The sequence below is a fragment of the Megalopta genalis genome, chromosome 1, assembly GCF_051020955.1.
Source record: "Megalopta genalis isolate 19385.01 chromosome 1, iyMegGena1_principal, whole genome shotgun sequence".
NCBI lineage: Eukaryota > Metazoa > Arthropoda > Insecta > Hymenoptera > Halictidae > Megalopta > Megalopta genalis.
The window spans coordinates 15,110,897-15,390,233 of record NC_135013.1 but is presented as its reverse complement, the minus strand read 5'-3'; the positions used below and the strand labels follow the sequence as shown (position 1 = coordinate 15,390,233).

The 279,337-nt window shown below is 38.6% G+C and overlaps 25 protein-coding genes and 4 long non-coding RNA genes across 60 annotated transcripts; 15 read left to right on the top strand and 14 right to left on the bottom strand.

Moving 5' to 3' along the window:
- Positions 1–27,837: 27,837 nt before the first annotated feature.
- Positions 27,838–29,032, bottom strand: RpL28 (ribosomal protein L28). Its single transcript, XM_033474347.2, has 4 exons — positions 28,902–29,032; positions 28,568–28,664; positions 28,044–28,286; positions 27,838–27,960 (listed from the first exon to the last, which is right to left on the bottom strand). The coding sequence occupies exons 2-4, from the start codon at positions 28,652–28,654 to the stop codon at positions 27,874–27,876; spliced, it is 417 nt and encodes a 138-aa protein (XP_033330238.2). The 5' UTR covers positions 28,655–28,664; positions 28,902–29,032; the 3' UTR covers positions 27,838–27,873.
- A 20-nt stretch (positions 29,033–29,052) lies between these two features.
- On the top strand, positions 29,053–30,250 carry kud (oligosaccharyltransferase subunit 5 kud). Its single transcript, XM_033474360.2, has 3 exons — positions 29,053–29,200; positions 29,802–30,041; positions 30,140–30,250. Exons 1-2 carry the CDS (start codon positions 29,198–29,200, stop codon positions 30,039–30,041), a joined length of 243 nt encoding a protein of 80 aa, XP_033330251.1. The 5' UTR covers positions 29,053–29,197; the 3' UTR covers positions 30,140–30,250.
- On the bottom strand, positions 30,220–32,978 carry TSG101 (tumor susceptibility gene 101). The gene is made up of 8 exons (XM_033474337.2): positions 32,579–32,978; positions 32,393–32,477; positions 32,253–32,318; positions 32,004–32,167; positions 31,795–31,915; positions 31,501–31,721; positions 31,071–31,426; positions 30,220–30,979 (listed from the first exon to the last, which is right to left on the bottom strand). Exons 1-8 carry the CDS (start codon positions 32,630–32,632, stop codon positions 30,793–30,795), a joined length of 1,254 nt encoding a protein of 417 aa, XP_033330228.1. The 5' UTR covers positions 32,633–32,978; the 3' UTR covers positions 30,220–30,792.
- Positions 32,979–33,613: 635 nt separating this feature from the next.
- Positions 33,614–37,639, top strand: LOC117222385 (uncharacterized). 4 transcript variants are annotated; one of them, XM_033474047.2, is made up of 4 exons: positions 33,614–33,862; positions 34,755–34,955; positions 35,042–35,594; positions 35,677–37,639. In XM_033474047.2, exons 1-4 carry the CDS (start codon positions 33,629–33,631, stop codon positions 35,943–35,945), a joined length of 1,257 nt encoding a protein of 418 aa, XP_033329938.2. In that variant the 5' UTR covers positions 33,614–33,628; the 3' UTR covers positions 35,946–37,639. The 4 variants fall into 4 exon arrangements, with proteins under 4 accessions (XP_033329938.2, XP_076378456.1, XP_033329946.1 ...); XM_076522341.1 differs by lacking the exon at positions 33,614–33,862 and adding an exon at positions 34,213–34,368; XM_033474055.2 differs by lacking the exon at positions 33,614–33,862 and adding an exon at positions 34,345–34,441.
- Positions 36,810–38,435, bottom strand: LOC117222396 (transmembrane protein 208). Its single transcript, XM_033474068.1, has 5 exons — positions 38,257–38,435; positions 37,906–38,058; positions 37,663–37,799; positions 37,472–37,556; positions 36,810–37,262 (listed from the first exon to the last, which is right to left on the bottom strand). Exons 1-5 carry the CDS (start codon positions 38,260–38,262, stop codon positions 37,128–37,130), a joined length of 516 nt encoding a protein of 171 aa, XP_033329959.1. The 5' UTR covers positions 38,263–38,435; the 3' UTR covers positions 36,810–37,127.
- Positions 38,436–39,563: 1,128 nt separating this feature from the next.
- On the top strand, positions 39,564–43,839 carry Mgat4a (alpha-1,3-mannosyl-glycoprotein 4-beta-N-acetylglucosaminyltransferase a). Of its 2 annotated transcripts, none has more exons than XM_033474037.2 (10): positions 39,564–39,985; positions 40,492–41,123; positions 41,192–41,238; positions 41,371–41,681; positions 41,757–41,887; positions 41,962–42,069; positions 42,133–42,326; positions 42,391–42,527; positions 42,642–42,757; positions 42,829–43,839. In XM_033474037.2, exons 2-10 carry the CDS (start codon positions 40,590–40,592, stop codon positions 42,856–42,858), a joined length of 1,608 nt encoding a protein of 535 aa, XP_033329928.1. In that variant the 5' UTR covers positions 39,564–39,985; positions 40,492–40,589; the 3' UTR covers positions 42,859–43,839. The 2 variants fall into 2 exon arrangements, with proteins under 2 accessions (XP_033329928.1, XP_033329920.1); XM_033474029.2 differs by having other exon boundaries at positions 39,564–40,294.
- Cyp303a1 (Probable cytochrome P450 303a1) lies at positions 43,803–47,495 on the bottom strand. The gene is made up of 10 exons (XM_033475082.2): positions 46,972–47,495; positions 46,793–46,878; positions 46,079–46,330; positions 45,572–46,019; positions 45,244–45,424; positions 45,069–45,177; positions 44,819–44,999; positions 44,621–44,738; positions 44,404–44,542; positions 43,803–44,236 (listed from the first exon to the last, which is right to left on the bottom strand). The coding sequence occupies exons 2-10, from the start codon at positions 46,875–46,877 to the stop codon at positions 44,052–44,054; spliced, it is 1,698 nt and encodes a 565-aa protein (XP_033330973.2). The 5' UTR covers position 46,878; positions 46,972–47,495; the 3' UTR covers positions 43,803–44,051.
- A 786-nt stretch (positions 47,496–48,281) lies between these two features.
- Positions 48,282–50,864, bottom strand: LOC117223011 (ribosome assembly protein METTL17, mitochondrial). Its single transcript, XM_033475106.2, has 9 exons — positions 50,765–50,864; positions 50,489–50,603; positions 49,855–50,227; positions 49,526–49,685; positions 49,313–49,456; positions 49,169–49,234; positions 48,957–49,092; positions 48,736–48,874; positions 48,282–48,648 (listed from the first exon to the last, which is right to left on the bottom strand). Exons 1-9 carry the CDS (start codon positions 50,852–50,854, stop codon positions 48,471–48,473), a joined length of 1,401 nt encoding a protein of 466 aa, XP_033330997.2. The 5' UTR covers positions 50,855–50,864; the 3' UTR covers positions 48,282–48,470.
- A 242-nt stretch (positions 50,865–51,106) lies between these two features.
- Positions 51,107–56,218, top strand: LOC117222976 (solute carrier family 53 member 1). Its single transcript, XM_033475053.2, has 11 exons — positions 51,107–51,245; positions 51,495–51,648; positions 51,715–51,974; positions 52,188–52,449; positions 52,531–52,706; positions 52,796–52,897; positions 52,966–53,203; positions 53,279–53,473; positions 53,547–53,716; positions 53,804–53,937; positions 55,071–56,218. The coding sequence occupies exons 1-11, from the start codon at positions 51,177–51,179 to the stop codon at positions 55,312–55,314; spliced, it is 2,004 nt and encodes a 667-aa protein (XP_033330944.1). The 5' UTR covers positions 51,107–51,176; the 3' UTR covers positions 55,315–56,218.
- A 1,157-nt stretch (positions 56,219–57,375) lies between these two features.
- LOC143259536 (uncharacterized) lies at positions 57,376–59,194 on the bottom strand. The gene is made up of 2 exons (XR_013033532.1): positions 57,884–59,194; positions 57,376–57,787 (listed from the first exon to the last, which is right to left on the bottom strand). It is a non-coding gene; the product is annotated as an uncharacterized LOC143259536 (long non-coding RNA).
- A 373-nt stretch (positions 59,195–59,567) lies between these two features.
- Positions 59,568–66,353, top strand: LOC117223023 (uncharacterized). Its single transcript, XM_076522333.1, has 7 exons — positions 59,568–59,598; positions 61,085–61,711; positions 62,294–62,524; positions 62,604–62,670; positions 62,793–62,954; positions 63,040–63,145; positions 63,385–66,353. The coding sequence occupies exons 1-7, from the start codon at positions 59,583–59,585 to the stop codon at positions 63,451–63,453; spliced, it is 1,278 nt and encodes a 425-aa protein (XP_076378448.1). The 5' UTR covers positions 59,568–59,582; the 3' UTR covers positions 63,454–66,353.
- Positions 66,354–66,449: 96 nt separating this feature from the next.
- Positions 66,450–84,911, bottom strand: LOC117222958 (peptide transporter family 1). Of its 2 annotated transcripts, XM_076522303.1 has the most exons (10): positions 84,769–84,911; positions 82,739–82,779; positions 72,521–72,599; positions 71,774–72,002; positions 71,387–71,661; positions 71,221–71,303; positions 70,718–71,128; positions 70,110–70,329; positions 69,419–70,002; positions 66,450–67,492 (listed from the first exon to the last, which is right to left on the bottom strand). In XM_076522303.1, the coding sequence occupies exons 1-10, from the start codon at positions 84,800–84,802 to the stop codon at positions 67,307–67,309; spliced, it is 2,142 nt and encodes a 713-aa protein (XP_076378418.1). In that variant the 5' UTR covers positions 84,803–84,911; the 3' UTR covers positions 66,450–67,306. The 2 variants fall into 2 exon arrangements, with proteins under 2 accessions (XP_076378418.1, XP_076378424.1); XM_076522309.1 differs by lacking the exons at positions 82,739–82,779; positions 84,769–84,911 and adding an exon at positions 77,682–77,951.
- Positions 84,912–88,075: 3,164 nt separating this feature from the next.
- On the top strand, positions 88,076–90,719 carry elgi (E3 ubiquitin-protein ligase NRDP1 elgi). 3 transcript variants are annotated; one of them, XM_033474153.2, is made up of 3 exons: positions 88,076–88,374; positions 88,701–89,303; positions 89,367–90,719. In XM_033474153.2, the coding sequence occupies exons 1-3, from the start codon at positions 88,285–88,287 to the stop codon at positions 89,634–89,636; spliced, it is 963 nt and encodes a 320-aa protein (XP_033330044.1). In that variant the 5' UTR covers positions 88,076–88,284; the 3' UTR covers positions 89,637–90,719. The 3 variants fall into 3 exon arrangements, with proteins under 3 accessions (XP_033330044.1, XP_033330053.1, XP_033330063.1); XM_033474162.2 differs by having other exon boundaries at positions 88,078–88,374; positions 88,719–89,303; XM_033474172.2 differs by having other exon boundaries at positions 88,078–88,374; positions 88,693–89,303.
- Positions 90,720–91,797: 1,078 nt separating this feature from the next.
- LanA (laminin subunit alpha) lies at positions 91,798–111,988 on the bottom strand. The gene is made up of 20 exons (XM_033474078.2): positions 111,493–111,988; positions 107,240–107,386; positions 104,276–104,683; positions 103,853–104,066; positions 103,575–103,784; positions 103,223–103,495; positions 102,998–103,135; positions 102,639–102,911; positions 102,252–102,551; positions 101,926–102,084; positions 98,767–101,843; positions 94,751–98,419; positions 94,129–94,666; positions 93,947–94,042; positions 93,657–93,857; positions 93,410–93,576; positions 92,925–93,170; positions 92,670–92,829; positions 92,349–92,576; positions 91,798–92,247 (listed from the first exon to the last, which is right to left on the bottom strand). Exons 1-20 carry the CDS (start codon positions 111,709–111,711, stop codon positions 91,976–91,978), a joined length of 10,995 nt encoding a protein of 3,664 aa, XP_033329969.2. The 5' UTR covers positions 111,712–111,988; the 3' UTR covers positions 91,798–91,975.
- On the top strand, positions 111,970–112,779 carry LOC117222487 (uncharacterized). Its single transcript, XR_004490709.2, has 2 exons — positions 111,970–112,417; positions 112,558–112,779. It is a non-coding gene; the product is annotated as an uncharacterized LOC117222487 (long non-coding RNA).
- Positions 112,661–115,403, bottom strand: LOC117222469 (solute carrier family 66 member 3). 5 transcript variants are annotated; one of them, XR_013033514.1, is made up of 6 exons: positions 113,797–115,403; positions 113,640–113,723; positions 113,501–113,571; positions 113,290–113,410; positions 112,921–113,169; positions 112,661–112,806 (listed from the first exon to the last, which is right to left on the bottom strand). XR_013033514.1 is itself a non-coding variant. In XM_076522276.1 (5 exons), exons 1-5 carry the CDS (start codon positions 113,940–113,942, stop codon positions 112,995–112,997), a joined length of 597 nt encoding a protein of 198 aa, XP_076378391.1. In that variant the 5' UTR covers positions 113,943–115,400; the 3' UTR covers positions 112,661–112,994. The 5 variants fall into 5 exon arrangements, 3 of the variants coding, with proteins under 3 accessions (XP_076378391.1, XP_033330074.1, XP_076378386.1); XR_013033513.1 differs by having other exon boundaries at positions 113,501–113,723; positions 113,797–115,114; XM_076522276.1 differs by having other exon boundaries at positions 112,661–113,169; positions 113,797–115,400.
- A 412-nt stretch (positions 115,404–115,815) lies between these two features.
- On the top strand, positions 115,816–124,414 carry LOC117222413 (suppressor of cytokine signaling 7). 3 transcript variants are annotated; one of them, XM_033474107.2, is made up of 7 exons: positions 115,816–116,334; positions 117,113–117,209; positions 117,278–117,469; positions 117,552–118,002; positions 118,111–119,357; positions 119,651–119,819; positions 119,927–124,414. In XM_033474107.2, the coding sequence occupies exons 3-7, from the start codon at positions 117,353–117,355 to the stop codon at positions 120,319–120,321; spliced, it is 2,379 nt and encodes a 792-aa protein (XP_033329998.1). In that variant the 5' UTR covers positions 115,816–116,334; positions 117,113–117,209; positions 117,278–117,352; the 3' UTR covers positions 120,322–124,414. The 3 variants fall into 3 exon arrangements, with proteins under 3 accessions (XP_033329998.1, XP_033329982.1, XP_033329990.1); XM_033474091.2 differs by having other exon boundaries at positions 115,819–116,334; positions 117,552–119,357; XM_033474099.2 differs by lacking the exon at positions 115,816–116,334 and adding an exon at positions 116,359–116,745 and having other exon boundaries at positions 117,552–119,357.
- Positions 124,415–124,834: 420 nt separating this feature from the next.
- On the bottom strand, positions 124,835–126,724 carry Ubc7 (ubiquitin conjugating enzyme 7). Of its 3 annotated transcripts, none has more exons than XR_004490705.2 (5): positions 126,584–126,724; positions 126,401–126,482; positions 125,787–125,905; positions 125,373–125,718; positions 124,835–125,264 (listed from the first exon to the last, which is right to left on the bottom strand). XR_004490705.2 is itself a non-coding variant. In XM_033474195.2 (4 exons), the coding sequence occupies exons 1-4, from the start codon at positions 126,636–126,638 to the stop codon at positions 125,459–125,461; spliced, it is 516 nt and encodes a 171-aa protein (XP_033330086.1). In that variant the 5' UTR covers positions 126,639–126,724; the 3' UTR covers positions 125,341–125,458. The 3 variants fall into 3 exon arrangements, 1 of the variants encoding a protein (XP_033330086.1); XR_004490708.2 differs by having other exon boundaries at positions 124,835–124,958; XM_033474195.2 differs by lacking the exon at positions 124,835–125,264 and having other exon boundaries at positions 125,341–125,718.
- Positions 126,725–126,829: 105 nt separating this feature from the next.
- Samtor (S-adenosylmethionine sensor upstream of TORC1) lies at positions 126,830–128,106 on the top strand. Its single transcript, XM_033474142.2, has 2 exons — positions 126,830–126,962; positions 127,173–128,106. The coding sequence occupies exons 1-2, from the start codon at positions 126,831–126,833 to the stop codon at positions 128,067–128,069; spliced, it is 1,029 nt and encodes a 342-aa protein (XP_033330033.2). The 5' UTR covers position 126,830; the 3' UTR covers positions 128,070–128,106.
- A 148-nt stretch (positions 128,107–128,254) lies between these two features.
- Positions 128,255–130,821, top strand: LOC117222436 (dual oxidase maturation factor 1). The gene is made up of 10 exons (XM_033474132.2): positions 128,255–128,659; positions 128,729–128,786; positions 129,003–129,137; positions 129,206–129,307; positions 129,406–129,559; positions 129,630–129,841; positions 129,925–130,041; positions 130,252–130,355; positions 130,421–130,542; positions 130,618–130,821. The coding sequence occupies exons 1-10, from the start codon at positions 128,498–128,500 to the stop codon at positions 130,724–130,726; spliced, it is 1,275 nt and encodes a 424-aa protein (XP_033330023.1). The 5' UTR covers positions 128,255–128,497; the 3' UTR covers positions 130,727–130,821.
- On the bottom strand, positions 130,386–132,569 carry Srp54 (splicing regulatory protein 54). The gene is made up of 2 exons (XM_033474119.2): positions 132,209–132,569; positions 130,386–132,061 (listed from the first exon to the last, which is right to left on the bottom strand). The coding sequence occupies exons 1-2, from the start codon at positions 132,528–132,530 to the stop codon at positions 130,920–130,922; spliced, it is 1,464 nt and encodes a 487-aa protein (XP_033330010.1). The 5' UTR covers positions 132,531–132,569; the 3' UTR covers positions 130,386–130,919.
- Positions 132,570–132,850: 281 nt separating this feature from the next.
- Positions 132,851–135,972, top strand: LOC117222184 (uncharacterized). Its single transcript, XR_004490630.2, has 2 exons — positions 132,851–133,485; positions 134,625–135,972. It is a non-coding gene; the product is annotated as an uncharacterized LOC117222184 (long non-coding RNA).
- LOC117222510 (lactosylceramide 4-alpha-galactosyltransferase) lies at positions 133,941–146,971 on the bottom strand. 5 transcript variants are annotated; one of them, XM_076522185.1, is made up of 6 exons: positions 146,364–146,971; positions 144,294–144,580; positions 139,649–140,045; positions 138,957–139,167; positions 137,646–137,828; positions 133,941–134,741 (listed from the first exon to the last, which is right to left on the bottom strand). In XM_076522185.1, exons 2-6 carry the CDS (start codon positions 144,505–144,507, stop codon positions 134,454–134,456), a joined length of 1,293 nt encoding a protein of 430 aa, XP_076378300.1. In that variant the 5' UTR covers positions 144,508–144,580; positions 146,364–146,971; the 3' UTR covers positions 133,941–134,453. The 5 variants fall into 5 exon arrangements, with proteins under 5 accessions (XP_076378300.1, XP_076378309.1, XP_076378304.1 ...); XM_076522194.1 differs by lacking the exon at positions 146,364–146,971 and adding an exon at positions 146,247–146,271; XM_076522189.1 differs by lacking the exon at positions 146,364–146,971 and adding an exon at positions 145,099–145,225.
- Positions 146,972–152,264: 5,293 nt separating this feature from the next.
- Positions 152,265–154,834, top strand: LOC117222502 (vanin-like protein 1). The gene is made up of 7 exons (XM_033474232.2): positions 152,265–152,425; positions 152,503–152,637; positions 152,704–152,850; positions 152,932–153,074; positions 153,395–153,612; positions 153,679–153,783; positions 154,084–154,834. The coding sequence occupies exons 1-7, from the start codon at positions 152,366–152,368 to the stop codon at positions 154,770–154,772; spliced, it is 1,497 nt and encodes a 498-aa protein (XP_033330123.2). The 5' UTR covers positions 152,265–152,365; the 3' UTR covers positions 154,773–154,834.
- A 458-nt stretch (positions 154,835–155,292) lies between these two features.
- LOC117222526 (tRNA:m(4)X modification enzyme TRM13 homolog) lies at positions 155,293–157,590 on the bottom strand. Of its 3 annotated transcripts, none has more exons than XM_076522246.1 (6): positions 157,455–157,590; positions 156,681–156,897; positions 156,416–156,609; positions 155,920–156,345; positions 155,599–155,854; positions 155,293–155,514 (listed from the first exon to the last, which is right to left on the bottom strand). In XM_076522246.1, the coding sequence occupies exons 2-6, from the start codon at positions 156,848–156,850 to the stop codon at positions 155,331–155,333; spliced, it is 1,230 nt and encodes a 409-aa protein (XP_076378361.1). In that variant the 5' UTR covers positions 156,851–156,897; positions 157,455–157,590; the 3' UTR covers positions 155,293–155,330. The 3 variants fall into 3 exon arrangements, with proteins under 3 accessions (XP_076378361.1, XP_033330173.2, XP_033330164.2); XM_033474282.2 differs by lacking the exon at positions 157,455–157,590 and having other exon boundaries at positions 155,920–156,093; positions 156,166–156,345; positions 156,681–157,260; XM_033474273.2 differs by lacking the exon at positions 157,455–157,590 and having other exon boundaries at positions 156,681–157,260.
- A 72-nt stretch (positions 157,591–157,662) lies between these two features.
- On the top strand, positions 157,663–169,300 carry LOC117221938 (uncharacterized). 2 transcript variants are annotated; one of them, XM_033473301.2, is made up of 7 exons: positions 157,663–157,807; positions 159,151–159,403; positions 161,550–161,579; positions 164,980–165,170; positions 166,881–167,075; positions 167,182–167,421; positions 167,610–169,300. In XM_033473301.2, the coding sequence occupies exons 2-7, from the start codon at positions 159,208–159,210 to the stop codon at positions 167,769–167,771; spliced, it is 1,014 nt and encodes a 337-aa protein (XP_033329192.1). In that variant the 5' UTR covers positions 157,663–157,807; positions 159,151–159,207; the 3' UTR covers positions 167,772–169,300. The 2 variants fall into 2 exon arrangements, with proteins under 2 accessions (XP_033329192.1, XP_033329201.1); XM_033473310.2 differs by lacking the exon at positions 161,550–161,579.
- ETHR (ecdysis triggering hormone receptor) lies at positions 168,145–264,980 on the bottom strand. Of its 10 annotated transcripts, none has more exons than XM_033473282.2 (8): positions 262,969–264,980; positions 260,712–261,327; positions 260,018–260,127; positions 258,472–258,634; positions 193,919–194,027; positions 192,242–192,313; positions 172,644–173,244; positions 168,145–169,958 (listed from the first exon to the last, which is right to left on the bottom strand). In XM_033473282.2, the coding sequence occupies exons 2-8, from the start codon at positions 260,800–260,802 to the stop codon at positions 169,866–169,868; spliced, it is 1,239 nt and encodes a 412-aa protein (XP_033329173.1). In that variant the 5' UTR covers positions 260,803–261,327; positions 262,969–264,980; the 3' UTR covers positions 168,145–169,865. The 10 variants fall into 10 exon arrangements, 9 of the variants coding, with proteins under 9 accessions (XP_033329173.1, XP_076378349.1, XP_033329118.1 ...); XM_076522234.1 differs by lacking the exon at positions 168,145–169,958 and adding an exon at positions 171,044–171,686; XR_013033492.1 differs by lacking the exon at positions 168,145–169,958 and adding an exon at positions 174,631–175,319 and having other exon boundaries at positions 173,129–173,244.
- Positions 175,316–177,607, top strand: LOC117221948 (uncharacterized). Its single transcript, XR_004490594.2, has 3 exons — positions 175,316–175,436; positions 175,743–175,780; positions 175,865–177,607. It is a non-coding gene; the product is annotated as an uncharacterized LOC117221948 (long non-coding RNA).
- Positions 264,981–271,941: 6,961 nt separating the features above from the next.
- On the top strand, positions 271,942–274,178 carry LOC117222019 (uncharacterized). The gene has a single exon (XM_033473463.2). It carries the CDS (start codon positions 272,333–272,335, stop codon positions 273,596–273,598), a length of 1,266 nt encoding a protein of 421 aa, XP_033329354.2. The 5' UTR covers positions 271,942–272,332; the 3' UTR covers positions 273,599–274,178.
- The last annotated feature ends 5,159 nt before the right edge of the window (positions 274,179–279,337 follow it).

The window sequence follows — 279,337 nt, the reverse complement described above, 5'->3', positions numbered from 1 at the left end:
CTCGCTGCATGATCGATCGCTGCCCGTTCGTCTTCGATCCTCGGCGACGACGATCGCTAGTCTAGCTCTTTTTGGCGAGCGGGGCTAATCTCTGATGTTTGTTCAGACTTTTTAGGAATTGGATTTTAAGAATCAGTGTTAGCACTCTTTAGAGGGAGGTGTGTCTTAGATACTCGCGATAGTGTCATCTTTGATCGTGGAAGTTCTCGGGTATTGCAAGGGAACAACAAATGTGCTGTTCTTATTTTCGTTTAAGACCTGTCGATCTTTTTACTGGATCATTGATCTTTAATATTTGTTCAGACTCTTTTTGGAAATATTCGATTTATGCAAGCAGTTTTGACAGCGTTCAGAGATTACTTATGAAATTGATTTCACTTCGAACCTATGGAGTTAATCACTTATACGTGGGTGACGGAATTATTTCCTCAGGTAGGAAAATTAATTTGCAATTAATGTGATACAGCTTAACTTTTCAATTTTTAACCAAATTCGCACGAATAAAATAATGTTACTTTATAACATTTATTTAGGTTGTTGGCTTGGCAGTCAAAGTGCTAAGGACGTTGAACGAATTTATTCGAACAAATAGTTGTTTGTTTCGAAAAAAAATGTTTGCAGAAATAGTGTTCGCGGTTCTCTTGCCCAGCTCATTGGCACACGCTCATCGTTAGCAGTTATAGCGTTAATTGAGCAATAATTAGTTAGACATTACAGTGTCGCTCGCCTCCGTAATCAAATTAATTACGAAGCTTCTACGGGGGATACAAAGGACAGTCTATGTATAGGGGAAAATTTAGTGATTCTCTCTCTCTCTCTCTCTCTCTCTCTCTCTCTCTCTCTCTCTCCCCCCTTTTTCTTTCTTTCAGGCGAAGAACTCTCGCGAATAGGACAGCTTGCAGGCAGTTTGGCGAATGATATAGCGAACCACTCCTTGAGGTCGACTACTTCAGAGTCGAGATAGCTGTCCGGGAATCACTATATGTAGCTTGGAAAAAATTAGCTACGCCTCGGTTACACCGCGTCAGTTGTAAAGGACCAGGTTCGAAGCAAGGACGAGATTCGAGGAACTCCAGTCCCAGAAAAGCTGTTATTCATGAGCTATTTTTGTCCTGCGAAATGCTTAATTCTTTAACGATAATGCCTCTGTTCTTTCACACTGGCCAGCACCTTCTTCTAAGATATATTTCTTTGAACGGTGAGCAATGAGTGTAATATATTTTATCTTGAACCAGTAAGCATTGCTTTGGGAGGACAATTTATTCTAAGAATTTCAAGACTAACCTCTTTAAATGGTTTTAACGTTTGAATCTCATTTCTGAACCATTTTAAGGAGATTAACGTGAAGCACGTGAAGATTTAATAATTGAGTTTATTTAATTCATAATTTTTGAAATACCTCCATTCATCTTCATCCTGTTTAATTCGTGCGAAAAATATTCAACTCGGCGGAGGCTAATTTAGTTTGGCTCTTGAATAATGCAATTCTCACGGATGACTGTGTTCGCTGCATAAGCCATAAAATGTAGGCAGGAAGTAGTGACAACAGTATGATTAGAAAATTCAGTTCATTTGAAAATTCAAATTAGTATTGTCCGTTACCAGGTATCCTAACTAAATTTAGAAACAGTTTCGTCGTAAATGACGACAGTTCGTTTCTTCGGTAAATATCTAACGCAAGTAAAACAAACATCTACCGTGTATATTTGCCAAATGATCGATGAATAAATTGTTCAACGTTATCGTAAGTCTCTAACCGATTGATCCTACAATCCGAACGATTTAATATCGAACGTAAACGCTTCTATTATTATTATTAATTATCGATTAGAGAACTTCGAAAGAAATCGCACGCCCATCGTGCCAACGTTGTTCACGCAAATTCTGTTTGCTCCGGCCATTTGAACAGAAAATGCTAATTCGAAGACTCCGGAGTCTTAATAGACGCATTATTTGCTTCTCTCAGAATTTCCTCACCGAGAACATGCTTGGAAACTTACTACGAGTGCTTGTGAGAATAAATCAGTAAAGCAGGATAACAAATAGAGACACTTTTCTCGGAATATTAAACAGTCACAAGACATCATGACTACATTATCGAAATTATGAATATTCAATTCTTCATGAATGTCACGCGATTGTGTTCGCGTAATTGAAATTGAAAACATCAAGAAAAAAAGCTATAGCATTTTCCACTCTTAATTAATTGCACTTGTGTTTCCATTCCTCGGAATTAAGAAAAAAAGAACTATTATTCTGCAGTTACCTCGATTAAAGTATTACGTTCAAAATGGGTCTGATTATCGAACAGGTAAAAATGATCTCTGTATAACTATTAGACACCGCAGGTTATTAAAATACTACATAAAAATTACTATATAAAAAATAGATCTATTCATTGGACAGATAGGTATGATTTGCTTGTTGCTGGATGAAACGTGACGTGATTATTGAATTACGTGAAGATTGGATCATTTAGTTTTCATCATTTCATCAGTTAATACATATTTATTTTCTCGCGACTAAATAATGAATGGTCTCGTGGTTCAAGTGTAACCAGTTTAAATATTAAAATTCGCGCTCGAGGTTCCCGCGATATTAGAATTAAACGAAGAGGAAAATCGTTGGTTGCACGACAATAAAATCGCTATCCTTTCTGGAGAATTACCGCAGCGAGCATAATTCACCACAAAGTTCTGATACCCGTTGATATCGCGCGGGGTGTCGCAACGGTCCAAGAAAGATCTAGGTCGTTAATGGACGCGGCTGACAGTCCGTTTCCCCTAGCAATTTCGTAACAGAAACTCTGGAAAAGTCCATAATTCTTTCTTCAAAGAAGCCCCGACCTACGTACACACTTGTACCGCTGACGTTCGAACATCTTTCACGGCGCGAGTGTTAGCGCTAGACTAATGTTTGTTCCGCCGATAGTTGCATCACTCGGACAACAACAAAAAAGGGAATTATGCTCGACGCAGAGATCATCGGGTCGTTAAAATATCCTTTGAATCGGCTAATTAATTCCAGTTCCCCCTTAACACGTTGAGTGCCACGCCGGTCACGTACCGTGACTCACACATTAATATTCGGACACTTTTTAAAACGCAATAATATTTTTTCAACTGGAATAAATAAATTTGAATTTTTTTCGATGATGATTTTCTAGACGATTGAAAAATGTCCGAATATTAACGAGAGTCACCGTATATGAGTGACACTAATTTTGGACTTGTTTCCAAAATTCATTTCTATTGTCACATGTTCGAGCAAACTGAATTTTACTGGGATATTTAGAATACACAAAAGTGTTAAAATACTATCATCTATGACCAATTTTATTTTCCTAGCTCATTAATCAAATTACGTTGATTTCGTGAGAAATCGAATGTATATATCTCACGACACAATCTGTTAATTATACTTTCACATTCGCTGTAATGTTGCAATATTGATAGCAGAAGAATAGGATTCTATTCCGATGTAGAAATAGAATCGTGACTAGTTTCGTTTGAAATCCTTACCACAAGGATGACCGACACACGACAAAAATTGTCCTCATTCAATCGCAAGACGCAGGAATTTCATAGACATTTACTTATTTTCGTAACAATTTTAATGAATTCACAGTAATGCAATACCATTTGGAAATCGTTCCAATGTTTTTGTTATCTTGCATTTGAACTACTCATTTTCGTCAGAAGTGCATAAAATTTGCAATCTAGTCACAACGCTGATTGCTTTTACGTATTTGAACAAGCAAGACTTGAATAAAACGTAGAAAATTCCTGCTGCGCTCAACGCGTTGATTACAATTGAGTACAATTTTGTGTATGAATAAATGTGTATGAATTTTTATTTTAACGTATCCATGTGAATGCATCGAGATAGATCGCAATACTAAACCGAATCGTCGAATTGCGTCCAAAATCCTACAATTTCTTCTAACTAGTTTAGAGCAACCGGGCAGAGGGGTGCCGCCAATAAACGTTTGTCACTTTCGCAGGGGTTTTACGAGCGGCGAGACGCCGGGTTCGCCGAGTTTTTGCGATCGCGATTCCTCGGAGAGAGGTTTTAACGAACTACGAAGCGCTCCTTAACTCGACGTCGGTCAAATATTATTTTCGCGAGCTCCCTTCACGCTAACGAGCCCCGCGGAGAGAACAGCTGATTCGGTGGATATCACGAGCCGGGGAATGCAAATCTCGAGCCCCTTTGTGGGACACGGCCGGTAATAGGATTCTTCGTCAAATCGCTCGTATTATCAATCTTTCTAGAGCTGTTCTATTATTCGGGAAACGCTGCCTCATTCTTGCTCAACACCAGGGCGGCCACGAGAATTTCTCTCCGTCGCGACGGCCTCGAATCGCTCGGAATTACCCATTTGCGGGTCGCGCATTACTTTTGTTCTCGGCTCTCGATAATTGAATCGAGGAGTCGCGTGCACGCCAGAAAATCCGTCGCGTTTGACCGAAAAAGTTAGGCTTCTTCGAGGGAATCGTTTATGGGAAATATCAATAAGTAAAGTGCGAAAATAGCGAGGCCATTGGAAGTACAGTAAAGTCTCCCTAATCGACGCTCAGCTTGTAAACGAAAATGAACAATTTGGGAAGAGGAGATACGATTATTCGAGACTTGCGGCTCGTTTCTATAGTTACCGATTGTCAACATAAAAACGAGCCGCAAGGCTGGAATAATCGCACCTCCCCTTTCCAAATGATCCATTTTTGTTCCCAAGCTGAGCGTCAATTAGAGAGAATTTACTGTATCTCGATGAACACTGTTATGCGACACTCTGAACCTATTAAAATCAACGAGAGAAGAAACATAATTTTATCGAAGCTCCGTTTATTCGAATCCATGTAAAAAGTTTTTACTTTACATAAGGATCCGCAGGTCTAATAATGATCCAGTTACAAGTTGTACGAGTGTTATTCATTTAACTATTTGAAGTTCCCCTGACTTTTTTCACAAAGAAGATCGTTGACTACAAGATAATCGAAATATCATTGTAGGGTCAATGTTAATTATTCAACAGTGTCGCCAGGCTCCATATCGACCCGGTGTTACAAACTTGTCGTCATCCTATCGTGACTTTCTATCGAGTAATTTAAATCGATTAACGGAATGGAATAAAAATATCAGGTGCAATATTAACGATAGAAACAACGATAGAAGGGACGTGTAAACAAAGAGTCGAAACTCGAGCGCTGGAAGAAGGAACGATTTCGTTTTGTACCAAGGATAAAACGGAACGAGAGTCAACGCTGTTTAGGAGTTAATCAAACAGAGCCGCACGTACTGGGAGAGGAATAATTCGTGTTGATTGTTTGGCGAGAGAAATCCCGTAGACGGAAGAGGATTTTCCTTGGGAGGAAAGACCAGCGAGGAAAGACCATCGGCGGAATGACCCGGCGTCCTTTTGCCAGCGACCATTACCTGACCTTTACACGAGAGCGACCATTAGCTTTACATATTTACGAGTCACGCGTTGCCAAAACTGTATATCTTCCACTTAAGACGTCTGTTCGTTTCAAGGAGTATGAAAGAGTAAACGGACGAGCGAATAGGCGAACGCCGTCGCGCCGCGCCGCGCGGACAACGTCGCGAACGAAACGGCCATAAACGGCGGTGCTTGAATGATAAAGTGAACTCCTGGAAACGATATTTAGGCGCTCGTCAAGTGGAATACGTAATTAATTATTCGAGGAGATAATAACACCCCCTCCGAATTCCCTCTCGACGAAAGTAAATTGCTGGAAAAATAAGAAGATGGATCGCTATCTGCGCGAGGGTAATTAATTACTCTGGACTACTATTTAAGACGGGCGTCAAGAACAGGTCCCCGGATACGAATAATAGACTTTAATCTTTGACCCTGGGATGTAGAAGGGTCTCCCGAGACCCCGGGATTTTCTGAGCAATCGCTTTCGCTGCCGCGTTGCAAATTGCAACGATTCTTTTATTTCATAATTTCGCAAGCTTTCACGATAAATCGTCGCTATTGGTAGTTGCAGTCGTGTACAAAATTGATCTCTGTTTGTCTTTTTTTACAGATACTAAAATTGTAAAAATATTTTTCTGAGAAATATTTCCAAGTTTAAGAGCTTCCAATATTCCGTCATCATTTTATCGTCTTAGAATTTTATGTGGAAATACGTTTCAACGAATAACGCTATGAATTAATCGGATTGTGCGAACAACAAAACGGCCATTAACCTGAATTGTTTATAACGCAGTCTATTTCACGCTCGCTCAAAACATGTAATAAAATCGGACGTTTCACAACAAGCGAATATATGCCGTTTTACACGCGCGTTTGCATATTGGGCTGACTGCACCGTGCACGGCAATATTCCATATAGAAATGCTGTCTTGGGCTTGTTACATGTTGCATAAAAAATGTTGTATTATTTGCACATCTAAAAATTTCTTTTCATACTTTTATAGATTGTAGAGGTCGATGAAAACTATTTAAAACTCTAGGCGTGTTCTTATAAAATTTATATTATGTTCACAAACGACTTCCATAAGAAACCAAAAATATATTTTGCCAATGCTCGCTGTATATTGTCGTAATCGTACTTTTTGTTTTCCATTATGCGTTACAAGCATGCACGTTGAATATCCTCAGAACAAATTATTATAAAACGAATGCTGCATACTGACAACGTAATCTAGCACTTGCCATCTTACAGGATTATCATCAACCATTTACGAATGGAAATTTTGTATCGATTTTACGAAATAAATATTTCCTTTTTTTACAACTTTGATTGTACAACTAAAAAGTTATCGGTCTGTGACAGTCGATAAAATTTTCAGCATGCATATAAGTTACCGAGACAAAAGTTACTCGGATAAAACAGTTAAAAAACGAGAGCTTTTCATTCTTTCTAGTCATTCCAAATAATAGCAAAATTTAAAAGACACATTTTGGTCATTGTCCAGTATACTATTCCCTCTATCGTTTAAAAAAAATTCAAATCACTTAATCCAGTCACGAAAAGGTGATTGCGATTTAAATGTTTGTCATGACAGAAATTCAATTCATCGTCGATAGCGAACGCCGAAGTATACAATTACGGGGGTGGTATCCGAAACAAGACCGACCGGGCTCGATCGGGCCACAATCACGGTTCATTAACGGCCCCGCAATTATTATGTTTTCATTTGCCTTGGAACTTGAGCTCGCGAGCACACTAGCGTTCGATCGATCAATATTAAATGTAACGCGAGTCGTTGTCCCCGGGAACAAACAACGCGATGTATCGGCGAACGCGTAATCGGTTAATTGACACTGCAGATCGCTCCGTATTAATCTACGGTGCCTGTTAATCGGCCTGACCGTTAATCTATGACGATCGTTAATCGCCGTGACCGAACGTTCCGCCCTGGCTACCAGCTTCCGCGGATCCATGCCGAATCCGCAAACGCGAGCTTGTGAATAATTGACGGACTGCCAATCGGAGGACTTTGCATGCAAATATACCCCCAGAGGAATCCCCAGCATTTTACCTATTTCTGGTTAATTGTTTAACCTTTCGACCGTTCGCCAACCGGGCGAATAATTGTCGCGTTCTGAAGTTAATTTTGTCCTGGACATAATTCCGCTATAACTATTGGGTTGGCAACTAAGTAATTGCCGATTTGTTCAATGAAATAAAAAATCTTTTTTACTTGGAACGAAGTTTAATCTGTAATGTATTTTCCATTTTGTTCGATGACCTTTTGCCATCTCTCCGACAACTTGAAAATTCCACGCTCGTAGAAAGTCTGATCCTTTTCGGCCAAAAACTGAGTTAAGTGAGATTTTACAGCGTCATCATCGTTAAAAGTTTTACCACGAAGGGAGTTGTCCAGGGATCGAAATAAGTGGTAATCCGATGGCGCGAGATCAGGGCTATATGGTGGGTGTAACATCGATTCCCAACCAATATCCATCAATTCTTGCCGAGTGGACAAAGACGTGTGCGGCCTAGCATTGTCCTGCTGGAAAATGACACCTTTACGATTGACCAATTCTGGTCGGTTTTCCTTGACCGCTGCATTCAATTTGCCCAGTTGCTAACATTCGCGGATAATAAAAGATAACATAATAATAATAATAATAATTTTATAATATAACATTTACGGATATCATAAAAATGGGAGTGAGAGACATCTATAACTGAAATCGGCAATTACTTAATTGCCAACCCAATATATCAATTTGAACGGAAGTTTGCTGTCAATTTGACACAACGTTCGCTAATTTTGTAAAAAGAGCGTGCTGCGTATGCGAATCTATGTGCAAGGCATTGAAGCTAAGAAATAATCGACTCCGTTTCGGCTATTACGTTTCTCGTTCTACAGTCTCGGCAATTTTTCAAATTTTATCTATTAGATTTCATAAATATGTAAGAGGATTGATCCGCTCGCTATTTTGAACTTGACTCGCGAGCAATGGAGGGAATTTTAATTTTAAGTTTTCCAAAAATAGATTTTAAATGAAACCCGCTGAGGGATATTTGAAAGTCAAATTGCGCGCTGCTTTTACAGATTTAAGAACGGCAAGGAATTCTTTACGCACGTCCTTGGAAGGCGTAGGTCTATTCCAGTTTCTCATGCATGTTTTACCATAGATTGAGTTCTAAGAAAATTCATATTTCCAGGAAAGAATATATAACTTAATAGGCAACAGTAGAATTAATAGAAACAACAAAACCAATAAATTCGTATTTATAAGTGGATAAACCAGCAAAAGTTGAAGAAGATACGAACAAAATAATCCAGAGAAAATCTAAATAAAAATTTCGTAAAACCGATCAAAGAATAAAGAATAACATTATCATAAATTGCATTGAAGTTATCGAAGGTTCGCGAATAAACCGGGCAACCATTGCAAACATCGATCTTGAGTCTCGCCAATTAAGTAATAAATAATCTACAACACTTCTGTTACTCAAAAAATATTTGGCACAAGTGGAACCAAGAATTGATACATTCAAACTCCTCTCTCCTACATGAACTCAGAGAAAGCATATTCTCTACCAACTCCGCAGTATATTTAACAAGAAGGAAACAGACTGTACTATATCTCGACTAAGAATTGAACATACTAAAATAACACATCGGTACATACTCTCTAAAACAGATAAACCACTTTGTAACAGCTGTAACACTGATCTTACAGTTAAGCACATCCTGATAGAATGACCAGTGTACAACAATATCAGAAATAAAGTGAAAATGCCCAAAAAGTAAAAATACCATCAAAGAATGTTTGGACAACTACAAACAAACAGCAAGAGTTATGTCATACTTAGAAGAAACCAAATTGTTTAGCGAAATTATGTGGTAACTTAAGAAGCCTATAGATTCAGAAAATAATGTAAAAATGCAATACAAAACTATTCTATATATTACACTACATGTAACCCTACAAATGTTATTCCACAAGCGGTCGCTAATTGCTATTAAGCAGATGCGACATTAAATAAATTAAATAAAAAGAAAAGATAACTTCTGTTACTAAATATTTCGCGAAATGCAGACAAACAATTCCAAAAGCATCCTATAGGCTATCTGACCAATTAAGGATTGGAAAATTAGAAATTGATCGAAGCTAACAGTCGCAAAAGTTTCCCGAAGTTCTGTTCAAATTCTTCCGCTGGATGTGGATGTTCAAATCGATCGAATAGGATCCAGGACGAGCCAGGGAACTTTTGACGGACGCGCGTAAGATCCTAAGTAAATATGGCGGGCGTTCAAGTGACGGAAGTTCGGAATTCCCCACGAAACTCGGGTTCGACAAATTCGAACCTCTTTGTCTCCGGGAACTATTGTCTTAAATCAGTCGGGTGGCGACTCGTAGATAAGAATTCTACTTAAAGTCCTGGAAACGGAGATCCTTCCGGAGTTGTAACCGGTAATATTCTTTCTCCCTCCCCCCGTCGGCCACCCTTCGACCGCCATCCTCGACGGTACACCCCCTGTCTTCTCTGTATAAGGGCCGGCGGAATGAGGATCTTATAGATTCCGTCTCCGTAAAATCGCGAGCGGAATTGGTGCTCGAAATCAAGAATTCTTGCCCCGTAGATTTCCGCTTGAGACTCGAGCGGGAATTCCGCCTCGAATCCTCCTCTTCTCTCCTCTCCCCCCCTCTCCGCTCCGTTCCACACCGCTTTCTGCCCCGCCATCCCCCGTGGCCGCAATTTTTTATACTTTGGGACCGGGGAATCTTCTTCTAAAAGAGAAATTACCGGGTACTTTGCACCGTGTTTTATGGCGACGTTACCGCCTTTTGTTCAACCGCGCTTCGCCCTCGAATCGCCCTCGAAGAAATACTTGCGGTTAAATTCCTTCGATCTCGTTGACATTGGCCAGACTTGGCTCTCGTTAACACGTCCGACATTGTATACGGCGACGCTGTTCTTTGATTTAGCGTGAAATTCTCGTCAGAAAATACAATATTATTAGGACTCGTAGCACAAGCTGAAGGATTGAAGAAGAACAGTGATCTCTCCCTAATTCGCGCTCAGATTGCGCACAAAAATGGGCAATTTGGGAAGAGAAGATACGATTATTCGAGCCTCGCGGCTCATTTTTATTATCACCGATTGCCAGTAATTATAAAAACAATATGCAAGTCTCGAATAATCGTATCTCCTCTTTCCAAATTGTCCATTTTTGTTTACGAGCTCAAAGGAAAATTAGGAAGAATTTATTGTAATCGTTTCGAACGATTTCGACATTTTACTGTCAGTTTCCTCTAGATTTAGTATCGTTACATTTAAATCGTCGATGTTACAGCCGTTCTCCCGTTTCGCGGGGAGAACACGCGTTCCCGGTGGAAAATATCAAAGTGCTCGACTGCGTGAAGCCCACGGCTCGCATCTGGACTGGAAGTGTGTCAGAAATTTAAACGAGTTTAGGAGGTTGTCGCGAAAATTCGACCAACGCGATTATTATTTAACGACACCGTGTACTTACCGAGCTCGAACAACGTAATTACGTTATTCGCGACGGTATTTCGCGTACAAATTGTCGCACTTGCCACACCGCTTGACCGTATTTTTGCCGAAGTTTGAAGAAAGTGCTGAAGTTGGAGTTACATAATCGAAAGAGAGGATAGATCCCTAGACCGGGTTGATCTTTATTTTTTTGTTCGAGAATCGGCTGTACGTTTAACATTGTTTGAACGAACTTGTGTCTCGTTATAAGGTGGAAACCTGACATATTTTTGTTTGTCCCAAAGTTTAGTTTCAGTTCTAAGATCGACTGTTTGTTTGAACAAAGTTCTACCTCGTTTGCGTCAAGCTTCTCGTGTACTTATTTCTTGAATCTATAAATCGTTGTCTCTATGAATCAGAGAGCCACTCGAGCTTCCTACTAAATCAGACCAGCTTCTCAGTCCGAGCACTTGCAACACCTCGCAACATTTCAAAACGAATTTGATCAAACGATCAGTTCACTCCGTAACAACATCGGGCGTTCTAATGCGGGAAATAAAATTCTATTCTACTCGAGGTGAAGCTACAAAGCCGCGCAAGCATCCTGCTTACGATATTCTCTCGGCGCTCCGACAGTCGGATGGAAAAGAAGCGAGAAGCCTTGTTACCCGGGCCAATAAATATCGCGGGAAAAGAGTTTCCCTGACAGTGAATCTGGCCGCGCTCGATCCGCAACAAAACCGAAACGACACCGTGCATCGACCTTATCCGAATCGATTAAACCGCCCGTAACAACCGGCAGGCAGCACCGCGCCGGAACCGTTTCATTGTCCGTGATCAGATCCGGTGGATACGGCATAAGGGAATTGCTCTCTAGTTACATATGCGCGACGCATCCGAAGCTTGGCCCGGGCGTTGTCATTATCACCGCGATTATGCATATTCAGATAAGCAATCAACACCATTGAGGCACCGGCGGGCCGGCGGCGGACCCACGGGCTTATAGACTGGAACAGAGATTTAGCGGTGCGCGTCCGCACGTTAATGCACGCGGACGTACCGAGCCCGATCGCGCAGAAAACTTGACCCTCTAATGCTGAATTAATGCCGCGCCATTTGCAAATCCATCGCGGACACTCCGTGCACCGACGGTTTTATGCATTTATGGGACACGCGATCGCCGGAACCCAATATGCTAACACGATCGACTCTGTTTACCCTCGACCGGTCCACATTTAATTCTGCTTTCCTGCCAAAACCATCACTCGATCTCGATCGAGCACTGTGTTCGATTCCGGGCACAGGAACCTCGATATAGATTTATTTAACTGTAAGGTTGTGCTAGGGCCTCGGCCTGCTTGAATGTTGATAGACGAAAGATATTTTGATGAAATACCGAAGATCTGTCTCTCTATTCTTCTTTCTGAAGTTGGGAGAAGCCGGTGCATAGGATGAACAAAATAATCCGATCACTGTGAAGATTTTACTTGTTTTCAACAATGTAAAAAGAATGTCGAAGTAGAACATTGGTTCGAATGATAAACAGAACATTGTTTTCTCAATGTTATATTTTTTATTGACTTTAAGGTTGAGATATTTCTAATGATCTACATACAGGGTGTCCCAAAAATGTCTCGCAATCCGAAAGTGGCGGGTTCCTCAGGTCATTTGAAGCAACTTCTTCCTTTACACAAATTTTCTCCGAGGCACCGTTAACGAGTTATTAACGAAAAACAGTGACTAATGAGAAGCGAGCTCAGCTGGCGCGAGGCGGCCGAGCCGACGGCGCCAGCGGTCGAGGCGGTCGAATCCCAGCTCAGCTGGCGCGAGGCGACCGAGCCAATGAGCGGAACTGGGATTCGCGCGCTGGTTGGCTGGGCCGTCTCGCGTCAGCCGTACTCGATTTTTATTGGTCACTGTTTTTCGTTAATAACTCGTTAACGGTGCCTCGGAGAAAATTTTTCTAAAGGAAGAAGTTGCTTCAAATGATCCGAGGAACCCGCCATGTCCGGATTGCGAGACATTTTTGGGACACCCTGTATAATAATGTGACGGTCGATAAAATTTAGAAACTAGTGGTAGTACATAGGTTCTAAGAGAACTCTTGTGAAGCTTAGAAATCGTGTGGGCTAGACTGGTTAGGTGATGCGTTCACGATAGTGATTGAGGATGAGACAGAGTTTGTGATTGATTGAAACTGAAAGATGGAAAAAGGAGAGCCAGGTATTTATTATCGCACATATGCCATCATAAAATTTACTCCCCAGACGATGCAAATTTATCTCTAAATCTGTTAAAAAGACAACGGCAGTCAAAAATGCTAATCTTGAATTAGCAGTGGTCTCGTTCCAAGCGCAAGAGGTTAATATTTTTGGAAACGACGGCACTGAAAATTTGCAACTGAATTTGTTGCTTATTTCCGCGGGAACGTTGTTCGACGACTGCTCGAACACAGCGTATATTAAACGCACAAGCATGAAAGTGACATTCATGGGTAGACTTTAACCTCTGTGCGTTTGTATATCGCACGAGTGCGCGGAACGCGGCGAGATAAACGGTTCCGTGAAGAGTTAATGAAGTTTTTAGGCAAAACTGACGGCAAGGACCGTGGTCCAGATTAATCTGACGTAGCTTAGACGCAGCGACGAATACATCCGGCACATACAAATACTGATCGATTGTTTATAATTAATGGCGCGACTCGGGCAATCCCTGTAATCGTGCCATTACGCCGACTATTAATGTACCGTGCCGATCCGGAACTGGCATTGCGACCCCGCTAACAATGTAGATATTGCAATAATACACTCGTTGCCTATCTATTTCATATCCGTGACAGTAGTTTCGGTCCACGCTTGGTAAAGTATTATGTTTGTTAATAAATAACGAGTTAGAAATCGAGCCGCGCGCGATAATCGCGCGCGCGCTTTATTCAATCGGTCCCTTTGATTATATCGGGGTCGCGAACAATTTAGGGGCGGTCCGGTGAACTCGTTCGCTCCGATAACCCATTGTTCGGTGAACGGCTGGCATGTTTTTCGACCGGTTACCGATCTATGATCCTTTATTTAACCGCGACAGTGCGATAAATCCGAATTAATTATTTCCATGCGACAATCTGGCTGGTTGCGATCGGCCGATGACTCCGCCATTTTGTAAAGCCAAACACGGAAACAATCTCATTTTTACGTTGGCCTTCTTACAAAATCGAGCGTGTAATATGTACGAACTTTCATGGGAATTCGATCATATATTACCGATCAGTTTTGTCATTTGATCGTGGATTTTATGGAATTGTGACAAAAATAAGTTGCAAAAACGTTTCATTTCGATAGGTTGAAAATAGATGCCGAGTCCTATTTAAATAGAGTAATTACGTCCAACGTTACATCATTTTCTATTTCATTTGAAGCATTATTTACTACGAATAAATACGTTCGAATTGCTGGTTGATGATCCGATACAATTTTCTGAGTGCAAAAGGTTACAAAACTGACAAGCGCTCTGAGAATTTTAATGGAAGAACTGGCAGTGTTCCTTCGTCGTCGTTGCTCGATAAAGGAAAGACCAGCATTGTTTCAATGTTGTGTAAAACAATAAATGCAAAAAGGGGTACGGAAATATTTCGTTGTAATGACTGTCACGCAATAATATTAACCCAGATTTATTAACTCGTATCATGTTGCTCGGAAGCTTTGTGTTCGGCGATTTTTTCTTTTATTTATTTCAATCAAGTTACTGGTGACAGCAACACAACCCCTTTAATTAACACATTCCATTCGGCCAGCGTGGCCAGGGAAAACAGTATTACTTTGTGAAAGATCGTAAAATATTGTGACATATCTGGGTTAATATTTTTTGCTGTATTATTTTTGTAATCATTACTGCGAATGCAACGGCGTGTAGAATATGCGATACACAGAATTGATACTAATTGGAGAACCGACAAAAAAGGCTAGAGACGAGAAAGTATGGCATAAAGCCAAACGAAATTAATCAACAAACGGAAATTGAGATTTATTACACCGTTTGATAATTGTTTTCTTCGATTAAGCGTCGATAACTGATAATTAAACGGCGGATTTTATATATTTATGGTTAATTTGAATATGTCAAATACAAATACATTTTTACGATCGACTTAAACCATTTTTATTGTGCATAAAGGTCCAGTGATCATAATTCTTATTTATTAACTGTATTTATAATTAAAAATTGTATTTCACATGGACGACAAACTCATTCGAATTATCGATAACGCGGCACAGGACGCAATCAAAGCCAAATTTAATTCTTGCTTAATCAGTTTGTTGTCCATTGAAAATATCGATAGCGCTTCGTGGAACGTATAAATAGTCGACTATAATACTATTTCGTATTTCGTGAATAGTATCAGAAACTGTACTTTATGAGGGCGATAAGCTAATTCGGGGAAGCCCAGCCAAAAACTCACGAACACCGTAACGAAGACGACGACTTCCGGCTGTTGAACACGGCCCGTCGCTTAATATTTGTGAAAAGTTTCCCCAAGTCGCGAAACCGGGTTGCCGCAGAGTGTGAGGATCCGGAATAATATTAGTTAGAAGGGAACCCTTGCCTTTAACTTACTTGGATTTCTTTGCTAAACTGCGACCCCGAAAGCTTGTTAATTAAAAACATCCTCTACTTCGAACGGCTCTGGGTAACCCGGTTCATTTCTCTTGAGAAAAATTGATACGAATCTGCGTCGCAGATTGGAGGATCTTCATAGTCCTCGGCCCAATTACATTCACTTAGCCAAAGGAAAACGGACGAATCTACAAAGACTTGATCTTGAAAATTTCTTGATCGTGAAACCAATTTTTCGTGAAGCGAAGACAGCTCGTTTAGATTCCATTAAGATTCTTTCATTAAGATTTCTTTCGGTTAAAGCGCGCGAAAAGTTGAAGTTCGCAGCATGATATCCTAGTCTGCATGATAGTTCTAGATATCATAGCCTTTTTGTTCGTAACGAGCTTAGTGTTGACATTTCATTTGCCGAAAAATTTGTGTAATCTGTTGAAACATACATAAAAATTTACATAAATATTCGTTACCGAAAAGCTCTCCTTTTTTCCGCTGTGCCATTGGCTTGTTTTCGGGCATAACTGACATTATATTCACCGAATAAGACATTAAATCTTTTTATTTATTTATCTTGTTTATTTTTGAATAGAAAAGTTGGACAAATCTAATTATGTACGAAAACAGACTAAAGGAAACACAGCAATTGATCACTGCACGGTAACCGGCATCTGTGACAATTTCGTTGGATCCTTCCATTTCTTGCTTATAGCAAGCTCGATCTTCATTTTCCATTAACCAACAATTTAAGAAAAAACTCACTAAAATACTATAAATGGAGTCTACTCATAAACGCAAAGTCCCAAAATTCATCTTCCGAAACCATTGCAGCTACTCGACCATTATCCACGATTCGAGCTCCCAGCCGACTTAATTTCCATTTCCGGTAGCACTCCGAAATTCATAATCAAAAGCACCCGTGAAATCCAGCATAGAAAACTTTTCCACATGCTCGATGAGAAAAGTCGAAAAGTCAGCTTACAATCCGAAATTAATCCGGCGAGCAGGCACCGAAATTCAAAATAAAAATGCAGCCAGCGGATATACATTATAACCAGGAGAAACAGCCTAGTGTAAACGTTTCAACAGACGAGAAAAATCATGTTCACGAACCCTGGCGCTCGTCGGTGTAATTTACGTATTCGCCGGGATTGAACCGGGGGACCATTGACCTTTTTTAAAGGACATTTGAAGCGGACAGGTAATACCGCAGTCTCATCGCGTGGCCGCGTAATCGGCGATTTTTGTCCGACGTGGGTGAACGGAGGGGGGGGGGGTGAGAGAAGGGTGGCAAGAGGGTGGGACGGGGGCCACAAGCATAATGTCCGCGAGAGGAAGACGAGTGGCCGTGCCGAGGGAACGGAGCGTGGAATATATAATGTTTTAATTTCGCGGAAAATCTGATGATGTAATTTCAGGAGTAGGGCGACGCCCAGCAATTGTTTCAGCCGGCTTTCACTCTTGCATTATTCATGAATCTCTCCTTTTTTCCTTCCCCCGGTCTACGAGAGAACCGCCTAATCCCTCTCTCTTTCTCTCTTTCTCTCGCTATCCCTTCTTCCCTCTCTCTCTCTCTCTCTCTCTCCTTCTCCTCCCCCCTCTCTCACCACCAGCTTTCTCCTTCCTTTTTTCCATTCTTCCTTCCTCAGACTCCTCTTCCTCGTCACTCAGTCTTCATCTCTTTCTCTGCCTCTTTTATCCCTGTCTTTCCTGCTCTCGGCTTCTCCTTTACTTGCACTTTCTCCGTCTTTCTACACGGCTTCTTTTATCCTCGTTGGTTCTGGATGTGGTTACCCTTTTGTTCTACTGGGTGACAGCGAAGTTGCTGGACTGCGAGAGGAATGGTGTATTAGCTGTTGGTTTGTCCGAAGGAATGCACTTGTGCAGAGCGAACACAGTTTCTAGAGGGGCTCTTCTTTGAATTTGCTTCTCTTATTCTATGTACACGGGCGACCTGGATGTAGAAGGGTGACTCCTGAGATTAGGCTTCAGAAGGTGTAACACTCGGAGATTGATGTCCTTTGAGACCAGGTTCAACCCTTGGCCACGTGCTGCTTCTCTATTTTGGAATTTTGTGGAAATTCTTGGGGCTTTGCGGGAGAACGCTCTTGCCGTTGCATGAAAATAGAGTGGAATCGATATCTTGTGGGAGAACGTAATAGTTCCGACTCGCTGTGGATCGATTTACATTTGCAGCATTATAATATTATCGTGATAAATGTTTAATATCTTGGATGGAAAGTGTATACAGAGTTGGTGAAAATGATATTAGAATTTCATGTTTGTGTCCGTCGTCAGAAATGCCAATTGAAATCGGTATGCCATGTCAGGGTCCATTTTGAAACGGTATACAGCTGATTTCTATTCAATTCATTTGATGTTTCCATATTTATGTATTCGTTTAGGTATTCATGGAATATCTGATAAGAGGACTGGGTACGTTTATGCTTTATAGCGTCGAATAATTTACTGCAGAGTGTAGTAAAAATTTTAATGAAATGAAAATTTCAATGAAGCAATACATAAAAAGCATCTAAAAATCTGTTCATTTTCGCTGTTAATTAAAATCTTTACGGCAAACCATGGGCAAGAGATACCGGACAATTGTAACGACGTTGAAGACAGGAGAATACGTTGGGGTCGGGAAAGACCCAAAGAACGCAGCAGGGTTAAAGTCTTATGCACAGTCTCGCTGCCATTCGAGACTTTCGTGTGTAAGCCGAGGGAAGCCTTGGGAATACTCGAAAAGATAAACGAGCAAGGAATAGAGATACGAAAAAGTGAAAGCTGTGAGAACGAGAACCTGAAAAGAACCTGCAAGGCCATGCTACCGATTCGAGATGTCTTCAAGACCAGCAATTTCTGAATCATCCTTTTTTATCTAACAACGACATAGCGCTTTTACCGACACAATGGTCAAATTTGTACGACGTTAAAAGGTGTACAAGAAATTCACGAATTCGTACAAAATACAGGGTGTCCCAAAATTATTGTACAAGCAGGAAATGAGAGGTTCCTGAGGTTATTTGAAGGAACTTTTTCCTTGGCGAAAATGCAATCCGCAGCTTCGTATACGAGCTATTAACAAAAAACAATGACAAATAAGAGGCGAGATCAACTGGCGCGAAGCGGCCAAGCCAACGAACGGTCGAAGCCCAGTTCCACTCATTAGCTCGACCTCTTCGCGCCAGCTGATCTCGCCTCTCATTGGTCACTATTATTTCGTTAATAACTCGTAAACGAAGCCGCGGATTGCATTTTCGCTAAGGAAAAAGTTACTTCAAATGACCTCAGGAACCCTTCATTTCCCGCTTGTACATTAATTTTGGGACAGCCTGTACAAGCACGAGCTTCAAATAAAAATGATACGCAAAAATTAGTGCCCAGGAGAAGTAGAATCAGTCGATCATGGACGGACACATCAGTAGATTCCTACTCGTTAGTCCGCTTATGTGATGATCTTTCTTTGACTTCCCCAACAAAGGAACACAATTTTTTATAAACTATTCCACAATTTTCCCATAGGCTGTCACTTTTTTTACAAGCTTTATGGTCATTTTTTCGTGATTTTATATAAATTATGGAAAATTTTTGTGCAAAGCCTACGGTTTTCTCGTGAGTTGTATAATTTTTTTTCTAAACCTTACAATAGCTTCTAGGTCTCCTAATTTTTTCGTTAACTCTAGAATCTTTTCGTAGTTCGTTCGAAATTTTCTGCAGCCACTGCAATTATTTTGCGGGCTTTGCGATTTTTTCGCGGGGTTCATAACCTTTTTGTAAATTATACAATTTATCTGCAAGTCTACAGTTTCACACGTCCTGTAATCTTTCCACAATCTTCTCACAGTTGTTTCGCAGCTTCGCAACTTCTCCGTAGATCCCATAATTTTTCTGTGGGTTCCACAATTTTCTCACAAGCTGTACGAGGGAAAAAACCCGGAATGCATGCGGTGATCTTTCTCGCGGCATAGTAGGTTCTTTCGCGCCACCCTGTGTACAAGGGGTTGAAAGTGCTCGCGGCAGCGGTGTCTGGCCCGCCGTGAAACCTTCTGTCATTGCAGCCTTATTCTCCTTCTTTCGCGGCCGAGAGAGCAGCTTGAAGGTACGGGAGAAAAGACGGTTAAGAAAATCGATCGAGGCTCGGTCGCACGCTCCTCGCGCTGGAAAAACGATGGAGTTCCTTCCTCGAATTATGAAAAGTGGTGTCTCGTTAAACTCTCCTCAGGAGGTAGGCGACCAACGGGAACCAAGAGGAAACCAAGAGGAAAAAAGGTAACGGCCAAGGGAGAACGATGATGGGTACTGGAAGAACAAACGATATACGCTCGAGGCTCTTTCGGACGCTACGTGATCGCGCAGCCGAATTTCTCTATTACCGAATAATAGAAATCGAGCAATCGGGCATTTAAGATGACCTAATAAAACATACCTCTCAGATGAGTAACCTAACGCTGTGACGGTACCCGACGAATCGACTCGAGACATTAGCGAAAAATCGAACGACGGGCTCTGTTAAGTCGCTGGAAAATAAGTAGCCAATTTCCGCGCGGCTACCGTTCCACGAGAAGTTTCTTTCAACTTCCGAGAACATTATTTTTACAATAGTCTTCTTTCGACTATGCAATCTCCTCTCGATGTCGGGAACGCGCGGCGGCCGAACAAAGCGTTTGCAACTTCCAGAAATCATTGTGCATACTGTTAGAAAGATTCGATCAGCGGAGGACTTACAGTTCAGAGAAAATCGAACGGGGTGCAGGAAAATGTGTAGAGAAATTAAATGAGATTCTCAGCTTTTCTCTGTTCTCAACAGTTCCTACGTATGAAAATCGTATATAATAATCGTCGCAACGTGCATAATGTATATTGTACATCATATGTGCATTGAAGAATGTATCGAATGTTTATTGTTCAGTTGTTGTTATTTTCTTACTATATATTATTTAATAAACGTTTGTTACTAGTAAAGATATATTAACATTTATATTATGCCTTTATGTATACAGGGTGTCCCAAAAATGTCTCGCAATCCGGAAATGGCGGGTTCCTCGGATCATTTGAAGCAACTTCTTCCTTTAGAAAAATTTTCTCCGAGGCACCGTTAACGAGTTATTAACGAAAAACAGTGCCAACCAGCGCACGAAGCCCAGTTCCGCTCATTGGCTCGGTCGCCTCGCGCCAGCTGAGCTGGGATTCGACCGCCTCGACCGCTGGCGCCGTTGGCTCGGTCGCCTCGCGCCAGCTGAGCTGGGATTCGACCGCTGGCGCCGTTGACTCGGTCGCCTCGCGTCAGCCATACTCGATTCTTATTGGTCACTGTTTTTCGTTAATAACTCGTTAACGGTGCCTCGGAGAAAATTTTTGTAAAGGAAGAAGTTGCTTCAAATGACCTGAGGAACCCGCCACTTTCGGATTGCGAGACATTTTTGGGACACCCTGTGTACTGACTAAAATGAGGAAGTATGGTCAGAAAAATATCTACTTTTTACTTTAATTTTATGGTTTGATATAATATTCGTATTAGAGAAATTATCCGATTGGATTACTTGTACCTTTAATGTATGTACATTATAAATCGTATAAAAATCATGGTAGACCAAATTTTTCCTAAATACGACAAATTAAACGATGTGCTTTGCTGCTTTATACGAAAACTTTATCACGCCAGAACAACCGGGCACTAAGTGACCAGCGTGTATTGCATCTTCAAATCAAGAAGACAAAATATTGTACGATTTTTGTTTTACGAAATGAATCGGAATTATTGTAAAACAACGAATCTCTCAAACTTTGACTTAATTCGTCTATGTAAAAGTTCGCCGTTCAAACGATGCTTTGCTATTCAACCGATCACCAAAAGATTTCTACATTGCTCTAACGCTCTTTTCACATGCAGAACCTGCGAGGTATGAATTTTTACTGTCGCACATCGATCGTTCCCGTTCAAGATATTCTTTACAAAGGCCCGGAATATATTTTATGCAGAAAGTTTGTCTACCACGAAAGTGTGCGGCGCATTAACAAATTCGAAACGCCCTTCGCTCTTTAAATCCTCGTTCCTGGATTATTCATCTCGAGAGAGGGGCATGTTGGACGATCACCGAACAAGAAATCCACTCGATTAACCGCGGGAGCAAAGGTAGGCGGGGCAGGATTTTTTAATAAAACATGCCTTGTTCGACGAGGAAAACTGTTTTCTGTCGGGAATCCCGGGTCCGGCCTCGACCACAGGCTCCTCCCTGTTCGTGACCAACGTCAATAAAATGCTAATGCGGTGATCTAATATTAAGCCGATATTGAATAAGTACTAAAAATGCGGCCGCCGTGCCCCGATAGAATTAAAATTCTTCCTGGTAGTTTGCTGATCTTTTGTGAAAAATTATTAGGAACGCAAACTCCGCTTCCCGAGATCCGGTGAACTCTTTGAGTGGGCCACTTTTAGGTACACTTTGGTAAAATCATTTTTTTCTGACAACTTAACAATTCTCTCGCGGATCCTGCATGCTTTTAAAAGCTTCGCTTTCAATACTTTCGTATGCAATACACTTGCGTTATGTTCTACAATTTTTGTCCAGGTCCTGAAATTGTTTTGTACGTTCTATATTTTTCCCCCCATAGATAGTACAATTTTTGTACACAAGTAATCCGACAGATTTATGGATCCTAATATTTTTTTCATGAGCCCTACAATCCTTGTAGGACCTTACAACTTTCTGCAGACCTTATAACTTTCTTCATAAGACCGAAGAGCACAAATATCGTAATATATTCAATTTGTTTATATTTCTTTCATATATAATTCATATAATCTTGGATTCTGCCTATGGGGCCTATTTAAATGAACATGTAAGCAAAGTACAGCATAAGCAACCAGAAAGCAGGGCAGCGTAATAGAGTTAACTAAATCTACCATAAAAGAGAGAGAGAGAGAGAGAGAGAGAGAGCAATAAAATGACAATAGGAATTATGAAGACACTTTCCAGGAGCATGATTCAATATGCCTTTACAAAGCAATATTGTTCGGACAGTTTTAGATCTCAATATGTAGTTCGAATGTTAAAAGGAAAGTAATGTCAGTTATCACGGTAGAACGTTCGTATCAACTGGTTATTTCCAATGGACGGTGGAGTTCTTTGTATCTTCATGAACGAAAATTATCATCAAGGTTCATTGTTCGCCAGATAACTTACAGTGAACGGTCCATTGTTCACGGGACACTGCATGTTTCGACGATAAAATTGATGGATGCAGGCCACGGTAACTGAAATCTGAAGCCGGGTGACGTTAAAAAATACTGTACGATAAATAAAAATATTAAGGGCGACATTCGATTTCAGCGAATTCACTCGTGCGAAAATTTGACGAAAGAAAATATCCTAATAACGAAGATATCAACAAAACCAATCAAATATCGTTAACACTACCACCACTGCTTCGTTGTCTATTTCCGTTATTAGAATGTGTCATTAAATATAGCGTACGAAATGTTGAAACAATTCACCAAACGGAAGTTATGGACTCCATGATTATTATGCTACGTACTGCGCCTTTACATGCAAGCATGTACGAAAAAGATTAAAAGTCAACCGATAAGAGGCACTACGATCAAAGATTGCTGAATAACATCGCATAACATTGTTATTCAGGAGAATGAAGGTGGGATTCTCGGGTAGAAAATAATGACAAATTAACGTAATTACAGTGGTTGGCCAGCTAATTTGAATTCGCGAATATGAATGTATCCCGGTAAGCACGTAATCGATATAACCGGAATTACCGTGTTCCCAACGAATAAAATAAAATCTTGATAGCACCAGGTAAAAATTTATGATCCAATGTGAAATCGGCTTGGTGACGTTGTCGTGTGCGTCACATCGTCCGAACGAGAATATTCGCTTCATCCGCACGCTACACAACCATGAGAAAAAAAGGGGGAGAGAGAGAGAGAGAGAGAGAGAGAGAGAGAGAGAGAGAGAGAGAGCGTGCGTGCGTGTATCGAAAAAAGATAATAATAATTAGGAACAAAACGGTCAAACGAGATGACTGGAGCCGTTTAAATCGAGGAATTTGTCCTTGCGAGCATCCTTTGTCCCATTTCAAGCTCTATTTCGAAATTGCTATAGCGATTTTTCCTCGCATCTCTATTCTAGATTCTCCCTACATCAATATACAACGTTTACACATTCCCTTTTTCTTTTCCAATAAAATTAAATTGCTATTTGTCTATGAATGACAAAAAATACATACAAAAATTTACGTTTGTGGAAAAAACTATAACCTAGTTATACTATAAATCATCGACTACGAAATGTAAATACTGGGCTGGTCTTTTTGTTAATTAATCGGCACGCTGTGGTAATTATTTTGTAACGAATTTTTGTTAACTATCATACCACTGAACTTAAGTGACGATGGGTGACTGCCTAGAAGCAACGTCGTTGGCATATATCATTTTTGTGTATTTTAATCCACTCTAAGGTCAACATAATTAACACTGCGCCAGTTGTGTCACATCGTGTAATAATTTTCGATAAATAAAATATCTAACCAACTTCGAAACTATTAGAACTATCAATGACTTCCAATATATTTCTGCAGATATTTAAAAATGTAACACCAAGAGCTAACTATGCTGGTAAACAGATTTTCTGAACTATGTAGAAAGCAAATAGATCAAATGCAAAACAATACTATTATCATGTTATACTACTATATATTCACAATTCATTGAAATTATTAATAAAAGTAATTCATGTTTACTTAACTCTTGTATCTTCCAATCTATGTAGAAAATTTTTATTTTTCATAAAAATCTACATTCTACTGACCGGCCGTCGAGTATTAAATAATCTGTTTCTAATGCATTACCCATAAATAAGTCTACATCAAAAGCGAACCGAAAGCTCGGTCATCTTGAACACGATATCGTGTTTGCTAGGAGTTTGAGGAAGCTCGGGACTCGGGACATTCTCGGTGTGCATGAATATATATAGAGGCACTGAATTATCTCGGAAGTACTATTATCTCAGGAGGATCAAGAATTATCTTGATCAGTCGGGTAGGATCGGAACTCAGGACCGAGAACTTCTCCTCATTACTTGTGTAAATAAGCATTAGCGCTCGTTCTCGGCTCCGTCGCGTCTTCACACTTCGCCTACAAAGGACTTTATGCACCGTACCCCTTAGCCACTGTCGATGGACCAGTAATTTTAGTCGAATAATAGACGGAACGGTACATGAATAATAATGTTCACTACGCCATTTATTGATTTACACAACTGAGTGTCATTTTCCTTACTTAAAATTAAATATACTATTTGGTAACTAAATTACTATGATTGTTATGTCAACGCTTCAGCGAATTTCCAAATTGAACTCCAAAAGTACAATTGAGGTGTAGAAAACACAGAGCCATGAAAATCTATATATAATAGTCCATTTCAGGATTAATTGTAGCCAATATAATTTTTATTTAGATCACAATTTTCTAATGTATGCTCTGAAAACTTTTAATATTTTCTTTTATTTTCAATGTGATCGTTTAGCACATTTTCATTATTAAGATCCTAAATATGAGTATAAAGGAAACAAATTTGGATTAGGAATTGTGAACCAAAGAAAAAGTTCGGAAACTATGATTTAAATAATCATACAAGCTCGTACCAATTACTTCAAAGTGTATATTTATTGCATAAACAAGAGGCCCAAAAATATGGCCTATGTTTGTGCAGAACGAGTCCCTTAACGGCTCGTTAGGACACACGATTTTTCACTTCTACCACAAAGCATGGAGCAAGGTCCATGAATATTGAGATAACTGATGATAATGGAGACACTTGTAAACATGTCTCCATTATGCCTTTCATTTTCTGATGTCGTAAAGTACACATAAGAAGCTGTATCCTAGGCTACACGAACACTTTCGCAATTTGACAAAAACTTAATGAGCTAAGAATGCAAAGAAATGCTACATACTGTAACGCACCAAGGACGTTTGCACTGTCGCACAAATTTGCCATTAATTATAAGTATACGCGTAGTTATATATATATACACAGCATACATCCTGTGAAAATAATGCTCATATATTATACAAATATTGTTTTATTTTATATTCTTAAAAAACGCATACCTTATATAACCTAAACTGTTGCAACGGGCACGTGTGGTATTTGAAAGTTTCCAGAGTAACTGATCACCTAAACAAAAGATATATCACAGTTTTTAATATCATTCTTCTTTAACGTTAGTCATAAAATCGATGTAACGTTCTCAGAAGTAGCAAATTTAAAATCATAGCATTCATAGATTTTGGCGAATGAATCATCAGGTAACAAAATAGTAACGACAATTCTTCATAACATAAATAAAAAACGAATTACCTTCTCCGAAAACTGCAAACAGAAATGACGCATTCACGGCCACCTATAATTAAAAAACAGGCTTCATCAACTGCGCGTCTTGAATTAAACAACTATTGATTTTTAAACTAATGAATCAGTTAGCAAATCATGTGACTAATCATGGACAAAAGAATTTCAATAATAACATTTATACTCACGTTTTAGCATGATTCTCCTTCGAGAATTCTATGTCGTATTTTATTGATAATATCTGAAATAATTTGTTTTCGTTAATAATTATACTTTAATAACCAAAAAATAACTTTATGTGTAAACTACTTCAGATAGCAAATACGCATACTAATCATAGCATTCATAGATCTTGGTGGTCGAAATATTTCATCATGCAAATATTAAATCGCACAAAAGAATTTCAATAATAACATTTATACTCACGTTTTAGCATGATTCTCCTTCGAGAATTCTATATGTCGTATTTTATTGATAATATCTGAAATAATTTGTTTTCGTTAATAATTATACTTTAATAATTAAAAAATAACTTTATGTGTAAACTACTTCAGATAGCAAATACGCATACTAATCATGGCATTCATAGATCTTGGTGGTCGAAATATTTCATCATGTAAATATTAAATCGCACAAAAGAATTTCAATAATATAACATTTATACTCACGTTTTAGTATGATTCTCATCCCGAGTATTCCATGTGTCGCATTTTATTAATATTATCTGAAATAATTTGTTTTCGTTAATAATTATACTTTAATAACCAAAAAATAACTTTATGTGTAAACTACTTCAGATAGCAAATACGCATACTAATCATGGCATTCATAGATCTTGGTGGTCGAAATATTTCATCATGCAAATATTAAATCGCACAAAAGAATTTCAATAATAACATTTATACTCACGTTTTACCATGATTCTCATTCCGAGTATTCCATGTGTCGCATTTTATTAATAATATCTGAAATAATTTGTTTTCGTTAATAATTATATTTTAATAACCATAAAATAACTTTATGTGTAAACTACTTCAGATAGCAAATACGCATACTAATCATGGCATTCATAGATCTTGGTGGTCGAAATATTTCATCATGCAAATATTAAATCGCACAAAAGAATTTCAATAATAACATTTATACTCACGTTTTAGCATGATTCTCATTCCGAGTATTCCATGTGTCGCATTTTATTAATAATATCTGAAATAATTTGTTTTCGTTAATAATTATATTTTAATAACCATAAAATAACTTTATGTGTAAACTACTTCAGATAGCAAATACGCATACTAATCATGGCATTCATAGATCTTGGTGGTCGAAATATTTCATCATGCAAATATTAAATCGCACAAAAGAATTTCAATAATAACATTTATACTCACGTTTTACCATGATTCTCATTCCGAGTATTCCATGTGTCGCATTTTATTAATAATATCTGAAATAATTTGTTTTCGTTAATAATTATACTTTAATAACCAAAAAATAACTTGATGTGTAAACTACTTCAGATAGCAAATACGTGAACTAATCATGGCATTCATAGATCTTGGTGGTTGCAAGTAACATCATACAATTGCTCCTCTAATAAGGCATGCTTAAACATGTTATAAATGAATATAATTTACCTATAATTAAGAAGACTTTTAAATTGTATCCTCCTCCAAGTCTGAAATCATAATAAGCAATGCCAAAGTCATTAAAAGCACCATTAAAGCAAGAACAAGTGCTCAAAACAACTCACCTTTTGTATACATGTAATTATCTATATATAAACTTTTACAATGGAGTAGTAAAAATAAGTAAACAATTAACATAGCTGCAAAAAAGAGTTGCTCAACTTATGATTTCACTATACACAAGCTTTCTTTTAAATATTTAGTATTTAAGCAAGTCTTCATTGTAGCATATGTCATTTATATAAGTTTACATTAAAACATATGTTTATTAATGTATACAAATTAATCCGCCTTCTTGGTTGTACGGGTCTTCTTCGCAGGTAAAGGCTTTTGCGATCTCAACACAGCACTAGCACGACGCAATGCAACCTGAAAAATATGTTTAATAATAAATACAAAAATTAAAAGAAAGGTTTCGAATTCAATATATTCCATGTTATAAATTGGTTTACCTTCGTTAAATCTACACGGTATTTGTTTTTTACGAGCAACCTCTTTAGTTTATACAAAGAACGACGAGCTCCAGCCTTCATTGTACATTTAACAGTAGATTTTGCCGGCTTATTGGCTGCTCGTACCTTCTTGTAGACAATTGTGAATCCCTTTTTGTCGGGAGTATCGACTACACCAACACTCTTTTTGTGAATTAGACCAGAATAACGATAGCTGCTAAGGTTGGTCAAGTTATTGGGCTCCTGAAAATACATATATAGTTAAGCCTTCAAATAAAAATAATTATAAAAGAAGTTATTCTTTGTTATTCAAAAGTTGAAAAGACTAACTCTACAGCTATAAAAAAATATAGTTAGCATTTCAAAGTTACTGTCTAAATTGGCCATTTTCGCATCAACCTAACATTAATTTTATATATTATTTACAGTTATAATGTATTCAAAAATGTTTTAGTATGAATCAGTTTTCTGAATAATTGCCACGAGGAAATGTGTTACACAGTAGTATGAATCGTGATACGAACCGTGGAGAATGGCTTATTGATGTTGCGCTTCTTAAGAAGAAAGGCATTGTTATTGCGGATGATCATCCAATTTAAATGCGACGACATCTTGAATGATCTGAAATAATACAAATATCTCTCACTTTTTTGAAATAATGAAATCAACACGGGTCTATGGATGCATCTCTTCGAGATTTAGCACCTAGGTTACCGAGGCAATTAAAAATATTACAGAATATATCGAAGTTATTATATTCACTTGTTAATCGAAACAGCACATTATCAAATATTATTTGATATTATATTAATACTACGAGCAACATATGAAGAAATTAAGTGCTGAAAACAGACTCACCACGTGCACCATCAACGGAAAGAAGCAAGAAAGGAAAATTCAAGATGGTAGACAAAATGGATCTCTTCGGTCATAAATCAAAAAGTCCCTAGGAAGCGCAGTTTGGTAATTTTAATATGAACTGAAGTTTGCTAGAGAACCATTGGTTTTTAGCATTGTCGGTAATTTAAATCGCGTGACATGAAACCACATATGCTTATTGGTCTAGTTTACATTTCCGTCTCTGTGGTTAAGTCAACGTGAGCTTCTTGTACGTGTCTGTTAACCAAGCCACGTCAAAATATTTCTTTAATAAGATGGTGAGTCCCATGTTTATTTCAATTCAATGATTTGATTCAATAATATAAATATTTCTTTATTGTTACGATAATATTGCTTAATTACATCAAATAATTCAAAATCTTATTTTTGACACTTCTTTCACTTTGCTCCCGGTGTTTTTTAACTGAAGTTCCGCATGTTTAACAATTGCAGTGAAATTATGTTATTTACATATATTATTGCATAATATATGTAAGATGTAGACAAATAATACTGCTTTTATAAAGTTCTGTTGTGCATATTATGAAATTTTAATAAATTATTTGATAAAATATGTAATTCGGCTTTAATGTATTTTTTTAATAATTTAATGATTCAGTTTTATACAATAAAGATTTAAAATGTAAAATAGAAAGTTAGTTCTTCTGAAATCATAATATATTATATACCATAAGATTTTTAAAATGGTCAATATTAAAAAGTGGATTAAAATTTCAATAATTAAAAAAGAATGTTGTTAGTAAGCACATAATGCTGTGATAGTATATAATATAACCTTGTGATAATAATAGCTGACATATTAATGAACAATAATTAATTGATTTTACTAAAATTGATTTTATTTTTTGTTTGATTCAGGAGGAAGTCGATTCTCTGACAAGATATGTCTCTCCCATAAATCCTGCGATTTTCCCAGTTCTAGCAGTGGTTTTATTAGGAATTGGAATATTTTTCACAGCATGGTTCTTTGTGTATGAAGTCACCAGCACAAAATTCACTAGGGATATGATTAAAGAATTATTAATTTCTCTAGTGGCAGCATTATTTTCTGGGTTCGGTGTATTATTCTTACTTCTTTGGGTCGGCATTTACGTATAGGTATATCACAGATTAAAAATTTTCTGTTAACGATCATAGATTATAAATTAGTTGAAAATCGCCGAAATTATGCGCTTATACAATTGTTTTCGTTTCAGGTTAATCTTGTCAGTGTAAAAAATAATTTTTAAGGCAACGTGTAATAGCATTTAAATAATTCCATTACAATCCAGCATCATAAGAATAAAAACAATGTATTTTTACTAAAATGTGCAATGCAATGATTAATCTATACATTTATCACACAATATATAAGCATTTATATTTCTTAATGTTTAAAATTCCTATTCAAGGTACATAATTCCATTATAATGTAAAAAAGAATTAATTAAAAATTACGGATTTTTTTACAAATTTTTTTAGTGTTGTATGTTCAGAAATGTAATTTCATTAAACGAGTGTGCTTTCACTTCTTGCGGTACTTAAACCAATATTTATTACACATATCTATATATATATATAAGTATATAATATTTTTTGTTTCATTTTGTACAGAAAAGTTTTGCATCCACACGATATAGTTTATTACCAACTAAAATATGAACAACATGAAACAAAAAATATGCTGATGCATAGTATACAATCCATACAAAAGACATTCTGGACTCGCAACAGTATTAATTTGCTTGTCTAATATATTCATATCCCCTTTATTCGATGTGGGATTTATATACTCAATTTGATGCATCATTTGTAATAAAATAAAATATTAAATAGCGTAACGTCATATAAATTGAAAAAAAAACATTATTTAACCAGCCAGTCCTGCTTTTTGGCGGCAGCGTTGCATGAGTGCTCTGAGCATGAATTGTCTGCGCGAGAGTTGTCTGACTTGCTTTAAAAACGCATCCAAATCTAAAATACTGCAACGCAAACCCTCGCCCAGATAATATATTGCATCTTCCGTAGCAGCCTCTTCTGCGAACGCGTTCAACATCCTTTAAGTAGATAAATAACAGAGTTTTTTTATAAATTAATACATTCGTCTAGGCAATTAACATGATACAAAATTTATACTACAATACTTACTGTTTGTAAAGCGGTGCAATTGTAGTAACAGCTTCATCAACATCTATCGATTGATTATCAGATAGTTTAGCGATTTCCTTCTCCAATTCTGCTTCTTTGTCTTGAAGTATAGTTATATTTTTCTCGAGCTCGGCCTGTTCTTTCTTCAACTTGTCAAATAAATCGGTCAGATGGCTAGATCCGGCAGAGAGTTCTAGTTGCGTTCGACGTAATGTTTCTAACTCGGCCAACAATTGCGAAAATTGTTCCTTTAGTCTCCGTCTTAGTTTATCTTCTACAGCTGACAATAAGGATGCTCTGATGTGTTCCTCTGTTATTGTACCTGATCCACCCACAGACTCAGGTACTACAGCAGACTTAAGAATTACAAAACATAGTAAATACATGACAAAAAATTCTATTCTCTTGTTCACAAGAATTTGTAACTCACAGGCTGAGTTATTGGAGGGTATGGATAAGAACCGTAGCTCTGTGATGGATAATTTGAAGCAGTTCCAGCATACGAACCATAACCTGGATATGGGAATCCAGAGGATGAGGTAGGCATGTATGGGGGATATACGTTATTTCCTCCTGCGTACTGAGACTTTGGTAGGTATGGAAAATTAGACCCAGGTACATGACCACCCGTTCCAGGCATGGGCATGAAAGCTGTGTAAATGTTTATAATTTAGTACAAAATAATTTAGTAAGAAAAAAATATTTAGGAGTTGATTTGCCTTACGTTGTACAGGATATGGAGTAGAACTTGACTGAGTCTCTTGTTTCACTTTAGTATATACAGGTGGTTTCTCTCCAAAAGTTACAATCATTATTTGAATTAGGCTCAACAAATCAGATGAGTGCTAAACACAAAGTGTATTGTAAGCATTGGAAAAATATTTATTTTATAAAACAAAAAAGATTATAATTATTGCTATATGTATTACTTACTGGCAACCAATCATGAAGATAAGGTAAATAAATTTTCCCATTATGATCAACAAATTCACTGACCCTAATAGTCATATCAGCTGTTGGTTTAACGTAGCACATGGGTGCATTGTTTGGATGTGTATCCATAAGCCATATGCATACGGGGATGTTGTAGCAAGTACCTAAATATATATTACAATTAAAATGTTATAAATTCTTGACATCAGAACAATTTGAATTCTTCTTGCGAGTATAAGATGATACTACCTTTATAAGAGACAGGTATTGTTCCTTGCAAATTAAATAATTCTTTACGAGATCCATCATTGAAAACTAAAATAGAATCAGCCATAATAAATAAATAAATCTGTATGATACTTAAATTTTAGAATGACACAGATACATACCGAATGGCTCAACTGTGTACTGTAAGCCTTTATAAAGCTGCAGAACCTTGGTGACATGCTTTTTGGTGATATCTGGATTTTGATACTAGAAATGAAAACGCGTGTTACATCATAATTACTAAAAGATGTATTTTAATGATAATATAGATAAAAATACAAACGGTAAAGAAAATATATAGTACATGCCTTTGTTAAACCTTGTCTTATCTTCCCCTCATCCAACGGTGTCATTTTCACCATTTAACCAACTATTCTAATGTAACTATTTGCAAAATAAGAGGAATCGATATCTCTACTTTGAGCTGGAATTTTTTCTATCGATCAAACTGTTTTTTTTTTCAAGCTGTCTTTGCCTCGATCTATCAATCAATTGTATTTATCTTCTTTGTTATAAAAACGAACGAGGCAGTGGCCCGACTGCTGCTACACGAACATAACCAAATAACAATTTCAATTCACTTTAACTATCTCACAGCATCCTCCAAGATACGATAATGTAAACCAACTAAATTCATTCATCTGTCATCCACAATTACATACATGCAATAGCGGACTGTAATGTGTAGCATGATTTTGCTATGACTTTAGTCAGAGAACACGTAAAACAATTGATAGGATACGATTGTTGATGACCACTGCTGTCAGTGCTGGCGGGTATTTTGAAATTGGAAAATCTACAGGGAAATCATAAACATTTTCTCTGTAAGGTCACGCTCAGCGACTTCTCTAACGTCGCATTGTCTATTTATGTACATAATGTTAGACAGTAATAACCTTAAGTTCCGCAAGATTCTCCGGCCGCTGCGCACTCTGTTAGCGAAAATATGAATAGAAATTGCTTTGCTCTGATTGGCGCCGTCAAATGGTGAAAATGTAAGTGTTTCTTTAAAGAGTCGAAGTATCACTGTATTTCGCTGCACGTTCAATAGCGCGCAAGTTAAATCAGCATCTTTTTCGATACTTATCGGTGTCGAAAGAAAAATGTTCAAACCAGTGCGCATAAAATTGCTTAGATTCCATGCTTTGGCATCATCTATTTTTACCTTACTTTCTAAGACTTATATTATCAAATATCTGCATAATTCTTATGAAGTCTGACATTTGCGCACTACACTAAACATTATTTTTTGAATGATACCATCTCGAAAAAGATATGAACTTACGTTTCGTCTCATTTTGTCGGTAACTGTATCCTCTACTTTTATCCCCTCGCTAGGGAGTCTAGTCCCTTAAAAGATGAACATAAACAGAACTGTTGCAACTGTGAGGTGTGAGCCGTCAGCTAATCAGCACAAAGTTGATCTTTCTCTGATCTCTACAGTGTCATGTTGTGTCTCTTCGATTTGCAAGACATTAGAGAGGCAAAACTGTATAATTCACAATTGTACATACATTCATAAATTGGAATATGTATATACAAATTTTCAAAGATGCCCAGAAATGAAAGATACCTATCAGAAGACGAGAAAGGTTTTTATTAACAATAAAATATTATAAGGACTAATTTATTTGTCAATTTATGTCAAAGAATGAAATTCTTTGAGATTTTTAAACTCGTTCAGTATATTCGACCTCACTATTGTTGAGTGATTGCAGTTTTTTATATTAAGTAAGATTGTACTCCACTGTATAAAAATTGTAGTAACAATTATTGTTGATAAAATCTTATTTCAAAATATTATGCATCCATATAATATAAAAGAAATATATGTAAAATACCTGTAAAACTTTTAGTATAATATGTATTTTTCATTTAAAAAATTGCTTATAGTAGTTTATTTTAAATGAAAATTATTATCTTATTTCGTATGCGGAGAAACACTATTTTATTAATGATGTGGTGTTTCAAAGTAATATTACTTTTAGTTTTATTGGTAATATGTTCGAGACATCTCAAAAACAATGTTTTTAATTTATCAGTCCGAAAATTTTTGAACTACGATTCCTTCGGTACCGATAGTGCGTTTGTCACGATGGTATGATTCATAACGCGTAACATAGGATAATATTACTAATCTTTGCATTCTTTGATAACTACGAGCGTTTTTTGTACGTACCCTAGATAGTTTTTGAATATTTTAAACATGTAAATGTAATAACGTGTAAATATCCATCGACATTCACGATGAGATAGAATTTCTCTAGAATATATAAACAACTGTTTCATGGTAGCAAACTTTTGATAATCAGTTTTCCTTTTACACTTGTCAATCCCTTTAAAATTGATTATTATACAACATCTTTATAATTGTCTAAACATCCGTTTCAGAGTACCAAGTTCAACATTTAGAAATGAAAACACTTCTCTCTTTATTGTAAATTCTTTTGAAATCTGTTGTTATGAAAGTTTCATTCTTTATAGGTAATCATGGCAAAAAATTCATTGTCAGAACAATTCTCCTTGAGATGGAACAATTTTTCTAGCAACTTGACATCTGGCTTTTTGACTCATCTTACTGAAAATGATTTAGTTGATGTCACCTTGGCTGTGGAGGGTCAGCTGTTGCAGGCACATAAACTTGTCTTGTCAGTGTGTAGTCCGTACTTTAAAAATATATTTAAGGTACAAGAAAAAATGATACGATACTTCTATTTTAAGTTGCACGGTTTAAAATTTAAATATGTTAAATATATCTGTTAATTTCACAGGAAAACCCTTGTCAACATCCAGTAATTATATTGAAAGACATAAAATACACCGAAATTGAATCATTGTTAAAGTTCATGTACCAAGGTGAAATAAACATAAAGCAGGAAGATTTGTCCACATTTTTAAAAGTGGCACAGACACTGCAAATTAGGGGACTTGCAACAGATGATGCAAGTACCACGAAATTATTTTCTAACTGCGACAATCAACAAAGCACTGATTCAGACACACAAAATGTTGCTCAAACGTATTTAAGTACTGTAAGAAAAACTTCTAAAGATGTAGAGATGATGGATAGAAGAAAGAGATCTCGTGATATCACAAAAAGGAGTGCCAAAAAGAAAAGACAAGATACTTTAGCTCTTTCAGAAAGTACTCGTGATTTGTCAAATGAGGAGGCAGATGGTGATGACCAGGAAGTTTTACTATTAATGGAAAAAGATATGGATGAATCCAAGGAAGGTATTTCTATTGCAGAGGATAATAATAAGACAGAGAACTTGTTTGAACAGAGTAATGCACAAACTTCAAGTGGGAATCCTGCACAACAAGGTAAAAATGAAGCCATTACAAATTCTTATATCGATAAGTTCAAATTATTTTAGTACGCTATGATAATATTTTTATATTACAGCTGATGAACCAGTAATTTACAGGCTGTCTGCGCGGGGTCGACCGCAATTAGTGCACGAGGGCTACGTCTATAATTTAACATCTCGTTCAGAAGGTTTAAATAGATCTCATTATCGTTGCGCGGAACAGCATCGCGGATGTAAAGGTAAATGTGCGGTGATTGCGGAACGGTTTATGCCAACAGGTGTACATAATCATAATCATCCACCTGGATATCAATCGGAACACGACTACAGAAAAAAGAAAGGCTTGGACGTAGATGCATCTTAAATTAAGAATAAGCTCATGAACATCAATCTATCTTCTTATAATTGCCTTGCGGAAATCGAAATATTCCAAATATTATAATTACAGTATAAAAGATAGCATCTAGCAAAATACTATTCAGTATTTTTGAAGCAGATCATTCTTATTCTCTATGAAACTGTAAATGTCGATTTTCCATGATTTGAGATAGTAGTAACTTCCATTCTTTAAATTTATTTATATCTATGATAGATTCTTAATTTATGTTTTACGAATATATCTCGATATATTTCAACTTGTTAATAATTTACGTTTGTTAGAATTGACGTGTGGTTGTAATTAACAATCATGCGACAGACCAATATTAATATGCAAGTTTCTGCATTTGGATTATTACTGTGATGCACTTTTTGAGATTTTAATAGAAAATTAGGGAACCATGATGAGCACATTCCATTTAGTATTATGTGTACATTAAATCAAAACCAAATAAGAGTATTTAATTTATATTATCTGTTCGCATGTAAAATGCAGCAAGGTTCGGATTAGTCATTATATTTCATTTAATATATATTTTCTTGGATCTAGCATTTTATCTCGAGATTACTAAAATGTTTACAATTTCAATGTTCTTATTCTAATCCAAACCTTCCTATACTAATCAATTTAATTTGTTTTTGTAACTACACATCAATGTACATGTTTAAACTTGTATGTATGTACATATGTACATTTGAGAAGAAACGTTTAACTACTTACTCTTTAAGTTCTTGTAAAAATGAATTTATCTACATTGTCAGAGAAAGTAACAGTCGTTTATATTATATATATATATATGAAATAGAAAAGAATAGAAATTAAAAACAGGGAAAATGGTATAGACAAACGTTATAAATTATAAAATTTATTTTTATATTAATCTTTTCATTATAAAGTTTCTTTCTCGAACACCGAAAAGACAGTTGCCGAAATGAATGGTGATAGCATTCATGAACGTTCAATTTCTATGAAATTGATTTTATAAGTTGTATAAAAGTTTGTATAAAAGGCAATAGTCTTTTCATACGCATAAAAAGAAAATAAATGTGTATACAACAACGCAGGCTGAAACAAAGACGGTTTTGTTTCATAATTTTGCTCAAGCTTAACCCGCTCCCGTCAAATTTTCAAATGTGTATTTTAAAAAGCGAATTTCTAAAGAAAATTTTAATGCCGTCTGGCCATCCGTTTGTCCAATTTCCGTTGTTTCTTCTCGCTCATCTCAGGTTGTTCGGGAGCTGGAGCAAAGAACCATGGAGCTAATATTTGTTTCCATAGCATCCAACCTCCTCTTAGTGGTACCTGTAACAATACATTGCTAATTATTAGATAGTAAGAATTACAAATCCTAGTAATAACGTGCTTTATTGCTTTCATTTCAACTGATAGTGTATATAACTAAATCTGCACAAAGAGAGTATAAGAATTGATGAAAAGTTATCCTGAAAGATTTTATAATTTGTAACAATGTGTTACTATTTTATATTGAAGTTGTTTTCATATACACTTACAAGGAACCACAACAGCCAAAAATAATTTGATATGAGGGAAAGTACTTGTACTCCTGATGTTAATATGATTAAATCTTTTACATGTCTGAAATAGGACAGAGAAATATTATTATATTCAAGAAACATAACTTTGAATGTAATAAAGTATTACATTATTTCAAGAGAGTATTAATTGAGTTCTTGATATTTACTCTGCTATACCTCCTTCCATATTAAGATCGATTCCAGAATCCGATAGCTGTCCTGATTCTGTATATGAAGCTTGTGCTATGTATTTCATAAATTGATAACTTCCTATGTATACAATTCCAGAAAATATTGTTAATGTCTGCAATCAAAATACACACATTAAGTATAAAAATGAAATTTTGTATAAAAATCTATAGCCTAATATTGTTCACACTGGTAACATAAACCGAAATTAAATAGCTTACTATTGACAATGTTGTCAAAGCAAAAAATAACATTGTAGTGACAAAGTATATTCCTAATGCTCCAACAATCATGTTCCGATAAAAGTTTAATGTTGTCCTATTCTCCTCCACAATTTGTTTTGCTCCTTTTGTCGCTACTTTAACTTTCTTGGTCTGTAAATAAGTGATCTAAGTTTTTAAAATTTTCAAAAGCAACTCGTGTAATAATTTATTGTGTCATGAGTAAATTTATTTATATACTGTAAATAGTGACATATTGAATAACATGAAAATGATAAGTCATGTGGTCTCTAAACAGTAGATTAATGAAAATAGAAATATATTAAATGTATAATACCGTGTACAACTTACCGTCATTTTTTATTTAGAAATTACTCTATAATAAATGTCCGATGCTCTCAGAGAATTAATATTCGTTCGATAATCAATACATGACACAGACTTAACCTTCTTTTAAGTATTCAAAAACTCTTCGGCTCTGTAGAGACCACGTGAAATGAGTACGTGAAAGGAAAGTTTCTCTCTAGATTCTAGATTAGTATTTTCCAGTCCGTAGTTTCATTCGGAAATATAAACACCAATGCATTATTTCATTTAAATTGTTTCAATAAATGATTTAAATTAAATATCTATATTAATAATAATTTTAATTGTTTAGATACAAACGATTAAATAATGTTTATACAAAAAACTTATTCACAAATTTCAAGAGTATAAGATGCCAATGCTCAATTTAAAATATTACAATTTACTTCAATAGATCTTTCATAATTTGTTTGATTGTATTGAAAATCCAACATTATATATAATTAATGTGTAGCGAACTATTTAAATTATCGCGGGTTCGGAACCGGAAGAAGACTTGTTCCAATTTTTTCCCGGGATTCTCAAGGTCCAACGATATTTACGGATGTCTTTATGTATGCTTAAAATAAATATATATAGCAGAAATAATTACAATTTTTATCGCAATTAGGGTTGTAATGATGTATTAGCGAATGTCATTTTCCATTAATAAACTATCTGTAGAAATAATAAATACGTACGAAAGAATTAATAGTTTAAAGCTACAGAGAAGAGATTTTCTAACTCAAAGATTTACATACATAAAATTGTAATTTTTAAAATTGGTACAATTCGAGTTGTGTTAAATTACTCATCCAACTTCCTTGGCTGTTATTATTAGTTTAAACAGTTTTAAAAATTATAGAACGAACCAATCATTCATTAGAGATAAACATTTTTTACCGATGTAACAGCGATTTATGTTACATACATTGTGATTCTAATTTCACATTTTCTGTTATGTAGAAATAATTGTCACTAATGCTTATAGGTCATAGAAAGTAACAGTCATTTGGGCAAGCATAAAACTGGTTTATTACTATTCTATCTCATATAAAAGTGTACAGTTTAAGAAACTGTGAAGTTAGATCTTACTGGTCACCGTTACGAATAATTTTGATCGAAGTTAAATTAATTACCAATTTCTTGTTCATAATTAAAGATAGAAGATCGAATGAAATCCAATTTTATTTTTTGTTATACTTCAGAAAGATCGTAATAAGATACTCAATTTTAGTACATACATTTATGTAATATTTCTTAAAATAGGTCGCCGAAAGTTGTGTTGGTGTTTGAGAATTGCATATGTATTGTTGTTTATCATTCTTAACCCTTTATACCGAAATTATTTTTTCTTCAATTCATTTGTATTATACAAAATATTTTCTATTTCAAGATTTGCTTGAAAATATTGTATAATGTCAAATATGTAGACTTTTCTTGTACGTAGACGTTAGACGCAAGGATTAGGGGTACATAATAAAATATGAAAATGAGTGTCATCGAAATAGGACACTGGGCGTCGATTCGCTGGTGAAATAGGTTATGTTACAATCATATGAACATTGTAGAATTCATTGTGACAGAATACCGTAATAATTTCCATAATTTTGCACATATAACTACGTGATAGATAAATGCCAAGGACGAAGTAAAAAAATGTATATGACGTTTTAACAGTAAAATGAGCCGGAACGAAACCCGAACGAAACGATCGACCGAAACTTCTGGCTCGGTAGGGTACATTTTCGTGCAAGACAGATCTACCTTTTATTTCAATTGCTCGACGTTCAATTAATTGATACGCCAATCGAATGAAATATGGCGATAGAAAAGATATAACGCACAAGAAAACAGTTTAAAGCGCAAGAAATTACCGAATAAATATAGTCCGTGTCTGTGAAAGAAGAATTCTCTGTTCTATCGAACATTACTGCCGGTTTTAAATGCACATCTTCTAATCGATAATATATTCGTCGAATCTAATATGACGTATTAGTTTTATTTGAACATTGTTTGACGAATTTTTATACAATTTCTTGAGGTAAATCGATTCGTTCCTTTTCCGCGAGAGTAATAGCATAGAGCATTAGAGTTCAATTATTTCTACTGAAACTTTATTTTCTTCTGTTTTCAATAATTTACTCAATGACTACTTTTTCAATTTAAATTTTCTCATTTGTACAGCTTCATTTTATTAATACTTGTAATTAATGTTATTATAATTAAAACGTGTTCTAGGTTCTTGAAGCTCCAAACTAATAATGTGATAATACCAAGGCCTAGTTATTTTTCTTGAAGATCATGAATGTAATCATGTAGAATCCAGTGTGAAGAAAATGATGCCTCATTTTGTAGCTCTAACACCTGTACGAAGACGATGTTTGATGATACTGTCCATTGTACTAGTGCCATGTGCAATTTTAAACCTTCTATCGCCATCAGATTTGCACGAGGAAACAGTTTTGCAAAATAGTATTGCAGAGTTGCAAGCTAAATTGGAGCACTTACATGCTAAATATGTTACAAGCCAGGAAGAGATAAATTTATTATCGCATCAGTTGTTACAATTGATAGAGAACAATCACATTTTACCCGATGTTCAATTTTTACTTAATAATAATACAACAAACGTGACCAATATAAAATTGCCATCTATATACAACTTTCTCCCACATTTTTTGAATGACCCTAATAGTTTGCGTCCAGCATTTGTTCAGAGTAAAGGACGCACAGGAGTTAGTATGGTACTAGGTGTGCCTACAGTTAAGAGGGAAGTGCAAACTTATTTAATGGCAACCCTTAAGAATCTATTGGATAGGATGAACCCATTGGAAACAGCAGACACTTTAATTATTGTTTTGGTAGCAGAAGTAGGTGTATATTCTATATGCTAGAACAGTAAAAGAAGTTACACTAAAATTATTGCAATTTTTTACAGACAGATTTGGAGTATGTTACTTATGTGGCAAAGCAAATTGAAGTACAGTAAGTTATCGAACCTTTGCCGGTCATTGATAAGATAAGATTAAAGAATATCAAAGACAGAAATCAGAGATAAGATAGAAAGGATATTCTAGGTATTTTATAATATACTTACATCTTTTAATTGTTTTTCAGGTTTCCAATTGAATTCGAGACTGGTGTAATTGATGTGATATCTCCATCTGCGTCTTACTATCCAGATTTATCTAAATTACGTGATACTTTGGGTGACAATCATCAACGAGTAGTTTGGAGGTCTAAACAAAATCTAGATTTCGCATTTCTTATGTCATATGCTCAGACAAAGGGCACATTTTATGTACAGTTAGAGGACGACATTTTAGCTAAGAAAAGTTTCGTAACTACGATGAAGTCTTTTGCATTGCAAAAGATTGCAACCAAAGAGAATTGGTTTGTCTTAGACTTTTGCCAATTAGGATTTATCGGTACCGTATTATAAGTGGTTCGTTAAAGGCGATTTGAATGTTATTTTCCGCTTATCATACATTTTTTTGCTACAGGAAAATTATTTAAATGCGCCGAGCTACCATGGCTAGTTCAATTCTTCTTAATGTTTCATAATGATAAACCAGTTGATTGGTTGTTAGACCATTTGGTGTCGACCAAAGTTTGTAGTCTTGATAAAGATAGTGTAAGCATAACAATATTCTCGAAGATATGAAATAATTTGTTGCATGTGTGTTAACTAGTTTTCTCATATTTCAGAAACATTGTAAAATGGCTAAGGCAGAATTGTGGGTTCATTATAAACCCTCCCTTTTTCAGCACATAGGAACACATTCTTCATTAAAGGGGAAAGTGCAGAAGTTAAAGGTATGTTCGGTAATACGACATTTCTGTTTACGAATATTTTATGATTGCTCTGAATTTACTTAGGACAAACAATTCGGTAAAGTGACGTTGTACTATGCGCACGAGAATCCAACAGCAGTAGTTGAAACACGAATTAAACCATACAAACAGTACACATTACAAAAGGCCTACAAAGGAGAATCTTTCTTTTGGGGTCTTCTGCCGCAGCCAGGGGACCATTTAAAATTCAAGTTTTCGCATCCTATTTTTATAAAGAGGTGTCTTCCTTTTTTTACTGGATATGTAATAGGATTTATTTTACATAATATGTGTTTCCTTCAGGTACTTATTTAGAAGTGGAAATCCTGAACACCCGTCTGATAGATTTTACAACACGACAGTGGAGGTATTAACGGAGTCGTCTGTGTCTTTGAATAGGAACAGTAATGATGTAACCGAGGACGGTTACATTATAATAGGTACGGCGTCAAAGTGATAAACTGGAATAATTGCATAAAATTTGCAGTCTAAATATAAATATTTACATATATCGTCAACTCGTATTATATTCGAAATTTAATTTATTTAATCAGGAAAATTTGACGTTCTCGGAATTGCTCAAGGAACAGTCGATCCAAAATTGGGGAGAATATTAATACTTCGTCTGACTGTTCACAGCGAAAGTGAAAATTGGGCAATTTTGTCTGAGGTAACACTTAAAAAAAGAAAATGTATGCAAAATGTAACAACAATCTGTTCAATATTTTTCACGTTTTGCAGATTCATATAGTCGAAAATCACCCCAGTTGACCTTCGGGAAGGGTGTACCGAAATTATGTTCGGCATCGTTTACAGGGAAAGTACACATAATAAGTTAACGGTTAAATTATTTTTAGTTCGATGTTTGCGCCGCTATGCGTCGATTAGGTTCTAAATCGAAAGAAAAAGTGATTTATTTAATGCCGTCCAACGGAAGGAAAAATATTGCTCGAACGTTATTTTAGCAAAAGTTTTATTCATCTTTCCTGATGGATTTTGTAAATGGATTTGATTCTTAAAGAAATCAACGTTATGCTATATGCATTTGTATTATATTACGATGACGAGGCGATCCGTCGTGAAGCCACGGTTTTTTATTGTCTAAATTTTATTCTATTTTATCGGGGATCAGTGTTTGAAACGGTTTACTAAACTTTTCGACCACATTTTTACCATTTCTCTAATCGAAACAGTACCTGTGTAGTCAATATGTATTATTTTGTTCATTAAGGATCAAAATATGAGCTATAATTTCACACGTGTTTCTTGTGAATTAGCTAGAGAAATGAAAAGCAAACTCTTTTTGTGATCTAAAGCACAATGTTCTTAATATTAACGAGAGTGCAGTATACTTAACACCGCGATAAAATTAAGTGCCAGACTATTTTAAGAGAGAGATCTATGGATCGTTATACGGAAGGAACGATTCTTACGCAAAGAGAAACAACAAAAAAACACATATATATATGTGTGTTTATAATATGTGTACTTATGTGCAATTCATATATACTTTCTGTAATATATTATTAAAATTGTAAAATTGAAGATCTGGATTCGGATCTATGTTCAATTTTAAGATGAAAAATGGTGATATGAAATTTGTATTGTTCTCCTACATGTATTATTTATTTCGTATTGCTTCTTATACATATATATATATATATGTATATATATATATATATATAAATATATAAATATACACACGATACAATGTATTTTCGTATAAAATAAAATATATTTTTCTGAACAATACTATTGACTTTCATAGAAGCCAAGATTAGATTAACGATACAAAGGTGAAGTCAGTTTCGCGATGATACGTACATATTGTTAAATGAGCAATTAAGGAAAGTGGTGGTACTATTTACAACAGTCGATAAGATCAATGAAAAAACGATTACAAAATGAATATTGAATTAGTATTGAATTAGTTAAATGACCTAAATTGCTTAATGGAATGGACATTACGTTCGCAATGAAATCAATACCCTATATGGCTTAGGACCAGATGTAACACCATCAACGAAGTCCTTGGTTGATGGTTTCTTTTCCCCTGGCACTGTAGAAAATGTGAATTCTTGCAGCAACGCGGTGGTTATGATAAATAAATTGCTTCTGGCCAGGTTCTCTCCCATACAACGATGTCTCCCTATTACAATAAAATAATATTGTATTCTGTACCAATCAATTGAAAGGTTCAGTGAGAAAGAGGCAGGTGATATTTTAAAAAATAACTCTTGCCATTAATATTAATTTTTTTAATCGGACCCTTCAATTATAAATACTTCATAGTTAATTTTCTGATAGTGTACACACCAATGCTGAATGGAAAATATGCGGTCGGAGTAATAATGTTGCCCTGTTCATCGATAAATCTTTCCGGTCGAAAATCCTCAGGGTCACCCCAGGATTCGTCCATCAATATTCTGTTGAAGTTCACGATCAGCATTGTATCCTGCAGCAAAATTGATTAAACTATTATACCCGAAACAATAAAATACTTGATTCCATATTTAAAAATCAAAGCACAAACTTTTGGTATTTTGTGGCCTAATATGGTGGTGTCCCTTAGAGCTCTATGGGGTACGTTCAATGTACGGCCCATAAACATCCTCAAGGACTCTAAAACGATGGCGTTCAGGTACGGCATGCTGAGACAAGGTAATCTCAGAAAATTAAACGTCCATAATCAAAAAACATTCACAATTCTGTTTATACAGTTATTATTTACTTCGCTCTATCCTCCAGTGTCGGAGGTCGTTTCCGGCCGATCACTCTGTCGATCTCTTCGTGGGCTTTGTTTTGGACTTCCGGAAAGAGGACAAGATAGAGAAAACAAAAGGCGAGGGCCTTGGATGTGGTCTCGGACCCAGCCATGAAGAGATCCACGCAGATAGCGAGTAGTTGAGCCTCTGGATCAAACATTTCACTCGTCGAGTAAGTAAAATGGAAAAGTAATTAACATAATTGCAAGTATTCACCTGAAAACGTGCTACTATATTTGTTCGATTTGAGAACAGTCAGATACACGTCCATTAAATCCCTGGGCGAGTCAGACGTGAAGGTATTTTTGTGGCTATCCAATTCGTCCTAGAACGAAGTCATTTAGTCTTGCGAATCATTGACGCGCCTGTTGTTCGTTCCTAATTATTTCACCTTTAAGAATTTCCACAGCTGTTGATGAGTCTCCAGAAAGGGCTTGTAACCGGACATTTCCGGTGCGATGAATCTCAGAATAGGAAAATGACCGAACGGTGCACCGATCATATCGATCTCTGTTAGCAACTTCGTCAGAATCCTTTGAAGATAGGTCAACTCCTTGTCGTCAACATTGAACCTGAAGCCAGAGATTCCTCTAGCTCGTGAAAGCGCTCATTAATTAGTAGACTGCAGATCGTTATGTTGATTGAAAATGTTTAATGAAATGCATAAAGGTCTACAGTCTACCAGTTAAAAGTCCTTAGAAACTTGGAGAATAGACAACCTTTTACCAGCCATCATCCTCCAGAGAGTGTTCAAAACCGTGACTCCGAATGCGTCATGCATTGGGATCACTACCTCAGGATTGGACCCTGCCATCATCCTCACTTCTGCATATTCATTGGCATCCACGTACAAGTCCGCAGCTTTCAATGGTTTCCTTGTTTTAGCGCGTTGCTCCGATTGCTCTCTCGCGTCCGGTTCGATCAACTTGTACATCTTCCCATCGTCGTATTCATCCCCGTTGCACTTTGTCTTCATTCCCGCTGTTTGCGACTGGATTTTACTGTTCAATTCGACGCTGATCTGCTTCTTGAAGTGCTGGACCAACCATTGAGCCTCTTCCTCGATGATCGTGGCCATGCTTTTCCGGCCAAAGCCGAATTCACGGAGCTGCTTCAGCACGAATCTTCTTTGCTCCACCCACAGATTTTCGTCGACCACTATCAGGCCTGTTGTAAACAAAATTATTCAACGTTGGTAAAAAGAGGATTTGGAGGAGATCGAGTACCTCTTCTCTTGCCGAAGGTTCTCGTCTCGTAGACAGGACCAATTGGTCTCCCATCGCAATCCTCGTCAGTGAGCATCGCCCGAATGCTCTCGTGATCGTTAAGAACTACGATACGATCGGTGCCGATCTTCAGTCCCACCACAGGCCCGTATTTCTTGCAGAGTGCCGAACAGGTTTCGAACAGATAACCGGTCTCCTCGCGAAGGCGTGCGATTTCCACCGCTGATCCCAAAATCGGCCACCATTTCGGACCTAAAGAGCATACGATCCTCCACGTTACGCAAAGCTTAACTGGTTCCCCCTTATCATTCGCGATACTTTCGAAAAAACGACCGGAAATTTCCTTTGAGAGTCATAGGAGGAAATATTTGCTCGAGAAAGTTCACCGTTTTCGGACACGTTAAGGACGTTTCGGTTTTACAGCATCTATTTTCGACTGTTGACCTCGACACTATCATAATTTTATATTGAGGGAAGACGATCTCTTTTCTTGTGCAACACGAGACTTTCTCTGGATCAACAAACGACTAAATGTAGGAGAGAGCATCCTATTAAAAACACCATATTATAAGGAAATCCTTGAAGCGTTACTAATGCTATCAATTAACTAGGAACTATGCTTTGAGGGTACGATTTAGCTGTGTTATCTTGGAAGAAAATGTATATATATACTGACTGGCCATGCGTTCGCTAATTAAAAGAAAAATTACGTACCTGGAGGATATCCCCTCGGCTTTCGCGTTCCCAAATAAAACAGCAAAGACAGTAATATGACCACCAACAGCACTGTGTAGAGCATACTATAAACAAATTGAGCATCACCATATATTAGAAAAATAATGCGTGTAATAATTAGCTTAGTAATAATGATTTTATAATTAGCTTCTGATTACTTTAGTTGCTTTTTACTTAGAGCGTTATGGTATCCTGAACCATTGTACGCCGGATTCTGGGTTCATTTTCGCTTAGAAATATTGTCTTCCCTTTCATTGTTTTGTAATATCTGTTACGTTTTCTGTTATTATTTTTATTTGCATGCAATTTAATATATAATGAAAAGAAATACTATACATCGATGGTCTTCATGGAAGGAGGCTGCCGTGTCTCGCGCACTTGAGAAAGAAAGTGAAACACGTCGATGTATGGGAGAAAGTTGCACACGGAAGAACCCGCGCAAACACTCACTTACATTATTTCATAACTTCTTGCGTAACGATGCACATTTCGATGTGTTTACCCATTTTGAAATATGCCCTCCTTTCGTTTAACGCACACCTTCCAACTTTAAAGTGACTTTCGAACTAACACAAGATTTTTAATAGTGACAATGCGTTTCTATTTATTTGTTATCTGTGTAAGACAGATTGTTAAGTTCGTGGCGTAGAAAAAGTCGAATAAACATTTAATAGTAATCAAGTAAGAAACATAAATACAAAAATGAAATTTACTCATAATTATTAAAAAAAACAAAAAACAGTAATAACTCCTATAAGATTATTAAATAAGAGTATAACGTACTTAACACTCACTGAAATACATGTTTTATTTTCCATTTTTAATATATTTTACAATTATTATTTTTTAAGTTAGCAAAACGCAAACAAAAACTCACAATATAAAAAACTACCTAGTTATGCGTTGCACACTTCTCTTTCAAATTTGAATATGAATTTAAAATTTAATTGATTCATCATTGGCTTATGGTAAATTAGAAATATTCACGTTTATAATAAATACGTATCTGTAGAAAATATATTTCTTTTGCTGTTGAAATTATTAAGTTGTTAGATACTTAATAATTTTGAATTAAAAAAGTTTAAAAATTTAATTAAAATTGGCTTTTGCAAGTTGAGTCACGTGACTTGAAAAATGACCTTCCAGTGATCCCAATTGAATCCTTGAGTCAAACTTACCTTGTACCTGTGGAGAAATGTACTTCTCTCTTCCGTGTAAGCTGGACTGACCGTGGACCAACCTGCAAACGGCTTTTAAATACCCCTCTTCGTCACCGTCGATCTTTTTATTTTACGGGCAAAAGTCGTTGAATAACAGCTACAGAATATAGCACAATATAGGATCACTGCCGGCTTCATCGAAATTTCGCTGGAACGGGGACATCAGCATAAAAATGAAATATGCTAATAACGCTATAATGCTTCAAAGTGTCTTAGAAATTTAAATTTAAAAAATTTAATTCTTCAAAACAGTTTTTAAGAATTTTATTTTGTTTTTTTTTATTAATACACTGTCTTCAGGTACTGTATAAAATATAAACAAATTGATAGAAACAATTGTCTCAATTAACAGTACATAAAAGGAAGTTTATTTACAAAAATAATTGTCTGATAGTATTTCTACTAGGCAAAAGGAATTCTGTGATATGAATTCATATTTATTTGGAATCTTCGGTAGTTTCTTCTACATCTGTTTCATTTGTGTCTGTTTCCTCTACATCTGTTTCCTTTACATCGACAGTTTCTCCCGTTTCCTGTTTTGTAGTCATTTCTTCTATTTCTGCAAAAGGTAAACGGTCGCCCCATTTGCTGCATCTTGCAAATTTGTACATGGTTCTGGAAAATATGAAGTATATTAATTTAATGCCGATAATTATACAGCTCATTGTATATGTATAATCTGATTTGTGCTTGTAAACATACTTTCCATTTTTGTATTCAGTAAAAATGTATTCCTTTAATTCTCCAGCAGCTGTGCACATACGACAAATAGTGTGTTTTGAACGTTTTAATACTGGCCTAACTATTCTTGGCCACCCATCGTCATCTTCAGCACGATCTCCTGTAATTGCATACTTGTGAAAATTAAATACCTAAAAGAGTTTAAATTCTATTAAATACTTCAAAGAATATTTGTTAGATACCTTTCTTGAACACCACATACGAATATCGTTCATGTTTATATTCGGACTTTTCAGGAAATGGTAGCGTCAAGTAACTCAGCTCAAAATTACAAGGAGTTTCGTCTGCCGACCTAGGGCATTCTAAATCGTGTGGACACTGAAACAATTGTATACTAATTTAATATATTATTGTAAATTAATTGCTTCATATAATGGAATATGAAAATACTCACGGGTGAAAATACGTGCACCTCGGACTTGTTGTACATCAGAATGAATTCTCTAGCTTCGTTTATTAACTATTATTTAAATACAAACTTTTAGTTGTTAGGTATATAAGAAAAATGATTAACTAAACCTGAAAATTCAAAGTTTACATCAAAGCCAGCCTTTGTTCCTTGTTCTACAATGACTAGGTACTGCGACGTCTTTTTCCAAAGTTTCGCAATCAGTTCAATTCGCGATTTTTGGTTTGGTAATTCAAATAGGGAATATGCGCTCACTACAATATCATAAGTTGGCTATAACACAAAAAATGTATATAAAAACAAAGAAAAGAAATTGTATAGTGTTATAGTCAGTATTCTTACAGATGCAGATGCAGGTAGAAATTGCCGATGGAAAATATATTTGAAATTTATCTCGGGCCTTATCCTTTTTACAACATGTGCAGACAGGTCATTCATGTTGGCAGAAACATCGACACAATAATATTCTTTAATGGACTTAAGCCAAAAATCGGATGCTGCCCTGTATGAAATTAAACTTGCATTTCTCGATATTCTTTTAACAATAAATTAAAAAATGAATATCTATATGTTTAAAAATATAAACAATTTTTTAAATAAAGTTTAAACACACACAATTAATTTAACGCTGGTCAAGGTTTACAATTCTACGTTACAATTTTATATATTACCATATAGTTGTTCCAATACCAGAACCAAAGTCAAACAATGATGTTGGTGTGAAATCAGTATCTTTGGTTCTAATTTCATTAAAAATTTTGTACAAAGCGCTATATTCTGGTACACTTCTACTAATTAGGTATGCTAATCCAGTTTTTGTATCATATTGTATTGGAGCCCAATTGTAAACAAGGGTCTTGTAGAGTTTTTTAGCATATCTATTCCTTTTCAGATCTTCCTCTTCTATATCTCCCCCAATACGAGATTTGACTGTCTCCCATTTTGCTACTAAGTCATCTACTTCAGGTGGAATATGTCGACCATGTAGATGCAAAGCTAAGTTTTTTGCATTTTCGTAAATATCTGTCTTCTTCATATGTTCATCTTAAAAAGATCTTCCTAACATTATCTAATGTTTTAAATATTCAAAAATGTACAGAGTGCATCATTTCAAGTTTTACAGTGAATTTCTCTCAAATTACCTATTATTTGGAGAATTAGTCCTGGCAGACTTACCTTTATTTCAAAGTAAATTTTGATTTTTTTAATGAAATTTTGTAATAGAACTTACGAAATAGGACTACCAAAAGAAAACTTCAACTGGGGCACCCCGTATATAAATATTATTACTATCTTGTTTGTTACCTCTAATAAATGACCTAATTACTTCATAAAGCTGTTTGGGCTGGTTTACTACCCTAGGCTTCACTATGCCTGGATGAGACTTGTATAAACTATTCGACTCACTTATTGTTGAGTACTGTTGAAAAAAGAGAAAATAATCATTAATTTACAGTTTTTTCTTAGATCGCAAATTTTTTGCTGCTATTTAACGAACGAATTCAAATCGTTTTGTATTGTAATCACAGCTTCTAATTATTTAGCATTGTATTGTGTTAATAATACTAATTATTAAGTTACCAATCGTAATTGTCGGTATCTTGCAAATGTTAGTTTCGTCATCATAAACAAACAGTGTTCTCCGTTGATTCTTTTGGATGCAAAAAGCATTATCAAAATGCTGCACCTAAATAATAAATGCACAGTGAAAAATGTCAATTAAATGTTTAAAAAATAACATACAGTGAAACGTGTCGAAACGTCACCGTGTAAAAATTTTCAAATAGGTATGCTTGGTATTGTGAGAGCACTATGCGGTATTCATAACCTAAACGAATTTCATGCAGGAATCTTTCATAAGTTCAATTTGTTTTTCCCAAAATAACTCGTTATGATTCCTCTTGACGGACCATTCGTCTCGATAACTGTGTTTTATCGTATTTACTGAAATACAAGCACTATTGTCATCGAATCATTCAATCTTCGAAGGAAAATGAAATTCGCAGAGCACCTGAGTGCTCATATCACACCAGAATGGAGAAAACAGTACATAAACTACGAGGTAAAACCGAAATTTCAACACAAATTATTATTGTGACATTAAATTCTTCTATTATTTTGCTAAGTCACATTAATTTTCTCGATGACAATTCCCTAAATATTAATTTCCCAATATTTTTCATTTCTGTAACTACTTTTTACACTTTTGTGCAAAATAAAATTTGAACTCATGTGAATGAATTCATGTGAATATATACAAACGAAACAATTTTTTTACACATTTTTTTTAAGTCATGCTTTTTTTATATAGGAAATGAAAGCACTGTTATATGCAGCAGTAGAACAAGCACCATCAGCAGACACGACAGAATCTCATGTATTAGAGCGTTATTTCAACAAATTTGATGAGAAATTTTTTCATTATTGCGATAAAGAGTTAGCAAAAATAAATACATTTTATTCAGGTAAGTTAAATCTTATATATTAACTTCCTATCGTATTTAAAAATTCATTGGTATTTATTCCTTTAGAAAAGCTGGCAGAAGCCACACGCAGATTTGCAAGCCTGAACAATGAGCTCAGTGAAATTCTATCAGTCTCAGAAGATAAACAAGGGAGCCGCAAGTCTAGATACCGTAACAACATCCTGCACAAAAAACCAGTCTCAGCACGGAAGCACCAGGAATTGAAACTAGCCTTTTCAGAATTTTATCTGTTCCTCATTTTGCTCCAGAATTATCAGAATCTCAATTTTACTGGGTTCAGAAAGATACTAAAGAAACATGATAAAGTATGTACAAAGTGGATGCATATGTGTAGAGTATATTCCATAATTTGTGCAGCCCTGTTTTCATTGATAATGGATTTAAAAAGAGGCAACACGTGGTGAAGATGTTATCTATGATTGTAAATAAATATTGCACTGTGATCCATGTACACCAAAGTTAACAGGGATGTATATGTTGCATAATTCATGCTGCATATTTATGCTATATTTTTTCAGCTTTTAAATATAGATCTTGGGGCAAAATGGAGGGCAGAGCATGTGGATACAGCATTGTTTCACACGCACAAAGATATAGACAGGCTTATTGCAGAAACAGAAGCATTGGTCACCAGAGATTTGGAACAGGGAGACAGACAACGTGCCATGAAACGTTTAAGAGTTCCACCTTTGGGAGAACAACTGTCTCCGTGGATCACATTTAAAGTTGGAATCTTTTCTGGGGCTTTCATTGTACTTCTCATAGCAGTAATACTTTCAGGTAAACAAATATTTGCTATATTGCACGTTTGTTCAGGTATCTCATCAGAGATCTCTAGTAGCAATCTGTTATGTTTTGTAGGTATACGGTATAAAGATAATAATAATTGGCGAGTTTTATGTAGACTTTATCGTGGACCGCTTCTGATGATCCAGTTTTTTTTCCTCATGGGAATAAACGTCTATGGGTGGAGGTCTTCTGGTGTCAATCATGTTTTAATATTCGAACTTGATCCCAGGAATCATTTATCTGAACAGGTTGCTTGCAATCATCAATATTAGAACGGTATATCCGTAATATAATTAACAAATTTTTAAGTATGTGTTAATTAACAGCATATTTTTAGCACATCATTGAAATGGCCAGTGTCTTCGGGCTCGTTTGGTCCCTGTCGATACTGGGTTTCTTGTACAGTGAAACTTTGGGGATACCGCCCTTCGTTCAACCTGTAAGAATTTGTACTTTTCCATGTTTCTTCAAATGAAAAATAGAAATAAATGGAATTATTCCTTATAGATGTTATTGTATACGTTGCTAGCAGTATTTCTGTTTAATCCAACAAAAACATTGCGACACGAGGCGAGATTTTGGGCGCTTCGAGTTTTGGGGAGAATATTCTGTGCCCCGTTTTTCTACGTCGGTTTTGCCGATTTTTGGCTTGCTGATCAATTGAACTCTCTCCATACCGTTTTCTTGGACTTTCAATATTTTGTTTGCTTCTATGTGCAAAATTCATCTTGGACCAGTGTCACAGGTATATAATTCAATACACTATATTCCGAAAATTAAATTTCTTAGAAGCTGGTGATAAGAAATGTTTTTGTTTTAGATGCAGAGACTTGCATAATGCGTGAATTATCCATGAGACCATTCGTAGCCTGCTTACCAGCTTGGTTTCGGTTTGCACAATGCTTGCGCCGATACAGAGACACAAAAGAAGCCTTTCCCCACCTTGTGAACGCAGCAAAGTACGCCACCAGTTTCTTTGTTGTAGTTTTTTCGTATCTACATTTGACTAACGCTAGTAAGTTTTCTTTCTTTAATCGTCGATATAATACAAGTTCTCGAAAGTTCTTAATAGTTATTTCTTTTTGCAGAACATTATGTAATGTCGACCGAAAATCCTTATTTTTACTTGTGGATAACTGCAAGCATAATGAGTTCTTGTTTTGCTTATACGTGGGATGTGAAATTGGACTGGGGTTTGTTTGATAGCAACGCAGGAGAAAATAAATTTCTTAGAGAAGAAATCGTCTACTCTTCTCCAGTAAGTTTGGTGCATAACACCATAGCGGTAAATGGTAGCGCCTTCGTCGGAAGCGATTAATTAATTGCTAATGCAATTGTGTTGCAGTATTATTACTACTTTGCTATAATCGAGGACTTTATTCTTCGTTTTGGTTGGGCATTTTCCTTATCCCTAACTGAAATGGGGTACGTGCACGCGGATTTAATGGTCTCCATTGTTGCCCCATTGGAAGTGTTCAGGTATGTTAGTATTAAGTTTACATAGTTAGCAATAAATATATTTTTCGTAGCCTTTACTATGCATGACACAGTGCCATTTTCAGCTTTGTATATATTTTTGCTTGCATGTGATTAAACATTAGTTGCCATTTCAGTCACACACCTGGCTTACTCAAACGTATGTCTCCGAATGAAACTAATAAATTTTAATAAAGAATTGTATCGTTTATTTTATTTTTATTCCCACTTTATTTATTCCTATATAATATTTTGTAAGTCTAACGTAATTTTCACTATTTCGTTTAATCTATTATTTTGTTTATTATTCACTAAGTGTATACAGGGTGTATTTTTTTAAAATTGGTTCTCGCACGGCGGATATCAGGTCCGTTCAGACCCACAAGGAAGTTTCATTAAATATTATATGTATATTCGAATGGTCCCTTGTTAATCTTGATGGATGGACATATATAACTCCATTTTTTATTTCTTCTTATTATTTTATTATTCAATATCATTTTTTCTAATCGTAACAAACAACATTTAGAGTATATTAAATCGCCTTACTAATCAGTTGATAGAAGGTACATTTGGAATTACTTTCGTCTGGAAAATGAACACCTGTACAACGTAGGCAAATTTCGGGCGGTTCGGGATATCTTCATAGGGCCGTCTAGACACGAAGAAAATGAACCGAGCGTAGCGATGCACCTAATGGATCGTACGAATGACGAAGTTGATGACCTCAAGAAATTCCATGATCGTTGAAATTGGCATTTTGTAATTCAGATATTTTATTCTTATGTTCTTAACCTTACGTACAATTGGTCAAACAAATTTACAATATAAAAAAAAAAACTTTGCCTTTTGCATATTGTACGAAATATTACACCTTTAGTTATTCGAAAACATTAGTTTTTTATTTTCTACATATCATACAAATATTCTGCATGTATGCTGTTTAGCATGATTAGTTCTTAACTATATAGCAACCAGAATCAAGTATTCGTCATTATCTGTTGTAATATTTCGGGGATATCATAATGATTGATTTCGCGCCATTTTTAAAAATCCTTTATCGTTTGAGGATAATACGTATGAGATAATAATTGCACATCGATCGCGTAAAGTAATAGATGATATTCCTCCTGCAGGAGGTTCATATGGAACTTTTTCCGGTTGGAAAACGAGCATCTGAACAATTGTGGCAAATTTAGAGCGGTCAGGGATATATCTGTCGCACCTGTCGATTGTTCCGATCAAACGCAAATATTGAGAATGATGGATGCAACGGATGGTGTAGTGAACCGGAAGAGAAAACAAAAATTGGCAGAGAAAGCAAAACCATTACGGGCTCCCTCGAAAGGTGAATCTTTGCTCGGCGATATAGACACATAAATAGCATATAATCGTTTTCTATGTCTTTCCTTCGTGTATAAAGTTTTAAACGAATCATCGTTGTGTCTTCTTGCAATCTACACAAGAAATTTATTTTTTGAATTTAAACGCTGGTTATACAGGGTGCTCTATATACGAGTACTCTGTGATATTTTTTATTGGAAATGCAGGAGGATGGTTTGTGTAAATTATTCAAGCGTTGTTCGACAAGATTTAAGGTACAAATATATTATGTGTTAAATGTGAAAAATCTATAATGTTGCGCGAATGTTGCCCAAGATTGTTGGAAAGTGTTGATAGCGAGGCGCACTCGTCCATCCGAAAGCCGCGGGAACAGAGTATCGAGAATCGATAATCGAGGTGCTTCGAGACAGACGATCGATTTAATCTATTTGAAATTTCTTAAGAATGTTTTACAATAGTAAATTGAAATCTCTTCAAATTGTACGTGATATTGACCACGAATTATATTGCAAATAAAGTATTTTAATCTTTTTTAATGAATTTTTATTACTTTTTCCACCGAGAAAATCAGTCGATCGTCGAAATCGTTGAAGAATTTATGATTCTATTCGAAAGAATGATTATAATTGTAATCAGGCTTTTTTTTTAAGCATTAGTCTAGAAAATATTGAAATAATTAATTTAAAATAGATTTAAGCAAGTCGTAATTTTATTTATAAACAATAACCTGAGATAAATCTGTATGTTAGTTGTTTATCGTTTCTGGAAGAAAATATCTTTGGTAGACTTTATTAAAGGAATATTAGTTTGAATCTAACTAAGCGTTAATTTTATATACACCAGCTAAGAAGGAAATACATATATGTAACGAATGAGAATGCGAACGGTAAGAATATTGTATTCGATTGAAATGAAATAAATTGTATGAATATTTAAATAATTTATCCTCCTCGTCTTCCTTCGGCTATCCTACTCGCAACCATACCGAAGCTTTTGAAAACGACATCCTTTTCCTTTAAGGAAAGACACGAAAAAACATATTGTTTCTAGCGGACAAAGTCTGTATCATTAGAGCGATTAAATCGCTGAGTGTAATCCCAGCTGGACGTGGTTAATACTCTTCGAACAGTCGTGATTGATGACGCTGTTAGACGATTCGCTCGACTTTTGCATGCGTAAGTACAACAATGTGCGCCAAGATTTTCGACAAAATATGATCATTCGTATAGTATTTAATTATTTGTGGATAGCAGTATTTCCCACGAATACAGCCAAAATTTCAGAGGTTATTATTAGTCCTTTAAAGGGAAATTCAGTCGTAAATAAAAGGTTGCATAATTTGTATCTATACACGGTTTACGAATTATTAAAATTTTATAATTTCCTGATCTTTCCGTTTGGAAATAATCTCGCGCGATTATTTAAGACCGTTGAAAGCTTCCGAATATCCACATTAATTCCCTGGCTTGAATGCGAAATATGACGCATAATAAATCTGAAATTGCGAGAATCGATTGAACCCTGAGCATTGTCAACCTTTCAACAAATGCCACAGGTCGAACGTTGAACAGTTTGCCACGCGTTTTTCGCGAGTGTCCGAACGTAAGCGGATAAGCTTATTAAGGTGACGTTTGCACGTGGCGAATCGTTTCAGTTGGAAAATAGACACGGCTGATGCACGGCTGCGGTTCGAAAGGGTCTTATATACATATATTTGTTGCACAATTTTCAGTTCTCTGTACGGCGAACAAAACGGTCCAACGATATGTACAGCCCACGCGAGCATTTCGAAATAAGAGGTGCAAGTAGAAACGGTGTGCCATAAACGAACGCTTCAATCGAATCATACCGCGTGGCATTAAACTGCCGAATTAATTAAAATTTTCAGTCATGCAACGCGATGCATTTCAACAGTTTTACCGACCTTTGAATTAAAGCGAGCATTTAAATCGCTTTGCTTGCCGGAAGTTGGCGACCACAGGAGGAACCGTGATTATTTTGGAAGATTGGAGACGACTCAGGCGATTGTACAAGACAATTGACAAGTAACTATATTTTTAGACATTAGGCTCGGCCAAAAATAATTTGTACTACGTATTATGTTTCAAATTTATTTTAGTTGTTATTAGACCGAATTATTGCAATTGGATGATATTTCACCCTGCATCGGAAATTAGTTATTATTCGCTCCGATGATACTCCGTGGCTATATTTGAAATATTGTATAGTTAAATCGATTTTCTAATTGTACGCGAAAGTTCAAGACAAAGGTCTGGAGATTATCATTTATATTCTGATTATGTTATCGCAAACTTCTACTTTCAGTCTCCAATTTCTAGACCCGAAATAAATACAGCAGCTTTTGAGAATCGAAGGAAAGAGGATTTCTCGAGGAAAATCTCCATTAGTGGGTCGATCGAGCGAGCACTTAACAGGACCTCCTATAGGATCACTCTCGATCGATCGAGAGTGCTCAAGCTGCCACGAAAAACCCTCGTAAATTCTAAACCTAGAACGTAAATATACCATGTACAGCATTGACAATAGAAATTGCACTATGCTGAAAATACCAATGGTTCCGTATTTTTACCGCTTTCACATTTACCATTTCATTGTCGCTGGGTTGCAGATGCCAATGCAGATTTCAGTATTTATGGCTTAATTTCTAGGAAAATTTCTTTAGCTTTATATTAATTGTTCCACAAAGTCGTTTGCGGCCTTCTCGCATTTTGCAGGGTGTAAATTGCATTTTGCCTCATAAATCCATAAAATTCGTGGTGCAGTTGCCGTAGCACAGTTGCGTCAGATGATGCAGTACAACTAAACGTTTCTTTAAAGTTTAGTTTCGAAACAATCGAAAAGACCATATTTTCAAGGAGCGCTATGGCATCGGAAAATGATAGTCTGAGATTAAAGAAACGGGCCGAGAGAATTTGGTTAAACATTGCTCAAATATTCGGTACATGATGACGAATCTCAGCGTTCTCGAGTAGAGATAATTAGCTTATACGATGTCGATCAATACGATTAATGGCACGGCCGAAGTCATTGGAACTTATTCAACAAATTGCTTCCAGGGACTGGTGAACTTTAATCGATCGTGGCAGCAAGCCGTCGAGATTCGTCCGAGCAATTAGCGGCCGGGTTCGACGGGCATTAACTGGTTCCCCTGACATCCTAACGAGGAAATAGCGCCATCAACCGGAACGTCCTCGAGCTACCACAAAGAACCCTCGTAAATTCCGTGCCGATCGCATACGATAAATACGAGTTAATGTGCATCGAGAAGCGTCGGGACAATTAACGACGTTCTTAATGGGTCTTAGCGGAGAGGCGGACCTAGGTCGCTCTGGTAGCACTCGAGCTCGCTGGATCAGAGGGGTTGTTCAGCCGTGCCGATGAATTGCTGGGACTTCGGTTTTGGGTGTGAATAAACGCGAGATAGTCTCTCGAAAGGGAGGGCAGCAGGGCCAAGAGGCGTCGCGACGCGCCGCGAGCGTCGGTTTCTTCGGCATTGGTGGAAAGGGTAATGGCGGTATTGATTGGCAGCGGAACTTGACCGCGCAAGCTCTCTCTGTCTCCTGCCCTCAATGAAATGACGCGCTTACATATGGAGCCACGACGGACGGGACGACGATAAAAACCTGTGGATACCACACCTGGCCGACACCTGGCAGTCGTCACGGTGACGATGACACCGTCCCTCTGCACCTGCACATGGCTGCTGTTACCCTGTTGCGTACTCGTCACCCTCTCCACCGGGGAGCTCAAGTTTTATCGAGGTGAGCGCTTACTATCGCGAAGGTTCGCCGAAAAAAAATACCGCGTTTTCGGGGGTAATGACTCAACGATGCACTGTCATCGGAACACAATGACACCGCGACCTTTCGGCCATCCTATCCTCCCGTGGTTTTACGCTCTGTGCCACGAAAACTCCCATTATTTGCCGTCACCGACGGCCGCACCGTGTCGTTCCGCGGGAGTCCGCCGATGGCTTCGAACCGTTCGAATGGCAATGTTGGGTCTTTCTTGTGCAACGATGACGGTCTTTACGATAATCGCTTGGAAATCGACTCGTATCTGCAATCGTCTAGCGAAGCATGGTTTTGTGGGTTTCGAAAGTCGTCGAAGTGACAGTGACTCCGTTCGCACCGTCATTGATCCACGGCGTTTAACAGTGGGACTGGCTGGCAGTTCGAATGACGGCAGTTCATTGTTTCTTCAAAGGATTGTCAGGGTTTTTTTTCTATCGTAACTTTGTAGAGGCTTTGCTCGTACGTTCAACCCTGCGTGGACTATCGGGGATGATTTCTATGCTTGGTTATTATTTAATTCTCTTTCTTAGTTAATAAATGACTGAACAATCCTGTCAGCGGCTAAATAATCGTTGATAGAATTTTTACGTTTGAAATTCTCATCACGGGGCTATCATTAGTGCAACAACTTCATTATATCCTCCGGTAACACACAGTGATTCTATCAAGCTTAGTACTTGCCAGTTCGATAAGAGAATCGACATCGTATCAATCGGTCATTTGGTCAGACTGCATAGAAAGTTTTAAACAATCGTATAAATCGACTTGTTTATTTATCTTTAACGGAGAAGCACTTTGGCGACTTCCGGATCGGGTAACTTTGCATGCGGATTTTATGGAAATGGCGAGTTCTGGACAGAGAACGACTGATAGCTCTTATCTTCGCTTTTACAGTTTGTCAGGCTTTGTTCTCCGAGAAATATACCTTCCTGTTAGTCCGGGAAATGAAGGCTCTTTCGTCTTTAAGAAAGACGCGACATGTTCTGGCATTTCCAGTTGGCTCGCCTCGTTTCCTGTCCGCATACGGTTGCGCGAATATGTCCACGGGCGTTAGCACTGGCTGGGGGTCATTGGTTCAGACGAAATACACTTCTTCATTTTGATTACAAAAACCTGCGTACGGAAGCGTTGATACGTTTTGACATTAAACTTTTTCGTTAGAAGCTCCCTAGAAATATTATCTCTTTCGTCCCTGAATGCTTGGCTTATGGCCATTAACGATCAAGGATATTGTGGCCGAAAAATATGTGCAATACGACAATTTTTTCTATTCAACATTATCCACTTGCGTAGTAGAACGTTGAACATTTTGTTTCCATTTTATCAACAGTTATTGGATGCTAATGGTTTGATGTAGAAAAAGAAGGGGAGGGTTGATCGAGTTCAGGTCTGGATGATCCTGCGTTTATCGGATCGTTGCGATGCACAAAGCGCGCGATAAATTACAGACGTACACAGGAAATCCACATACGGGCTGTTACGATAGTGTCAGGAAGTGGAACGATAAGACATGCACGGTGTTCTATATGTACGCGTGTGTACGTTCAAACATTTGCAAATGTGCTCCATTTTCTTTTCCTCATTCCCTTCTTTCATCCGAATGGACTAGTTCTTCCTGAGCAGCTACACAGGCCACTTCCCCAAATTAGATCTTTCAACAACAATCTCTTAAGAATATCGACACTCCGTGTTCCACATGGCATTCAGCAAGGAAGAAATAGAAATACGTGTTGTATCGTTAATGGTATTAATTCACCGCGAATAGTGATTTCATTAGTAGAACTAGTTAAAAATAGAGAACATATAAATAATTCGACGCGGTTTCGGGAATCATTTCGCACCGGTTGAATTTACACCTTTTGGATGACCATCGCGAGTAATTCATTCACAAATAAACGTGAAAGCTGAAAATAGTTGAAACCGTCCGAAATGAAAAGTGTGTAAATTTAGTTTTAATCGTGTGATTGTTAACGTGTCGTTGTTCTTTGCAGATGAAGTCCCGGAAACCTCGGAGAACGCCTTGTTGAGGCAATTAGTCAAATACATCGAGTCTCAAGGTCGGCAGTTTCGGTTGTCGATGCTGCTGGCCAACCAGGACCACTGGAAGCGACAGATGGAGGTGGACCGTCAGAAGAAGAGCAGCCTTGTGGAAGCTTTAACGAACAACGAGCGGATCGACGAGACGCCACGAGGAATGGAGTACTACCCTTCGGTCTACCTGCCCAAGTACTTCCCGCCATCCGACAGGAACAATCTCTACGACAGCCTCCTCGAGTATCTCAACTACAACTTGCCTTATCCGCCGCGCGAGAACAGCGACGAGGAACCGAGCTTGCCAGACGAGGACTACGAGTACGACCAGGCGGAGTCCTTCAAGCGCCCGCCCTACGATGCTCCTAACCGTTTCGACAAAGGGATGAAGGAGGAGCCGTTGTCCGAGTACCAGGGCATCTACAGAAGCGGCTTGATCAAGCAAGGTGGCCGGAAGCTGCAGAAGCCGCAGCCGGTCCAGCCGGAATTCACTTTCCAGTTCGACGACGCAAACCTGATGGAGAAACACCCTTTCGCGTTGAAGCCGAACGATCCCAGATACTATCAGGACGCTCCGTTCGACTCTGGTAAGTTTCATTTTTGTCGTTGCGAACCCAACGGTGTTGTTAATTGGCACTGTGTTGTTAATTGGTAACGTTGTAAAAGAGAATCAAATTACGTTGGTTCGAGTGGTAAATTCGAGGTTTTTTAAATGTCAACTGTTAACCATCGGAAGGCGGACCTTTGCTCCTCTTGATTGTTTTTTTCGTGGCAGTCACGTATTCGATTTATCAGTTAGTTAACGATTATAGCGCGACGTATAACTGCAGGACCACCTAAATTGTCAGTCGTCTCGGATGCAGGACTAAGAATGTAAAAAGGTCACCTACGTGGACTGCAAGCGTGTGACGAACAATGAACTTATGAAATATCTATAATAATAATATCTTGTCAATAAGGAAAAGGTAATTAGGAAAATTACTTGTTACTGTTGCATAAAGTGCTAACTAAAAAGATTTTCAAAGTTCATAGGATTGACCGCGATTTAGAAATGCAATTAGAAAATATGTAGTCGCGAGTTCCGTCATCCGAGGGTTAGAACGTGTAAAGAAACTGACAGCGAGACTGTTATTAACCGTTTGTACTTAAATCACCGTGGTTATTAAAAGGAGACACTGATCGCTCGAATGTCGAAAAAACTGTGCAAAATGAGACGCAGCCGGAACAGAGCAACGTTAAGATCGACAAAACGCATAGACTGCACGAGGAGAACGTGAGGAACGGCGAGTTGCAGATGAAGGAATCTCCGGTGATCATTTTGTCGGATCTGCAGCGGCGCACATACAATCCTTTGGTTGTGCCTCTAAACCCCACTTTGAACAATGATATATATTTTATCGGTGAGTACCATTGCTTAAAAACTGCGAAATGTCGAGGAGTTTTAATAACAGTGTTTAATAACAATTTATTCCTTTGCAGCTATCGTTGCCGGCTGCAGTGCGGCTGCCATGTTTGCCCTCGTGTTGATTACATTGACCTGGTGCAGGTAATTGAAATTACGATATTATTCATACCACATGGAAGAAGATTCATTTCTTGAAAGAACTTCATGGGAATGTTAACTTGATTTTCGGCCGCGATCCATCATTATTTTATCGACATTTACAGATTGAAACGGGGCGCAAAAGCAGCAGCAGACATAGAATACCCAGCGTATGGTGTTACAGGGCCGAACAAAGAGGTTTCACCCTCTGGAGACCAAAGGCTCGCGCAATCCGCGCAAATGTACCATTTTCAACACCAAAAACAACAAATCATCGCTTTAGAAAAGTAAGTAAAAGCGCCGCTATCCGGATTCTGGTTAGATTAGGGTGACACCTTGAATAGGCTAGGAATTACGTGACTACTTGTGCAGTCGTGTTTCTGCATCCAGAGATCCTGGGTCCGTCTCTGAAGCAGAGAGCGAAGAGGAGAACGAAGAGGGAGACTACACCGTCTACGAGTGCCGAGGATTGGCTTCTGTAAGTGAATTTCCATTGAATAACTATACAGGGTGTTTGCGACTCCTTTCAATTGGATCTAATGAGTAGCAAGTAAAACACATGCTCTATACATTTCCAAAATTTCATAATATTCTGAGCTGCCGATTTAAATACATTCGCTTGGCCATTACTCAGGGTTACATGTCCAATTCGTCAAAGTTTTATAATTTAAAGCGTCTACTATATATAAACTACTCATAATTGTTTCACTATTTCAGACCGGCGAGATGGAGGTGAGAAATCCATTATTCCATGACGACCCTACACCAGTGACACCGCATAAATGAAGAAAACAAGAAGAGGACCACATCTAGTTTGAGTAAAATTAAACACTTACTTTTAAATAACCTTTTCCCCCGGTGCTTAGCTCACTGTTAATGTACCATATCGGAAACATTTATCTATATATTGAATGTATACAACTTTAATACTTACCGTGACACAGGAAGTCAAAATGTAAAGTTAAGTAAACGGGGTCCGACGGGTGTAAGGGGGTGGGGGATCACCTGGAGTCTCTGGTGATAATGAGGTCACTTTTGCGTTTTCAGCAAGGGATGAATTTACTGCGGCTAGACGAAAAAAAAAAACAGAACGGCAAAGGTTTCGGCCGCCGTTCACGGACTATATATCTGTGTTTGTTTGAGAACACAATATTTTTTAAACTCCATGATGTACTATAGTTTGTACTTTCATAGCAAGTATGGTTAGCCATATGATTAACAATTATTTTTCTACACACCGTTACTGACTTGCAACTTAGAGTACGGATTGGAGGCCATATTTTACTATCACATTCGATCCCACTTTACACCAACAGATCCGCTTGATTTCCGGAAATTCGGTCGACGATCCTGCGAGGTATTAACCAGTCTTTGATCCTTTTGTTCCGTTGATATCAATTAATTGCTAATTAATTATTAGTGAGTCGCGAATGAGCAGATTTAGTGGGAAGACGTCGGAATTTTTAAACAGGCTTTTTAGTCGACTTACATGTGTATCGGTAAAATGACTGCGGATTTTATGCATTTACGTTTTAGTGATTACTACTGATCAAGTTTTAGTAAATTTTTTATTTTAGTAGGGGCCTATTGAAGCTCTTAATAAAGTGCACAAATTTGTCTTTGATTTCAGTTTTCATAGATTTATATATATATATATATATATATATATATATATATATATATATATATATATATATATATATATATATATATATTTGAATAAGGATTCGCAGCCTGCGTAGAAATTATGGGATCATGCAATTGGCACAACAAACTTTTAACAACAAAGAGTTTACACAAACTATCTGGTGAATTAGAAATGTTTAATTATTTAAAATTTTCAAGGATATTATGTTACGATTGATAAGATCACATCGAATGATTTTTATTGAAAATCAAAAAACAAGGTTTTCTTTGATTTTCATTCTGTACAAGTTGTTGAAGTAATTTAAACTGCGTGACCCTGGCTGCATATACCTTACACGAGTTATCCTGATCGTGCGAATTTATATCACAGGGTATCTATGTAACTGTGTTTATTGTATTCGATGATTTCCATAAAATGGAGATGCATAATATTTAACACGTTGACAGAATTGTTTGTTTATATTTGAAAATTAATTACTGTGCTGACAGACGCAGCTAACTAACATTGCTTCCGCAGAAATTAGGCGAGGATCAGAAGAACAATTAATACCCGTAAATATCTTAATTGCTGTGAGTCAATCTAGTTTTGTCCAGTTTCTGTGGTCAACGTGTTAAACGATGATTCGACGATCGAGAGTCTAGTTAGGGAAAGGAAAAGATTCTGTCTTCGTATACAGATCTATGTATTGCGTTATATCATAAGTAACAATTTATTTAGACATTGTTGTATCCGCGTCTCGCTTTCTGTTTGCATGCGCTGTTACTTCTGCTATTGTTGCCGGAACTTACATTTCGCAAACGAGAAATTCTGTATATACGTTTGTTAGAGAGAAACAGAGAGAGGGGGAGGGGAAGAAAGAAAGAGAAATAGGGAGAGAGAGAGAGAGAGAGAGAGAGAGAGAGAGAGAGAACGAGGTACAGAAAAGGAGGGAGCAAAACCAAAAAAAAGGAACTGGACCTTTAATATCGACTAATATACATATGGATATATATCATTGATTGGCTTGATGCGATAATACGTATTTTATTTTTCTATGATACTTATAAACTGTTAATTATGAAGACAGTTCTATGATGGAAGAGCCTATTATCGTAACCGAGATGACGAGATAGAGAAATGATTATTTATTTTGACAAACTTGAAGCACTTACCTGTAATTAGCGCCGACTAACTTAACCAGGGTTACTATTTATACGTTCCAGTAACCCGCGAGAACACTATAATGAAACAAAATGCAACTTCCAGAGGCTTGTCTGCCTGGAACGTCAATCATGCGACCACTGACAGTCAATGACCCACCTGAATACCAACAACGTCTGTTAGAAGCATTTTAACATTATCCTAATCCATTTGAAATTTTCATTTTCGTTAAAAGGCCCGGGACATTAGCTGTTAAATATTTTCTTGAAAAATCATCCACCGTTTCATTGAATTTTTTCCTTTTCAATAATAACTTAAATAATTCTTTCGAGACTATTGTATAAATACTATCCTCCTTATGATTCTGTACAGTGCTGAAAATATTAATAATTTCAATAACGTAATAGTAATGATTTGCGCAGCAAATTTTTCTAAAACATTTTATCGTCTGTTTTGTTGAGCTGTTATTAATATTGTTTCTAATCATTCTGTTGAGATCGCGCTGAAAATTTCAATGGATCATTTTCTGGGTGGGATGATAGACAGAGGATCGAATCAGATTGGCAGCATAAATTTATCGTTAGCCTTTCTATGCCTTTACAGCACTGCATCGTCTATTACAATGAATTCGTTGGATTTTATAGAGAGGACACTATGAAAGGACAATCTGTGTACAAATAGACTACTGTATAGTGATTTGTAGCATGATTGTATGTGTTGTGAGCTGTAGCATAGGCGCAATCAGACCGTTGCGATTCGTGTCCGCGGTATGTTCCGTAAATGTGTACACGTTACCATTGTTATTTTCGTTCTTCCATTAATCTGAACCTGGTGTAATATATAAATGATAAATAATGTATTATTATTTTATTAAATAAATTGTTTATTTTGTAAAGAACTTTCGTTCTATCACGTTCGTTACTCGTTAAGCGTTCCGAATGATCACGCCCAAGGATGTAGATGATCGTTTTCTCAAAGCACAGGATAATTAGAGTTCATTTTACAAATGCCTTTTATTCGACGGCTGTGTCACTTTTATACAAAAATATTTTATTCTTACATTTACGAGTACTTATTTACAAAATTGTGGCGTCTGAACGATTCAGTTAATTAGAGATACAGAATTTTAAGTCGATTATTTTTAACCAATTTTCATGGGATGCAGCTGGTTCGAAAGTTGATAATCAATTAAATTTCTTAATATTTATCCTTAACAAGATTCTCCGATAAACGGAACTTCAGTTTTTCATTAAAAGTATGAACATCGTTCAACTCCATTTTACACATCTGCTACCCTTGAAACAGGGTAAAGTCATCATCAAAGACGGAAAATTGTTCACAATGCCTCGGAACAAAATCTTGTGCACATTTCGATTGCAAACGTGTGGAATGTCAACCACAATCAAGGTAATTTATTTGATTACCTAATAATACCGAATAGGACTCGCGAAGGTTACAGGATCTGTTAAATACACAAATATATATTTTTCTTGTGGAAAACTATTGACAGTAAAGTGCAAGCATTTAACGAAACAAAACTTGAAAAAATACCATCAAACTGGTATCAATTGTTCCGATAAATAATTCTGCGACCTAATGGTAATCAATGTGTTAAACAAGGGTGGATCCAGGTATACATATCAAAAGGGGTAGTTAAGTAAAATACTATTCGAATGGAAAGATTCAGTCAATAATTAAATTTCAAAAAATCTTGACGGCTTAATAGGACTTCTCTATCCTGGATTCGGTCCAGTGTAATTCCTTTCGAGAAATGTTCTATAAGGTGTGTTTAAAGTTGTCTCAAACACCTATAGTCTCATGGAATTACGTAATAGTTCTCAGATCCAATAGTTAATCAGTTCTTTTCTCGTCGTCCTGGTAGGACTTATTAAGAATACCTCTTTCCTCCTTCATGTGGATATCGTCGCTGGCGACTTCCTCTTCAGGCGTCACAATGTACCTATAGAATTGCGCCATTATGGCGAATAAAATCATGTCGACGGCCATAAGTCCGGCGAATAGAAGGAACTCGAAAATCTGTGGATCAAAAGTTCCCATCAAATTCCGCGAGTCTTTAAACATATTCTCTGCTTCGACCATGGAAGTTACATGAATGTTTCTTGCATAAAACGCTTCCATACGCTCTCCCAAATACAATAGTATGTGTGTGTATACATTTTTATAATTTCGCATATACGGGGTATCCTATAATCATGTTAACACCCGGAAAGAAGCGATACCTGAGATCATTTGAAGTAACTTTTTCCTTAGGGAAAATGCAATCCACGACTTCGTTTACGAGTTATTAACAAAAAACAGTGACCAATGAGAGGCGAGATCGTTCGATTCGCTCGTTGGCTTGACCGCGTCACGTCAACCGGGCTCACCTCTCATTGGTCAGTGTTTTTCGTTAATAAGTCGCAAAGCCGCGAATTGCATTTTCTTCTTACCCATTTCCGGGTGTTAACGTAATTATAGAACACCCTGTATAATAGTATAAATACTACAAAACTATTCGAATGACGTGTCATAAAGTGCATTCGTCTATCTTTCATTCGGGCTCTAAAAAGTGAAAGGACTTCAATGGAGAAGTCCATTCAGTTCATGAAAAACTTAAAAGCGTTGGTAGACGCTTGAGGTACCGCTTGTGGCAAAATCTCAAAGCTCAGTTCAGGGGCTTCAGATAGTTTGCCTGAAGCAAAGACGAATCATCTACATGACGTCACTGTGAACTCGATGTATAAACTATGCTAGTATTATATGTATATCTGTAATTTCGAAAGAGTGACACACCGATGCTCCAAATGTGTTGAACTGTTTTAATACTCGACATTAATGAATATACGAAAATGTTTAATGTTTAGGAAGCAAATTGAATTAATTTAGTATGAAATATTATATTTAGCTGATACCCAGGTTAAGAGTAATGAAATACTCACTGGTGGAGAAAGATACGTTTCTGCCACTATTTTGATTCTCTTTGCAGCCTAAGAAATGTTCAAAAACACGATGATGGATAGTGAATACCAGTACATAGTTAGCTTCTAAGGTTTGAACTTGAACTTTATTCCCTACCACGTCACAGAGAACTATCTTTCATGATATCTAACTATCTTTTCTTCATCGAGCTTCTGACTTTTTTGTACACGCACTATATACCTGCCGTGTCTAGTAGCATATGTACATTATCTAAGCAGGGCTCCATACAGCGCCAATTGGTCTAGTGGCAAAACGCTCAAACTGTTCGACAATTTTACCGACAGAGAGTTAATTCCCATAGATTTAACACGTGATGCCACCTGCCACCATAAATTTTGGAAATAACGTCACCGATCCTTTCCAAAAAGCAGGAAATCCATCGGTAGAAAGTTCCAATTGTTTGAGCATTTTTTTATTATTGCTATTTTTATATCGTAAGAAGCACATGATTCGTGCCGAATTTTGCATTGCATCTTACTGCAATATTTGTAATAATAAATGCATTTCGTTTGCAATATATGCATACAGAAGAATCTGCTGAACATTGATGTATGCTCAGAATATCTTTTCAGCCCCTGAACTGTCTATCGTGCAATAATTATCTATAATTATATTCTATGTTCAATTTTGTATGCCGAAAAAACGCTCGAACATTTCGATACTCTAAAAACATTCATTTAGCTCCACGATCATCATATTTTAGACAAAGCGATAATATACAAGAAAATAGAGGTGTAGTTCAGAACTTGTTTAAACACATTCCACTACCCATAACAAAATAACAAAATATACCATCACGATCAGAAATGATCCGGAGCCAGAATTCTAACAAGTTAAGAATCTGGCAAAGCTGTACAGCTTGTACAGCGGAAGCAGAAAAGTTTATTGAAGTGAAATTTCAATTTCCCTTCTCGAAACTGAATTTCTTAAGAACCGAGGTTTTCAGACTAATAAAAAATGCAATCTTGGAAAGACTCTACTTGCCTGTCTGTCGAAAATCTTAGCTTCAGCGATGATGAGGACGATGAGGTTACCGACGGCCACTGTCAGTTGCCAGGTGGCCTGCAAGATGGACTTCATGCTGGACGGTGCTTGCGTGAAGGCGAACTCCAATCCCGTCACGGAGAACATCACCTCCCCCATAGTGATGAGGACGTATTGCGGTATCATCCACAATACGTGCATGGTATTCGGTTCGGTGATCTGGATCACACTCAGGTTAGTATACCCAGGTATCGTATTGCCAACGAAGGTGTAAACTCCGCCGAGTTTCAGCGGCACGCCGCTGAGCATCTTCTTGCCGTTCAGATGAATATCGTACATGCCCGGGACCGTTTCGTTTAAATCGGTCATAGTTATCCTTGGGTCTTTAACAGTGGTGTTAAAGACACGACCGTTGTCGTCGTAGATTTCGAACGCGATTTCTTCGTCAAGGTTATCCTTCGACAACACAACACGTATCAACGGGTTGCCCGACGACGATTTCTGCACCGAATCCTCGTAGTAGACGAAATCGTTCTGCATGAATACCCAGGATGTTGCTTTCGCCTCCGAAACATTGATTTTACCTTCAGCGGAGACCGTTACAATTAAGTTATCGAGATAGATTCCACTTCAAACATAGACTCGCAATATGGACTTAAGTGCGATGCCAGTGAACATCGTAGACGCCTACCTGTTAAAATGTCATTCCATTTTGGTATCTTGCATCTTGTGAAGTCTGCCGTGAAATTCATTTCTCTTATTTCATTCACTGAGATGCTTTTATTCACCCACATCTCCATCGGTGGGAGATCAAAATTATTATCTTCCAAAGTAACATTCCCGTTACAGTTTAGGGTGTTGAAGAATCGCACCTGAGCCCCCCCTTGCGTCGGCAGCACCGCATACGTAGGCTAGACAAAAGCAACAAGAAAAACATAAACAACAAGGACGCTTTCGATCACTCTGACGCAGAACAAAAACTATCTATACAGGGTGTCCCAAAAATGTCTCGTAGTCCTAAAGTAGAGGAATCCTGAGCGAAAATGCAATCGGCTGGCACGCGGCGGCCCAGTCAACGAGTGCGCGGAGCTCAGTTCCGCTCATTGGCTCGGCCGTCTCGCGCCAAATGATCTCGCCTCTGATTGGCCACTGTTTTTCGTTAATAACTCGTAAACGAAGCCGCGGATTGCGTTTTCGCTAAGGAAAAAGTTGCTTCGAATGACCTCAGGAATCCCCTACTTTCGGATTGCGAGACATTTTTGGGACACCCTGTATAGTGCTGTCCGTTCGGCTGCCTACCTCGAGTTGATATTCGACGATAGCCGACACAACGAAGGCTAGAGCGGCCAGCAAACCTCCGATCGTCAGCTTCCTTAGCGGCGACCGAATTCCAATCTTCGCCATAAGCGGATATATACAAGCTTCGAAGAGGGGGATGAAGGCGAGTACCAGTAGGGGGTTGATCACCTGCATCTGGTCTGGCTGCAACAGCCAGCTGCCGATCTCGCCGTTCATTCGCGCCGCCTGGAGCGTCCATCTCGATCCTTGCTGGTCGAACAACGCCCAGAAGATCGGTATAGGGATGAACAGTATCAGCACTTGCAGGGTGTCCCTGATATCGCTGATCATGGTCTTGTCGTACTGGTCGTCGGCGTAGTCCAGCCAATGGTCTCGCTTCTTTTTCGATGTCACCTTGTTGTAAATGGCGTGCTGAAATGTTCAAGTAGTCCGACGTTGCATCTGCGTTGCGTCTCAATTATTTCAGACAAACGATTCGTTTGTTACTGAACAATGAAACTCACGGAGATGCATTTTGAGACCTGCACGATGACGTTGTCCTTGGGTTTCGTTATCCTGTACAGTGGTCTTCCGAGCACAAATATCACTAGAAAAGTAAGCATTTCGCTGAATTCTCATGCTTGAAAAATCGCTCATTAATAAGAACATATTTTCGGACTAGGGACCCACCTATGGAGATGGTCATGAGGACCGCCGGCACCATGAACGCCAGAGAGTAGCAGGAGTTCTCGCCGAAGCATTTCACGCCTCTGCGAAGTTCGGGTGTGAGGAAGCTCGAGATCAGGGAGCCGAAGTTGATGGAGAAGTAGAAGATGGAGAAGAAAGTGGACAGGTAGCGTTCCTGCTGAGGCAGGATGAATTGGTCGCCGCCGAACGCCGACACGCAGGGTTTTATACCGCCGGTCCCGATGGCTATCAGAACTAAGCCAAGCATCGAGAATTCCCTGCAATGTTGAACGATCAATGTATAGAGCTCGAATCGTGTAAAATTTAGCAATTAATTGGTTTTCTGTTGGAATTGCTCAAAATATTGGATTGTGCAGAGAAATCGCGTACCTCGGCGAAAGTCCAATCGGCGGAGCTGCGGCCAAGGCCAGGAGGATTTGACCTGCCGCGTAGATGATGCTCAGGTAGAAGATCGTGCGGAATTTTCCGAGCCACGAATCCGCCAACATCGCTCCAAGCAGAGGGAAGAAATACGCCAGCATCGTGAAAGCATGGTAGATCACGGTGGTCGTGCTGTCATCGTACTTCAAGGACTGCACCAGGTACAGCGTCAACACGGCTGTACACATGCAAGTTTCACTGGTTAACCGTATGTCTAGTACATTGGCATAGGATGGCCACTGCATCGATAGCGATGGCGTTCCAGTATTTTATCGCCCATTGCAAACTTCTAAATCAAACTGTCACAGGCACGGTCTGTCACAAAAATATTCGCACATATTTTAAAACGTGGATGTTGTAAAACTTTCGTTACAGGCTTAGATAATTATCTTTTCTCGTCCCAATCAGTCGCAATTTTTCTAACAAAGTTTTAACACGTTATATAGTAAATTAGTCCTTGTACCGTCTCAAAAAAGGGATCAAGTCGTTTGGTACAACTTGAAAAAAAGTTATTCCGTTACTCGTTCGCCTCGCAAATGCATAAAACCATCCATCGATCACACATCTTATTGTACGTTCGTGTTTGCTTATGTCTGCACTGTAAAATGTAAAAGATTCGAAGACAAGAAAACGTGCAAGACTCAAAGAAAATATTTCTTAAACCGGAGAAGGATTGTTCATTTAATTACGACGTACTTCGCATTCCATAGAAACTGAACCTCTCGCAGAACTCATTGCTGATGATGAAGAATACGGACTTGGGATACTTCAACTTCTGCAAAATATAAAAAAAAAACAAGATCGATTAGATTAAGACTGCAATTCCATCACTAATGGACTAAATGCTAACAAATTGCGAAACGCGATGATGGCTTTGACCCCGATTTAACTCTGTCGTCAATGCCGACGTTTTAAAGAATCCATTCTCCACGATAGAAACGCGAAGGCCGCGCTAATACAACAAACGTTATCTGACACGTTGCTATGCTTCTTTCATCTTCCAGATTCCCAATATCCTCAACAAATAGTGCGCCGTGTTGATCGAATTTATTCGATCCTGAAGTAACTCTTGCGATCATTTTCTACACTTATTCTCGGTCGCTTCAAGGATTTTGATCCACTGAACGACCCGTTGCTATTTTTCAGTCCCAAAAACAAAAGATGTACTTGCATGTGAAACACGTTTTTAGAAGACTACTTTAGAATAATGTGTAACAACATTTCTATTAAAATTGTATACTATAGATTAGACATGGTCATCGTTGAGGACGCTGAAATGCTCAGTTTAGATCTGCCATTATTTACACGTTGCACTATAACATCGTATCGGATATTATGCATCAGAATTGTGCTAAATACTTTCAATAGAAATCAAATTGAATTTGTCCGTTGTCGATATCTCGCAATTACGATTAAAATGTAGATGAGCGATAAATATGAAATGTTGTTTCTCGCGTAGGAATTCATGAACGACAAAAATGTGCCATCACTCTGATGGAAATCGTAGTGTACGGAGCTAATCTGTTAACATTTTTCCATTGTAGGTATCTATTGTCAAACATGAATATTGATTTTAACTGTGAATCATACATGATGCACAGAACAGTGAATGGTATTGTTTCGATCAGGATCCTGAATGGTTGCCTGTCCCGTGACTAATTCAAGGAACAGAACGTTCGAAATGCGAGACTGTGAATATTTTCGCGCTATTCGATATTTGCAGCCGTAAGTTAACATCGCGCGTAAAAATATTGTAAGCTGTTAATCAAAGAATTTCCATTACACTTTTAAGAACGACTTCGCTCGCAGTTGTTGTAATTGACAGCGATAAGATAAGAACACTTCAAATCAACCGGGACATTAAGTATGCCGCTATAAACGACCTAATTTCGTTTCAGCTTCAAATGTCCTTAGTGGACTGCTAATTTTATGGTGTACACGTGTACTCGGGATATTGCGAAATGAACAAGTTTTAACAGATTTCAAACTCGGTGGAAGAGATAAAACGAATTTCAGATATACAGCCTGCTATTCGAGTAATCTAAAATTCAATTCAACTCTTCTCGCTGCTTTATTGATAATCATTATTATCAGATGCCGCCTACGGTATTTACAAACTGTTAGATGATCTAACTGTCTCGCTCAGTCAGTTGTTTTCAAGCCAATTGTCTTAACCCAGGAGTTATGCATCCGCGTTACTCATCCCCGACGCGATATGAACGATGTCACATCCGCGCCCCCCCCTCTCTTCTTCATAGTCTGTACCAATATGTATATTAGGATACAAACTCAAAACAGTCACTTCAAAATATGTACATACATACAAATTCCTAAGAGCACGAAACTCTCGGGGCTAACTGTTCCCGCGAAACGGGAAGTAAGGTGATCGTGGAATAAAGAACTTGTATGATATAAAAAAGTGTCCGATTCGATTCATCGAAACACAAGGTACGAATGTGACTGTGCGAATGCCAGGTATGGATGCGCGAAATACAGGGTGTCCCAAAAATGTCTCGCAATTTGAAAGTGGCGGATTCTTCGGGCCATTTGAAGCAACTTTTTCCTTTACAAAAATTTTCTCCGAGGCACCGTTAACGAGTTATTAACGAAAAACAGTGACTAATGAGAGGCGAGCTTATCTGGCGCGAGCCGGCCGAGCCAACGGCGCCAGCGGTCGAGCGGTCGAATCCCAGCTCAGCTGGCGCGAGGCGGCCGAGCCAACGGCGCCAGCGGTCGAGGCGGTCGAATCCCAGCTCAGCTGGCGCGAGGCGACCGAGCCAATAATAAGCGGAACTGGACTTCGTGCGCTGGTTGGCTGGGCCGCCTCGCGTCAGCCGTACTCGATTCTTATTGGTCTCTGTTTTTCGTTAATAACTCGTTAGCGGTGCCTTGGAGAAAATTCTTATAAAGGAAGAAGTTGCTTCAAATGATCTGAGGAATCCACCATTTCCGGATTGCGAGACATTTTTGGAGTACAATAACGCGTTTGTTGCTATCTCGGTCGAATCGCACATCAACCACGTTTGGAGGACCCAGGTGTCGATCAGTGAATCCGGTTTCTTTTGCTTGACGGTCGAAACGATGAATTAATAAAGGAATATTTTTATATTATTCATAAAACAATCGTTCAAAAAATATTTCCTCGAATAATGAACATAAAATGAATAAATGTGTACACAAGTCTATACAGTAATTTCTCCCTAATTCGCGCTCAGATCGCGCACAAAAATGGACAATTTGGGAAAAGGAAATACGATAATTCGAGCCTTGTCTTCTGTGCGCAATTTAAGTGTGCGAATTAGGGAGAAATTACTATACATAGGTGTCCTCCATATGTTAGCGACCGTGCGTTTCCATTGGATGTTGAACGCGGTATTATAAAAATTGTTCGAATTTGGAACACGTGTCTCGACATTGCGCGGTGATGCGATCGTTGCTAGATCGAATAGGGCTAGTGGATGCGTTCTGAATCACGTCGTCCGTCAAATGTGTCCTTTAAAAGCTACCTTTCATGCATTATTCAACATCTACCGTTCAAACGAACGTGTTTCTTCGGTAGCGAACAAGCAAAATGCGGCTCGATGGAAAGCTTGAAGCCGACGTTGTAAATAGACAGTGACAAAGGACCTTCTCCTATTGAGTTTATACTATTTATATGTAGATAGCTGGACAGCCGAGAGGAGATAAATTCGAATGAAAAGATTTTCATTCCGATGAGAATGTTTCAGGAAGTACATATCGATAATATATCTTTATCGATCGATGATCGACACATGCGCGCGAACACCTGTGTTATGATACATCGTTGTTCCAACGCTCTAATGATATATATCGCTGATACATTGTATCGTTCGAGTGGCAAGAAACGGTCGCAGAAGGTTGACAAAATTTTACAAAACTGTCTTCGACAATAGACATCTTAGGCGCGGTGCCCACGAAGCCTTAGAAAGAAACCATAATTTCTGCATAGCCTGTGCAAAAAGGAGCCTAAGAACAGATTGTTAGTCCTATGTAAAAATTTAGGGATAAACAATAGAGCCTGCGAAAAATTCGCGAGACCTAAAGAATTGTACGATTTATTCGTGCAGTGCTGAAATATTTTTATGAAGCGTGATCATAAGCAGTTACGTGCTCAGCTGATTGAAACCGCGCCCAGGAAGTAGGCCTTCCGATTGTCGACTGGTTGTGTTTCTACAATGACGAAGTACACTTTGAATTTCTCATGTGAATCATTTAATAAAGAATTTTTCTCTTCTGCGATTAAGTTCACGTGACTCTATAGATTTCCCGTCGACGCATGCCGATGATTTTGCGGCGGATAAAAAACGAAAGCGGCCAATTTCCCTGTGCAAATTTTCCCTTCAGGCACAATTAGCGGGAAACTTTAGTTTCCGAGATATTCGCGAAAAGCTGTTGCTACTATTGCATTGAATCCGATCGTGTGTGTACACACTTATTTACTGTTTCTTGCGACGACCGTTAACGACCTATGTATACATGCAACGAGTGAACTTGAAATAATTATCTGCTAAATACAGGATGTCATGTAACTGATAGGCGTTGACAAGCGCATTGATAGGCGCATAGGCGTTGATTCTACGTAAAAAAATAAGTCGAAAAGATAGAATAATGTTTTTTTCATTCGAGAAAAAGTAGGTTGAAAAATTAATGCTATTGAATTGGAATCGAGTGGCACGTCTGTGTGGTCGCTACTTCTCGTTACAATACAAGCCACGCGAACTTGACGCATCTTTCAATTCAATTTTCTCGAGAAACTTCATTTTTAAACGAAAAATATTACTCTTTTTATCTTCGACTCATTCTTTGACGTACCATCGGTTACATGACACCTTGTATATCGCAGCGCGAAGAGAACAGAGTTATTTTCGCACCAGCGAGCAACTCCGACAATTGTCACAATTTAACATTTGATTTTCCATTACGATAGTAAGCGAAATTGGTTAGTTTCTTTTCGTGCGAGTGCAGCGAACAAACAACTCCGTCGACTCTCACAATCTACAATTTAGCATGAAATATTATCCGTACAGATCTGACGCATATGCTGCCACTGACATGATATACGCAGATTCTATTGTGTAGTAGCAGAAAACTAAGATTTTCTGCTAATTATGTTCAAGTTGAGAAAGTTGCTCAGAATCATGCTAACAATGTATTAAAAAAAATCGCCGAAACTATGCTATTTATGTTGGTGTATTATGTACATGGCCAGCGAAAGCGACGTAATCGGCAGGAACGATACGTTTCTGAAACGAAACTGGCTCAAAGTAGGTATCAGAAGCCGTCACGTAATGCATAATTCCTTTCACATTCCGGTAGCAAAAGGTTCGAACGCGAGTAAAACACGAAGAATCGATAATTCGTTCATCGAACACAACATTATAACATCGAACACAAAATCGGCATCAACGATGACATTGCATTCTTATAAAAACCTGGAGCAGTATCAGCTTCGAAATACATTGTCACATACGCACACACATACAAACACATCGGGCACCGAGCGATTTCGAGAATCCCCAGGTTACGCTTTATGACAACGCTGTCAGAGCTTGCCGAGTCTGGTCCGAGTCTGGCACTCGCTGTCATCATCATCATCATCGTCATCATCATTACCTCACGCGGCAATTCCCAAACTCGTCAATTCCTAGACTCGTTTCACTCTCCTGCGAATGTTTAAGGATCCGAAGCATCGAAGACCGATGATTGTTATCGGAATGGTACGGCGTTACATAATCAGAAAGTAATCAAAACTCCCATCGATTGTCACCAGATTAAATCTGGAAATCATGCCCAGATAATCGGATGGAGTCGGGGAAAATTCCATCCGGATCCCTACCTCGTTGCTGTTTACACGTTTCTCGGCCATCGTGGCGATTTTTCCGATCGCGGTTCAGATCGACGATCGATATCCGGGAAAGTCTCGATCTCGGGACGGGGTCGTGTCGATCTCTGCTCTAGATCATCCTCGTGCTGGGTCGCGAACAGCTTTGGATCGTCGCGCGACGCATGCGTCGTGAAAATCGGCGAAGATCGACGCGATACTGAGCGGAAACACCGTCGACGTACACACTCGCTTGGTTCACAAACTTGCACTGTTGACTTCGTCGACGAGCACCTACGGATATCTAAGTTCGGCGTGGTAGAGGGGTACAGGACGATCATAAACGCCGAGTCCGGTTGCGTTGTTGCACGTGAAAACCGTGCCGATGGTGTTTGTTTCGCGTTGCAGTAACTGTGTAGCAGTTTTACAGGTGTTGATCTGATTCGCGCAGGAAAATCGAGTCAAATTATGTATTTGGTATGCGAGATGACTGGACCCGTCTCGTTTCGGCTATGTCATAAATACACGAGTTCTTTTCGTACGATATTGTCTTGTTACTTTCTAAGGTAAACGATGTTCAATTTATTTATGTCGGAATGACAAATTTCCGATTCTTTAGCTTGAATTTATTGGGATCACGAAGATCTGCTCTGATTTAATATTAATAATAAAATTATTGTTATTATCGTGTGAAATGATTTATCTTGGTAGAGAAAAAGTGGATTAGAATTTAATTATATAATAATATATAGATAATATAATTTTTATGATAATGATACCGTTATCATTTTTTGTTCTTCTTATTGTTGCTAATAATAAGAATAATAATAAGATTTAGCATTTTTAACTTTATTTGAGCGATTGGTTTTAAGGTATACTTGAGAAGATTAATTTCGATTATTATTTGTTGATACCTATATTGATGTTGGTTTTATCTTTGAGAATTATCTTATATCCATTTTTTCTGAATACTTTTCCTATAAATTTAGGAATATCAATGTTATTGAGATTATTTGGTGTAAATGTTTACCCTGTAATGTTAATAGGTTGATCATCAAATTCTAATTATTCTATGTATATTAGGATCGATTCGGTCTATTGTTTAATCAATTTCACATGAAGTTAGATTATTTTTCGTTATTTTTAATTCGATTACAATAGTAGAAGGATTTTGAACGTCAGATTATCTTGAACGATTGGTAGATGTGTTTATTTGGTCAGGCGGAATATTTTAAATGAAAGCTGATCTTGTTATATTGTTGTTATTGTTTTAGCGCTAACGTCGTATTTAGACTTGCGCCGATTTAACGTATCCTATTTCGATGATTTCGTTAGAAAACATTATGAAAGATAAAGGGTGACCAAGTAATAGACATGGAGTCTTCTATCTGACTAATAATATTTTACTCTTGTCATTAGCTTAGGGCAAATTATGAGAAAGTAATGGGGAGGATCAAGCATCGATTAAGATTAATGTACGACGTTAAAACGAAATCTAGAAGACACGGCTATAAAATGGCAAATATTTTTGGGGCTGTCCGGCTGTAGAATTTTGTCGCGAAGTATAAGATCGAGCTCGGCACAGGGTTTAGGATCGCTCTGTACAGATCTTGAGTTCCTGCTGCGTGAAAGTACCGATCTTGTGTCGCGTGTCTCAACTACTTACGTCTCTCTGTGTATCAGGGCCACAATGAACGTTGATCTCTCGTGTGCCCTACTCCTCTACTTGCTACCGTGTCCGTAGAGTTTTACAGAAATGTATGTTAAGCAAAATTCTGAACTAACAAACGCCTCGTGATTTTCATACAGCGAACAGAATCAGTCCGAGACTTTGAAAGCAACGAAGGAAATCTGGCGATGCTCGCGAGATGCTTGCAGACTGATACGGATACAGAAATCAGAAATAGGATAACTCAAGGATCTTGGTAAAATTGCACGCAACTTCCTAAACTATCCGCAATTATCGCGCAAACGCCGGCGCCCATTACAATTAAACGACCGCCACGCGCTCGCTACTTAATTGTGTGGTCGGCTGCAATTATATTTCATTTGCCTCGTTCGTTCGTTCAAAAGTAGTATTCCTTGTAGTATCCCTTCCGCGGATTTTCAGACTTTTTGAGAAAAGAACATTTTCCTGCCGGAGAACTCCTGCGCCTCTATTTGTTCTGCTTCGCAGATCTTTATATTTTTTACTTGTGCAACGGGGGTCGGACATGTTTTAGAGGGGAAAAAGAAGCAGAAAAATTAGAAAGTGAAACACAGGTGGCGTTAGCGAAACAACAATGTCACCCGACTGTGGAACATAAAATGATCCGAAGAGCATCGAAGTCTGCAGAGTATAAAATCGCTCTTGAACGCCACACAACATCGGTCCTTGTTTTCTTTATCACTAAAACGCGCACGCTTCCTAGTATATACCCTTGAGTCAGCTTCCTCGACGCATCTAATCGGGATTGAATAACAATTCGTGGAAACAACGATGAAATGCGACCATTTCATTGTTGGATACGCGGCGATGCTCGTATCTTCGATAAGTATCAATTAACTGATATTCGTTTTAATTGTAACAAATATTGCACGACTTTCGTGGCTGTTACACGTGGAACTAGATTATAATAGTTACAATGGAACAAAGGGCGCATTCAATTACCGAGATACGATCGCTTCGATGAAAAGAAAGATAATCAACGATTTTTAATATCGGCGCATCTGAGCGGCTTAGCGCCGCGCGATATCTACGATAAAAGATGATATATTATTTCCTTTCGATGGAAAATGGCGGCGAATTCTGCCAAGATCCCTGCACAGACATCGCCCGAGCTTGAGAACATTATTAGATTGCCCGGAAACTGCGGTTTTGATAAGCCAATTTTTATCTTAAATGAACTGACATACTATTGCAATTCGGAAAAGTTTTGCATCTTATACGATAGAGACTCGAACGGTATAACTGACAACGTCTTTTTTGCAATATGGTTTCCAAGGTATCGAGCGATACGATGGAATGATTTTAATGTCAAGAAAAAAAGTGAAATCTGTTCCCGGTTCTCCCGTCCAAGGTACATACAATGGCCCACAAAAGTGTTCGTACACCTTCTGAAACGTAATAACTTCTTTCGAAATCAGCTAAGTGACTTCAAGTTCTTTTTTAGATAATACAGAGACTAATCTACTAGGCGATGACTATAGTGCCTTTTTTAAATTTTGCTATTACATACTTGGGATGACAAAGAAAGATAAGAAACTCTCGTTTTTTAACTTTTTTATCTGAGCCTATATGAAACATTTAAGAAATATCTCTCGTAGATGTCGGTAATTTATACGCGTGTTGAAAATTTGATCGGAATCGGTTAACCCAGAGTCGAGCTACAGGCGTTAAAAGATTTAAGGAAACTGCAGATTTCTTCCAGTTTTTGGTTTAAATCGTGATAAAACTGCGATTTTTGGCATCTTCAATTTGTCGTAACTCATAACAACGTCAACCGGTTTCGACAAAATTTTCAGCATGCGTATACGTTACCGAGATCTACGAGATGCATTTTTTAAATTTTCGTTCAGGCTCGGATAAAAAAGGTCAGTAAACGAGAGCTTTTTGTTTCTTTTTTGCCATTCCGAGTAATAGCAAAATTTAAAAGAAAGCATTTTGGTCATCGTCTGGTAGACTAGTCCCGCTATCATCAAAAAAAAAAATTCAAGTCGCTTAGTCCAGTTCTAAAAATGCTATGTATTCATCGCATTTTAAAAGATGTACGAACACTTTTGTGGGCCACTGTACTTCGAAACTGGTCCACAACGCAACGGCGTGTGCTACAATACCAAACAAGTATTATATTTGCTATAATACTTGAAGCGATGATTTTTATCGTTTAAGAATGTTACATTCATGCTATAGTAGCTGCGCAAGAGATTTCAGACTTGATAAAGCGAACATCGATATTTTAACTGATTATGTCGAAGTCTTGGATCGCAAGAAGAACATTGACGCGAATTATAAATCCGAACTTCTTGGTTTTGGTTTCATTCAAGAATCCAGTAACCTCTGCGCTATACTTGTGGATCGGTCTGTAGAACTTTTCTTTTCGAGAAACCCACACGGCAATAAAACGGACGACCCAGAAAACTTTATTACAAATTGCATAATATTGCAATACCCGTGTAAATACGTGAACGAGGCGTCGACCCGCACTGTAAACGACTGTCAATAAATAAAAGCGAAGGTGAACCTCGCGTCAGAGATTACATAAACTTCAACTATCTCGGTGAACGAGTCAATTTTACAGTCAGCGGGTTAGCGGCTAGTTCATAAACATAAATTATTCATCTTATCGATTTTGCCCGACAAACGAACGTATGCTTGGCTGATGATGCGAAATACTTTGCGGGTCGTTTAAAGTCATTCTACCCGTTTTGTAACAATATTATTTAACAAAATACGCGGTGTTTGCGTAAGAAATTGTCTAATACTTATAACGTTGCTAAACCACAATTCCGTGTAGCATTATTAAGCGTAGTTCGCTAATCTTTTCGTGATAAAATTCGAATGGTAAATAGCAATCTCGAAGCGAAAGGAAAAGTTGTGCGCCATTGTTTACGAACTGCAAAGTGATAATGCTATTTGCTGGCGAGCTTGCAATATATCCTTTCTCCTATCTTGATCAACTGCAATGAGTTAAGAGTGTGACTCGTAAAAAGCAACTGATCCGAAAACTGTAAATTATGCAGCTATAAATGAGGACTTAAATACTTCCCACCTTTGAAGTATATTTTGCGAACCACAACAAAGGTGATCGGTAAATTTTCATGAAAGATTCTTACAACATATCGTTACGTTCCAAATTTTGGGAACACTACATATATGGCCACGCTGGTCGACGATTGTGCAACGAAATCGTCCACTCCAAAATTGTAATCTCCATCGGTTTTTATTGTAAAGGAGAATTTTTTACCGATCATGTTTCGAGTGTCGCTTATCACCGAGTCATAATAACACCAAATTGTCTCGTTGACGTTCGACGTCAATGACGATAATCGTCTTGACGACGATTCTATCGTTATTAAAGGCTTGTATTTACCTTTTCATCAATCTCCGCGTCGTTTTCACTGTTCGGATGATCTGAAAGCACACAAATAACAGAATGAAGAGCCGATGTGACATTTTGGTGAAACGCTTAACGTAACATCTTAATTTTGTTATCTCGAGATCGTCATTACACATTACAACACTATTTATTAATTTATTTCATTGCTGAATTTTGATTACGTTGAAAATTAGTATACAAAAACACATAAACAGGCAGAATATACATGTACATTTGTATTTATCTCCAATGCTTTGTTCAGTTTATAATTTGAAAATTGATCCCTCTTACCTTATTGCGCAAATTTTATCTCTCACATTTCATAACCCAAAGATTCTTATATAATGTTACAATTAATATACTCTGCAGCTATCTAAAGTGTTTCAAAATTCCATTTATTGAGGAATAAATATCTTCGTGATCGGGGCCAATCGCTTGACGCAAAGAAACCGACGTTGCTAACGGTATTTCAACGATTCTTTTCCATTTATTATCTATTTTTTTTTTTCGTTTAAATGATCTCATCGCATCGATTACAGAAATGACGCAGAACCTAGAAAAGTTGCTTGCACTGCTGATTTACACGTGAGTAACACGAGTTGTGCGACGTTATAAACGCAGCATTATTTACGGAACGCATTCTCCGAAATAACAGTGTCATAGAAATCATTTGAATAAGTAAAAAAAGTTAACCAGGATGCTTCGTACGTATTCGCCGATTCTCGTTACGTTCGGAAGGGACCGTTCTCCAAAATTGCCGCCGCAACAACGTCTGCATCGAAGAAAAGATTTTTATCGATTCGACATTTTACCTATCGATGGACTATTAGTAGCACTCTCGACGACTGTGCTTTATCAAAGAATAGCTTGGAAATCGACTCGAAGGAATTATTAGTTTACGTCAATAAATTTGTATATCTCCAAATCGCTTTTCTTATCTACAAGTAGGTGTTGTTCATTTAGTTGCGACAAAAACCTATCGGAACTTCTGCGCTGACTCCACTTTCCTTTTTATCAGAAAGATTGGGTTTAAAAGTGAATAAAAATTGTGCAGAACATCGTAAAATTATTCATTATTTGTATCATCGAAAGTTATGGTCGCGCTAGCGGCGTCAATAGAAAGTAATCAATTCCTGCGTTCATTAATATTTAAAAGGCGTCACCGCAATTTGTAACTTTCGAATTAGGTCACGGTCCAATCAGGTGGTCATTGGAATGAACTGGCAGTCGTTTTGACTTCTGCCCCTTGCCAAATAACGCCTTAAGACCGATGAACCGGCGTGTAACAAGTTCAATAAAAAAATATAAGGATCTTCAAGAATGATCTACAAACTATTATGCTCGAGAAAACAGCCTAAAACATCCTTTTACTCGAAAAGAACAAGATTTTGTATAAGAATAGCACTGTGACACACAATTGTCCCCTTGGACACTAGCAAAATCTGAAACCAGAATGTTACGTCTGTTTATTCATTTATTTTCCAAAATTCTGACTTTGTTAAACTAACTAATTAAAGATAACTTGTCGGTGTCATTCACTGCGAAATGACTTGAGCTCAATTAATATCCAAGATACAGAATTCCGCAGTTTTAATCTTGAATGATTATTTCTTCTTGAATTATGACAGGCACTTACCGTGATAGATTACGATTGTAAATCCATAAACCTGTTTGCAATTAGTCAACGTACTCGATACTGAAATAAACTAGTTTCCATTTGGAACCTTAATCTACAATGATTTGAAATATTATACGAATTTTTAATTATGAATGTAGATAGAATAATATGAATCTTTTTCTAGTGTAGAATTTGTTTCACATCGAACATAGGTGTAATCGAGAGGGATCAATAATTTTGGGTAACAAATATCGCTAGGCTCTTCGATGATTTTATACACGTAAAAATATTCGCTAACAATATATTTTATTATTGTAAACTCCTACGACTATGGTTTCTTTCCTTAATTAATCGCGATAGTCTAGAGGAAAATGGTGAAGGATGTTGACTTGAACGACTGAGATACCTTGAATATCCTGACCAGAATTCCTTGCAGTCATGGTGCCCGCAATTGTTAACACTGCCTATCCCTGTAACGTTAAGACGAATACTGATCCGATTTCCAATTCTGCTATCATCTTATGTTTATCGGCCGCTTATCAATCGACACATGAAAGCCAACAATTAATTCCGGAGAGATATATCGTGACGATTTGATAGAAATCTAATTGATTCAGATAGATCGCCGGTTTCGACGCAGCCCGTTGAAGTCCTAGGGGCGAAGACCAAACGATTATTATCAGACATAGTAATCGACATCGCCAACGACGCGTCGCAACGCGACGTTGTCATTGTCACACCATAATCATCATAATCATAACGGTGAAACGCTGGATAATTGCCATCTCATAATTGGTGTCAATGAAGATGACACATCCCGTTATCGGAAAAGATAGAGGAATCCGATAATACGTCATTCGTTTATAAAAAGCATCTGGCACCTGTATCAGTAATCAAAAGAGATCATTACTCATTTGAAGTCATCATCGAACACGTTCGAATCTCCGACTTTCAATAGGCTTTTCCTATAATAATAATTAGGTGGTTCTGATTTATGTGGAAATATTCTGTAGATTTTTCTAGATTAAATGATACGGTCCAGTTAACATCATGGCCATGTAAATATGTTTAAATAATTGCGAACGTGAAAAATACAGTGAAATATAAACTGGTAGTAAAATTGATGTCCGTTCGATTCGATGTAATTAGCGGGTTTAAAAAATCACAACATATACACTGATTATAACACGTATATGTAGGATAGTAAGAATTCGTTGATTTTGATATTGACCAATATTTAATCTCTATACTTCCGGTGGGGTCTGGTGGAGCCGATGAATTTTATCACCTGCAATTCAGTCACAGATAAGAATGTAAAATAATAATGATATTTTGGTAAACAAAGGAAGTACTTCAGACGTGTGTTAAATCTACAGACTACGGCGTTCGCGTTGCAACCTGTTGTAAAACTTTAATTAAGAAAACTCAATAGCTCAATTCTGTAAAACAATTCAAATGAACTGTCGCAGTTTGGTGCATCCCTCGCTACTTCTCATTTCCCTAATGTTACGGTAATTATTGTCAACTCACAATGTACTCATCATAAGGTATGTCCTCCTATCTTTAATATCAACTCTCAAAAATAACAAAATTTCAACGAGGAACCATTGAAATTTCATTTCTTACTCAAACAAAATTTTAAAGAGTAGGTGAACACTTGGGACGCCGCTTGTGGCAAAATCTTGAAGTTCAATTCAGGGATCCGTGTAGCGCCGATGAATCTAGTGGCAAAACGCATAAACTGTTCGACAATTTTACCGACAGAGAGTTAATTTCCGTAGATTCAACATGTGGTGGCGTCTGTCCTGTCATCATTTACAGATAGCGCCACCAATTATTTCTGAGAAGCGCGTACGCATGCGCACGTACGTCGCATGGTGTAACTCGGCTCTAACCTAATGATAGTTTAGCTAACATCAGTATAGATACCGATACCTCAAAATATACTGGTGTTGAAATCGAAATTAATTTTGAAATTGAAACTGAAATTACAATACAATTAATTACATTACGTTATATTAATTAAATTACATTACAATACAATTTTCTACGTAACCCAGATTTACAAGCAACACAGCCATTTCTTTATATTCCTAGTTTCGCTGTAGATTGGGAATCAAAATTTCTACTAGAGGTTTTGGAATTGTTTCACATAGTTTTTAATCTTTTATGCCGGTAAATTGTTCAATAATTCTAATCCTTTAATAATTCTTAGCACTAATTCTCTAAATCTCTGAGTTCGAGAATTTTTTATAGGTAATTACTAAATTAAATTTGTAGTCTTTCTATGAGAATATGAATGCAAGTTTTAGCTTTGTTTTCCGAATTTTTAAAAGTAAAAATCATAAAATTACGAAATTATTCGTTCCTTTCGAAAATTCTTCTTATACATATAGTAGAGCACGGATTGCTGTCCGTCACAGTTGACAAGTACTGAGATGACTGAGTTAACAAAATTTTATTGATTCGGAAACTTTAGAAAGTATTATCTGAAATGTAGCTTATGGGTTTTCGAAAATTTTAATAACTGTAGAAATGGTCGTCGTTTCAAGGCGTTTGTAAATACGCTACACATATTGTGTGGTCGAGAATCCTACTGGGCGAAAAGTACAAGTCGAATATCGCGCTACGTGTTTCAGATGGAGCTCCAGGCGTACGGATGTGCAAAAAGAGTGAGACAGCCTAGGTTAGGTTCTCGTTCGTGTGGATACTCACACATAAAGTCTGCTGGTTTCGTTCTGTCTCTCTCCTGTTGTCTTTCTAACTACCTTTTGTTATCATGTTTTTCGATGTTTATTGGTATCATTCCAAAGAGGAAGATTAAATGCTGTGCGCGAATGTCGAACTTTTACAAAAAAAATCATCCAATGGCATAAAACTGCTTGGATACCATGCCTTCGGCATCATCAATTTTTACCTTAATTCCTAAGACTTATATTACTAAATTTCTGCATAATTCTCACAAAATCTGACATTCGCGCACTGCATTTAACCTTCCTCTTTAGAATGGTATTATTAAACAGCGAAAAAGATGCTGATTTATAAGAGAGAGGTAGTTAAGTGTCGCCCTGTAAACCCATGTTTTAGTCTCATTTTGCCGGAAACTGTGTCCTCTACCTTTATCTCCTTGTTAGGGAGATAAATTATTAAGCATTATTTTAGAAATTTTGTATTATTGAAAGTCTCCAGCCTCTCGTGAAAGTCCCTAGTCGCCTCGAAGAAGTTTTTTGAAAATTTTATAAAAACAATTACAGATCAACAATGGCCAATTAAGAAGCGATTGTTTAAACCATCGCACATTAAGCTAGTGCAATGTTTTAAGTATCTTTGCCAATTGATATTCGGCAGTCACGAACAACAAAACGTGTTCCTAGTCCCTTATATATTTGTTTATTCAAAATTCATTGTTTATTGATAAAAATGGCGCCCGTGGAAGAGTAAGCACACACAATTGGTTAGATATTTTGCTAGGTCATACAGCATTATTCCAGAATTGCAGAATTTTTGTATTTTTAAAAGGCTCAGCCTCTCATAAAAGTTACTAGGCGTCTCAAAAAGTTTTTTTGATATTTTTCGAAAAGGTTAAGTGAGCGATTAAAACTAATTGGTGGGTAATTATGGGCAATTAAAGAGCAATTTTTTGAGCTTTGTTTCATTAATATTGGTTAATATGGTGACCCAGCTTCACACGGGTCCGCTGTCCTCATCTGGTTTCATGATTTAGGGGCACTACTGCAATTGTAGTTCGCGCGGTCCCACACAATCGAAAACAGTTCGGCTGGGTTCGGTTGTGCACGGCGCTGTTGGATACGTATGAAATCGGGTCGAACCAACTGAGTCAAAAAACCAGCTGTAGAGGAGGAGTGAGACGCGCTTGATTACACCCGTCCGTTCCGTACCAGAAGTATAGTGAGCAGGCAATATGGGATTCGATATGACCCGATTTCAGGGCGAAGTTGACCAGGAACTAATTTGTGCGGTATGCTCCGGCGTCTTGGAGGATCCAGTCCAGGTATTGTTTTCTGTTTCGATTGTGAACGTTCCGAATGCTCGCGATCCATCGGTGTTGTACTTTTACATGAAACTAACCTCACTTTCATTTCTACACAATAATGTTCTATTTCCATTGATTAAGACAATCTTGCATCTACATGCTGTTCTAATACAAAGTTTTTGCGACTTTCGTTCTGTCAAAGCGATTGTAACCATTAGCTTTTCTACTCCAATCGTTTCTTGTTTCCGTTTCTTCGTCGATTAAATTGCACTACTTATTCGTGCGTGTCAATTATCCTTAACAACGGTTACTGAAAACGTTTGGTTTGGCTTAAAGAATGGTAGGTGAGCAACATGTTGCAGGCGCCTGAATGCGAGCATACTTTTTGTCGTACATGCATTACCGAATGGATAAAAAGACAAGCCACCTGTCCTCTGGACCGGACACCCATCGATTCCACTCAACTCCGAGTGGCCCCCAGAATCCTGAGAAAATTGTTGGCCCGTCTCAGCATCAGCTGTGACAATGTCATGCACGGGTGCCAAGAGATAGTCAAGCTGGATAATTTGGTCTCACATTTGGAAAAATGTGAATATAATCCTGACAGACCCATGCTTTGTGAACAAGGGTGCAATGTTGTTATTCCTAAGAACGAGCTGAAAGATCACAATTGTGTCAGGGAACTCAGGAGCATCATACACTCGCAGGAACAGAAGCTCATGGACATGAAACGTGAGATGGTTATACAGAAGTTACAAATAGCAGAGAATAAGAGGGAAATACGCGTGATTCATAATATTCTTGGTTTACTGAAATGCGGACCTATGCAAGATGTAGGTATAGTTAGACAAGAGGAAAGGGAAATTGCAAGGTGGTCTGCCAGTCTTCCTCCAGCAAAAATAAATAGGTGGGGCGGAATGATTTCCACACCTGATGAACTGTTACAGGTAGATAGAACCAATATCTCTTGATTCTGCTAACAGGACCCCTAAATATTGTTTTCATTTCAGTCGATGGTGAAAGGAACACTGATGCGTGCTGAATGCCCACTTCATGCGATCGATCAGCTTATGGAAAACTGCCACGAGAGAAACTGGCCATCTGGTTTAAGATCTCTCGAAACCAGACAGAAACACAAGCGACTGTATAGCGGCTACGTTTGCAAACGATTACCCGGCAAGCAAGCAGTGGTGGTCCTCCACTACGATAACAAGCACATGCCAGCATTCATGATGGCTCAACCTGGATTAGTGATGATATTTGCGCATGGTATCGAGTAATATTTTGTACAGACGCTGTACTATGCGCAGAAGATATTTTGATGTGCATTTATTTTGTTGTTTGTTAACAATCATCCGTGATTAATCTTCAAGGAATATGGAGATATCTTTGTAATTATGAGCAAGTACCGAGATATTTACTGGAATATGTCTGTATTATGCATCTGTGACACAGGATATTGTCTAAAAAGTATTGATACGAGCAAACGGCCGTACGCCATTTGTGATAAAACAATTGTACAGTTACAATTGCCATGTAACAAATCTATCTAATTGATTGTCTGGATCATTACACTGTGATATACTGCAGTAGTGACTCTCGTAGTGCCGCACAGTTCAGGGATTCCAGACCGTGAACCTAATTTCTATTGTCATGAATCCTCAAAAGTAGAACTCTCATGAACCAAATTCGGATTGCCAAAAAGTGATTTATTTGATAATGTCGGAGGTAATTTCGGATAAAGTCTCAGGTGGTGTTGATTGGGGAATATGCACTGCGAGAATCACAAGAGCCGTGCATTATGGAAGCCATTATTGTACTGCATCGAGAAAGTTCATGAAATTGCATGACAAATAGTCTGCAGTTTTTCTACTTATCACTGGGAAAGTAAATATTCTATATATGTACATTTCTGGAAATTCGATTCTTTAAGCACAATGAACGGAGCAACTATTTGTCAACGATTTCAAGAAATTTTTTTTACACACATAGAAATCTATAAGTGTTTACTCTAATACCTTAGACGTGTAAGTAACAGATGAATAGAAATTATCAGTATAGTAATACTTTTAAGATTTGAATGTGTTCTAAAAGATAAGTCTTAGATGTGAGGAGAGAAAATTTTGTTCTTGCTTCCTTAACACTATTTATATGATTCGAATAAAGTATTTCTATGAACACGTACACCGAAAGACATATATAGAGCAACAATCGTGACTACACGTATGCATTTCACATATAATATTGTGTGCACGTTACTTGGTTCACTGTCGCAAGCATTTGTTTATTTAGTTTTCGTGAAGCGTACAATTTAAGAGAAATATTTGTTTCCTCGGGGTTTAATAAAAAAAAATTACATAGTAGTGATATTCTATTTCCTTTTTCGTCTTTTTGCACAAATATGTTATTAAATAAAATAGAAATTATTAAATGTCACCATGTGTTGTGTCACATAGATTTTCACGTCATTGCACCGATACACCACCAAATATTTACTTATATAATTGTGCTTAAAATTTGTTATGTTTTCTGGCATAATTGAAAAGTGAGCTTGCAACTTCGATGTATTACATAATGAGTAATTGATTGCAATAATTTTTATAATGTGATTTATTACTCCCTAGATAATTATAAAAAGAAATTTTCCGGTCCATTGTGATATTGACTTTACGGTCATAGTACTCGGTACATTAAAGCATCGACCAGCACATTTTTCTTGGAGTTCATATGTGTACTCAAAGATTATAGGCAGCTTTATACACAGGTTGATAGTTGTTATGATTATAATGAGTTTGATCTTTGTGTATTGTAAGTCGTTTATTACATAGTTTATTTTATTTTACGCACGTCATAATAAAAAAATATGCAATGAAATGGGAATTAAATAGAGTATTGCATCCTCTTTTCACACTACAACGTGTCTTTAAAGTATGTAAATTAACTACTATCAATTTTCTCTACTAACGGTAAAATGTAGTTTGTGTAAACTTTATAAAAAAGACTGAATCTGTAAGTATCCTTAATTACAACGTTATTAATTGACTAAAAACGCATTTACTAAAAAAAAATTATACAACTCTTTCAATCAATATTACATAACTTATGACTGTTATTATAAGTATAATGCTCTTCTTTGGTAGCGTGTTATGACACCATACAAACAATTACCATTAACTTTAAAATCTGACAATTCACTTAACATGAATTACAGTATAACAGTTTACATGTGTGCTTAAATAAGCATTGATGGTTACGGTAGGGATATGAAGTTCAATATTCCACTATAAATGATGGAAAGATCATAACAACGTTCAGTCTTTTGTATACCCGGTCGTAGTGTAAATAATTTTCTGAAAATTCTACAAAATACACACTGGAAATATTTGACATTCATCTTTAAATCGTTCATAATGGGTTAGCCCTGAGATATGGCACTCGATGTACGACGATTCCAATTTATATTTAATTATCTTAGTTACTAATAAAAATATACATCTTGATGATAAAAAGAAAACAAACAGATACAATTGATAGGAATCGTTTAACTCTATGAGTATAAGTCCAATCGCTATCATACAATTTTTTATGATCTGTTTTATGTCACGGATTTCTGAGATTATTATATTGTTGGACATACACCAGCGATAACCTGTCCATAAGCACGTTCTGGACTTAGATGTATAGGTTGCATGTTAATGTGAACGCTTGTGATGCATCCAACATATTGCGTCTGCGAAGTACTTCCCCTCAATCTCTTCCCAAGCATCGGATGGCCACCGATGAAAATCGGGTGTTTCGATAGAACTCCTGCCACATTTTTACCACTGATTATACCAGGCTGTGCTGCTTTATGATCTACGGACAACAGCACAGCGTTCTTCTGTTTGACAGCTGCAAATTAAAAATGAACAATATATATTTTTGTATTTTCAATTCATTGTTAAATTGATCATTTTTACTTAATTTCTATTTATAAAAATTGTTTGTATTACCTCGAATGTTGTGCCACTTCCCATCGCACAAAGAGTTCGGGTTCATGGGTTCGAATGAAGTCTCTATGGTGCCTTTCGCCGTTTTCACGAGGAACTTCACAGTTCCGTTGATCATTTCCAGGATTAAATAGTCTCGTTTACCATGAACAGATAGCAGATGACCAGAAGTCGAGCGAGGTTTGATATCCATCTGAATGTCGACATTTCTGCCGACTGTAAATCTGTCCCCTGAAATCATATTGATTTATTATCGAATGATAGTACACAGTGGGTCGTTTATTTGTAAAAATAAATAAAAGTTATGAAGAAGATTACACGTACCTGCTCTGAACAAATTGCTCCCATTTCCGGGGTAGAAGAATAATCCTGATTCCACTTTCTGTGAGCATGGAATTACGCCTACTTTGTTCATCGGTTCACCGACTGGTTGTCCGTTCACCATAAAGTTGCCAAGACATCCGTTGAACGTCTTGTTTGTACCCTGATGCAGATAACAATCAAAGCTAAATATTAGTGGACTATTTGGCACAACACATAGTCTGCAGTATCCTTTATCGAAGTCTTTAATTTTCTTACAATCATGTTGAACACTTTGCCAAGAGTATCCTGCTGAATACCACCCACGTAGAAAGGCGGAATCACGTTCATGGTGTTCATGTTCCCTTGCGCATACCCGGTACTAACCGGATCTTCCTCATCAATGATCAGTTTGCCAGAACTACCTTGTCTCTTGAATTCCACCAAATGCCAGTGGTTGTCGTTTATTTTCTTCTCACTTACCAGCAACTCTGGTCCATTTCCACAATCGAACTTATAATGGATCTTAATAAATTAAAAAAAAAAAATCAGTTTCATTGTATGAAAAATAGATCATTCTCTACGTTTTCATGAACTTTACGTCAAAACGAGATCCACGAGTTCATTGAAATTGTTTACACACAACAGATACGTATATTTACAATATGGCAACAATCTCAAACATTTACCGGATTCATCTAGATACCAAGTATAATAAATATTTTCGCACCATTATCAGGCTTATCGCTTTATAAACGCTTTACCTTTCCATCACTGACGTATACAGCTATCAAATTCCGATCGTTCAGGTCAGAGGCGTAGAAAATGATTCCTTCTTCGGCGATCGTCTTCACGTCAATTTGGATGTCATAGTTGTCCTTGTACCTTCCATTTAATGATCTGTACTCCAGTCTGCTGTTTCTGGCAGTACCTGAAGAAGTATATAAAGAACTCCTGTCACTTTCTTTCGTTTTTACACATCCTCAAAATAGAGTTTTTTCTGCATCATACCGAATCTCCAAGAATTGTCTAATTCAGGATCAATTGCAGGATAATAAGGTAAACTACACTGGTCCACATAATATGGTGGTTGTGTCTGGGTCGTGGAAATTGTTTCGGTTGTTGTAGTGATTTTATCGTGATAATGAATACGTCCCTCTAAACCAGGCTCCTCGTCGTCTATGTCTTTTTCCGAGTCAACATCGATAACATCTGTCGAGTTTAAATGATTACAAGTTTGATTATCCGATCGCTGATAATGTTTGACATATTGTAAACATTATCAATAAGATCGTACTCACTGATTGGGGTGGACACTTCAATATTATCGTCCGGACTTTCCGTGGGTAGCAGCGGAGGCAGAACGTCTGGTTCTGGCTCCACAATGGCAGGTACACCTACATGAGGTAAAATTACTGTTCGCATCAATTCGCAAGATAACAAGCCTAATCAAGTCATAAGGAGAGATTCGCGGTCAACATACCAGACGGATCTCCGCCTTTGCACTTCCCTAAGAAAGCACGAGGCCTTTCTGTAGTGTTTGCAAAATTGATAATGACTCCGTTCAACGTTGTATCTCCAATACAACCCACAAATGGCGTCATTTCTCCAGTTGGTGGGATACCAAATGTAGCGGACAAACCGCCAATGTATAAACTACCGAGAGGTATGTTCAGTGTTGATGGTGCTATGTCATTAGTGTAAGTCTTGGTATCATCGATGTCGAGTTGCAACGAGTTCTTGGAATGAGTCGCCGTAACCACGTGCCACTCGTTGTCATTGAACTTGATACCGGAAGAACTTGATCTGAGGGGCTCGCTCAGACTGTTAAACACCAGAACTCCATCGATCAGGGACAAGAAACTGACCGCACCAGTCTCTGGATCGCTCACATAGAAGATCAGACCGTCGCTGGCCAGTGTCTTAAACTTGAGGTTTACTTGGAGCGTGTCCTGCAAGGTGATGTTTGGCCACTTTACGTAGCCCGGCATGTTCTCTTCGAAGGACACCAGACTGGCAAACTATGCAAAACAGAGCTCAATAAAGTCATCAAGATTTGTTGACTGTTGAAAACAAATTCATTCTAAATAATATAGAAAAATTACCCTAACTGGACAGCCTGGGATAACTCCAAATGCCTGAACATTGCGGGTCAAGTCAACCACAGTATCCAAAATGACGACATCGTCGATGCAACCCTCAAAACCATCATTGGTCACCTGTTCGTAAGGATGTCTGGTATTGGGAGGATATCCTCCAAAATAAAGATGATCAGAAGATACGAGATTCTTGTTGTTGCCAAACGCTTTGCTGCTGACCATGTCAACACCGTCCACCTTTAGCACTCCCATCTTCTCAAACCTCAGTGCTTCCAGGTTGTGCCAGTTTCCATCGTTGTACTTGTTCACGGACGTGATATTGGTCTCTCCTTCCCCAAGGTCATATTGATAGAGCACGTGACCGTTTCTCATCTCTAGAGACAGGAACTGTTTACCCTTGCCCATCAAATAGATTAAACCATCCTCACTGAACGTCTTGAAGGTCAGTTTAATACTGAACTTCTTTTTATCAGGAGAGATCTGAGACGCGTTCTTGCTGAGGATGGCGTACCCGTGTTTATCGAACCTGTACCCGGTGCTGGGCTGGAAGTTGATCAACTTGTCTCTCTCTATCGCCTCATTCTGATTGTTCTCACCATCGATGAAATTCCAGAAAGACACTGGAATGTCGCCTATCACTAGTTCTTCCATCTGACCCTCGAACGAGGACACAGTCACTGCGTCCTGCATGTTAAACGAAGACGGATAACCGCCTACGAAAAGCTTCGAGTGTTCTTGATCTACGCTGAATATGGCGTGTGAACCTTGTAATACCTGGTCCTTGGTCTCTAATCTATCCTTTCCTTCACCAATGTCCTCTCTGACAATCAGTTTCACGCTCTTGCCGGTCCTGTCGACGATAATCTGCCGCCAAACGTTGTCGGACACAAACTTATTGTTAATAATCTTCTCCGGTCCGGATCCCAAGTCCATGATAAGTACTGGGTAACCGCTCTCGATCACCAATGCCATGAAATCGTGGGTCTTCGACCTAGAAATCTTTCGATTGTCCTCGTTTCCAAGGTATAACAGGAAACCGTTAGTATTGTTGGTCCTAAAGTACATGGACACTTTGGTGGACGTTGCCAGCAGAGGAAGGCTTTCAGGATTCTTGAGTTCCAGCGTGGTGTTCCTATAGAAAGTTAAACCGACCTTGAATCGATCCGCCAGCTCTCTCGCGTTTGCGATCTTGTTTTTCAATGCATCAATCTTGCTCTGTAAATCATTGCCTCCGGTTTCGATCTTCTTTTGACTATCATCTAGATCGTTCAACATTTTTGTGATTTGTGGCAGTTGTTTGTTAACAGTGTCTAACTGCTTCATCGCCTGTGAAACATATCGGGAAGTCTCAGAGATGTCCTTCGACAATTGTTTAGTGCCCTTGAGGTCTTCTGGTATCTTGTCTATGACGCCGTGTATGCTATCAACAGCATATTTAATGTTTTGTTCGACGTCCTTGGCTTGGTCCATGGCATTCTGAGCCATTGTTGAAAATGACGCTGGAATGTTCGAAAGAACCTTATCGATGTTATCTAAAAACTCTTTGTTCCGTTTATTCTGATTGTATAAGGAGCTGGTATCATCCAGTGCATCATCCAGATCCTCTTGACCCTTGATGTTCTCTGAAATATCTGTGGCCAGTCTTAATAAGCGTACGGAATCGTTCCTCGAATTCAGCATCCGCTGTTCTATACCATCAAACAGAGCGGTTACGTTGTTAGCAGCATCAATAGCCTTCGCTGTAGCATTCTCCGCAGCCCCGATAGCTGTTCTGATGTCTCTGTACGCAGAGACAGCCTTGACAGCGTCCGTATTCCTTGTATCGGTCAGCAAGCCATCCAGATCTAATGATCTATTGTAAAGGTTATCAGCGTGTTTACATGCCTGGATAACCGAGATGAGCTGTTCCTGCAACATCATTTCATTTCGCTCAATAGTCGCGTTTAATGTCGTCGTGAGATCTTCGTTTACGCTCTTCATCAACGTTTCAACATTTCCAGTCGCAATGTTCAGTGCCTCGCTAGCGTTTTGGTTGAGTAGCTTTCCGCCTATGATATCTTCATTTGCATCTGCGGCAGCGGTCTTCACCAGGTCAAAAAACCCAGTCTCGGCGATGATCCTAGACTCCTGGTTCATCTTGTCCGCCTTACTAGCCAGCTCTTGAGCCCTCCAAGTAATCTCAAGCAGGTCGTCCAGCTTTCCGGTCGCATTCTTGATTTTACTGCTCATATTCTCCGCGATGCTGGAAAGATTATTCACAGGAATGTTGTAGTCTAGCATCTCCGATACGAGAATATTGGCATGATCCACTTGATCCGTCGCTCGATCCCGAAAGTTAACGAAAGATACCTCTTGGATTCTCTTCAGGATCTCCTGAGCTTCTTTCAGTGCGTTATCTACCTTTGTACCCGTTCCCTGTTCGATATTCAAAGCAAGCGACTCCAACTCAGAGACCGTAGATGCGACAAAGTCGATCTCCTTGATTACGTCCAACTCAAAATTGTTCATATTCTCAAGCGTGTTCTCCGCAGCGAGCTTCCATTTCTCACCATCCTCCACCATGAAGTCGATTTCTCGTTTTTGATTCGAAACGTCTGACTTCAGCTTGTTCATTTGCTGTTGTAGTGGCAGGAAGTTCACTTTAGTAGGATCCAGCAATTCCACCTTTGGGTACAGGTCGTTCGCCATGTCGCTGATGAATTTCAATCGTTGATTGGTAAAATAGCTCTCCGCTACCGTGTTAAAGTCCTTAAAGACAGGGTCCAAAAGATTAGACAATTCGTCGGTGACATCCAGAAGGTCTCCTGTGCAGGAGTCGCAGGCGAAGCAGCCTTGACCTGGGATGAGAACATTTCTGTAGGGACAATGATCACATTTTTCACCAATCACGCCTGGCAGGCAGGTGCATTGGCCAGTAGTGGTGTTGCAGGATACTCCGACCGAGTAACCGGTATTGCATCCGCAAGACGTGCATCCTTCAGGCCCATAGTTCCAGTATCCAGGGATACATTGGTCACATCTACGTCCAGTGACTCCTGGTTTGCACTTGCATTGTCCTGTAGAATCATTGCACTGGCTGCTCTCAGACGCTAGACCACAGTCGCAGGCGTCGCAGCCGTTGCAGCTGTCATAGCCATAGTGATCGGGAGCGCATCGGTCGCAGTTCTCTCCTATGACATTCTCGTGGCAGAAACATTGTCCTGAGAAACTGTCACAATGTTTCATTCCACATTCTTTGCACACGCAGCTTCTACAATCTTTCCTACTGATAGCGTCGCCATAGAAACCTGGCTTGCATAAGTTGCAAGCTTCTCCGTAAGTATTGTTCAGACATTGTAGGCATTCGCCGGTGGTAGAATCACAAGCGCCCACCTGATTAGTATCAATGTTTCCTGAACATTCGCAGGGCTTGCAGAAGTCCTCGTATGACTCGGGGTTACCGTAATAACCTGTAGCACATACTTCACAACGTGCGCCGTAATAACCCGGCAGACAGTCGCAACTGATTTTGTTGCCCTCCTCGTTCACTTCGCAACCTGTGGCGAAATTGTTCGACGCAACAGGCAAAGGACAGGCGCAGATTAGGCAATCTGTTGGGGTTCCTCCAGTCGCATTGCCGTAATAGCCCTGCTGACAGAACTCGCAATGGTCCCCTGTTGTACCATGTTCGCAATTCTGCAAATAGAACTTTTATTTAAAAAACTGAGAAATATTCAAATTAGCCTTTACCAGTTCCAAGACTGATATAAACAGCATTTGGGAAATTTTATTTTCAATTATTTCACAGACTTAAGTAAGTCTGTAATTATTTAGTGCAGTCGATATAATAGGAATCTGTGTCATTGTGTCGCACATAATTGAGTTCATCTCGATACATATACATATGTACTTCATATGATACAAAAAAAAAAATAAGTAATATTCCATTCGAAACGTTCAATAAGCTCATTTCTCGGTTTAGAAACCGCGCTTCACAATTTAATAAAATTCCTTCCGAGATTATTAAAATTCTAAAATCATACCAAACATATTCCAGTGTTGACATCGCAACTGTCGGCATGCCCGTTACACTCGCATTTTACGCAAGCTCCATGGGGTCCGGACTGCAATCTATAATATCCGTATGCGCACTCTTCACAAGACAATCCTTGATAATTCGGTGGACACTGACACTGCTCTACGCTGTGGGCTGGAACATTATGAGGTGAATAGAATTCTGTCGTCGTGTCCAGAGTCACATAAGACAACGAAGCTGTGACGCTAGGGTTCCAATAGGTGGCCCTGATATGCACTGCTTGAAGATTCTCCAAGACAATCATAAGCTGTTCTCTGGTAGCGCTGAGTTTATTCTGCGTTAAGAAGTTCGTTTCTACCAGTTCCAAAGAGAATTCAAAGTCCATAAACGAAGGCGGTTGTTCCTCAGCATAGTAAAGCAAGATAATGTCGTCGCTCTGTAGTATCACGTCCGGTGCGCTAACCGCGTTGCCGAACGGTCCAGGGTTGTAGTGGGCCGTGTAATTCAGAAATCCCCCGTATGATGTCAATTTGCTGCCCAAATAAATGTCAGGCGCAGAAAAGTAGACCACTTGACCGAAGGTATCGTTTCCAGTCAAACTAGTGACTATGCTGCTTTCGTTGAACTGTCGTGGATCAGACTCCAAAAACTGCACACTACCAAACTTCTCGGTAAAGATGGCCAATCCCCATTTCGCCATATCAGACATGTGAGTTCTGTAGAGATCAGCTGACACGCATCTGGTGGTCTTGCCGAAACAGAAACACTTGGTGCAACCTTCTTCGTTATTCTCTTGAATATCGAAGGTACCCTCTTTGCAGATGTCGCAGGCAGATCCTTGAACGTTGGATTTGCAGAAACACTCGGCAGTGTACTGGTCGCAGATGTCGCCGGTAGTGCCCCTAGTATCGCAGTCGCACTTTTCACAGTGTGGAAATTGCGAGTAGCCAGGTTTGCACTTGTCGCACTGTCTGTCAACGATATTCTCCTTGCATTTGCAGGTGCCATTAAAGAGATCGCATTGTAAGTTGCCATCTACCACACCGAGGGGGGAACAATTGCACTCCTCGCAGCCAATTATAGGATCGAAACCATAAGTACCGGTTTCACACTGGTCGCAGCGCTCTCCGGTCACCCTGGCCGGACAATTGCAAGCTCCAGTCGCCAGCTCGCAGTAGGCAGTACTAGGACAGTTGCAGGGTTTGCAATTGGGAAATCCGTAGAACCCAGTCTTGCAAATCTCGCAGCGTCTACCAATGATGTTCGGCTTACAGGGACACTGTCCTCCGAATTTCTCGCATTCGAAACTAATTGTGCCGTTGATGTCACAATTACAGGGCAGTGCACGATTGTTATAATTAGCTGTTAACGAGAATATCGAGTCTCGGCAAAAACCTTCCTCGGTCTTGTTAATATAGAAATGATTGTAGCCGCATTTTTTAATAAACTCTTTGGTTTGATCGAACTGTATCTTCTTGAGAACCTTCTCACTGTACTGCTCACTTGGGATCACCAAAATGTAGTCTAGCCAGATGCCATTTTCAGCATTCTCTTTGAATGTAATCGCAAAGTTCTCTATCAGTTGGAACCGGATATTACCATCAGCCTGTTTAACAACACTCCTGCATCCACTGTTGCTGGGACAATGAGGTGCCGCCATTTTGGCTTCGTAAAACTTTCCGTTTTGCAGCAGGACGTCCAATTCATACTCTGGATAGTCCGGTTGATAATATTGGACCACGAAAGTGTAATCCCCAGGTTTTAGAACTTTAGCGTGGATATCGACCATCGTATTGGTGGCGTCTAAATAAATGAGCCTGGTAGTGCTGTCGTAGATGCCGAAGGGTTTATTGCTGGCCTCAGGAACCATGGTAACGCTTTCGAATTCTATCTTCTTGGCGTCCGCGGCACCTGGGAACTCACCTTTGACGCAAACACCGTCTTTCCTCACGCAAATGGATTTAGGCTTCACATAATCCAGAGACCATTGATTGTAGGGAATTGCTACTACAGAATCTATAGCAACATTAGATGTAGATTCTCCAGTTAAAATGAGACTAATGTAATTAGAGGGGAAGTTGATGACCGCGACTCTGCCGTAGGTGTCTGTGACTACCTGCCTACAGATACTGGTGTATTTACAGGGGTAGAGAGTAGCTTTTCCCTTGCCAACCGAGTTTGCCTCTATCAGCAAGGTAGAAGTCACTTGTTCCTTCTTTGGTGTGACGTAGGTTACCAGCAATACATGAGGACCTGGCTTAGAGACTCTCAGATCGAAGTGTATCTCCTCTTGTTTATTGTTGATCAAAGGTACTTCGTCTCGGTCGATTTCTTCTAGGACGTCTCTCTCAACGAAGTACTCGGTCAGAGGGATTCTAACGTTGTTTTCATTCAGGAATCCGCCGGCTCCGTGGACGGAGTTGAACCTGGTCAAGTTCAAGTAGCCGTAATGACGGCAGAGTCCTTTGGATCCCACCACACAAGGGATGTTCACGCCTTGAGTTAAGATCGAGGCTTCATAGTATTCGGATGGTAGAAGCACGAAATAATCGAGAAACAGAATCTTCTTCGTAGCAATCCTGAAGAACCAGCGTCCAGGATCCATCACCATGGGGACCGGATGATTACCTTGTACTCCAGCAACCGTCACGAACGATGGTTTAACCGATGGTTTAAAGTTGACTTTGAATTGTTGTTCTACTCCAGATGGGTTCTCAGGTGTGATCGTTATCGTACCCAGAATCTGCTCGTTGTTCGGATTTACGTATCTCAAGACCATTCGGTAAAGCGAGGATTTTTGGATGTAAACCGGCATGATGATTTCGTCCTGCAACCCTGAGAACAGTGCGTAACCTTTCCAACTATAGCCAGGGAAATGCTCATCGCTGAAACCATAACGAACTTCGTTATTGCTGGGCGTTTTGCCGCCTTCTACCTCGTAGCGGAACTGATGGAGGGTTGGGAAATAGTGAGCTTTTAATGGCTCATTACAAGATAGTCCAGTAACTCGAGGTTGACACTGGCATTGGCCTGTTTGCTTGTCGCAGATGGGATTCACTGATCCGCCGATGTCACAGGCACAATCTAGAGGATAAAGAGAGTTATTGCAAACATAGCTGGGTAATACGACGGTGACAACCACGACTACAGTCAATTAAAAGGTCACCTGAACAGCCAAAGAAGTTGCTTTCCTGAAGATTGTAGGTGCCATCCGTGCATTGGTCACAACTCCTGCCTGTTACACCCGGTTTGCAGGTGCACTGACCGTTCTTCGTGTCGCATTCACCGATGTTCCCAATCACGCCTGGTATATTACAACGGCATTCTTGAAAATAAATCAATGAATTAAGATGATTATAGGTGAATACCCCGCGTTTCAATGGTCTGTTCGCTATTCATACTATTCTTCTTTCATAAATCCTCTTAAGGTATCATTCGCTTCAATGAAACTTTCAGAGAAGCTTAAACGATAATATTTCCCATTCAGCTCACCTTCGCAACCTTCAGGATTGTAAGGCTGCAAATTCCAATAGAGTGGCTTACACTGGTTACAGATTCTTCCCTCGACGCGGTCTTTGCATTGACAAAGCTCGCCAGCCGGCAAAGAACCGCATCCCTGGAAGGTCTCGACGACACCTGCTGGGTCACAATTACATCCCTCGCAGGTGGGGAAATTGTAAAATCCTTCCTTGCATTGACTGCACCTAGATCCGTCGAAATTCTCCCGGCACTGGCATTTGCCCTCCGCGTCGCAGGAGGCGCCTATGGAACCATGGCTATCGCAATCACAAGCTGCAATGAAAGAGGTATTGGTATCATCAAACTTCTCCGAAATACAGACCGAGCATTATTTATGAATTTATCATTCGTATTCCATACCGATGCACTCCGGGTACATATAATACCCGGGGCTACACTGATCACAGGTTTTTCCAGCGAAGTTGGTGAGGCAGGAACATTTGCCTGTCACGTCGCAGCTGATGGACGACGAACCCACCGTGCTGCAGTTGCAAGGTCTGCAGTTCGGGTATCCGTAGTATCCACTGATGCACTGATCGCATCTGGCACCTCCGTATCCTTCTTTGCAGAGACAAACGCCGCTCAATTTGTCGCAGATACCCGGTATGGTTCCACGAGCGTCGCAGTTACAGACTAAGAAAGTTTTGTTAACAATTATCTACCAGTCTATTTATCAAACATATGTATATAAATATAATTGTCTTCCCCTAAATGCGTACAAGAACAGACGGGATAGTTGAAGTAGCCATCTTCACAGATATCGCAAGTGCGGCCGCCGTAGTTGTTCTTGCAGGTACAGTTGCCAGAAATCACCTCGCAAATATCGCTGAGAGATCCCAGCGAGTTGCAGTTGCAAGCTGCAATCGTGAGAAAAGCCTCTTTTACGAGTATTCTTTAACAAAATAGAATTGTTACCAACTTTGTATTGAAGAACAGTTGCTTACGAGAACATTCGGGAAAATTGAAGTAGCCTTCTGCGCATTGATTACAGTAATGGCCGGCATAGTTCAGCTTGCAGGGACAGGAGCCGTCGATCGCCTCGCAGTAATCACCGTCGGTGCCGTTCTCGTTGCACTGACACGGCTCACAGTTTGGATAACCAAAATATCGATTGTTACAGCTGTCACAGTTCGGCGATTTGTACTCTTTACGACACTCGCATTTGCCCGTCTCCTCGGCGCAGTTTCCGGTCAAATTGAAGTTGTTGCAATTGCACGCTGTATACAGAAGAAGAAAAAAACGTGTCATTAAAAATCCAACCGGAGACATAAGCTAGGGAAACGGAATTTTGCTCACGTTGACAAACGTTGGTGGCGTTCAGGGGCATGTCACGGGGCCTGTAAAACGTTGGCTTGCATCGGTTACAGTTGATGCCTTCGGTGTTGTCTCGGCAATTCTGGCACCAACCGCCACCCTCGTAGTTCCCGTGGATGTCCAGTGATAGGTGCTTCTCGTCGATCTCTGCATCGTACTTGCATTCGTCCGTGTGACCGAAACAGTTGCAGGCTGACGCAGAAGAAACGGTAATTAAAACTAGCACTCGGAGCTGTCCGTCACTAAATCATTTTGCTCACGTTCGCAAGTGAACTTCTTGAAAGCCGTGGACTGCCGCCACTTCTTCTGCTCGAAACCCTTGCAACAGTTCGCGCACTGAGGCCCGCAGGTATTGTGCTGGCAACTACAGAAGAGTTTCTTCGGCAACTTCGGATCCAACACGTCGCAGGTGTCCGCGTGCCCGTTGCACATGCACCGACCGCCGATGCTGATGTCTTTGATCGAGTAAAAATACTAAAACCAGAAGAATTTCACGTATTTCCGAGTTCGTTATAAATGAATATTGTTGCGAACGATCCATTTTTCGTTAGTGTCAAGCTAAAGTTAGATCTCCGAACAGTTACAGAATTCTTTGCGTATTTTCTCTTTTCATTCCATAATGGTCGTTCGTTAGAAACGGGTTCGTATCTGTTCTAACGAGATACCATTTCCAGGACACTCACCCTCCTCGTGACAGTAGGGTCCTCCCTGACCAAGGACATCAGGTGTCCCAGTAGGTTCTTCGTCCTGAGGAACCGGAAACGGACGTTGGTCGCTCTGGTCCATTCTTGCAACAGAGTCGAGTTGAAATAGTGTTTGGCGGAAGGACGGTTGTTTAAAATGGAAATCGGTATCTCGCCGCCTTCCAGTGGCACAATCTGCGAGTACTCGATCGTGCAGGTCACGCTGTCGTCCCTTATGATCGGTTTTGTGCTGTCCACGCCGAAGTAAGTCAGACAATCGGCAGCAGTGTCAGAGAAATATTGCCAGGGCGACCAGGTTTTCCCGTAGTCCTTCGATTTCTCGAGTGCCCATAGCCCAGGTCTCGGCGAATTCCCCATTTTTATGTAGATATAAGCTACGTGGAACTCCTGAAGAGAAAACATTCTTGGAAACCTGCTCATAGCTTTCTTAATTGCGTTTTAACAGCTGAACTAACTAGCAGTCAAAGTAATTATCAATTATCGATAAAAAAAATTCTTACTGCAAAAACTCAGACATTAATCATTCCGACTACAGTAATTGACGCCTCAGATAGTACACAAAAATGGACAATTTGGGAAAAGGAGATACGATTGTTCGAGTCTTGCGGCTCGTTTTTGTAGTTGTTTTTATAATCTCCGCTTTCCAAATTGTCCATTTTTGTGCATAATCTGAGTGTCAATTAGGGAGAATTTACTGTACATCGGCAGACAGTTGTACGACTGTTTGTAATTTTCTTTTGGACGAGAGAACAATACATTGTCTTCCGTTTATTTCCACCGAGGACTCTCTGCGGAAAACAGATGTTTTAGGCAAAAACGATCGACTGAGAAACAGATGTGCCGGACTGTCGAGCTTTCGGAAGCGTTACGATCATGCCTCCGCTCCAAAATTCCCGGACACGTGGTCGGGAACACGCGCGAGAGAGAGGGAGAGAGAGAGAGAGAGAGAGAGAGAGAGAGAAAGAGAGAGAGTAAATGAGTCCTTCTGAGAAACCGTTTAGCGAAAAGACAATAACCTCCGAGACGGGAACACGTTCGCTCATGTTTTCCGAGGCGTGAAATTTTCGCCGGGTCCTTTACCCTTTTTCTTTAGTTTCCAAATATTTCACAAACTAAGAAACTCCAGGCCTCGTTCGGCAATTTACATTTCACTCGCAATCCCAATCTGTGACTCTATTAGAGTGCGGATTTTGTGCATTCGTGGGAAGAATTGAATGGATAAAATGTAAGATTTGAAGGCACGGCAGCTAGAGACGTTACAAAAATTTAAGAATTTAATTTTTCTTCTTTACAATCAACTCAAACAAGTTTTGTCACACAAAGTTTCACAGTCTGATTTTCTTGCATAAAATACAAATTTTTTGAATGAATTAAGTAACAGAAAGGAAATGCAATAGAACGAATCGCAGGATTTATAGCGAGCATGTTGCGCGAAATAAAATTTCTATTATGTGTTTAATTATCTTCAGTAACATATGCTTTTATTGTTTAATGTCTCCGGAAAAGAAAGTAAATATCTGCAAAATTTTTGCGTGAAAATTTGTCGAATATCAGGTTGAACGAACGAGAAAGAACCGTACCCCGCTCCCTAAAACCCGTGTTTTCTATTGTCCTCCGGAAGCAAAGCGAAGATAATTCTTTCCCGCTTTGCAGGAAAACGCCTACCGCTTGATAAAGCAATTTGTTACAGATAAAACGCTTACTCCACAGGCTCATTATTTCCTGCTGTCATTAATTCTCTCCCTTTCAGTCTTCGATGCTGTCCTGTCTCAAACGCGTTCACAATAAGCGATCAATCCAACCAATTCAAACCGAAAATGCTTCCTTCTATGATTTGTATTAAATAACTCACATAAACGGATACAAATCTTACATTATAAAAACAGTGTCTGAAACTGATGCACGGTGTACAATGTATACATAACACTCCGATACTTTCAAAAACTGTTGAAAATACAAGAATTGTTCACGAATATTTCGCTGACTTAGAAATTCGGCGAAAGTATTTCTAAAGTGTTTCAATGGCTTCCCAATATTTCTAAAGAATTTCAATAGCGTAACAACATGACTTATTGTATATCCCACAATTGTCCGTAAAGCAAAAGAAATAGGTGTACGATACTCCGCCACGATTGCAATTTTCGTACAGTTGGCCACAAAAGCGTTCGTATATACCTTTTAGAATGCAATTACTATTTTAAAACTGAACTAAATGACTTGAATTTTTGTTCGATGATAGAGGGACTAGTCTATACTACTAGACGATGACTGAAATGCTTTCTTTTTTTAATTTTGTTATTACTTGGAATGACAAAAAATAAAAATCTTGATTTTTAACTTTTTTATCTGTTCGCCTATAGCGAAGATTAGAAAATATCTTTCGTAGATCTCGGTAACTTATATGCATGTTGAAAATATTATCGAAATCGGTTCATGTTATTATGAGTTACAACAAATTAAAGATCGCAAAAATCGCAGTTTCATCACGATTTTAACCAAAAACTGTAAGAAATCTGCAGCTTTTAAAATCCTTCAAGGCCTGTAGCTCGACTATAAGTTAACCAATTTCGATCAAATTTTCAGCACCGAAATCTACAAAAGACTTTTTTCTAATTTTCACTGTAGACTCAAATAAAAAAAATTAAAAAATGAGAATTTTTAATTTTTTCTTTTCATTCCAAGTAATAGCAAAATTTAAAAAAAAAGCTTTTTAGCGGCCGTCTAGCGGACTAGTTTCTGTGTCATCATAAAAAAAGTTCAATTTTAGTTCAATTTTAAAATAGTAATCCGTTTTAAATGGTGTACGAACACTTTTGTGGGCCACTGTAAGTCTGTGTGTAAGAACTCGCAGTCTGTTACTCCAACTTATCGTGTTTGTTGTTCAAATATTAAAATCGAACGTCAAAGAATCTGCCGGTGTGTCCCCAGCGATCGAACACTTACCTGTCCCAGGTTGATAGTCAGGTTCACCTCGTTGTACTTCATTCCCCTGGAGAGCGGCGGCGATTGCCACCAGGTTTCCATTCCATCGACCGCATACTCCGGCGGATGCTTCTTTTCCGGGTTCTCCGGATCGCAGTAATCGCATACCTGTGCACAAGTATGAACAACGGATTATGTTTCACATCTCCGATGAGATTGTCAGTCGTATCGAGGCGAGAAAGGTCAGCAAGTCGATCATAAAGAGCCAGTGATTTCAACGCGTGGAATAGCGTGTGTCCTTTACCTAACGCTTTTTTAACATAAAACATTCGATCTACTAAAGTTCTGCACTGTTTCGGAAAATTGCATTCATTATTTCACTACCTTGTACAATCATTTTCCTCGTATCGATAAGCGTCCATTCATCTTTCAGTCTCGAATCACCGAAATCTGTTCAAAAATTTCACAAGATCTGTTCCACTTTCTCGATATTTTTATTATGCATTCATATTTGCATAAACATCCGCAGCCCGGTTATCGCGAGTTACTTAATCGTTACAGAAGCCGGAGGGAATAACAATCTTAAACGTGAAAGATGATCGCGTTCATAAATTCTGTTTCGCTGTGACTCAACGAAATCAGTACTATAAATAGATCAGTAAGCGATCCAAGCTCTCCGAATCTAATTAGAAAAAAATATAATAAACTAGATGATACATGCATCGAACATGCAAATCGAACTATCGACACTATACTAACTTTCCGAAGAAAAACTTCTGTTTTCCTTAGTAATAATAACAACAATTATCTTTATCGCTCGCAAGGAAAACTGTGATAAGCGTTGCACGTGTGTGCGCAGTGCGCGCTTGTGCACGGGAAATCTAAAAATAATATTAGCGTATACGGAGAGCGAACGGGGAAGGCAGGGGAATAATCAATTTTTTTCTCTAAAAAAAACGTTGCACAATCGTCGAGGAATGAATTAAATGCGACGAGTCACGGATTTTTAGAGCCACAGATGAATCTTTATGGGACGCGCGCTCGTTTCAGTTAGACCGCTCGGAATTTGAAGAGAGGAGATGGTCAAGTGTTATCGAGAGGTCACCGTTATCACCTGATCCTTATCAACCCTCTCACTTCTAGTCTACATGACGTTTTCTTTCGCCCGCGTAAATAGATACACGTAACACACCGTAGAAATGGCTGCCATTGACCATGGGGTCCTGGGCCAATAGGCCAACAACCGAACATTCCAATGGATACAGTATGCCCATTCAAGACTCCAAAAATTATAGCATCGCAAATTCTACTCCGCCAGACTTCTTTGAATCGAGAAACCTGAACCTTTTCGAATGAAAAAAATAGGTATCGTCTACCGATTCGAGATAATCACTATCGACGGGTCAACCATTGGCCAGGGAATAGAACGCAAAGCAATCTTCAGTTGTCCCATTGTTTGCTATTTATACATATACTGTCATTCCGGTCATTGCGTATCGAAGATACGCTATGCTAAGAATCACGGAATGATAAATGTATTTGCACACTCTAGATTTCGCTGAATTCCCGCTGTGCAGGTATTTCAAATATCTGTGAAACGTTTGCGCAAGCCTAGACACAATGCACACCAACTAAAACGCTGTTTTGTGTAAATTCGTTTGCTCGAACGGTCGGAATTATGTGCTCGTAGCTTACTAAGACTAGGTCAATCCTCGGGATTGATAATCCACGAAACTTCTAAGAATTATATCATTAGATTACGATAGGAAATCGAGAGCAATATTTTCCTTTCAATAACGCTTAGCGATTTATTAATTGCATTACGTCGGCGTTAAATAGTAAAACGCAACGGCAAAGGAAACGAAGTTTCTCGATGATCATCCATTCCAGATATCAAGAATCGCGAGCCTAACGCGAGTTCACGATCTGAAGGATCATTTTTGGCGTTGCTGCGAATAGTAGAGTGGCACCTAAGTGGAGCTGCTGCGGATCCATCGCCGGGAAAGTCAGCAATATTTTATCACGGTTCGTCGTAGGCGACCAACGATAGACTAGATTACTAGGATCTTCCGGACTGGTTCTCAGGAAGTCTCTAAAAAAGACTCCGGCCGAAATATCCTTGCTGGAGAGGCCCCGAGGGGCCCTCTTTGTCCCCGATTCACAGGCCGACGGTTCTCACAACAATGTCCCGGGGTAATATTCGGCGGAGAGGACAGCGATTATCGTCTAGCATTACTCCGGTAATCTCTGCGCACTCGACGGTCTCCTACGTTTACTCGGAATCAATTACATACTTCGATATCATTAGATATAACGAGTCTTCTTTCTTTCTGCGTCCAGAAAATTGCAAGCCATCTTTACACGTTGAACGAACAAAGTCAAGCTAATTTTTCTGCATCGAGAATATACGAAGCAAGAATAAAGAAAAGTGTGTTCTCTTCGCTTAGAAATTGCTCGTAGTACATATTTTTAATTTGCAAAACTCGTAAACGATATAAATGTATAAAGATCAGAGATCCTACTTAACAGGTTGCATTCAACAAAGTGTACATGGAATTTTTCACTTGTTGGGTAAGAATGTTCGTAAAGCAGAAATAAAATAACTGAGATGTTGCAAGAATTTCGAGCTGTTTAAATTTTTAAGACTTTTGTGAGCCGTCTGGTTATAGAGATCTGCGGTGAAATTGTCACGAATTGCTACTGCCAGGCTACAGGCAAAACGGTACAAGAAATACTGCATGAAACAGCTAGTTTAACAACGCGAGCCGATAAATTGGCGGTTCTGTATCGATAATTTCCCGAGGAAATCTCGTTAGGATTACGTCAATAATTAAGGTGCATAAGTTTGTGGGCCCCTTTCTCGGTGACGCGATTCTCGACACATGGCCCCGGTCGCTAATAGTCGCTCGTTACGCGTCGATTAATGAAAGCTGTTCGTTCCCGTATGATTTCATTCACGCTGGCTCGCATAAACATTTACCGCGATCTTCCCTTATCGTGTGCGCCAAGGCGATACCGTTGCGGGGATAGTAACCGCTGAAACGACACGCGGAGAGAGAAGAAAGTCATGCGCTGGCGATGATTAATCTGCTCGTGGCACTATGTATACCAGGGGTGGACAAACTTTTAATTGCTACGGGCGACCTATTTTTTTTTTTTCAAATTATAAGCGACGGCCTAACAACATCGTATGTGTTACGTGATCATAAGAAAAGGTAGTAATTTAAAGTCAACATTAAGTTTAAATTTAAAATAAACATAGATAATATCAGACAGGCGGCCGACTAGGAATAGTTACGTTTTGACCACCCTTGATGTATACGTTCAAATATACGTATTCTGCTGTTGTCCGGCACAGTAAATCATTCGCTTCAATCTCGGATTTTTGTTTCGTGGCTGGTAAACGACGAATAGGAAGTAGTTGAGCAAGCGACTGGTTGTCGTGGGATTGATAAACTTTTGGTCTTGAAGGACTAGCACAGATAAAATTCGGCTGGGCACTATGGAGCTGAGTACCGAGCAATTTCGAGCAGCTTGCAGATAAATGTTAAATATCTGTCAAAAATAGTCGATCGAACGTGGATATCAACTGGCAAGAATCGGACTGAGGCTTAACTTTGCTGATTTCTCCTAAGAATTTTTAATATGCACATTAATCTGTTGATCTTTTGGTGTATCAAGAATTATACAATTCATTTTTCGTCTTATTTTGTAATTATGATTATTTTTTTTTATGATTATTTTGTAAATATCATCACAGCAATATCCTCTACAGCGCTAGAGGCAATATTTAACGACAGATAATGTTGATAAGATTGCAATCGCGGAAACTAAGCGAAAAGATATGAATCCAAATTTAGGCTAGTATATATTTATTTAATATATTTAATTTCGTGTCGGTTAAGCGTATCAACTCGTATAAATATTTAAACGAGCTTGTGCGATACAAATATGTCTACATCGTTCGGTGCTAACGCTCTGTCCGATCAACATTAACTATCAAGCCATAGCTAGAGCATCTCGATAAGTGAAAACTTAATATACTTGACTCTAGGAACCTTTGGATGGTTCCACGAAATATAGTTTGAAAACGACTGCTCTTAACTGAACATTGTTGTTCAAAAGCACCCGAACACTTAAGTAACGCCCAAAATTGATAAACGACTTTATAACAATTTGTAGGTATGTAGTTGCAATTAAGAAAATGCCCAGGTGCTATCAAGCTCGATTTGCTGGAAGGAAGATTTTAAGTTCGCAGGTGCATATGTACGTACCTGTCCTTGTATGAGATTGATGTCCTCGTGCTGATCAGCGTTGGCGCCTACGAGTTTGCAGTAGAGTTCTGGGCCGGGGGTGTCGACGCCACACGTGGCTGACGCGATGATTTCCTTGCCCTCGGCGAGGTTGAAGTAAGGCGGCGTCAAGATCTTTGCCTTGGCCTGGTGGAGCAGCAGGAACCAGGCCAAAGAAGCGGCCAGCAACCACCTCGGCATCCTGACAGTGGAGAGAGATCAGGCCCGCCACCGTCGGTACCTCTCCGTCGTCCTCGATCCGCACCGCGTGTCCTTTTGCCGATCCTGCCAGCTAGGAGAAACTCTGTCCTCTACCTCTCTATCCGTTTCTTCCGCCCTTCTCTAGCTCTCCCCCTCTCTGTCTGTCTGCCCCTGTCTCTCTCTCTCTCTCTCTTTTCCTTCTCAGGAGAACACCACGAGAGAGACGCTCAGTTGCTGATGGTGCTTGAACGGCTTCTCAGTACAGACTGACAGACCGGAGGTCACCGAGGACCGGCAGCCGGCCATGGTAGAGGGGCGGCGCGGGTGGAGGGTCCCATCGTGGTCCACACAGCGCCGACCGTACACACTTTCAAACCATATGCTATCGTTGCCGTCCCATGGACCGTACACACGTATGGAACGGAGCATTGTCTCCGCTTTTCACTGGGGCCCATTTCGGGGAACAGTGCGAGAACTCAGGCGGCTGATTCTTGATGGATCGGGAAGGGTATGGGGTTGTCTAGTTGGTTTCTGATTGGAGGATTGTGTACCGGCAGAGGAAACTGTAAGACACCGCATTGCCAGTTTTATGTCTTTATATTGGACGGTATTGCATGTGGTCAGAGTCGTTCGATGGGGCTCGTATATTCATAAATCAACCCTTGTGCCAGCAAGTAATGGATCGTTCCATCGGTATTTTTGAAAGGTAAAGTAATCGGAACCATTAATGTTATGCCCCTTCACTTTTCTAGTAAGATACAATAACAACAATCTTTTCGAAATTTTAGATACAATATATATGAGAGACCAATGATTGTGATTATGTGTTTATATTTCATCTTCCAGGAATGTAAAAGGAAATTTTTCCTTCAAAAAGCTACTAGGAAATGAAAAGGATTACGGCGCGGTATAAACATGATTTTAAGAAGAAATTACAAGACGTCGGAACTTATATTTTGAGATCAGTCATTCAGTAACAGTTTTATTCAACAATCCTCTTCAATCTTGTAACTAGACTAGGCATAACTTCAACATGATCGAGTATTGAGTTTTGAGTATTGAGTAAAATTAAGTACATGTAATTAGGTACACCGTCTGTTGAAAGAACGTCAGGTCACCGATATACAGTTAATTTAAACACAGAAAAAAAGATTTTTTTTAAGAATTTGAGTATATTGAACCAGAATCTATATCTTAGAATTTCCATACCTTACCGTAAGTCTACAACGTTTCAAGTAAATCGACGACCCGATTTTGCGCTCTTCTTATCAGCAGAAATATGACTAAATTGACGACGCGGAAATGTCGAAATCGTTCCAGATTTTTAATTCTGTTTCACAGGTTGCATTCTGTAGTAAATGGCGGAAACCATGATGCTGGAGCTTAGTAAGGTTGATATGATAAAATTTCCTAGCAGCAACGTGTCGGCCGAATCCATCCATATTGTGAACACCCTCGCTGTAAACATAGAAAAACATTAGTGCGGGTCATTTCGGACCCGAGTTAAAATCTTCTGATATTAATTAAAATGGATGGGGAGAATCCGGAGACCGAGAACTTCCGGTATCGTCGACTTACTTAGGTTCGTGAAGGCAGAAATGAACCACGTGATCGGCGACACAGAGTCCGCGTTTTTCGCACGCAGTATAGCGAGCAATTGAACGATTTTGCTCGAAACAGAAATTGGAGTACACATTGGCTGCAAATCATACAAATTTCCGATATTATTGAACGCGTGATTCAGAGACATTATTAAAACGATTAATTCATTATTAATTAATCAACCAACCGCTAAAAACGTGAGAACTACTTTTGGAATGATCTGCAGTGCAAGAGAAGCACTTGTAATAAAATAAAATCCTGTGAACATTATAGAAAATGTATTGAGCTTATTTAGGTGCTTCAGGACCAAAAAAATTAGGATATACTCTTGTAATAGGATAATAGGGTACTCCAAATAAGACAGCACAGAATAGCCATTTGTATAATTATAACTAGTCATCACTGTATAACTGAAACAATTGAAAAATGTTGGCCAGAATTCATTTATTATGATACAAAATTATTATTTTTTTGAAAGTTTACCTTGTCAGTTCTAGTAAGAGACCCACAACTGATATCTGATCTGCTGACTTGGAAGAGAGTAAGTTTAGAATTTGAGGAATTTTCAAAATGAAACACATGCCTATCGTTATAAGACTCAGGAAGTCTGCCAATTGTTGCAGCACCATGTTTGTCAATTGTTTATTCGGCTGGTCCTATACTTGCAATATGAATTTTTTCAATATGTTCACGATAAATGTTTTCCATACAATTGTGGCATAACGAAACTTACGTATTAAATGATCATTCGATTTTAAACAGATACGTCGATAACGTTACGCACACTTCGCTTCAATGTATTTATCGGACTTCAACATTTTTTTCTTAAATTATCGTTTGAACAATCTGCAGTGTTGCACGTTCGCACAGTACTGGACTGTCAGTGCTTTGTTACTATAAGATTCTAAGCCCGTGACAATATTACTTTAATACAACTTTTTCTGCTTCCGGTATTAATCTTTTTATGGCTCGCTTGTGTGAGAATTGTCACATCCACTAACGCTGACGTGCAGACGACAGCGGGGACGTGGGTGTCTTACATCTACGTTTACAATGTGTTACGCACACCCCAACCATCGCCAGGAATGTTTAACACTTGCATAATCACGCTCGCAGAAAGCACGAATACATAAATAACAAATTAGAATTCATAATTGTTGGGCGAACGAACGTTGCCACACCACCGCAACGTCATCGCCGTCGATACCGTTGGATACCGTGTTTATTTTGGTTTATCTTTATTTGGGGAGTTCGTAGTTATAGAGTTTCTGATACGACCTACCAATTGCTAAAACATTAATAATCCCCATTGTCATGTTCCTAGATAATATTTCAAGGAAAAATTATGAATAAAAGCACAACTGAAAGATAAATTCTTTTAAGAATAACGTTAGATTGTTTTGAAAATGTTCTGTAATCGATACTGTGTAATAACAATTGTCAGTCGCTTTATGTGCTAATATTTCAGTTTTTTAAATGCAGTAATGAATTTGGAAAGACATTTTTAACGACATCTATGATCAAATGCTCACGTTGGTTGTCAATTGGTTACACAGTTTATACAATAGATGGCGTAAAAATATTCTAAAAATAAAATTGTAAACTATACATTAAAAATTCATTACGTTCATTACTCAATAATAAGTATTATTTTGTGTTTCTTAGTAGATGCTGATGATTAAAAAGATTTTTAGGGATGTATTTCATAGTATGAAACGTTAAAGAATATGGTGGTGTCATCTTACGTTAACAAATATTAGAAGATTGAACGTTCGGACACGGATGGCACTGTAGGTCTCTCTAACCTAAAGACCCTCTAATGGTCTTTACCCTAACCACATTTAGTATTTAGTATTATGTGGAAAAAAAATTAATTATACATTGTAAACGAAGCAACTAACAATTGTTAATTTACAATATTGACATAGGGGTATAGCTGCATTTTTCGTGTATTTACGTGTACTTGTAAGTAAATTCAAAAATTAATTTTTCAAATGTACTAAAACTAACAATCTACGAAACACCGAAATATTTCTTTCCTGTTTCAAGTTTTTGTTTTATTAAAGCAATTGCTTTGATTTTACTTGATTTCCATGATTACACGGAGTCAATGGTCAAGCGCGAATTATAGTTGATAAACCAATATATCGACCACAATCGTAAAATCTTAATATTTTTAAATATTACTCGACTTTGATATTAGAATGCGAAACATTCAAATTTTCGTCGCAGCATAGTTGTACAGTGATTAAAAATCGTCAAATCGTAGAATGACAACTTTTCAACTTCATTCAAAATCAATGAAATCTAAGCTACAAATTCCTAAATGCTCGGACTAAATTTTATATGAGAAATTTGTACAAAATTTTGTACGTAAATAGTTAACATATTAGTTGACTAGGGATTCTTGTTGAAAATTTACAGTAAAAAGCTTTATTCACACGAAGGAGCACAACAATACTAGTACAGCTATTTTTTAATTAAATACGGTATTACTAAACAATATAATTATTAATTTTAGGGTGATGAAATAATTACTTATTAAATAGGCCCGCTGCATAAAAATAGTTATTAGAACAAAACCCTAAAACCCAGAAAACCCAGGAAATCATTTCACTGACAACATATAATGTACAAATGACAATTATACGAATTTTTTCCGCGTTTAGACGATTTTGAACCACTGTAAGTTGATTCGAAAACGAGCGCACCAAGCAGCGTAACATCGTTTCGAATTGTGCAACCGCATTGGTGGCTGCAGTTTCTCCTTTCGTGAAACGCATCGTCGATCCCCAGAAAGTACTCGAATGAAATTCTTCCACGGCGTGACAGACGGAATGCGGGAACGGGACTGACATGGAGTCATCCGTAACGTGAGGGATCCGTGTTTCTGTCTTTTAAATATCGATTTGCTTCGTTGTGCGGCCACTATGTGACAACGATGAGCCGTTTCTCGACTAGCCGCTACGTCCATGGGAATTACGTGAACGCGACCGAGCTGCGAGTAACCTAGCAGCAGACGTACGTAAAATCCAATTCTACTCGCGGAAACGTCAAACGTAGTCCGAAGCTATACTATCCGCGACGCAAACATCAACCTTGCCGGGACGTTGAAGCGCACCTCGCACGGCGTGCACTTTAGATCAAAATCACGAGATATTTCGAACATTTCGCGTTCAAGACGATTCAAAAGTGAATCACACCGGTGGACAGACAGATATACGTTCCCCGCACGGCCAACGTGTATCTAAATTCGATTGTGCAGCGATCCCAAGACATATTGACTTTATGTCATGTATCTCTTGACAGTGGCAAATACTTCTCCAAGAATATCTTTCTTCCGCGATCTATCTTATCTCCCACAATGCCTAGTTCCGCGAATAAGTAACGTCATGCGATTAGTAATCGGAGGTTAACCCTTGAAGGATACAGGTTCGCATAATTTTTTCATCGAAAAACTTATCTTGTAATCGGTTTCGTATGTCAATTATTCCCTTTCATGAAGAGACGACTTTTAAAAAAGAAAAATCTATAGGAACTCATTATTTGCAAGCAAAAGTTAACCGTTATTGCTTCGAAAAATGAGTCGGAGGACACGGGTCCCAAGTGACCCAGCCTTTTTTACGCGAGGGTTAAATTTTCGAGACTCGACCTATCCGATATATTCTGCACAGAATATATCGGATATATTTTTAATTATAATCCATATTTAAATCGGGGTAGAAGAAAATCTATTTTATTCTTTAATTTAATTAATCAAGATTATTATAATAGATGTACTCCTTTCATGTGTTCACAGTTTCATATTCAGAATGGACCATGTGAATAGTACAAGCATGTATGCAAACATGGAGGTCATGACGCATTTGCGTATTGTCTGTAATTCTTATTTTCAGGTAAGACTTTTCTGCCGATTAGAAAGGATAATAAGTACAAAAGTCTTAATTTTATGGTAACTTTGTAGGGGACAATGTGGAACTTCCAGAAGTTTTGGCTACTATAAACAGTTTGTGAAACAAATATATCTACAACCATTGAGATGGACTCTCCACCGTCATGTTCGCTAAGCGCTACTGGACCTCTCAGTGATCTTGGTAGCAGTGGAATTGGAGGGTCCATTTCTAGCGATTCTGTAAGAGCGCATCTTGCAATCGAGGTATAACTTGTTCCTGATGCATCATATATAAACTGAAAATGTTTATCCTGACAAAGTAAATTATGTTTATTGTTTGCTTTAGATGCAAGAGAGCGACATAGAGAGCAAATCTTTGTCTCAAGATTCTTTCGACTACTCGGACGGCATGTGCGGTGAAAATTTTAATACGTTGAAAAAAGGACCAGGATGGCCAGACGCAGATGGAAAACTCGAAGTGGAAGTGGTCGACGTAGCCATTAAACCTCCACCAGAATTCCAGGACAGCCCCTCCCCGCCGAATTCAGAATCTTCGTCTGCACCAATTCTTAGTTATGCACGACTAATGCGACAAAAAGTTCCACAGCTAATAGACGATTACGCCGATAGTCTAGTACAATCGGTGATCGAGGAAGCTCTGATAATATCTTGCAGAATATCGTGGCCGGAAGGTAGAATAGCTCCCGCAACGACTCGCATACCAGTGGTAACACGAAACGTGCACAACCCTAAACGTTTCTGGGCGACAGACCTGCTGACTCCCTCGTCATGTCAAGGTGCCACCACGCTAATAACTCCGTACAACACGCTAAATCGTCCAAACTCGCGATGTTCTTTGGCTTCTTCTCGCTTGTCCAGTTCTCATAATTCTATAAATACCTCAGGACTGAGCCACAAGGCGGACGACAGCAGCTTCATAACGTCCGCCATGTCACACGACGTTTTAACGACCAGCGAGATCAGCGACATGTACAACGTGCCCTTCGACTCGGACATTTACACTGTTCCCATAGATGTGGTCAGGCCTCTGCATGATCTTAGGACCCCGCAGAGGCCCAAGCGGCACAGGCACCATCGCAAGAGGAGAAGGAACGTGTCCGCCAGTTCTCAGAGCGAACTGGAGGCTCACATACAGCAGGCGCGACATTACTGCGGCAAGCCCCGCGCTATCACCCACGTTATCAAGTCCCAGAGACTATTGTCCGATGTTTGTTGCAACGAGAGTGGAAACGGGAAACGCCACAGTGTCCCTGGGACGTCCGGCCGGCATGGCACCCGAACGTCCAACGGTCACATGCACAACATCGGCGAGCCAATTCACATGACTCTACATGAAGTGCGTCAGTACTTGCAGACACTGTACTCGAGCTCTAGTGATTCTAGTGAAAATAAACTGAAACGCGATAACAAGGCACCGATCAGTCACACGCCTATACACCTTGCAATGCCAAAAGGTATTAGTGTAAATAATAACAATAGATATAGCAACCCGCATACAGACTCGTCGACGGATATCCCAATCTCAAACAAAAATAGCAATGGACTGATTCACAATAACAATAATAATAATAATAATAATAACAATAATAATAATAATGGTAACGTTAAGAAGCATAAAAAGAACACGTTCGTTAGTATTAAACATAAAAAGGTGAAAGAGGAATCTCATAAGGAGAAGGTCGACTCCGAACGGGAGAAGATCAAGAAGAGCCAGCGAAACTTCTCGTTGAACCTGAAACAGACACTGTGCAATATCTTCAGATTCAGGCGATTAGGTTCACCGGACCACTTTGTAGAGAAACGGAACAGCATTGTACAGGGTGAAATCGTGGAAGAGGAGGAAGGTGTTGACTCTGACCAACATGCTAATAACAATAATACTACCTCGGAGGTAGATCCCTCGGCACAGAAGCTACCTTTTTTTAAGCGAGCCCTGCCGCCGTTGCCAAAAAGCAACGGTCACGTGGGCAGTGTGGAGCAAGCAGAGGATGCACTCACAACCATGGTGTCGAAACCCTGTGAGAGTCCAACTTCCATACCACAAATGCCAGCGCCTGCACCAAAACTCGATGATGAACCCGCCGAAGATACTAGTATGGATTTTGCAGCGAGTATCGAGAAAGTCAAAGATGTACGTCATTCATATTTTTACAGAGTCATAAGTATCAAATTCCCAGTCTAACAATAAGTAAAATATTTAAAGTGTTTAGGCTAGGTGGATACACTGTAGATAAACATCAGTTTTTATAAAATACTTGTACAACAGTGATACAGATAATTCCAAGAAATGGTCATGACTTGGACGAATGCATTTCTCTTGGAATCAAAAATATTGTCTATAACTATCATTCTAAAAGTAGTCCAAATTCTGACCAGATCTTTTTACAATTAAGATCCGGAAATAACTGATTATATTTGAAACAGTATGGATGGTATTGGGGCCCAATATCCGGCGAAGCTGCGGAAAAGATACTGTCCAATGAACCAGATGGGTCATTCATAGTGCGCGACAGTAGCGACGACCATTATATTTTCTCTCTATCGTTTAGACTTAACAGCTGCGTGCGACACGTGAGAATAGAGCATGACCAGGGTAAGTTTCTGACTATCAAGGTAGAAATCTTGTTGAATAATTCTTTACAGAAGTACGAAGAATAATTTTGGAACATTTATATTCTAATTTTAATATTGTACGCACAGGTAACTTCAGCTTTGGTAGCTGCACAAAATTCAAATCCCACACGATCGTTGACTTCATTGAAAATGCAGTGGAGCATTCGCGTAGCGGACGATACCTGTTTTTTTTGCATCGGCGGCCAGTGTTAGGACCAATGCGCGTGCAACTTCTACATCCGGTATCGAGATTCAAGCAGGTTCAGAGTCTGCAGCACACATGCAGGTTTGTTATACTGAAGATGGTGCGCAGGGATCTAATTCCGACTCTACCTCTGCCACGACGACTGATCGACTATCTGAGCACACCGCACTATTACAGCGAACAGTTAGCCGAGCAGGACGACAGGGCTGAATCCCCTGTCAGCTCTTCCACCGGTGAATTAGAAAAGATTTGTTTCACTCCGCAGGGCCTATCGTGAGGTACAAGCGTGTAACATTTCGTTGTATGTTGTAAAATACTTGTCGAACGTCTCTTTAAGTATCTTATGGTTTTAAGTACAGTAACGGTTCGAATCATTCGAATCTCTCAAAGCGTTACTGCAATAAGATTTTACATACCATGCTCATTTTCACATATGATTCTGTTGAATGCAGTATCGTAACGGAAGATTCTACGTAGCCGGTTCTTCGTGTACGTTTGTACCGAATTTCAATTTTGAGAACACACACAATATAAGTCATCTTATCGAGAAGAAGGATAATCCGTTCCACGCAGCTCGTATGTAGGACTATAAACGACGTAGTTACTAGCATAAAAATGCTAGAAAAAAAGGAAGCTGAGAGGTCTAAGACGATATGAAATGAAAATTGTCATTTTTCAATCCGAGAATTCGTGTTCGCACGATTTCATTAAAAAATGCACAGATATAAAATTACCCCTTTTCTCCATTGTTGCTTTCAACGGTAGTCGTTTCAACGAATTCCGATGGATTTCGATTCCTTACATTCAATTTCAGTTCCTGTCTCTCATTTTAAAATAACCTTGCGATTCTATAACGCGATGAACATGTATGTAATATTCGTATATATTGATGCAGCGATCGAGTAGCTCCTTCTTGAGTGCCATATACCCTAACATTGCTATTTGGAATCAGGTGTCGAAATGATGAATGCATTCGCTTCCATTAAATACTCGTTAACGAATCGTCTGTTCGCCGGAGATCATTCAATTACGGTGTAACGGGTTTGCTAAGCGAACTCAAAGTCTGTAGAGCTGTGGGTGGACTTTGCGTCACCCCGTTTACTCTAGAGAACACCATTGATGTATTCGGCTCGCCCCAACAATTTTCACTGACCCAGAATATTCATGTTCGCTCGGCAAATCTGTACACTGATCACTATAAGACTCTGAAACATGCGTTTTAATATAGCTAAACGAAAGGGAATACGAATATAGTCAGTCTATATCCCGCATTCAACGTTCGAATTTCATTGGGGCGATCAACGCGAAGTCGATGAATCGTTTTTGAACATTGATGCACGTACAAGCAATTATGGCGGAAAGGCAGTAGGCTAACATTTACATTAAGATATATTCTGGCGTATATAAAGCAAAAAAAACATCAGTTATTGTGTCTGTTAACCGTAGAAAAGTTTTCAATACGAATTGATTCATCCAGTTGTCGTGTCACGTTTTTAAGTTTAGACGTAGCTGCCACAGACTGATTAACTTAGAAGAAATATTCAACGAACTAATGGAATCATTAATGCTGTGTATAAGTATCTTCATCCAAGCATCGATCGTACTTTCTCGCCGATTATTCGTTTCGTTTCTTTTATCTTGTAGCTTTCTGAGCGTAGATACATTTGCGTGTACATAGATCGACTTTAAGTTTGTAATATCAAATCAATTACCGATATATATCGTCTATAGTTTTGCGGTTCTTCTTTTAATTGATCAGAATGTTGCATGCAGGGCGAGAATGAATTTTGCCAGTGTTGTGGGGTTCAAAAGAACGGGACATTTTAGTTCAAAAAATACATATAATTATACAAAGGAACTGAGACAACCGAATATATGTACAGGGTGGGTCGTAAGTCATGGTACAAATGGGGTTGAACAAATTCTATGGCTCAAAATAAGACGAAAATCAATTCAGGGGTAAAGTTGGATATCACAAACTGCTGTTCTAACATTCTTGCCATTTCTATCTCGACCCTGAGAACCATACCCCACTCTTACCCTCCATCCATTTGCCGGTACTGATCCATTCTGTGATAGTAGGGACCGCACCAGGTTTGTTGCATTCACTACAGTCTGTTTTTCTTTATTGGTCTGTTGCTTTTTGAAGAAACAGACTATAGCCATGAACGACTCTACGTGTTCAGATGACCACAAACAAGATTCAACATCGTGCAATGCACTAAATTGGATTTAGTTATATTATCGTTAATTTAATTTAACTCTCGGCCGGCGGCCGAGTACACGTACGATAATTGAAGGCAAATTTGACCCATTCATATCATGAAAACGCGACACACCGATAGGTCGAGGGATCGTCACTAACTGCGCTATGTACAGTGCTCTCACTCCGTAGTCAGTATAAACAAGAGAGAACCGCACTGGGTCAGATTTCCTTGTGTTGTGCAGAGTATTTACTATCTGCTTACGCACACTGTTATTGCGTCGTGATATGGGCCAAATTTGCCCGTAAAAGTTGGCTGCGCGTTAATGAATTACTACTTTGACCTGTACAGTTGACTCATTGAGTTCTCACTAGTTCTGCTTTTATTGCCGTACTAAATTTATAGCTATTAAGAACTCATAAAAATCTGAACGAACGGTGTTTTTTCAATACAACTTCACGATTTGAATAAAAACCAAAAATATCGGGAATACCCTCAAAGTATAATTGATGCAACTAAACATAGAATTTAATTGACTTTTTCGTAAATTTGGCTTATGCTTCTAAATTGTTATCATGTACCCTTTATTTTACATTAGTTCTCACCCCTAGATATGGATCATTGCAGTAAAGATTGCTTTCCTGAAAAATATGCAATCTTTCTTTGAAGACACTACTTTAAGAAATTTTGCATTTATTGTTAATATTGCAAAAACAGAGCTCACCACAAAGCGTTGGCTAATTAATGTTAGATTTCTCATGGGGAGACGTTTTTATACAAAACGCGTACAGAACTACTGCTAGACGTTTTCCAAATAAGTTTTTCATTGTTCTGTTGCTTGGTCCTGTGCAGCTTCATGAAATGACGGAATAGCAAAGACCACGGTATACATTCTTGCTCAGAACAATGTTTTCTCCGTTTCGTTCGCACCCCTTTCCTTTCCGTGAACTTTTACAGTACTACAGAAAAATAAAATAATAACAAAAAAAGTAACAAATTTTATACTCAATATTCACGTGGTAGATTTTGCAATACGATTAACTAATTAATGGATCGTCTGACAAGATCTAAATCTAAGGATGAATCTAAACATAATGTGAAGCATGTGCATATAATTAACGGTTAAAGGCACCACGATACCTCAGCCGCAGAGGGAGGTATATAGAACAGAATTAGTACCATTTTATAACAAATGTATTTTACATTTAATATAAGTTGCACATACTGTATTCTTGTGAGGAAATTTAGCGTTTATCGGGAAGCGTCGATGCTTTATTTAAATTACATCTTGCTATAATTGAACGTTAACATAAAAAAGGAAAGAGAGAAAACAAAACACTATGAGGATTCTATGCCAAGCGTCTTTGAGTAAAACGATACGTTTAAGAAAAAAAAGAAAGGGAAAAAATGTTTCTTCTTGTTTCTTTTCTTCTTTTCTTTTTGCATAATTGTGTGCAAGGGGAAGTGTGTCATCGAATAGTTTTGTATTTTTATAATGCTCTCCGAACGCGAGAGCATAGCAAAAGTGTTGAATTCAATGTACACTTCTTCTACGAGAAATGTGATATTATTGTTAATGCATAAAAGCTTCTAATTAAACTGTACATTTTCCATGCGGTGGGAAAGAAGCCAGTGACGATCAGGGGTATAAAGAAATTTTTTAAAGTGTAAGTATTCTCTTCTAAATAGAACACCTTTGTATCAGGTTGTGAAAATGTATGGTTCATATATTTAATTAGGCACGCGCGATCGTAATCGATCTCTTGCAAAAGATGAACTTGGCATAGAGGAATTATTTCTTTATTGTATACCAAAGTTTAGATCTGTATTCACGGTACAGCATTGTCCTGTAAGCACTTGAACGTTTGAATCTTTTAGAAGTGCTTGTGCAATTAATATTTGTTAGATTTTGTTTGTACGAAGTTATTTGTACGCTTGTTTTTTAATATTCAATTTTATTGAAGTAAATAAAGAGATGGAATAAACGAGAGAACTGTACTATAACAAAGAAGACACAGGTACAATGTTGTACTTTGTCTATAACATATTGGTACATCGATCTTTATTATTGTTTGTTATATATAATTGACAAGTGCTAGTCATAAACATTGCATTTTAAGTTGGACTTCAGTATTGTTTACTAATAAATATCAATTTACTTCCGAACACTTGTATTTATTTTTTTTATCTTTTTCGTGGGTCTGGATATTATTTTTATAGATCATAAGAAACAAATTCTAAAGAAATGTGCAGGCTGTTTATAGCTATGTCTGTTTGTGTAATGGTTAACGATTATTTGTTGTAATTACAGAATCATGTTGCATAATTTATTTATTCTAGTCTATTATAGTTTATCACCAAGTTCGATGATTATTAGAGTGAGGGATGCATGATAATCAGAAACCTATTATAAAAGCTTTTAATTTTGTAAATACTTAAGATAATAGAAAGGATGCTTTCAAAAATGCATAACATTTCTTCAGTGGAACTTTAAATTATGATGTACATTAAACAAAAAAATGAAACCCGAGTAAAGTATTTAAAATTTTTAATTCGAGAAAATGTGGAATTCATGATACACAAATATTCTATTATTCCTTCATAAGTTTCTGTTTATTAATAATAGAGTTCCATACAATTCATAATAATAAACCTAATTTCGTCACACTTTCCTTTTAAGTATATAAACCCCATCACACCCCACAAATACCTGCAACATGTTCATTTACAATATTACTCCAGTTTCATTTTTCTCCGCTTAAAGATAATGTGACTCTTCGCAAATGTAACAATGTATTTTTCAACATTCTAGTAAAATAATTGAATGATAAATTGTTAGACAATGATCACTCGGTATCGTTTCCATAATTGCAATTCCAATGTTTTGCACAATTATTGCGATTATCTTATGCTCGTGAGCACAAGAAGAAATATCTTGTTTCAATTAATATATTATGGTAAAGGATATACTCTACGTGTAAACAAATGCATATGTATTTGATTACCCATGTTTGTACTGCAATGTTGAAAATAAAATACATTTTTTGAGATTATTGGTCAGCCATCTTTTTTTTAATCAATAACAACGTATATCTTTTTAAGAATTTAGATAAAATTATATTACCTGTAAACATAACACATACAGTGCATTGACTTGTGTAAATCCTTAAATTACAGTTCTGTTTTCATTTGAAGAATGAACATCTTGATTCAAGGTGGGATACCAAGACTTTTCCTAACTAGTTTTTGAGCAATTCTCTCAAATTCGGTGCGGTCCTCTCTCCACATTTTTGCAGCATCGACATTTGCTCCACTCTCATCGTTTGGCTCAGCTAACATACTTACTACACTTAGCAATATTTTCTCAACACTTTGAACTGGGCTCCATCTTTCTGCACTGCTTTCATAACCCATTGGATCATCTCCTGGTGCATGTAATATGCTTATACAGACTCTGCCATCTGTGTAAACTGAAATTGAATTGTTATGAGTTTTCTGAAGTTTTTTCTGCATCATAGATTTATGATGAGAGGCTTACTATTCGGATGAAACATTTCGCATGTGAACTGCATTTTTGGTGGACTTAAGGGATAGTCTGGAGGAAATATTAACTTTGCTGGAAACACACCACCTTCGAAGCAAGTTCCTTCTGGTCCCCTGTAATATCAAAAAGGAATAAAAAAAACTATGAACTATTTCAGATGTGCCATAAATATATTAGAGCATTTAATATGAGAGTTATCTTCTCTTTTAATCGAAAAATTTAGCTAGAGCAAATTAATTTAAAAAATTTATAAAAAATGAAGCTGCCTCTTTTTTGCTGCAAATCTTTCGATTACAAATATAAATGTTTGATTTATGTTTGATTTATCTTCTGCATTGTAAGCCTACATTGAATCAAAGTCACTTGATAATAGCATTTTAAATTCATAGATTTTTGCTGGTTGATCATATGGAAACAAAAATATAACATTCCAGTTTAAAAAATCATCAGCGGCCTTCGAATAATGGCAAAGGCAAAATTTTTCATTTACATTTTTCTCGTATCGTTAGGCAGAAATATAAAAGTACCATATATTTTAAGGAAATAACAGAATAATAAATTTTATATCTGTAGGATATATAAAAAAAATTTATAAAATAATTGCTTACGTGATTAAAGCTTCCCACTCGAAAAAATTTTCCTCGCTAATCGGACCAGCTATAATGCCTTCAGTTGGGTTTAAGGTTAGTTCTGCAAATCACACGATTTAGCTGTTATATTATTTTTCAAAATCGAACGAAAGTAGAAACAAGAAAGTTACACATGCGTTTAATCGGAAATCGGATTCTCACGTTTGTATTCTGCCATTAAACGTCTTAGAGCGGAACCAGCCATTGTTTTGGTCATGGAGATCAATGCTATTATTTGTCAGAACGTCGAGAGACGAGTACATATTAGGTTATCACATCAAGGATCGTCGACATTTATGTGTCGGTCTTTGAATTTTTCTTCAAATTCGGAACAGAACGGAATCTGTTCTTCTCGCACGATTATTCTACACCAGAATTGAGTCCGGAACGATGCCAATTCACAGTTCGAATGGCGACAGAAGAACATAAATATTTAGCGGATATTATAAAAGCTACTCATGCCACGTTGCGAGAAGAAGCTCAGAAGTATGGGCCCGAGATTGCATGGGAACGTCACATAGCTTGTAAAGATATCTTGCAGGTGCATTCTTTTATCCGAAAAAGTTGACCTTTTATATATTTAATTTCTATTATTCGCGTTCGTATAGAGTATATAGGAAATAGATGGGTTAGGCTATGTACATTTAACGTTTTAAATTCAATGCAGGATTTTACAACTTTTTTCACGATTGCTATGAATTTACCACATTCAAGGCTTTTCCAAAATTTTATTGACCTTGTTATGTTTTAGAAATATGCATCTTCTATGCAAAAATTGGCAACTACATATTGGGAAGAAAATAACTCGACTTCCATAAAAGCAACTCTCTGTAGAGTGCAGTGGGTGAAGTCACAATGTGAAAAGTATTTTTTAAATGGTGGATTACAAAAATACAATGAGAGAGAAGAAGATATCAAGAAGAAAATGAATATAGATTTTGTACAAACTGATGACTGCGTAAATAATGTCCTGCAAAGCAGCAATTTTGTAGATACTACCCAGAAAATAACATTATTAGATGTAGGAAGTTGTTACAATCCTTTTGTAACTCTAACTATATTTGATGTGACTGCAATAGATTTAAACAGCATTCCAGGACAAGTTTTACGCTGCGATTTTCTGAATGTTAAAGTTGGAAAGGAAAAACGGTTTTCAGCTGATAAGCAAGAACTATTGCAGTTACCAAAGGACTCGTATAATGTTGTTGTATTTTCCTTGTTTTTGGAATATTTACCATGTCCGAAACAAAGATACATCTGCTGTGAAAAAGCATATGATATCCTACAATCTGGAGGAATACTTTTCATTATAAGTCCTGACTCAAAACATGTCGGTGCAAACGCGAAACTTATCAAATCGTGGAGATACGTATTAAGTAAATTAGGATTTATGAGAATCAAATATGAAAAATTGAAACATATACATTGTCTTATCTTCAGAAAATGTATATCTAAGCAGGTTGCAGTAAGATGGGCAGATATGCAAACGACAGCCAAAAATGATCCTTTATATCAAGACGATGTAGCATTTTTTATTCCTCAGGATTTTCGAAATACGTCCTGCGAGGACATACATGAAGAGAAAGAAATATACAGCAGTGTAGAAAAGACTTGTATGTTCAATGAATTACCTTTTGATCAGACATAATTTTAAATCTGAAAAATAAACTTGTACATTTCGTCAATATACGTATATTCTCTTATTTCAACATTTGAATGCTTGGTGGCAATATGGAATAACGCTAGTTTCCGTTGAGCGGCAAATTTGAATTCTGTTGTGTAGAGATTATAATCAAATACGTAGTCAGAATGCCTTCGTCTACACACATTCACTTTGCATTTTATCATAGTAGCAGAAACGATGTAAGAATAGAAGAAGATGAATCTTGTTATTTATTATAATACAAGATATACGACATTTTACAGAAGTAATTCAGATACCGGGAAAAGAAACTTCCTATTTATGAATCATCAGGAAACTCGTATCCAAATACTTTGGCCTAATCGGAAAAGGAAATCAAGCAGTTACAAGTGTTCGTTCTGAAGTGAATATTGTAAGGCCTCAATTTATAATAAATGACGTACTTTAGTTTTGGCAGAAAAAATGGTTTCCCTGCTCGTTATTCACCGAACGAGACACCGGTTATCTTCGATATCACAGAAACAATAATTATTTTAATCTTTGTTATCATAAGCATCTCTTATTTAAGTATTATACCGAGTTACAGAAAAAGACAGGTAATAAAATACATTGTAAGAGATTTAACAATCTGTAAACAAATAATTACGAATAAAATATTTGTCTAGAGCATTTATGTGTGCATTAAGGTGACGTTCAGCATAACAATAGGATGTTCATTACTCGGTATGAATTGTTTTATACATTATTTATTAAAAATACAAAAAAATGTGTCATTCATTATTTTATGTATTTCCATTAATATTTACAAATTCATTTAAGATGTTCAAACAATTTTTAAGGTCACATTTGTGAACAAGGATTTCTCCTTAAAAAATTTACTTTAGGGAAAATTTGGTATGATAGAAATAAAGTGAATTTTAAGAGTTATCAAATTCGCAGTGAATAATTTCGGTCAAGAATGGGAGGTAAGCACCATAAGAACTAAAACGCCTTATAAAGCTGGTAGTGGCCACGAAATCGACGCTGTGATTGGCGTGAAAATAGGCCTGCGGTCACTGAACGTTACTTTGCGAGGTATTTTTTAGTAAAAATAAATTACCGAACAAATTAAGTGCAATATAAATATTTTCGATTGACTCTAGAAACAGGAAAACAGGAAAGACCATACGAAAAAGAAACTATTAATTACAACGAAAGATTCTGGTGGACGTGGGACCAAGGCAAATTTGGATTTGGCCCGCAAGGTATAAAATGAATAAATATCTCGCGTCTACCTATCGATAATCCACTAATTCTTCTGACAATTTCCACCATTCATTCTATGAATCATTCACAATTTAAGCTGGGCTTTTGCAAAGAAATTTTCGAGATGCTCAAAGGAGAGGTACACCAATCCCCATTCTTTTGGTCGTCGAGTACTTCGTTATTGATGGAGAAGGAATTCGATTCGGCAGATTTTACCGTACTGCTGGATGGTACTGTCACATTCTACTGTGGTTCGTATGATCATTATACTTAAAAATTAAGATTATGTGGTCTCCTATTGTAATCTCCCTTATTAAACAGGACAGGATTTGCCACATGGATTCTGGCAATCATATTTTTACAGAGCACGGCACGATACGCTGGCTATTTTCTTTGGATTACCGGCGGTTTGCAAATACTAACTTGCATCGTATGGTGTTACTTCCATAATCCAACGCCACTCGTTATACCTTTTGAAAAGGAATGTATACGACTATACTTTGGTCGACATTTCTGGATGACTCTCAGTTGCGGTAATAAATAAATTTGAATATCGCGCATGAAGAATGTATTGCCATGACGGTATTTCGCAACAATTGAATGTTTTCACTTTTAGGCATGCTATGCATACTATTGGCTGCAATATTAGTTTATATGGACCTTCGATATCCAAATGAATTGTCCATATTTTTGGATACGGATCCGCTCAACCAGTACGATGAATGCGTAGTGGGTGAGCAGTCGTATTAAGATTTAATTCTCAAGGTCACTTTTTCCATTCATTAATTCTTTACATCCACGAGGTATTACTTTAATTAAAGTGTTGCTACCTAGGACGGTTGGTTTACATTTTTATATAAATTAAACGATCAGGATATAAAGAGTTAAAGATTGACAGATTGTTTTACACAAAATTTTACTACTACTACCATTTTTTATTTAGAATGCAGCAGCTTTGAAAATGCTATTAAAAACACGGAATGCAGTCAATCATTTGAGATGAAGAACCTTCCTAAAAGTTCGGAACCCAATTGCAGAAATAGTGTGGTAAGTAATAAATATCATTAAAATTGAAAGTAAATATCTATAACTTCATTTAATTTATTTGTCAGATGGTACTAAGAAGAAGATCTACTATAAAACATGCACAAAAATCACTTTTCCGGTGTCCTGTACCGTTGAATCTCCCAAAAGAAGAAGAAAAGGAAGCGATGTATATGAACAACTTGTTAAGGTAACGGAATAAAAATACTTCCAAGTATCTGTTAATAATGTACCAACAATTGTTTCATCAGTAATTTTCTTGTAGAGCGTCGATTTCATCTAATAACGAGTTTTCATTGCAAAGTGAAGAAGAGAAAGACTCTCAATCGCTGATAAAATCAGAAAAAGTTAAGGGGATAAAAGTGATGGTTTGAAAAAAGTGTGTATTATTTACGTTACTACAGGAATGAAGATACAAGTTATCTTTTCATGTATGTACATACATTTTTAAAAATTGAAAGTGTCGATATTCCTGTATTCCTTTTATTGACCAAATGTATTGCGATACACGCCGCAACACATCAAATTAACAAATTGAACTTCTTATAGACCGTGATGTGCCAGCGTTTAAGTTTCAGACTCTGTTTTCTCTTTACTTTCGCTATTCTCGGACGTGTTTCTGTTCTTCTCTTCAGACTTCGACTCTTTCTCGGACTTCTTTTCTTTGCTCGATTTTTTCTCGCTCTTCTCCTTGTCAGTTTTATCTCCATCGCTCTTCTTTCCGTTATCGGATTTATCTTTACTTCTTCTTTCTTTATCTTTGTCCCTAGACTTTTCGGAGTACTTGGATTTGGAGGACCTGGACTTAGATTTTGATCTAGATCGTCTGGACTTTGATTTCGAACGTTTACTGCGAGATCGTGATCGACTCCTTCGACGCGGCGACCTCTTCTTCCTGTCCTTCGATCTTGATCGTGATCTACGAGATCGCGATCGTCGCGATCGCGAGCGGGAACGATGTCGGCCGCGGGAACTACTTCTTCTGCGCGATGGGGACTTCCGTCTGCGTTCTTTCGACCGGGATCGTTTAGATCGTGATCGTGATCTGCGTCGATGGCGTGAACGGGATCGTCTGTGACGAGACCGAGAACGTTTGCGCGATCTAGATCGTCTACTGCGACCCCTGGACCTTGATCGCGACTTTCGGCTGCGAGAACCACTACGACTACGCTTGTCTTTGGACAACATGCCAATCATAGGATCTATTGCAGCTGAAATTAAATTGTGAGCTTCCTTCACCCGCGACATTGCTTCCTCTATCTCCTTTTGCGCTGCCTCATTGCTTTTCGCCTCTGGTTTTGCTATTGCTTGCGTAGAGTGGTAAATTTTAATTGGTCTATCCAAAAGCATCTTTCCATTTAAAAGTAAAGCGGACACAACTGCTGCCTGCTCGGACAGTTCCACCAATGCGTAGTGTTCAGTGTCCGAGTCTCTAGTACATATACGTAGGTACTTCACTTCTACGCTATTGTTACTGAAAAAATCTAGCAAGTTGTCTGTCGTCACAGAAGGATCCAAATTGGCTAGGACCAACGTTCTCCTAATCTCTTCGATTCGTCTACTGTCCAAGTGACCAGGTAAATGGGGATAAGGCGGTAGACCATTTGCTTCTAGTTTTGGGTCTATGGTGGTGATCACATGATTTGGAGGAATCCCTTCTATTGCATTTACAAAATTAGGTGGTAGCTTCGGCTCAGACGGATAGAGACCTGAAAAAGTATAGTTGTAAGTACGTGCATCTGTACAAGCGTGAAATTAAACATATAACTTGTAGCCTCAAACATATCTCGATTCATTCTGTCGTTTTCGTAAAACAAAATGTTGAAGAAAAGCAGAGATTAAATATTAACACCTACCTGGGACAACGGTGCCATTATTAGTCAACTCTAAAGCTCGTTGTTCGTCTGGAATGTCTCCATTCTGATACGGAATTACAATCAACGCACGGTCAATGAAAACAGTGTTTGTCATGTGTTGGGCAACCGCAACACATCCTTGGTCGTGGAACTTTATGTAACAAATACGCGACTGAACAGGTACCGCGACGTCCCTTATAGTAGGATACAATCTGATGTCCTCTATTTTGCCGAGGTACCCGAACAGGGTTTGCATTTGATCTTTGGTCGCTTGAGGCGCGATATTCGTCACCTGCACCACTTTCGTTGAGCCCACCGCCATTCTTTCTATTGTGGCTACTGCAGCGAACACGCCGCATCATACATAGAGCGGAAAATCGACGAACGAAAATGGCGCCGCTTGCGCCAACGGAAATGCGCGATTTCTATGTAGCAATGGATCCTATTCCTGCACACCTTCAGGTCGCAGCTTGATTCGTTAGCGAGGCTTAAGGTTGCTGCTGAGATAAGATTCATTGCAGATTGAATGCGCAGAAAAATGGTAGCAATGTGTGCGCCAACTTAGGAAGTAAAGAAAGCGTGGGAGAGTAGGTCCAGTTACTGTATTCGCTGTTTGACGATCGTTTCTTGTCAATCCAAAATATGATTAACGTCATCGGCGTGAGAAAACGATCTCTTCCGTGTACGATCTTGCAAGTAAGCAGACAAGTTACAATGAACAATTCTATACTGATGACTCCTTAAATTATGCATATAGGGTGTCCCAAAAATGTCTCGCAATCCGGAAATAGGGGGTCCCTTAGGTCATTCGAAACAACTTTTTCTTTAGCGAAAATGCAATCCGTGGCTTCATTTAGGAGTTATTAACGAAAAACAGTGACCAATGAGAGACGAGTAACTGGGCTTCGCGCACTCATTGGCTGGGTCGTAGTACAGGAAAGCCATGCAGTGATACTGTATACAGGCATACAGTGCCTCACCATAGTAAGCGCAGTTGCTTTAGAAAGAGAACAGGAGATGATCGAAAGAGACAGAATGAAACCAGCGGGCCTACGTATGCATCCACACGGACGAGAAACCTAGGCCGCTCACTTTACCGTGCTTGCGGTCTCACTCTTTTTGCGCATCCGTACGCCTGGCGCTTCATTTGAATCACGTGACGCATTATTCGTCTTGTACTTTCCGCCCGGTAGAATTCTCGACCACACAGTACAGCGTATTTACGAATATCTTGAAATGGCGACCATTTCTACAATTATTAAATTTTTCGAAAACTCGTAAGCTACACTTTAGATAATACTTTCTAGTTTATGAATCTATAAAATTTTGTTAATTCAGCCATCCCAGCACTTGTCAACAGTAACGGGTAGCATTCGATGCTCTACTTTACGAGACGGATTTTCAAAAGCAACGAATAATTTTGCAATTTTATACGATTTTTATTTTTAAAAGTTTGAGAAACAAAGCTGAAACTTATATTCATATTTTCTTAGAAAGACATTTAATTTAGAAATTACCTACAAAAAATTCACAAACTCATAGGTTTAGGGAGCTAGATTTAAGAATTATTGAAGATTGGGAATTTACCGACAAAAAAGATTAAAGAACTATATGAAACAATTCCAAAACGTCTAGTAAAAATTTGGATCGGCAATCTACAGCGAAACTAGGAATATAAGGAAATGGCTGCGTTGTTGTGGGTCTGGGTTACGTAGAAAATTGTATTGTAATGTAATGTAATTAATTGTATTATAATTCCAATTTCCAGGGATTTAGTACTGGTATATTTTAAGGTATCGGTATCATACTAATATTAACTAAACCGTTATTAGTGTTGGAATCGGTTTTCTCTTTCTCCCGGATATTTACGGTACTATACTCCGAAACCTGGATTTCTTTTCGAAAATTTTTGTACCTTAACAAGGGCTCCTCTCTATATTATCTTTTTTATTGCAACTCGTGCCCGTTGAAAGCCTTAGCATGCGCGTCTTGGGGAATATTATACATAATTAATACATATTATGTCTATTATTTGTATACATATTGTGATTGTAATTTTGCCACCATTTCTTTATATTTGATGCCAGTTCGCTGTAGTTCGCATGTTCGCTTGCGGTCTCGTTGGCTTCGCTCAGAATGGTCTACCACAGTCCACCAAATGCGCATGCGTGTAGGCAGCCATATTGAATTTTAGTTCGTCCAAGTTGGAGTCGTCGTTCCTATAGATATATCGTACTAGCATAGCTTATACATACATCGAGTTCACTGTGACGTCATGTAAATGATTTGTCTTTGCTTCAGGCAAACTATCCGAAGGCGCGTCTATAGTCATAATAATGTAAAGGTGATCATGATGACGAACCCAGATCATTACCAAACCTCCCAGACGACTGACCGCTTTACGCCGTTTTTTCAGGAAAGTAGGAGTGGAAGAATTACCTATCCCAAATAGGATTGGTAATCCATTGGTATCGTCCAATTCCATTTGTGAGGTCTCCTCTCCACCACTTGGAGTAGATTCCGAATAGAATTCCTGACAAAGAAAAAAAATCCTCACAAGAAGCTTTGAAAAACCTACTTTAGATGGCTCTTAAATTAAGAATACTTTTTGACGGCTCAAAAGTATGTACTACAAATTACGAGTCATCGAAAGTTCCAAAAATATGTACTGAGCGCTGAAAGTCCAAATAATTCATGTGCATAAACATCTTTACTCGTATATTTATTTTATAAATTTCTCTATACATACAATTATTTACCGTGTAAATCGTTATGACACAAATTCAAAAAGGTAGTTAACATAGAAATTAAATGAAAAACCAATTATAACAATTCATTAGGGGATGCAGACTTATGAGAATCACTTTATTTGAGCATAAATAAAACATTAAACATTCGAGATAAGTGCACGCGATTTTTCTAACTGTATTTATAATAGCATCTCATAAACGAGGAACACGAATAGATTATTGTTTGAGGTAACAGCATGAGCAATTATATGACGCACCATTGCATTACTGGAAAATTCTTAATATGAGCATGAAGACTTCTTAATCGATACAATACGGATTTTCCAATGTAGAGAAACATAGCGTCGGTCAATAAAATTTGAGAGAAGAGGTACTTAGGTGCTAACCACGCAGCACACCGGCAACGTTTGAACGAGACGCGATGAAACATCTCGCTACAAATAGCAAACGATTACTCGATCGTTATAAAGTCGAGACTTGTACGATATAATTTTTACATTCACAGTAACGGTTACGAAATCACTTCACTCTCGTTTAATACTGATTCCACAGGATATTGGCACAGTACTCACAATATTTACAATATTCCTATGCCATCTCATTGTACTCTGACATTAAATTGTGTTACACGACAAAGCGTGGAACATGTTTGTGAACGAAAGAAACTAGAGTACGTGGTCAAAATACAAGAATCAAAAAGTCTTGCGAACACAGTACATAAATAAATAGAAGCAAAAATTATACAAACACATTTAGATAAGTCTTTAACCTTTCTACGACGGCATCTATTCGAAATAGAGACCTGTATTTTGCATACATTAATACGAAAATAATGTTATAATCTTAATAACATTATCATTATAACATTAAGTTTATAATATTAACATAACATTATTATCATGTAAATACATTAATAAAAAATTAAAAGTAGTTGGTGACAATCACAATGCGGATTTTATGCAATTGTATGTTTTCGCATTAGCTATCGTGTTAATAAATGTACTAATTGATAAACATCTGGTATTACATAAAAATCCGCAGCCTAACAATATACAACATACAGACAGATCAAATCATTCCTGATTTGCCAGTTTGTTTCACAGAACAACAGTGACAAACAATAGTTATTGCACATCTAGAGCTCACGAAACAACAATTAACAAAAGAGATCGTACACGACCGTAAAACATTACGTAATACGTAATTCGTGATATTTTCGTTGCAAAGATCTGAAAGATACTTGTGTCATAGCAGGATATATTGAAATGGTACTAGTACGACTGTCAAATGTATCTGTTCAAAAAATTGTCAGTCTATCAAACATAATTGCCAACCTACATTATATCTCAAAGATATCATGTTTAATTGATGCTCAGATTGTACGATTATTCGAGTCTTGCACCTCGTTTTTATAATCGTTGACAATCGGTAACTATAAAAACGAGCCGCAAGGCTCGAATAATCGTAACTCCTCTTCCCAAATTTGTCCATTTTTCTGCGCAATCTGAGCGTCAATTAGGAAGAATTTACTGTATAGCCTTTACATTATTCATATCGAAGGTACTGTGCGTTTCTCTCCTTTTCTCAGCCCGTGATTTTACTTTGATCAACAGGTATCTGCCAACTTTGTACAACAAGAATGCAGCTTACAGTGTACATAAAATTAACTTCTTGCCTAACGATTTAATTTTTGATTAGATTTTCCACCGTTTGCAGAAGTCACCGTACGCCATCATCCCTTCCTTCACTATCACCATAAGAAAAACGCCCATTCTTTCGTATAGTACATTAAAGTACTATTTACGAATACAGTCTATGCATTAACCCCTCGCCATTCCATTTTCTCCACAATTACAATGATTACAATTTTCTCGATTGTAAGAAATTCCTTAAAAGAAAAAAAGGATTTATCTTAATTTATTTTGGAACAATAGATCATAATTATATTCCGACTTAGAGAACCGGAATAGCATTCATACTTAACAAGTACTCACGTGCTTACTATTATAAATACTTCATCGTGAGTAAGACTCGTCAAAGTATGGCAAGGGGTTAACTTTATAGCTAGTATACTCTCCGTTCCAGCCTCACAGCCAAGAAATTTGGACTCGGTTTACGCTTATGGGTACTCGACTAGCTTTTCCTATACTTTCTTCTACAATGTCTTCGTGTTTAGTATTATTATTAGCAGCGGTGGGGTCCCTTGACCAAAAAAATCACGCCAGTATTTACATTTTTAACTATGTTATATCCTCGTTGTTAACGCTAAAACTACCACCGCTGCGGCGCGCCGATCAAACGACTGTTCCCAGATTTTATATTTTGCGATTATTGAAATTATACATAGACACACTTTCATTAGTTCTTAGTAACGTTAGTTTCCCTCAAAGCCTGGTAGCTTTCGTGTTAACGAAATTGAAATGTAAATATAGATGTACAGAATGTACTAGTTTATAAATTTATTACTTTTAGAATCGATCTTTCTGATTTTCTCCCCGTTTAGGTCCCTTAAATGATTCGCGATCGATGACTTCCACGCGATGTTATAATTTACGGCAGTAGGTTAATTCGTAGCGCTGGCCACAGCCACACATACTCCATCAGAATGTGTCTCCACAATTCTTGAAGACCCGCGGACAATGTTTCCTCGCGATAATAGCGTACGGGACGTCACTGTTCACACGAACCTGCTGCGATTGACTCAGTTTATTCCACACGTGAATAGTCATCGCTTTTTTCAACATCTTCATCGTCGCGTTCTTATCTTTCGCCTCGAAGTACTGTCTCCATCTCTTGTAGTGCACCGGGTAGAACGTTGACGGCGGGAACACCTTGAAACCTTTACAGCGAATGGTGCTCATGTCCCTGATCTGGAAACACCATGAAAGCATTCAGGTTTTAATAATTAACGTTGTAAATTCATTCTTAACAACCTAGCGTAATCACTAAACAGGAGTCGAATGAAAATGTAATTCATTGTTTCAAACTGTCTTGTCTACGTTCTTACATTTTTTGACGTTTTCTCTGGAATTAAAGAATCAATGTAATAAGCCTTGTAATTTATTAAATGATTTGATGTTCTTCGAGCGACAATAACGGGTTTTACTAACTACTGGGCACTCGAAGGAATGTGAATTAATAAATGTTATTTTACCATATTTATTTCGCATGAATCACGTGAATCGATTTCGATGAAATTTTCAACATGCATATAAGTTACCGAGATCTGCGAAAGGCATTTTTTAAATTTTCATTATAGGCTCAGATAAAGAAGTTAAAAACGAGAGATTCTTATTTTTTTGTCATTCCAAGTAATACGAAAATTTAAAAAACAGCATTTCAGTCATCGTCTAGTAGACACTCTATTATCTAAAAAAAAAAGAATTCAAATCATTTAATTCAGTTTTAAAAGGTGTGCGAACACTTTGTAGGCCACTGTATATTGCATCGACAGTTCCCCTTCCTCTACGAAATCCGAATTATGCCTCTTCCAGCTTATCTTTTATCTGCACCCTTAACCTTTCGTTGAGAATGCTCGCATATATGTATTTTGTACGCCGTGCACATAAGAGTAATCTCTTTGCAGTTTTCTTGCCTCTTTTGCATCCCGAAAGGAGAGACCAGGAAAAATTATAAATGTCTCCGCGCGTAACAATATGAGCCGTTTATTTTGAAAGTGGCATAAGTCACTTTTTCAAAACAATCGAGTTAATGGTAACACTAATTACAATTGAACGATATCTTTTCATTAAAAAAAAAAAAAAAAGTGACTTATGCCACTTTCAAAATAAACGGCTCATACACAGGGCGAGGCACCCAAAACAGGCCACCCGAATGCCTGCTTGTAATAGTAGAAAAGATGGTACCAAACAAAAGTTATTTGTTTTCGAGCCGACATTTTATTTGCCGACTATCCCAGACAGATATCGCGAATCCTCAAGGGATTAACCAGAAGCCGAGTTAAAACAGACATTGAAAACAGAGCCACGATCACTCACGTGTTTCGTGGAGCAGATCTTTTGCAAGGTTCTGGTGACTACACCGGGGCCGTTGTTGCCCCAAAGATCGCCACGGAAGTTGCTCTTCAAGTCGTTGATGCAGGCGTTAGCGACTTGTCGACCTAACGGGCTAAGGTCAAATCCCATGACTCCGGCAGCGATGTCGTTCCAGTCTTCTGCTCCGGCGAAGTTGCTCAAACGCTCCAGGGACCTGCACAAATTAGACTTTATCGAATAACGGGCGAAAGCAATTATATTTCCGAGATCAAGGGTCAGTTTATATTGCTTACGTTTCTCCGAGAATTCCCATCGCGCTTTTCAATTTGTATTTACTCACGATCTATCATTTTCAGCAAATTAAAAATACGCATAGACTGTGTCCGGGAGGTAATCGAGTATACTGTGTCGCGATATCTTATAGCGTGCATTTTATCTCTTCAACATTCGTCCAAGCGACCAGCATCCGATCCGAAGCTTTAAATATCAAACTATTTTAAGTTTTCAGTTAGGGAGAACCAGCTAGCCTAGATTTTTCTGAGACACGGTTACGCTTAGAAAACGTAGGTGGAAACGGTAACATGATTTTACGTTTTCAGAAGGAGACATAATAATTGAAATGGATACTCAGAAGTAAGATTGCCAACACAGGCGTTAACTAGATGAAACAAAGGATAATTGGACAGTTAGCTCACGTAGTTACAACGACGTCCAAGTCCAAATAAATGCCCCCGAACTTCCATAACGTCAGGTATCTCAGTATGTCCGACGTGTGGCTCCTCGGCCAGAGGCTCTTTTTAAGCACGTCGATCTTGTACCACGGGTCCAACGCCGTTTTCTTCACGTACTCCTCCAGGTAGAGGCGCCTGATTTTGATATTTGGGTAAGACTGCAGCTGGCTGAACATCTCCACCGATTGGTTCGAGATCACCGATTGCGAGAGGAAGAAAAGGTAGACGCTCATGTTCGGGTTCATTTTCGCTGCTGATTCCACGGCGCACGCCTGTCGAGGGTTCAGCGTCAGGCCGTCCTCTTCGAAACAGGATGTTTCGTGAAAGAAGATGTTCTTGTCGTTTATCGGCTTGTCCGATACTGAAACAAAACGATGCTTTTTGTGAACAATTCACGAAAACAGATTACTTCCTGTGACCCATCGAGCTCCGTAATAAAGCTTGTATGCGCATAATTGAGCTGCCTCGTAAAGTATTAGGTTGAGGAATAAGTTCGTAACGTTTTTCATATTTTCTCTTATTTCACAACGCGATTTTTTGCTGTTTGACAAAGTGTATAATATTTATTCGATAGAGCTCTTTCTGCTCTACAAAACTGTGCTAATCGTCTTTTTGAGTAATTTAATTTTCGTTAAAGTACGTAGCATTTTTATATTTTCTCTTATTTCACAACGATTTTTTGCTGTTTGACAAAGTGTATAATATTTATTCGATAGAGCTCTTTCTGCTCTACAAAACTGTGCTAATCGTCTTTTTGAGTAATTTAATTTTCGTTAAAGTTCGTAGCATTTTTATATTTTCTTTTATTTCACAACGCGATTTTTTGCTGTTTGACAAAGTGTATAATATTTATTCGATAGAGCTCTTTCTGCTCTACAAAACTGTGCTAATCGTCTTTTTGAGTAATTTAATTCTTTATTACTTTTGAGGCTTAGGAATGGAATATCCAGGAGGTAAAAAGCAACGTTTTCGACACCTTCTCTTCTTCGCTTTTCATCGAGGCCAAAAAGCTGCCGAAGCAACCCGGGACATTTGCAACGTATACGGAGAAGGTGTCATAGGCGAGTCTACAGCACGGAAATGGTTTGCGAAGTTCAAAAATGGCGATTTTGACGTCGACGACACGCCCCGCAGCGGAAGACCTTCTGAATTCGACGAAGAGCGTCTCAAAGCACTTTTGAAGGAGAACGGTCACCAAACAAGTCGTGAATTGGCCGAAAAAATGAACTGCGATCATAAAACGATTTTCAATCATCTTCGTTCAATGGGATTTGCCGAAAAATTGGGAGCCTGGGCGCCTCACGAGCTTAACGAAAACAACAAAGAAAATCGCCTTCAAATTGTTTGATAAAAAACGCTACGAACTCAACTGGAAAAATTGGCGATCAGTCCCAACTATTTTGAAGTTTGTTGAGTTCGACCTGAATGGCGTTCTTAGACTTATCGGTTGCAGATCTTCGATCGTAGTTTCCGAAGGTGCAATTCGTAGGTGCGATTTCATGGTAGATTCCTCGGTAACAGCAGAAATTTGTTGTTAATTCGTTTAGTAGAAAATCAAGGAACGAAGCGTTATTTGATTTGAATAACGATGCGTCATTATCGCACAAGTTTCTCGAAACCTTGTTACAACGTTGAAGGAAAATTTTAGTCGTCGCAAATTCTTATCTAAAGATTATAGAAATGCAGAATGCAAAATTACGAAAATACATTGACATGGATCAGCTTAAATAACGGGCTAATTATAATTTCGTACTGGAATTTTCGTACTCGAGCCCCAAGTTCGGAAGTCAAGGAATTTTGTTCGATTTCTAGAACAAGCGGATGGATTTATTCTCTTCGTTAGCTCCGAAGAGCAAACAATGAGATCGAAAGCGGACCGTGTGTTCGTTAAAATTTTACCGACTGGAATTTGCTTCGAGCGAAGCTACAGGCGGCCGTGCGATTAAAGATTGACATGCACGGCATCGTGGTAGACGTAACATGAATTATTCTGTCGTGCAACTATCATTCGTATCGATTACATATTAAATTGTCACAATCGTGAATCTCGCTGCGTGCAATCGTTCGTCAATGGAAGGCGACACATGCACCGGGAATATAAAACATAGGTTTCTACGCGTTATGTCGCAACGCCTACGAATTAGAGACGCACACGTGACACGCGTTTGCCGAGGAAAAGTAACTCGGTTTTTAGGGACACCTTGTATTGCATTCCTGTCGTGCTAAAATCCTAGTCAGCGTTTGTTCTAGACACAGATCTGTGTTATCGGATGTTCGTTATATTTTCCTCTTGGCTATTGTATTTCAGAGAGGATCTTATCAGGCAGAAAATCTTGTCGTCGAATTTACTTAATTAGGATCCCACTTTTAATCTATTGCAATGTTGTGCAACGCTCGTGCACTTATTCCTCGAATTTTCTGCTTTCAATAGACTCGAATAATACAGTAAATTCTATCCAATTGTCGCTCAAAACAAAAATGGACAATTTGGGACGAGATGATACGACTATTCGAGCCTCGCGGTTCGTTTTTGTAGCCGTTGATACTGTCAACAACAACAAAAACGAGCCCGGAGGCTCGAATAATGGCATTTCCTCTTTCTAAATTGTCTATTTTCGTTTACAAGCTGAGCGACAATTGGAGAGTATTTACTGTACTTTGCATATTCCTCGGTTATGAATACTTTGCTGGAAATTCATTAACACTCGGACGGTGAAGCTTGGGTTTATCTGGACCCAGGGTATAAATATTATTATTTGACTATCTAGTTTCTGACAATTAATCGAAATTTATGCATGTTTCAGTAAGATTGATAGACAAACTAACGTGTCTGAAAGGAGTAGCTTAAAAGAAAGATTGAAAAAATTGATAACTAAAATTATAAATAATTCTACGTACACTCAGTTATATTTTTGTCGAGAAAGGTGAATGTTCAAAAAGACTGCCCTTGAACTTGAAATTCAAGGTCATTTTTAAAATTTTATATTCTATTCTACTCATCGCGGGGATAAAAAGATTCGAAGGAACTCAACCATACTCTTTTATGACTCACAATAAGAAATTTTAGTGAATAGAAATGTAACTTTCTCAATGTCGATTCTGAGGTAAGTTCTGGCAGTCTAGCACAGTTCTCTAAAACGAGCCGGATGGCAACCAAAGAACACCCCAGACCTCCCCACTCCATGGCCAGATCCTTTTAGATGATTATCATTGTTCTTTAAAAATGCGGCACGACTTCGAGTCGCCTGCCATACTTGAAAATTTCTATCTTTCTAAACATGTATCAACGAATGCGTCCCATCAAATATCCGCACAACTTTGCCAACAATCACTCGGGGTTCGTTCACCGTCAAACCTATACGGTAAATTCTCCCTAATTGACACTCGGCTTGTAAACGAAAATGGACAACTTAGCAAGAGGAGATACGATTATTCGAGTTTTGCGGCTCGTTTTTATAGTTGCCGATTGTCAACAATTATAAAAACGTGGTTACGTCAAGCTCATCCGAAATTGTTGACTTTTGCCTCCAAGCTGAGGGTGAGTTAGGGAGAATTCACTGTAAATACTTTTCTTCTTGTAAGAAATGTTTTTATGAGAAATTGTTTGATTTCCATTATAATAAAAATAATAAGAAGTGACTCCAATTCTGTCATTGTTATGAAATAATATAAAGTAGAGACTCCCTTATCCGAACATTTATTTTCACAATATTCTGTTGTCCAAACGTTCCATATTATCTAATTACTGTATTATTTAGATACATTATCACTTAGTGGAGAATTTCAATGAAATTTTTAGATAATCGAATGTTTCGGCATCAGGATATTACGAAAACAATCTTTCGGATAACGTAATCTCTACTGTATTGTAGAGTTCGACGGTACAGTAAATTCTCCCTAATTTTTCTTCAGCTTGTAAACGAAAAATGGAGAATTTGGGAGGAGGAGATACGGTTATTCGAGCCTCGCGGCTCATTTTTATAGTTGCCGATTGTCGACAATTATTATATCAACAATTATTATAAATATATAACAAATATATAACAATTATTATAAAAACGAGGCGAGGTATTCGAAGGTACTCGAATAACCGTAATCTCCTCTTCTCAAATTGTCCATTTTTGTGTAGAAGCTGAACGTCAATTAGGAAGAATTTACTGCACTTCGAAAGGATATATACTCAACTCTTGATCTTATCGTAATTTGTCACAAACGGAGCAGCGTACGCTAACTGCCTTCGATTTCCCTTGCAAGAGCATGCTGCCGTTAACATAAATTAACACTAAACCTACCAAGCAGTAATACTAACTGGCGTGTACTGCTTCGCAAAAGTGAGAAGACCGAATTTATTTAGATTCTTGTAAAGTTTTTATTATAAAACTTGCTCCAATAATATAACTTATTCAAGCGTTTTCCACGAAAGAGTCTCGGAATTTTGCAGAATTAAAAAATAAGTAAGCGGCCACTTTGACCGCGGTAGATTTAGTGTTAAATAGAAAAACAAGGATCGTTTGTATTCGCTTTGCGGATACGTCGAAGAATTGTTCGGCCGATTTCGTAGAAGTTTCACGAGCTATAAACAAGAGTATGGACTATCGAGGAGACGTACTTGATTCTGGATCGAACTGCGGCAGACTGTTCGACGTGGTCGGAAATTCGTAACAATTTATGAGGCCAGGATCGCGGAAGCTGACGAACGGCACGTGTTGAATGAAATCGTTGTCCGTCGAAATCATGATCAGGAATAACATGACGGCGCACAAGAAGCAGAGCACCAGCCTCTTCTTCATTCTTCTCGCCTGGATTAGGTTCGGTTGAACCATAGATGATTACAATGGTTCGACAAGTGCGATCGCGACTGTTCCGGTCATCTCCTTCCCGGCGCTCCCGAATGATCTATAAACGTTAAATGTTCGTTGATTTAAAGGAGACAATTTCATAATATAGAGAAAAATTAACTAAGAGAGAAATATAGTAAAATGAAAAGAAATGCCGGCGCTCCCGAACGATCTGTAAACGTTTTAAACGATTTAAAAGAGATAATTTGGTAATAGATAAAAATTAACTAAGAAAAATTGTAGTATTACAATTGATTTTGCTATAGGTACTACCCGTTTGTTGGAACAGGTTATGGAAGCATATATCATCCGGATGAATCATCATGTTAGTGCTATGTGTATAATAGCAATAATTGTTTCCGTTATTGGTTCTATCGAAACGGTCATTGTTTATGACTCTTGTAAATGCAAATTCACGGCGACGGAATACGTAATGTTATCTAAGACATAGAACAGTGTGTCCGTCGTTTCCGTATATTTCGCGATAAAATTTTAATATATGGTAAAACGAAACAGTGGACTTAGAACGTGGCTCACTAAATAGGCGCATTCTAAACAGCTTACAAAACGACGTACAAACCGCCCATCCAGCCATGCCTTAAACCGCAGCGATAATGATAAAATTACAACTAATGTTATCATTCTATTTTTATCTTCACCAAGCACAATTCGATAAACGAAACGAGCACTGAAAACATCTGGAAGTACTGTAATTTACCGTTTTGGTGCGAAATATGGGTCTCGAACGCGTTGCTATGACAACAATTGTTGTCTGTAATCACTTCGATGCAGCAAAAGAGAGTATAGGCTATCTGCGGTATTTTATTATTCTATTCAGAAACACTTTGAACATTATCTTGTTCTTTTCGAAACATTCATATCGCGATCTTCAATAAAAAATATTCGAAACGAAAGTTCCGAAGAATTTGATAAAAATGTATACGGTGTGTTCCACGAAATTTGCCCACTTAAATATCTCGGTTGTTTCGAAGAATCCGAGAAAATGTTACTTACAAAAGTTACAGGGTTCAAGAAAGCTCATAATATAATATAAATGGTATTCCTGCAAGTGAAGGCATAGAGAAGATACAGAGATCAACTTTGTTACCTTAAGTGGCATATCTTATTTTTTGCGCTCGTATTACCAAAGTATGTTTGTTCGAAAACTGATCGTTTTCGAGATGTTCCAACAATAATATGCGCAAGGGACGCAACGGTTCAAAAACTAGAACGTTGCGTCTCAGCAGATGGCCGACATTTCGAACACGAACAGCTTCGTGAAAAAGGTGAAATATCTCGGAAACGGTAAATTTTACGACGATCACGATTTAATCCGTTTGTACTCGGAATACGTCGATCTATCGTAAACGAGCATAAAAAGTAGGACATGCGTTCTGTGTAAGTAACGTTTCTTTGCATTTATCTCGAAATAACCAAAGACATTTATGCGGACATATTGTTCGTACATATTTCACTTACGGAAAAGACACATACATGGACTGCTTCGAATGCGATTTCGACTAACACGCATCGATTTTATGGGAAGCGTAACGCGCCAAATACGAAAACGTTCATCGTCCACTTACTCTCTATCAAGCCCAATTCAATCTCTCCGAGCAAACCCGATACCTCGCGTACCGGAAATTATTCTACGATTAGCGGGGAAAAAGAATGAATTATCGGAGCAATTATCGAGCAATTCGGAAACGAAAAATTAGACCTACTCTCGAAAACTAATTGAATTTATTCTAGGCAAAACAGCAGCCACAACTCGTTTGATCAGCAAAACACTCGAGACAGTTCTCTGACAATATCACTACATCCTATTGATAACAACGTACATCCCATTAACTCGTGTAATCTGGGTAGGGTGGCTGAACGCAGGATGCGGCACAGGGTTACACATCTCCGATGATCATCTCTACAGGGTTCCCGGCTGTTTTCCGCAGCTCGATGGCGCATTTATCTATCGATTGGCCGTGCGATATACATTTCCCGGTTCGTCCCTCAGGATTTTAGCAGTGTAACAGCACAGCACGTATTATCCACGTGCTCGGGAAAATATCGTCGAATCTCGTGCAACATCGCGGCAGACACCGCGATGATGATGCATGTGTCGGGAGAGGCTCAGCTGTGCTACCCTGTTTTCACGCGTTCGTATTAGCGATACTCGGTCACACAATATTGCCGGGATGTGTTCGGTGCGGCGTGCGCGTAAACAGGGAACGCGAGAGTACTTATTGCGGGCGCGACCCTAATCGCGCGGCGAGCAGTAGGCCCGATGACGGTAAAACTGACGTCTCGCGTTTATGTCAGCCGAACCGTTTTACCGGCAAACGGAGTGCACACTGTGCTTCTTCCCCTGTCGGGTCATGCGTGCGACACGTCCCTGCTGCGCGGTCGAACAGCCAAGAAACGCATGCGTCGTTCGGACCAAGAATATCGGGCAATTATCATCTGACCGATACACGAATAAATGTTTTTTTCTTTTTCGTTTCGTAAACTCTTTTCAAGTTTTTTTCTTTCCCCGGTGCTGTCCCAATACTTGATCGCGCGAACGTTTGCTCGACGTCGGATAATTTTCTTGTGAGAAACAGAAACAGCATCCGGGTATTTCGCTATTCGATCACGAACGACGATAACGGAACGGCAGATGTTGCGGGGAATCTCTGTAAATGATTGGGAATTTGCCGCGAAACGCCGTTTTGTAATAGCAATTAGGAGAGACGACGATCCGTCGCATGCGTTCGTGTAACTGTTCCTTTCCAGAGACCGTACAATTTTCATTCATTTCGATTTCTTTATCAACGTACCAAGGCGTAGGTGAATAATTACCGGTTGCAACCTCGAGGAACGTAGGATTGCAGGTGTGCAATAATAAAGCATGCCGAGAGGATGACGCAACGTTGCAGTGTATGTTTTATGCGAATATTGAAACTCATGAGCAATTACGTGCATGTGATCGTTCGTTTGCGTTGATAATAGCTGAATTGTAGCGAAGGAGATGCATTGTGTACTAACGTTCCTACAAATTGTTCCACTTTTTTTGAGAATAGCAGAAACAGTTTCTGCAACATCGTTTCTATATTTTCCTTGCCAAATATATTACATCCGTTTCTACAGCTGTGTAAACGAGGTTGCAGCTACGGTGCGACAACATAGACACCGTACTTAACTTTGGATTATTGATCGTCGATAAGGTGTTGGAATAATTTATTTATAAGGTTTACATTTAATATTCGATGGATTTTCCGTTATCATTTTCTTGTCACGTGCAACGGAATGTTGAAGAAAACTGCAAAATATGAAATAAATCTTTAGAAATTTGATAGAATCGTTTTGCTTTTGCTTTAAAATTCTTCTTTTTTCTTCTTTTCTTCCATGTTCGAGTTGAGCTCGGAAAGATGGTAAAATTACAATGGGAGAGCATCGAAACATTATTTTTTATTTAAGTGTATAGATGGATAGCGAGGGCGAGCGATAGTTGCGCTGATTACGGCGTAATTTGGAAGCTGACTGCAGTTGTGCGAACGGACATTAGACAAAGCAAATTAGAAATATTTTCGACCGCCAGGTGGCACATGTATATGTTTCTGTGACCACAGGTAACGAACACGATGTATCGGTAAAAAGGAATGTATGCCCAGCATGCCACCTTCCCTTGGTCGGTAATATTTTGAATGGAAGTATAAAACTATGTAACTTGTCGATCTGTATTATCGACTGTAACTAACTATAGTCACCGACAAGCTTGTCTGTGGTGCATCTTTTTGATTGGAAGAGAACTGTGGCGCTAATAGTGAAAAATGTCGGAACCTCGAGGTGGTGTTTCAGATACACTAGCCGTATGTTTTAATTAAGTAAGTAATCAACTGAAAATACATTCCACTGCCTTTGTACATGCCTTATCTCGGTTGCTTCGGTTGTGAATTTTCGATTCGAGCTCTAAATCTCTCGATATTTACGAAAACCTGCTAGCGGCGGCCATCTTGTGACGTCATGCTCGTGAGATTGACACCACTCTGGCCGAATATTGCAAATATCTCCGCAATAACTGCAAAACGGATATTTCTACAACCGAAGCCCCCGAGTTTAGTCTTTTGGGAATCTAAATTTTCCACTTGCGAACTGCACACTTCGATATTAAAGCGTCAGTTTTAGTGGATGTAAACCTCTGCAAACTAATATACGTATATGGTTTTTCTTCTATGTGTGGGTCGTCATAGTGTGCGGCTATCCGCCGCCCCTTAGTATCTTTTTTAAAACTTGGACTAAACGATTAGAATTCTTTTTAATGATAGTGAAATTAGTGTACTAAACAATGACTATAATGCTTTTTATTTAAATTAATTTATTTTTTAATACAAATTTCTCCTAGGATGATGTTTCACTAGTTTCCTAAAATATTTAAGTTAATATTAATATAAAATGACATTTCAACATGTCATTGGCTTTGGAATTGTGAATAGGATGAAAATGAACGAAAATAGGAGAGAGAAAACAGCAGTAGACAATAGAGAAGTTACCATAACACATAATAACAATAATTTGTAACGTTTCAAAAACAAAGATATTAATTTCTATTTTGAAAACGTAAATTCGTGTTGAAACCGAAGAAGATAGAACGTTGTTAAATAAAATGAAGAGAGAGTAGAATTTTAAGTTAAAATTGAAAAGAAATCAAAATTTGATTCAAATAGGAAGAGTATATATCCAAGTGAAATTGGGAAGCAAAAATAAAATTTAGTTTTAGGCGAAACTTTATTAAGTTTCGGTTAAAATTGAGAAGAAAACTAAAATTTTTTATTTTAGGAGAAAGTTGAGTTTTAGATTAAAATTGAAAAAAAATCAAATTCATTTAAATTAGTAGAAGACAAATCGCGACTGTAAATAATTAAAATATAACAAAGGATTTCAAATAAAAGGGAAACATATATTTCGAAAGACCTCCAGAAGTGACAACTAGGACAATGACCACAACTGATCAGAGAACTGTATCAAAGGTTAGTAGTGGCCATCCTGAAGGTGCATCCTTGGTCTGACCAGTTCTGAAAGAGGAACTTGACTGCTCTCTCCGGAGATCGCGCTGCAACTGACTGAAGAAGCGCTGCGCTGAACGGGTAAAAATTACCCCACCACTGACTTCGATGAACATTCGCCGTGATCAATGACGATCGATAATTTCGATTTATGCAAAATACCATTTTTATATTTTCTTTTATTTCACAACGATTTTTTGCTGTTTGACAAAGTGTATAATATTCATTCGATAGAGCTCTTCCTGCTCTACAAAACTGTGCTAATTGTCTTTTTGAGTAATTTAATTCTTTATTACTTTTGAGGCTTAGGAATGGAATATCCAGAAGGTAAAAAGCAACATTTTCGACACCTTCTCTTCTTCGCTTTCCATCGAGGCCAAAAAGCTGCTGAAGCAGCCCGGGTCATTTGCAACGTATTCGGAGAAGGTGTCATAGGCGAGTCTACAGCACGGAAATGGTTTGCGAAGTTCAAAAATGGCGATTTTGACGTCGACGACACGCCCCGCAGCGGAAGACCTTCTGAATTCGACGAAGAGCGTCTCAAAGCACTTTTGAAGGAGAACGGTCACCAAACAAGCCGTGGATTGGCCGAAAAAATGAACTGCGATCATAAAACGATTCTCAATCACCTTCGTTCAATGGGATTTGCCGAAAAATTGGGAGCCTGGGTGCCTCACGAGCTTAACGAAAACAACAAAGAAAATCGTCTTCAAATAAAAACGCTACGAACTTATTTCCCAACCCAATACATCCTAAAATTTCTGCGACTTTTCTTTGACTATTATCTTGCTTCAGAAGTTCGATTACTCTTAATTTGAAGCCGTTTCAATACAACTTATACGATGGCATATTGTACACATCCATCTAACTTATCCACTGACTGAAATATTTTGTATTTCAGGTGCCTCAGCGGTAAAAGCGTTTGTTTACATTCTCACGGGCACGAGTTGTGTTTACGCTTGCTTCTTCCACTTGAGACATTCATAGAGCTAGTTATTTGAACTATGATCCGAAATTTTTTTTTTACATTTGTACTGATCCGAAACTTTTTTCCACATAACATTTTACATTCTCTGTGGTTTCTTTTCGATAATAAATGAAAAATTGCGTTACTTTATATCGATTTACTTTATTTAGATCCAGCGTACGTTCTCCCCATTCGTCTTACCTGCATAAAAAACATTTTATAACTCTAAAACGAGAATATTCTTTGTAAATTTTGTATGAGCGTTTATATGATCGGAAACTTTTTGCCAGAGGTTGTACCTGATTTTCATAAAGAAACAGAAGTCGCTGTCATTGAGTCGTCAACACTGATAAAACATTTTCTGACGAATTTGAAGCAAAAATAAGCCGACTTATATTTAGCCATTCTCGTCAATACTCATTATTTATATAAAGATACTGCACATTAAATCTTTGCGATTACCACAAGTACTGGTTTAATAGAAATGTGTACAGTTATGGTAGCGAAAGTGGCAAAGTGATAGATTCTTAAATCTCTGTATTAAATCTCGGAAGGTTAATATTTTTTTTTCTTAAGATGAAATTTTCTAGGTTCTTAAAAATTGATCTTTTCTAGATTTTTAAGTCGAATTCCTTGCCTATAAATTACATTAACATTGAACCTACCGAGTGCCAAAAACATCGTACAGTTTCTCGATGGATTTTGTGCCTTACCAAATAGTTAGTAACAATTATTCAGATCCATATCCTAAAATAACCGTGAACAATTTGACAAGTTCATGCTGAATAATAATTTTCTCACTTCGAGAAAAGTGAGAAACTTTTATGTTTAAAGAATCTAGAATGAGGACTTGGTTACATTTCTATATTATGTATTATTTTCTGCATTTAATTCTGAATTAAATAGTTACTAACACTTTTTGGAGAGCTGTCCTTTTTTTACACATTTTTCATTTTGATTTTGTCAATAACTAATTGATCATAAGCCAATTGTAGTAAAAATTGTCATGGTCCATTTTGGTTTCTTAATCATTAACGCAGTTTGCAATGCCAATAAATGGAACATTCTGTATGACAACACCCAATATCTGAAATCGAATAAACTTGATGTTGTTACTCTCTGTTAAACATAGGATAAAAGTATGCTACTTGTATGAAATATAAAACATGGGATTATTGTCTCTGAACGTATGACAATCGATTCTTATACAAGAAAATGACAGGATTGGACAGACCGAAAATCCCACGAATTATGCCGACATTCCACAATCTTTTTTGACTGGGTATTCTCGATAATATTTATTATATTCATGATAAATTGGAAGAATGTGCGTTCTGTCTCGTGATAAGCTTCGAAATATCTGACGATACATTTCATCTGCAGATGAAATTACATTGTTGTACCTTGTACTATTTCCTCTTCTTTTTTTTTCATTTTCGTGTTCTATTATTATGCCAGATTACCAGATTATTTTTTAACCAATGAGACTGCCGCTCGATCAGATTATCAATCACACGAGAACGAAGATCTTCGATGTTGGTATTTCTTTTGTGTTGGACCCAGGTGGACCCGATTGTACTATACACACCCGTAATCGATAACACTCGATAATTAATCGATAACATTCGCTATTGTCTGGGCTATTAATTGCTCACTGATTACGATATCAAAAAATTAACGAGAGAGCGACAAGTGGCCGATAAATCGATAACAGTGCATCGTACATAAGGACATCCCGGAAAATCGACACACTTCACCGGCGAAGTGAACAGGCGACATAACTCCGGCATACATAGACTTTGCTGGCAGATCGTCTTGGAGGAATAGCAACTGAATCATGCGTGGATTTTTAAGCTCCTTGGGAGTTTTATTAGCTCTCGCGCACTTCTCGCAACAGGTACTGCAACGTCGTCGTGATGATTTCATGCGAAGTTAAGAAAAAGTAAACGGTAACATAACATTCGACGTTCTCAGGTGCCGGAGGAAGATACAAGGGACTACTATATCGGGGCTGTGGTAGAATTCACGCCTAAGTTCTACTTTTCCGAAAAAACTGTGCTGGAGAATACGAAATTGTATATCGAACACATTCAAAATGCGAGAAAACAGGTGAGACTTCGTCGCTATCTATATTTATTCTCAGACGTTTCTCACGTTTTTTTTCACATTTCAAAGAACGTGGACATCATCGTGTTCCCGGAGGACGGTATAACGTCTCTGGACATACCGGGTCTACCGGAAATGGATGCTTGGACGACCGCCGTACCGTCTGCCGAAGATAATTTCAACCCGTGCCTACAGGATCGCGCGAATGTCAGACAAGTAAATGTCCCTTTTATTTCAGCTCGAGATTTGTATAATACAATTCGAAACGTTTTCGACTTTTCGTTTCTTTTCTTCCAGGTGATGAAGATGCTGTCGTGCGCGGCGCGAGACAACAAGATGTACGTCGTGGTGAACGTTGCTGAAAAATTTGTGGACCTCAACGGCACTCATTATTACAATACCAATGCGGTGTTCGATCGGAATGGAAAAATAATCGCCAGGTAATTCAGAGAACTCGAAGTCCTTTTCGAAGTCACGTTGCGACTGTTTAAAAGGAATACAGTCGAATCGAAACTGGGAGTTTGGGCCTAGTCACCTGGCTGTAGATACAATGGCTAATAAATTAGAACGGTTTTCTGTTAAATTTGATAGTAGTTCATGACGAATTGAATAAGAGGATCAGCATTGATCTTACAGAGGCACGCTCCAAAAATCCGTGAAAGATGATTGACGCGCGGTTACCAAGGATTAACCAAGGAGAATGTGCTAAATGATGACTAGGTTTAAAATGGCGGTGATAACCAGGTCCCCCAATTTGTAGATACCGCAAGGTGAACCTCTACATTGAGCCCGACTTTGAACCAAGCCCGCAACCACCAAATATCGTCACCTTCGACACCGATTTCGGCGTCCGATTTGGCACGTTCATCTGCTTCGACATCTTCTACCCTGTTCCTGGATTGATCCTGACAAGAGATCTAGGGATCACGGACATCGTGTACACCACAGCTTGGTTCTCCGAATCACCGTTCACCACCGGTAACTCGTCACGTTCACTTCTGAATTAATTTGGGAAACATAATCGCAGCTCGAGCTTCCTTTCAGCCGTTCAAATGCATTTCGGATGGGCTTACTCCGAGGACGTGAACTTCCTGTCCGCTGGACACAATAGACCATTGATTGGATGCACCGGAAGCGGTATTTATTTAGGTATGTACAGATCTTCGGTAAATCCTTTACGCTTATACGCGTGGATTTAGCGAGCAACTCGCGGTTATATGACACTTGGAGGATATTAAATCAAAAAACAAATCTGATAACTAAGTGTACCGATCGATCAAATGTATCAGTTTCGATCCCCGTAACGTAAGAGGATGGAAGTAATTTCCCCGATTTTGTTTTATCAGATTAGATATTCTAATTTCATCGAATTTTTCAGAATGCTAAATCGAAGATACACGCGTTCGAATATTCTTTGTTCAAGCATTTAATTAAATTTCGTTTGCCCAGGACGCGGTGGACTAGCAAACGCAACGATGTCCGATTCCAATGGCAGTAAATTGCTGGTCTCTCGGGTGCCGAAAAAGAAGGGTCCAAGGCTGGCACGCCCGCTAACGATGCAGGAAAGATTCGTGGAGACCAAGGAAAAAACGAAACAAGATTGTTACAACGAAAACATGAAGAGGAGAGGGGTGGTTCGTGGGGTTTTACTTAAGCGCGACGATTTCATACCGTACGAAACCGTTCCTCTGACCGGGCCACTGTTCGAAAAGACCCTTTGTCATCGAGATTTCTGCTGCGAGTTCAAAGTAAACAGCACCGTCGACCAATCGAGTAACTATCGTGCAGTGGTTTACAGCGGATGTCGCTATATCGGTGGCACACCGACCGAAAACGGAATTCGAGTATGCGGATTAACGCAATGCTCCGACAAGGACCCTGAATCCTGCGGCGCGGTTCAATCGTCCAATGTTCAATTCAACAATGTGTCGATCACCGCGACCTTCGATGATTTGACGTGGTCTTCGTCGATACCGAGCACATTAAACCCGGAGTTGTTACCGTTCGATGATTTCGTATACGATGAATACATTCTCCCTAACAAAACGGTTGCGACTCTTGTTCTGACCAAGCCTCAAACTGACATTTCAAGTTTCTCAATTTACGCTCGCGATTATTTTAACGACTCTCCTCATTAAGACTGTTGTGTAAAGAGGAGTAAAATTTATTTTTGTAAATAAAAAGAGAGCTAAAACTGAAATTTCTCGAGTATAATTAAAGATCTAAACCTTGTCGAAAAGCAAAAGAACTTCCAGTCTTTTTATAAGGATGATGTGTTAACCCTGGTATTACTATGGCAATTATATATATTCTAGCGATTTCATAGTTACTATAAATCGTATAAGATCAGGTTATTACAATTTAGCTGCCTTCTTTATCCATATAAACATTATAAGCGATCCTAAATGCAAATGTTCTTACTATGAATAATGATGTTCTCTTACTGAGAACATTAATAACATATTATGGCAATGTGAACTTTACAATACACAAAGGGCGAATTTAATTAAAAAGCTACTAAGAAATTCTCGAAAACTGTAACTTGCGAATTTCGATATAGTAAATCAAATCATTATTTTCAAATAATTTCTCCGGTAAGAAAGAGTGAAATATCAAAGTATCTGTTAGTACTATGTTGATATTAAATTATACGCATCATTGTGTTGAATAATATTTTTCAGAAGTGTTCGGTACAGTTATATTTGTTTTTTAGTAGCTATAATACACATGTTTTCGAGAGAAACATTGGTGGTAGTATAGTATACTAATTTGCACTCGAATCCAATGCTGTTCAAGAATTCCAGGCGACCCCAATTTAATAAAGTTTTTACTTTGCGGCCGATTGTTTCTCTTTCGCTCGATGTCAAACTTTTTGTATATCTGAAATGATAAAAATTCCACGGATGTGAGAAGAACAGTAAAAATAGCGGGCAATCAGTGGGAAGAAATAATCAATATGATTACCTCGTGACTTTAAGATTATGTTCCTTATCTGAATCAGCGTGCAATCTGCTGGAAATAGATCCACAAGTTGCCCAGCTTGCAATGCTACATAAAATTGGGAATTCCGATGACGTAAATCCGCACTGTTCCAAGTAATGTTTTCCGACATACGACGCGAATTCGCATCTATGATGGCAGCAGAATGCAATCACTATGCCGTTAACATTGCAGATAGGTTTATCTTGCATTGCTCGGTTCAAACAGTTTATAGTTAAATCTGTAACATGTTTTTATTAAAATATTTATAGTTAAATAGGAAATAACGTGTTGGAATTGCACTACCTGTTGCAACTCCGCACAAATGTTTAGCAATGCCAACTTTGTAATTAAATGTCTTAATCTCTGCGATGTTGTTCAGCTTCAAATCAGCAATATCAGCTCTTATTCTCTTTATCACCAGAGGATACTGTTCATTTTTAAGTTTGTTGTCACTCTTATGTCTGTGACTAGAGCGATCTACCAACAAAATACAGCTGTCCTTTCTATCTTTTATCATTTGTCCCAGCCAGTAAGTCAGTTTGCCTTTACCTGCTCCAAATTCAATGAAACATGTATTATCTTGCACCAGACCTGCGCGTTCCAAGTGAGAGAGTAATGACGCAGTTTGCGAGAGATGTTTCTTAACAGCCTTCCCACACGATTCGTCATTTATTTTGCTTTGCAGTACCTCGTGTTGCAGCACTACCTCTGGAAAGCATGGTAGTTTATCTGAAAGTAATATATTAAGTTTTACAGATTTGTTTCGACGAAATGACTTTGATATTGCCAAAATTCTTACCATGGGCAGCCTTGACTTTATCAATTACTGTATCTACAACAAGTTGATTCAGCTCAGAGAGTGGTACATGCTTCAGTGTTTCATACGTTCCATCCACATTAATTCCCTTGACTATAAATGAAGGTTGAGAGTCAATTAAACGCTTAGCATTACACACCTTCAAGTGCTTGGACAATCGTGATTCATAGCATGTACTGGAAAGGGTCTTCAAACTTTATACGCACAAAGAAAGATGCTGTTTCTTGAAGAATAAAAATTTACTTACTGAGTAGGATCAAGTGGGCACTTTACTCTTTTAGCTCCAACATCATCTACTGAATCATCCACTGAATCCTGTTGATGCTCTCCGCAATATCTATTCCCTTTTTTCACTGTCATTCGACAGTAACGCTTCTTGCGTGTCACAAAATACATGCAATGATTCTCTTTTCCCATTCCGACGGTTACTTGCTCTCAATAAATTTTGAATTGACTTAACCATACTTTAAACAAGAAGGTTATGTTCAAAATTCACCATGAGGAATTTAAATACAGATTCCTACTTTATTAGTGCACGATAGAATAGAATAGAATTCGCGGAAAATGATATTCAATTTGAACATTAACTTCGTTTATATCTCATAATCGTAACTTTAAACACAATTTTAATTATTTTTAAATTTAAATCAATATTTAACGAATCAATAAAATACAAGATCTAGTATATACAATGTTGATAAAATAAGATTCTGCATCTCTAATTAAATTTCTTTAACAACAGAAATAAAGCAGAAATCTTCGAGAAATTACTTAACCGATGATACAGCAAATTAGATGACCACAACAGGATGTTACAGAAGTATATTCTATTTTTAATAATTAATAATCGACCGTTCTAAAACTTTGTTTTCAAATTAGGTTTCATATAAAAGTCTTTGATACGTAGATCTCGGTTCATAGCAAAAATCGATGTCATTCGATCGATACACTAACATATACTCATATTTACGTTCCCTGCTCGCACACATTAATGAGCTTTGCGTAATCACAGAGCCAATACCAGCAAAAGAGGACACCGCATCGAGTGTAGCCAGCCAAGACCGCAGTTAGTTATCAAAACGTCGCCAAATCAACAGCACAGTTGTCGGTGTCCGTCATGGTTTTGTGAAACGTTCCTCATTTCACGCCGTTTTCAAAATTAATTTCCGTAAAAAATCAGAGGTTAAACCGAGATCCATGGAATATTCCGCGCCCTGTGGGTTGACGATCGGTCGCGATGCTATTCTGACCTATATTTGAATTCGTGGCTGCCAAGTAGCTTTCGATGGAACACGCACAGTGTCGAGTGAAGCATCCTACGATCCAGCCGTTGACTCTAGCATTGAGATATCGTTCGCACGTCTTCGTTGCCGGGTATGTAATTACATTTCTACAATTAACCAGAGTCGCGTGTACCGTTACGGTACACTGAATAGAATTAGCCCCGCATAAGTTATACCGGGTGGCGAAATAGTCTTTGCGGAGGAAGCGTTTTGTTACGTTGTCCTACTTCGATCGATTACCAGTAGAATACGGATGTTTATGCAAAATACAAATTGTTTAACTCGATTGAAGGAAACTAAAATGAAATTGAACTGTATTATTTTAATAACGATTTTAAAGGAAAGAAGACAGCAATTGTCTCTGAATGTTTCCCATATGCTTAAGATTCGGTATTTTATCCAGTGAATTTTTACATAAATGCATACAATTCGCAGTCTAATTATCAGTTTCCATATCTTCTGTGGTTCGGTTTCCAATGTATTTTCATGCTTTTTAGTATTGGGGCTATCGAGCACTAAACGCGACCGATGGATATTGCTTTGTAATAACAAAATTAGGTTTATTGTAACTTTTCCTAGTTTGTATTATAACGCGTGCATGAACGAAGAGGTTTATTAAAAAATTGGTTGCGAGGAGATTTTTATCATTTTAACAATTTAAGCTTTTTGTGCAAGAATCGAGCAAGTTTAGATTTTGGAAGTTGCCGGATTCTCGCATTATAATCGGCAGAGCGTATAAAATGCGTAAAATTTCATGCAGTATTATTCTACTGCGAACTGGACATGCTCAGTTTTTGTATCAAGGTCTTCAATTGTAAAAGAAGGGCGAGAAGCTGTGAGAAGTATTGATCCGTTCAGTAGTTCTACTATCAATTATATTTGATTTACAAAACGTTATCTTTGCTAGATATGCTTTGTTATCTTTGCTAGATTATATTAACTCCGACAGAAGAGTAGTTGAAGTTCTCCGGACAATTTATTACTTTACAAATGATAATGAGATGTACCAAGAAATCATTAGCTGTTTAACTGTTAAATTATCTATTATAGAATGTTGTCTCTGTGTACATATAAACAGCCATAACCAGGCTGCGGATTTTACGTATTTATAACAAAATTGGTTGATCAAGAAACAAAACAGTAACAGACATTAGCGAAACTTAGAAATATTGGTTACGTTATAAAATTACTGAAAGAAGCTTTTTCCACCCATATCATTTCTTACGATCGAATTAGAAAATTGCACGGTGTACAGCTTTTCGTCACCTATTTCTTGGAAATAATAACATAATTGTTCAAAAGTTTCTATGGCTGTGCGAGTCGAGTGGAAGGAAGATCATGCGAATTGTCGGTGAAACGAGCGAGGTGTATGATCTTTCCGAATTAAACGAGGACATTAAACTAACCCAGGAATTGCGCCCTCTCGTTCTCTAGTTTGCTGTCACGTGCCAGGTAGCGGCTACCTGTTGCTACCTTGTAACACATCGAAAAATGTGCACGTCCAGCACCGAGCGCGTCTGCGTGTATCAAATCAGACAATTTTGGAGGCGAAAATGGGGCGTTCTGTTCGGTCTACTAACCATAGCCGTGTGCGTTGTCTTGATGGTCCAATTGTCAGTGAACGAGCAGGAGAGAGTGAGTCATGACACGTCCCTGGATAGTGAGACGAATGATGTGTACGAGAGTGGTACGTAAATTTCTTTTGCATCGTGCTAAAAACTGTAACTGCTAAATCGTGTTGTAGTTTTAATAAAAATTCATTCATCTTCCAGGGGGAAAAGTTCTCTTATTTTCCTTTTGTCAAGATACTGTAACATTTGATCGCTTTCTATTTGAATTTCATGAATTTTAGTTCAGGAATCGTTTCGCTACTGTACAGGATGTCCCGGGATTTTACCGCCATACTGCGGAAGCTAAATGTAATGGCCAAAGGAAAAAAAGAAATGTTACATGATGTTTGCGGATTCATGATTTGTTAATCTGTTACAGAGATATAAACAAAAATATTTATATATATTTTATGTATTATTATTATTTTAAGTTTCGATATTTTAGTCACTCCTCTCATCCGACATTCTTGTAACTACGCAAACCATACGATGAACACTATCAACTAATTTAATCCAATCGATGTGTTGTTGCGCGGCAATAATTAGATAATTATCGAGTGATGGTATTGAAATGCCAAGGTTTTCGAAACGCTGAATACGCTGATATTCACTCTGTATACGGCTTTTGTGATGGAGATGCACGTAGTACGATCACGGGTTTTTCAACGAAAAGGAATGACTGAAATCTATGTTTGCTTTGAATGAAGAATCTATGTTTGCTTATATCTTTGTCGCAAAGCGTTAATTCGCAAACTTCATAGAACATTTCTTTCTTCTTTTGGTCCCTAGATTAACCCTTAACGGTCCAATGCCGTCATACACGCGGCAGAAATCAATAAAACCGTAAAATCTGGCAGGAAACATTGGAAGAATAGACACGATTGTTTCGATGAAAATATATCAACGAAGTTTTATTAAAAAAATATTATATATATAATATATATAATATATTAATATATATTATATTGTTATTAATATATAATTAATTATATATATTAATATATTATATATATTATATATAATATAATATATATTAATATATTATATATATAATATATAATATATTATATATATTATATATAATATAATATATATTAATATATTATATATATAATATATAATATATATATATATATATATATATATATATATATATATATTTATAATATCTCTTCTCTATATTTGATACAAAAATTTTCAGTAAAAAATTTCCCTTCGTCTGAAAAACAGTCTGGACTTGGCAGTGTGTAAACTGGAAATAAATAGTTTTGGTCCTCTAAGGGTTAAGTTCTCGCAGTTCGGTCGGCAAAATCCCGAGATACCCTGTATAGTTAATGCACACATAGCTCTATTAATTACATGCAAAATAGGTAATAGTTCCTTTTGTTTGATGCAAGGATCTATAAATAATAACGATTGCTACCTCTGTTTGATAACAATAGCATAGTATAATATATTAGGTTAGAAACTATGAAACGGGCGTTGAACGATGTACATCGCGTTTTGTTTCCATCTGGTTTCGGAGAAAAATAAAATAAAAATAGGATACAAACACGAAAAAAAAATTTACGAAATGAGCAAGAAGAATACCTTTAAAATTTATAAATAAAAATATCGTGCGCGCATTACAATGAACACAGTCGCAGCTGAACACAGACTAAACAAAAACGTTCGTTTCATAGTTTCCAACCTAATAGATGGGCTTGGGCAGTTAACGGTGTATGGCGTGGGCGTGGTTCCGTTACATGACAACATCTGATGCAATTTTCGGCAAATAATGACTTAAGACCTTGCAGTTGTACATTTGTAAAGAGGTTGAAACGATTTTTTAAACAGCTTGCCTCTACATAGGTCGATGAAAATGATCTTGAATACATCAAATGATAGAATAGGTGAAAGAACTCGTTTCTAGTCATGTACTAAATGACAACATCCTGTATAGTTTAATGTTATACTGACGTAAGGAAGTTGCACACAATGACTAGCCTACTTTCGCACATTATAACGCTAGGTTTACTGGACTCCATATTTTTGCCGTCGCTATTGAACGTTGTCATTAAAGAGATCTATTCTGTAATTTTACAGAATGTAAAGTGTTGATAGTTAACGTTCAATTTTATTTGAAATAGTTTTAAAATTAGCAATTAGAACGATCATCGATACAGGTATAAACGATACATTTTTAAACTTCTGCGATAACGTTATCTTTTACTGCTGTTACAGTTTTGAACACATGGTACAACTTCACCGACGGTGAGTTCAGCTTTAGAATGAATCATTTCTGTGTTTGCTATTCGTTTGAGCTGCAATTTTGGTTTCTGTGCGCGAGTAATGTTTATTATCACGACGGCGAAGGTCATTGTTGCTTTCTGAAATCACAGTGACTCGTACGATACACAATGCAGTTAACGTGTGTAGTCTCAGCACGGAAAGAGATTATTTTCTAATCTCCCATTACCTTCTTGCTGTGGCAGGGTCGCGCAATTTTGCCAATTCTTTTTATTCGTATTCGAATGTTTCAATCTAGGTCATTGTAATTCCTCGGTGCTCTGGACAATATCTCATATCATAAAAATCATTGAATTGAAAAAGAAAAATATATTGTAATTCGCAATTGATTGCACATTTTCCGGATTTTGTATTCATTACAATTGGTTGTGGTAGATACGTGCAAAACGCTGCTATTGTTATCGCGCTTTTAACGTTGTAATTTGTTGTAATATGGAAGACCAATTAAAACATTCTGTGGAGAACAACATCCTTGAGCAGAATACAGTACAATGAAAATAACCTTACGTTATTACAAAGATCCTACATTACCAAAACTAACAATTTGAAATCGTTACGCTTTTGCAGCTTCTGGAAATTAAAAAAAGTTTGTAATTGTAATCGTTTGCAATTTCATTTCATTCAACTTCGTCTAATCTTATTTGTAAAATATTATATTTAATTTGCATAAACATCTACAGTCTAGTAAGTAGGGTAAGGTTGCTACGATTGGGCCATTTAACTTTGGTGCGGTGTTAGTAAGAACATTTTATCTATAAATTAGAAACAACAGTTTTTTAAAATAAACTATTTACTTTATTATTCGTATGCTCAGTAGCAGTCGGATAAAATTAACCATTTTCTAAAATTAACTGAGGAACGAAATGCAGTCGCTTTTGAAACTACAATAAGTAGAAATTGCAGAGTATACAACAAATGTTAAAAAAACCCTAATAAAATTCATCAAACTGTGACTTTGTTTCGAAGATATTCGAGATTTAAAATTTACCTGTTCGCAATACTATCACAGTTATATAAACAACAGTCACAAGAAGAAGTTGTAGCTGCATTAGGAGAGTTTCCGACTTGTACCTCTTTGGACTGTGGTTCGAATCCTTGACCATATTATACATTTACTTTTTCTTACTCTTCCTTTTTTTATTTTGTTTCATTCTTGATGGTGACATTTCGCTTGTAAGTAGGCTACAGCCTAGAGCGGCAGTTTTTACGGGCTAGCGGTTTTTGAATAAAATATCGCTTTAGGTTTTTCTATAAATAGCAAAAAATCTTACCTTAAATCGACCTTAAGTAGATTTACAACTGATTATTATGAATTCAACAAATGATATTAACTTTTCCTATATACGTACTATGGCAGCGCTGGTTCAATGATTGCGATCTTACCCTACTTTGGAAGTATGACTGCGGTCACGATCGAGTGTCAAAGAACTTACTAAATATACAGGGTGTCCCAAAAATGTCTCGAAATCAGGAAATGGTTCCGAAGATGTTCGAAAAATGTTCCCAAGATCATTTGAAGTATCTTTCTCCTTAGCGAAAATGCAATCCGCGGCTACGTTTAGGAGTTATTAACGAAAAACAGTGACCAATGAGAGGCGAGATCAGCTGAGCCAATGGGCGGAAGCCGGCTTCGTGCGCTCTTTGGCTGGACCGCTTCACGCCAGCCGAGCTCGTCTCTCATTGGTCACTTTCGTAATAACTCGTAAACAATGCCGCGGATCGTATTATCGCTAAGGAAAAAGTTATTTCGAACGACCTCAGCAAACCCTACATTTTCGGATTGCGAGACATTTTTAGAACACCCTGTACACAAAATGAAGACATCAGTTTATTTGCAGTATAAAACAAATAAAACTTTTCTTCTATCCTGAACATCATGGTTTGCGCGGACTGTAGATATCGATATTTGTTATCGGATGGCGTCAGCACCTGCAATTCGAATAATATACCTGTTGCGTGCCGTATGATATCGAATATGCACGTACAGATGGCACATCATGAATACTAATAATACGGCGTGTCGTCGAGATTATTACGATTTAATGACGTATACTTGCCAGCACGGAATTTAAAACAAATAATAATTTCGTACAGTGTCCTAATAAATTTCAAATAACGTCACGAGATAATAATTCATTCTTATGGCAATGGTATTTTGTGTATACTAATTTTGTACTTTATATTTAACTTGGACAACCAACATTTCCGGTATACTTCTTTTTCTTGGCTATTCCATTGCACAGCAGTTGCAAATACAGTTTCTTTAACCTTGGAGCATTTCAGTTTGATTAGCTTTGATCGTATACATAAGCAAAAGTATGTGAGTAAATTACGAAATTTTTAGAAAGAAGCCAGTACGATGCTTCGCAATCTGACAGCATGGTTATTTTGAAATTCTGAAGGCTGTTTTATGATTTCTTTTTTTTTTTCTTCCCTTGGGCAAATTTGACGACTGAGACTCGTCGTGAACTTGTTTTACCTAAGTTACGAATAACGAATTTAATTCGTCGTTCAAACTAATCGTTCAAACTTTTAATTACTATATATATATATTATATTGCTCAAATAAATGAATTCTCAAACAAAATCTACTGCCTTTATATGTACAGGGTGTCCCAAAAATGTCTCGTAATCCGGAAATGGCGGGTTCCTCAGATCATTTGAAGCAACTTATTTCTTTACAAAAATTTTCTCCGAGGCACCGTTGACGAGTTATTAACGAAAAACAGTGACCAATAAGAATCGAGTACGGCTAACGCGAGGCGGCCCAGCCAACCAGCGCACGAAGCCCAGTTCCGCTCGTTAGCTCGGTCGCCTCGCGCCAGTTGAGCTGGGATTCGACCGCTCGACCGCTGGCGCCGTTGGCTCGGCCGCCTCGCGCCAGCTGAGCTGGGATTCGACCGCCCGACCGCTGGCGCCGTTAGCTCAGCCGGCTCGCGCCAGCTGAACACGCTTCTCATTGGTCACTGATTTTCGTTAATAACTCGTTAACGGTGCCGCGGAGAAAATTTTTGTAAAGGAAGAAGTTGCTTCAAATAACCTGAGGAACCCGCCACTTTCGGATTGCGAGACATTTTTGGGACACCCTGTATACTATTTCGCGCGTCAGAAAATTTTAATCCATTCCAAAGGCAAGAATTTTTTCAAATAAATATGTACCCAAATGTATCATTTGATCTAATCGATGCTTCTAGCGTTAAGAAGCTTTTCGAGATAAATCGATATCACGAGTTGTCTAATTTAATTGTGCCGTGTCGTGTCGTGTTGCTCTGCTTGTTAGATAGCGTCACTTATCGTAGACGGAAAAAGCATTCAACGATGAGTTCACACAGTTATCGAAACGTGAATTTGTAATCTATTGTAGGCGCTCCCTGGTTCAATGGAAAGAAGCTATCTCGTGATTCACCGGAATGGGGACGTTACATGCGGGATCTCCGGCGAGATTGGATACTTTGGAAGTATGATTCGAATAAATCGTACAACCTCGCGGAACCGGAAATCAAAGATCAATCGATGGGCCAGGCGGAAGAGATTCGAAAAATCCTCAAAGATAAGGTAATTTCGATTGTTTCTTCATATTTCGTGATCATATTTTGTTCGCCATAAATAATATAGTCGGTAAAATCGGCTGTACTCGAGTAAAATCAGCTGTTTAAAAATGAACGAAAAAAAAGATACGAAGTATGCATATCTTCCAAGATCATTAGCAATATATGACAGACTCGCTGAGGGGTTCTAGAATGAGTAAATGGATTTTCTAAGGATTACCGAAAGGTCCGCGGAATTTCTAAAAGCTGTTCGAGTCGTTTAGGGGATTTTGAGACCGTTAGAGCCACTTTAGGCTCGCTAAAGAGATCTCAGTGGTTGCTGGAAAGATTTCAACATGATTGATATTCTATGCGTAAAAAGTAATCGGTGATCAAACAAACTGGAGTTTCAAAATTCATTTTCCAATCGTATTAGAGAAAATTGCAAATTAAATTCATGAAAAGAGGAGATTGTCCTCTAACTGTTCACCTTCGAAAGATATAGTTACATTTAATCAATTTTCTTTGCTATTTTTTTCTATCATAGCTGTTTCTATTATAATTATATTTTTGTACTTCAGGGTGTCACGGAGATCACGATGTCACAGATCGTTGAACTCATTCTGATCTTGGCTATTGCATGGCAGTGTTACAAATTATACGCATATAATCGCGTTTAAATGTATACGGTGATCCTGAAATCCTCAAATGCGCGACGTTAACAAATATCTTTCACTTGCCAGAATGTTTTTCCTTTCGCGATCACGTTCTTCTGTCACATTTTCTTCTACTGTCAACGATCGGACTGTGAACTTCATGCATTTATGATAATGTTACGACTGTATGGAGCTGTAGCAGCAATGAACTTGTCTTCTACGATTTGCAATAGAACCAAGGGAAGTCGACTTCCGAATTGAGATTGTGGTTTCCGGTTAACCGGAAACTTAGTTCTTGACGAGATCAGCAGCTGGCAGTTAGGCGTCACAGAAATTCGACTAGATTCATTGTAAATAAATAATTACCTTGAGGGTTTCGCTGTTATTAAATGTTCATCGTCGAGGAAGATCAGTACGAGAATTAAAATGCTGTAAGAAAACTTTCCAACTTATATATATATTAACCTCTAGGCTACTGTGGGCGCCTACAGGCGCTTAGAAATTTTGCGTTTGTGACCCTGAGAGCGCCTATAGGCGCTCGACGCAGTTTGGTTTTCTGACACGAATAAATATCAATTTTATTGATATTTATTCCGATAGATCTTATCTCAGTTATATGAGAGTGAATGCTAATTTCGCTGGGGTATATATTCCGTTAGTCGCCTGAGAGATATTTAAATAATTAAATATTAGCGAAATATTACAATAAGAGCTGTTAGAGTAAGTAAGCAATGCGATGTAACATCACGTATTTATCAATGTTTCAAACTATATCACGCTTTATTAGACTATTAGATACCTTGTGAAAGAAGCTTTACATTAATATTAAATTCGTAATATTTATAGTAATTCGGTTCGGAGAAATAAATAAATGTTGTTTCAATGTAGTGACATTCAGTTTTTTGCTTATTCCTGTCGTATGGTACGGCCGGTGCGCCTCAAAGTCTGCCGTAGTCAATGGAGTAGAATGATCGAAGACAAGATGAAGATTGGTCGAGAAGAGCCTAAAGATCGAGCCTGATAATAGAATAGGAACATAAGGTGCTGAAGTGGAATGGAACAAATTTATTCTTTTTGTCCAGGTAAATGGATTCTTCGTGGAGTGCGGAGCCTACGACGGCGAAACACGGAGCAACACGTTGGTTTTGGAGCGATACCTCGGCTGGACAGGTCTGCTGGTCGAAGCCGATCCCTTGAACTTCAGCAAAATGTTGTTGAAGAATAGGAAAGCTTACCTGACGCCCACTTGTCTCGCAATACGGCCGTATCCCTCGGTGGTACGAAAGTTCGTAGTCTCTCGCAAGCTGCTGTTCCACTTATGCGCATACCTAACGCTATACTACGATCGTTGTTGTTCGTCTATCACGTCCGTTCAATTTGCAGAGTTCGTTCCTGATGGCAAAGAACGTGGGTCGTCTTCACGAGCCTAACGCAACAGACAGTCATCTGCCAAACTCGCCGGACGTGGCCTATAGCGGTGTGCATCTCTCGGTGCAGTGCATTCCTTTTATAGATCACATGATGGCCCTAAATGTCACCACCGTAAATTATTTCAGCCTTGACATCGAAGGCAACGAGTTGCAAGTGCTAAAAACTATTCCTTTCGAAAATATAAACATCGAGGTGAGCATCTGTTGGGCGTGCAAATTAATTCGCGGCCATGTAAAAAAGTATACCGACTTTGATGCAATGAAATCATTGTAACGTTTACATTTTTCTATAGTAAATTCACTCGATAGAAGGCTTTTTGTTGTTCTTACTATTTTGACGAACTTTATGGGATGTTTCTAATGCAATTTCTGTTATTTCAGACACTATCGGTGGAGTTCTCGCACGTCGCGAGTGGCAAGAAAGAATTGATTAGCTTCATGAAGACGAAGGGCTACGACGTTTTCAGCTCTGTTGTGAGAACCGATAAACTAGCTCACGATATAATATTCGTGAAACACAATTTAGGCTCTATTGTTCATTAGTGCGATAAATATATTTATTTATTAGTTCTTACGTCTGCTTTCTCACAGAGTCATTCCTATACTAGATATTCCAACACTGTAATAAAGTCCCAAACTTGTTTTAGAAATTCATTTCTATTGCAACAATTTGCGTAAGTTGAATTTCTTTAGGATCCTTGAATTTCCGTAGTTTTGGGGTAACTTGACATAAATTTTAGGCTGTGCGACTTTTGTGTAAGATAGAAATTTTAATATTGTTTCATTCTTTCTTGCATTTCATCTACTCATTTCTCTCATAAATGTATAAAATCCGTGGTCTATACATTTCTTTGACTTTGCCCGATTATACGACTGTCGTCGCGTTAGTTTTGGAGGGATGTTATTTAGTGGTGTGTTAATAGTAATAATTTTATTTTACAAAATATTTACAAGGAACATACATTTCGCATAACAAAATAAAGTGTTTCTCTGTAGGTACTCCATAGGACTCCGCGTGTCGGCGTAACGCGTCTAAACGAAAATAAATATCTTGCAAACAATTAGGAACGAATGGAGCCCGTGAGATAAATGATCTCGTATAATTCGTGCGATTCTTTACAATTCTCTCCAGGCGTTTAATCCGTCGATTCGATTACGGCCCTCCGCATCGTCTTTAACCGAACAACACGGAGGCGAATCATTTGCTGTACATTCGTTATTTTTATTAAGAAATTTTACAAACTAGTGGAATGATTCAATGTACAATTAAAGCGACCCGCTACTTATTGCCACCTGATGAGCAATAAATTTCGAATACATTCGACAGCAACGACTGCGAATCTTTATGCGAGAATGATCTAGAATGTACAATGCGAGAGATGTTTCTTTCGTCGAGTGAAAGATCTCTCGCGGTAAAAATAATGAATTCTCGTTACAATATACACATCGTTTTGTATTTTACAATTGCATAAAGATCCGCAGTTCAGCGATAACAAAAATATTCATTTGCGCCCCGTTCTCACGGTCATCGATAAATAAATAACATACTTAAAGCTTTTGGACTAGCCTCGCCGTCTTCGTTCGTTGTTTATAGATCATGGGAAAGGGACATCGAACGCGTTTAGGTGATTACAGCTACTTATTGTAACAACAGCCATCGGTAGGCGCGAGGAGAGCGTTCAATTACTAATTGCTGTTTTTTTTTTCACGTGTTCGTGCGCGTCCATTCGCGAGAGGATTGTTAATACACTCTCCACGTTGATACATTATTAACGTGTACGATCGACGCACTTGTGTCGTGCCTTATAGCATACAAATATAATAATAAAATTGTATTCACTCTGTTTCCGTCGATGTTCAAGAAATAACCCTTTGCGGTCCAATATTAAGATGCACTCTATCTAGATAATCTACGTCGACATCATTGTAATGCAACTACTCTGCCACACTTCGTGTCCTGAAATTCGCAATTCGATCGTAGATACCAATTTTGACAGTGGATAACACAAACCGATGTATTTAATATTAATAAATTATACTCGATGTTAAATAATAAAAATATAAGAAAATGATGATGCTGTAGTTTCATGTGGTGAACATTGAATTGTGTATGCTATTCGAATTAGTATGTATTGCATGATCTTCTTATTAAATTAAACAATAATGGCAACGTCAAGCTATGAAGAAGATTGAAAACGCTATTTCATACAATAATAGTTCGAAAAGAAATGATCAGGCTGTGCTGCTGATTCGGACACGCGATTGCGTGTTCATCTATTCAATCGTCTTTGTGTAGCCGTCGCGGTTACGATTTTGTGAATCTAATTTTGCTAGCGCGAGCATACTTACGGTTCAAATTGTTTCTCGGACGATCGTGGTGTTACGCGTTGTCTTTGCGCGTGTGTTTGTTCGAAGCCAGTGTCGGTTTTGTGCCGGTGGCTGCGTGCTGGTGCAAATGATGCGTTTCGATTCTACTCGCTACAGTGCTCTAGAGTGTGATGCGTGCGATGACAGCGATGATTCGGAAAAATAAACCCAGGATGATACCCGGCCCGCAAAGGGTTGCCGTTTCTATGGCTTGGCATTCGCGTTTCATTAAACGATACTCCGAACATGGCTGGCGAAAAGGATGGGCTGTCACGAATTGAAATCTCTCCTCTTACTATCGTGTTGCTTTTGTCGGTCCAACTTATCGGCGACCCCGTCAGAAGAATAACGAATCTCTGACCCCTAAAATACAGTAACAGAAAAGATTCGGTTAATAGAGGGGCGCAGAGAGAACGTTTTAACTATGTCGGCAAGCGTTATAGGAACTGAGAACACGCATGATGGGCAACGCCAGGCATGGGCTTGGCTCTGCGGGGATCTGGAAGCGATTAGACCACGTCCACTCGAGCGACTTCGTGCTGAGAGACGGTGGACACGTCTCGTTTGGGCCAGTAATAGTGGTTCAAGCGACAAAGGACGGGACCACTGGGATCAACCAGACCACGCTCACTTAGGGAATTTTATCTCGAAAGATAGTAGGATTCTAAGAGATGACGAGATCACGATCTCAGAGATCACGTTTCGGGTGAGATGTTTCCTTTGAGCCGGTAACAGAGGTTCAAGTGACAGAGAACGAAACTATTCGATCCCGCGCGGCTTTGGGAGCAATCGGACCACGCTCACTCAGCACATTACACGGAGAAAGGTCCAAACAGATATCTATTGGGTTGGCAACTAAGTAATTGCCGATTTGTTCAATGAAATAAAAATTTTTTTTTACTTGGAACGAAGTTTAATCTGTAATGTATTTTCCATTTTGTTCGATGACCTTTTGCCATCTCTCCGACAACTTGAAAATTCCACGCTCGTAGAAAGTCTGATCCTTTTCGGCCAAAAACTGAGTTAAGTGAGATTTTACAGCGTCATCATCGTTAAAAGTTTTACCACGAAGGGAGTCGTCCAGGGATCGAAATAAGTGGTAATTCGATGGCGCGAGATCAGGGCTATATGGTGGGTGTAACATCGATTCCCAACCAATATCCATCAATTTTTGCCGAGTGGACAAAGACGCGTGCGGCCTAGCATTGTCCTGCTGGAAAATGACACCTTTACGATCGACCAATTCTGGTCACTTTTCCTTGACCGTTGCATTCAATTTGTCCAGTTGCTAACATTCACGGATAATAAAAAATAACATAATAATAATAATAATAATTTTATAATATAACAGTTACGGATATCATAAAAATGGGAGTGAGAGACATCTATAACTGAAATCGGCAATTACTTAGTTGCCAACCCAATAGGAACTTATTAAATAACCACTGTACCGTGCTGAAACGACTTGTCTAGTCTATATTGTACGAAGAAAACCTTATATACTCTACTATAATGTAGCATAACTGTAAAGAACCAAAAAAGAGAGGTTTTCGAAAAATGTATAGATATCAAGTTAACAAATCGTCTCTTAGACCAGAAGTTCTCCATCGCTGTCATTGCCGAATATACAATATACTCTTTGCTCGCGCCTCTGTCCTACAAACTCGCAGAAAGTTAGCCTCTGTTCTACACACGTTTAATCTTCAACAATCTTAAAGATTTGTACGGTTCACGGACGAAACGGTTACTCTGGACGCTGTTCGGCGTTCACCGTACGCGACGCGGCGATTATGCTTATATACTTACAAGCACTCGGATAATTAAAGCTCTACCGACCTCAACTTGGTTTGCAAACAGGCGAACGATCGCGTACAACGTATGCTCAAAGACTTTCTACCAACTAGAAACATACTCGTCCACGGACACAGATCCTCTGCCAACGAGGTACGCTGCTCCAATACTTACACGGTCGATTAATTAATTACAGTTCCCAAGCTTTCTACACAGTCTGTCGTTCACTGTTTCACACTTTATAATCGAATTGGAAATCATGCGAAAATCGTTTCTCGGCTAGAAAAGCATCCTCAAACTCTGTAAATGTGAATGAGAATTAAATGTTTGCATATTACGAAACGTCTACTGAAATGAAACTAAAATGGTCCGTGACAAAGTAGTATCATTCGTCTGGAAACAACAAGAAATATACAGGGTGTCCCCAAAATATCTCCCAATCCGGTGATGGGGGGTTCCTGAGATCATTTAAAGTAACTTTTTCCTTAGCGAAAATGCGATCCGCGGCTTTGTTTACGAGTTATTAACGGAAAACACTGACCAATAAGAGCGAGCTTGGCTGGCGCGAGGCGTCACAGCCAACGGGCGCACGAAGCCAAGTTCCGCTCTGATTGGTCGCCGTTTTTCGTTGATAACTCGTAAACAAAGCCGCGGATTGCATTTTCGCTAAAGAAAAAGTTACTTCGAATGACCTCAGAAATCCTCCATTTCCGGATTACGAGACATTATTAGGACACCCTGTATAATTTTTCTTTAATTCGCGTTCAGATTTCACATAAAAGTGGTCAATTTGGGAAGAGGAGACACGATTATTCGAGCCTTGCGTCTCGTTTTTATAGTTACCGACTGTCAACAAGTATAAAAACGAGGCGTAAGGCTCGAATAATCGTATCTCCTCTTCCCAAATTATCCATTTTTGAGCACGAGTTAGGGAGAAATTATTGTAGTCGCCTGACTTGTAAGATTAAAGTGGCAAGATCGAAATGATCTGAGAACGTACCGCTTTGTCAGGACCAGTGAAAAACGTGTCAAATCGACGCGAGGGTTAACGAAAGAATACGGATCCCATCAATACGACCTAATCAGATGACGAACGACATTGGTGGTTCCATGGAATGGTAAACGATCACAGTCGATCAAGGACGGTTCGCCCGTCATTCACACGTAACTCTCCACGTTTTTCCTACTGGCGTTCCCGCTAACTATAGTCGTCTGAAGCTTAATCTGTTTGTCGGTGGACACGTGGTTACACGGTACCTTCACACTGCAGCTTTTGTTGCTGCTGTGCCGCCTCCAGAAGTCCGATTGGTTGCTGCTGCAGTTCGTGGAGCCGGTATTGTAGGTGCCCGTTCTGTCCGACGTTTTCTTCTTTTTCCTGCGGTTGGGCCCCAGACCGCAAAGCCGGAGAAAACCCTCCCGGAACTTCGTTGACATCAGGTTGTACAGGATCGGGTTGATCGCCGAGTTCAGGTACAGCATCACCCGACAGAAGTAGAGCAGGCAGAAGTAGTTCTCGATGCCGATGTCGATGATCGTCTCCGTCGAAACCACCAGGATCCACAGGGTGAACGCTCTGAACGGTAGCAAACACAGGAAGAAGCACAGCACCACCGTTCCGAGCATCAGCATCACCTGCTTGCGGTACTTGAGCAAGTTGTTCGACGAGCCCCGGCTGATCGTCGGGTTCGCCATCAGGTGCAGCGCGATCACCGTGTACAACACCACCAGGATCAGCAGCGGGATCACGAAGAAGATCACGATCGTCGTCACGAAGAACGCGATCATCCAGGTGCTGTCCGCCTCTGTGTTGCACGTCGGTATGTCCTCGTCCTCGTATCTGACCATCAGCAGGATCGGGCTGCGAACAGACCGGTCGGACACAGTGAGCTAATTATGCTATTGGATCGACTTCTTCGGATGTACAGAGATATTCTCTCTTTTTTTTTGGAGAGATATTAACACTCGCATTTTTAACATTGTTTGTTGATACTGCAAATAGTGAAAACGTTAGAAACATTTGAGGAGCGCGTTACCGACAATTTATTTCAATTGTTAACGCTTTACCGACCGGTAGCCTGTTAATCGGCTTCTTCTGTTCAACGCTTATCGACCGATAGCCTATACATCGACTTTTTGTTCTCAACGCTTACCGACCAGTAACCTGTTAATCGGCTTCTTGTGTTCAACGCTTATCGACCGGTAGCCTATACATCGGCTGTTTGTTCTCAACGCTTACCGACCGGTAGCCTGTTAAACGGCTTTTTGTTCCCAACGCTTACCGACCGATAGCCTACAAATCGGCGTTTTACTCCGACCAGTAGTCTGCGCTTCGGTTGTCATGGCAACCGATGATTTGTTATCTATTATCGAAGCGTTAGATTGAACTAGTATAAGCCTCCCATATTATTATCAATTGTTTAAATATTGTATACCTTTCACGATGAATAAAATATACAGAATAGATAAAATAAATATTGTTTCATGCTAATGTTATAAAAATATCAAAACATTATTAGATCCAGTTACCGTATAATAACGGAAAGCGAATAATGTATAAAATAATAATAAACAAAGTTTGATTCAACATTTCTATAAGCGAAAGATAAAGCGCGTATAAGTGTGCGTACCCGAAAGTCCAAATCAAAATGGAGCCGATGTTGTTCGTGTTTACGGCCGAATGACCGGTGAGACGTGTAGGGGACGTTCAACCGCTACCGGTTAGTAAAATGTTAAGAAAAGATATAAACCAACGAAGGAAATTGTTACTTTGCACAAAGATTGAAGTTCGAAGTTTACGAACGTTTCCATGTGCAGTATGTTTCATTCACCTTCTCCAAACTGCTTTTAAACCTAACCTGCTTTTTTCATACATTACCGTTTTACCTGCAAGAGTAACGAAGACGTCGAAGCGAATAAACAGCCCTAGTGAAATAGAAAGTAAACACTGTACAACTTCCGTTCTGAAGGGTTAACAGCTAAAAAGTTTTGACAACATTAAAAGCTAACACCGAACAAGCTTTCTAGAAACGAAGTGAATGGCACGCCGGTGATTAAAAGGAAACTGAAGCATTAATATATTCCACTCAGAAAGTTAGCGCCAGAAGAGGGCGCTGCTGCAGGAAACAGAAACTTGAAAGTTCGTTTTAAGGTTAGGTGTAAACTCGTGATCTCCATCTTCTCTCGTACTCTTCGCCAATTGTACTCCTTCCAAATAACCTCGACTATGTATTTTCTACATTCGTACCCGCGTATCGCTACGTTAAGTTCGTACACCAAGGATGGCTCTAAGCGCAAGAACAGAATGCCGAGAGGTTTTTGGCGATGTGTCTACTAAGCGTTCAAACGAAGTGCTCCTCCTGTTCCGTGGAGTTAGTTCTCCTGGTGCCACCGAAAACGCTCTTCAGCCTGATTTCTCTGCAAGTGACAGCTCCAAATAGTTGGACAAAGCCTTTCCTGAACTTGGTGCTCATCAGATTATAGAGGACAGGGTTTACAGCGCTATGGATGTAGCACATGATCCTGCTGAAGTTCAGCAGCGCGAAGAACGCGTCCTGGTTGACGGCGGCGATCTGTTCCACCGGTGCTACGATTATGAACACGACCAGGATCCTGTACGGCGTCAGGCAAAGGAAGAAGCTGCTAACCACGGACATCAGCATCGTGATCGCGTGTCTCTTGGCGCGGGCGTGGTACGAGTCACTGGTGTTGCCGGCGATTGATCGGTCGGGCATCAGGTGCTTGATGATCACCCCGTAGAGGATCAAGAGGATCAGCAACGGCACCAGGTAGAACAAGAGGACCAGGAGCAAGAAGAAGACCACGGTGGCGGTGGTGTCGGCCATGGTCAGGCAGACCGGGACAATGTTCTTGTCCTGGTCGGTCTTGCTCTCCTTCAGACGCATCTCTCGGTACTGGGAGACCCAGATTATGGGACTGCAAGCAGTGAAAATTAGTGTGGAGGATCATGGACACCCGAGCGGGATGCTGAGGGTACTCAAGCGGGGTGGTTACGATCGATGAGTGGCGCTTTGGTGATGCTGTGTTCTCTCGGTGAGCATCTCGGTTTCAGAAATGTTATGGCTTGTTTATCTTTGTCTGCTCCCCTCCTCGATCGGCCTGCGCCGACGCAGTGGTTTCCACTGCTGCTATTCTTGTAAAATACGCAAACGCGTATTTTATATGTTTAATTTAATATTTATATAATTTATTTTTTATTTAATATGTAATATTTTATATATTTAATACGCGTTTGCGTATTTTACAAGAATCGGCTCATTTGATCCCGACAGCCGCGCGGCTTACGCCACGAGCCCCTCTTTATAGTTACGTTCTCTGTCATGTTAACCACGAAATTAGGTGAAATCGAAGCAGTCTATTCTGTGGAACGAAGTCTGGTAAGTCTATTTTCTAGTTGCTCCTCGTTTTGGCTTTTACAAAATGTGTCCTTGAAGATTGATATTTGTAATAAACATTTGCAGTCTGCTGAACCTCTTGGATTCAGCGATTAATCTCGGAGAACTAGATTCGAGGATTTAAAACAGAATATCGATTAAAGATCGACAAGGTGGAACACGCAACGAGAAAACACAGTAACAGGAAAGCCGTTCGTAGCCCTTCAACCACAACCAACAGAGTCGTGACGCTTTCCATTAAGCATGAAGCTCGCGATTTCAAATGCTGGGTCGAACTCTTGTCACTCGAGGAAGGACACAAACGACTTCGCGATACACCTGTGATCGTCCGTGGACTCCACGGTGGTGAGTTTAGCGAAGCGGAGAACAAGTTTGTTAGCGGTTATTCGGTCGACGGGTGATCGACTGCGGTGACGTCCTCGGATGCGAGTTTCCGAACACGGGAAATCTGGTTTCGATTAAACGACACGGTGGAGTGGGATCTCGGTTTATCCTGTAGAAGTGTCTCTTGGCAATATCAATTTTAACACTCGTTTGGTTAGTATACAACACGAAATGATGAGATATTCAGAGTCGATTTTCCAGAGTCTGACGCGATGGAAATCGAAGAACGAGGCGAGTACAGTAAATTCTCCATAATTGACGCTCGGATTGTACACATAAATGGAGTGCTTTGCGATTCGTTTTTATAGTTACCGATTGTCAACAATTATTAGGTTGGGGAGTAAGTTCGTAGCGTTTTTATATTTTCTTTTATTTTACAATGATTTCTTGCTGTTTGACAAAGTGTATAATATTCATTCGATAGAGCTCTTTCTGCTCTACAAAACTGTGCTAATCGTCTTTTTGAGTAGTTTAATTTTTTATTACTTTTGAGGCTTAGAAATGGAATATCCAGGAGATAAGAAGCAACATTTTCGACAGCTTTTCTTCTTCGATTTTCATCGAGGCCAAAAAGCTGCCGAAGCAGCCCGGGACATTTGCAACGTATACGGAGAAGGTGTCATAGGCGAGTCTACAGCACAGAAATGGTTTGCGAAGTTCAAAAATGGCGATTTTGACGTCGACGACACGCCCCGCAGCGGAAGACCTTCTGAATTCGACGAAGAGTGTCTCGAAGCACTTTTGAAGGAGGACGGTCACCAAACAAGTCGTGAATTGGCCGAAAAAATGAACTGCGATTATAAAACGATTCTCAATCATCTTCATTCAATGGGATTTGCCGAAAAATTGGGAGTCTGGGTGCCTCACGAGCTTAACGAAAACAACAAAGAAAATCGCCTTCAAATAAAAACGCTACGAACTGATTCCCCAACCCAATATAAAAAAGAGCCGCGAGGCTCCAATAATCGTATCTCCTCTTCCCAAATTGTCCATTTCTGTGCACAATCCCTAAAAAATAACCTTGACAATTTTGTGTCAATTAGGGAGAATTTATTGTATTGGGTCTGACCATTGACTGGCATATTCTACTTACGATATAGATCGATGGTCTTGCTAACAGATCCTTAAGGAACATTCATTTTTCTGATTTCGTTAAAAATTGCTGAAAGCGATAAACGTTTTTATAAGACTGGCAGATTAGTTCCTTGTATTGTTGTAATTTTTGTAAATCTTGAATGAAACGGTTAAGTGACCTAGATGTTAATGGTACGATTTATAGAATTACATTGAATAGATTGTATGATAATTTTAATAATTTAACAGACTTTAAAGGGACATTCTTTTTCTCACTGAATTGAATATTGTTGAAAAATACAACAACTTTCATACAACGATGCCAAATAAAGTTTGTTGTGTTTCTCTTGATCGAGAACTTGTTATCAGTTGAATCGAATCCAAGCAAGATATCGTTGCCATACACACTGTGCAGAACACGAATTATAATAGTAGTAAGTATCACGGAGTGCTGAACTCGTGAGAAAAGAATTTTAAGCATCGTTATCTTGATACCTAATGTAAGTAGAAAGAGTCCGCACTGCACAAGCAGATCTTACCGGTACGGCAAAGTGAAAATTCTCACAAAAGAATGAAAATTCCATATGTCTTCTTTCTTCGCTCGAAAACGCGGAGTAATTACTATGAATCACTGGCACGGCTCTCCAAGGCGAAATCGCCTCCATTATTTCTTTTTCGTGCTCGCTTTAGGAAAGGCAGATTGTGCTCGAGGAAGATAGTTCGCCACCACGCTGCCGTTCTCCCACGCCGTGAAACAGAATATCCTGTTGCTTCCTTTCTCGTTTTGGCTCGCGTCCAAAGTCCGCGCGGAAAACGAGATCGTGATATTGAGTTTCCTTGGACGACAGACGAGCCAAGGCGGGCAGCGCAATTTTCGGTAATTGCACGGGTCGATTCATTCTTTTCTTTCGCGACTGGAAAACAGATACTCGGAGAAGAATGCCGGGTGGCAAAGGATTCAATCTCCTTCGGTATCGCTTTTCAAGCCCGCAGAAAGCGAACCCAAGCTTCGCGAATTAACGAACTTTCACTCACCAATTAAAACTTACCAATGGGTCGAACTTCGCGTATCTCATTGTTTGCTATTGTAGACGAGAATTGAATTTTCTTGAGAGGATTGGAATCGAATGATTCGAATTTGATCTTTGCTCTTTGAGTTTTATCTATGAAGACGAAAGTTTGTTAAACCTTCATTGTTTTGTTTTCGTAGGAGAAAATGAGTCGTATCGTATTATAGATCGGGATTGGGGGATTCGAATCCGGATCTTTCGCTTACCGGGCGACTGCTTTAATCAATTTAGCTATTCTGGTCGTTCGACGATACAGTCTCTCCTAGTCCTTATAACGTAAACCCCAATCCAGAAATGCTGACTGTTACATTTGCTATATAATATATAATATATTATATACTATAATATATATATATATATATATATATATATATATATATATATTATATTATAATAATATTATTCTCCTCCTAATTATAATTATATATAATATTATATATATATATATATATATATATATATTATAGTATATAATATATTATATATTATATAGCAAATGCATTATTCGGAGAGTAGAAATGACACAAGGTTCTAAAACTCCACTAATTACGGTAAATTCTCCCTAATCGCTGCTCAGCTTGTACACAGAAATGGACAATTTGGAAAGAAGAGATACGATTATTTATTGTTATTTTTATACGATATTTGTTTACGATTATTATTATTATTCTTATAGTTACCGATTGTCAACAACTATAAAAACGAGCCCCAAGACCCGAATAATTCTATCTCCTTTTTCCAAATTACCCAATTTTGTGCACAATCTTAGGCGTCAATTAGGGAGAATTTACTGTAATTGAAAAAGATCGTCTCTCGATTGGCTCGATTTTACAAAGAGTTCGCCAAAAAACTTGCAACTCGAGACGTGATTAATTAAGGAAACGAGTGGATTAACTTGTCCCAGATCAGCGGAGGACACGGTCTCCTGAACTTTGAAGAAGCCACACGTCATTGTGTCAGCGCCAGCAGGAAAATTAGCTCGTAGATCAGACAGGCTGTGTCGAACGAGCGATCTATCAATCTTGTCGTCGGATCCATTGGAAACGCCCCGAGATACCCCGCTCGACCGGGTTTTTTCCCCGAAATTATACGACGGGGATTTATCTTCGTTGGTGCCTAATAAACAAGAGTTCGGCTGCTGCTTCTTCAACTCCCACGTGGAAGCAACAGTTCGTTCCATTCGCCGGTTCGATTTCTTCGGATTTTCTTGTTTGCCGTTGCCTCGAGTTTTATTATCATCCTTCGGGGAAACTTTTCTGCGTTTCCGCGATCGAAGAGCGTCGTCGATTCACGGACTCGTTTGTCAGCGGGCTCGACAAGATTTATTCGCATCCCGCGAAGACGAAGAATACCGTAGGATGTTGCATAAATTCAGTTCGCGAAAGTTTGGTCAGATCGATAGAGAGAATCTTGTGCTCCTCGCGAGCCGTTCGTTGTGGGAAAACTGAAGATTTTGTTTGATACTCGTAGAGAAGTTCCCGGCTCAGATGTCTCCCCAGAATTTAAATCGATTTGAAGTTTTCATCCTTGTTTGATTATATTTGCAACTCGTTCACCCGAGGTTCGATCCTTAGTTTTTAGACGGCTGAGAAAATTTTGAGATTGTCTTTTCTTGTTTCAAGAACTTCGTAAAATCTGCGGGATTATTTCCGTTATACGAGAATCTTATTCCGCGTAACTTTCACATTATAATAATAAAGATAGTTTCCACAATATTCTTTGTTCGTCTTTCAGTATTTTGTAAATTACATTCTACCTGGTTACAGTTTATTGTCTACTTTGCTTAACAAATTTCCAGGTTAAAGTAATCAATACTAATACTTAATATTACTTAATAATAATAATAATACTTCATATCAAAGTAATTTATACAATTTATTGGTCTTTTTCAGTAAATAAATTGTTACGAATAATTTCTGTTCCTTGAAGCAAATTGTAATGATCGCGAATGACAGCGAATGCATAATTCATTACGATATAATTCATCACGCTGTTTGAATTAAATATAAATATTCAGTTGCAACGTCAACAAGTTATTGCAAATGATGACGAATATATAATCCATTAAGAGATAATCGTTGTTTATAGCAATGGCAAATAAAATACGTTGTGGTGTAAATTATTTACGACAGGGTCCAAGGAAATTTAATCTCGATGCTTCGCGCTGGCTCTACAGTTTTAAAACGTTTTCGGATCGAAGAAAGGCTGCTCGATTATCACCTTGGCTACCAATCAGATGCGTTTATCACAGGTGACAGAAGTCGTCAACGGAGAGTTGAAGGATCACTCAACGGACCATCCCCGTATTTAGTGGACTGTGACTATAATTTCCTGCCACACACATACCGTCGAGTAAACTTCAAGGGAAATTCCAACGATCGATCAACATGGCGTCCAACAACAGACGCTTTGTACCTTGCAGAGCTACCGCGATTGCGAAGAGGGGGAATGTATGCTTCCACTTAAGAATAAATAGCGTCTTCAAAGGACTCGGACAAAGAATGGCGTTCGTGGAATTCAAGAGTCTTAAAAATATTGCCAAAGAGAATTTTTCATTTTATGAAAGTCTTCTTCGCCCCGATCGGATATTGCGATGATCTCCATGAGAAGCATTTCGAGGATCTCGTGAAGCTATCGTGTGACTTATTCGTTGGCAAGTTCGGAGCATCTTCACACGTCTTCCTCTATCTCATTATCCATCGGATTGTTCATAATAATTTGTTTCTAATTTTTTGCATTAGCTTCTGCTAATATGCTGTTCAATTTGAGATACTTTTACAGGGAAAGAATTTTGTCTCTTCGATTGAGAAATCAGTAATTTACGAGCCTGTTTTTCACGTGGCCAGACGGCGCCAAAATTTTTTCATAGATCATTCTGGGATTTCTTAATCCATGGATCTCCTGAGCTTGTCTTCGAGATTTTCGGGGAACTGATGGTTCGTGGAAACATATATCGAGGAAATATAAACTTTGGGATTTTCGGTGAGACGTTAATGAGCTTGTTTCCATGGTATAATAATAAACGCAATGTTACAATATTATACAATTGGGAAAATAAAATTACATATACTGAAAATAAAATCGTTAAAAATAAGAAGATTTAGTGCTTTGTAAAAGGCGATTCCTAATAATTGAAGAGAAATAATGATGAGGCAATACAGTAAATTCTTCCTAATTGACGCTCAGATTGTGCAAAAAAATGGACAATTTGGAAAGAGGAGATACGATTGTACGAATCTTGCGGCTCGTTTTTATAGTTACCGATTGTCAACAACTGAGCGTCAACAACTGAGCGTCAACAACTGAGCGTCAACAAACTGAGCGTCAACAATCTGAACGTCAACAATCTGTGCGTCAATTAGGAGAGAGAGAATTACATTTAGGAGAATACATACAATACATACAATTAGGAGAATTTACTGTAATTACAAATGTGCAATCGACATGATCTTTGATTTCCTTTTCTTCTACCAGTCTGAAGTTAGATTGGATTTGTTAGATGGTTCGCCAAAAATCCAAAGAACCCAACAGAGGACAAAAGGATTCGATTTTTCGGTCGTAAAGTCCACGCGGCGAGCGGTCCTCCATTCACACTCGTGTTTTCGATAGTGTATGTGTATGCGTGTGGAGATTCGTGCATGTATGTATACGGTGTTAGGGGGTGCGAGCATGCCGTAAAAGGAATATTACCAGTAAACCACTTCTTGGGGAAAAGCTTTGTGCGTCGGTTAGACTATTCCGTCTTGTATGATCTTGAGGATGAAGATTTTTCTTTTATCAAAGATTTCCGACAAGGCTCAATTCGGTAATATATTTACAATACGCGTGAAATATTTATGTTTCAATTTTTCGAGAAGTCTTAGACTCTGGATTGCGGATTTTACCGTATTTACGGTACTTATGAGATTATGATTAGTACGAGAGAATGTTTAAGTTAAGGGAAACTGCGAGATTTTTATTTGATTTCTCAAGAGTTTTTGCATCGTTTTCACGTCGATAAAATCGTATCCTATGGAGAAGAGTATTTAACCGAAGCTCCGCGGATTAAATAGTTGTTTTATTAGTTTTGGTATTAGTTTTGGTGTTGGTTACGAATTGGTTACGCTGTTTGAGGTAGAGGAGCGAGCAAAGAGAAGCAAAGGAAACGTGAAAAACGATCGTACTGCACACGACGGACATACTAGTTGAAATGGAGTTGTTGCCCGACGCGTAACGTTCGCGAGAAACGAGAAGATAGAAGTATTTTCGTCGGACAAGAATAATGTTGCACTTGCTACGACTAAACCGGACACGTGTGGAGCTGACAATGTTGATCTGTATTTGAAATAAAACCATTTTTTCTCGTAGACAGTTGGAATCGTTACTTAAATTGCCTGTGTCAGAAGAAGTTCCTAAATAAAGTTGCAAATAATTGGAAACCTAGTTTGTAGGGTAAGTGTGGGCATTACTGCAGACGCCCCAAATACTGCGATATCTTATAAAAGTAATAAGATCTAACATTTTATAGTATGTGATCTTCTAAAAATGAGTCTCATAATTTTTTATATGTTTAATATTGATAATTTATGACATACAAGTAACAGCAATCGCAGTTTTAATTCATTTATTGACTTTTGATATCCGAAAGCTTATGAGAACGTTGAGTCTTATGAAATATTCGTAGTAGCAGCTGTGAACGCTGATTCGAAAGGCACTTATATTTTGGTAATTAATAATAAACTATTCATTTTAGTTTTACTTTTAAATAAATTACTTTGATATATATATATATCATTACTTTGATAAAAAATCGACGTACACTGTCACTATATATCATCTATCCTCAAATATTATTTACTAACACAGTATTTGGCGCACATAGTTTTTTACTATGTGTGTACATTACTGCGGTGCATTACCGAACTGCGTACCTTAACCTATACAGGGCAGTTCTCGATAAAGTCAGTGCGAACACGCTTGATCGTAGAGTATCTATACTTAATTTATAAAGAGCTATAGTAAGAATATCTTGATCCTAGCAATTGTAATTGTGTGTGTACATTTAAAAGAAAATGGCTTATGTCAACCTAGACACGTAGTAATCGGAACGTCCGCAGTATTTGGCTCGCAGTAATAGATACATAACCGCAGTAATATATGCACACGTATGGTTCTTTACATTACGCTTTTTAATGAAATTCGTGCTTTGGAAGATCTAATATTTTGAGAAAAGTAAATATTGAAATTAAAGAAGAATAGCTCAAATTATATAGCTATATAAATATAGCTCATGTTGTCAATTGATTGGCTTAAGAGGTCTCATTTTCTCTGTACAAGTTCGTCTTCATTGAGAAACCGCAGTAATACCAACATTTACCGTAGATTGTCTAGAAACATTCGCAATTTGAGAGCTGAACAAAAAACGGAAGTTCCTACAATAGAATACAAGTTAGAAAGCCAGGAGTGAAATTAATTGACGTGCCAAGGTCTCGGATTCCACGCAGAAAAACCAAGTTAAAACTGTAGAACACGGTTTTTTCGCAACACGTTTCGAGAAAATTGAGTTTCAGTTTTTATCAGGCGTACCGTTACTTGCTGACTTTACTTGGCCGAAGCTCGAACGAAAGTTTATCAAGCGTATTTCAGACTTCAGTTTTCTCGAAAAACCCGCTGCGTTCCAATTGCAAAGTTTATTCAGCGGTTTCGATCCGGTTTACTCGATAACCATTAAACAGCAGATTTCACGCGTGCCGCTGCTGAAACGAATAAAACAGATTTCATACATTCCTATATTCACAGTTTCGATGCAACCAGATTATTCAGAGAAAAGATGAACTTCCACTTTGGCTACCGTTTCTTGCAATTCATGTGGGAAACTTTACACAAGGAGCCTTAATTTAATCTTAAAATAAGATCAGAAAAGAATCACGATATTGGTGTTCGACGTGCGATGCGCCATTACGTATTGCCGATAGCAATTTGAATCTTTAACTTTTATAAGTATTTGATTTTTCCCGAATTTTGCGTTATTTATTATTATGCATGTAGTATATGTTAATGTTATAAAATGAAACCGTCTTTCTGATTTAATATTTTTTAATAGAGCATATAAAAAAATATAAGAAGTATAAAACACTGGCGGAAACTTGCCTGAGTATAGTTACCGCGAACACAACGCTACGGTCCGATCGGAAAATGATTTTTATTTCTCCTGTTATATGCGAAAAAAGAAGGTAATTAAAAGAAGTCCGGTCAAAACCTGAGGGGAGGCATCTCACCGACAAATTCACCAAACATTAGTATAAATATTCGTTCCACGATGGAAAAAATTCCGGTGAATCTCTACTGCTACATTTAATGATTTTCGTGTCCGGGACATGAAACATCGAGGGGAAATGGAATTGAATGGTTGCAAGATAAATACCGCGGGCAGAAGAGGTGGAAAATGCAAGGGAAATATTAGTAAATAGGTCGATGAAGTGATTTCGTGCCAAAGTGTGAGAGCGTTTCGAAAAACTGCGGCTTATTAACCAAAATAACAGTCGGTGTCCACTTAAAGTCGGGGACAACGATTTGTTGTTTTACACGTCTGCAGCGAGCATAAACATTCCTCAAACAATGATTTCCATACACTGAACAATTTTATGAATTTTATGGCTTCTAGGATCTGGAAAATTGGCAAAATTTATAACCAATTATTATATCATAATTTTTAAATTAAATTAAATTATATTATAATTTTTCTTTGCCAACGCGCGGGAAAGGCTAGAAAAAAGTAATCAATTCAGCGAAAGGAGAAGAAGAACGGAGATGGAGAATTGGAGATGGAAAATTCAGAGATGGAGAACGATGCACCTGATTATAAGAAAGCATCGTTCGCAGAGTTCTAATTTCCTATCTCAATTTTCTCATCAGTCCACCGATCCCGCTAGGAATACAGCTGCACGCGAATCTTAAATGGAACAATTCTTAAAGCAGCCGGCATTGCGTTGCCACTGTATCCTGCAAGAGACTTCTCTTTCCTTTTGGCTTTATTCGTCCCCGTCGATACGTTTAATTACAGAAAGTGCTCGTCTACGATGTTTCTACTTAATGTTCAAGAAGAGATCGTTGCATCGGGAATACTGATGTAATCCTGGAAGAGTATGTTTTATTTGGTCCATTCCTCGATTACCGATTAGCTCTTGATGACGAACTGCACAAAATATTGCTGCGCCGACAACAACCGAATGACAGTATCGCGACAGAGCTCAGTTCTTTGAGTATTTCTACCGACCTCTATTTCACTCGCTCACTGTGATCTAAAGTACGCTAAAATCAATATACAGGGTGTCCCAAAAATGTCTCGCAATCCGAAAGTAGGGGACTCCTGAGGTCATTTGAAGCAACTCTTTCCTTCACAAAAATTTTCTCCGAGGCACCGTTAACGAGTTATTAACGAAAAACAGTGACCAATGAGAGGCGAGATATGCTGGCGCAAGGCGGCCGAGCCAACGAGCGAAACTGGGTTTCGACCGCTCGACCGCTGGCGCCGTTGGCTCGGCCGCCTCGCGCCAGCTGAGCTGGGATTCGACCGCTCGACTGCTGGCGCCGTTGGCTCTCACGAGCTTAGCTGGCGCGAGGCGCCTGAGCCAACGTGCAGTCGAAATCCAGTTTCGCTCATTGGCTCGGCCGCCTTGCGCCAGCATATCTCACCTCTCATTGGTCACTGTTTTTCGTTAATAACTCGTTAGCGGTGCCTCGGAGAAAATTTTTGTAAAGGAAAAAGTTACTTCAAATGGCCTGAGGAACCCGCCACTTTCGGATTGCGAGACATTTTTGGGACTCCCTGTATATACAGTATCAGACTCTGTACAGTACACATCAGACTCTGCCGTCCAGAGAAATAGCCTCGCACAGAATTCAGCCGTACCTAAAAGGTTAAGAGCTTCGTAGCATAGGATCTCGCATCCGAATAATGTTTAGCGCCTTGTTGAACGAGTAAAATCAAATTTTCTAAATACAGTAATTTTTCCCTAATTCGCGCACAGATTTCGCACAAAAATGGACAATTTTATCCAAAATGGATCCATTTTTACAGTATAAACAAAAAAAAATGAAATAAATTATAAAATAAAATAAAAATTAGGGAGAAATTATTGTAATACCAGAATTTCATGCAGTCATTAACAGCTCTGAAAACACCTGCGAGATCGTGGTCAGCTGTTAGCAGGAGAAGTCTGAAAATCATTTTCAGTTCATCGAAAATTATTCGAAAATCTTGCGGAAGGCAAAGTTTGCTAGCGCGGCGTTGCAGTTTCGCGAAAGTTCGCTGAATCAGCAAGAGCGCAGCAAATACACGTGCAATCATAAAGCTGGCTCGAGCAGTTTTACAAGCTCCAGCAGCTTCTCATTCAGCTTTTATCAGGCACTTACTCGGTTCCAATCGCTTTCGCATTCGCAGTTCTCGAACGGTTTTCTCACCGAGAAATTTCCTGAAAATCTTCATCGGACCATTATGTTTCGCGGATCGCCGTGATTTTTCCCTCACCCTTTCCCTCTGTCGCCACGCCGAGGGTGTGTATCGATTTTTGCGCGACAGATTTCTTCGCGATTGCCGTCGGGGGAGGAATTTGTTGCGCGTTCACCGAGAGTCGATGGCGACACATGGCGAGGTGATTGCGAGCGTCTTGCGAAAATGTCGAAAACCCTCGAGATATACCGTAATCGCGAGGAACAGCTGCCTTTCAGTCGACGTTCCCTCTTGATTTCTACCGAAACTGGCCCCCTTTCGAGGAAGCCATATCTTTTGCCCTATTGGCTAATGGGAATGAATATCCATTAGTGTTGTTATTTAAAAAAAAAGAAAAACTTAGGGCTAAGTGATCCGAAAGTAGGCACTTTAGAATCAGAAGGTGGCGATGATTCTTTTCGATTTTCTTTCTTAAAATTTCTTGTTTGATCCTCTAAAACGATAGTTTAACATTGAACGTATCAAAGCATATACTGAATAGTTAGATTCATCGTGTCTTTTTTGTAGGTTAATTTTGTGTCGAATAATCTTGTTAAACGATAGCTAATTACTCGACACCATAAAACTCTGCACGAGATTCTTAGAAAGTAGACTCTTTACATTTCTTCAACAGAATAAAATATGCTATTGGAAATATGAATACGAAAAGAATCTGTATCACCTTACATGCACTGAGCAAAGAGTTTGGATTGTGCTTGTTTATTTTACAAATATTATTACAAACATATTTATAAACATGCTATTGGAAACGTGAATACGGAAAGCATCTGTATCACCTTCTATGCACTGAGCTAAGAGTCTTGGTTGTGCTTGTTTATTTTTAAACACTTGTTAGTATTGTAGTATTATATAAATTTCGAAGATAAAGTGAGAGGGAAAAGTCTGTATACCATCCACGACGCAATGTGCAAAGTCTCCTTATTGCGTCGTGGATGGTACAGATTTTTCTCTTATTTTATCTTCGGAATTTATCGTGTGATCCTATGCAAAATACTCCGCAAAAGCAACGAATATTCAATTTTCTCGAAAAATATACAATGCTAACAAGTGTTTAAAAATAACGAAGCACAATCCAAATTCTTCATTCGGCGCATAGAAAATGGTATGGATTTTGTCTGTGTTCACATTTCCAATAGCATGTTTGATTCTGTTGAAAATGTTTGTCTGTGCTACGTCCTATTCCTCCACTATAATTCTAAGTACATTTCTTCTTATAATTATTATTACTGTTATTATTGTTATTATTGCTATTATTGTCACTACTATTGTTTTTACATCATTTATTATTGTTAACGTTATATCGTATACCAATGTCATTCCATTATCTTCTTATCGAACATCCCGAAATCTTCTGTAAGCCATGATTTTACCCTTGTCACATCCTCAACTCTGCCACATCCTCGACCTCTGTCCTTGCCACATTATACTTGAACCTTTGCCTCGCCACGTCATCTATAAAACTCCGACTTTACCATACTAACCCTTATGATTTCCTAAATCCCCAACATTCAAGTAAAAACCTATACAGCATATCCCAAAATTATGATACTCCCGAGAAATGAGGGGTTCCTGAGCTTATTTGAAGTAACTTTTTCCTTGGCGCAAATGCAATTCGCGGCTTCGTTCACGAGTTATTAACGAAAAACACTGACTAATGAGAGGCGAGATTAGCTGGCGCGAGGCGGCCGGGTCAACGAGCGCACGAAGCTCGGTTCCGCTCATTGGCCCGACCGCCACGCGTCATCTGATCTCGCTTCTCATTGGTCACTGCTTTTCGTTAATAACTCGTAAACAAAAGGGCGGATTGCATTTGCGCTAAGGAAAAAGTTACTTGAAATGATTCCAGCAACCCCTTATTTCCTGGAAGTACCATAATTTTGGGATATCCTGTATATATATGTATGCATCAACTTTCCCTCAGCGCAGAGCTTTCCAAAACCTGCACCAATGCAGTTTCCGTTAAAACGTGCGTTTCACGAGATACCGATCCTCAGAATTATTCGCATCACAAACACGCTCAGAAATAATTACTAAAATAAGGGAAGTTCAACCCAGAAGAACGAGTCTTGGTAAATTCTTCGATTGAATCAAGAACCGTCACATTTCTTGGGAAACTCTTCTGTTGCGTCGTGGCGACATAACACTCTGATATTCTAGAAGATATTCTTGGTTAAATTCGACGAATTTATAATATTATTATAATATATATATATATATATATATATATATATATATATATTTATTATAAATTCGTCAAATTTATAATATTATAATAATATTATAAATAGAGAGAGAGAGATATCGATATATATATATATATATATATATATCGATATCTCTCTCTCTCTCTATTTATAATATTATTATAATATTATAAATTTGACGAATTTATAATAAATTAATACGAATTCTCGTAGCACATTTACCGCAGCAGAGTTGCGTCGGATTGCGCAGTGCTAACAAAAAACGCCGAGACAACGTATGGGAATGATAACGAATCCGTGCATTCGCAGGACGATGTGCTTTAACTGCGATTTTACTGGCGCGTTCTTCGAAGACCACCTGGTACATTGGCCCCGGGACGAGCGCGTCGGTGTAGAAACAATGACCGTACATAAAGTTCGCTAAAAATGTGGACTAGCGGGTGCAGTTTAACGGGACAAACGTTATTGCGCGCGTCCACGGCAGCGATTCACTGCAATCTCGCAGTTTCACAGCTCTGTGAATCGCATTTTCCAGCCTATGTTTGCTGCATCCTGCGGCAGTCGGGTTTAATATCGTCCAGAGATATTCAATTGGGAACGGTGCGACAACAGAATCAAAAAGATTCGGGTCACGTTTTGCGAGCGTAAACCTTTGCTATGTATTGGTCATCCAGCCCGAAACGATAGATCATGGACACTCGCTGACGAAAATCATTATTTCTATATTATTAGCACAAGCTATATTTGCACATGCTATCGGCTGTAGCAATCAAACTACACCAAACACATTGACAAACTTTCATAGTCTCGCGTCACCCAAAAACTGCTAAGTTTTGGAGCTTCGCCTATCAGAAATCTATCAATAGACTTCCGAATGATTGCGTCAATTGAAAAACGAAACTTCGAAATAGCTTTCTGAAGCATCCACACATTTTATATTTTCAATAGAGAAATTATATTTTATTTGTAATCTGAACTTTTATACGAATATGTCGTATTATAGCACAATCCTGTAGAAACTAACGATTTTTTTACGATTTTTAACGATTAGAAGCAACAATTTCAAAAAAGATTATTCACCACTGCAGAATGAAATTGTTGTTGCTAGACTGCTGATCTACATATATGTGATACAGTAATTTCTCCACGAGTGACGCGGAGTCGGAATTGAAAGCGTATTTCGAAGGACCACGAGATACGATTCTTCGAGCCTCGGGGGTCGCTTTAATATTTTATAATTGCCGACATCTCTTGAGAGAGAGAGAGAGAGAGAGAGAGAGAGAGAGAGAGAGAGAGAAAGAGAGAGCGAGAGTGAGACAGAGAGTGAGAGTGAGAGAAAGAGAGCGAGAGCGAGAGTGAGCGAGAGCGGGAGAAAGAGCAAGAGAGAGGGAGCGAGAGAGAGCGAGAGCGAGAGAGCGAGAGAGAGAAAGAGAGAGAAAGAGAGAGCGAGAGAGAGAAAGAGAGAGAAAGAGAGAGCGAGAGAGAGAAAGAGAGAGCGAGAGAGAGAAAGAGAGAGCGAGATAGAGAAAGAGAGAGCTAGAGAGAGCGAGAGAGAGAAAGAGAGAGCGAGAGTGAGAGAGAGAGAGAGAGAGAGAGTGAGAGAGATAGCGAGAGCGAGCGCGTGAGCGAGAGCGGGAGAGAGAGAGAGAGAAAGCGAGAGAAAGATAGTGAGAGCGAGCGCGAGGACGAGAGAGCGAGAGAGAGAGAGAGAGAGACCCAGAAAAAGGCAGCGACCAGCATGCCAGCGTACATTGATATTTCTAATTTGTTGCCACGATTAGAAGGCAATTCGCAGGCCAGATGTCACGTTTCGACGGTCACGTATCTAGTACCTACCACGTACCTTGTAGCTCCGCACGGTTTTTCTTACCTGACTCATACCCAAACAGACCATTTTTGTGTTGTCTTCCCGGAATTCGAGTCAAATGAGACGCGGCGCGTGCCGCATCATGCGCTTGACTGACTCCGACGAATCTTCGCATCGGCGAAACCAGAAAATCGATAAATCACATACGCGTAGCAATAATCACCGCGACACTCATGGAGAAATTACTGTATAATGTAGCGTTATCTTTCAATTCATCTGATGGAATGATCTCTCTATTGCGTTTCTTCCATTCAGTTTTCTCATAATTGCACAAAATCCGCAGTTTGCTAGAGACACGTAACATTTCTAATAGCTTTCCTTTTCGAATAATCCTGTGATCGCAAGAAAAAACCCGGTATGTCACAATTAAAAAATATTTAACAATACGTTTATGCATTGATTCAGCTGTACAATATACGATCTACCGATTTCTCAGGAAAATCATTAAAAAAAAAAACAAATTCGATAGACAGTAATGTAACTTGAAACTCTGCTAATAAAGAAAATTAGTGATCAGATCTGTCGACGACAACATCTTGAAAGTGATAACATGTGTTCACATGTTTCAATCGCAGCGTTGTCAACGCAGGATACGGTAACAACGAAAGAGCGCAGCGCGATACTCGTTTCATCCAACAGTTCAATACGCAGGCAGAAGAAACACGGTACAGTAATTTCTCCCAGAAATGTTCGGAAGTCGGAATTGAAACCGACAGATCTGAGAATACGCGACTCTTCGAGTCTTGCGGCTCGTTTTTTTTAGAAACTTGGAGCAGCCGGCAAAAAAGAGGCAGCGGCCAGCATGCCGATGTACATTAATATGAACACATAATAATGCCAGAATAAAAACGATAAATTAACTTTTTTATTTCTAATTTGTTGTCACGATTCGTAGCTCCGTGGGTCTTTTTTACCTGATCCACACCCAAACAGATCATCTTGTGTTGTCTTCCGTCGAACCAATGAAACACATAGACGTAGGACTGGCACAGGGAAATTCATAGCAGCCTGAAATTTGGCTTTTCCGGGAGAAATTACTGTAATTGCAAACGTATCATGCAGCCCACGCGAAATTTCCCAGCGGAATTGTTAGCAAAGGTCGAGGACTCTCCGTGCTTCCGAAGTCTCCGTGGGCGGGAAAAATGAATTTTGAAACCCTTTCGGAGAAGCATGATTTTTGTAACTCCGGGCAACCGGAAGTGGATGGAGCATCGGCTAGGAAAAGCCGGACAGCAGGGCGTGGGCGAGTGAACGAGCCGGCAAACGCGAGCCAAACAAATGGAGAAGCTTTAAAGAAATCACGAAATCGATCCAACGTGACGGCGCACTTGGCTTTTTTTTGCGAATTCTCACCTGGTACAGAGCGCTGCCGCCACCCACGCCAGCAGGCAGAGGAACGTCGCCCTGGCCTTCGTGCACACGTATCTACGGAAAGAAACGGAGGAAAAAATAGAAATCGACAGAACGGTATGGCGTTTCGCGGGTCGTGACTGTCATCTGGGATTGCCGACGTGACACATGGATCTAATACCAATCGAATCGGGAAAGCGATAGAGACGCGCACACTGCGATGTTTCAGCGATTCGACGAAAATAGTGAGTTGAAAGTTTGTAGCGCGTACACCGTGGATTTTTATGCAAAATGAAAATTGCAAGACAATGGAACTGAATAGTTCTTAAAATTTTAATTACTTTTAAGAAGTTCCAAGTAATGGTTATGTTTCTATCCTTATTATTATTTTGTGCTGCATCGAATATTTTTGTCACGAATACGAAAAATTAATACAGTACAGTATTGTATATTAATACATGGAACACCTGATTTTGAATGCTTGCCAAATGTATAGAGAAGTCATAAGTTGCGATTCAAACAATTGAAATGTTTATAAATTATAGTAGGAAAACTGAAAGTGTTATATCTAGCGTGGAGCATCTAAGAAAATTGTAAGGAAGAAAGTTCTTATCTGAACTTTCCATCTACGATCAACAATGAATCTCTATTAAGTGAATGGTAGTAATACAAATTGTATGCTTGATCATTTCGAGCTTATGTAAATCAAGAACGACTTCTGACGTCTTGATTCAATTCAATCTCAGGAGATATCGAAAGTGGTCGTTTTGTTTTAGTGGTTCAAAGTTACTAGGGTAAGCGTAGGTATTACTGCGGTTTCCCTCAATGAAGGCGAACGTTGACAAAGAAAATAAGACCTTTTAAGCCAATCAATTGACAACTTGAGCTATACCTATAGTTCTTTAATTTCAATATTTACTTCTCTCAAAATATTAGATCTTCGAAAGCACGAATTTAGCTATACCTATTGTTCTTTAATTTCAATATTTACTTCTCCCAAAATATTAGATTTTTTTTTCATTAAAAAGCGTAACGTAAAATAAATGAATTAAAACTGAAATATAAACAATTATGAGATTCATTTCTAGAAGATTCCACACTATAAAATGTTAGATTTTATGACTTTTATAAAATATCGCAGTATTTTGGACGCCCACAGTAATACCCACACTTACCCTATCCGGTATTGAAAGGCATTTGAGTTTTTTTCTTGGACTCATAGGTTCACGCGAATCATCGTCAATTATACTATATTAGAGAATCAATAGACACTTAACGATCCGAGAGGGATGAATTCAGTTTCGCGAAATTCAAGAGGATTAACAGATAGTTATCGCGATGAATCCCCGTTCGTGTGTAATTTGGTTTCGCGAATAATAGAATTTCAGACTTGTAAAAGCTTTGCAGATATCAGCGCGGCGGTTAATGCGTTAAAACAGCCGGCTGTTAATTGCTGTTATATCCATCAAAGGATTTCGGACGGCGATAGTTGGTTTGTTCGCGTGTCAGATCCTTTGAAGAATATTTCAGTGAAGACCAACCGCGTTAACGAACAGAGCGATGTTAGCATAAATCTGCCCGGCTCGCTCTAATTATCGTTGCTCATTGTTCCTTTCCCCGAATATATTTATCCGGCGAAATGTGTTTGTGAGTACTTGTTCTTCTGTTTGCAATGCTTACCCTGCTCTCAAGGGCTCGCAGATCGCGTAGTAACGCTCGAAACTGATCGCCAGGATCGTCAAGACTGAAGCATGAGCTACTGTCAACTCTACGAATGGTACGGCTTTACCTGAAAACGAGAAAGATGGGAAACTGTTAGTCGAAAATCACCCGAGTTACATGATATTTTGAAAATGATGAGACAAGTCGGAGTTCTTTTACATGGTGTCCCAAAAATGTCTCGCAATCCGAAAGTGGCGGGTTCCTCAGGTCATTTGAAGCAACTTTTTCCTTCAAAAAAGTTTTCTCTGAGACACCGTTAACGAGTTATTAACGAAAAACAGTGATCAGTCGAGGCGGTCGAAGCTCAGCTCAGCTGGCGCGAGCCGGCCGAGCCAACGGCGCCAGCGGTCGGGCGGTCGAATACCAGCTCAGCTAGCGCGAGGCGGCCGAGCCAACGGCGCCAGCGGTCGAGGCGGTCGAATCCCAGCTCAGCTGGCGCGAGGCGGCCGAGCCAACGGCGCCAGCGGTCGGGCGGTCGAATCCTAGCTCAGCTGGCGCGAGGCGACCGAGCCAATGAACGGAACTGGGCTTCGTGCGCTGGTTAACTGGGCCGCCTCGCGTCAGCCGTACTCGATTCTTATTAGTCACTGTATTTCGTTAATAACTCGTTAACGGTGCCTTGGAGAAAATTTTTGTAATGGAAGAAGTTGCTTCAAATGATCCGAGGAACCCGCCATTTCCGGATTGCGAGACATTTTTGGAACACCCTGTATATTAATTCGCTGCTTTGCTTGAAATAAGGCAATTGTTAGCGCACCCGTTCACTGTCGAACACTGCCAAACATTGATCCAAAAACCTTACCAAGTTGGACTGCATAGTCTTCTTAATAAAACTGGTAAGCTAAGGTTTATTCGACTTTTTACTAGATTGTGAATTTTTATGGAAATTTCAATTTTCATACGTCATTTTATAAAATTTAGAATCAAGGAAAGGTTTCTTTGTCAATTATAAGAGATTACTTAAAGTAAAAATAAAATAAAAATGCTGTTAGATCTTGTTAATTTATACGCTTCCTTGCAGTTTAAAAATCTATACATCAATTTCTTTTCGACTGTACAGGTGCTAATGAAATTGTTGTTATTTAATTGTTTAGTCTGAGCTCAGTATTATGTCATTCATTCTAGGCTAACGGGACAGAGAACTTGTGAAAAATTGTTTGGTAGGTCAGCTGAAAGTTTCATTGCATAAAATTGCAATGATCGCACCATGTTCCTAGTAAACGTGAATTCTTCATCACAGATGAATAATTAATAATAAATAACTCATGTCAGTGATAACAGTCTGTCGAAATTATCGGGCCGAGCTTCTTCTACGAACGCAACCAGCTTAATAACAAATGCCATGATATCAATAATGCAGTAGCCGGGGGCGTGTTTCAGCTACAATATTATATTTGTTCTTACGATGTCACAAATGGCAATTTAAATGATGCAAGAATCCATTGGAAGCTTTTAATATAGCACCCTTTGTAACGGGTATTTACCGATCAGAAGATCGAATGATCAGCTGCAACGATCAAATATTCAAACAGTCATTATCGAGGGGAGTTGAATAAATCTCCGTTTTGTATCGATCGAATAGCGCTGTCGATTCGATTCCTTTTATTCCGATCAAACGATCCTCTTTCGTTATTTTGTCTTTGCATCAAATCAGTTGAAATATAATTTTAAACAATTTCAGTCAATTGCTATCTATTGAAGCACCAATTCGAAAAAACGAGAATTAAGTAGAAAATTATTTCTCCTCTTAATAATTTTAACGAGCGACGACGAGTATGTCATCTAAAACAAATTCAAGTCACTTAGTTCAGTCTTAAAAAAGTTATTACGTTTTACAAGGTGTATGCTCAATTTTCTGTGCAACTGTATGTCCGGCATTGTGACCTCTAATATCTTTTTAGTAATGAAAGGAAGCTCGCCGGACAATCAGGGTGCCGCAATAAAGGTACAAGCCCCTGGACACTATTATCTCCCGGCGTACCTTTCTCCCATTTTTCCCGATGTCTACCGTTTAATTAATTCCTTCCCGTGCTTTCGCTCTCGGCCGGAAGTCACCCAGTCTTTTCCGGCGAATGCCTCTTTTTGCAGTGGCATTCTCACGGGGACAAACGCCCTACAGATCACGGTTCACCGATTCTGCTCGGTTTGCTTTTTCCTAGATCTATTTTCTCCTTTTCAATTGACCCACTGATTTCTCTCCGTTCCCTTAGATTTAGAAGTGTTTTGTTTAGCTTCCTTCTGCTGTACACTCTTTCGAGCACGTTGGACGCTCTCAAGACAAATACAGTAAATTCTCTCTAATTGACGCACAAATTGCACTCGAAAACGGACAAGTTGGAAGGAGGAGATACGATTATTCGAATCTTGCGGCTCGTTTTTATAGTTCTTGACAATTGGTAACTACAAAACCGAGCCGCTCGAACAATCGTATCTCCTCTTTCCAAATTCTTCATTTGTGTTTACAAGCTGGAGGAAAATTGGAAATTACTGTATCGTGCGTATTTGTTTTGCTTTTTCTGCGTTCGAGTGCTCGGGGGCGTTAAGTTTGGTTATTACGTTTGTTTGTTTATTCTGTTATCTGTTTATTCACGAATTGCATGACTGCAGCTGAAACATAGGTATAGATAATCGTCAATATACACAGTATAATTGACGTACATATGGTAACGAATATTGTAATAAATGGTATAATGAAAATTTTCACTCGCTTCGTGATTAATCATTCCATATATATGTTCCGTATTATAATATATATAATAGCATAAATATATATAATTGCATATGGTAGCATACTATGACAGCATAGTCTTTTTATGCTTTGTTAAACATACATGTTTACTACATCGTGTGAGTTCTGTGAATAACAAAATATATTGAAAATAGGTTTACAATCCTATCATAATTGAGAAGTCGCTAAAATTAAAATTGCTCTACAGATTTGATACAATTCTTATTGATAAACCTTACGTGTTCGTAACATCAAAAATCGTTGGAAAGTTACGGGTTACAATTATTTATTTGGCACAAATTCATATAATTTTGTCTCAGTCTCAATTTATTAGAAAATTCCTATCAATTTAAATCACGATTAAAGTTGCTGTAAAGATGGGTCAGCTGCTTAAACAATTATTTCAGTAAAATAAACTGTCGTTGACACATTTTTTAACGTTTTAAATTGATAGAAATTTTCTAATAAACTGAGACTGAAACAAAATTATATGAATTTGTGCCAAACAGAAAATTGTATCCCGTAACTTTCCAACGTTAAAAAATGTGTCAACGACAGTTTATTTTACTGAAATAATTGTTTGAGCAGCTGACCCATTTTTACGGCAACTTACTCGTGAATCAGTGAAGTTGTTCATTTACTATTGTTATTGAACGACGCTGTTTTGCATCCAGAAACCTAATAGACTGCTGTCTCACTGGCTCCGAGTTTAGAGAATCGGAAGGAAGTTTCTAATAATAGTTCCACGAAATATCCTCGAGAATTCCACAGCCCAGGTCGCGAAGAATTATTGGGCATTACGAAGTATTAATCCTCTACGTGCTCGTAACATATGTTCCCTTGGATTTTCGGCACCCGCCGGAGTTGTAAACAGACCCGATGCCGGGAATTTCACTTTAATTACGAGCGTCTCTTCCTGTATCGGTGTCTAGGATTTAAAAATACTGCGAGCAGACTCTGTCTACGACTTGTCGAGAAGTTCTCTGGCGAGCTTCATTCAGAGTGCAGTTCCAGATTATTTTCGGAGCGAATTTGCAGCTTAAACTGCACAAATTCGTGATATCGTGGCCCAAAATCATCCAATCGCTGCTGCTTTTCGATTATCTTAAATGTCCTGCACTTTAAAAATCGTTGTAATTAGATCACTATTGCAAACCCGCAGTAAAAAGTTTTATTTTACGATGAAGCGTAATACCGGTACAACTGCTTGTTTAATTAAGTCTGATATTACTAAGCAATCTGATTGTACAAATAAATAATTACATTTAGGACTCATTAAACAAGTATGCTGTGTAAAAATGGTTATCTAATAACTAATAATGTTATCTAATTAATAGATCGCAGATTTTTGTGCAAAATTGATTTTATGCAGAATTATCTTATGCAAAAATATTCGTAAAACCATTTCAATGGCAACAATTAATGCACAAATAACAATGCCGCGAATTTATTCCGTATTTGTATAATTACTAATCACTGTGTGGATCGTTCGGGTAATGTTTAAGCTCCGAATTGCTAGTGTGAAAAGATGAAGAGAGAACGGTCGCACCCGGTATATAAGAATCGGAGATGGCTATTGGAACGCGAAGGTATTCCATCAAGCATAGTTAATCCGATGCAATCGTTTATACGATTATTCGTTAGGCATTCAGTCCGCGGCGGCTACTCAACCATTCCTTGGCGGACCACGTGTCGCGCGATCAACCAAAAAGAAGGCCGTTTCTCTCCTTTCCTTGAAACGTGGCCGGGTTTTCGACAAGTAGACGGAATTGCTTTACACGGCTGCCAGAAATCGTGTCCACTAGCGGACCGTTTCTAGCCAGCCTTGTATCGTTCCTTTCTTTCCTTCTGTTCTAGCGAGCTCTCCCCCTTTCCGTTCGGCCGGAGCCACTCTCTTGAGGGAAGCTATAACAATAATGCGTCCAGCCATGATTTTCGCGGGACCCGCGCAACAGGAAACGTCCCTTCGGGGCTGGACGACGTCCGCTCGATGGCAAAAAAAAATTCGCGAGGCGAGAATGACCGATTGACGTGTTTGGGAACAATGTTCAGATCGACTTTAACTGATAGGGTACCGTGTCCAAGAACTGCGAACAAGCTGCGGAGATGTTGAAACAATTTTTGAGTTCCATATCCCCGTTATATAAGACTCGCGAAAATGTAAAATATTTTTTGCAGCTTATAGAAAAATTGCAGGGCTTGTGGAAAAATTGTAGGGCTTACAATAATAAATAAGAACCGACGAAAACATTCTAGAGCTTTGGAACAATTTCAAAGATCCGCGAAACGAATGTACGGTTTTTAGAACAGTTTTAGGGCTTGCGGAATCATTGCAAGGCTTGTGAAAAAATTAAATTACGAAATGACTGTGGACCTAGCAAAAAATAATTAGAATCTATAAAAGTGTTGTAGCTGTCGTAAAAAGATTGTGGAACCTGCGAAGAGATTTTTTGGCCTAAAAAAGAATTGTTAGAAGCTTCAGGAAAATCGTGGAACTCGCGACAAAAATTGTGATCGATAAATTATTGAAATTATTAAATTGTGTCGATAAATGATTGAGATTCATGACACAAAGTTCCGAGAACCGTAGAAAATTTTTTAGATCACATAAAAGATTGTTAGACGTACAAACGAAATTTGGTTTCGTAAATTAACCGCACTGTGAAGGTTGGAACCCTCGAGAATAGTTCGAGACTTAGGAAAAAGCTGGTTAGAACAACATTGTACGGTCTTCGCGAGAGTAGGATGTTTGAAAAAATCGTAGGGAGAGAGAGAGAGAGAGAGAGAGAGAGAGAGACAGCAAAGACGTGGTCCCAGAAAACTTGTAAGATCAATCAAAAAATCGTCAAGTCGCTATAGAGAAAATCGAGAATTCTCACGTCAGAAAAAATGAGGAGCTTTACTTTGAAGTCATCGAGGTTTTCTCGCGAATCTTTTAAAAATTCGGTATCACTTTATTGCTTATAGAGGCTTGACGAACGAAGCCTCGCGTGTCGAGATGGTATGGCAGGAACGTCGAGGAAGAATTTTAGAGAAGGGGACGAAATCGCGTAGGATCGACCCCTCGCTCTTCACACCGTGGGTTCTGTCGATAGAGTAAAATTATGTAAAAGGTTGTGGGAGTGTTCGAATGACGGAAGGAAATATGGCAGGGGGGCGAGAAGCGACATTTCGGAGGGCCTGACACCGCTTTCCCGACGAAACAAATCAGCGCGGCGGTAAAAGCCGCGTCGTAAAGGAGTTGGCTATAACGATAATCCGAAACAATGTTCGAATTCCTGCGCTGAAACGGGCTGCACTGCCCCCCCCCCCTTCAAGGGAAAGTTTGAGTCGAGTCCGATAAGTATCTCGAGCAATCTTACAGCCACAGCTATTTCCCCGCAGCTCAATCGCCCGGCGTTGTCATAACAGTTATTGCTTTGACTACTGAATATATTTTTGGTCAATCTGCAACTTCATTCGCTCAGGACTCGGACAGAAGTTTCGATATCGAGACCGAGATCGCGAGAATGTAATTAAAGCCTCCGAAACCTTACTTTTTACGAGTGCTTCGGAATTCTTCATTTTGCAGTTAACACCGCAGAGTTATAGGAGACTGACATCACATACTTTTTTTTATGTCTCTCGGAATTCATGAAGATCCACGCAAAGCTTAGAAAACCGTCCGAATCCAGGAATTAGTAGAAAAAAGTCTCGAAACGGTGATCTGGATAAAAAGGAAAAAAATGAAAAAAGAGTAAAAAGAGAAAAAAAAGTCCGCGCTTAACCTTCGACATTTTTAAACTCGCAGCAAAGAAGAGTTACAAATTATTCTTTCGTATCTTTTAAATCTTACGAATCCTAAGGAAATTTCGTTTCGATCTAACAGATCACGATGAAAATGAGCCCGAGCAAAGGATTGGTTACTTAGAATGTAGGACGCTAAGCGAAACCGCAGCGAAGATAGAAACGAGTCGGGAAACTAAATCAACTATTCGTTCGGAAAATGGATATTTAAATGGATATGTTGCGAAACGATAGCGTGGCGTGTCCGAAGGAATTATGCAGCCCGTTGTCCACCTAGCTGAAAGATTATGTTCGCGATCGGCTATCAGCCAGCTCCGGCGATTCAGAGTATACATTATCTCCCCGTTCTCTTCCCGGCTTTATCAATGAAACACGGGCTGCACAGGATTTTCTGTGGAAGCCCCTTGAACCGGAAATCATACATCAAGCCCTCGCTATCGTGGGGGTACGTGGCCTGAGGTGAGGATCGTACCAATATTGGATGGTAAAGAGATCTTTCCTCTGCGCATGATATAAAACACTATACATACATGTGGTCCGGCTTGCGATATTGCATTCCTTTGGTCTCATTGCGCCGGGTTATTCGATCGAACAAATTTCGAATTTGCAACTTCGTAAAACTTTCAGGCCAATTATTCTTCTATATCATCTCTTTTTTTAGGACCAAAATAAAAATTTACGAACGCTGTTATTATTATTTATTATTAACCTGCGGTTTTTATGCATTTATCACAAGAATGCGGTGATGATGTTTATACGACAGTAATACAATAATATTTTCCAAGTATTTAAACATCATCACCGCATTCTTGTCATAAATGCATAAAATCCGCAGGTTAATAATAAATAATAACAACAGTGTTCGTACATTTTTATTTTGGTCCTCAAAAAAGAGATGATGTAGAAGAATAATTAGCCTGAAAGTTTTACGAAGTTGCAAATTCAGAATTTTACAGTATGACAGATTATACGACAGTAATACAATAATATTTTCCAAGTGTTTAATCTGTCATACTGTCGAATAAATAAGAATAGAGATAAATGTGTATGTACCTGCATCTTGTATTTAACCTAGACAATTTTTATTTTGCATAAAGATCTATTCGTTATAATCCTTGTCTTTCGCCTTAGATTCGATTCTTCTTACATCTAGCTTAACCTATCGTTCCTAACGTTTGTTATCTTAAAATCCTTATTATTAATTATTGCACTTTTCTTTCCTTTTGATTTATACATTGTCCCATTTCGTCTTCCTTTCAGCGAAGTCGAATACTAAACACTATCGACGAATTGAAACAGATGATATTATTTGTACTGGCTATTTTCAAGAACTAGAACAATGAAAATAACATAGAAATCGTCGTTTTTTTCCTAATGAAGAGAATTTCTTTCTTTTCAGTGAACAGAAATGATTTCCCCGAATCTTGTGGTTTGATTCCGTAGAAATGTCTCTGTAAAATATCTTGTTGGAATTCACTCCAAACATAATCCCGAATTGATTGCTTGCAAGCTGCAATTCACCGCGAGATTGTCGTACAAGTTTCTGAATGTTATCTTTCTATCTGGATTTGCTCCGCTCGTAATTTGCTAATTAACTACGACGCGGACTGGCGAGCCAAGTTAAAATTAGGAAAATTTCAGTCGGAATCGATGTGTCGCCGTATTCGTTGCCAGCGGGCTGCATAATTTATCATTTCGCGGTTACCGAAATCACTTTGCCTCTGCATTACGTTCCAAAGTTTGGAAACACGCGATTCCGAGCCTGACAGTTCATATCGTACTGCTGGAAGCTTCAGGAATTGCCTTTGCATCGACGGAATCCTCGAGGAAATTTTAGCCTTCCCGAACTTCTTGAGCACACTACATGATGTATGCGTTCATTAAATGCTTATTAGGTTTGATCTGGAGCAGATTAATATGCCTCGAATGCATCGATTCGTTGCGTGGGATCTAATTCCAAAAAATGACGAAATTGACGAAAAGTGGCAGTATTTTGTGTCATGACGAGTATACTCGTCGTGCGTAAAAGGTAATGGCTATTTAGACAGTTCTGAGGAGTTTTAAGGTTTACGAAGAACCAAGAACGAGAATTTAATCAGTTAGCTGTGTTTTACAAGTATACTCGTCATGGAGAAGTGACAGTATATTGTGTCATGACGAGTATACTCGTCGTGCGTAAAATGTAGTGACCAATGGCTATTTAAATTGTAATTTTAGTGGAAAGAAAAACATATTCTCAAATTTCAAGGTGTTTAAAATATTTTGTAGCCAGGTCAGAATAAAACAAACAAGTAAAAAATATGAATAATTATATGAATAATTCACGATATTGGTGTTCGACGTGCAAAGTGCCATTATGTATCGTTCCTTGCTTTGCTGAATACCACTCTATAGCAGCAATTTGAATTTTTAACTCTTATAAGTATTCGATTTTTTCTACGTTTCTCGTTTATTATGTATATAGTATATGTTAATAGTAAACGAATAAGAAAATATTAATAATAAAGTTGTTAATTTTATAGAATAAAACCGTCTCTTTGATCCAATATTTTAACACCGACACTTACCCTGCGTTTGACGAGAATACTCGTCGTCGCTCGATTCTCGCTCTAAAAAGGAGGCGTCACAGCCAACTGGTTAATCTAAGATTTCAACTGATAAATAAATAAAGTTATCCTTTTACCTACCAACTATACGAAACCCACTCGACACTTGATAACGCAAGACTTATCTTAAGCGACAACCTAAAAGACACTAAATCGATCCAGAACTTACTCAGCTGTTATCGGACACCCTACGCCGTGCAACAAATTATAAACTGTAATATTAAATCGTTAACAATCTGAGCAACTATATAAATATATTAAATAAAAATATAAATAATATAAATATTATGTAATAATATATGTAACAAAATATAAATATTTATATTATTATATATAAATTATTGAATAATAATTTAATATAAATATTAAATATTATAAATAAACAACTGTATAAGAAAAAAATAAAATCAATGCCCCAATTAATTTTGCATTCCACCGAAAACGTTGCAAGGGAAGATAGCCCTGAATCAGAGAGGGCCTTAATTTATTTATGTCGCATTTATGCGCACGTATCGCAGCCAACCAGGCTCGTAAATCCGACGAGATTTCCCTGACAAACAACCCGACTGTCAAACAGTGCTCGGATCAGGATAGCGATAGCGAAAAATACGACGATCCTCCTAAGCTGCGCCTTATCGCGCGCGGCGAGGGCTGCAAGTTCTAGACAGAGCTAATAGCGTTCTTCTCGTTAACGAGAATTGATAAGAACTTCATTGCGGATGCTGTAGGGTAGATTGGGGGTTCTATGAAAATTTCGCGGAACTTCACGGCTGCGATATAGCCTGTTTGGAGCGAAAGATGTCCAGTTATAGGGGACGCGAATGACACGCTTTACGACGTTCTTGTGGCGGGGCAGAAGGCAAAACATTTAAAGTCAAGATCTACGATTTTCTTATTGCTCGTCATTCGGTTTAATTAACGAATCAACACTTTCGCAATCGTTTCCTCCGGCAATCCGTCCACGCTCGTGGAAATGATTACTGTTTCGAGGCATGTTCAAAATTGCATTTCTTCTAAAAATTACAAGATTTAATTCGCTTAAATACCGCGTAACTTATATTATAATATTTTGTCGCAGGGGTTACTGCGACGGTTTATATAAAATAATCCGAGAGAGTTTTTTTGGTTTTTATATAACGAGAACTTTAATATAACTTGTAACAAAAGGCGATGAGGTACAGTGTGTAGAAGGTAAAGGTAAACGAGTGACGGATGAGACAGAAATATGAACATGTTGAGAGTCGGAGGAAAACTTGCTAACTGACGTCTCCCGGTCGAGAGGTCCTCGTATTTATTGGGGAGAACGTATTGAAATTGGTAAGGGAAAGTCCTTGGGAAGGGCGAAGGCCTTTCCCGAAGATTTTCCGACCGGGGTGATCCGGGACCTATGGTCCGAAGCTGTGTCCCAACGTTTTTATTGTTTTATTGCGGTGTGTACGCCTTGCGTCGGGAAAACCCGAAAAAGGCATATGCACACCCCGTTTTTGAAGGACGTGTCTTTTTATGTCTGGTCCGCCACAATATCAATTTGGATGATTATTTGATGAATAGAAAATCTAAGATTGATCGTGAATAATCTTGTTAAGAAAATGATCGCTTCTTTCGGTTATTCGCTGATCGAATCAGGTTACGAGCAGCACTGTTTATAGCGGTATCAATCGATCCAATGATCATCGCGGATCAGATTGCAGCAGGATCTCCAAGATTTTATTTTTCTTCTCGCATGGAGAACGAAGACGCGAAACGGTTCCGCAATGAAATGCATTTTACGCGAGCGTATTTGCATACGCGCCTATAACGTTTGCATCTAATTCCGTGTCCTTGTTGCGAAGACAACGGGGATCAAGCATGCGGCATCGTTTAGTATTACTTCCCCTTCTACACTCTGCGCCCTTCGTTATCTCATACAGATTGTGCTCGTTCTCCAAGCTTGTACAGCTAGCCAAGTTTACGTAAGAAAACATTCTGCATCGTTGCTGCCGATTCTACACTAATCCTTGAATCCATTTCCTACTGTTTCTTGTCTCTTTTCACCAGTTAGCAGTGGCGCCTTCTTTTCAGAGCGCGCACCTACGTGTGTCGCGAGAATCAAGCGACGACGAGTATACTCGTCAAACACAGAGTAAGTGTCGCTGTTAAAATATTGGATCAAAGAGACGGTATTATTTTATAAAGTTAACAATTTTATTTCTAATATTTACTTATTCGCTTAACGTTAACATATACTACATACATAATAAACGAAAAACGCAGGAAAAATCGAATACATATAAAAGTTGAAAATTCAAATTGTTGCTGTACATAATGGCACTATGCACGTCGGACACCAATATCGTGAATTATTCATACAATTATTCATATTCTTTATTTGTCTGTTTTATTCTGGCCTGACCTCAAAATATTCTAAACATCTTGAAATTTGAGAATATATGTTTTTGTTTCCACTAAAATTACAATTTAAATAGCCATTGGTCACTGCTTTTTACGCACGACGAGTATACTCGTAAAACACAGCTAATTGGTTAAATTCTCGTTCTTGGTTCTTCGTAGATCTTAAAACTCCTCAAAACTGTCTAATCCAATCTCATGATTCTAATCCTGAAAATGCAGCTTTCATCTCGAAAAAGTGGCTCTTGAGAAGATAGCACACATTTTTTTATCGGCAAACTGCTGATCCACTATCTGGTAGCTTCGTACACTCTCCAATTCTTTTGATCTTCAATAGTTGCAGAGTTCTTGGACATCTTCAATTATAGATCCTTGTATCTTACATTCGTGCGTCCTTCTCTTTCAGCACGATCTTAGGTTTCTTTCCCCTGAAATCTCCTTTCAGATTCTCCGCGGCTCCTACTTCGAAAAGTAACTACTAAAAAGACACCACATATTTCGACGACCCTATCCGACCCAGTCTCCGACACCCCGATCCGCAAACTCCTCGAATCTGTCTAGATCCCCAATAACTGCAGCTTCAATCTCCAGAAGTATCCGCTAAGAAGCTGTCACACATTTTCGTTAAACAAACATCCGACTTCCTGACAGGCTGATCCTCGCACTCTCATGTAACTTAAACCGGTCTAATCCACTCTCCTATCTCTCCGATGGTCCACCGTAGCTGCATCCATCCCGAAAATAAACACCTTGACACGCCGTTCTTCAAAGATTTCGACATACCCAGGGCGCCGGAGTTACTCTGCCCGATGAGTCCTCATCTAGCCATTGGCATAGCAAAGGGACAATCAATCACGCCGTGTTCTTTCTACCGATGTCACGTTCAACAAGGTCCGCCAGGCAACGGTGTCAAGATCGCTCGTCGAAATATATCTACGTCCAGATTCTTCGGCTGTTCGATAGAGGATCTCCGTCGGCTGGATAGAGGGTCGCTGCGGAGAGGATCTCCTGGCGGAGTCGCGGCGCCTTTTCCATTGTATTTCCTGCCACGGAGGTTAAAGAGAATTGGATGGAAGCCGGGGCAGGACAAGAAGGCGTTACGACGGGCGTAGCATTAAATGCTCCCGGCTCGGGAGCAGCCTCTAAGAGCAACGGTAATTCCTAGCGGGTGGTAGAAGTTCAGCCACTCGTTCCAACCCCCATCAACCTTGTCCACCGCCCGGCAACCACCTTGCCCCCACCGTGTATATTGCGTAACGCGTGCCCTTCCTTTCTGCACCACCTTGCCCTAGCCTTGCTCTCAAGGACGCCGGTCGGATAAAAGGCTCCGCCGGACTGGACGCACGGATTTATTCAATTAGGATTCGTCCCTCGAGCAACCCTTCCTCCGTGTTTCGGCTGACACCGTCGGATCAGTCGCGGCTCCTGCATTCGACCGAGAGACCCAATTTTTAATCCCTTAGAGATCTTTTTCATATTTTTATCCTCCTTTTAAGTTCGACAACCGCTTCCACATATTCCATATAAATAAAAATATTAAAACGTTTGGAAGCAGTCAGTCATTTTTTAGTTAAACAACGAATCCGTTAGTTAAACGGAATTGTCCATGGTGACAGTTTAATGGAATAGTTCGGGTGGTTTAGTTTAAACGGAACTGTGATTTCCTAATGTAATTTTTAATGAATTCGTTACATTTTAATGAATACATTTAACAAAAAAACAAGTCACGGTCGAACGGTTCTCATTTCATGATTGTAAAAATTATAAGGATCCTTTCGTGGGAAATGATTGAATAAGTGACATTATTAAAGCAACTATGATAATAGAAACTGTAGAAAATCCAAATTTTCTTGTTTTATATACTTATTTTATTAATATCATTATTATATTTATTATTATATTTTATATACTTCAATACTTTTGCTTCGTTCGTTTCCTTTCTCTGTATTCATACTCGTTTGTTTCCTTTCATTGCATCTTTTTACTTTCCGTTTCCTCGCTTTGCATTCTCCTTCGTTTTTGCCCCTTTCATTTCAATTTTCTTTTATCGTCCCATATATCCGTTATTCTTTCCTTTGCTTTCCTTACATACTGCCGTTCTGTTTCACTATTCAAATCTTCATATTCAATATGAATATCAACATTTAAAAAGATATGATATGAATATCAAAATATCATTCAAGATGAGAATGTGATATTTTCTATCGAATGTTGTTATTTATTTTATACATTCTATTGAGCGATACGCATTATTGCATTCGATCTATCTTACTCTAATCTATCGGCTTTAGAAGTATGATTTCTTGAGCGGAAGTATTGCAACTTCCGTAGTGCGAATTTCATCTTTATTTTCCGTTTGCATCGCGACGTCCATTGAATGATAGTTTGCATCCAGACTTTATTAGTTCGTTTATTTATTTAGTTTCTACAGTTTATTGGGTCTAAAAGTGTTGTTCCTTGAATGGAACAACTGCAACTTCGAATTGACGAACATTACGGAAATAGTTCCACAAGAATGATCATTGAAAGTAGAAACTTGAAATTCCATTAAACGCGAAAAAACTGTACTCCTACGTCCAAAATTCGGGCCAGGAATATCCAAGGTTTGTTAGCGAAGTGTTGTCATAAAAGATCACTAAAAATCTACGACCGCGCGGCATAAAATAAGTCGAAAATTTTTGTGAAACCGCGAATCGTGGAAAGAAATTCGACCGGTGATGTCGGACATGTCATCCGCGAGACAAAAAGACAGTCGCCAGTGGGACTCTGATAATTGGAAAACTGTTTGCGGCTTTTTCAGTATTTCTCTGTGTCTCCGGCTTTTGCGGTTTTTTCCACATCGACTCGATTTTTCGTAAGAAAACACGCGTCATTTCACCGCCGTACTTGTGTCGTCGACGAACAACGTTTCTGTAAATCTGTTGCATCTCTACGGATCGAGCTGATGAAGCTAGCTAAAGTGTTTGTTTCGTTAAAAGAGAGCGATCAGAATAAATAAAATGTCCCATCGAAACATTGACACCGTGTCGACGAGCATCGTTCAATCTCTCAACTATATTGCACCGGAAAAACACAGATAGAAATCCTATACTACCTCTACTGGATCCATCGGGCTCTGAAGGAAATAAAAGCTTCGTGGATATGCATTCAATGTTTTCGCTGGACTGCAAGCAAACCAAAATTTGTTTGTCCCACCAACGGTTCCGTGAGATTCTACAGGGTGTCCCAAAAATGTCTCGCAATACGGAAATAGCGCGTTCCTGAGGTCATTTAAAGTAACTTCTTTCTTAGCCAGAATGTAATACGCGGCTTTGTTTACGAGTTATTAACGAAAAACAGCGACCAATCAGAGGCCAGATCAGCTGGCGTGAGACGGGCTCAGTGGGCTTCGTGCGCTCATTGGCTCGGCCGTCTCGGGCCAGCTGATCTCGCTTCTCATTGGTCCCCGTTTTTCGTTAATAATTCGTAAACGAACCCGCCGATTGTATTTTCGCTAAGGAAAAAGTTACTTCAAATGACCTCAGGAACCTCTCGTTTCTCGCTTTTACGATAATTTTGGGACACCCTGTATTTTTAATACGTTCAGCGCCATGTCGGTCAAATATGGGTGACACTAATTTTTGACCAATTGAATATTCATTTTCATATATATGAAGTTTAACTATTATATATATATATATATCCGAAACATTCTAGTCAAATTCAGTTTGTTCGAATATATTATAAGTAAAACTTAATATAAACTTAAATATATATATATATATAATTTGACTAGAATGTTTCGGCTGCAAAGGAGTTCTAATATCATCCACTATGATAAATTTTAACTTTTTAGTTTCGGTTTGATTAATTAAATTGCTTTGATTTTGTAGGAATTTTTTAGTGGTCGATTGTAGGCGCTGAATGTGTTAATCGACAATCGTGCGTACACGAACATAGCAGATAAGAATAATATTGTAGTTGCTGGAAACAGTTAATTCCGAGAGAGTGCAGCGATCTTCTGGGTAAGAACATAGATTCCGCGGAAAGCTTGCAATTGGAGGACAGCGTACCAAAGCGAAGGTTCCGCGAAAGCACGAAATGAGTATAGTTCGACGGCCCGGTTTCTTCTATCGTCGTGGAATTCACTTAACCCGCCGCGTCGTTTCCTTCTCGTAATGAGACGCACGGAACTCCAGGGAACAGTACCGTGGCACGGAAAATATTCCGATCCTTGAAACGATTTCTACGAATCGTTATTGCATTCTATCGAATCTATGTACTCGCACACGAATGTTAAACCATTTCCGGGAGCTGCTCAAATGCGATCGGAGATGGAAAAGATTGTCAAGATCTTTCGAAAACTTCTGAAAATTGAAAGACAGATTCGCGGAGATGGTGTCCAGGATTGCCGCAGTCACGATAGTGCTTCGCTACTTGATCCCTGACACGTTCTATAAACTGTGCACATTCGTAGATGGTCGGGCTGCGGTTTTCTATGAAGATAAAGTTTTTCCATTTTAGGTTTTGAGCCATTTATTTTTACCGTAAGCGCCTATATTCTGCAGCGTAGCGATCTTTTCCAAAGTTGTCACTTTAAAATTTTTACGCGAAGTCTACTCTCCAGTATTTTTCTCTTGATTTCTTAGAATCAGGGTGATTGACAGAGAAATTCGAAAAATTTCTGAACATGCTATCCCTGGCAAAAAGTATTCGACCATCTTTTAAAACGCAATAACTTTTTTCAAACTGGACTATTTGACTTGAATGTGATGTACTACCAGGGGTTGTAGACTACGCGGATTCCAAATACCAAACTGTACACAGCAATTTGGTGTTTTTAAATGAAATCCTCATCGATACATTCAGTGGGCTACAGAAGTAATTGGAATGTAAATTATCCGCGGCAAGCTGATTTACATTGGAAAACTTCATTTCCCAATTGCAGCATTTTTCCTGGTACACCGTGGATATCTCGCAGATCGATTATTTCGCTGGAGGCCCATCAATTCCCCGCGGTTCCGTGTATTACGGCCATCATTTATTATCATTATCTAAGTCTATTATTTATCCGGTTCGCAGACTTGCACCGTCGTATTTCATTTTAAACTTTGTTCTGTATCTACGGGAACAGCCGGAAATTGTCTGCGTGGCTATCACTGGTGTCACTAGTATCACTAGTCTATCACTAGTGCTCTGATACCAGATTTCGCTGTTTGCACGGGACAAACGTATCCGTTTCCGGTGAAATTTTTCGCTTTCGTTTGCTTCCACGAACCTGTACGGGCGATCCACTTTGTCAACAGAGTGACCGACGGAATTCAACAGGATTACAACAGGATTACAAGCACCCTTGTGTGAAGTCAGCGTTCCAATTCAATTTTTCGTACTCGGAACCTCATTATACGATTGACAGCTTTAGAAAATCTGTCAGATAAAAATACCGTCGAGGAACGAGGATTTAATCTGAACATATGAAACCGCAGATATTTTCTGCATTCTGGGCACAATATGAATTTTCAAACAATTGAAATATTCACTTACCATAATTTTATCGCACAGTAATACAGCTGTTATTCGCTTTGCTGTTACTTTTAATTTTTCATCCTTCAAAATTAGGGGTGGTGGGATCTACAGGGTGTCCCAAAATTATGGTATTTCCGGAAAGTGAGGAGTTCGTGAGGTGATTTGAAGTAACTTTTTCCTGTACAAAAATTTTTTCCGAGGCATCGTTTACGAGTTATCGAGGAAAAACAATAACCAATGAGCGGCGAGCTCGCCTGGCGCTAGGCGGCCCAGCCAATGAGCGGAACTGGGCCGCTTCGCGCCAACCGAGCCTGCCTCTCATTGGTCAGTGTTTTTTGTTAATAACTCGTTAACGATGCCTCGGAGAAAATTTTTGTAAAGGAAAAAGTTGCTTCGAATGGCCTTAGTAATCTCTAATTTCCCGGAAGTAACATAATTTTGGGTCACCCTGTATATATAGATAGCATATTTCAACGTTGAGAATATTTGAGCCTGCCGTCCATATACGCACTAAAAGTGGGTGGGAAGCTTTGTTCCCAGTGCCTTTGAAAGGGTTAAAAGGAATTTCACGAGATTCCGATATTTTTGAAATGTGACCCTATCTTTGATACCAGAAAGACGTTCTGTTTCAGTTTATAGAGAACCGACGAGCCGATCATATTTATTTTTCCTGAGATATTCGTTAATTAAAATCGAGCAGGAACAGTTCTTCAATCGATTAATGAAAGAATCGCAACGCGAATGATATTACGTATCTTATGAAATCACAGGATTCGTGCTCCTCGATCTTGCGATGCTAAAAACTTTCTAATTAATTCTGCCAAGACTGAAACAGCCACGATATCGCTTCTTTTAGACATTGTAGACAAGTTTTAATTATTCCATAAAAGTTTCTCCCTGTGGAAGTTGCCGTGCTAAATAATTTTTTTTTTTCGGAGAAGGCAAGATAGATTTTGTTATAAAAGTCGATCAAAATATCACGTTTATCACACCCGCACAGACTTCAATTATTCCGTCGAGTCGCCATCGATGTATTCAATTAACATTGAAGCGTCCCAATTATGAAAAACTGAGAAAGGTTAAACCACGGAATGTGCATAGATTTAATTTGATGTTCTTTAGGCGCCGATTGCGAACGCTCAGATCAAACTTTATTCGACGTTGCTGTTCAACAAATACGATTTAACGATCGCAACGACGCGCGATTTTATAATTTTCCTCGCGCGAATGGTAGTTACCCACGTTTTGCAAACAGTCGCCAAGTTGCCTGTTAACGCGCGGATCGAACTCGTTAAAAGTTTTTATTACATCGCGTCGAATAAAATGAGAAAATGCGAACACACATCGTCGTTCGCTAATTAATGTTAGAAATTCTGAATGATTCTTCATTGAAGTCTAAGCTTCCGGAAAAGGTTTTCACTGACTTTTAATGCTTTATTAATTGATCAATTTAGTCAATTACTCGATTACACAATTTTTGATGCTATATAAAACTTATAACCGATAACTTATAGTCGAACTTATCACAGATTTGCGAGATCGAAGTTTCCCATTTACAAGGAACCCATAGATATTCATGCGCGATCTTGTTTCAGATCGTTTAATGCTACTTTGAATGAAAGGCGCACCACCAACTTTGAAGTAATATAAGCCATACCACGAACATTTTATAGGACAGAATTTTTCAATCTTCAAAAACATGGTGCATTCTCAATCGAAATATAAATCTTCCAATGATTTTATAGACATTTCAATTAATAGCATCTTCGAGATAAAAGGTTACTTCAATTTCCTAACTGGTGTATCATGCAACAAATCATAAAAAAAAGTAAAATTGTGCAGACAGATCGATCATTCTACAATTTCATTTAACGAAATTGCATCGGCTCGAATGTCAACGATTTTTCGAAAAATCGGATGTAATTTCAGATGCTTTTGCGAAACCAGTGCTTCGCTTCCGTGTCAGTTTGAATTTGAAAGAACAGAAAATGGTAGCAGAGGATACGAACAGAATCCCGTTCACAGGATTCCGTTTCTCCGTCTGAAAACGGTTTGTTTAACTCATCGATCATTCCACGATGATCCACGAAGACCGATGGTTTCTCGCAGGCACTGGCTTTCAAACGAACCGCTCATAAATATCCAGAACGCGACGCAGACCGTAGAACAGAGCCTGTAACAAATTGTATTCCCACCGGCTGACACGAAAAACAATTTTCTTAGGAGCCGTTCTCTGTCGCTACCCCTTTGCGCTTTGCATTCAAATCATGATCCCATGGCGAGGGTGCTGCTGCTATAGACGGCTCTGCCTATCTGCTTTTTCTCGTGCTTTCCACTCTTTGTCTCCTAAATTGTCGACAAGACGATGCTTGGAAAAATAGCGCCGGTTCACAGAAGTTTGGAACCGAAGGCGGTAAAATATTTGACACTGTCCTGAATTTTTGAAAGATGGGGTGTCCATGTGATCTGTTCTTGCCGAATGTTAGTAAAGTAAAGTAACAATAAAGTGCAGTAATTTCTCCCAGAAATGTTCGTAGGTCGGAATTGAAACCGGCAGATCTGAGAATACTAAGTTTTTGTAGAAATTCGGGGCAGTCGGCAAAAAAGGCAGCGGCCGGTGTACATTAACCCTTTGCACTCGAAGCCATTTTAACTGTAAATCTAAATTAATTTTTCCGACTTATGGTATTTCCATTTTATATGACGAAGTGCATTTTATGCATATGAAATGTAGTCTTGTGACTCATACAACAATTAGACTTTTAACAATTTTTTACATGTAAACTTTTATAATATAAAAGCTATCTTGAAACGTGATGTAACAATTTTAATGGTGCCTCAGAGTCACCACTCGAGTGCAAAGGGTTAATATGAGTACATAGTATGTAATGCTAGAATAAAAACGATGACTTAACTGTTTTATTTCTAATTGTTTTGCCACGGTTCGACGGTCACGTACCTTGTAATTCCGCGGTTTTTCTTTCGTGACTCACACCCAAACAGACCATTTTGTGTTGTCTTCCTGGAATTCGCGTCGCGTGCCGCATCACACGCTTGACCGACTTCGTCGATCCTTAGCATCGACGTAGCATTAACACGTTGAATGCCACGGGGCTCACCGGTGACCGGCACTTAACTTGGCGGTGACGCCATGGGGGTCACCGGTGACCGGCGCGCCCAAATTGATAGAAATATATAATATTATATATATATATATATATATATATAATATATATATTATAATTATATATATATATATATATAATATATATATTATAATTATATATATATATATATATATATATATATATATATATATATATATATAATATATATATATATAATTTCAAACAAATGTCAATATCTAAAATTTTGTATTATTACCATCGTCGATTCAAACAGTGACCCCTGTCGCAATTAGCATGTCAAACATGCTTATACACTGTAACTTACTTATTGCAGATAATATTTCATCGTTATATGTATCGCATAAAAGAAAATTCATCGTGGCGCCACGGACAATTTCTGTAAAACCGGCCTGGCATTCAACGTGTTAAATTACATAGGCATAGGACTAACACCAGGAAATTCATAGCAACCCGAAATTTGGCATTTCCGGGAGAAATTATGTATAATGCCACTGGATAAGTTCCGTTTTGATTCTCAAGCAGAAATTTGTATGCTCGCAATCAAAGAAGAAAAATTATGAGCTGATGATTCGCACTGAAATACATGCAATGCAAAATAAATGCAATTTTAGCCGAACGGATAAAGTCAGCTGAAGTGAAAGTCAGCTTTACCTTGTTTATTTGAATAAACTTCTTTATAGAATGTGTTGCGACGGCAACACCGAAGGTCGAACGTCCCTGGCCATCCCTTGAGCAATTAAGCAATATACCTGCGACAGTAAAAAATGCATCCGAACGAAAATACCCTTCGACCCGACGAACGGACAACACGTGCGACAGACTCATAAATTCCATATTTCACAAAACGGAAAAATTACAACCCGAACTTTCGAACAGTTTCCCACTCCTCATTTCAAGTTTCTTCCGACACACCCATCTCCAATCAAAAACGCTTCATTTCCTCCACCAAAACCCACCATCCACCAATCAACAAAAAAACCGAGGTGACAAGCGGAAAGGCACCTCGAACGTTAGTCAGAACTGTTAGAACTCCCAGAACTCGTAGAACTCTAAGTACGAAGATAAAACGCAAATAACGCATCGCTAAGACCATAGCTGTACTGTAATGTTATTAAAGTGTACGTAAAGGCAACCAGCGACTTCGTTCAACTTAATTCCATTTTGGAAACAACGCGCATATACAGAATGATTAAAAGAACGCATCGGTTTCCCAACGAATCAATACATTCGCTATACTATGAATGTAAAGATAATCGCATGGGACAAGACAAGAAAGTAATTTAAAATTATACCCACATAAGAGAAATATGTCAATCGTGTCGCGAATAATATCAGGTACTTTATAAAATCGAAAGAGACCTGCCTTTCCCGAGCTTCCAATGCTGGAAACTTGCTAATTAACTCTCCCCAGTTCGATCCACTCGTACTATCGTTTCCTTTAGATATTCTAGACAGTTTTCAATTATCCTCAGTTCCGTAAAGTTCATTCTTTCCGAAGTTACCAAGCGAATTCTTTAAAGAGGAAAAAACAAGTCGATCCAAGTGCTCATTCTTCGAAAATATATAAGTTTCAGATTTTCGAGCGGAAATCAGGATCACACTCGGGACTTCTGCGAGGAGAATCTTGACGAACCCGTGGATAATCATAGCGAATCCCGGTCCCATAAATCACGATCAGTCGAACATTGTTCCGACGGGACAGCCGTGATTAGTATTTATCGGGAGCTCTTAAGCGGGGAATGATTCGCAGCTGCGACAAGAGGGCAATAAATTCTCCCTAATTGACGCTCAGATCGTACCCAAAAATGCACAATTTGGGAAAAGGAGATACGATTATTCGAGGCTTGCGGCTCGTTTTTATAGTTGCCGATTGTCGACAAATATAATAACGAGGTACAAGGCTCGAATAATCGTATCTCCTCTTCCCAAATTGTCCATTTTTCCATTGCTATATGAAGTCCGGTTAAATGATACATTCTTGTATTCCTATGGGGTTGTAAAACGCCTGAACTAATTAAAAACAAATAATGTGATTAATTGCTGATCCAATCTAGGTAAAGAATAAGGACACTTATTTCTAAGGTATTAATTTCTCACTGAGAAAATAAAACATAAATAAAACGTAAAAGAATCATAGCATTGCAATGGTGACCATATACTTAACCGCTTCGCGACACCGATACTGTTCGTACAAGGACACAGACGAGATATCTCGCGACGTAATTCCGCTTGTGCGTCACCACGGACGTGTTATCTCGCGACGCAGTACCGTTCATGCGCTGCCACGGAAGTCATATCCCGCGACGCAATACCGTTCGTGCGTTGCCGCAGACGAGTAAACACGCTTTAACCCTTTGGCCTATAACCACGAGTCTGACTCGTGGTGAAAAATTTGTGCCATAAGCGAAAACCACGAGTCTGACTCGTGGTAAAGAATTTGTGCCATAAACGAAAGCCACGAGTCAGACTCGTGATAAAGAATTTGTGCAAATTTGTGCAAAAATAAATTATTTTCGTCAACTGATCAATTGATTATGATTGCACCCTAGACGTCTCAAAATTACTATTTGTACCTAAACATTGTTTATTATTTCGCAATTCCTTTCGTTGCACTGAGATATATATGTCATGAAAGGTACACATTTTGCGCCAGTTCAGGTACACGGCTGAACAGTTGAATGGCACGGCGCGCGACCGATTTTCTTGTTTACCATAGCTCGCGCAATTGGCAGATATCGTGTAGGCCAAGGGGTTAACCAGTCAGCTGTGGCGCTTTCTTCCTCTAAACATTTTGAAATTTGAGAATTTTTGTTTTCACTAAAATTACAATTTAAGTAGCCAATGGTTACTACTTTTTACGCACGACGAGTATACTCGTCATGGAAAAGTGGCAGTATTTTGTGCTATGACGAATATACTCGTCGTGCGTAAAAAGTAGTAACCATTGGCTACTACATGGAAAAGTGGCAGTATTTTGTGCCATGACGAGTATACTCGTCGTGCGTAAAAAGTAGTAACCATTGGCTACTACATGGAAAAGTGGTAGTATTTTGTGCCATGACGAGTATACTCGTCGTGCGTAAAAAGTAGTAACCATTGGCTACTACATGGAAAAGTGGCAGTATTTTGTGCCATGACGAGTATACTCGTCGTGCGTAAAAAGTAGTAACCATTGGCTACTACATGGAAAAGTGGCAGTATTTTGTGTCATGACGAGTATACTCGTCGAATGCAGCTAACCGGTTAATTGGAGAGAAAAAACAGAAGCACGTGCTTACTCGTCTGCGGCACCGCACGAACGGTATTGCGTCGCGGAATAACACGTCCGTGGTGACGCACGAACGGTATTGCGTCGCGGAATAACATGTCCGTGGTAACGCGCGAACGGTGTGCATCTCAGGATAACACGTCCGTGATGACGCACAAGCGGAATTACGTCGCGAGATATCTCGTCTGTGACCTTGTACGAACATGTCGCGACATAACACGTCCATGGCAGCGAAGCGGTTAAGACCACTTAAAAAACGGTGTAACTTTCTTAAGATTGGACTAAACGACCTAAATTGATGAAATTTTCACCGTGGGCATGAATGATCGAGATCTATGAAAAGCATTTTTTGAAATTTTCATTATAGGCTTAGATAAACAAGTTGAAACACGAGAATTCTTTATTATTTTGCATTGTCATTCCAAGTAATAGCAAAATTTGAAAAAGCATCTTAATCGTTGTCTAATAGACTAGTCCGGTTTGAAAAAAGTTATACCGTTTTTCAAGCGGTCTTAACCGTTTGCGTACCAGATGGTTCTGAAAAAAACAGGATCGAAAAGCGCCGAAGAGCGCAATAGCGCTCCTTCGATTATGTATCGAAGAAAGCCGAAGAGCGCAATAGCGCTCCTTCGATCATGTGTCGAAAAAAGCCGAAGAGCGCAATAGCGCTCCTTCGATTATGTATCGAAGAAAGCCGAAGAGCGCAATAGCGCTCCTTCGATTATGTATCGAAGAAAGCTGAAGAGCGCAATAGCGCTCCTTCGATTATGTATCGGAGAAAGCCGAAGAGCGCAATAGCGCTCCTTCGATCATGTGTCGAAAAAAGCCGAAGAGCGCAATAACGTTCCTTCGATTATGTATCGAAGAAAGCCGAAGAGCGCAATAGCGTTCCTTCGATTATGTATCGAAGAAAGCCGAAGAGCGCAATAGCGCTCCTTCGATTATGTATCGGAGAAAGCCGAAGAGCGCAATAGCGCTCCTTCGATTATGTATCGAAGAAAGCCGTAAAACATAAAATAAAACGTTATGAATGAAAATATATATATACTATTAATTTAGAATAGGTAACAACAAAATGCAAATTGGATTACTGACAGCGATGCGACGCGCGACGTATACATGCGTCCGAAAGACCGAGCACGTTTCGACAAATTTCGGGTGGGCCGTGAGTCGTCTGTTTCGGCCAAATGCCCTGGCTTTTCTCGACACAAAATCCGAAGAGCGCAAAAGTGGCTCGTGGTACGCAAACGGTTAAGCATGTGGCCGTCACCGTAAGTCAGCTCGTCGTAAATTCGCGCGTCGGCCACCGGGCCTGCTGACTGTTGCCGCGATATTTCGTGGCGCTCGACCGCAGCAGTCGATACGTGAAATCGAATGAACATGACCGAAATATACGAGCCGGCCGCCAATATGGATCACCGATAAATTGCCAAGTGAAATGGAAGGCGGTCGTCTATCGGAAACGTGGCGGATTAAACGCCTAATGCTGCGTATTAGATGATATCTGTGCGCCCTAAATGAACGCCATCGTGGCGTTTGACTTTCAAAATAGAAACTCTCAACAGTCTGCAGACTGTGAGATCTTTATGCGAAGTAAAAATTGTCTGCATCGCGATTGCGGAGAGCAGAGGTTGAATAGACGTTAAAGCGGTATATAACAGTGTTCTTAAACTTCTATTTGCGAATGGAACGATAATTGCATTTGGGTTAAATACACAATTGCATTGTGCAAATTTGATCGTAAACGCTATAAAGATCTCTAAATTTATCGCACAATTTTCACGTGTCTCAATCACTCAATCGTATCAATTCATATTATAAATTCGTTACATCGATGAAAATGACCCCACGTCGTTATTGTATATTCATCATTCTGCATCTCGTCTATACAGTTTTGTCAGAAATGCATAAAATCCGCGGTATACTAATCGAATCTACAAATCTGCATCAGCGGCGAAACTGCACGAGGTGCCTCGAAGTTGTAGAAGCTGCACTGAAAAATGCAGGTAGCGTCCCTAATTTTCCATTCTTTAAGAGTGACAGATCGAAAGACCTCGTCTGTCGAGAATTCTCGGAACAATGACAACTCACTGTTGATCTTCGTGCAAATTCTGATTTGAATATCATCGAAACAGGAAGAGCGAAAACATTTGTTTCGTTAGCAGAAATGATTTTTATCACAAGCATGAAATAGAGATGCGATTGTTCTTTGTTATTTAATCTGTGAAACGAATGTGCAGATAGTAGAACAGACTTGTGAAGTGTCTATTTAGTGTATCTATTTGGATAATGAAAAATTCACACGTTTATAAACTTCTTTAAATGTTTATATAAATCCCATAAGAAGAAACATATTAAATGCAGTCTTGTATGGCGGTCAACAACGAAGCGAATAAGAGAGAAGATCTGATAAAAAAAACAACGTTCCTCGAGTAAGATCAACTGATTCTTTCCGAATGAACCGTATTAATTAAACTAGTTAATTACTGAAAGTCCCGTTCCGAACATGGAACGTCTCGCGTGTTCGCAAGGTTTGACGAGCATGCGTTCAGCGATTGTCTGTCGATTGTCATCGAGCGATAGCGTTCCTCGAGGCACATGCAGAGGCAGAACATGCAATTAGGCTGTTATACTTTTGTATTTAACTCTTCATAAAAATATTCCAAGTCAGTGTTTTTCGTTAATAACAAAGCCACGGATTGCATTTTCGCTAAGGAAAGAGTTATCTGAAATGACCTCAGGAATCACCATTTACGGATTGCGAGACATTTTTGGGACAACCTGTGCAATGACAGAGAAAAGTTTCGCGGAGCAACACAGGGAATTAGGCGAGACTTCCATAGTCTTTAACACAAGCGAAGAATTTCAGCCGCATGCACGGAATTCGGCCGCGTGTAATCTAGTTTACGGAAACTCGGCAAGATATCGAACATCGATGGCCCGTACCTGCCGGGCCTTGTTTACCATATTTATGGTCGCGCCGGTCGTTGAATACGTTAAGATAATCGGGCACCGGATAGAAAAGTTCCGGCGTGACTCTGGCGCGCCGCCAAAACGAACTTCCGTAATTGAACTTGCGTTTCACCGCAGTTTTTCTACCCCGCATCCACTTGGATGCTCGGCTGGGGCTGCATAACGAGACACGTTGCACCGAATAATAGTTGCAAACCGTAGAATAATAGTGCGAGTGCTTTCTTGCGGAGCTTTCAACGAGATTACATCGTTGATTGCATCGTTGAATGCATAGATCGCGTTCAGCTAATTACGAGAAACGGGACCGCGGTTAGTTTTATTTCATTTGGCCGGTGTTTCAGGGCGATCGAACGTTTTCGGGTCAGTTTTTCCCGCGGACCAGCCGACCCCCTACTTCAAGCTGTCTGCATTGTTTATTCGCCAGCCGGAAAGTGTTTGTCCTCTCTTCTTCGAAGCGTTGAGTAACCCATTTTTCATAGAACTTGCTTGCCGATGCGGGTCTCTCGACGTTGTTTTTCCCTTGTCCTACAAATCTGATATGGCTGTTCGTGTTCTAAATGTGATGGCCGTGCCGAAAGTCTCCCGGCTGCGCCGATGCGCAATGACGAATGCAACGATAAGTTTGATATTAACCTTCTAGGCCCGACGCGCCACTATAGTGGCTTTCGCGGATGTCATCTCTCTGGACGACGCGCCACTATAGTGGCTTGCTCTAGTAGCTCGCTCGCTCATCGTTTGAACCAAATAATCGTCTTCGTATGCATTGTTTCACACTTCTTTTGTCTTCACATCGATTTACAACAGTCTAAGGGTGTCCCAAAAATGTCTCGCAATCCGGAAATGGCGGGTTCCTCGGATCATTTGAAGCAACTTTTTCCTTTACAAAAATTTTCTCCGAGGCACCGTTAACGAGTTATTAACGAAAAACAGTGACGCGAGGCGGCCCACACCAACCAGCGCACGAAGCCCGGTTCCGCACATTGACTCGGTCGCCTCGCGCCAGCTGAGCTGGGATTCGACCGCCTCGACCGCTGGCGCCGTTGGCTCGGCCGCCTCGCGCCAACTGAGCTCGCCTCTCATTGGTCACTCGTTTTCGTTAATAACTCGTTAACGGTGCCTCGGAGAAAATTTTTGTAAAGGAAAAAGTTGCTTCAAATGGCCCGAGGAACCCGCCACTTTCGGATTGCGAGACATTTTTGGGACACCCTGTATATACAGACAGAATACACAGTATCAGACTCTATACAGTACACATCAGACTCTGCCGTCCAGAGAAATAGCCTCCCCCAGAATTCAGCCGTACCTAAAAGGTCAACCCTTTGCACTCGGAGCCGTTTTAACTGTAAATATTGGAAATAACTTTTCCGACTAGCAGTATTTCTATTTTATACGGCAAAATGGGTGTCATGCATCACGAGAATCGAGTCTCGTGATTCATACAACAGTTACGCTTTTAATAATGTTACAAATCTTAGCTTCGACGATATAAAAAACGATCTTAGAACGTGACATAACAATTTTAGCGGTGCCTCGGAGTCACTGCTCGAGTGCAAAGGATTAAACCGATTAGCACCGATGAGGATCGGTTGATAAGTTTCACAGCAGCAATTTTTATATTACAAACTCACGAATATCGATCACGTTTTTTGTCTGCAATATTGGTGCAAATTGCAAAGACGAATTAGCTGCAGTCATTTCGAATTATCAATGTTATTTTATTTCGTGTCGTGCCACACGGTTTGCAAAAAGTGGTGTAAATGGCGAAGGTACGCGAAGCTATATTCCATGCTTCTCTTGTCGCGAACGACGAAGATAAATTGATAGTAATTTTTTACGGAGAACGTACAAATACAGAAATAGTGTCAACGTTCTTTTTTTATCGCATATAACGAAGATAGTACTATTTATGAACAATGTACAAATACAAAACTATCGTTAACGGTCTTTTTATCGAGCCTTGTGTAGACAGCTTAAAAAAAGGTCGGTCTAAATGGCAACGATTATGATTGGCCGTCTCAGAAAATAAAGCGGGATTACGATTTCCCAAAGCCGTAAATCGCGAAGCAGGCTATTCCGCGTTAATGTCGGAAACCATTTTCAATCGGGGTTTTACTTTCGAGTGACTAAAGCCATGGCCGTGGTGATAAGCGGACAAGTGGCCGGTGAGAAAACGAGTTCTGTGCACACCGATTACATAAGTTTCATGAAATTCTGCTTGTTATCAATCGGCGGGGGGTCGCGGTAACAAGTTCGTGAAACAAGAACCCGCGATAGAGCCCGCTCCGCTCGTCCATTATCTATTTAGGTTAGTTCAATGGGGACGTAAATCCTTGTAAGCTCCCTTTATGTAGATTTCGACGCTTTCACTCGGTGCCTGAGAATCGAAAGAAGCTTTGAAAAGAATTCGCTGTGAATCGAGCCAATGAAATTCATTTTGAATTCATGGCAATGTGTTTCGAAGCAGCATCACACCGGCTACATAGAAATCATCTATTGAATGGAGTGGCGACAGTCTTCAAATCCCATATAGATACAACGTTTTAATCCTCACCCATATTTTGTATCGATTTGACACAGTTTTCACCGATACCGACGATACTGAATAAACACGCCAAAGCTTCTGTTATCCGAAACTCTGATACCTGGATTCTCCATTATCTCAACGCGTTTCACATGTAAATTGCTCGATCTAAGGCCATCCATGGACAACGCTGTTCAGAGGAAAATCTAACACTATATCTAACACTAATCTAACACTAATTAAGTATAATAATTGTTCTCCTGCCTGAACGTGCATGTCTTTCTGACTAGTTCGGTGAAATGATGTTCTACTTTAGTATACTCAGCACTTATGGGTGAACGAAGTGAAGGATATATCATTTTAAGAATATTTCATCTTACAGTGTTCTCTCCCAAAAAATGATTCGACTTATGTATTGTTACGCGTATTTCTTTTCCTTTACCGTTCATTATTTTTATACCGGTCTATTTGTACCTCTGGCGTTGCTAACGATTTGTAATAAATAATAATAATAATAATTTGATCTCACTGCGCGCGGACGAGGTAGTAGAAACGAAGGACGGATGAGGGTTAAAAAAATTAACTATAGGGTAAGTCCGGGGGAGTCGGACCACTTTTTGAAAAAAGAATCGAACTCCTGTGGTTTATCAGAATTTTAGTGTATTAACCAAACTATAGCAATAATAATAATTTGATCTCAATGGGCGGACGAGATCCTTCGAGAAACGACGGCCGGATGAGGGCTGAAAAAATTAACTATAAGGTAAGTCCGGGGGAGTCGGACCAATTTTTGAAAAAAGAATCGAATTCCTGTGGTTTGTCAGAATTTTAGTGTATTAACAATGTCTAAGTGATTTAACATTCATGCAAACAATATTTTGCGTCAAATTAAAATATATTCTACCATTTCCAAGGAAAAAATAAAAATACTATAAGTAGATGATCTCACCCGCGCATCACCGGGTTAGAGCGTTCACCTATTAAGGTGAGAGCGGCCTCGAAAAATAACCTTAATTATAGCTTGTAAAAGGTATTATAAATAAAGAGAGTAATTCTCTTATGTTATTTAAACTGGCCGGTCTCTCTCCCGGACTTATCCTAGGATTTAAACTGTAAAATGTCTTCCGATGTATTATTATGTTATAAATAAATTAATCTAAATTAATGTTAAAAATACGTGGCAGAAGATTAGCGCGTAAGGATTTGAATGGATTCAGCTATAGGAATGTCAGAGAAACATTAACCTTGCGAAGAATACAGACAATCGAAGGTGTCTAAGCTGTTAGACACTTTTTTTCCAACTGACTAGAATACTTAAACCAATTAGCAGTTCCTAGCGAGGAGGGGTCGGCAAACACCGCCACGGAAGGGTTCAATGGACACCATGGCCCTTATTTGAGATAAACGAATGGGAAGGTCCGGACGACCTCGTCCCTCGAGGAAGCAATAAACCTGTATTATCAATGAAAACAGCGACAGTAACATCGGTATTTCCAGCTGACGAACCGAGGGAGCGATTTTCTATGGAAACCCGATTTCCAATCTCCGACTCCGCCCCTTTCGCGCAGCGACGGCATTCATCTGAACTCGGCGAAGAGATCAGTCGTCTTTACTATACCCCCCGGAAACACGAGATGAATTAGCTCATTGTTATCGCGCCGCTTCTAACGAGACCAACCAATTATTCGGCGAGGTTTCTGTGTATAGAGGCGTGCTGGCTCGAATGGACCAAGTTTTCGACGGAATCGATACCACGTCAGAGAGGTCTGCTTCCTCGCTCGGTTTGCTGCGAAATACTGAACATAGCAACAAACTTGTCGAGTAATTGAACGTCGAAGACCGGCAGCCAAGTATCAGTCTCAGGAATGTTTCAGAGGGAAATGGCGCATCTGGTCCCCTAATCAATCACCTTTGCGGTTAACTTCGGACTGGATTGCAGGAGGTTTCATAACTTCTTGACTTTCCAGCGTGCTCTTTAAAGTTTCAACTTGCGTCGCGTGCTAACGATTTGTCGATGTTTCATCGATCGCACTGTGTGCAATTATCGCGCCTAGTTGTGCCGCGTGTTGTAGTGTTTTATACAAAACATTTCAACATGTGAATTCCTTATTATCCGAACACAATTGATTGTACAAGGAAATGAAAATTTGATCTAACCGTTTGATTCGAACTTCCATGTCTTATTGATTTAGTTTTAATAATAAATGGCAAGTTCTTGCTTGATCAAAGAAAACATTTTTGAGTAATTTTTGGGACACCCTGTGTAATCGCGAAATGAAAAGAGTCCGTCGCGAAATTAATGTTTGTCCGAAAAATTCGAAGCGAGATCGAATCCGGTTGAAAAACTGCGCAGGCCTCTTGTTTCCCGATTATTCGAGTACACGTCGAGCGAATGCGAAAAATCGTGAAACGCATTTTGCGTTCCGATCACGCGAAGGAAATGCCATTATTTCCGTTTAGGAATGTAATTACAACGATTTGTAATATCGCGCGATACTGGCCGGCCGGACGTCCTCGCCGGGACGAATATGACGAGGGTACGTTGTATCGAGAAAAATCAAATGACACGTTATGCATTTATTGTATATACGTGTATACATACATATACACGTGTTGTGCAATGATAATGCGACGCGCATCGACAGCTATTTCCCAGCGAGCCGACAGCTTTGCCGCCCGACGAAATTGAAAATGCATTATTTATCGCGCACCTTGATCGTCTCTACTCTCACTGCTCATTCTAGTTTTTGTTTAACGCACAAATTGAAACACGCCGTATACATCGGCGTATTATTTTCCGAAATTGAAAAGTGTTCCCCCATCGTACAAACACAAATCAATCGTCGCGCTTGAAATCGTTCAAATGTTTATGTTTTATTTATATCAATGCGAGCCGTGATACAGTAATTTCTTCCTAATTCGCACTTAGATTGCGCTGAAAAAATGGACAATTTGGGAAAAGGAGATACAATTAATTGAGCCTTGCGGCTCGTTTTTATAGTTGTTGACGACCGGTAACTATAAAAGTTTTCCTAATTTGCCTAAACGAACAATAAGGAAGGCTCGAATAATCGTATCTCCTCTTCCAAAATTGTCCATTATTGTGCACAAACTGAGCGCGAATTAGGGAGAATTTATTGTATATATGTTACAGTGAAACACCGAAATCTGGAGAATGTCGACTTTCACCGGTGAATGTCAACATTCACATAGTCGCTTGGTGTATGTCCGAAATATTTGCTAAATACCCTTATTTCTGACTTACACCGGTAAATGTTGACATTCGCCATGCACTAATGGTGAATGTTGAACATGTTGGAGATTTATAGTTTCTTCTCCGTAATATTTTCTTCGCCTCTCTTTCTGAAAGGAATGACCACGAATTTAAAATACACGGTACATTCTACATGAGAAAAGAAAATAATAGTAATCAAAAAATTACTTACTTATGCGATTCAAATCTTATTTATTGCAACAACTTAAACTACTATGACACTTTGAATTGCACAAGAGTCCCTTGCTTTTACAACTGCATTTATTTGTGGAACACTTCCTTTTGCAATGACAGGTTTTGGACCTCCACCAGAGCATATCTGTGATTGTCGACACACACCGGAGAGGGTCCGAATGTACAACAATGTAATGAAATATTCGATCTTTCACCGACGTATTTGGTATCTGTTGACATTCACCGGTGAAAGTCGACATTCTCCAATTTCGGTCATTCACGGTAACATATACATAGTTATCTTTAGAAGAGGAATGATAAAATTTTAGAATGACGCGCGGAACACGTTGAAAATTTTAGGTGGGTTCAGAGAAGGAACAATGGAATGTTACGATAAAGAAAACCCAGAGATAAAATTACCGATAAAATGCATGCATGACCTCGATTAAAGAATGTTCGTTAAATTTTCGAGACTTGCTTCGACGAACGTTTCAATCGTCGTCGATCGAATCGAGAGTGTACTTTTGCGCGAGACGTAAATTATATCGAATTCATCGAAACGTAACGAAATTCATTTAATTATTATTGACAGTGTAATTCGATTTTGTGAGTGTGTATAAATTGGTTCGAAGATCCTGCCGTTTGATTGAAAGTAAATGAAACCGATAGTTCAAATAACATGGTCGGCAGCTTGTTTGTAAAGTAGGTATTATGACCGAACGGAAACCGCCATAAAACAATATACCGTGCGGTTATCGTTTATTTCCTCTTCTTCTCTGAACTGCTAAGACTGCTGAAGATCAAACGCGTTTGATGGGCGGACGTGTTGTAAGAAATACGAGCACAGTGCGGGCAAATGTTTATCGAAATGAACGCATCAACGCGTCGGAGAAAAATACAAATTTTTTCATTTTAAAAGAATTATTCGGCGCGAATAATTGGGAAAAGAGTGCGAGATATATTTTTGAAGCTCGATTGGCGAAACGTGCGATTATGCGGGTTTAACTAGCGCGGCGAAGCGGGCTCTCTGTGGAAATTAACGGCGGGAAACACTTGCGCGCGCTCTTCGCGAAGGAAGTGAAAAATATTAAATTATGGCGCAATTAAAAATAGAAACGTCGCCGACGTTATTGAACGTAAATTTTCCCATGAATTTTACAAATTTTTGGACGCTGCGAATGCGTGGGAATTTACGGTCGAATCCGACCTGTGCGAAACGGTACAACGAATTTTTCCGCAAACCACAATTTCCGAGACAAATTCAGAGAACTCGCGCTCGAATTCAGGAATAATGAAATATTATTTCAGCAGCATCGTATAAAATTATGCTTTGTTTCACAGTATGTATTCGATGTTCCATTTATTTTTACGAAATTCCGCACACGGCCCGATCAATTATAAAAATTTCTGCCGGCGTTTATTGACAAACAGACACGTTTAACTTGAGAGAATCTGCGTTTCCGAGCGACCGACACGCGTTATTTTGTCTGGAAATAAAGCTAGTTATTTTTGCATACGAACCGGTGATAATATCTTCTAAATGTTGCTCGTTGTCGCGACGCTTCTTCGTATGCGTGACTAAATAAACGACGGAGGGATCCGTCGGGATTTGCCTGTCCATTTTACCGATTGTAAAACTCCACTCAGTCAAGCTACAAGATTTTCGCCTACCCTAAATCCTTTTGGACCACTCAATCGTAAACTAAATAAAATGTTCGGGGTCTCGGGCGAAAACATATTCTGCAATATGACGGAGCCATTAATGTCGTCCAAAGTGTAGCACAAACATCTCAAATTTTCAAGACTCGAAATTTATGTCACTTGCCATGATGTTCTATCAATTTTGCTTTCAGATATGGTTGCTACTCGATCAATCCTTGAATTTTCATACTGTTGCGAATTACTGCATTTCTCTCGTGTTGCGGCATTTTATTTACAATAAAGGATATTAACTATAACACAATTCGATACAAATACAATTCAGATGTTCCAGAAGTGGGATCTCGACTCTTCGATTGTCCGTTGATAACACTCCTCCGTGGCGACCCCTATCTTCTATTATTCTTTAAGGAGTTGTTCGCAACAGGGCAGTTTCGCATTACAGCGACTTGATTTGGACAAGTCGCCGTAACAATATTGTATACTGGCAAAAGTATTTGATAAAATTTCGAGATCAATCATTCATAAATGAACATTTGCTAAGAAATTTTCTTTTTGGTGTTACTTGATCATTTAGAAATCAATGACTCATAAACGAATACGGTATTCTCTTCCCAAATGTTAAAATCTTGTTATGCTGTGAATGACGCGGTACTATTGCTATCGCCGGAATCAGTCAAGCGTATGATGCGGCACGCGTCGTGAATTCCCGGAAGACAACACAAAACGGTCTGTTTGGGTGTGAGGCAGGTAAGAAAAACATGGAGCTACGAGGTACGTGACCGACGAGTCGTGGCGTCTGTCCTCCGCAGGTAGGCTCGAATAGCATAACTTCACTATAGCATACTTCATATGAAGTTAAGAATCGGTTATTCTAATGCTTTTTTTCGTAAATAAGATAAGTTTTTTGCTACGTTTAATGAATATACAGGGTATCCCAAAATTATGGTACTTCCGGGAACTGAGAGGTTCATGAGGTTATTTGAAGCAACTTTTTCCTTAGCGAAAATGTGATCCGCGGCTTCGTTTACGAGTTATTAAAGAAAAACAGTGACTAATGTGAGGCGAGATCAGCTGGCGCGTGGCGGCCGAGCCAATGAACGGAACTGGACTTCGCGCGCTCCTTGGCTGCGCCGCCTCGCGCTAGTCGAGCTCGCCTCTCATTGATCGGCGTTTTTCGTTAATAACTCGTTAACGATGCCTCGGAGAACATTTTCGCAAAGGAAAAAGTTACTTCAAATGATCTCAGGAACTCCACATTTCACGGAAGTACTATAATTTTGGGATATCCTGTATATGGTGCAAAGCATGCCAAGTTCGGTCTTATTATAATTGGAAAAATCTGACCGATATATTAAAAACATTTTCATGTATAAAAAATTAGAAATAAAGAAGTTAAGTCATCGTTTTTTTTTGGCATTACAATGTATTCATAGTGATGTATACCGGCATGCTGGTCGCTGCCTTTCAGGTAGTTTCGTTTTCTCTCTTTTTCTCTCTCTCTCTCTCTCTCTCTCTCTCTCTCTCTCACAAGATGTCAGCAACTATAAAGACGATCCACGAGGCTCGAAAGATCGTGTCTTACTATTCTCATATTTATCGCTTCCAATTCCGACCCCGAGTCCTTTAAGGAGAGATTACTGTATTTATTAAAAAATGTTTCCTTTGGTATTATTATTTCAAGAGAATTGATATGATTGACACGATATGATCGAGTTTTCATTGCTTAGCACAGTCACCAATCGAGGAAACGTTCGAGCATGAATAAACAAACGATCGATATTATTCAAATAGTTTTTGTCGATCAAGGAGAGTAGAGTCAGCCCTGAAACATAATGCTTCCCGACAGCGAATAAAATAGTTAATTAAATAACCGTTCAGTGAATCTCACGCAGTGGAGTCAACCGTACGAAAGCAATAAATAACCGCTAGCCCGGAAAGAGCATAAGCGCGGAAAGAATGAATAGGCTGACTGATGTAGCCTGAAATATTATGTTAACCCGCGCACGAGAAACGCAACGATTCATTGATCGCTACAGCCAGTGATCACGGCGCTATTCAACGAACAGAAACTGTTGTGCCTTGCTGTGCCAGACAGCGACCAATTGCGAATCTCTAGCGGCTATGCGATTCTTATTTCAGCGAACGTGTCGCGTAACAATCGCCGAGCGATTTTAACTTGAGCTGATTGTTCATTGAGCGAAAAACATCGATAAAGCTGCCCGAGAAAGCGTTGAACATTCTTCGTTTCGAACTGTATCGTTAGAACAATGGTTCGTTAATCTATATTCTTTTTGGCGAAACTTCGAAGTTTTTATTAGCTGGCGAGAATGTCAGTTTTTAACAACAGTCAGATTTTCAGTTTGGAAGATGTTTCGGGATTCAGTGGTAATAGATGTACGATTCTCTATCAGTTTTACTTTTTCTATGGACTTTTCCGAAGACGACAACGCAGATTAAATATTAGGATAAGCCCGGAAGATTTCGACTAGCGGGAGAAACCGGCCAGTGTAATTATCTCGAAACGACGACGCCGTATGTGCTAAAACTCGGAAAACACTTCAATAAATTGATTGTTAATCACGTATTGCAATTGTCGCGAAACTGTATCGTAATACTGCAAATTGCGTTTAAAGCTTCAGGCGGATCTGAAAGTTTTTTTTCACTCATATATATTCTTAGCAGTAATTGACAGATAGGTAAGTTTGTTTACACTATTTTAATTTTAAGGGATATATTATGCATAAAACTACTGTATAACCTCAATAGTATTCACTTCTACTTTGTATTAAAAATGCGGTCGATCTTTTCCGCAATTCTGATATAAACCGACTATACTAATCCGGGAGATTCGACCACATTAATTATTCCGTCCTTCAAAGGAATATTTGTTCTTCTTCTATCTAGTTTTTTTCAAAGCGGATTTGTTTTCTTTTCAAGTTGAAAATAGCTTAATTTCCAAAGAATTCCGTTTAGCTTAGAAAGACGATACTCGTGCAATTATCATGGTCAGAAAACGCGATAGGCAACACGCAAACATTGTAAACAGTTCCGAGAGCATTAAGACAAAGAAGAACAAGAGAACTATAAAGAAACATAGAAATATTTCAATTAAAAGGGGGAAGAATGTAAAGAAACGTAGAGAAAATAATTTGATCAATCATTCGACTCAAGCAGAGATAATCCAGTTTTACAAGAAAGTGACACGTCATTAGAAGAATTTAACCAACATAAATGCAGAAAGGACTATTTCGAAACCACATAAATTAACGACTGGCTTAAATGTGTGAGGTGTAGTCGTCGGTATCACGAAGGATGCTCCAAATATGAGAATTTTTGTGATTTAGTACACTTATAGTATTTTTATTTTTTTGACTTGAAAATGGTACTATATATTTTAATTTAATAATGTCAAATCACTTAGACATTGTAATTTGGTTAATACAATAAAATTCTGAAAAACCGTAGCCATACTTTTTTCAAAAGGTGGTCCGGCTCTCCCGGATTTGCTCTATTTGAATTATGATTGGCAAGGACATTGGCAACGTGGCGATTTTGAAAAATAATTTTTCAATGAACTTCAGATGCGAAGATCGTAAAAGAAAATGAATTTGTTGACGCACTTTGAATTAGCATCGGAAGCAGAAAGGTTGCAGTGACGAAGAACCGGTTCAGTCTGATCAATCAAGAGCTTTTCCACTTGCGCTAGATAGAGATGCAGGTGTCTTGCACGGCGGGTTTATTCATGATGAATCATCTTGGACTTGACGTAAGATTAAAATGTCCTTAAGTAATTGCAAGATATTCGTTTCAGTAACCGTCTTCGTAGACACGCATGACATTTCCAGTATTTCATTTGTCGAGTACCCATTCATGACACGAATACATGAATTCAGCAAATGATGGACCATTTTGATAATGGATCCTTTTTCGGAGAATCGTATCTTGCTACTTTCGTTAGTTCCCGCGTTTATCGTTCCGCAATATCAATATTAATGTGATACCAGCGTCGGATTCCGGGGTGCACCAATTTCCGCTTTACGAAACCGCTATTATTCCAGCTTAAAGTCAACGACGTAACTTCTAATTCCAAGCTTACCCTGAATGACGCAAGTTCTAATTCCGAAGTGTCCTTGCTTGGCCGATGCCCATGCAAATTTCTGCTTTCTGATTGTAATGAGATTGTCCAGAGATGATAACAGCTAAAACAGTCGCCGTTTCACGAAGATAGAAGGCGAAATACAGTTGACTTCATCAGGTCTGAGGTTTCTATGGCGTCAAGTATAAAGAGAACACCGGGAATCCTTGCAAGGCCGAAGCAGATTTTATTCGAGGGAGAGCAAACACGCCTATGTCACACCGCCCTAAAGGGCCACCACCCTAAAGTCAGATCCTCTGCTGCCATCGATCGTAAATTTCCTTTAACTTTTACCAACGAAGCCGCACACATCGGTATCCGTGTCCTGGGGAAGGATTGAAATTCCGGAAGGGTATCTCCACGTCATAGATACCCGGATGCTTCGATACGGGGTGAGATGAAAAATTAGATAGATCCCCGCGGAATACTTCGGAAACCTGCGGATCGGTTACCGTCGTTCTTTCTTTATGAGATTCTTATGGAATCCAGATATTGTTAACTCCTTTGCGATAGGAAAACCAATGGCTTTTCTGCAAGCAGAGTCCCAACGATTTATTCAATACAGTAAATTCTCCTTCATTGACGCTCACACACATATGATTGTGCACAATCTGAGCGTCAATTAGGGAGAATTTACTATACCTTATTCATTCGTTCGTTTGACAATTTAATCTATAATTTGTTCGATAATTTAACCTATAATTCGCTGATCTACTTGTTCGATAATTCAACCTGTAATTTGTTCGATAATCTGAGCGTCAATTAGGGAGAATTTACTGTACCTTATTCATTCGTTCGTTTGACAATTTAATCTATAATTTGTTCGATAATTTAACCTATAATTCGCTGATCTACTTGTTCGATAATTCAACCTGTAATTTGTTCGATAATCTGAGCGTCAATTAGGGAGAATTTACTGTACCTTATTCATTCGTTCGTTTGACAATTTAATCTATAATTTGTTCGATAATTTAACCTATAATTCGCTGATCTACTTGTTCGATAATTCAACCTCTAATTTGTTCGATAATCTGAGCGTCAATTAGGGAGAATTTACTGTACCTTATTCATTCGTTCGTTTGACAATTTAATCTATAATTTGTTCGATAATTTAACCTATAATTCGCTGATCTACTTGTTCGATAATTCAACCTGTAATTTGTTCGATAATCTGAGCGTCAATTAGGGAGAATTTACTGTACCTTATTCATTCGTTCGTTTGACAATTTAATCTATAATTTGTTCGATAATTTAACCTATAATTCGCTGATCTACTTGTTCGATAATTCAACCTGTAATTTGTTCGATAATCTGAGCGTCAATTAGGGAGAATTTACTGTACCTTATTCATTCGTTCGTTTGACAATTTAATCTATAATTTGTTCGATAATTTAACCTATAATTCGCTGATCTACTTGTTCGATAATTCAACCTCTAATTTGTTCGATAATCTGAGCGTCAATTAGGGAGAATTTACTGTACCTTATTCATTCGTTCGTTTGACAATTTAATCTATAATTTGTTCGATAATTTAACCTATAATTCGCTGATCTACTTGTTCGATAATTTAACCTGTAATTTACCACCACCATTCAATTCATAATCTTGTTTTATCATCGAACCTATAATTTGTTCTATCACTTAATCTATTACTTGTTCCATCATTCGATCTATAATTTACGTTATCATTTAATCTATGACTATCTGTTTTCGTTCAATTCAACGAATGTTGTATTTAAGGAACGTAGAATTGATGTAATAAAAATTTTATGAGAATCTTTCCTGCACGTTGATTTCATTCAGTGTGTACTTGTTAGTTCAGGGATACAGAATCGATGGAACGAAAACAGAATTTGATTTAAATACATAAATTCACATTTTATATAATTCAACGTATATTATAGCTGACGGATGCAAAATTGATTTAACGAATATTGTATAAAAACGTTTCCTGAATATCGATTTATTTTAACGATGTAATCGTGGCCTGCGGAATTGCTTTAACCCTTTCACGCATAATAACGAGTCGGACCCGTGTGATGAAGATATCGTACGCACAAATATACTGAATATGAATATTATTCATTTCTTTAAAATATCGAACGACTATTTGATTCTGCTGTTATTAAAATCTAAGAACATGAAAGTAAATGGATATACATATACATATAAGAAATCAAAATCGTCTCTTTCTACTAAGAAGGCGATTAACCTGTTAGCTGTGTTTGACGAGTATACTCGTCATGGAGAAATGGCAATATTTTGTGACACGACGAGTAGACTCGTCGTACGTAAGAAGTAGCGACCATTGGCTATTTAAATTGTAATTTTAAGGAAAACAAAAACATATTCTCAACTTTCAAGATGTTCAGAATATTTTGAGGCCAATCCTGCACGAAGTTGTTGACATTGTTATAAAAATAAAATTAGAAAATAATCACGGTATTGGTATTCGACGTGCAAAGTGCCATTATATATTATTGTTCCTTGCTTTGCTAAATACCACTCTCTCTACAGCAGCAATTTGAATTTTTAACTTTTATAAGTATTCGATTATCCCTGGTTTTTTCGTTTATTATATATATATGTTAACGTCAAGTGAATAAATAAATATTAGTAATAAAATTGTTAATTTTATCAAATAAAACCGTCTCTTTGATCCAATATTTTAACAGCGACACTTACATTGTGTTCGACGAGTATACTCGTCGTCGCTTGATTCTCGCGACACATATAGGTGCGCGCTCTGAAATGGAGGCGCCACAGCTAACTGGTTAAAGACAAAGAAGTCTAATAAAGACAAATGCTAGGTATAAATGAAAATTAATACAAAATTCAATCGGAATCTTTCTTGTAAATACATATATTTACACTTAATTCGACACTGTAATTAACCGTTTGAGTCCCAGGAGTTATTCAGAAAACACGGTCGAAAAGTGGTGTACAGCGTAATAGCACTTGTCTTAATTGATTGCGAAGAGAACCAAGCGGCGCGATAGCGCTCTTCAAGATTGACAAACAAAACAAAAAGAAAAAGAATGAGAAAAAGCAGCTGTGCGATATATGTGCGTCACTAAAGTTTGATCGCGTCACAAGATCTAAACAGCGCGATCGCGCTGCTTGCGACTCAAACGGTTAAGGAAGAGATAAGATCGCTCGAATAAAAATTATGCAAGTATCTTCGCCGTACAAGGATTGCACAAATATTATTATACTGCTGACAAGTCGGCTCACTATTATGTAAACATTTTCTCGGCGTAACGACGATCGGCTCGTTAGCCGTTATTGCGGTCGCGTTACCTGAGACGATCGGCCGATAATTATGGATAAAAGGACGAAGCCATAATGCGTGCGCGTTAGAAAACGGGACGGCGATCTATCAAGACGCCGCGTCGTCGACGACGGCTCCGAAGTTAAATCGTTGACGGCGAAGTGCAAGGAGTTGTTTGCGGTGCAAACAGCTCCGCCGAGTAGCCGCGTTTTCTTTTCTCGCTTTCTCGAACGCGGTCGCGAGGTTTGTTTGCGCGTCGACGGTGAGACACGTTGTCGAATGTTTGTTTGCTAAAATTAGGGGACGAGTGGGTGGGGGAGTGCCTATTACGAGCTGCAACAATTGTTTTCCTTTCGCCCGGCTACGACCCGATGGAGAATGGAATGTAAAGAGCCGACCGGTAATTGCTATCGACTGTCGATCGGCACGACTCATTAAAAAATACCACGGCGACACCGCTAATAAAATTAATGACGGGCCCCGAGTATGGCGAACACCGATAAACGACCCTCGTTAGGAGATCCGCTCGGTACAGGACCGTTCAAAATGCGAGCTCGTACAAATTATAAATCTTTGATCAACGATAAAAATGATTCCGGCTAATGGAAGTCTGTCGTTTTTAATATCGATCGAAGTTACAATTGTTATAACTGTTACAATTGTTTCATCGCGCTTCAAGTTCGATGTGTCTCTTGCGTCAGTTTGACACTGGACGATTCGGAATAAATAGTATTGGTTTGTATATCGTTTAGTTAGGTACGCACAATGTGAATGGTATGTTGTAACGACTCCCGTTAATATTCGGACACTTTTTAGAACAAAAATAAACGATTTGAATTTTTTTTTTAGATGATAGAGGGACTAGGCAATGACTCAACTACTCTGTTACAATTTTGCTATTACTTGGAACGACAAGACGAAATAAAGGACTTGTTCTTTAACTTTTTTTATCTTAGCCTATAACGAAAATTTGAGAAATGCGTTTCGTAGATCTCGGCAAATTATATGCATGCTGAAAATTTCTATTTCTGAAAGTCGTTGATATACCATATGAAATTTGCATGCTTAGGTATTTTATGAAATAATAAGGAGCTGTGTACCATGAGCATACACTGGATCATACGTATAATTACGTAAGGTCACTGTGACATTTATTATTTGAAATAGTAGTAGAATAATATATATATTCTAAATATATATAATTATATGTATATATAATCGTCGCGTAGAACATTGTGCTACTCTACTATTAAATAGATGCCACTTGAACTATGGCTTCGGAATAATAATATAATATAATATAATATATTAATATATATATTATATTATATTATTATTCCGAAGCCATAGTTCAAGTGGCATCTATTTAGTATATAGTAGAGTATATAATATAGAAGAATACAATATAATATAATATATTAATATATATATATATATATATTATATTATATTATTATTCCGAAGCCATAGTTCAAGTGGCATCTATTTAGTAGTAGAGTAGCACAATGTTCTACGCGACGATTATATATACATATATAATAATAATAATATATATATTAATATATTATTATTATTATTATTATTATTATATATTTAGTAGTAGAGTAGCACAATGTTCTACGCGGCGATTTTGAGACACCCTGTAGACGAAAACTATTGGACCGTCCTGTCCCGTCTTGCCAGGAACCCAACATATTCCACTTAAACTGGTCGATATGGGGAACGTAGCCGATGAAAAATACCGGCAACCTGCTAACTTTCTTTTCAGTTCTCTCCCCTCTTATCTCTCCGTTCGCAGTCGCAAGCGGAGGTGCTTCATTTTCTTACGTAACACCAGAATTTGCTAGTCCAGAGCTACGGCTCGCGCAGAGCGGTATGTTTTTAAAGGGCAATAAAGATTTCATGCGGTACTCTGATCTTCCGTTACTGGCCGCACTTTTCACACAAAATTTCGCTACTCTGTACAACAAGTTCCCAACTGGAGCGATAAATCCATCAACCTGATTCTTAATCTCTTTTCCCGATCCTTTGCATTCCGGTTTTGGAAGCCTTCTCCCGTAGAAAAAGAAAAAACTGACAACGGAGAATGTAATTTACCGTGGATACGTAAAAATGATATTTAAAATAAACGATCGTGACATTTTTGACGATGAGGTTTTAGAATCCTGAAGTAATTTAATCAAGCTACCGACGATTACGGTAAATTTTCCCCAATTTTCCTTCAGCTTGTAAACAAAAATGGCGAATTTTATCGAAATCGATTGACGTTGTTATGAGTTAGAATAAATTAAAGGTGACAAAAATCGCAGTTTTATCACGATTTTCACCAAAAACTCTGTCAAATTTCAGTTGTAACGCAAATATTTATTGGAATTAGGAAATTATGGATAAATTATGAACGTCTCTTTGTGTGCGCATTTATATGTATATAAATGTTTACTCTCATCTGTTTACACTCTTACGCTCCGACTAGCGTAATTCGTCACCCATTCACGCTGGGCGACGAATGTGTCAATTGATAGTAGAATTGAGAGGGGTACTTCTCGATACGGTGGTTGTTGGTATGTATGTATGCATATAGTATAGCATCTATAGTATATATATATATATAATATAATATCTATACATATATTAATATATATATTATATTATATTATTATTCCGAAGCCATAGTTCAAGTGGCATCTATTTAGTATATAGTAGAGTATATAATATAGAAGAATACAATATAATATAATATATTAATATATATATATATATATATATATATATATATTATATTATATTATTATTCCGAAGCCATAGTTCAAGTGGCATATATTTAGTAGTAGAGTAGCACAATGTTCTACGCGACGATTATATATACATATATAACAATAATAATATATATTAATATATATTATTATTATTATTATTATTATTATATATTTAGTAGTAGAGTAGCACAATGTTCTACGCGGCGATTTTGATATATATATATATATATATATATATGTAGCGAATTGGTGACGAATGGACACAGCAATCAGCGACTAACATTTTTCTTTCCGCAAAACAAACCCCGAGTCTTGAGTGTTTATCGAGAGTTATGCGAGCATCGACGGACCACATAATAGACCAGATGTGATCTATTTATTACCTGCTGGTATGGTTGGAATGCTATTGAAGCGACTTACTTTGTTTTGCCAATTCGCTGTAGGCGTGAGATTTGATGATATTACGCCATATCAGAGAGACCAGAGAAGAAAAAACGCTTCCAATAGCATATAGAATCGTACGAGGGTGGAACAAAAAAAAAAGGTTTCAGCGTCTCCAAAAAGGATGGTTTCGATCGGTCGGGTCGCAGCTGTTGTACCCTGGGCGACTTTTCTTCTTCGACGGACAGCAACCTGACGGCGTAATCGTGGATCCCGGTCGTTAGTGGTCCTCCTCGTAAAGGAAACAAACAGCAGATGCCGCTAACAAGGCGCGAGGATGTCCCCGGGAAAAATAAACGGGACTGTAATGACTGACGGTGGCATTTTATCGCGGGTCTCGAATAAAACGGTCGTCTAGCCGTGGGGCGGGGGGGGGGGGGGGGGGAGGGAGACGTCGATCGTACAGTTTTTCCCATGCGGTCCGGTTTCATTTTTAAAAATACGATCGTCCTACTCGGGTTCACCAATTTAGCCTTAACTGTTCATAAATCGGGATATCCGCCGCGACTTCTATTGCTCCATTCAGAAATAGACCTCTTCATGGAATAGTTCTCGGATTACAGTAAACTCTCCCCTAATTGACCCTCGGCTTGGAAACAAAAATGGACAATTTTGGAAGAGGAGGTACGATTATTCGAGCCATGACGAGTATACTCGTCAAACGCAGCTAACTGGTTAAACTTCAGATTTTATTATTTGGGGTACAAGAAGTGAATAAGAAATGGTTATTCGATTATTCCATCCTTATTGATTAACATGTTATACGTTTCATTAATGCAGTGAAACAATAATATCTGTGGAACACAGCTTTTCACAAACTAGGCAAAAATAATTTGCTGCTTTGCTTGTACGATGTTTCAACTCAGCAGTTTTCGTTTAAGAAAAATACGGTAGGATATTGTAAAAAAAGGGTAAGAAAACATCATTGAGTTTTCTCACACGTGCTACTATAAAATTAATAAAAATTCTTTTAATAAATATGAGTACCTACTGATTCTCGTTTTTAGACTACTAAAATTATTTTATTATACTATTATACTATTATATATTATTATTATTATTATTATTATATATATATATATATATATATATATATATATATATAATAATATAATATAATAGTATATATATACTATTATATTATACTATTCCTCCGTCTGTGAGATTAATTTCAATGTTCATTATACGAACACTGTGTATAATCTCGTTCTATAATATGTGTGTGTGGCAGCGATAATTTCATTAAATCGGATAACCTAGATTTAGTTTTCAAAAATAAATATTCTATCTGGGGTACGCTTGTTTAGTCAGGAATTTTTCGACGGAAAATAAAAGTGATTCGGATGATCGGGTGATTATTCATAGAGCTCGGATGACATTCTAGTCACCCAATAAAATGACATTTTGGTCGATGCGTCCTCGAGACGATACACCGTTTGATCGTCTATCCTCGCATTAAAATGTTCACGACTTCCAGACAGCCTTTTTTTCAGCTTGACGCAGTAAAACTAGCCAGAGTTCTTCATCCAGTTTCATTGCAACCCTAAATCACTCGAGCGACGAAAATATATGGTTTCGTCGGACAAGCTCGCGCATCCGCGAACAATAAACTACGACGAGCGGCAGTGTTCTCGTCGATCGAACCTATGATTTATTTCTCTGTGGAAACATTGTCTCGCTAACTGCATCAAGATGCTCTCGAGTCTGATAAAATTCTGCGGCCTTTGAGCGGTAATCGATGTCCGATCGGTATCGCGTCTACTCAGCGTATTGCCTTAGAAATTCCGTGGAACAATTTAATCAAGCCGGGATATTCACCGGGATAATCCAGCGTGCACAATGATGCATTTAACATCGTCTCTGAAAGCCCGAGAACGGGCTATCTCAGACGTATTATTTAATAATAGGTAATAACGAGCTTACAAATCCAAGAAAACGTATTAATTCATAAGGTATAACATAACTTTATTTTTGTATTACAATAAATCTTTTAGTTAACGAAGGAACCTTCTCTCTAATTTCAATTTTTGCGAAACAAAGCGTTGAAATGTTAGTAGAAATACACGTTTAAAATTCAACAGGTTTCCGAGATTATATGAAATTATTATAAACTAGTTAGAAGTTGGACAGCTGATAAACAACGTTTCGGAACTTCGTTGTGAAATTTCTTTACGTAGATTGTAGATTATGCAGATTTTCAGTTTTATATACGACGGTTCAGACGGAAAGGAGTCTGAATTAAAGTATAGTTTCATCCCCATTTAGTTTCGGTAAGCGAAGAAAGATGTAAAAATTCGTGGAGTCCTTTTTCGTTACTTCCTCGAAGGAATTTTACGATGCACCGGAAAAATAAGTATTTCGCGAACTCGTTCGACCCAAATTGTACGAAATAAAAGCTTCTCTCCTCGTGCTTTCATCTTTGAGAAATCGAAAAAGAATGTAAGAATTCCGATTAAACAGATATTATGAAATCCTCCTCTCGTGCTTTTAATTTCGATATGTCAGGAACGATATAACAATTCGTGAACTCTCTCATTGTTGCTCCAAATAAATTGTATAAGCTACATGTGAAATAATTATTTTCAAACCGATCGTCATCTAAATTATACGAAATCAAATTTCCCTACGCGTGCTTCCAATTTTTATAAATAAATCTTAATATCTTCTTATAAATAAATTTTATTAATAAATCAAGAATATTAGATAAATTCATAGAATCAGAAGACACCAAGAAAGATATTCAGACAAATAAATATTCTTTTTCAATTGTCATTACCTAAATACAGTAAATTCTCTCGAATTTTTCACTAAGCTTGTAAACAAAAATGGGCAATTAGGGAAGAGGTGATACGATTATTCGAGCCTTGCTACTTGTTTTTATAGTCGTTGACAGCGAATATAAAAAATTGCCGCGAGCCTCGAATAATCGTATCTTCCATTCCCGAATATCTCTGGTTTCAATAAATCGAGTTGAAATAAATAAAACCTCGTTCCCTGCCATCCTGCAAACATTCGGAAAGATAAACATTTTCTAGATCGGTTGCATCGCGTTGAATCGGCATAGAGACTTCGGTCTGCCGAAGCCTTTGATGTAATGAAGCGTCTTCGAAGTTCGCCAGAATTCGAGCATTAACCGTGCCGGTTGCCAGGGAACTTGATATCTGATTAGAAAGCCTTTTTGCCGGGACATGGCTGGATCAGATCGTCCCACGCGAATGGAAACCCGTCCCCGCGTGACCGGGAACTTCTGCACGCTGTCCGTCTCGATTTAGCGGTCGAGAAAACTCAACTTTTCATCCGGTGTTCCGGGCTGAGAGTCGTCGTAAAAGCTATGCGAACCCCCGGGGATCGCATTTTTATTCATTTTAGAAACCGGCTTCGCCAACCATTTGCCGACTTTATCAAACGACCTTGCAACCGGAGCATTTTCTTTGCCTATGTTAAAAAGTCCGCCGATTTTCGAAAATCGACATATCGCTATAAATCGCAACGACTCCGAGAATCGATTCCGAATCACTCGATTCCGAGTGTTTGGGAATTTGTTGGTGGTTGTGCTGGTGAAACTTTGTGAAAAATAATCCAATGGCTATCTAACCGGACTTATTTTACACGGCGGAGATTGTACTTTCATTGGATTTAGGTATTCTCCTTTTGAAAATGTTTTGGACCGAAAAGAGTCGCTTGAAAATTTTGCACGATTTGATTCAATTGTGAATGATCGAAGAAATTCTTTCGACGATTCTAATCACAGCGGAGTTAAATATTAAAGTTTCTTCTTTAGAATGCAATTTTAAATTCCGATGCACTGTTTTATGTTATGATTCTATTGCACTTTGAACGAAGAGTAGATCATTAGAGTTAGCGAGCAACAGTGGATTTTTATGTTAAAAATTATGTAAATTCAAATATGTGCATGGAGTTTGAAAAATTTTGTTAAATTGTCATAAATTTGAATATCGAAGTTTCCCTTTACAACGAGTCCAAAAAAAGATGTACGACTTTCTGTTGCCGTTTTATCGTACTTAAAATGAAAGATGCGATTTCATTTTCAGTCGAAGTTTCACCGGTCAATTCGCGCATAAGGTAGGGGGGGGGGGATGACTATAGTATTACGTGAGAGGAGCATCAATGAGGAACAATAAGTAGCAATAGGGAGTAATTAGAAGCAATTCAGACTCTCAAGGACCCGGCTCCTTTGATCAGCGTATCCGAAAGCTCTACCATTCTCGAGGTAATTACCATTATTGCATTTGTCATAGATACTTACTATATTTCATAGCCTCTCAGACTGCCTCGAGAAAATGGATAATTATTTCGAAGGTGCAGACATTACTGTCAAAGTGACAACCGGGATTTTTATACACTTATATCATTTGCAAATTTTTACCACTCCCTTCTCTCAAGAGACTAGTCTGACGGTAATTACGGTATCTACAAAATGAGAAATCTTTGTCTCATGAAATCTATGTCAAAACTAAATCTCGCGAAACCGTAGCTCCGTAAAGTAATCATTTCATATTTGTGTAAAGAGTTAAAAGAGAGGGAGAGAGAGAGAGAGAGAGAGAGAGAGAGAGAGAGAGAGAGAGAGAAGAGAGTGCAAGTGAAGATCAATAGCTTCATTTTACACTTTATAATAATCCTAATTAGACTGAAAGTTGATTCTACACAATTCCCAGTTTTGTAACAATTATAACTGAACTGTGAACGAATTCTGCATAATTCTTCATTGTTGCAATAATCGAGGCTGAACTGAGAATTGTTTTTGCACAGTGCCCTATTTTTGTAATAGTCTGACTGAACAGAAAACTCATTTTCATAACAACTGTGACAAAATTGAGAACGGATTTCGCATAACTCTACGAATTAACAGTAAATTCTCCCGAATTGTCCCTCAGCTTGTACACAAATATGGACTATTTAGGAAGAGGAGATACGATTATTCGAGCCTTGCGGCTCGTTTTTATAATTATTGGCAATTCGTGATTGTAAAAACAAACCACAAGGCTCGAATAATCGTATCTCCTCTTCCCAAATTGTCCATTTCTGTGGACAATCTGATCGTCAATTAGAGAAACATTACTGTATTTAGATTGTAATTTTAGTGAAAACAAACTGTTCTCAAACTTCAAGATGTTTAGAATAATTTTGAATAATTATACATATATATGTGAATAATTCACGACATTGATGTTCGATGTGCAAAGTGCACGCTTTGAAAAGAAGGCGCCATAGGTAACCTGATTAAATCGGGAGCTGTTCGAGGAATACTAAAAAATGCCTTTTACAATTTTGTAATGATCTTCGTTGAAATCTTGTAGTCTAAGTTCTCTTTCAAAAAAACAAAGAAGGAACGTAATCTAGACGTAACCATGACAATCGGCAATTTCCATCCATTCTCAATCCATTTTTGTTTAAAAGCCGAGGGACAATTATTATGAATTTACTGTAGTTTCCATAAACTCAGTGCACCACTTTTGCACTAAGGAATCTTATTTTCACCGAACCGAGTACCGACCCCTTTGCTTCTCAGCTGAAGCAGCCAGCAGAAATCGCAGCAGCCGGTTCTACCGGAGAGCATCAAGATTTAACGCGATCCTTTCGCATAAACACTTCGCGGCTGGAAGTGCTCCGTACATTGTTAGCGGTAGTACGTATTGCCAATCGTGACGTTCGCCGATGGTAGAGTACGGGTAAAGGGAGCGGCACAAATGCACCGGCGATAAAATCGAAATTTTACAACGTCAATAATCGCGACTGTACGCGTCGCAGCGGTGCTGGTTAACGACGGTTTAACTGGTGTTCATCAGCCAACGGCCGTGTTAACAAGATGAAATCGTCATATCGGACTGAATTCCGATGAATCGCTCGGTCGTTTGTCTCTCGTACGATAATGCAATTAAAATAGAATAGACAGGGATGCAAAGATGAAGCATCGCAATGCTGAAAATCTGCCGCGTAAAATATTTTTCACAAAGTATGTACTTCGTGTAAAGGGTCAAGGTCATTTCAGTCGTCGAAGTTTTCATTTATACGAGCAAATCTGCCTTGCTTATGAGATTTTCTTCCACAATTGTTGAAATCGTAAAAATGTCTTCACGAGAGAAATGTATAAGCAATTATGTATTTTTCATGCCCGAGACATCGATACCGACGTGTCTCAAAATTCAACATTCCTTTGATTTTTTTAACCTTCTGTGCGTCACCTGCTCATTTCCTTCTAAATGTACAAGGTGTTAAAAAAAATGGTTCAAAACATTGAGGTTTTACAGTACTCACCGAGGGGGAAAAATGTACAATCAACGTGAGTTCAAAGGTCGATCACTTTTTCTTAACATCATGTATAAAGTTCGCAATTTAGCAATTCCATTATTAAAAAAAGGCCGAATAAAGGTCGACTTAAATTCTCAACTAGTTGTACACGAATAACAGAGAATTCTAAGCACGATATAACAACATGCTCTCTTATACAGGTTGTCCCAAAAATGTCTCGCAATTCGAAAGTGGCGGGTTCCTCAGGTCATTTGAAGCAACTTTTTCCTTCACAAAAATTTTCTCTGAGACACCGTTAACGAGTTATTAACAAAAAACAGTGACCAATGTGAGGCGAGCTCAGCTGGCGCGAGCCGGCCGAGCCAACGGCGCCAGCGGTCGAGGCGGTCAAATCTCAGCTCAGCTGGCGTGAGTCAGCCGAGCCAACGGCGCCAGCGGTCGAGGCGGTCGAATCCCAGCTCAGCAGGCGCGAGGCGACCGAGCCAACGAGCGGAACTGGGCTTCGTGCGCTGGTTGGCTGGGCCGCCTCGGGTCAGCCGTACTCGATTCTTATTGGTCACTGTTTTTCGTTGATAACTCGTTAACGGTGCCTCGGAGAAAATTTTTGTAAAGGAAGAAGCCGCTTCAAATGATCCGAGGAACCCGTCATTTCCGGATTCCGAGACATTTTTGGGACACCCTGTAGAACGAAAGTTGCTTGACGATCGGTTACCATACGAATTTAACCAGTTAGCTGTATTCGACGAGTATACTCGTCATGGAGAAGTGACAGTATATTGTGTCATGACGAATATACTCGTCGTGCGTAAAAAGTAGTGACCAATGGCTATTTAAATTGTAATTTTAGTGCAAACAAATATATATTCTCAAATTTCAAGGTGTTTAGAATATTTTGAAGCTAGGTCAGAATAAAAGAAATTAGTAAAAAATATGAATAATTATATGAATAATTCACGATATTGGTGTTCGACGTGCAAAGTGCCATTATGCATCATTCCTTGCTTTGCTGAATACCGCTCCATAGCAGCAATTTGAATTTTTAACTGTTATAAGTATTCGATTTTTCCTGCGTTTCTCGTTTATTACGTATATAGTATACGTTAATGCTAAGCGAATAAGTAAATATCAGTAATAAAATTGTTAATTTTATAAAATAAAACCGTCTGTTTGATCCAATATTTTAACAGCAACACTTACTCTGTGTTTGAAGAGTATACTCGTCGTCGTTCGATTCTCGCAACACATATAGGTGCGCGGTCTGAAAAGAAGGCGCCGCGGCTAACTGGTTAATAATAAATTAATAATGCGAAGAGCGCCGAAACCGTACGGGAAAATGTTAGAATACAGACGACTCGATTAACGAAGCTTGACTATTAAGCAAGTCCGCGATGAACGTGAGGGACGCGTGGAATGTAAGGGAAATAGTCCGTGGCGGAGGGCGAAGACTCCAAGTTAGGCGAGCAGTATGCGCCTCATAAAACCCAGACACCTAAACGCTATTCCCCCATCGCATCCCCATCTAGCCAGAGTACACATGGACAAACCCTCTCTCCTATCTTGCCAGCGATCTTCACGGTTCTCCGCATGATCCAGTCACCCTCTGCATTCGTTCAATCGTTGCTCTCGAGAAACTGCGATGACTCGCCGCTGACCAAAAAAGAGGAGTATAATACCGTGTTTCATGGGGTTCGTATGGGGGGTCCGATCGACGCATTGGTCATTTCGATGCAAGCGGTGCATGCGGTGCACCTACGAGAAAATCGAGTTTCCTGCTGGCTAATGGATTTCGGAGACAGTGGGAACCGACAGTATGGTTTGGGAATTAATGGATAGGTTTTTCTAGTGTGTATTTGCCTTTATGGAAATGAAAGTTTTATAGCAGACGCGGAAAATCGGAGGAAAAATGTTGTTCATATGCGTGTCGAGATAGCGACCATTTGTTGGTCCTCGGTGGTTTCAGAGGAGTGTAGAATGGTTTAATTAATAATTTTATAAGATCAGAAAATGGTAGTAAAAAAGCTTTATAGCAGACGCGGAAAATTGGAGGAAAAATGTTGTCCATATGCGTGTCGAGATAACGTTCATTTGTTAATCTTCGACGGTTTGAGAAGAGTGTAGAATGGTTTAATTAATAATTTTATAAGATCAGAAAATGGTAGTAAAAAAGCTTTATAGCAGACGCGGAAAATTGGAGGAAAAATGTTGTCCATATGCGTGTCGAGATAACGTTCATTTGTTAATCTTCGACGGTTTGAGAAGAGTGTAGAATGGTTTAATTAATAATTTTATAAGATCAGAAAATGGTAGTAAAAAAGCTTTATAGCAGACGCGGAAAATTGGAGGAAAAATGTTGTCCATATGCGTGTCGAGATAACGTCCATTTGTTAATCCTCGACGGTTTGAGAAGAGTGTAGAATGGTTTAATTAATAATTTTATAAGATCAGAAAATGGTAGTAAAAAAGCTTTATAGCAGACGCGGAAAATTGGAGGAAAAATATTGTCCATATGCGTGTCGAGATAACGTTCATTTGTTAATCCTCGACGGTTTGAGAAGAGTGTAGAATGGTTTAATTAATAAGTTTATAAGATCAGAAAATAAAAGAATTATTGATTTCGCGAATCAAAAGCATCGCTTAAGCATTTAAGCATTGCTTAAAGGAGATCTCTTGCCGTGTAAAAAAATAAACGGCGCAAACGAACAAAACTTCCGACACGTTCAAAATGATTTACAGTTTGGTTTGATATCCAATTTTATAATTATTACCTTCTTGTGTACGATTCGCTTCCTCCGAGTGCAATCCTTAAAGAGGATAAGGAGCTGAGAATGTTTTTAAAGTGGACTTACACAGGAGACGGCCCTATAAAGAGGGATTAATATCACTCGGACAAGGAACTTCGTTCCTCTTCTCATCCATTTGTTTCAGAGATTGTTTTAAAGTAAAAATGCGATCCCCGGCTATCACTTAATTCCCAGAAACTTCTCGAGACCCAGTTATAACCCTCGACGAAGAAGAAGAAGAAGAAGAAGAAGGAAAAAAGGTTATCAGCAGCTAAAGAAAGAGAGCGAGAGAAAGAATGGCGCACGAGTCACGGAGTAATTCCACTTCGAACAATACTTTCATTCTGTTGCAAAATATCCGATTCCGCGCGAGTGTGAGGTTTCGTTTAGTTTCCGAAACAGCGAAAAGTTTGCGAAACTGGGCGAGGAAGCGAGCGAATGAGCGCCGAAAGAAAAGAAACGAAGTCGCGGATATACGGGACCGTGACGCGTATATTTATCAAAGTTGTTCAAAAGCGAAATGGAAAAAACGGGAGGAGTACCTGCCGGGAGAAAGGTGCGGGGACTGCGGCAGATAAATATCGCGAGAAATTCGCGAAGCCACACCGTGGGCGTGTAAACAACGGTTGCACGCAACATAATCAAAGGTTTAGCCTCCGCGGGGGCGAAGTAGGCGAAATGTAAGAGGGAATATTAGATGCTCCGCAAGTAGAACGTTATACTTCCAGTTCCATTTTCTGAGAACGTGTGGAAACGTTCCTGGGTCCTTCATGTGCTCGATTATGGTCCGAATAATGTGGATGAGGAACCGTAACTCTTCGTATAGGATTATGAAGCTGCTCTTTCGAGACTGATTAAATTTCGTTCTCCGGTCAGAGGATTCGCGAGATTATGTTCCTCCTTTTTTCTTTTATTTAAAAGAGAACTTAGACTACAAGATTTCAGCGAAGATCATTACAAAATTGTAAGAGGCATTTTTTTAGTATTCCTCGAACAGCTCCCGATTTAATCAGGTTAGCTATGGCGCCTCCTTTTCAAAGCGTGCACTTTGCACATCGAACACCAATATCGTGAATTATTCATATATATATAATTATTCATAATTTTTATTTGTTTGTTTTATCCTGGCCTGGCCTCAAAATATTCTAAACATCTTGAAGTTCGAGAACACGTTTTTGTTTTTACTCTCTAAAATTACAATTTAAACAGCTTCACTACTTTTTACGCGCGACGAGTATACTCGTCATGACACAAAATACTACCATTACTCCTCGACGAGTGTACTCGTCAAATTTAACCAACTGGTCAATTGCTACAACTTCGAAGAAAGTAGCCACAAGCTGCCCACAAATTTGTTCAAAAATTTCGCAAATATATCCAGAAAATTTAAAATCATTCATTAGTTTTGCTCCAAAAAAAAGGAAGACACCTTTATTTCTCATCTCTAACTTGTTCCTAATTTCCACAAGTTCGCCTCTCGTTTCGAAAAATTCGGTGCCCACCATTTTTCCTCCAGTCATTGCCATGTCAGTTCTAAAATTTACGTTCGGACAATTCCAGACACCGTGATCGAGCATGCTGCGAAGGTGCGCGTGACATAAGACCTTCTCTACGCGATTGTTTGAGGAAGATTTCGTTCCACGGTGTCATAACTCAAACCGAAAGTGGCGTTGCACGCTGGGGAAACGGCTCGAAAGCAGAAGGAGATCATGAAGTTCGCGTATGCTGAAGACTGCGCCGGATTGCCGGCGAAGCGTTCCTTGCACGCTCGCTGGGAAACTCCTTAAGACCATCGACGCTCCCAAGAGAGACGTTCTCCGACGTCGAAGGCTTGTCTTTCATCGACGAACGGGTCTCTCTCTCTCTCTCTCTCTCTCTCTCTCTCGATATGTGGAATTTATGATCGTCGTAATATGACGGGATTCGCGGGCGTCTGCTTAAGAAAGCAGCGTGGAATTCTATCGCGAGGAACTCGGCACTGGATCGATGCATAAGCGCTATGAAATCGGAAACCAGCGGGAACTCGAAATCTGGAAGACTGACACTTTAAAATGTCTTGGCGCCTCGAGACAGTGGCGAGCACATAGAGTTAGCTAACGCCGAGAGCTTTGTTCTCGTCCCAGCCACGCGAGAACGTTTCTGGAGAAAGCGGTGTCTTTACTTCGGTGAACAGATGTCGAGGCGCGAAGAGGATTATTTCTTTAAAGCCGGTATTCATAGGGCGTTTTAAGAGCTCGTTGGTTGAAATGAAATCTTATCGCTTTTAACAGATCGTTTTTGGTGAGACTCTTTGCTCCTTGCGAACAGAATATCAAGCCGTTTGCCGTCGAAAATAGAAAGCTTCGACTGGTACTGGGCTCATGATTTACTCTAAATCAAATAATGCAATAAATGTGTTATTCTAATGCTAGATGTAGCACTGATATTTTATTCTCTGCTAATGTAAAAATTTAATTAATATTAAACAATTAATATTAAACAAATATTATATATAATAAAAGTTTCATTCTACATGTCTTTGCTATTGAAAACATATAGAATGAAACTTTTATTATATATAATATTTTTTAATATTAACATTAATTAAATTTTAATATTAATTTATCGCATAAACTTTATATTTAATCAATTTAACACGTTCCGTGCCACGTGTACCATCGATGGTACACGCTTGCATGTTTACTTAGTGAACTGAACAAATTGTTTACAAGAAATTTAGAACCGAAGAATCAATTTCCACCGCAAGAATGGGCGTTGATAAGTTTTTGTTACGTTGTTATGTGTACGAGAATTAATAATTGCACGTAATACATCAAGTTTTAGTAAAATATCAAAGTGTGAAGATTCGAGTAAAAAAAGCTCGGCACGGAACGTGTTAAGGGTTAAATATGAACGAAGACGGAGAAACATTATTGGCAGAAAAATTCATTTTAATTTTTTATAGATTTTCTGAACACAAACAATTCTAAACTGCCAAGCAGTTTATGTTTATTTTCAAATATTTGCAAATATTTCAAAATATTTAAAAATTCAGTCACCAGTGCGACATAAGTAGCCAAGTATTCCCCGTGGAAAAATGTGATATCGTAGAGTAGAAGGAAATAAACGTGAATTTCAAAACGAAGAATGTTGCAGGATGCATTAAAGGCGGATTCCATGCGCGCGATGCTGTCTAGAAATCTAACGTACACGTCGAAAATGGCAGCGGAATACAAAACGGGAAACGTGCAGCAGCCTAATAAATTCATCGAGCGTGTAAGCTCGAATATTTCGAATAGTAACCGGGAATCAAAGTGTCCAGGAAACTGCGGGAAACCCGTAGGATTCGTTCGCGTTGGATCATGCAATATTCTTAAAACAGCCCCTCCGATGTTACGATCAGTAGAATGTGTTCCACTTTGCAGCTCCATCTCGTTGGCTCAGTCATAGCAAGCTACCGGAGCGCGTGTCGTGCGATAAGGCAATTTCTAATGCGTTGCGCAACGCGGGTATATATATATATATATACATATGTATCCCCCAACGACGGGATTTTACGCGAGTCTGGATGCTCATGTCAAAACACGGATAACTCGATAACACGGAGCTTTCAATGGACAATAATACGCGTTTTCCATGGATGCGAATAACTTCGTTTTCGCTGCTCGTTGGCACGGAGCGTCTAATCGGACGTATCTGTTATTCGTAGACTGCGGATTTTATGCACTTGCGAGAAGAATGGATATAGCTGCTGTTTAAAATAAAAGAAAGAGATTAGAAGTGTTGGATGATATTAATAAATTTTTAGCGGTGCCTCGAAGTCTCCGCTGATAAAGGGTTAATGGGGTTAATTTAGGGTTAATTTAAATATAATTTGAGCGATTCAATATGTCCGAGTGATAGAAAGATGTAAGAGAAGTTGGAGGCACCAGTGTTTATAATTTGATTCTAATAATATAATTGTTATTATTTAATCATTTCATTCACATTTCGAACCCCTTCTCTTACTACAGAAAATATTCTCCCTAATTATCCTTTTAAACAAATGGAGTTTAAAGCTTCTTTTAAAGTTTCTCTTAATTAAAGCTCAGCTTTTAAACAACTTGGTAAACAATTACTAAACAATTATTAAACAATTTGGGAAGAAGAGACACGATTATTCGAAGCTTGTGCCTTGTTTTTATAGTTGTTGACAATCGGCGACTATAAAAACAAGCCGCGAGGCTCGCATAATCGTACCTCCTCTTCCCAAATTGTCAATGTTCGTTTACAAGCTGAAGAAAAATTCAGGAGAATTTTCTGTATTTCTTTCACAACTATGACGATTATATTTCCTTGTTTGTCAATTATTTTCTAAAGAAAGAGGAAACTTATATTCATTATACATTTAAGGTAGAAACATACTAATGTCATTTCATGTATTATTTTTCCTACGTTGTCACGCGATTTCACGCGACGTTTTAGTACGTTCTTTACGTTTTATATTTTATATTTTTATGTTTAATACCTTTCTATCTTTACTCTAATGGCTAAATATTTTACCGGATATATATATTAATTATATATTGTATATATATTATTATATTGTATTATATTATATTATATTATATTATATTATATTATATTATATTATATTATATTATATTATATTATATTATATTATATTATATTATATTATATTATATTATATTATATTATATTATATTATATTATATTATATTATATTATATTATATTATATTATATTATATTATATTATATTATATTATATATACAAATTTTTACGCTCAGCTATTCTAAAAATAAATTTCTGATAAAAATTTGTCCCGGTCAGACAGCGATTCAATTAGGCAATGAAAACATACTTGGGACTGTAATTCTTCCTTCCGGAGATTTACGGCTAAGCAACAATAAAGTCACAGAAACGCGCGTTCCAAGATTTTCCGAAACAATTTGGTCGGGTCGTAAATAAATTACGGAACTTTACGTGGAATCATGCTTTCTCCGAGTGACTTATAGAGACAGGTGTTAAACACGATTGTATTTCTTCTCTTAAGGGTACGAACCCGTTCAAATGAACGTAAATGTATTTTTGGACTCCATTGTACCTGTTTTATCGTGTCTCTCGTTTGCTTATTCTCGTTCTTCGGAAGCTATTACTCAGTATTAAGCATTCGTTCTCGAGTTTACTGCGATCGTACTTTATTGCCCGAGACTACGAAACACCATACTTGTGTTTTTCTTACGTCCACAGAAATTAACTGAAGAAACACTTTTAAGAAGACAGTGCAACAAAATCCAAATATTAAATGAAAATTCGTATTCGCCATAATCTTGCAATGTAATAGGCGAAGTCGATATGCCGAAAATATTGAATTTGCGAAATCGATACGCTGACAATATTCGGTTCGAGAGAGAATTCGGAATACCGTTGCAGGATCAAGTAAATTACTATGTGTAATTTAATATTAAAGTGCTTCGAATCGTGCAGAATTACTATGATTCGGTAACTCGACGCGTTGAGATTTAATTTGCCTAATGAACGAAGATTTTCGAGAAAAGTTCACCGAGGAGAAAAGTTCAAAGAATGGTTCGTTATGACGGCGGGGATTGTAATTCGCTAATCGATCCAGGTGGACGCATTTCCCCGAGTTTTGCAGATTTTATGAATCCCATCCAGCTCCCGGCAGCTCGCGGAAGCTTTGAAAGTTCGTGTCGCGGCAACGGGTACAGAAATTCCCATGGAGACGAGTCGAACCGGGGTGTCGTAGGCGGCATAATTAATTACGACTTCCCGAGGCAAGGCGCGCGCGCGCGCGGCATTAAAAAAAAATCCATTGCGACTGCGCTTCTCGCGTAATCGCGCGTGTTAATTCATTAACGGTTTCGGTCTTCAACGAGTCGCGAAGAATTTGTGCCAGAAAGAAACTGCAGCCTTTGACAATCCGGACGATGGACTTTTACGAACGTCAAATGGAAAAACACTGCGAACGCTTCGCCGTGCTTTCTCGTAATAACTTGTTAAATGAGCCGTTTATTTTGAATGTGGCATAGGTCACTTTACCGCAATGAAAAGTGGTGATTTTTTAATGTTTACACGAAATTATTTATACTGAGAAAAATATCAGTATCCTGAGATAACAAATACAAGTAAATCTTCTCGAAAGTTAGCATCCATAATTTTAAACGTGTTAAAAAACGCAAACCCTTAACACGTTCCGTGCCGAGCTTTTTTTACTCGAATCTTCACACTTTGATATTTTACTAAAACTTGATGTATTACGTGCAATTATTAATTCTCGTACACATAACAACGTAACAAAAACTTATCAACGCCCATTCTTGCGGTGGAAATTGATTCTTCGGTTCTAAATTTCTTGTAAACAATTTGTTCAGTTCACTAAGTAAACATGCAAGCGTGTACCATGGATGGTACACGTGGCACGGAACGTGTTAAATATATCGACTTAAAAACAATGTGACTTATGCCACTTTCAAAATAAACGGCTCAAATATGAATGTTATCCCGTTCTTTTAAGCAGGAATAAAATACTGTTCCTTTCCACACATAATACAGTAAATTCTTCCCAATCGACCCCCAGTTTGTACACAAAAATGGACGATGTGGCAATTTGACAGAAATAACTGTCAGAGTGACAATCGAGATCTTTATGCGCTTATGCCATTTGCAAATTTTGACCAGAGTCCCGTCTCTCAAGAGACGCAACAAGTCTGAAGGTAATTACGGTAGCCACAAAATGAAAGAACTTTGTCTCATGAAATCTGTGTCGATACAGTATCACGCCAAACCTTAGTCCCATAAAGTAATCATTTCATATTTGTGTAAAGGGTTAAAAGTGCAAATGAAGATCAATATCTTCATTCGCATTTTATAATAATCCTGAGTAGACTGACTAGACTGATTGACTAAACCGAAAGTTGATTCTGCGCAATTTCTAGTTTTGTAACAATTATAATTAAACTGTAAACGAATTCTGCATAATTCTTCATTACAATAATTGAGACTGAACTCAGAGTTTTTGCACAATTACAGTTTTGCACAATTCCCTATTTTTATAATAGTTCCGACTGAACTAAAAACTCATTATCATAACAACGGTGACAAAATTGCGAACGAATTCCGCATAACTCTACGAATTACAGTAAATTCTCCCAAATTGTCCCTCAGCTTGTACACAAAAATGGACAATTTGGGAAGAGGAGATACGATTATTCGAGTGCGCCATGTTTTTATACTTGTTAAATAATAATCGTATATAATAATAATAATAATAATAATAATAATAATAATAATAATAATAATAATAATAATAATAATAATAATAATAATAATCGTATCTCCTCTTCCCAAATTGTCCATTTTTTGAGGATTTTTGAGTATCTATAATATATCCGGTGTACCGATTAAAAATCCGAGACAAATTTCTCCGATCAGCCAAGAATTAGCAAATACCTCGGCGATTCCTGCAATTTCCCCGATTCCTGTGGCCTATAGATGGGGAGCCGAACGATACTAGATCTCTCGCTACGGTTTTTTGGCATGCCACGAGGTCACCGTTGCCACTCCAGTGTTTTTCCTCGAACGGTAAAACGCTTTCGAACGGTCACGTTTTCTTGGATACCGTCCAGCCAACGAAACCGACGACGCGCGGCGGAAATCATCGCGGTCCGATTGAAATTAAAGCCGGCATAGATTCTGTTATCCGCTCGAACGGAATACGACGAACGCGAGGAGCTGACATAGGCTGCCGAGGAAATTAATTAAGACGAGCCAAGACGCCGGATTCCCCTAATCGTTTCCGACTATCTGCGATACGGCATAATGGAATCCAGCTGATTCGTCTTGATTCTAATTCATACCAGATTCCGCGGATCACTATAAATAGTAAATACGAAACGGATCACGGTTGAATCGTTTACAATTTTAAATCATTGCAACGGTTACAGGCGGTTTCGACGATTCATCGCCATGGCAACGAGCCGGCGAAAATTAAATCGGGAACAAAGCGGATATCGATTGAGCCAAGCAATCGGGTGATTAGATTAGACCTCGCTGGAAGACGGGAACACGACGATTCTTCTTTAATTTTTACGATTGCCACGACCCTCCACCACTTCCGGCGTTTGTCGATTTAATTGGACTTTGCTTTCCATTGGTTTCATGGGGGGAGGAAATTGTGATCGCAGAGAAAAATTGTGTGACCCTTGGTGAAGTGATTTCGATAGCTCGATGAGATTTCCACAGCTTTATTGCAACCGCATTGAACTATGCAATGCATGATGCAGAGAATTTGTCTCGCCGTTCTAGGATTTCAAACAAGAAGAACGTCCACGCAATGTTTGCGTCACACGGAATATAAATCAATTAATACAAATTGATGCCAATCGTTCGATGTAGGTGGATACGAATATATTGCGGATCGTCGCTCGTCAAACGCATCTAGTTAATCGGAATTAGTCGTGAGCGATTAGTACGCGCGTTTAAAAAATACAATAATAATACATATATTATTACAATAATAACAATGCGATAAATAATATCTAGAACAATCGCGTCCAAACATGAAATTACGAGACCGTATGAAACGAATTCGAAGAAGATGAAAAGCCGACTTTTATCTCTCTTCCCCGAGTGTAGAAGATGAGAAGTGTTCCCTAATTGGATGTTAGATGCAATCCAATTACGTGAAGAGCATTGCTTGAAGATAACTTGTCGATCGATGGATTCGATAGAAATTGAAAATTATGAAAGACAGATTAGTTCTTCCTCGATTTTCATAGCGTTTCAACCGAAGAGAAGTTAACGTTTGTCGAAATAGTTTCGAATACGATAAATTCTCCCTAATTGACGCTCAGCTTGGAAACAAAAGTGGACAAATTGGGAAGAGGAGGTACGATTATTCGAGCCTTGCGGCTCGTTTTTATAATTACCGATTGTTAACGCAACTATAAAAACGAGACGCAAGGCTCGAATAATCGTACCTTCTCTTCCCAAATCATTAATTTTTGTGCGCGATCTGAGCGCGAATTAGGGAGAATTTACTGTAAATCACTCAAGTATCAACGATATCATCCCACGTTTGCCAGAAAACTCCAACGCTGGATGAGGAAGAAGGGGAACAGCAGGGATCGTTCGCACGGTCCTTTGACCCTTGATCAATATTCGCAATTTCTCTATCGGTTCCACCGAAATAGTTTCCGAACAATTTTTGAGCTCACAGTCCCTTTTACGAAATTTTATTAGTGCTTCACCTTGCCGAATAGACAATTATGTATACGTTAATTGGGAAAATAAATGTCCCAGAAAATGCATATGGAAATCATGTAACAAGTGAACAAGATAATGAAAACAATTCGAATTTTGCATGAAACTGTAGAAAATTTACAGTGCTAATTTACAGCTAATTTATTGCGTCACATTAACTTATAAGCAATTGTATAATTTTAACCGTTTCATTTTTAATCACTCGTAGGGAATGAGATGGCACATTTAACGTAAGTTTTCTTCAAACTTCTCGTTTCTCGGCTGTTAATTTCGAAGCTCTTTTTACGGGTAGAATGACACAGCTCTTCTCGACTGTGTTAATTAAAAATGAGGAGCCAGTATTATAAATATAAAAATTTTGATATAAAATATTATAAAAACTTCCTTCCAACTATGACTGCACTTTCGAGCACAATTTCTAATCTTAGAAGACTAAATCCAAAAGGAACAAAATCAAGCAATTGGAGACTAAGATTTTAATGATTTCAGTTTTTCTTAATACCACGATCTAATACTCGGAAAATAGAATTGCTTTCGCTCTCCGAGTATTGCCGCGACCAACCAGCGCATTATCGAATCAAAGGATGCAATGTGAGAAACGCATTGCACATCCGATTCATGCTCTAGCCAGTCTGCGACTTTCTATTGGCAATTGAAGACGTGTTACTGCAATTTATCAATCAAATCTCAAAGCTCCCCTTTGCATATGTGGGAGCGTGCAAGAAGAACGCGTGTAAACAACGTGACCTACACATGTACAGGGTGTCCCAATAATCATCTTTCATCCTAAAGAAGGTACATTTTAACGCTTTACAATTTTACAAGTTTCCTTGTTCGGAATAAAAGTGAGAAAATTATATTTATCTACATTTTGTACCGATTTCATTGAACGTGCTTCAAGAATCTAATCGTTTGCCATGACAGTGTCTGCATAACTACAATGACGATTCTAAACAAGAAAACTTTTGTTAAATTTTAAAGTGTTAAAATGTATCTTCTTTAGGATGAAACATGATTATTGGAAGAAATCGTCGTTGAAGTTATGTCACCGAAACCGATTAGATTTCCATTGTTGAAGCGCGTGCAATGAAATCGGTGCAAAATATAAATAAATAGAATTTTCTCACTTTTATAAGGCTCGCCGAATATATTCTCAAACACCGAACGATTCGGCGATTGCACAATAAAATCTGATCAACCGCTCGACTGACAATTTAATTGCGACGTTCTTTGTTCGATTTCCCCCGTTCGTCGCTTTCCCATTCGCTGGGGGAAAAGAGCTCGCGAATTACGCGAAAGAATGCTTTCGTAAGCAGAATGAAAATATAAGAAAGGAACCTAACGAGCAGCTTCGCAGCTTCCGTAAACGGTTGAATAACTGTTCGAGATATAATTTTATCGAGCAAAGTTGAACTTCGTCGAAGCTCCGCTGCATTGAAAATCGATCGCGAATCTCAGAAGCGGAGTGTCTTTTCGTAAGCCTACTTCTCTCCTTCGCGTTTCCTACCGGGACACCCTGTACAGAATACATGAATTATGACTCGAGACACAATGACTCACACATATGTTCCCCGAGCGGCCACACTTCCGGTCCGGAGTTAACCTCGACGAGGACAGTGGGGGTGCAAATCAGAAGGACGAAAAGGTCGGCCACGCTCAGGTTCACCAGGAAGATGTTCGTACTGTTCCGCATGTCTTTTCCTCGGAACACGACCAATGGTACCTGCAAAAATAACAACCGGAGTCATTTTGTAAAATTTCAAATGTCTTCCAGAGTCTCGAGTCTTCTGTCATCTTGAGACGGCAATGCTCCGCGAGAAAATTCAATTCAAAGCTGTGAGATTATTTATCCTTTATCCTGATTATTTATCCTTTAAAACGAGCACTGGCAGAATTTTGTACGACTATTTTATACCATGTTACATGAGTTCGAAATCCGAAAACTTTTCGATTCTGATTTCTCATTATTTAACTTTGTACCTCATTAACCCCTTAACGCAGTTTTTTTGAAAAAAAAACCGGCCAAAAAAGTCGATTTTTGGTGGAGAATTTTGATATACTGCGCTTTTGTTCCATGGAAAAAGGCTATATTTTATTCTTGAATAAATAATGATAAATATCATGTAAATGATAAATATCATGATAAAAATACCATGTAAATGATAAATATCAATAAAACGATTTTTTTTTCTTTGCTTTCACATTGTTATCTTCAATTCTCGATTATATTCGAATGTGAAAAATTATAGCAGCATAAAATACAACGCCGCTCGAATTATCTCGAGTGTGCACAGTTTGGCCTGTTTAGCGCGCTCGAATTAACTCGAGCGTACAAGTTAAGGGGTTAATCGATTTTATCGGTCATAGCGAATGATTTCGTTGGCCATAGTAAATGTACTCGTTCAAATGTATACAGTACAACCTCGACTATCCGAACCTTCGACGTCTAAATTCGCTGTTAATCGAGAACAGGTTTCATAAATATGTAGCTCAATCTACAAAGAACACTATTTATCGTAGATGTCAGTAAGAATACAATCTATCGCTGTAATCAAGTGATTGTTCCACTATCCGAACGTTGACAATTCTACCGAATAATTCGGACAGCCGCGATTCTACTGTACATATTTGAGCCGTTTATTTTAAAAGTGGCATAAATCACTTTACCGTAATGAAAAGTGGTGATCTTTTAATGTTTACACGAAATTATTTATACTGAGAAAAATATCAGTATCCTGAGATAACAAATACAAGTAAATCCTCTCGAAAGTTAGCATCTCCATATTTATAAACGTGTTAAAACGCAAACCCTTAAATATATCGACTTAAAAACAAAATGACTTATGCCACTTTCAAAATAAACGGCTCATTTATAAACTGCAGATTTCTGCGCGAAATGTTGCGTGTAAATTGCAAGAACCGGAAGAAAGATGAAATTCTTGATCTTGCTAATTTTAATGAATCGAACGATACGCGCGCGACGATATTTTTCAAAATCTCCACACTTCATCGTGAACGCGCAAAAATCCGCGGGCTAAATGTTCGTTCCGAAAAATGGCCGGAGTTCCATACGGAACAAGCACCGGGAAATCCCCGAACGACTCACCATGAGGTTTCCTATTATTCCAAGGACCATCACGACGATGCAGACGATCATGGACGTGGTGCGAATGTAAGCAGGCAGCATGTAGGTGGTCGCATTTTCGGACTCGACCACTGAAACATCGTTCCCCACAATCGTCCCCCATTACCTACGGTTCATTCGATCGAAACAGCGAATCGTATTCGCCGTGAAGAACAGTTTCCGTATTCGCAAAAATCGGAGATTAACACGGCGGATGATCCCGCGATTCGCGAACGCCGACGCAAGAAACACCGGCGTTGTCCATCGGGTTTTCCTGCGGCGTGCGTGGATCGCGAAGCTTCGCGAATCAGGGATTCGATGAAATCGAAGCGACCGATACCGTGACGGTGTGGGTAGCGCGTTATTTTCGGCGAGCGCATTGTTTTGCTGCGGCACGAGGGCCCTCAAAACTGTTTACCGTGCTGAAAATTCCGGGAAATTATCGGCGCGCATTAACACCACGCGCCATAAACGAGAAGCGTGGACGTTCGGCGTTACAGGGCGCGTCGCATTGTCCGGGCGGCGATTAATCGTGCCAATTAATCATGAATCACGATATGCGCAATTCAATCGGATTAATTGCTAGCCAATCGGGCGCCGATTCATTTGTCAAATCGGATAACCGTTCAATTCGTTTAATTCGCGCGTGGGTCTGGCGAACCGAGGCGGGACGTACCGGGCAGATCATCGTGGGCATCGTTCCCGATGACGGTCGCGTAGTAGGAGGAATTCAACTCGAGCGGGACACTGGACACCGTGGACAACATTTTCCAGCCGGGGCCGATCGAATCATCTGCACAGAGTCCGTGTCAATTGTCCATCTCCTCCGCTCTTTCAAATTCCGCTCGAGTAGGCCGGCGTTTCTGTCGAAGCCCCGTTTCGGCCCGGCTCACATGTTTGGTGGCAGATCTACGGAGAGATCTACGACGGAGGTCTCCTGGGCCGGCAAATCGATCCTCGATGTGGTTCTACGTGGGCAGTTTCACGTTGTAACCGCCGCTAATTCGCGTGGCGATCTTGCAGAGACTGCGGAGTTCGCGAAGTGTCGACTCGCGAGGAAAATCCATCGGGAGCCGCGAACGGGGACCGGATACGGTGTCCTTCGAGTTCCAGGCGGCCGCGGGTATCGTTAACAAGGTGGTATTAAGTGACATTATAAACTGCTTCCAAGAGCTGGTTCACTTCGTCGGAGTGTCGCTCCGGAGGGCGCCGGCTATATCCGAACCGGTAATCAGCCGTTCCACCCACGGTTCCCAGGTTCCCGTCTTCTTCAACCGGCGCACTCCGTCAATCTTTTCGGACAGCCAATTCGGACATAATCAGTTTAACCCCCTAGAGGCCCATCGGCAGAGATAGTTATACATAATAGGTTCGTTATCCTAGCCTGGCTTGGCGTTTCTGTTTGCGGTCGCGGCTCGTCGATGGCATCGCGAACGATGGCTTTGTGGACCGTGGAAAATTGCGGTTAGATCGGCGGAGGATTAAAATAGGGTCTGAGCGACGTGTTTGGAAGACTTTCTGGACCCAAATCTGGTCGCGGTATAGACAGACCTAGATAGATCTTGCATCGAATCTAAACGGAATCAAGATAGAACCTGGATAGAACCACTGTTATGTACGCGTGTAAATTAAAGAATATTGTCCAAACAGCATCTGTATAGATGAGATCTACGGACTCCGCAGGGGATCCGAGCAAAATATCATTCATAGATTATGAATAGAATAAGTAGATAAGTTTTAGGCAAAATCAAGCTAGAATCTGGTCAGAGTATACTCACAGACAGAATTTAGACAGAATTTAGACAGAATTTAGACAGAATTTAGACAGAATTTAGACAGAATTTAGACAGAATTTAGACGAAATTTAGACAGAATTTAGACAAAATTTAGATGGAATTTAAACAGAATTTAGACAGAATTTAGACGAAATTTAGACAGAATTTAGACAAAATTTAGATAGAATTTAAACAGAATTTAGACAGAATTTAGACGAAATTTATACAGAATTTAGACAGAATTTAGATAGAATTTAGACAGAATTTAGACAGAATTTAGATAGAATTTAGATAGAATTTAGACGGAGTTTAGACGGAATTTAGACAGAATTTAGACAAAATTTAGATAGACTTAAAACAGGATTTAGACAGAATTTAGGCAGAATTTAAACAAAATTTAGACAGAATTTAGACGGAGTTTAGACGGAATTCAGATAGACTTTAAACAGAATTTAGACAGAATTTAGGCAGAATTTAGATAGAATTTAGACGGAGTTTAAACGGAATTTAGACAGAATTTAGACAGAGTTGAGTCGGAATTTAGATAGAATTTAGATATAGTGTAGACAAAATTTAGACATAATGTACACAGAATTTAGATAGAATATAGGCAGAATCTATATACAATATGCAAATATGCTCTGTAGAGAGAATCTATAGAGAATCTAAATAGAGAGAATATATACATGAGTTTTAAACAGATAGATGGCAGAATTTAGACAAAATTAAGATAGATCGTGGGAATAGGATTCACGTAAAACCCTTGTAAAACCAATGTAAAAGAAATGCAGAATACATATAGAACTGCTGCAAACTCGATACGCGTATAGTAAACCTTTACAATGTACATCTATAAAATATTTGTCATTATATATGTATATGAAAAAAGAAACAACGATAATTAGAACTGCAAAGTATAAAAATTATTTAACAATAATTCTATACGGAAGTCCCGCATGGTAGCCCAACTGCACCAAACATGAAATAGAAAAATCAATTGCCTATTAATCAATGCCAGTTCATTGCTGATCAGCTCAGTGGAATAAAATGTTTTCTTGAACGTACGAAGAATATTGTTTTACGAAGGGTTAACGGCGCGAAGGAGAATTGAAACATAACCCATATAACGGTAAAAATAGCGTCGCGCTTTCAATTCACCGGCGAATCGGTTCTTGTTACGGTGGTAGGTGCTGGAGATAAATATTTTTATCCTGCCTCCTTTGTACGGCCATCCCGTCTATCACTCATAAACGCCGTATGTGGGTCGCAGCACCTCAAGTATTTACCTTGGCACAGTCGGTTAACACCAATTAACTCCCGTCTTATCGAAATCTATTCGGAACCTAATTCCGCCTCGTTCCAGCCGATCGTGACGCCTCAACTAGTTATGAATTGCGCTCTTCGAACGACCTGCCTCAACCTGTCCCTAATTATCAATTTTGCCTTTCTAAAAATACGGCGGAACGAACAGATATCCAATTTTCTTCGTGCTAAGAAATTGCCCGCATCGATATCGATCTATCAAATTGCACGTGAAAATTGACTAAAAAAAGGTTATCACGCGATATACCGCGGATTATGCGATATAAGAATTTTATAAATCGACCGTCGGTTGCAGAAGTTAATTAAAATGTGTATTTCTCCTTCGAATGATTTCAATAAAATTCGAGAAAACGTAATCAGGGGTCTTGCAATTTTGAAATGCCTTCGCTGTTTGACATTTCGCTCATTCATATAATAAATACGTAAAATCCGCGGTCTAGTTATTAACCATTTACGTTAGCTTTCATAAATTCCGTTTAGTCCGTGTCAACTCTATTTCCTGACCTTTATCGCCCGTCCAATTTTCTTCCCGGATAAAACGTCTGCATTTCCGTCAAACGGCTTCGAATGTTAATATAAAACGAGCGAATACTTTTCCGACGCACTGTACACACCGCGTTCGACTTCTCCACTTTCGACGAGCTTTAGCGCACATGGCAATTACTCCTGCATACACGTACGTGCATCGCTGCCACGTGAAGCAAAAACAAACAAACAAATTACACGAACCGTCTCTTTTTTTGGACAACAGAATCCTTACGCCATCGATTTCGAATAATTGGTTCGAACTCCGACAACATCCCGCACCGAAATAACGAAGCAGTTGTCACCGGAATCCGGTTAATTGTCCGCAAACAATGTTTACTAAACGCCGGGTAAACCCCTGGTGTTCCGCTCTTCCAGTTCGCCGGGTAATATAAGCGGAACGCTTGCGTCGTCGTTAATTATCTCCGAATGATTAATTACGTCGGAGAGTAGCCCGCGACTTTTTCTTCGACTAAAAAGTCCGGCACGCGATTTTGCAGCGCGAAACAGTCGCGGATTAATCGTTTTAACAGACTTCGAATAATCGCGCGATCGTTTCGACGATGTTCATCGATCGAGGAATATCGATGTATCGTCGCTTGAAAGTCCCTACGTGGAGATTGGTCAACGCGGTGGTGAAAAACATTGGCGTGGTAACTTTGCTAATAACGAATAAAGTGGAGACTATAAAGCCAATGTAAAGTCTACTAATGACTTATTAATTACTGTAATCACTGTCGCGGACGATCGTTGCGATTCAGAGCGACGCATACTTTTGAGCGACAGTGCGCGTCGATGCTCAACCGGTGCATCGCGGAGCGGACTTCATCTCACCCTCGTTCACCAAAACGGCTGTTACAGCACTTCTACCACTCGAAATATCAATGAAATGCCAGTCGTTCGATCGGTTCATCGTTTCACGGAATAATACTGTAAATTGTTCATAGATCTCGCAGCTGCGTCGCTTCGTCCAGAATGCCCAAAAGAAGGGACGCCGCGACGAGGCGCGACATATCTTCCCGGAATTAATTAAGTTCGAGTTGTCACCACCCGAGAGAGAACTTCACAAACTACGATTCACAACGTTTCGCGTTGTTATAAACTTCTCGGTAATTTTGTGTTCGGAAATTCGACGAGAAATCGACCGTCACCGTCGACGGTGTCACTGTTCACAGCGGAGATCGCGCCGTTTCGAAATCGGCGATCCCGTTCACAGAACCGCGGAATTTCGGGGGATCGCGATAATGACGCGTGTTGTGACAGGGAACCGACCGACCAGGTTTCTGGAAGAACGACAACCGTGGCGATCAAATAGTGCCGGTGAACTGAATGAAGATCGCTCGGCCCGCCACGATCCTCGAAGCCTGCATTGCGCATGCGTGCACTTTTATCCTACCGCGATCCCTTCGCACGCGCTATGATAACATTTTCAATTTCGTCGGCCCACGTGAAAGGTTACAGTCGATGCTAATTGAAAAAAAAAACAACCCCATTTCTCCGACTCTCCGTCCTATATTCTTATCTGGCCCCCTTAATCCCGCTTCTCGTTACCTTTTCGCACGATCGGTAAATTCGAGCCGTTCGCGGTGACCGCGGATACGGAAGTTCGAAATTGAAAGTCGCATTTCATTCGATGGCGAAATAACGGATTGTTTATTGCGATCCACGTTATTTATATGCACAGTCGTCGCGACGAGGCGCAGCCAATTAAAAAAATTGATACACCTCTGCCGAACGATGAATATTTAAAATTAAATAAACGAAGATTTTTAACATGTTTTGCAATGGATTCGTTCATTTAGTAGTGTTTGAATGTATATGAATTGATTCATCAACGAATGAATGAGCAATTATTCATTTCTCGATGATGATTGTATGAACATTAATTCACTTATTAATGAATGGACGAACGTGGATTCTTTTATTCATAACATATTTTGTAATCGAGTGATCGTAAATTCATGTAGAGAGATTCTGAAGAAAGCAGGAAATCCTTTGGCCATTAAGGATCATACTAAGCGAATATAATCGCAAAATAATATTGCACACACATTGCAAATTTTATCCATGCGTTTCTAACTCTCGTTTATTTGTATTTATAATATTTTTATTTATATCTTTTTATAACGAAGTTATATATATATATTCTAATAAAATATTTTCTTATAATGAAATGTAAAACTATTGACAGTATAAAATGTTACATTGTCAATAGTTTTACATTTCATTATAATTTTATATATATATATAAGGATCATATTAAGCGAATATAATCGCAAAATAAATGTTCACAACATTGTAAATTTTATCCTTGCGTTTCTAAGTCTCGTTTATTTGTATTTTTTTTTCTAATGAAATTATATATATTATAATGAAATATAAAATATATATATTAATATATATATAATAATAATAATAATAATAATAAATATATATATAAAAATAAATAAATATTAAATATATAATAAATAATATATATATATATATATATATATATATATATATATATATATATATATATATTAATATATATATATATATATATATATATATATATATATTAATATATATATTTTATATTTCATTATAATATATATAATTTCATTAGAAAAGAAAATACAAATAAACGAGACTTAGAAACGCAAGGATAAAATTTACAATGTTGTGAACATTTATTTTGCGATTATATTCGCTTAATATGATCCTTAATAGCCAAAGGCTTCGCCGCTTGAAATAAAAGTTAGGTGATCGAATGGCGTCGGAATTCGGCCGAGTTTCGCACAAGGAAACGAGCGACGAATTCGCCATAACTGCAGAGATACGCAAGAATCCGAGTGTCCCGGAAGTGTTCCGAGAATTTCTTCGATTACTTTGATATCCATTTAGGCAACTTACGGACTGGAAATTCCCGTCCGACCTCCGGAAGAGAAGAATCGGGATTCTTCCGCGATTCGGTTTTAGATGCTTCAGCGATTCACAAAGAACGTTACCATATTCGGTATGGGACGCTGGCTTACCGAGATAGAAAAGGAAAGTTTATAGACAATGTTTATGCGCGTAGATCGACGACTGTGTCGTCACAATGGAAAAAGTTTCGGCCGATTTATATCGGAACAGCGGAAAAGATTGAACGCCGAGCGTTCAAATAAATCGCTTCGGGGCCTTTTTCTGTATAGATCTAAAATAGTATCAAAAGTTTCTGTTTTGTTCCGCGTCTCGCCAATCATATTTACCTTTTCAGAGAATATGGATTCTTCACGCCTTATGGCTCCATTCTGCCTTTTCATATAAATCCATTGTCTTCTTGCCATTTTTATAAAGATTCCTTTTATGCAGATACCGTTTTTTATTTTGGAACGAACGTCGCCAGTTTCTAATACATCGACCGTTCTATTAACGCTTTAGCTTTAATTTAATCAGTTTTATTAACTGAAGAAATCATTAACAACTGAAGACATCGCGACGAATTTTTCTGCAGCAATTTCACGCGACGTTCGGACCATTTTCTAAAAAACGAATAAGCGTTTCTAGTAAACGAATACTCTTTTTAACCCTAGAAAGATAACCATATGACAATGTACGTAAAAGATAACCATACGCTTCAGAGGCGCATGCTTTTCTAAGGCGTCAATTTTATACTAACAATGGATATTTATTTAAGTTAATCTAGTCATTTTAAAGGTTTGGCATTATTGTAAAAATAAAATGCATTTATATTATATTTTTTTATATTTTAAGTAATTTTAAACTTAAATCACTAGACCTCTATGAAAAATTAACAAAAATCAACAGTCTTCGCAGGCGCCTCTGCGACGTAGGTTATCTTTCTCGGGTTAAATGTACACATGTTGTATTATACTTGAAATCACCAACAATTGTTCCATATATAAATACCAATCAACAAATTAACGTTAAGGAACATATATTTCGTAAATACAAGTGCCAGCTAACATTGCTTTATCCTTGGTTAAATCGACGTTTAATGTGTGACAATTGTTAAAAATGTCGATTAATAAAGTACTAATATAAACGTATCGTTGTTGTCACTGTTTCTACATTTCTTATATACGAAGTGTCGATAATAACGTTTGTCGGTGAAACGAGAGTCGATGTAAACATTTGTCGGCGATTTCAACGTGTCGGCAAGTATACGTATAAACAATGATCGATGAAATGCGGTGTCGCTGCTGAGAAACCGTGTCGACGAAAACATTGCCGGTGAAATAACTGTTGGCGATTTCAAGGTAACCCGCACAATCGCCAGCAGCATTTTCCAAATTGCGAAATCGTAGAAGAACGCTTTCAAAAATCGGGATCCTCGGCGAATCGCGTGTTCAGGAAAACCGTTTCCGAAATAAAATGCTGTTAATCGAGCAGTTTTGAATATTTCATAGCAGAAACATTGCCACAACTGCAACAATATGTGTATGTATGCTTTTGAGTGAAGTGCTCGTTCGAAGAAACGAACCGTTAACATCTTCGGTTCGAGAATTCCTAAAAAGTCACGTTCCTCTCGCATTCTCGGGTCACGAGATTTTATTAGTTGGACCATGGAATTGGCGTCGGGGAGATTTTCTAAGAGCTCGACCTCTCTTCCTCGATAAAGTCAGATTACTGAATGTGCGTGGACAATGGACGAGTTCCATTATGGCCGAAGTCGTCCGCGGTTCAAAGAGAAACGAGCGTCGCGTCGGAACCTTTCGCGTGCACAACCCCGACGGCTGGCGTTCTTTCGGGTCTGGAAATTAAAAATTTGTAACTTGGAACGTTATCCAGCAAATTGAGTGTCCTGGGACGTATGCTGAAAACGTTGCGAGTGTTATGAAGCGGCGAATAAAGCATGACGAATAAAACTTGGCGAATCGCGAGAACGTATTGCCCTCCTTTTAAAATGCTGTATTAACCCTTTTGCACTCGAGTGGTGACTCTGGGTCAGCATTTACAATTGTTACATCACGTTTCAAGATAATTTTTATATTATGAAGGTTTAGATGTAAAATATTGTTAAAAGTCCAATTGTTGTATGAATCACAAGACTAAATTTCATATGCATAAAATGCACCTTATCGTATAAAATGGAAATACCGTAAGTCGGGAAAAATTAATTTAGATTTACATTTAAAATGGCTTCGAGTGCAAAGGGTTAACAACTTCGGCCTGAAGAACGTTCCCATTAACTCTCGAACGACGGACTTTTCTGATAAGATGTAACTGGATACACTCGCGCGATCGTTTATCTTTTTATTTATCAATTTTTATCAACATATTTTTCATGGTATTCCTTCTAGATATGTTATAGCTTTTCTATAGTATAGTATAGTTCTTCTATAGGCTTTATCGAAACATGTGAAGATCGAAATCAGTTGTCAGAAACTTGACATTTGGATATCAATTTTTCCAGTTGGGTCCGAACGGGCCCGGAGTCCGCCGTTCGAATGTTAACCCTTTGCGCTCGAGTGGTGACTCTGAGACACCACTAAAATTTGTTACATCACGTTTTAAGATAATTTCTATATGAACAAAGTTCAGATTTAAAAAATTGTTAAGAGAGTAATTGTTGTGTGACTCCCAAGAGTCAATTTCGTATGCATAAAATGCATTTCGCCATATAAAATAAAAACACTATAAGTTAGAAAAATAATTTTATATTTACAGTTAAAATAGCTTCGAGTGCAGAGGGTTAAACGAATGAAACAACGAAAGATAACACGACCGAGAAATTTGAAAACTTACCGATAATCGCGAACAAGAATCGACAAGAATCCAGGCGAGTTTGAATCGACCGAATTGACGATACATTTCGCTGTGATCGGCTGAATAGAGAAGATCGTGCGAACAGAGTGGAATGCGCTTCGATTCATAATATGGGATTCCGTTTAACTCGTGCTTCCCTTCTTTTGCAACGAATGTACAATACGTGGAGAACGAAGAGACGGTCCTTTCGAAATGCTGAAGCGTCGAGGCAGCGGGAAATTTCGATTCGAATCTCGGAAGAGCTGGGGCAGTTGATACTTCAGTTACTACGATCTTGCATTCGGCGCAAAGCATATTATAATTTTGCGTCTGTCATTCCTCGAGGTCATAAACGAAGCATGATATTTCGAGGATCTTCAAATTTTCTACAGTAAATGTTCTTTTAACCCTTTGCACTCGAGGCTACTTCAACTGTGAATCTAAAACAATTTTTCTGCTTTACTGTATTTCCATTTTATTAGGTTGGGAAATAAGTTCGTAGCGTTTTTATATTTTCTTTTATTTTACAACGATTGTTTGCTGTTCGACAAAGTGTATAATATTCATTCGATAGAGCTCTTTCTGCTCCACAAAACTTTCTGCTCGATAAAACTATACGAAAAGATGTTTCGAATAAATAAATCTTGATTCGATCAACAGAAATTAAATCTTAAAGCCTGCAATAAAACGTTGTAGCTAACACAGTATTTTAAGCAGATTATAAATAAATATCGATCAAAAGCAAGGTAGCAATTCTTCAGAAATGAATCTTAACTATTAGGTTGGGGAATAAGTTCGTAGCGTTTTTATATTTTCTTTTATTTTACAACGATTGTTTGCTGTTCGACAAAGTGTATAATATTCATTCGATAGAGCTCTTTCTGCTCCACAAAACTTTCTGCTCGATAAAACTATACGAAAAGATGTTTCGAATAAATAAATCTTGATTCGATCAACAGAAATTAAATCTTAAAGCCTGCAATAAAACGTTGTAGCTAGCACAGTATTTTAAGCAGATTAGAAATAAATATCGATCAAAAGCAAAATAGCAATTCTTCAGAAATGAATCTTAATTATTAGGTTGGGGAATAAGTTCGTAGCGTTTTTATATTTTCTTTTATTTTACAACGATTCTTTGCTGTTTGACAAAGTGTATAATATTTATTCGATAGAGCTCTTTCTGCTCTACAAAACTGTGCTAATCGTCTTTTTGAGTAATTTAATTTTCGTTAAAGTTCGTAGCGTTTTTATATTTTCTTTTATTTTACAACGATTCTTTGCTGTTTGACAAAGTGTATAATATTCATTCGATAGAGCTCTTTCTGCTCTACAAAACTGTGCTAATCGTCTTTTTGAGTGATTTAATTTTTCATTACTTTCGAGGCTTAGAAATGGAATATCCAGGAGGTAAAAAGCAACATTTTCGACACCTTCTCTTCTTCGCTTTTCATCGAGGCCACAAAGCTGCCGAAGCAACCCGGGACATTTGCAACGTATACGGAGAAGGTGTCATAGGCGAGTCTACAGCACGGAAATGGTTTGCGAAGAAGATGCGAGACGTTTCGGGCGGCCGACGCCGATGAAGTTAAATCTCCGAGATCCGTTCTATTCACGGTGAAATCGACGAGCAAACGAATTGATCACGTGTTGCGATCGTCGCGAAACTGTATCCCAATCTTGCAAATTGCGTTTAAAGCTTTAGGCGGATCTGATGGATTTTTCACTAATATATCGGGTCGTTCGAAAAGTTGTTTCGTTCTTTCGCGAGAAAATGAAAGACGATTTTTTTAATGTTACGAGCAAAAGCAAACTTTTCTGGTAGCTTTGAAATCTTATTGTTTTACATTTGGACAAATACTTGTAATTTTTATGAAAAACGAAGCAACTTTCCGAACGACCCAATATATTTCTAGCAGCAGTTGATACATAGGTAAGCTCGTTTCTTAATATTATTTAAAATTATTTTAAAGCTTCTGTGTATAATCTCAATAATCTCAATAGTATGTATTCGTTTCTACTTTATATTAAAAATTCGGTCGATCTCTGTCCCATAATTCTGGTATAAACCGACCATACTAATCCGAGAGAATTCGAGCACATTAATTGTTCCGCCCTTCAACGGAATTTTTATTCCTCCTCTGTCCGGTTTTCTTCAAAACGAATTTGCTTTCTTTCCACGTTGAAAGTAACTTGATTTCCAAAGAATTCCGTTCGGCTCAGCGAGACAATACTGTATACCTTCAACGAACGGTATGCACTTAATAAAAAGTCCCGTCTGTTATGTTTATAATTTCTTAGAGCAGCCGTTTTCTTTCTCGTCTGTTTACAATTTCTTAGAGTCATAGCCGTCTTCTTCCTCGTCTGTTAGGTTCACAATTTCTTCGAGTCACAGTCGTCTTCTTTCCGGCGATAAAGTAGTCGATGCACTTTCGCACGATAGAGTACTGCACACTTGATCGACAGCGTATTTTCGATTTACAGATCACCTGCGGTACTGCTTGTTACGTGTCTTTTTTTCCCTTCCCTTTCCATCGCTCTGTTCCATCGATCAGTTTCTAGTTCTCTGTCTCTTCGAAGATTATAAAAAACTCAAAAACAATTCGCCTGTTTTCGCAGTCTCGGTCTGCTTCAGTCGGACTTTGTCTCTCAGCCTTAGACCATCGAGTTTAGTGCTTCGACGTGCTTCAACGTGCTTTAACACTAAACCTACCGTGGTCGAAGTGGCCGTTTCCTTATTTTGTAATTCTGCAAAGTTCCGAGACTCTTTCGTGGAAAAGGCTTGTATAAGTTACATTATTGGAGCTTTACAAATTCTAAATAAATTCCGGTCTCCTCACTTTTGTGAAGCAGTACATGCCAGTTAGCATTACTGCTTGGTAGGTTTAGTGTTAAATCATAGTAGTCATCGTAGTGCTTCAAATTCGGTTTACAAAAAGTGGCCATGATAGGCAGGAGAGTTAAAAGGACGCGTAAATGGAATGAGCAGTCCTTAAAACAGGCAATGGAATGCGTTGAAGAAGGTCGAATGAATGTGTTTCAAGCCTCCCTCTATTTTGGAATTCCAAACTCAACGTTAAGACACAGATTGTTGAAGTCTAATCCAAGAGAACCGTACGAAGTGCCGAATGAATATTTTGAAGCGGCGTCCATGGTAGACAATGCAATACCACGTTGCGCAGAACTAATATTGTTGCATCACATAAAACAGCTACGAAAATTTGGATTTGCACCCGACCAAACCATTGTTAGAAATTGGGCTTTACAATTGGATAAAAAATTAAATTTAAGCGTCAAGTTTAATAATGATGAGAGCGAAGTCGAATACGATTGGATTTGTTCGTTTTTGCAGCGCCATCCAGATTTGTTGGTCAGAGAAGCTACAGAAATCTCCATCGCTGCTGTTATTGGTATGAATCGAAGAAGTCTGAAATATTATTTTACATTACTGGACAACGTTTTAACCGAAAATGGACTCCACGACAAGCCTTCTAATATCTTTAACATGGACGAGATCTACGTGCAACTACACACTAGACCAAAATACGTGTTGGCTGCAAAAGGGTCGAAGAATATGTTGTCGTTGACATCGAATAAAAAGGGCGAAACAATTTCGATCATTGCTTGCTGCAACGCAGAGGGGATGTTCCTCCCACCTTACGCAATATTTAAAGGGGAAACCGAGAAAGATGAATATCTAGATGGAATGCCGTCTGGTTCTCAAATTGTCACGACGGAAACATCGTTGGCGTATGTCGACGATACCATTTTTAAGAACTGGTTAAAGACACATTTTCTGCCTCGGAAACCAACCGAAACAGCGTTGCTGATCGTAGATGGTCGTACCCACCACATTAATTCATTGGATGTATTGGACTTCTGCGAAAGGCAGAATATCATTCTATTTTGTTTACCGAGTCACGCGAGTCGTTACCTGCAGCCACTAGATAGGGAATTCTTCAAATCGTTCCAAAATAACTACTTCGTGGCTTGTAAGAATTTTCAAACGACAAATTCAAATAATACAATACACTTTGGCAAACTTCTCTCGCAAGCTTGGAGTAAATCTGCAACTGTGGCGAATGCAGTGACCGCTTTTAATGTTACAGGCATTTCACCCTTTAATCCAGATGCCATTACAAGTTACGCGTGCACCGCCATAGAAATGGAAGAAAATGCAGCAGCTAGTGCATCATACAATTCGATTTGAGCCTGTCCTTTGCCCCATCTCGCACAATTCACGCGACTAACATTTATAAATTTTCACCAGGCCGTTGACACGATTTAAGACATTTCAATCATTCCAAACGATCCGGCACCAAGAAAGATTGTTACATAACATTTCACCGATTCCACGAGCATCAAGACAAAGAAGAACAAGGGAATTGTAAAGAAAAGCGTAGGAATGTTTCGATTAAAAGGGGGAAGAATGTGAAGAAACGTGGAGAACACAGGAAAGTGACACGTTATTGGAAGAACGGGGTCCGAAATGAACGCGTGAGATGCAGAGAGGATTACATATATGCTTCGAAATTGACAACAAATGACGACCGACTTAAATGTGTGAGATGTAATCGTTGTTATCACGAGAGATGCTCCAAATATGAGAATTTTTGTGATTTGCATGGGAAACACACTGAAGACAAAATAACATTACTTTCTTTATTTATAATATCTTTTGTAAGCTACAGTTAGGGCTATTTTTCGAGATCGCTTTCACCCGTCGTAAGTGGACACCCTAACCCGGTGTTGCAAATGAGATCGTCCACTTACAGTATTTTTGTTTTATATATTAATATATTATATATTATATAAAATGGTAGTGTCTATATTTTAGATATATGTTTATATATATATATAATATAATATAATATAATATAATATTTTAAATATATATGTATAAACATATATCTAAAATATAGACACTACCATTTTATATAATGTATAATATATTAATATATAAAACAAAAATACTGTAAGTGGACATATATATATATTTACTTATAGTACATTGTTTAGATATATGTAATAATCGATAGCAGTTGAACATCCTCTACACGTCTTACCGGTCATTCGGCAGTAAACATTTCCTTGACACCGGCTCTATTTCGGCCTGAATTTCCGCGAGCATGAACATTGTATATATCATATTATATACGCTTTTTCGCTTATAGAAACGTTAAATCAAACTTCGTCTATTATTATTTTCTATATTATTCGCTTTCTATTATTGTACGGTAACTAGATTTAATAACATTTTTATATTTTCGTGACAATAGTATTAAGTAACATTTATTTAATTTATTTTAATCGTCGTGACTGGTATGTAACATTTAAACAATTATACAATATATAATAATATGGGAGGCTTACAGTAGTTCAGTCTTACACTTCTTTACCTAAATAATACATAACAAATTATTGGTTGCCATGACAATCAAAGAGCAGGCTATCGGTCGGAGTGAAAAGCCGATTTATAGGTTATCGGTCGGTAAGTGTTGGGAACAAAAAGCCGATTTATATAGGCTACCGGTCGGTAAGCGTTGAACACAAGAAGCCGATTAACAGGCCACCGGTCGGTAAAGTGTTTAATTACTAAAATAATTATTTGTAAAAAATTAAAAAAAATTAAATTTATTTATAATTTAATTTCCCATAATTTAAATTAAATAATTTCACTAAATTTAAATTATTTAATGAAAAAATGAAAAAAATCGAAGACTGGACCTCGCTGCAATTTGGTTAATGAAATAAAATTCCGAAATACCACAAGAATATGATATTTTTGTTTGCAAAAAGTGTTCGGACATAAACTATTTCATTAGATGAATCTACGAAAAATCATCTCGCACGTTTAACTAAAATTTTGCACGGTTAACGCGAATCATTCGAGTTAAACAATTTAACGATTACGATAGGAACAATGACGCTATATCCAACCGAAGATTGTGTTAAAAGTTGAAGTTAATCCATTAATTAAACCAATGTGGTATCATGTCAGACATAACGGAGAATCTGATTTCGAGAAAAGCGCGTTTAACGTGTTATTAGCTTTGTTATTCTAACGAATTAAGGGAAGTCCTTTCGCGTACATGTTTTTAAAGTCGTATCCGCGATAACGCCGCACAAAGTTGGGCTGGATCGAGAAATTCAGTGACATTCTGTTATAACTTTTGAACCATCAAAGATATTGCAATGAAATTTTCACCAAAAATATTTAAAAAATAGTTATTTTCAACTATAGATAATTAAATTTTGTTTGCATTCGTTAAACAATAATCTTTAATTAATTTTCATTGACATTTCTTGTGAAAAAAAATTGTTCAAATATAATGTTACAAACTATTTGTAACATTACAATACTAACGTACCTGGAATTATTAGTGGGTCCTCGTAATAATTTACAATCTGGTTCGTCTTGGTATGTAACTTTTACAGAATCATGTAAAGGAAAGTATCCTGAAACTGTGAGACCTTGGGTGTCAAAAGATATTCCTTGTCGAATGTAAAGAATTTTTACTCTTTTTCTATTTTATTAAACATTATATTTTTCATATATAGAATACGATAATCTTAATTTAAGCTACTGTTTCTTAAAAAAAGAAAGCAAAGGAAACAATTAATTAGGTTCGTCGGGGCATCGCGAGAAAAAGAAGCATATTTTTTGGCGTCAAATGTAGTGCTTAAAATGTTCAACTTTAAATTGTCGTATCTATTACAATTTATCATCATTTTGATTAATATTTCCACTTTCGAGGGTAACGGACGTTTAACAAGCAATAAAAATTGACCGGAGACATCGATATGAGAAAATTAGGTTTTTGTCGAAAAAGTCACTAAAATCTTCGATCCGGCCCACTGTGGGCCGGTCCAACTTCCGATATAAACAGCGCTGTCGATGAAATATTTCGGCCGTTTCCCCGAAAGGGAACCAACCACTTAATAAAGAGCATCGTATAAGGAAAGTGAAACCGGCGCAAGACGTCGGAAAATAAACGGCGTTGCCGCGATGCGTACCGTGAAATTAAATTCCTCGGCGCGAACAGCGCTTTTACCTTTACAGCCGCGGTTTGATGTCCGCGGGACAAGAAGGCTCGTCCGCAACAATGTCGTTAGACGAGTCTGGGATCTTTTTTTTCTAATAAGATCCGTGGGGAAGGATAAGCCTCGTGTCGTCGCGAAATATTTTTTCTGCCGTGGGATCAATTTTCCTCGGAACGGACGTCGCGGGGATCAGGTTATTGCGTTGTTCCGCGCTTTAGTGCGGCCTAAACACTAATCCGGCGGACTGGCCCAGGCATCGAGAAAATCGATTTTGCGATGTACAAGTAACGTTTTCTTGTCGTTCACGATACGTGTAATATTTTCTTTGGAATTAGCGAAGAACAATGGAATTAGAGACTGATCTAGAGACTGAATAGAAGATCACTGATCTTCGATTTCTGGCGTTGCCATGATTAAGGATTAAATTCTGGCTAGAATTTGTTCAATAACTCGTTTCATTTTTACACTGTAACAAAAATCAACTAGATTTCGACGAACGCATTCTTTATTCCATAATTCGTATGCGTTACAGTGCGATGAATTCTTCCTACTTTTCCATCAGTTTGTAAGCAAAACAATTTGGACGATTTAGGAAGAGAGGATACGATTAATCGAGCCTTGCGCATCGTTTTTATAATTGTTGACGGAATCGGAAACTATAAAAATGAGCCGGTAGGCTCGAATAATCGCGTCTCGTCTTCCCTAATTTTCCATTTTTGTTTTACAAGCTGAAGGAAAATCGGGGAGAATTTCTACTGTATTTGGATTTCACAATGTCATCGATCGTTTTTCCAGCGAGCTTAGCACGACGAATTCGCGCGTAGTCGCTGCAGCCGTTCAGAACGTTTGCCGCCGAGTTTAGAATACGAACGGAGCAAGTTAGTATACCGTCGGTACACTGAGTACATGGCCGAGACGCGAAACTAAAAGCAGAATCATCCTGATGCCGAGTCTCGTCTTTACTTCCGAAGTAGGTCAGTTCAATATTTCATAGCCGTCACTTCGCCACAGGATAACGGACATTATTAAACGGCGTTACATAATTAAACGAGCACTTTACCCAAAGAATGGAGGAGAAAAAAGGACTGCAGTCGGAAAAGAAACCGTGAAACGCGTTTCCATTAATTCGATCGCAGTTCCGTGGTCCGGTTCCGCGGTCCAAAACGAAAGATAAAGAGAACAAGCAGGCACCCGAGGGTCCTAATGAACTTTTAATACTCGAATCCACTTCATTAGTGCTATACACCGGCGACGCAAATACCCGGCGATAATCCGTCTGGAGTGCGTTATTCAATTACGTTTGACCGACGCCGCGCGCGAAGGATGCTGCTTCAATTATTCTTGGCGCCCAATTGCATATTTCGCGAGTCCTTCGAAAACTTTGTTACCGCGCCGTAATGATGTTCGTCTGAGCGGATCGCAGGTCGATAATCCGTATTCACTCCAGGTTTCGATTCATTCGGACGTTCGCGGATATAAATGATTCTGTCAACAGTTCGCGCGAGCATGAATATGCCGGCTAATGTCGTTGAAACTGCATCTCTCCCACTCTGTCTCTTGCATTCTCTCCCTCTGTCTCTCTGTCTCCTTCTCTCTGTCTCTTGCACTCTCTCTTCCTCTCTCTCTCTCTCTCTCTCTCTCTCTCTCTCTCTCTCTTTTGCACTCTCTTTATTTCTCTCTGTCTTCTGCACTCTTTCTCTTTCTCTCTGTCTCTCTCTCTCTCTCTCTGCCTCTTGCACTTTCTCTCTCTCTCTCTTGCACTTCTCTCTTTCTCTCTGTCGCTTGCAATCTCTCTCTCTTTCTCTCTGTCTCTTGCACTCTCTCTCTCTCTCTCGCTGTTTCTTGCACTCTCTCACTCTCTCTCTCTCTCTCTCTCTCGCTGTCTCTTACACTCTCTCTCTCTCTCTCTCTCTCTCTCTCGCTGTCTCTTACACTCTCTCTCTCTCTCTCTCTCTTTCTCTCTGTCTCTTGCACTCTCTCTCTCTCTTTTGCACTCTCTTTATTTCTCTCTGTCTTCTGCACTCTTTCTCTTTCTCTCTGTCTCTCTCTCTCTCTCTCTGCCTCTTGCACTTTCTCTCTCTCTCTCTTGCACTTCTCTCTTTCTCTCTGTCGCTTGCAATCTCTCTCTCTTTCTCTCTGTCTCTTGCACTCTCTCTCTCTCTCTCGCTGTTTCTTGCACTCTCTCACTCTCTCTCTCTCTCTCTCTCGCTGTCTCTTACACTCTCTCTCTCTCTCTCTCTCGCTGTCTCTTACACTCTCTCTCTCTCTCTCTCTCTTTCTCTCTGTCTCTTGCACTCTCTCTCTCTCTTTTGCACTCTCTTTATTTCTCTCTGTCTCTTACACTCTCTCTATCTCTTGCATTCTCTCTTGCACTCTCTCTCTCTCTCTCTTTCTCTCTCTCTCTCTATCTATCTGTCTCTCTTTCTCTCTGTCTCTTGCACTCTCTTTCTTTATCTCTCTCTCCCTCTCCCTCTCTCTCTCCATCTATCTGTCCCTCTCTCTTGCGATTCATGCCGCTGAGCTGGTCAGAAGTTACACTTGGCACCGTTCCTTCGGAGAATAACTCTCCGTCATGCTCATTACGGATATCGCTCGACCTGCCTCCTTTTGTATCAGCCTTTACGTCATTACCGATAATTAGCTGGCGATTTGCATCCCATTATCCCACTACCGCGTCTGTAGTTGTTCTACGCGTCGCAGTTCTACACTCGCGTTCATAAACACGTCGAAAGATGGACCTCGAGGATCATTAGGAAATTGGAAAGCTTTTCGGTAATCCCTGTTGTAGGTTAAATAAATAAAATAGAATGATGAAAACAATAATAATAGAGATAAAAAAATACGTAAAAAAGATAGATTTCTAAACAACGTACTCTTTCATTTCGGCGTCCTGGACATGGCGATC

What these genes read in the sequence shown, in the direction of transcription:
- Ubc7 (XM_033474195.2), bottom strand. Translation starts at nt 126,638, where the DNA reads ATGACCAAAACAATGGCTGGTTCCGCTCTAAGACGTTTAATGGCAGAA. An exon ending in GAGTGGGAAGCTTTAATCAC is followed by an intron (nt 125,906 to 126,400) that starts GTAAGCAATTAT and finishes TTGATATTACAG; the next exon opens with GGGACCAGAAGGAACTTGCT. An exon ending in CGAAATGTTTCATCCGAATA is followed by an intron (nt 125,719 to 125,786) that starts GTAAGCCTCTCA and finishes ATTCAATTTCAG; the next exon opens with TTTACACAGATGGCAGAGTC.
- Srp54 (XM_033474119.2), bottom strand. Translation starts at nt 132,530, where the DNA reads ATGGCGGTGGGCTCAACGAAAGTGGTGCAGGTGACGAATATCGCGCCT. An exon ending in TAATGGCACCGTTGTCCCAG is followed by an intron (nt 132,062 to 132,208) that starts GTAGGTGTTAAT and finishes ATACTTTTTCAG; the next exon opens with GTCTCTATCCGTCTGAGCCG.
- RpL28 (XM_033474347.2), bottom strand. Translation starts at nt 28,654, where the DNA reads ATGTCGTCGCATTTAAATTGGATGATCATCCGCAATAACAATGCCTTT. An exon ending in TCAATAAGCCATTCTCCACG is followed by an intron (nt 28,287 to 28,567) that starts GTTCGTATCACG and finishes ATGTATTTTCAG; the next exon opens with GAGCCCAATAACTTGACCAA. An exon ending in ACCGTGTAGATTTAACGAAG is followed by an intron (nt 27,961 to 28,043) that starts GTAAACCAATTT and finishes CATATTTTTCAG; the next exon opens with GTTGCATTGCGTCGTGCTAG.
- LOC117223011 (XM_033475106.2), bottom strand. Translation starts at nt 50,854, where the DNA reads ATGCTTTTTGCATCCAAAAGAATCAACGGAGAACACTGTTTGTTTATG. An exon ending in AGGTGCACGTATTTTCACCC is followed by an intron (nt 49,093 to 49,168) that starts GTGAGTATTTTC and finishes CAATTGTTTCAG; the next exon opens with TGTCCACACGATTTAGAATG. An exon ending in GTATGTGGTGTTCAAGAAAG is followed by an intron (nt 48,875 to 48,956) that starts GTATCTAACAAA and finishes ATGCAATTACAG; the next exon opens with GAGATCGTGCTGAAGATGAC.
- LOC117222469 (XM_076522271.1), bottom strand. Translation starts at nt 113,942, where the DNA reads ATGGTGCTGCAACAATTGGCAGACTTCCTGAGTCTTATAACGATAGGC. An exon ending in CTCTTACTAGAACTGACAAG is followed by an intron (nt 113,724 to 113,796) that starts GTAAACTTTCAA and finishes CAATTGTTTCAG; the next exon opens with TTATACAGTGATGACTAGTT. An exon ending in TAGTTCTCACGTTTTTAGCG is followed by an intron (nt 113,411 to 113,500) that starts GTTGGTTGATTA and finishes TATGATTTGCAG; the next exon opens with CCAATGTGTACTCCAATTTC.
- Cyp303a1 (XM_033475082.2), bottom strand. Translation starts at nt 46,877, where the DNA reads ATGCTCTACACAGTGCTGTTGGTGGTCATATTACTGTCTTTGCTGTTT. An exon ending in AGGATGATGGCTGGTAAAAG is followed by an intron (nt 45,425 to 45,571) that starts GTTGTCTATTCT and finishes CTCTGGCTTCAG; the next exon opens with GTTCAATGTTGACGACAAGG. An exon ending in AGCTGTGGAAATTCTTAAAG is followed by an intron (nt 45,178 to 45,243) that starts GTGAAATAATTA and finishes ACTTCGTTCTAG; the next exon opens with GACGAATTGGATAGCCACAA.
- LOC117221938 (XM_033473301.2), top strand. Translation starts at nt 159,208, where the DNA reads ATGTGCACGTCCAGCACCGAGCGCGTCTGCGTGTATCAAATCAGACAA. An exon ending in GAATGATGTGTACGAGAGTG is followed by an intron (nt 159,404 to 161,549) that starts GTACGTAAATTT and finishes CTGCTGTTACAG; the next exon opens with TTTTGAACACATGGTACAAC. An exon ending in TACGGCCGTATCCCTCGGTG is followed by an intron (nt 167,076 to 167,181) that starts GTACGAAAGTTC and finishes TTCAATTTGCAG; the next exon opens with AGTTCGTTCCTGATGGCAAA.
- LOC117222958 (XM_076522303.1), bottom strand. Translation starts at nt 84,802, where the DNA reads ATGACTGCAAGGAATTCTGGTCAGGATATTCAAG. An exon ending in CCGATTGGACTTTCGCCGAG is followed by an intron (nt 71,662 to 71,773) that starts GTACGCGATTTC and finishes TCAACATTGCAG; the next exon opens with GGAATTCTCGATGCTTGGCT. An exon ending in ATGGAATGACATTTTAACAG is followed by an intron (nt 70,003 to 70,109) that starts GTAGGCGTCTAC and finishes TCTCCGCTGAAG; the next exon opens with GTAAAATCAATGTTTCGGAG.
- LOC117222526 (XM_076522246.1), bottom strand. Translation starts at nt 156,850, where the DNA reads ATGGGAAAAGAGAATCATTGCATGTATTTTGTGACACGCAAGAAGCGT. An exon ending in TTTGTGCGGAGTTGCAACAG is followed by an intron (nt 155,855 to 155,919) that starts GTAGTGCAATTC and finishes AACATGTTACAG; the next exon opens with ATTTAACTATAAACTGTTTG. An exon ending in CATAATCTTAAAGTCACGAG is followed by an intron (nt 155,515 to 155,598) that starts GTAATCATATTG and finishes TTATCATTTCAG; the next exon opens with ATATACAAAAAGTTTGACAT.
- Samtor (XM_033474142.2), top strand. Translation starts at nt 126,831, where the DNA reads ATGGCGACAGAAGAACATAAATATTTAGCGGATATTATAAAAGCTACT. An exon ending in CTTGTAAAGATATCTTGCAG is followed by an intron (nt 126,963 to 127,172) that starts GTGCATTCTTTT and finishes GTTATGTTTTAG; the next exon opens with AAATATGCATCTTCTATGCA.
- LanA (XM_033474078.2), bottom strand. Translation starts at nt 111,711, where the DNA reads ATGCCGAGGTGGTTGCTGGCCGCTTCTTTGGCCTGGTTCCTGCTGCTC. An exon ending in CAACTATCCCGTCTGTTCTT is followed by an intron (nt 102,912 to 102,997) that starts GTACGCATTTAG and finishes AAACTTTCTTAG; the next exon opens with TCTGTAACTGCGACGCTCGT. An exon ending in TGAAGTGTCCACCCCAATCA is followed by an intron (nt 93,858 to 93,946) that starts GTGAGTACGATC and finishes TAAACTCGACAG; the next exon opens with ATGTTATCGATGTTGACTCG.
- elgi (XM_033474153.2), top strand. Translation starts at nt 88,285, where the DNA reads ATGGGATTCGATATGACCCGATTTCAGGGCGAAGTTGACCAGGAACTA. An exon ending in TCTTGGAGGATCCAGTCCAG is followed by an intron (nt 88,375 to 88,700) that starts GTATTGTTTTCT and finishes AAAGAATGGTAG; the next exon opens with GTGAGCAACATGTTGCAGGC. An exon ending in CACCTGATGAACTGTTACAG is followed by an intron (nt 89,304 to 89,366) that starts GTAGATAGAACC and finishes TTTTCATTTCAG; the next exon opens with TCGATGGTGAAAGGAACACT.
- LOC117222502 (XM_033474232.2), top strand. Translation starts at nt 152,366, where the DNA reads ATGCGTGGATTTTTAAGCTCCTTGGGAGTTTTATTAGCTCTCGCGCAC. An exon ending in AATGGAAAAATAATCGCCAG is followed by an intron (nt 153,075 to 153,394) that starts GTAATTCAGAGA and finishes CCCAATTTGTAG; the next exon opens with ATACCGCAAGGTGAACCTCT. An exon ending in CGGAAGCGGTATTTATTTAG is followed by an intron (nt 153,784 to 154,083) that starts GTATGTACAGAT and finishes TCGTTTGCCCAG; the next exon opens with GACGCGGTGGACTAGCAAAC.
- Mgat4a (XM_033474037.2), top strand. Translation starts at nt 40,590, where the DNA reads ATGATGCCTCATTTTGTAGCTCTAACACCTGTACGAAGACGATGTTTG. An exon ending in GTAGTCTTGATAAAGATAGT is followed by an intron (nt 41,888 to 41,961) that starts GTAAGCATAACA and finishes CTCATATTTCAG; the next exon opens with AAACATTGTAAAATGGCTAA. An exon ending in GGAAAGTGCAGAAGTTAAAG is followed by an intron (nt 42,070 to 42,132) that starts GTATGTTCGGTA and finishes GAATTTACTTAG; the next exon opens with GACAAACAATTCGGTAAAGT.
- LOC117222413 (XM_033474091.2), top strand. Translation starts at nt 117,353, where the DNA reads ATGGACTCTCCACCGTCATGTTCGCTAAGCGCTACTGGACCTCTCAGT. An exon ending in GAGCGCATCTTGCAATCGAG is followed by an intron (nt 117,470 to 117,551) that starts GTATAACTTGTT and finishes TGTTTGCTTTAG; the next exon opens with ATGCAAGAGAGCGACATAGA. An exon ending in GAGAATAGAGCATGACCAGG is followed by an intron (nt 119,820 to 119,926) that starts GTAAGTTTCTGA and finishes TTGTACGCACAG; the next exon opens with GTAACTTCAGCTTTGGTAGC.
- TSG101 (XM_033474337.2), bottom strand. Translation starts at nt 32,632, where the DNA reads ATGGTGAAAATGACACCGTTGGATGAGGGGAAGATAAGACAAGGTTTA. An exon ending in TAAGACAAGGTTTAACAAAG is followed by an intron (nt 32,478 to 32,578) that starts GCATGTACTATA and finishes TTTCATTTCTAG; the next exon opens with TATCAAAATCCAGATATCAC. An exon ending in GTACACAGTTGAGCCATTCG is followed by an intron (nt 32,319 to 32,392) that starts GTATGTATCTGT and finishes ATTCTATTTTAG; the next exon opens with TTTTCAATGATGGATCTCGT.
- LOC117222396 (XM_033474068.1), bottom strand. An exon ending in CTTTGACAACATTGTCAATA is followed by an intron (nt 37,800 to 37,905) that starts GTAAGCTATTTA and finishes TTTTGATTGCAG; the next exon opens with ACATTAACAATATTTTCTGG. An exon ending in TTTGGCTGTTGTGGTTCCTT is followed by an intron (nt 37,263 to 37,471) that starts GTAAGTGTATAT and finishes GTATTGTTACAG; the next exon opens with GTACCACTAAGAGGAGGTTG.
- LOC117222436 (XM_033474132.2), top strand. Translation starts at nt 128,498, where the DNA reads ATGACGTACTTTAGTTTTGGCAGAAAAAATGGTTTCCCTGCTCGTTAT. An exon ending in ACTGAACGTTACTTTGCGAG is followed by an intron (nt 129,138 to 129,205) that starts GTATTTTTTAGT and finishes GATTGACTCTAG; the next exon opens with AAACAGGAAAACAGGAAAGA. An exon ending in CTGGATGACTCTCAGTTGCG is followed by an intron (nt 129,842 to 129,924) that starts GTAATAAATAAA and finishes TTTCACTTTTAG; the next exon opens with GCATGCTATGCATACTATTG.
- LOC117222976 (XM_033475053.2), top strand. Translation starts at nt 51,177, where the DNA reads ATGAAATTCGCAGAGCACCTGAGTGCTCATATCACACCAGAATGGAGA. An exon ending in TACTAAAGAAACATGATAAA is followed by an intron (nt 51,975 to 52,187) that starts GTATGTACAAAG and finishes ATATTTTTTCAG; the next exon opens with CTTTTAAATATAGATCTTGG. An exon ending in AAATCGTCTACTCTTCTCCA is followed by an intron (nt 53,717 to 53,803) that starts GTAAGTTTGGTG and finishes ATTGTGTTGCAG; the next exon opens with TATTATTACTACTTTGCTAT.
- LOC117222510 (XM_076522185.1), bottom strand. Translation starts at nt 144,507, where the DNA reads ATGGTTCAACCGAACCTAATCCAGGCGAGAAGAATGAAGAAGAGGCTG. An exon ending in TTGGACGTCGTTGTAACTAC is followed by an intron (nt 139,168 to 139,648) that starts GTGAGCTAACTG and finishes TAATTTGTGCAG; the next exon opens with GTCCCTGGAGCGTTTGAGCA. An exon ending in AACTGAGTCAATCGCAGCAG is followed by an intron (nt 134,742 to 137,645) that starts GTTCGTGTGAAC and finishes TTTCTTTGTCAG; the next exon opens with GAATTCTATTCGGAATCTAC.
- LOC117223023 (XM_076522333.1), top strand. An exon ending in GGACGCTCCGTTCGACTCTG is followed by an intron (nt 61,712 to 62,293) that starts GTAAGTTTCATT and finishes GGTTATTAAAAG; the next exon opens with GAGACACTGATCGCTCGAAT. An exon ending in CAATGATATATATTTTATCG is followed by an intron (nt 62,525 to 62,603) that starts GTGAGTACCATT and finishes ATTCCTTTGCAG; the next exon opens with CTATCGTTGCCGGCTGCAGT.
- ETHR (XM_033473227.2), bottom strand. Translation starts at nt 260,802, where the DNA reads ATGTTGTCCACGGTGTCCAGTGTCCCGCTCGAGTTGAATTCCTCCTAC. An exon ending in GCCGCTCGGGGAACATATGT is followed by an intron (nt 194,028 to 258,471) that starts GTGAGTCATTGT and finishes TCTCGTTTTCAG; the next exon opens with GTAAAGCCGTACCATTCGTA. An exon ending in TGCGAGCCCTTGAGAGCAGG is followed by an intron (nt 192,314 to 193,918) that starts GTAAGCATTGCA and finishes TTCTTTCCGTAG; the next exon opens with ATACGTGTGCACGAAGGCCA.
- LOC117222019 (XM_033473463.2), top strand. Translation starts at nt 272,333, where the DNA reads ATGATAGGCAGGAGAGTTAAAAGGACGCGTAAATGGAATGAGCAGTCC.
- LOC117222385 (XM_033474047.2), top strand. Translation starts at nt 33,629, where the DNA reads ATGAACATAAACAGAACTGTTGCAACTGTGAGGTGTGAGCCGTCAGCT. An exon ending in CCTATCAGAAGACGAGAAAG is followed by an intron (nt 33,863 to 34,754) that starts GTTTTTATTAAC and finishes CATTCTTTATAG; the next exon opens with GTAATCATGGCAAAAAATTC. An exon ending in ACTTTAAAAATATATTTAAG is followed by an intron (nt 34,956 to 35,041) that starts GTACAAGAAAAA and finishes TTAATTTCACAG; the next exon opens with GAAAACCCTTGTCAACATCC.